This window comes from Pseudophryne corroboree, chromosome 2 (genome assembly GCF_028390025.1).
Source record: "Pseudophryne corroboree isolate aPseCor3 chromosome 2, aPseCor3.hap2, whole genome shotgun sequence".
Classification (NCBI taxonomy): Eukaryota; Metazoa; Chordata; class Amphibia; order Anura; family Myobatrachidae; genus Pseudophryne; species Pseudophryne corroboree.
Window position 1 is genome coordinate 260,098,669 of NC_086445.1, and position 288,358 is coordinate 260,387,026.

General features: G+C 47.1%; 1 protein-coding gene across 2 annotated transcripts; it reads right to left on the bottom strand.

Moving 5' to 3' along the window:
• Positions 1 to 39,146: 39,146 nt before the first annotated feature.
• On the bottom strand, positions 39,147 to 167,243 carry CCDC65 (coiled-coil domain containing 65). 2 transcript variants are annotated; one of them, XM_063952716.1, is made up of 9 exons: positions 167,142 to 167,243; positions 128,892 to 129,043; positions 102,484 to 102,651; positions 70,079 to 70,248; positions 51,166 to 51,304; positions 50,798 to 50,995; positions 44,604 to 44,822; positions 40,477 to 40,629; positions 39,147 to 39,741 (listed from the first exon to the last, which is right to left on the bottom strand). In XM_063952716.1, the coding sequence occupies exons 2-9, from the start codon at positions 129,030 to 129,032 to the stop codon at positions 39,424 to 39,426; spliced, it is 1,506 nt and encodes a 501-aa protein (XP_063808786.1). In that variant the 5' UTR covers positions 129,033 to 129,043; positions 167,142 to 167,243; the 3' UTR covers positions 39,147 to 39,423. The 2 variants fall into 2 exon arrangements, with proteins under 2 accessions (XP_063808786.1, XP_063808787.1); XM_063952717.1 differs by having other exon boundaries at positions 39,652 to 39,741; positions 40,477 to 40,646.
• Between the last annotated feature and the right edge of the window lie 121,115 nt (positions 167,244 to 288,358).

The window sequence follows — 288,358 nt, forward strand, 5'->3', positions numbered from 1 at the left end:
CTTAGGGAGAAACTGGGGACGAGTCCGCAGCTCTGCACTGTCCGAATGGACAATCAGATATGGGCTTTTGTGAGACAAAGCCGCCAATTCTGACACTCGCCTGGCCGAGGCCAAGGCCAACATCATGGTCACTTTCCATGTGAGATATTTCAAATCCACAGATTTGAGCGGTTTAAACCAATGTGATTTGAGGAATCCCAGAACTACGTTGAGATCCCACAGTGCCACTGGAGGCACAAAAGGGGGTTGTATATGCAGTACTCCCTTGACAAACTTCTGGACTTCAGGAACTGAAGCCAATTCTTTCTGGAAGAAAATCGACAGGGCCGAAATTTGAACCTTAATGGACCCCAATTTGAGGCCCATAGACACTCCTGTTTGCAGGAAATGCAGGAATCGACCGAGTTGAAATTTCTTCGTGGGGCCTTCCTGGCCTCACACCACGCAACATATTTTCGCCACATGTGGTGATAATGTTGTGCGGTCACCTCCTTCCTGGCTTTGACCAGGGTAGGAATGACCTCTTCCGGAATGCCTTTTTCCCTTAGGATCCGGCGTTCAACCGCCATGCCGTCAAACGCAGCCGCGGTAAGTCTTGGAACAGACATGGTACTTGCTGAAGCAAGTCCCTTCTTAGCGGCAGAGGCCATGAGTCCTCTGTGAGCATCTCTTGAAGTTCCGGGTACCAAGTCCTTCTTGGCCAATCCGGAGCCACGAGTATAGTTCTTACTCCTCTACGTCTTATAATTCTCAGTACCTTAGGTATGAGAAGCAGAGGAGGGAACACATACACCGACTGGTACACCCACGGTGTTACCAGAACGTCCACAGCTATTGCCTGAGGGTCTCTTGACCTGGCGCAATACCTGTCCAGTTTTTTGTTCAGGCGGGACGCCATCATGTCCACCTCTGGTCTTTCCCAACAGTTCACAATCATGTGGAAGACTTCCCGATGAAGTCCCCACTCTCCCGGGTGGAGGTCGTGCTGAGGAAGTCTGCTTCCCAGTTGTCCACTCCCGGAATGAACACTGCTGACAGTGCTATCACATGATTTTCCGCCCAGCGAAGAATCCTTGCAGTTTCTGCCATTGCCCTCCTGCTTCTTGTGCCGCCCTGTCTGTTTACGTGGGCGACTGCCGTGATGTTGTCCCACTGGATCAATACCGGCTGACCTTGAAACAGAGGTCTTGCTAAGCTTAGAGCATTGTAAATTGTTCTTAGCTCCATTATATTTATGTGGAGAGAAGTCTCCAGACTTGATCACACTCCCTGGAAATTTTTTCCTTGTGTGACTGCTCCCCAGCCTTTCAGGCTGGCATCTGTGGTCACCAGGACCCAGTCCTGAATGCCGAATCTGTGGCCCTTTAGTAGATGAGCACTCTGCAGCCACCACAGAAGAGACACCCTTATCCTTGGAGACAGGGTTATCCGCTGATGCATCTGAAGATGCGATCCAGACCATTTTCCCAGCAGATCCCACTGAAAAGTTCTTGCGTGGAATCTGCCGAATGGAATCGCTTCGTAAGAAGCCACCATTTTTCCCAGGACCCTTGTGCATTGATGCACTGACACTTGGCCTGGTTTTAGGAGGTTCCTGACTAGCTCGGATAACTCCCTGGCTTTCTCCTCCAGGAGAAACGCCTTTTTCTGGACTGTGTCCAGAATCATCCCTAGGAACAGCAGACGTGTCGTCGGAGACAGCTACGATTTTGGAATATTTAGAATCCACCCGTGCTGTCGTAGAACTACTTGAGATAGTGCTACTCCGACCTCCAACTGTTCTCTGGACCTTGCCCTTATCAGGAGATCGTCCAAGTAAGGGATAATTAAGACGCCTTTTCTTTGAAGAAGAATCATCATTTCGGCCATTACCTTGGTAAAGACCCGGGGTGCCGTGGACAATCCAAACGGCAGCGTCTGAAACTGATAGTGACAGTTTGGGACATGGAGGTAAGCATCCTTGATGTCCAGGGACACATATAGTCCCCTTCTTTCTGGTTCGCTATCACTGCTCTGAGTGACTCCATCTTGATTTGAACCTTTGTATGTAAGTGTTCAAATATTTCAGATTTAGAATAGGTCTCACCGAGCCGTCTGGCTTCAGTACCACAATATAGTGTGGAATAATACCCCTTTCCTTGTTGTAGGAGGGGTACTTTGATTATCACCTGCTGGGAATACAGCTTGTGAATTGTTTCCAATACTGCCTCCCTATCGGAGGGAGACGTTGGTAAAGCAAACTTCAGGAACCTGCGAGGGGGAGACGTCTCGAATTTCCAATCTGTACCCCTGGGATACTACTTGTAGGATCCAGGGGTCCACTTGCGAGTAAGCCCACTGCGTGCTGAAACTCTTGAGACGACCCCCCACCGCACCTGTTTGTACGGCCCCAGCGTCATGCTGAGGACTTGGCAGAAGCGGTGGAAGGCTTCTGTTCCTGGGAATGGGCTGCCTGCTGCAGTCTTCTTCCCTTATGGGGACGAAAGGACTGAGGCTGAAAAGACGATGTCTTTTTCTGCTGAGATGTGACTTGGGGTAAAAAGGTGGATTTTCCAGCTGTTGCCGTGGCCACCAGATCCGATGGACCGACCCCAAATAACTCCTCCCCTTTATACGGCAATACTTCCATGTGCCGTTTGGAATCTGCATCACCTGACCACTGTCGTGTCCATAAACATCTTCTGGCAGATATGGACATCGCACTTACTCTTGATGCCAGAGTGCAAATATCCCTCTGTGCATCTCGCATATATAGAAATGCATCCTTTAAATGCTCTATAGTCAATAAAATACTGTCCCTGTCAAGGGTATCAATATTTCCAGTCAGGGAATCCGACCAAGCCACCCCAGCGCTGCCCATCCAGGCTGAGGCGATCGCTGGTCGCAGTATAACACCAGTATGTGTGTATATACTTTTTAGGATATTTTCCAGCCTCCTATCAGTTGGCTCCTTGAGGGCGGCCGTATCTGGAGACGGTAACGCCACTTGTTTTGATAAGCGTGTGAGCGCCTTATCCACCCTAAGGGGTGTTTCCCAACGCGCCATAACTTCTGGCGGGAAAGGGTATACCGCCAATAATTTTCTATCGGGGGAAACCCACGCATCATCACACACTTCATTTAATTTATCTGATTCAGGAAAAACCACATGTAGTTTTTTCACACTCCACATAATACCCTTTTTTGTGGTACTTGTAGTATCAGAAATATGTAACATCTCCTTCATTGCCCTTAACAAGTAACGTGTGGCCCTAAAGGAAAATACGTTTGTTTCTTCACCGTCGACACTGGAGTCAGTGTCTGTGTCTGTGTCGACCGACTGAGGTAAAAGGACGTTTTAACGCCCCTGACGGTGTTTGAGACGCCTGGACAGGTACTAATTGGTTTGCCGGCCGTCTCATGTCGTCAACCGACCTTGCAGCGTGTTGACATTATCACGTAATTCCTTAAATAAGCCATCCATTCCGGTGTCGACTCCCTAGAGAGTGACATCACCATTACAGGCAATTGCTCCGCCTCCTCACCAACATCGTCCTCATACATGTCGACACACACGTACCGACACACAGCACACACACAGGGAATGCTCTGATAGAGGACAGGACCCCACTAGCCCTTTGGGGAGACAGAGGGAGAGTTTGCCAGCACACACCAAAAACGCTATAATTATACAGGGACAACCTTTATATAAGTGTTTTTCCCTTATAGCATTTTATTATATATATACATATCGCCAAATAAGTGCCCCCCCTCTCTGTTTTAACCCTGTTTCTGTAGTGCAGTGCAGGGGAGAGCCTGGGAGCCTTCCCACCAGCATTTCTGTGAGGGAAAATGGCGCTGTGTGCTGAGGAGAATAGGCCCCGCCCCCTTTTCGGCGGGCTTCTTCTCCCGTTTTTCTGAGACCTGGCAGGGGTTAAATACATCCATATAGCCCCCAGGGGCTATATGTGATGTATTTTTAGCCAGAATAAGGTACTATCATTGCTGCCCAGGGCGCCCCCCCCCAGCGCCCTGCACCCTCAGTGACCGCTGCTATGAAGTGTGCTGACAACAATGGCGCACAGCTGCAGTGCTGTGCGCTACCTTATGAAGACTGAAAAGTCTTCTGCCGCCGGTTTCTGGACCTCTTCACTTTTCGGCATCTGCAAGGGGGTCGGCGGCGCGGCTCCGGGACGAACCCCAGGGTGAGACCTGTGTTCCGACTCCCTCTGGAGCTAATGGTGTCCAGTAGCCTAAGAAGCCAATCCATCCTGCACGCAGGTGAGTTCACTTCTCTCCCCTAAGTCCCTCGATGCAGTGAGCCTGTTGCCAGCAGGACTCACTGAAAATAAAAAAACCTAACAAAACTTTTACTCTAAGCAGCTCTTTAGGAGAGCCACCTAGATTGCACCCTTCTCGGCCGGGCACAAAAATCTAACTGAGGCTTGGAGGAGGGTCATAGGGGGAGGAGCCAGTGCACACCACCTGATCCTAAAGCTTTTACTTTTGTGCCCTGTCTCCTGCGGAGCCGCTATTCCCCATGGTCCTGACGGAGTCCCCAGCATCCACTTAGGACGTCAGAGAAAATAGGATTTTAATTACCTACCGGTAAATCCTTTTCTCGTAGTCCGTAGAGGATGCTGGGGTCCATTTTAGTACCATGGGGTATAGATGGGTCCACCAGGAGCCATGGGCACTTTAAGAGTTTAATAGTGTGGGCAGGCTCCTCCCTCTATGCCCCTCCTACCAGACTCCGTCTAGAAACTGTGCACGAGGGGACGGACATTCTTCGAGAGAAGGAAATACAAGATAGTGGTGAGATTCCCACCAGCTCACACATACAAAAAGGAAAGCCAAGCTAACCAACTTGAAACGATTCAGGAACGACTGAACCAACAATACTTAACCAAATACCAATGCAGGAATACGAAGCACTGGGCAGGCGCCCAGCATCCTCTACGGACTACGAGAAAAGGATTTACCAGTAGGTAATTAAAATCCTATTTTCTCTTACGTCCTAGAGGATGCTGGGGTCCATTTTAGTACCATGGGGATGTACCAAAGCTCCCAGTAGGGGAGAGAGAGTGCTGAGGTTCCTGAAGAACAGATTGACCAAACTTAAGGTCGAACTTGTGGAACTTAGCAAACGTGTTCGACCCTAACCAAGTAGCTGCTCGGCAAAGCTGTAAAGCCGAGACACCCCGGGCAGCCGCCCAGCAAGAACCCACTTTACGAGTAGAGTGGGCCTGAACAAATTTTAGAATCGGCAATCCTGCCATAGAATAAGCAAGCTGGATAGTAAGCCTGATCCAGTGAGAAATCGTCTGCTTAGAAGCAGGACACCCAATCTTGTTGGGATCATAAAGGACAAATAGTGCGTCCGACTTCCTGTGAAGAGAAGTTCTCTTCACATAAATCTTCAAAGCCCTCACAACATCCAAGGCCTTTGAGGTAATTCAGGTGTCAGTAGCCACTGGCACCACAATAGGTTGGTTGATATGTGTCACACTCGCGGCGCTGCGGCTGGGTCTCTCGGCGGTCGCCGCCCCCGGTGGGCACCGGGTTGTTGCGTTTTGCTGGCGCTGCCTCCGGCGGGTTCCCGGGGTGTGGGCGCCGCCATTGCGCCTGGCGTTCACGGGAGCATGGTGGGCGAGTGACATCATCGGCCCCTTCCGCCAATTGGGAGAGAGCGGGAAGTTCAAAGGAAGACGCCGTGCAGAGCTCCGGCGCCTGAGTATCGTCTCTTCTATGATCACCAGTGCTAGCAGCGTTCAGTGAGTTCTCTAAACTGAACGTCTCCTGTGTACCAGCGTTTGCAGAGTATCTCTCACTGGAACATTCCTTGTGCTTCCAGCGTTTGCAGAGTATCTCTCAGTGGAACATTCACTGTACTACCAGCGTTACAGTGTATCACTCAGTGGAACAATCACTGTGCTACCTGCGTTACAGTGTATCACTCAGTGGAACATTCACTGTGCTACCAGCGTTACAGTGTATCACTCAGTGGGACATTCTCTGAGTTACAGTGTTTCTCTTAGGGGGACACCTCCTGTGTTTCCTGTATTACATGATATCTCCAAGTGGAACGCCTTCCATACTTCCAGAGTTACACTGAATCTTAAATCCTCATTAATTTCTTCAACATCGCTCACAAGCTTCTCATTCTTCAAACATCGCTCACAAATTCTTCATTCTTCAGTGTGCTTCACCATCGTTCTCAAATCCTCATTCATTTCTTCAGCAACGCTCACAAGTTCTTCATTCTTCTGTGTGCTTCACCATCGTTCTCAAATCCTCATTAATTTCTTCAGCATCGCTCACAAGTTCTTCATTCTTCTGTGTGCTTCACCATCGTTCTCAAATCCTCATTCATCCCTGCTCCGGCCCAGCTGTGGTTCCTCCTTCCGATCATCGGAAGAACCCCCGAGTTCTCAACACTCCGAACCCAGGTCAGTGACAGTATACTCAGGTTACATGGACCCGGGGGATCGGAACCCAGAATCAAGTGCCATCCAAAACTTAGTTTCCCGAGTTCAGAGTCAGGAGGCGGCACAGGGCCAGGTGATGCAGTATCTCCAGGAATTATCCGGCCGGCTGGATAAAATTCAGGCTTCCCTGGCTTCTGTAGTTCCGGCTCCAGTTCCAGTACCCGCTCCAGTGGTTGCCACCAGTAATGTTCAATCCTTGTCCGGAACCAGGTCACGCCTTCAGCTTCCCACTCCCTCTCGCTATAATGGGAATCCAAAGAATTGCCGTGGTTTTCTCAATCAATGCGAGGTGCATTTTGAACTTCTCTCACACAACTTCCCCACGGATCGGGCCAAAGTGGCATACATTATTTCCTTGCTTGAAGGTTCAGCGTTGGATTGGGTGTCTCCGCTGTGGGTGTCTCCTTTGGTTTCCAGTTACACCAATTTCATCGCATCATTCCGAAGGATTTTTGACGAGCCCGGCAGAATGACCGCTGCTTCCTCGAACCTGCTCCGAGTCCGTCAAGGCTCCCGTTCAGTGGGACAGTATGTGATTCACTTCCAGACCATAGCCTCAGAACTACGCTGGAATAATGATGCTCTCTGGGCCGCTTTCTGGAACGGGCTCTCCGACCATCTAAAAGACGAGCTGGTCACTAGGGATCTGCCAGATTCCTTAGAACAGTTGATCTCACTCTGCGTTAAGGTGGATCTCCGCATGCAGGAACAAGGTGGCGAACGTAGTCGGTCGGATCGATCCAGATTCCGGTCTCTCCCGTCTAATCAAACAGTTACCCCAAGTTTGGATGAACCCAGGCAAATCATTCGATTACGGCTGTCCCCGGAAGAACGACAGCGCCGTCGTGAGGGTAAACTCTGCCTCTACTGTGGAGCCGCGGATCACTTTATCAAATACTGCAAGTCCCGTCCGGGAAACGGGCAGTCCTAGTTTGTTCCGGAGAAGTCGAGTTAGGGGTTACATCTAAATCTTCTCCAACAGTGGATTGTTTACTCTCTGTGTCTCTGTTTTCTGAGACTATAGCTAAACCTGTTAAAGCCCTGCTGGACTCTGGGGCTGCAGGGAACTTTGTTTCTCTTTCTTGTGTTCAGAATCTGGGTTTACAGTTGCAGTCTGTCAAACGACCTATTACGTTGACCGCCATCAATGGTACCAAAATATCTAATGGCCTTATTACAAGTCGCACAGAGCCAATCAAGCTGCAGGTCGGAGCTTTGCATCAAGAACATCTGGAGTTCCTAGTAATTCCGGAGATGCCTCACGATCTTGTTCTTGGTCTACCTTGGCTTAGAATTCACAATCCTCACGTCGACTGGAAGTCGTCACAAATAGTGTCCTGGAGTTCGTTTTGTCACTCTAATTGTCTCACTCCTGTTTACCCGCTCCGTGCATCTTCCAAGTCGGATGAGGAGCTTATTCCAGAGGCCTATCGGGAGTTCACAGACGTATTTTCAGAACAGGCGGCCGATCAGTTACCACCGCATAGACCCTGGGACTGTCCCATTGAGCTTATCCCAGGGAGAATGCCACCTCGGGGACGCACATATCCCTTATCATTACCCGAGACCCAAGCTATGTCGGACTACATCAAGTCTAATCTGCTGAAAGGATTCATTCGCCCCTCTACCTCCCCGGCTGGAGCAGGTTTCTTTTTCGTGAAGAAGAAGGACGGAGGGTTAAGACCATGTATTGATTATCGTGGCTTAAACGATATCACCGTTAAGAACAAATACCCTCTACCGCTAATCACGGAGCTATTTGATAGGGTTTGTGGAGCCCACGTTTTCACTAAGCTCGACTTAAGGGGAGCCTATAATTTGATACGTATCCGACAGGGGGACGAATGGAAGACGGCCTTTAATACCAGGGAGGGCAGTATCTGGTAATGCCGTTTGGCCTCAGCAATGCCCCTGCCGTTTTTCAGGGATTTGTAAATGAAATCTTCCGAGATATGTTATATCAAAGCGTAGTGGTGTACTTGGATGACATTCTGATATTTTCTAAGAATCTTGCAGAGCACAGAGTACAGGTCAAAGAAGTACTTCTTCGCTTACGAAGGAATCGTCTCTACGGCAAGATTTCCAAATGTGTCTTCGAGGTCCCTTCAATTCCATTCCTCGGATATGTCATCTCAGGTACGGAGCTTCGCATGGATCCGGAGAAACTCACTGCCATTCGGGACTGGACTCGGCCTCTCTCCTTGAAAGCGGTACAAAGATTTCTGGGCTTTGAAAATTACTACCGGAAATTTATAAAGGGATTTTCTACCATTGGTGCACCTATTACTGCCCTAACCAAAAAGGGGTCTGACCCAAGTCACTGGTCTTCAAAAGCTGAAGTAGCGTTTGCCCGGTTGAAATCAGCCTTCATGTCTGCTCCGGTACTCCAACAACCAAATTTTTCTAAACCATTCTTCTTGGAAGTCGATGCTTCTTCAGTAGGCATCGGTGCCGTTCTTTCACAGTACTCCTCTGATGGGAAGTTACATCCATGTGGTTTCCATTCTCGTAAGTTCTCTCCTGCTGAACGAAACTACACCATTGGAGATCAGGAGCTTTTAGCAATAAAATCTGCCCTAGAAGAATGGAGGTACTTATTGGAAGGTGCTAAACACCTAATTACGATCTATACCGATCACAAGAACTTGTTGTATATCAAGACGGCCCAGTGCTTGAATTCCCGTCAAGCTAGATGGGCGCTCTTTTTCACTCGATTCTCGTTCGTTATTAAGTACCGGGCCGGGACTCTCAACGCTAAGGCTGATGCTCTGTCTTGGAAAAAGATGTGAAAAAATAGAAAATTTAAGAATTTACTCACCGGTAATTCTATTTCTCGTAGTCCGTAGTGGATGCTGGGAACTCCGTAAGGACCATGGGGAATAGCGGGCTCCGAAGGAGGCTGGGCACTCTAGAAAGATCTTAGACTACCTGGTGTGCACTGGCTCCTCCCACTATGACCCTCCTCCAAGCCTCAGTTAGGTACTGTGCCCGGACGAGCGTACACAATAAGGAAGGATTTTGAATCCCGGGTAAGACTCATACCAGCCACACCAATCACACCGTACAACTCGTGATATGAAACACAGTTAACAGTATGAAACAATAGAGCCTCTCAACAGATGGCTCAACAATAACCCGATTTAGTTAACAATAACTATGTACAAGTATTGCAGATAAACCGCACTTGGGATGGGCGCCCAGCATCCACTACGGACTACGAGAAATAGAATTACCGGTGAGTAAATTCTTATTTTCTCTAACGTCCTAGTGGATGCTGGGAACTCCGTAAGGACCATGGGGATTATACCAAAGCTCCCAAACGGGCGGGAGAGTGCGGATGACTCTGCAGCACCGAATGAGAGAACTCCAGGTCCTCCTCAGCCAGGGTATCAAATTTGTAGAATTTTGCAAACGTGTTTGCCCCTGACCAAGTAGCTGCTCGGCAAAGTTGTAAAGCCGAGACCCCTCGGGCAGCCGCCCAAGATGAGCCCACCTTCCTTGTGGAATGGGCATTGACAGATTTTGGCTGTGGCAGGCCTGCCACAGTATGTGCAAGCTGAATTGTACTACAAATCCAACGAGCAATAGTCTGCTTAGAAGCAGGAGCACCCAGCTTGTTGGGTGCATACAGGATAAACAGCGAGTCAGATTTTCTGACTCCAGCCGTCCTGGAAACATATATTTTCAGGGCCCTGACAACGTCTAGCAACTTGGACTCCTCCAAATCCTTAGTAGCCGCAGGCACCACAATAGGCTGGTTCAGGTGAAACGCTGACACCACCTTAGGGAGAAACTGGGGACGAGTCCTCAATTCTGCCCTATCCATATGGAAAATCAGATAAGGGCTTTTACATGATAAAGCCGCCAACTCTGACACTCGCCTGGCTGAAGCCAAGGCCAATAACATGACCACTTTCCACGTGAGATATTTCAGATCCACGGTTTTTAGTGGCTCAAACCAATGTGATTTTAAGAAACTCAACATCACGTTGAGATCCCAAGGTGCCACAGGAGGCACAAATGGGGGCTGAATATGCAGCACTCCTTTCACAAATGTCTGAACTTCAGGTACTGAAGCTAGTTCTTTTTGAAAGAAAATCGACAGAGCCGAGATCTGTACCTTAATGGAGCCCAGTTTTAGGCCCATATTCACTCCTGCTTGCAGGAAATGCAGAAATCGACCTAGTTGAAATTCCTCTGTTGGGGCCTTTTTGGCCTCGCACCATGCAACATATTTCCGCCATATGCGGTGATAATGCTTTGCCGTAACATCTTTCCTGGCTTTAATAAGCGTAGGAATGACTTCCTCCGGAATGCCCTTTTCCTTCAGGATCCGGCGTTCAACCGCCATGCCGTCAAACGCAGCCGCGGTAAGTCTTGGAACAGACAGGGGCCCTGCTGCAGCAGGTCCTGTCTGAGCGGCAGAGACCACGGGTCCTCTGAGATCATCTCTTGAAGTTCCGGGTACCACGCTCTTCTCGGCCAATCCGGAACCACGAGAATTGTTTACACTCCTCGCTTTCTTATTATTCTCAATACCTTTGGTATGAGAGGTAGAGGAGGGAACACATAAACTGACCGGTACACCCACGGTGTCACTAGAGCGTCCACAGCTATCGCCTGAGGGTCTCTTGACCTGGCGCAATACTTCTCTAGTTTTTTGTTTAGGCGGGACGCCATCATGTCCACCTGTGGACGACACCATTGATTTACAATCATTTGGAAGACTTCTGGATGAAGTCCCCACTCTCCCGGGTGGAGGTCGTGCCTGCTGAGAAAGTCTGCTTCCCAGTTGTCCACTCCCGGGATGAACACTGCTGACAGTGCTAGTACATGATTCTCCGCCCATCTGAAAATTTTTGTGGCTTCTGCCATCGCCGTCCTGCTTCTTGTGCCGCCCTGTCGATTCACATGGGCGACTGCCGTGATGTTGTCTGACTGGATCAGCACCGGCTGGTGTAGGAGCAGGGATTTTGCTTGACTTAGGGCATTGTAAATGGCCCTTAGTTCCAGAATATTTATGTGAAGGGCAGTCTCCTGACTTGACCATAGTCCTTGGAAATTTCTTCCCTTTGTGACTGCCCCCCAGCCTCGTAGGCTGGCATCCGTGGTCACCAGGACCCAGTCCTGTATGCCGAATCTGCGGCCCTCCAGAAGATGAGCACTGTGCAGCCACCACAGAAGAGACACCCTGGTTCGTGGAGACAGGGTTATTAAACGATGCATCTGAAGATGCGATCCGGACCACTTGTCCAACAGGTCCCACTGAAAAATCCTGGCATGGAACCTGCCAAATGGAATTGCTTTGTAAGAAGCTACCATCTTTCCCAGGACCCGCGTGCAGTGATGCACCGATACCTGTTTTGGTTTTAGGAGGTCTCTGACTAGAGAAGACAACTCCCTGGCTTTCTCCTCCGGGAGAAACACTTTTTTCTGGGCCGTGTCCAGAATCATTCCCAGGAACATTAGACGTGTCGTGGGAACCAGCTGTGACTTTGGGATATTCAGAATCCAGCCGTGCTGGCTCAGCACTTCCTGAGATAGTGCTACTCCCACTAACAACTGTTCCTTGGATCGTGCCTTTATTAGGAGATCGTCCAAGTATGGGATAATTAAAACTCCCTTTTTTCGAAGGAGTATCATCATTTCCGCCATAACCTTGGTAAATACCCTCAGTGCCGTGGAGAGTCCAAACGGCAGCGTCTGGAATTGGTAATGGCAGTCCTGTACCACAAATCTGAGGTACTCCTGGTGAGAGTTGTAAATGGGGACATGCAGGTAAGCATCCTTGATGTCCAGGGATACCATGTAATCCCCCTCGTCCAGGCTTGCAATAACCGCCCTGAGCGATTCCATCTTGAACTTGAATTTTTTATGTATGTGTTCAAGGATTTCAAATTTAAAATGGGTCTCACCGAACCGTCCGGTTTCGGCACCACAAATAGTGTGGAATAGTAACCCCGGCCTTGTTGAAGTAGGGGTACCTTGATTATCACCTGCTGGGAATACAGCTTGTGAATCGCTGCTAGCACCGCCTCCCTGTCTGAGGGAGCAATCGGCAAGGCGGATTTTAGGAAACAGCGGGGTGGAGTCGCCTCGAATTCCAGCCTGTATCCCTGAGATACTATTTGAAGGATCCAGGGATCCACCTGTGAGCGGGCCCACTGATCGCTGAAATTCCTGAGGCGGGCCCCCACCGTACCTGGCTCCGCCTGTGAAGCCCCACCGTCATGCGGCGGACTTGGAAGAGGAAGCGGGGGAGGACTTTTGTTCCTGGGAACCTGCTGTTTGCTGCAGCCTTTTTCCCCTGCCTCTGCCTCTTGACAGAAAAGACCCTCCTTTTCCCCGCTTGTTTTTCTGGGACCGAAAGGACTGAACCTGATAAAATGGCGCCTTCTTAGGCTGTGAGGGGACATGGGGTAAAAATGCTGACTTCCCAGACATTGCTGTGGAAACTAGGTCGGAGAGACCATCCCCAAATAATTCCTCCCCCTTATAAGGCAAGACTTCCATGTGCCTTTTGGAATCTGCATCTCCAGTCCACTGGCGAGTCCATAAGCATCTCCTAGCAGAGATAGATAATGCACTTATTTTAGATGCCAGCCGGCAGATTTCCCTCTGTGCATCTCTCATGTATAAGACTGAGTCTTTTATATGGTTAATTGTTAGCAGGATCGTGTCTCTGTCTAACGTGTCAATATTTTCTGACAGTTTATCTGACCACGCAGCGGCAGCACTGCACATCCATGCTGACGCAATAGCTGGTCTGAGTATAATGCCTGAGTGTGTATATACAGACTTCAGGATCGCCTCCTGCTTTCTATCAGCAGGTTCCTTAAGGGCGGCCGTATCCTGGGACGGTAGTGCCACCTTTTTAGACAAACGTGTGAGCGCTTTATCCACCCTCGGGGGTGTTTCCCAACGTAACCTATCCTCTGGCGGGAAAGGGAACGCCATTAGTAGCTTCTTAGGAATTACCAATTTCTTATCAGGGGAAGCCCACGCTTCTTCACACACTTCATTGAATTCATCTGACGGGGGAAAAACTACAGGTAGTTTTTTCTCCCCAAACATAATACCCTTTTTTGTGGTACCTGGATGTAAATCAGAAATATTTAACACCTCTTTCATTGCCTCAATCATGCAGTGAATGGCCTTAACGGGCATTAAATTTGACTCATCGTCGTCGACACTGGTGTCAGTATCCGTGTCGACATCTACTTGTGCCACCTGAGATAACGGGCGTTTCAGAGCCCCTGATGACTTTTGAGACACCTGGACAGGCACGAGCTGAAGACTCGGCTGTCCCACAGTCGGCATGTCGTCAAATTTTTTATGTAAGGAGTCTATACGTGCACTCATTTCCTGCCATAATACCATCCACTCAGGTGTCTGACCCCCAGGGGGTGACATCCCTGCTAAAGGCATCTGCTCCCCCTCCACATCATTATCCTCCTCAAACATGTCGACACAGCCGTACCGACACACTCCACACACACAGGGAATGCTCAAATAGAGGACAGGACCCACAAAAGCCCTTTGGGGGGACAGAGTAAGAGTATGCCAGCACACACCAGAGCGCTATATATATATATACAGGGACTAACTGAGTTATGTCCCTAATAGCTGCTTTTTATATAATATACTGTATACAGTGCCAATTTTAATGCCCCCCTCTCTTTTCCCTCTTACTGTACTGTAAAATTGCAGGGAAGAGCCAGGGAGCTTCCTTCCAGCCGAGCTGTGAGGGAAAAATGGCGCCAGTGTGCTGAGGAGATAGGCTCCGCCCCTTTTTCGCGGCCTATTCTCCCGCTTTTTATGGGATTCTGGCAGGGGTATTTACCTCATATATAGCCCCAGGGGCTATATATTGAGGTATTTTAGCCAGCCAAGGTGTTTTTATTGCTGCCTCAGGGCGCCCCCCCCCAGCGCCCTGCACCCTCAGTGACCGGAGTGTGAAGTGTGTATGAGGAGCAATGGCGCACAGCTGCAGTGCTGTGCGCTACCTTGGTGAAGACAGGATGTCTTCATGCCGCCGATTTTCCGGACCATCTTCTTGCTTCTGGCTCTGTAAGGGGGACGGCGGCGCGGCTCCGGGACCGAACATCAAGGCTGGGCCTGCGGTCGATCCCTCTGGAGCTAATGGTGTCCAGTAGCCTAAGAAGCCCAATCCGGCTGCAAGCAGGCGAGTTCGCTTCTTCTCCCCTTAGTCCCTCGCTGCAGTGAGCCTGTTGCCAGCAGGTCTCACTGAAAATAACAAATTCTAAGACTATAACTTTCTAAGAGCTCAGGAGAGCCCCTAGTGTGCATCCAACCTCGGCCGGGCACGAAATCTAACTGAGGCTTGGAGGAGGGTCATAGTGGGAGGAGCCAGTGCACACCAGGTAGTCTAAGATCTTTCTAGAGTGCCCAGCCTCCTTCGGAGCCCGCTATTCCCCATGGTCCTTACGGAGTTCCCAGCATCCACTAGGACGTTAGAGAAAATACATTAATGAAAGAGTGTATATATATATGTATATGAAAGAAATCTATACATATGTATATTTTGGTCCGCAGTCCAGTACAATAGAGTGTGGCGTCCCACCTCGTTTAATTGTGCTCAAACTTCTACCACAATGTGTGGAGGGGCATATACAACACAGTCCCAGAGGAGCTCGTTCAGTAATATATGGGGGTCACGGTCAAAGAGTCTGTTGCAGCAGCTTGATCTTGTCTTGAGAGGGGGGGGGGTGAGGTGATCTTCTGACGGTGCTAGCAAATGAAGGGGTACCTATCTATCAGATAGACTCCCTGAGGAAGACCTAGAAAGGTCGACACGCGTAGGAGATAACAGGACACCGTTTCAAACAGACTGCCTTAATCATATTCAACACAGCAGAGCTCTCTACTTCTGGACACATTCATCACCCACGGCGCTGAAGACTGCTGAGGAACAGGAACAGGTCACGTGACCGCGAGGTACAGGAAAGTGAAAGTGAAACCGGACGAAAAACTGCAAGACTGACAAGGAAGCAAGGTGACAGCGGAAGTTGGGAATCGAGCACAGAAGAACAAGGTAAGGGCTCTGTAAGTGGGGAGGTGCACTGCGGACAGTCCCGCTCCGGGTCTCGAAGTCAGTGACACTTTCCCCCCCAGAGACACGACCGCACTCCTCGGATCTGGCCGGCGGCAGACGCCTGTCTACACGGGCGCCTTCCGCAGCCACAGACCGAGTCAGAGAGCGGAGAGTCCAGAGCCAATAATTACCTATCTCCTGCAACTCATCCCTCCCGCTTAGCCACCTGGGGTACCCCTTCATTTGCTAGCACCGTCAGAAGATCACCTCACCCCCCCCCCCTCTCAAGACAAGATCAAGCTGCTGCAACAGACTCTTTGACCGTGACCCCCATATATTACTGAACGAGCTCCTCTGGGACTGTGTTGTATATGCCCCTCCACACATTGTGGTAGAAGTTTGAGCACAATTAAACGAGGTGGGACGCCACACTCTATTGTACTGGACTGCGGACCAAAATATACATTTATATAGATTTCTTTCATATACATATATATATATACACTCTTTCATTAATGTATTAATTTTCTATTTTTTCACATCCTTTTTCCATTTATTCTCCCTTTCTGTCATTTTGTTTTAGAATAAATACACTTATTCTTCATATATACAGTGTATACTTGTCATTTAGTATTACAACCATTACCACCACATATTCAGGCGCAATTGTGTACCCCTATGTTATATATCTTTAAAGAGGTATTGGGTTTAACCTCCACCACAATTTTGCTGCCACAGCGTTTATCCACACAAGTAGAGCGCTGGATACAATTTGTTCATGATGCTCTGTCTTGTTCTTTAACGGCCTCGGATGAGTAGAATTCCTTTGAAAAGAGTTTGATTCTCAGTCCAGTCTCTATTTCAGCAGCTCCCACTACTCTGGGTCCTCCTCCTGGGAGAATGTCTGTACCAGTTGAATTTCGTCCAAAGTTGCTGCAGTGGGCTCATATCTCCAAGTTTTCCGGTCATCCTGGTGTTCAAAAAATGTGTGAATTTCTACGAAGGTCATATTGGTGGGACACCATGAAGAAGGATATACAAGATTATGTCAACTCATGTCCTCAATGTGCTCAGCACAAAACTCTTTGTCTGCCTCCTGCGGGGTTGCTTCGTCCACTGTCCATTCCTAAGAAACCCTGGACCCATATTTCCATGGACTTTGTTACCGAATTACCCCTCTCCAAGGGTTACAATACCATCTGGGTGATTATTAACCGCTTTTCTAAAATGGCACATTTTGTTCCGTTGTCCGGTTTACCAACGGCTCCCAAGTTGGCTTTACTATTTATTCGTGAACACTTCCGCCTGCACGGGTTACCTTGGGAGATAGTCTCTGATCGAGGGGTACAGTTCACTGCTAGATTCTGGAGGGCCCTCTGTTCAGATTTACAAATAAAACTCAAGTTCTCATCTGCTTGCCACCCACAAACCAATAGGCAGACTGAACGCGTCAATCAAGATTTAGAGACTTTTCTCCGCGTTTATCTTTCTCCTTCGCAGGACGATTGGGTGGAACTGTTACCCTGGGCCGAGTTTGCCCATAACCATCTGTATCACTCTTCCACTGGTGAATCTCCATTCTTCATTAATTATGGATTCCATCCACGAGTCCCAGAATTACCCATCTCTCCTTCGGAGGATGTTCCTGCTGCAGCTTCTACTCTCCAGCACTTCAGTCAAATCTGGAGTTTGGTTCATGCTAATCTCAAAAAAATCTCTGGCCGCTACAAATTCTTTGCGGATAGAGGGGGTAATTCCAAGTTGATCGCAGCAGGATTTTTGATAGCAATTGGGCAAAACCATGTGCACTGCAGGGGAGGCAGATATAACATGTGCAGAGAGAGTTAGATTTGGGTGGGGTGTGTTCAATCTGCAATCTAATTTGCAGTGAAAATAATAAAGCAGCCAGTATTTACCCTACACAGAAACACTATAACCCACCCAAATCTAACTCTTTTTGCACATGTTATATCTGCTTCCCCTGCAGTGCACATGGTTTTGCCCAATTGATATCAAAAATCCTGCTGCGATCAACTTGGAATTACCCCCAGAAAACGGCGAGCAGCTCCTCAATACAAAGTTGGTGACAGGGTATGGCTCTCTACCCGCAATCTTCGTTTAAGAGTGCCCGCTATGAAGTTTGCTCCGAGGTTCATCGGTCCTTATCCTGTTTTGCAAGTCCTGAACCCGGTTGTCTGCAAATTGGGGTTGCCTTCCCACTTTCGGGTACCAAATTCGTTCCATGTTTCTCTTCTTTGTCCCCTCATCTTAAATCGGTTCCATTCAGAGTCTCCTAGGCCGACCTCGGTAGAGACTGAAGCTGTAACAGAATTTTAAATCAAAGCTATTCTTGACTCTCGTTATCTTCACAAGAATTTACAGTATCTGGTAGAATGGATAGGTTATGGTCCTGAGGAGAGGAGCTAGGTCAAAGCTTCTGAAGTCACTGCTCCCCGACTAGTCCGGATCTTTCATTCTAAGTATCCCACGAAACCAGGAAAGTGTCCAGGGGCCACTCCTAGAGGAGGGGGTACTGTCACACTAGCGGCGCTGAGGCTGCCGCGCTTACCTCTCCGGGTGCACTGGGTCTCTCGGCGGTCGCCGCCCCCGGTGGGCACCGGGTTGTTGCGTCTTGCTGGCGCTGCCTCCAGCGGGTTCCCGGGGTGTTGGCGCCGCCATTGCGCCTGGCGTTCACGGGAGCATGGTGGGCGAGTGACATCATCGGCCCCTTCCGCCAATTGGGAGAGAGTGGGAAGTTCAAAGGAAGGCGCCGTGCAGAGCGCCGGCGCCTGAGTATCGTCTCTTCTATGATCACCAGTGCTAGCAGCGTTCAGTGAGTTCTCTAAACTGAACGTCTCCTGTGTACCAGCGTTTGCAGAGTATCTCTCAGTGGAACATTCCGTGTGCTTCCAGTGTTTGCTGAGTATCTCTCAGTGGAACATTCCTTGTGCTTCCAGCGTATCTCTCAGTGGAACATTCCTTGTGCTTCCAGCGTTTGCAGAGTATCACCCAGTGGAACAATCACTGTGCTACCAGCGTTACAGTGTATTACCTAGTGGAACATTCACTGTGCTACCAGCGTTACAGTGTATCACTCAGTGGAACATTCACTGTGCTACCAGCGTTACAGTGTATCACTCCGTGGAACATTCACTGTGCTACCAGCGTTACAGTGTATCACTCAGTGGGACATTCTCTGAGTTACAGTGTTTCTCTTAGGGGGACACCTCCTGTGTTTCCTGTATTACATGATATCTCCAAGTGGAACGCCTTCCATACTTCGAGAGTTACACTGAATCTTAAATCCTCATTCATTTCTTCAACATCGCTCACAAGCTTCTCATTCTTCAAACATCGCTCACAAATTCTTCATTCTTCAGTGTGCTTCACCATCGTTCTCAAATCCTCATTCATTTCTTCAGCATCGCTCACAAGTTCTTCATTCTTCTGTGTGCTTCACCATCGTTCTCAAATACTCATTCATCCCTGCTCCGGCCCAGCTGTGGTTCCTCCTTCCGATCATCGGAAGAACCCCCGAGTTCTCAACACTCCGAACCCAGGTCAGTGACAATATGAAATGCAGACACAACCTTTGGAAGAAATTGCTGATACGTTCTAAGCTCAGCTCTACCCTCATGAAAAATCAAGTAGGGGCTCTTGTGCGACAATGCCCCCAATTCTGACACATGTAGAGCAGATGCCAATGCCAACAGTGTGACAGCCTTCCAAGTAAGAAACTTTACGTCCACCTCCTGTAAAGGTTCGAACCAATCCGATTGCAGGAACTGCAACACCACATTAAGATTCCAAGGTGCTGTAGTTGGCACAAAGGGTGGTTGGATGTGCAAAACCCCTTTCAACAAAGTCTGAACCTCATGGAGAGTAGCCAATTGTTTCTGAAAGAAAAAGGACAAGTCCGAAATCTGGACCTTTATGGAGCCCAAGCGTAGGCCCACATCCACACCTGGTTGAAGAGGAGAAACCGTCCTAGTTGAAACTCCATCGTAGGAAACTTCTTGGATTCACACCAAGACACATACTTTTTCCAAATCCGATGGTAATGCTTAGACGTTACTCCGTTCCGAGCCTGGATCAGAGTAGGAATGACTTTGTTCGGAATGCCCTTCCGAGCTTAGATCTGGCGTTCAACCTCCATGCTGTCAAACATAGCCGTGGTAAGTTTTGATAAGCGAACGGCCCCTGTTGCAGAAGGTCCTCGCGAAAAGGAAGAGGCCTCTGATCCTCCGGCAGCAATTCCAGAAGATCCGCGTACCAAGCCCGTCTTGGTCAATTCGGAGCAATGAGGATCGCCTGAACCCTTGTTCTTTTTATTAGTTTGAGAATCCTTGGGATGAGCGGAAGTGGAGGGAACACATACACCGACTGGAACACCCACTGAGTTACCAGGGTGTCCAGCGCCACTGCTTGTGGGTCTCGTGACCTGGAACAGTACCTCCGAAGCTTCTTGTTGGGGCGAGAGGTCATCATGTCTACCTGAGGTACACCCCATCGGCTTGTTACCTCTGTCAGTACCTCCGATTGGAGGCCCCATTCACCTGGATGGATATCGTGTCTGCTGAGGAAGTCCGCTTTCCAGTTGTCCACTCCCAGAATGAAGATCGCTGACAGCGCCACTGCGTGCCTTTCTGCCAAGAGGATTCTTGTTACCTATGACATTGCAGCTCTGCTCTTCGTTCCGCCTTGCCTGTTTATGTAGGACACCGCCGTGACATTGTCCGACTGAACCTGAATGGCCTGATCTCTCAGAAGATGTGCTGCCTGTAGAAGGGTGTTGTATACAGCCCGTAGTTCCAGAATGTTTATTGGAAGGATGGATTCCAGAATTGACCACTTTCCCTGGAAGTTTTCGCCTTGGGTGACTGCTCCCCAACCTCTGAGACTTGCATCCGTGGTTAGAAGGATCCAATTCTGAATCCCGAACCTGCGGCCCTCGAGTAGGTGAGAAGTTTGCAGCCACCAGAGGAGTGAAATCCTGGCCTTTGGCGACAGGCATATCCGCTGGTGCATGTGAAGATGCGATCCCAACCACTTGTCTAGGAGATCCAGCTGGAAGAACCGTGCATGGAATCTTCCATACTGGAGAGCCTCGTAGGAGGCTACCATCTTTCCCAGAAAGCAAATGCACTGATGAACCGATACCCTGGCTGGCTTCAGGACATCCCGGACCATTGATTGGATCACCAATGCTTTCTCTATCGGTAGAAACACCCTCTGCACTTCCGTGTCAAGTATCATCCCCAGGAAAGGCAGTCTTCATGTTGGCTCCAAATGTGACTGTGGAAGGTTCAGGATCCATCCATGATCTTGCAGTAGTTGAGCAATACTCTGCAACAGCCTCTCCCTGGAAGGTGCTTTTATCAGGAGATCATCCAGATATAGAATTATGTTCAAGCGGAGGAGGAACATCATCTCTGCCATGACCTTGGTGAACACCCTTGGAGCTGTGGAGAGGCCAAATGGCAATGTCTGGAACTGATAGTTAGATAAGCCTGGTGAGGCAGCCAGATTGGAATGTGAAGGTACGCATCCTTGATATCCAGGGATACTAGGAATTCCCCCTCCTCCAGACCTGAGATCACAGCTCTCAGAGACTCCATCTTGAATTTGAATTCCCGCAAGTAGCGGTTCAATGACTTTAGGTTTAATATTGGTCTTACCAAACCGTCCCGTTTCGGTACCATAAACAAGTTTGAGTAATAATCCTTGTGTTCTAGGTGAGGTGGAACTGGAACAATGGGCCTAATTCTGAGTTGATCGCAGCATCAAACTTGTTTGCAGTTGGGCAAAACCATGTGCAGTGCAGGGGGGGGACAGATATAACATGTGCAGAGAGAGTTAGATTTGGGTGGGGTGTATTCAAACTGAAATCTAAATTGCAGCGTAAAAATAAAGCAGCCAGTATTTACCCTGCACAGAAACGAAATAACCCACCCAACTCTAACTCTCTCTGCAAATGTTATATCTGCCCCCCCCCCCCCCCTGCAGTGCACATGGTTTTGCCCAATTGCTAACAAACTTTCTGCTGCAATCAACTCAGAATTACCCCCAGTGACATTTGTTCGCACCAATTTTTGAATGGCTTCCTGTAGGATAGCACTTTCTGTCAGCGAAGCAAGTAAGCCTGACTTTAAGAATCTGTGAGGTGGGAGTTCTTGAAATTCCAGTCTGTAGCCCTGGGTAACAATATCCCTTACCCAGAGGCCTAGGCAAGAAGATGCCCAGACGTGACTGAAATTTTTTAGCCTCGCCCCCACCTGCCTGATCTCCAGGCTGGGAGGTCCAACGTCATGCTGAAGATTTTGAGGAAGCAGAACCTGGTTTCTGTTCCTGGGAACCTGTTGGTGCAGGTTTTCTGGATTTACCCCGACTTCCTCTAAAGAAGGTGGGAGGGGGTTTGGATTTCTTAACTTTTGCAGTCCGAAAGGACTGCAGTGTAGCAGAAGGATAGGATTTCCTAGCCGCTTTTACTGCAGAGGGAAGAAAGGTTGACTTACCCTCAGTTGCCGTGGAAATCCACGCATCCAATGCGTACCCAAACAGGGCCTGACCTATGAAGGGTAGGTTCTCCGCACCTTTCTTGGATTCTGCGTCCGCCGACCAATGGCGTAGCCAGAGTCCTCTGTGTGGCGAGTCTGCCATGGAAGTAGCCCTTGCATTAAGCAGGCCAATGTCCTTCATGGCCTCCACCATGAAACCTGCAGAATTCTGTATGTGACGTAAAAACAAATCAATGTCACTCCTATCCATAGTATCTAATTCCTCTAGTAATGTGCCTGACCATTTTACTATGGCTTTAGAAATCCACGCAGAAGCAATGGTGGGCCTTAACGCCACGCCTGTAGCAGTGTATAGTGATTTGAGCGTAGTCTCAATCTTGCGGTCAGCCAGCTCCTTTTGAAGCAGGTTAACCAGGGACAGGTAAAACCACCTTTTTAGACAATCTAGATACAGAAGCGTCTACTATAGGTGGGTTTTCTCACTTTCTATCCTTCAGGGAAAGGGAAAGCTATGAGAATTCGTTTAGGGCTCTGGAATTTTTTCTCTGGGTTTTCCCAGGATTTTTTGAACAAGGAGTTTAACTCCTTTGAAGCAGGGAAGGTAAGCGAGGATTTCTTATTTACTGTAAGATAAGATTCCTGTTCCGGCTCAGGTACCTTCTCAGAAATATGCAAAACATCCCTAATGGCTTCAACCATAAGTTGCACCCCCCTTAGCAAGGGATGCATCGCCCCCCTGCATATCCCCATCACCGTCCCCTGTATCAGAGTCGGTATCAGTGTCAGCTTGCATTATCTGGGCAAGTGTACATTTTTGTGGGTAGGTAGGTGGGGTCTTTGACGAAGTAGTGGGGGTTAAGTATGCCAAACCCTCCACAGATTTCCTCAAAAAATGTGTTTCTTTCTCAGTATGAGACATCCGTGTTGAAATCTGGGATATCATCCCCCTTAAAGAATCCATCCATGGGGGTTCGGATTCAGAAGGCTGGGAAAGCACATTGCAGCCCTGAGTACATGAAATAGACTCCTCAGGAGAAGATAAACACTCTGCAGCACAGGACACAGAGTCCTTAGACATGGTATTGTGGGATATACACACTTACACACACACACAGGAAAATGTCAGACACAGTTTCCCCCAGAGTACCTTCAGAGGGTCACAGAGTATAAGGAGCCAGCCACACAGCACCCCTGTAGGCAGTTATTATGATAAAAACCCGGCGCTGACCAACTAACCTTAATAGGTTAATCAGTGCTACAAACACACTCCCCCCCTGTCTATAATACCCTGGTACTGCAGAGGTATAGCTGGAGTTATGTGCAGGGCAGTGCTCCCTGTCAGCGTCTCTTTCCTATGATCTTCAGGGAGAAAATGGCGCTGGTTAGTGCTGGGTCCGCTCTGAGAGGAAGCCCCACCCCTTGTAATGGCATGCGGCTTCCTGCACATATTGTTTATAGTGGCCTGAGGTTCCTTGTGCTAACAGCGGGATTAGCCCCTGGTAGCTTGCTTGACCAGTGTAGGGTATATTGCGCTGGCTTAGGACGCCCCTCACAGCGCCTACACAGTGTGTTGCTGAGCCTTCCCGGAGTGCAGCCTGTCAGAGCAGCGCTCCCACCCTTGTGCCGCCATACCCGCCGGCGACCTGCTTACTGGGACGCCGGCGCTGTACTCACCACTCTTCTTTCTTCTGGCTCTGTTAGAGGGTGGCGGCCGTGCTGGGGGAGTAAGCGGTCGCCTCGTGGGCTTGCGCTCAGCACCCTCAGGAGCTCAGTGTCCTTTCAGCAGAGTAGAGAACCATTAACTCTTCAGGAAGTTGGTTCCTACTCCCCCACTAAGTCCCACGAAGCAGGGAGGCTTTTGCCAGCAGCATTCCTGTGCCTAACGAACTCTAGAAAACAACAAAACCAGAAAAACTCCTAGGAACTCCCCTAGCTGTGACCGGCTCCTCAGGCATAGAGGGAGGAGCCAGCCCACACTATTAAACTCTTAAAGTGCCCATGGCTCCTGGTGGACCCGTCTATACCCCAAGGTACTAAAATGGACCCCAGCATCCTCTAGGACGTAAGAGAAATTTGCTTTATGACTACAGCTGTACTGTAGGTCAGTGTAACTTAAAAAACAACCACATGAAACACACTCAGTGAGTGGCCACGTTATTAGGTACAGTACACCTTTCCAGAACTTGGCATGATGAATCTTTGCCCCAGAACAGTCTGTCTGCTTTGTGGCATAGAGTCTGTAAACTGCAGTAGACATTCCTCAGAGACTCTGGCCCATAGTTTGGTGGCTGCACATTCATGCAGTGGATCTCCCATTCCACTACCACCCAAAGGTGCTCTATTGAATGGTGACTGCAGAGGCCACTTCATTGGGGTGTTTGTGAAATAAGCTTGAGATGATTGGCCTGATTCTGAGTCTCACGCAATGCTGTTGTTTACGTAGTTGAGTTAAAACTGGGCATGCGCAGAAAATTCTGAAGACTCCTACAGTGCATGTGATACAAGGTATGCACAAAGGTGTTGCGTTCATGTCAAACGGTATCAGATATGTGGCAGAAAAGTGATGGACATTCTTGGGCAGCAACTGGGAGGTGGCTAATAGTGTACGTAAAAATGTTCCGCTCATTGGGTATATTATGCAAATGTCACTGGCGTGCCAGTGAAAGCAGAGGCGCAGTCGCAAGAATAGGAGGTCATGGTCAGATGGAGGAATAATAAAATGGATGGAGGGAGCCACTAATGTTATTTCTAGGGGTCCACGAACTCCTAAATGTCCCCCTGAGGGGAATATAAACATGCTTGTGATAAACAAAAGACTATCTTTAAATCTGAAAAAGCTTAAGGGCCGTGAATTCACGGCCCGAATTAGGGAGAGATGTGTGCTGAACGAACTGCTCAGCACACGTCTCTCTCCCCACTCAGCACAGCGCGATGTGTGCTGAGCGTGCAGGGGTAAACGGGGGGGGGGGGGATGGGGGCGCTCATTTCACCCTGCCGGTGAAATGAGCGACCTGCTAGATTGAGCCTGCATGGCCAATCTAGCACCAGCGATAGCAATGCGCAGGGTATGTGCATCGCTATCGCTGGTGGGGGGTACACATGGAGAGATCATGCTTAAAATATAAGCAATCTAGTCAGATTGCTTAGATTTTAAGCAGCGATCGCCCCGTAAGTAACCCCCTTTAGAGGGAATGGACTGATCTGAATGATTAAACATTCTCTGTAAAGCACTGCATAATACAGGCATGGGCAGATTTAGGGGTGACGTCGCCCATAGGCACAACAGTAATGGCCACCCCTGCCTGCCTAATTTTATTATTTTCATTGATTGGTTATAAGCTGTCATTTGATGATGGCCAGTTTAATAGAATGAACTAATTTTAATTATGTCTACAAATTTACTAATTGGGACAGCTTACAGGGCAGTATGTGTATTAGTCTTAGCCTCCCCCCATCCCCCCTTCTTCCTGGCTAGAAACACGCTGATGGATGTCTAATTAGTAGTCTAATTAGTACGTGAAATGTTCTCCAGTAGCTTAAGAAACATCATGGTAATGTAGGCTATATATACTACCACTACAAGTAAATAAAAAAATGCTGCAATGGGGCAAAGAAAGAAAAAAAATATAATAATAAATTACAGTAATGGGCCCTACACACTGGCCGATTACACTAAAAGATATGAACGATCTCATTTATTAATGAACGAGATATCGTTCATATCTTTCAGTGTGTATGCACCAACGATGAATGATGCGCGGCCCCGCGCTCGCTCACCGTTGGTGCATGGTCGTTTATACATGCATGCCATTATGGACAATTCCATCCATATTAGCATGCAGGGCTATGGGACCAGGTGACGGGGGTAGTGAAGAAACTTCACTTTCCCCGTCACCAACCCCTCCCCCCCCCTCCGCCGGGTCGCCTGTCGGCCGTAGGGCACCTTGCCCGGCAATCGCACTGTGTGTATGGACCATAACAGTACACAGAACTAAGATAGATTACTCCTATCTGGTACATTTGTGACCATTAGAAGTTTCAGAATACTGTACATGCAGGAGAATATTTGAGGGGTTGTAATAGCTGTAGAAGTATAGGGCTGTATGCATATTTATTGGGTGGTCTTCAGTATGCCGACTGACGGGATCTCGGCGCACAGTATACCGGCACCGGAATCCCGACAGCCGGCATACCGACACTTATTCTCCCTCGTGGGGGTCCACGACCCCCCTGGAGGGAGAATAAAATAGCGTGGCGCGCGTAGCACGACACCGTGCCCGTAGTGTGGTGAGCGCAGCGAGCCCGCAAGTGGCTCATTTGCGCTCGCCACACTGTCGGTAAGCCAGCGGTCGGGCTCCCGGCACCGGTATGCTGGTCGCCGGGAGCCCGACCGCCGGCATACCATACTGAATCCATATTTATTACCTATTTTTCCTTTTTCCAAGTGTTCAAAATAAAAATAGGATTTTAATACCTACCGGTAAATCCTTTTCTCTTAGTCCGTAGAGGATGCTGGGGACTTTGTAAGGACCATGGGGTATAGACGGGATCCGCAGGAGACATGGGCACACTATAAGACTTTGAATGGGTGTGAACTGGCTCCTCCCTCTATGCCCCTCCTCCAGACCTCGGTTAGAAAACTGTGCCCAGGGAGACGGACATTTCGAGGAAAGAATTTATTGTTTAAACACTGTAAGTGCCATACCAGCTCACACCACGAACATACCGCAGAACGTGGCATTCAAAAGAATAGCAGCCAACGGCATGAAAAATACACAGCCACATGCTGAGAGAATATGTAACACAACCAGTGTGTCAACACAATCAATAAAAAGACACCACCTGCCATGGCATGCACAACATCAGCAACAGCCTGACAGAAAAGAAACACCACAAGAGTGTAACCATAACCAATTACTGCAGACACAGTACGCACTGGGATGGGTGCCCAGCATCCTCTATGGACTAAGAGAAAAGGATTTACCGGTAGGTATTAAAATCCTATTTTCTCCTACGTCCTAGAGGATGCTGGGGACTCCGTAAGGACCATGGGGTTTATACCAAAGCTCCAGACCGGGCGGGAGAGTGCGGACGACCCTGAGCACCGATTGAGCAACATGAGGACCCCATCAGCCAGGGTATCAAACTTGTAGAGCTTAGCAAAAGTGTTTGAACCCGACCAAGTATCCGCTCGGCAAAGATGAATCGCCGAGACTCCTCGGGCATTCGCCCAAGAAAACCCACTTTCCAAGCAGAATGGGTCACCACCGAATTCGGTAACGGCAATCCAAGCGTAGAACGAGCACGCCGAATCGGATCACAGATCTAGCTTGTAACCGACTGCAGAGACGCAGGCGCCCCAATCACGCTGGGAGCATACCGGACAAACAGAGCCTCTGTTTCCGCAATCTGAGCCAAATTGGCGACATAAATATTCAAAGCTCTGACTACATTGAGAGACCTTGAATCAGCTCAAGTAACCACAGGCATCAAATAGGCTGGATTCTGCAAAACACCTAAACCACTGTTGGCAGAACTATTATCTGAGTTCTCAATGTCGCTCTATCCACCTGGAAGATCAAACAGGGGCTCTTGTGAGACCCAGCCGCCACTTACAACACCCGCCTTGCGGACGCCAAAGCCAAAAGCATGACCACTCTCCAAGAGAGAAAATTTTACACAACCTTTCAGAAAGGTTCCAATCATTGTGACACAAGAAAACTCAACACCACGTCAAGGTCCCACGGTGCCAATGGGGGCACAAATGGAGGTTGGATGTGCAGTACTCCACGAAGGTCCGAACTTCCGGAAAGGTTGCCAATTCTTTCTTGAAAGAAAATTTATAAGGCCAAAACCGCTCTTGAATGGAGCCTAACTTTAGGCCTGCACCCACACCTGCTTGCAAAGAATGGAGAAAAACGACCCAACTGAAAATCTACCGTAGTAGCCTTCTTGGATTCACACCAAGACACATATTTTCTCCAAACACGGTGGTAAGGCTTTGCCGTTACTTCTGTTCTATCCTGAAGAAAAGTGGAAATTACTTCACTGGTAATACCCTTTCTGGCTAGGATATGATATGGCGTTCAACCGCCACGCCGCCAAAGTAAGTCTTGATACACGATCATGCTGTAACAGTTCCTCACGTAGAGGAAGAGGCCAGGTATCCGCTATGAGTAAATCTTGAAGAACTGGATACCAAGCCTTCCATGGTCAGACCGGAACAATGAGGATCGCCTTAACCTTTGTTCGTCTTACGTTTATCACCTTCAGAAGAGTGAAAACGGAGGGGACACATAGACCGACTGAAAACACCCAAGGTGTCCCGAGGACGTCCACTGCTATAGCTTGAGTGTCCCCTGACCTGGAACGATATCCCCGACATCTCTCGTTGAGGCGAGATACCAATATGTCGAATTGAGGCACACCTCAAAGACCTGTCGCTTCAGTGACACTTCTCGATGACGAGTGTATATCTCCCAGATGGAGATTACATCTGCAGAGGAATCTATTTCTCCGTCGTTCACATCCGGACCGAAGACTGCTAATATAGCGTTTACCAGTCCTTTCACCCAGCGGAAAACTTTTACGGCATCTGCCATTGTTGCTTTGCTCCAAATTCTGCCCTAGCAGCTTACTTAAACCACAGCTGTCAAGTCGTCCGACAGAATTAACACGGCAGATCACAAAGCACATGTTTATTGAAAATAGCTGTTAATTCAAGAAAACTTATTGCAGATAAGCTTCCCAGCTTGACCTTTTCCTCTGGAAATACTTCCCTTGCAAGGACTGCTCCCCAGTCTCGGAGATCTGCATGCACGGACACCAGGATCACATCCTGGATTCGAACCTTCTTCTCTCTAGGAAGTGAGAACTGAGCAGACACCACAGGAGCGATATCCTGGCCATTAGGATTATATACTGGCGCATGTGCAGGTGAGACCCGGACCACGGGGGTAATTCCAAGTTGATCGCAGCAGGAATTTTGTTAGCAGTTGGGCAAAACCATGTGCACTGCAGGGGGGGCAGATATAACATGTGCAGAGAGAGTTAGATTTGGGTGTGGTGTGTTCAATCTGCAATCTAAATTGCAGTGTAAAAATAAAGCAGACAGTATTTACCCTGCACAGAAACAAAATAACCCACCCAAATCTTACTCTCTCTACACATGTTATATCTGCCCCCCCTGCAGTGCACATGGTTTTGCCTAATTGCTAACAAAATTCCTGCTGCGATCAACTTGGAATTACCCCCACATTTCCAACTGGCCCCGTGAAAACCACTCTGGCATTTGACCTGCTCACTGAAAAGCCTCTTAGGCCGCGCCATCTTCTTCATCAACAGAACATATTGATGGATTGTCACTGCAAATCTGATCCGACTCTGGATCCGCAGACCTTTTTCCACAGGAAAACACAGAACTTCAACCGTTCAGCATCTACTTTGACACCCCCCTCCGACATCTGCGTCGTTGGGAACAACAGCCATTTCCTGTGTTGAAGAACAGTCAGAGAGAAAGAACGATTTGCGCCACTTGTTTCTTGACCTCGCCTTAATCAGGACAGCGTCTCAGTAAAGAAAAACAAAGGCTCTTACTATTGAAAGAAACCCTTCATACTGCCATCAGTCCGGTGAAATGGCAAAGACAATCCTGGATATCAACCCAGGTAAGCTGAATGCGGAGAAAAACGCAATTAAACCCTTTTCATCCTTCACAGTTTTTTTTTTTTTTTTTTTTACAGAGACAGCAGGACAATGTCCTGAGCCTGACGCAACTCTGTTATGGTGTCGCGTACTACCTCCCCTTCCAGAGGGGAATCGGTAAGATCTAATTGAAAAATCCATCAGGGAATCATCTGTAAACACCAGTATGTCCCCCTATGGATTCTATTATTAACTCACAGACCCAAGTCCATTCCCAGACTGACTGCAGAGTATTAGTCGAGATCCCACCGGTGTGGGCTCCAGCTAGATAAACCCAGCGACATGCGGTGGATGTGGTAGACACAGAAAATGACATCCACTTCTGCGAACCTAACAAGGCTGCAGAGCTCTTACCTTTTCACCTTCCACTATCTTCACAGAAAGGGAAAAAATAATAGTAACAAACCGGTTAAAATGACTGCATCCCACAACAGAATGCGTCACCAACCTTTGTGAGGGAATCTAACTCACAAAGGTAGACTTCCCAGTGGTATCCGCCGAGACCGACTTAACTGAGGCATCCCCAGACAGCGGTACACCATCCCATGGAAAAAAAACTCCAGTTTCTCTCGGAGTCAGCCTCAGCATTCCCTCCTGCAGTCGCCCAGCAACCTGCCGCAATGTTATAGAGAAGAATCAACCTAAGAAAAAACCCCTTCTCTCTGTAGAGTAATTCTATCGGATGTCCTTCCGAATACAAACACTCCCCCATGTGCATGTAATGCAAAGAACTCCAAAGCATAGAAATAAAATATCACTTAGCTTCCTGTGTACGATCCTTTGTGACAGGGCCCCGTGTCGACCAGGAGTTGACTTTCACAGTATTCTATCCTTGGCGGGAAAGGAATAACATTCGGACTCCTTGAGAGGATCTGAGACCAAATCGTCATGGTCGACCTAGAGCTTCATCAACAGAGCGACCAGCACATGAGAAGGAATACTGTTACTTCAGCATTCATTAGAAAACGTAATATGAATATACCTATTGTAATACACATATACACACATATCCCAACTATATACATATATATATATATAACATACATATAAGCGGATTGTCCGGAACCGTCGGAATGTGCTCAGAATGTGTATGACCATGTACTGAAATGCCCCAGTTGTGGATCTACCAGGAAACGTTATGGTCGACAGAAAGCTATTATTCGTCGACAGCAGGGAGTAGTAACCAGGCAAAATAACATTCTTGCAACCCCAAGGGGTCCGAGGAAGCGTATATATATAATGTAATAACACTCCCCCAACTATACTACTATGTCTGTGTTCGAGCTACAGGCCCATGGAACCATACCATACATATAAATATATATACAGGTATAAGGCAGTTACAGCAAGTTAATTTACACCCAGTAATAACAGTTGGTGCTGACAGGGTCATCCACATACTACTATGTCTCCCATACAGTGTTTACTTTTGACAAGCATACAACTACCGACCTGTTGATACTGCATCTACGGACTCAAGCACCGACAGGCGTTGGCGATGCCGACAGTGATCCCCACAGCTGTTTGTGACAGAGCACTCACGCATGTCGACATATGTTGACTAAAAAGCTATAGTGGGTATATCTGACAGGGAACACACAGAGAAATATGCACAACAAAGATTAAATGCCCATTTCTAAAACTAGTGCTATATATCCCACAATATAACACTAAAAACTCTGTCCCCCCCCCTCGTTTGTACTGTACACCTTTTTGGCGGGGACAGAGAGAAAAATGGCGCCGAACCTTGTTGTAAGGGCTAAGCTCCGCCCCTTTTTGGCGCGCTTCAGTCCCATTAAAATAAAGTTTATTATGCAGGCAGGGGACCGCATATAGTGTCTAGGCACTATATACCTCCACAGAAAACATATATATTGCTGTCCAGGGTGCCCCCCCCCCCCCCTGCACCCTGCGCCCATGTAACCGTTGGTGTGTGTGGGAGCAATGGCGCGCAGCGTGACCGCTGCAGTATACTGGCGGGGGTGTACTCTGTGTCCGGGCCCCGAATCTGCTTGCCAGTGTAACCAAGACCCTCAGTAACTGCTGCCCAGGGCGCTCCCCCCCCAGCGCCCTGCACCCTGTGAGTGCCGTTGGTGTGTGGGAGAAGGGAGCGCAGCGCTACCGCTGCGCTTACCTCGGTTACTGAAGTCTTCTGCCGTCTGATGTCTTCTGTTCTTATACTCACCCGGCTTCTTTCTTCTGGCTTCTGTGAGGGGGTGACGGCGCGGCTCCGGGAACAAGCAGCTAGGCGAACCAAGTGATCGAACCCTCTGGAGCTAATGGTGTCCAGTAGCCTAAGAAGCAGAGCCCTTGAACTAAGAAGAAGTAGGTCTGACTTCTCTCCCCTCACTCCCACGATGCAGGGAGTCTGTAGCCAGCAGGTCTCCCTGAAAATAAAAAACCTAACAATAAAGTCTTTAGAGAAACTCTGTAGAGCTCCCCTAGTGTGTGTCCAGTCACTCCTGGGCACAGAGTCTAACTGAGGTCTGGAGGAGGGGCTTAGAGGGAGGAGCCAGTTCACACCCATTCAAAGTCTTATAGTGTGCCCATGTCTCCTGCGGATCCCGTCTATACGCCATGGTCCTTACGGAGTCCCCAGCATCCTCTAGGACATAGGAGAAATAATATTTATTCCAATAGGTTTCCAAAATAAACCTCTGTCTGTTATGAAAGACAATATATTGAGTTATCCAGGGTACTGAAAGCTATTCTTGGTTATACAAACTGAGCCCATATGTCTGAAAATCTAAACATTTTGACAGAATCACATAAACTGTGACAAAGAAAATGAGTGCAGCCGCAAATGTTCAACACATTTTTTTTTATTTTTTTTTAAAGAAAAAGAAGTCCCCCACCCTTCCAAACTGCAATTGCAGCAAGGTTCCCAAGTCCAGTACCCCATGGGGGTAATTCCAAGTTGATCGCAGCAGGAATTTTTTTAGCAGTTGGGCAAAACCATGTGCACTGCAGATGAGGCAAATATAACATGTGCAGGGAGAGTTAGATTTGGGTGGGTTATTTTGTTTCTGTGCAGGGTAAATACTGTGTGCTTCATTTTTACACTGCAATTTAGATTGCAGATTGAACACACCACACCCAAATCTATCTCTCTCTGCACATGTTATATCTGCCCCCCCCCTGCAGTGCACATGGTTTTGCCCAACTGCTAAAAAATGTCCTGCTGCGATCAACTTGGAATTACCCCCCATGTTCTCAGCCATCACTCCACCTGAATCAGTCAGTTCTCAGGGCTAGACTGCCTAGATAACTTTGAATACAGCCATGAGAGCTATGGGGGTAATTCTGAGTTGATCGCAGCAGGATCTTTGTTAGCAGTTGTGCAAAACCATGGCCCTCATTCCGAGTTGATCGGTCGCAAGGGGAATTTAGCAGAGTTACACACGCTAAGCCGCCGCCTACTGGGAGTGAATCTTAGCTTCTTAAAAATGCGACCGATGTATTCGCAATATTGCGATTACTAACTACTTAGCAGTTTCAGAGTAGCTCCAGACTTACTCTGCCTGTGCGATCAGTTCAGTGCTTGTCGTTCCTGGTTGACGTCACAAACACACCCAGCGTTCGCCCAGGCACTCCCACCGTTTCTCCGGCCACTCCTGCGTTTTTTCCGGAAACGGTAGCGTTTTCAGCCACACGCCCCTGAAACGCCGTGTTTCCGCCCAGTAACACCCATTTCCTGTCAATCACATTACGATCGCCGGAGCGAAGAAAAAGCCGTGAGTAAAAATACTTTCTTCATAGTAAAGTTACTTGGCGCAGTCGCAGTGCGAACTTTGCGCATGCGTACTAAGCGGATTTTCACTGCGATGCAATGAAAAAGAACGAGCGAACAACTCGGAATGAGGGCCCATGTGCACTGCAGGGGAGGCAGATATAACATGTGCAGAGAGAGTTAGATTTGGGTGTGGTGTGTTCAATCTGCAATCTAAATTGCAGTGTAAAATAAAGCAGCCAGTATTTACCCTGCACAGAAACAAAATAACCCACCCAAATCTAACTCTCTCTGCACATGTTATATCTGCCTCCCCTGCAGTGCACATGGTTTTGCCCAACTGCTAACAAAAATCCTGCTGCGATCAACTCAGAATTACCTCCTATGTGTCAGCAGAGTTGGATGCTGTCTTTCTGTGCCTGATATGTACCTTGCAAATCCTGCTGTAGAAGTTTGCTATAAAAAACCAAGGGGGTCATTCAGACCCGATGGCTGCTGTGCGTTTTCGCACAGCAGCGATCGGGTCTGACCTGCGCATGCATCGGCACCGCAATGCGCAGGCACGAGGCCCTGCCAGCGACGGAGAGCGACTGGATGGACGACGAAAGCGATCGCACCGGCGATCGCAAGAAGACTGACAGGAGGAGGCCGTTTGTGGGAGTCAACTGACCGTTTCCAGTGAGTGTCCGTGAAAATGCAGGCGTTTGAAGGGAGGGTTCCTGATGTCAGCTCTGGGCCGGATCATCGCAGTGGAATAGTAAGTCCTGAGCTGTGCAGAGGCTGCACAAACTTTTGTTTCTGCAGCTCTCTGTACAAGCGATCGCACCCCTGCACAGCGACTACACACTCCCCCTGTAGGCAGCAACTACCTGATTGCAGGGATGCAAAAAACGCACCCTAGTGTTTAGGTCTGAATTAAGCCTCTAGACCAGTGGTTCTCAAACTCGGTCCTCAGGACCCCACACAGTGCATGTTTTGCAGGTAACCCAGCAGGTGCACAGTTGTATTAATTACTCACTGACACATTTTAAAAGGTCCACAGGTGGAGCTAATTATTTCACTTGTGATTCTGTGAGGAGACCTGCAAAACATGCACTGTGTGGGGTCCTGAGGACCGAGTTTGAGAACCTGTGCTCTAGACCAGGCATTCCCAACCACGGTCCTCAAGGCACACTAACAGTGCAGGTTTTAGTGATATCCAGGCTTCAGCACAGGTGACTTAATTAGTTCCTCAGTTATTTTGATTTAACCATCTGTGCTGCAGCCTGGATATCACTAAAACCTGCACTGTTGGTGTGCCTTGAGGACCGTGGTTGGGAATGCCTGATCTAGACCAATAAAATACAAAGCTGACCTATAAGTCACATACAAGCACGCACATCACTCTAACAAAGGCAACATCCATTGGGAAAGTTTATACTTTGCTCCTTTAAAAAAGGAATGTACTGTAACAAGAGATGTGCGGGTTTTGATTTACTCTGTTCTTTTCACCAAGGTAGCGCTAGTTCGGACTTATCTTATTGGCTAAACTACGTGAGAGCCGATAGCCAATAAGATGCCATTCAGTGCTTAAAGTGGCCCTAGAACTCACCCCCCACTCCCACCCCAGCGCCTATGTAATGGGATTGCGCGCGCCACAAAAAAAGGGCTTGGTCTTAAAAAGAAAGGGGCGTGGTCATGAAACCGTATCCCCAATTAAAATTGTGCCGCACAGTAGCAAAATCTTATTCACATTACACCACATAGTAGTGTCCCTTGTGAAGTGACCCCTATACAATGCCCTCATTAGTAGTGACCCCATCAGTAATGTCCCTGTGTAGTAATGCCCCTGTGTAGTTTTGCCCTCAGCAGTAATGCCCGTGTAGTATTGCCCCTGTAGTAGTGCCCCCAGTAGTAATGCCCTCTGAAGTATTCCCCCATGTAGTAGTGCCCCCAGTAGTAATGCCCTGTAATTATGCCACCATGTAGTATTGCACCCTGTAGTTATGCCCCCATGCAGAGGTGAATTTTCCGTGAGGCACGTGCCTAGAGGCGGCACTTGTTTGGGGGAGGCACGTGGATGCTTGTGCTCGTACGGTCAGCCCAAAAAGTACCAGTAACTGCAAACTGTACTGTACCATATGCCATCTGTACCATATGCCAGCTTACAGGGACAGTATGTGCTTGTACTACCCGCTTACACTCCGTAAGCGGGTAGGACAAACACATACTGCCCCTGTAAGCTGTACTACTTAGTAAATATGTACACATAATTAAAAATTAAAAAATATCATAGTGGTTTTTTTTATTATATAAAATTGGCTATCATCAAATGGGGGCTTATAATAACCAATCAATAAAAATAATAAAATAAAACAGGTAGGTGGGGGGGCAGCCGTTACTGTTGTGCCTAGGGGCGCCCTCACCCCTAAATTCACCCGTGCCCCCATGTAGTATTGCCCCCAGTAGTTCAGCCCCCAGTAGTTATTCCCCATGTATTTTATCCCCCAGTAGTTTAGCCCCCTGTAGTTATTCCCAATAGTTATGCCCCCCGTAGTTTAGCCCCCATGTAGTTATGCCCCCAGTAGAAGCGCCACTTACACACACACACATACTGCTGTCCTTCTGGCGTCCGCTCCTCTTAACTATGGGAGAGACGTCAAGATGCCGGAGCTCAAGAGTGAGGGAGCCGGGCGCTCGCTGGTAACACAATCTCAGTGGGCGCCCGGCATCAGGGCCGGTTCTAGGCCTTTTTGCGCCCCGGGCGGGAAATAGGGGCGTGACTTCATACAGTGGGCGTGGTCAGTTACGCCCCCTGTACAGTAGCGCCGCTGAAATGCTGTGCGGTGCGCGATGACGTCATCGCGCACCGCACAGTAAAGGTCCTCTCCACGAAGGGGAACTAGACGCGTAGGACGCAGCGGGACACAGCGGGCAGCGGGGGGCACAGCAGTAGCGGATCTTGCCATCTTGCCATGGTGCGGCAAGATCCGCTACTGCTGTGCCCCCCGCTGCCCGCTCTGACTAGATTGCTTAGATTTGAAGCACGTATATCTATGGGTGTATGCTCCCCAGTGACAGCTCTCGCCGGTGCTGGATTGGCCTGCATGCAGGCACAATCTATCACATCGCTCATTTCACCCGCTGCGTGAAATGAGCGCCCCCCTCGCTCAGCACACATTGCTCTGTGCTGAGCGGGGGGAGAGATGTGTGCTAAGCGGTCACTGACAGATTGCTCAGCACACATCTCCAGGAGAAATCTCCCTGTCAGTACTGGCCTTTAATCTAAACCTGCACATCTCTTAAAGGGGGTACTCACGGAGCGATCGCTGCTTAAAATCTAACCAATCTGACTAGATTGCTTAGATGTTAAGCATGATCGCTCCGTGTGTACCCCCCACAGCGATAGCGATGCGCAGCCCCGTGCATCGCTATCGCTGGTGCTAGATTGGCACCAGCTGGGTGAAACATCGCGCTGTGCTGAGCGGGGGGAGAGATGTGTGCTGAGATGTATTATGGGGTTCATTCAGTCCTGATCGCTCGCTAGCGTTTTTTGCAGCGCTGCGATCAGGTCAGAACTGTGCATGCGTATGCACCACAATGCGGAGGCGCATCACACAGGTACAAAGCGGATCGCCGCTCAGCGATGGGTTTGCGCGAAGAATCCATTCGCATGGGCGATCACAAGGAGATTGACAGGAAGAAGCCGTTTGTGGGTGGTAACTGAAAGTGGGAGTGGTTTGAAAAACGCAGGCGTGTCAATGCGTTTGCAGGGAGGGTTCCTGACGTCAATTCCGGTCCCGGACAGGCTGAAGTGATGGCAGCGGCTGAGTAAGTCCTGGGCTACTCAGAGACTGCACAATATCTGTTTGTACAGCTCTGCTACACTTGCGTTCGCACACTTGCAAAGCGAAAATACACTCCCCTTGTACGGCGACTATCTGTTCACAGCAGTGCAAAAAACCTCAGCGAGTGATCAGGTCTGAATTAGTCCCTATATACTACTGCTATTGTCATGATTGGAGACACTGCCCTAGACACAGCCCCGTCTTTGAGTATGTACAGATGTGTCCTCTTACATCTTTGCGCCATGCGCTACAAGTCACGTTACCCATAAGGCATGAGTGCCATATACCTTGTTTTAATGGAAAACACTGTAATGTGGCACTTCGGATGCAGATATAGCCGCAGTCACACACACAATATAGGCATGCTGCATATCATTTTAATCAGCAGAAGCTGATCGTACGTCCCATTACATTGCTTTGCGTCTAAGATTCATTTTCGTGGAAAAAACGCAAAAAACGATGCTTGCGCTAGCGAGTCCCGTCACGGCATGGTGTGACTTCAAGGGCTGTTTAGCATGACTGCAGCAAGGATGTAAGAGGACACATCTGTAACTGATGGTAATAGCATAGATTTGACTTTCCTATTATTGCCATTCTACTGATCAGAATTTATGACAAATTGGTTGAGAACTGTATAATCACAAAGGGGAAGAGAAACATTTAGGGCCTCATTCTCAATTGGTAACAAATACAATAATATTACTATACCTCTTTATCATGCTGTATTAATGATAGTCTTAATCCTGTTGTTTTATGTGAATTCTGACAGTTTACTGACTGTACTAATATTACACTTGTAACAGTCATGTAAATATATAAACCATTGCTACACAAGGCAAAAAGGATTCATTCATTTCATTAATTTTAGAAATGTATCTCTCCAGTGGCACAACCGTCAGGATACAAAAACACAAATCCAGCTAAAGGGGCCGATTCAGAGATGGACACAACAGCCTGTCTGTATGCAGCAGCCGCGTCCAACTGGTCTGAGCACGCGCACTTGCCGCAGTGCGCGACCCATGATTGACAGTGGTGTGCATTTGGGGGGTGGGGGCAACACGGCATTTCATGGGTGTGGCGGGCCGAATGGGGGCAAGCTGGGAGTGATTTCGGGGCAGTTGCGTGACGTCATACGCAGCCACTCTGATTAAGAACAAATGGCGGCTGACCACCTGACAGCGTAGCCAGGTTGCGCTGGCAGAGGTCAACCTTAATTCAATGCAATTGCAATGGCAGCCCCCCCCCAGCATGTGAGGAGATGGAAGCAGATTTTGCTGCATCCATCTCTGAATAACCCCCAGAGGTTGCAGATTTGCATCTGGACATACCATGTTGCGCTGCAGGGAGGGCAAATACTACTAGTATTGTAACACTGCAATTTAAAGTTGCGCTAGAATATGTCCCATGCCTAACTCTAAATCTGTCTTCACATTTCATTTTCCCCACCCCCTAAACATAGTTTTACCAATGTGCAAAATTGGACCTTTTAGCTGAATTCACTTCTAAATATAAATGAGGCTCTCTGTGAGGGGACTATAGTGTGCTGGTGATCACTGGCGCCGAGACGGGGGAGGGAGCAGTTAATATTTACTTGGGTCTGCTGGGGAGCCCCGGCGGGGGCCCGAGACCCACTGATGCTACCCCCTGCTTTGGGCGGGGCCTGAGAAAAGACTGCTGAGCACTGGGGAGAGGGGCTGCTGTAGAAGCAGTTAGTCCAGCGCGCCCTCCCCACTGCTCCTGTTCGTGACTGGTGTCTAAATGTTTTGTTTGTAGTCCTAAGAACTGCATATGAAACCATGAAACAATTACAGTATGTGCTTTATATGACAAAATAATGGTGAAATATTGTTGGTTGGTGACGTCTACTTTATGGGTTTTCTGTATACAAATATGTATAACAATGTATGATAAATAGTAATAGGAGAGGTTTCTTTGTTTCATTTTATTTGCTACTACTCAACTCTTCTCTAGAGAGAGAATCTGGAAACTATGCAGGTCACCTTCATCTGCCTCACAGACATTTCTAAGGTAAAACGTATACAGTACTAAGAAATAAAATTCTCCCTACAAGTAGAGCCATCACAGGTCACATGACCAAGTGACGGATGCAGAATTAGTGCGGTCAAAGGGTATGGCTTACTATGTGAGCCGCTTCGATTATGTTATGGACAGGGCGCTGCACCCTTTTGTCAGTGACAGGAACTTGTGGTGGAGCTTTCTGAGGCAAGTTGCTGCGGTTGTTGAGAATTAGCAGTGAGTTCTGTTGGGTGAGGACCTCATCACTCACAGAGATGCCATCCAGGTACTGCTTCAACAAAATGCGTAGCTTCTGGTTATCCTGGGACAGGACTGCTTTCTCATGATCCAATGCCCAGCGTTCAAGCAGAACTTTGTTGTACCGCTTCCAAAACTGGTCCAGAGCTGTATAGTCCTGCATTAACTGAAAGGGAAGAATCAAAGAAATTTAGCAAAGAATCTACTAGTGCAAATCATAACTAAACAGATACGGAGGGCTTTGGGTGCTAAAGATTTGAGGTCCCATTAATCATTCAATATTTGGAGCAAACATAAAGTGTCACCACAATGTACCATGGAGGGATAAGAGCAGATATCTCCATATCTGCCGCAGCCCCTCCATTTCCAACAACAACCACAACTCCCATGGGTTTCTATAGGGGCTGCAAAGTTGTCATATTTACCAAGCTATGGAATGCAAAGCAATCCGGAGCTTGGCCCCAGCTGCCTCTGACCTACGGTCCGCAAAACATACTGGAAGAGGGTTCCTCCGGGACCGGGACCGGCAATGTCCATCACACATGGGTAGTCGGTAAACCAAGCATGTGCAGTAGCGCTACAGTGGTCCCGATAGAGGAGTGACCTGACCGCTGATCATTCACTTTACTCCTAGCACATCGCAGGAACAGGCTCCCCATTGTCCATGTATGTGTATATTAATACATCTGGGCGAATGTTCATTTTTCATTGCCGTACTCATTAATAAATATGCCCCTTTGTGTAGTGTAGTATAACTGCGTGTTCACTGCCTTGTATGTTCATGGCTCTTCAGCACACGTGTGACCAAGAACTTGGTGATGTGACCTATATATGAATGAGACACATCATATAACGTAAATGTAAATGCTGTATGGTGGGTGGCATTGCCACCCGTGCTCACCAGTGCCAACTGCTCAGAAGGCTTCTCCATGCTGGCTCTCTCAGCCTCCTCTCTCTCTGCATCACTGAGAGAGGACGGGTAGAACGGCAGCACTTTCTCTTCCTCACTCTCCAGCTTGCGGCACATCTCCGCCACATGTAGTATATGCTCACCCTGCACACAGGACAAAGCTGAACATTTTATTTATGATATAACAAACTAAAGTAGGTCAACAATTCCCCATTTGTTCCACAATCTCTATTTAATTATTTGCATTTTTAACTGTCTCTTGTCCATTGTTAAACAATTCCACTGCAATGTCAGAGGCATTGTATGCTAATGAAAGGCAGGGTACTCAAATGGTTTCACAGAGAAATAGCTTCTTCCATTTGTATCTGTGTAACAATCAAACACTTGTTTCTTTCACACAGGGATGATGGATACACCCTAATTTCATTATGTATGGCTCTCATCCTGGGATGCGTCTGGACAGTAGGCGCCAATACCACAAACTCTTCAGATAACTGTATGCTGGGCGAACATATTACTGAATAAATTATTCAGTGGTTATTAATGAGAACACTATGAATATATTTCTTCAACAATTTTCAACCAGCTATAAAAACAAATGTTGCTGCCAATGAGATGTGCTTAATTAGATATGCTTTTACAGGAAAACATAATGTGCACAATAATACATGATAAGAATATCAACCTGTATATTATATTCTGTATAGGTGAGTGCTGATGTCAGAAACGGGAAATGAAACATTCATTAGCTTATGTCTCCAGCACTCCAGCAATACTATCTCCCTCGCTCTATTACACTCTCCCCAACCGTGCAAAGCTTCAAACCCACCTGTTCATCAAAGCGTACCCTTCCGCATAACCTAGTCTCGAGGCCGCTCTCCCAGTATCTGTTTGGCAGGTTGACCCTACTTAGGGCAACAGCCACTATTGGTCGACACGGACATGGTCTACATGGACAAATGGTTGACACATTAAAATGGACGACACAGGACAGGTCGACACATGAAAAGATCGACATGGCTTTTTTTTAAAAAAAATAGATTTTTAACTTTTTCATACTTTACCATCCACGTGGACTACGATTGGGACTAGTAAGTAACCTGTGCTGAGTGAGGCACCTTGCCCGCAGCCCGTGAGCCATGCTAGGGGACGCGGTACACTAATTGGGGTTCCTGGTCATGTTACAGAAAAAATTACACCAAAAACAGTTCAAAAGTCCATGTCGACCTTTTCATGTGTCGACCTGTCCAGTGTCGGCCATTTTCTGTGTTGACTATTTGTCCATGTCGACCAATAGTGGTCGACCTAATAACTGTCGACCTTAACATGGTCGACTAGTCATACCAAAACCCGCTCTCCCTACCCCCTGCCATCTCTGCCTCGCTAACTTCCTGCCATTAGTCCACATACCGCTTGCTCGCACCTCACATCATCTGCTTGTCTCCCCCCCTCTCCTAGATTGTACGCTCCTTGGAGCAGAACCCTCTTCTTTCATGTTCTCACAGCCCTCTTCTCTCGCACTTCAGTTACAGCTCTCTCCTACTCAGCGACTGTCTATGCACGCATCTCCTCTCACTTGTAACCATTCATCTCTTCCAACGGCTGCCGCCCCTAATAGTACACTGACTACTCCTTTGCTTCCTGACATCTCAGCTGTATTGTGTACGGAGAATTGTGGCGCTAATTGTTACCTGTGCTCTGTTTTAGTTTTTCAGTTACTGTAATGTTAAGTTCTGTGTACCCTGTATTGTTGTAATTTTTGCCGTATGTACAGAGCTGGGAAGCACTTGTGACGTCTTATAAATAAAATGTAATAATATTAATAATACTGGGTGTGATTCCAAGTTGTTCGCTCGCTAGCTGCTTTTAGCAGCATTGCACACGCTAAGCCGCCACCTACTGGGAGGGTATCTTAGCATAGCAGAATTGCTAACGAAAGCTTCGCTAATTTTCTCATAACGATTACCCTGCAGTTTCTGAGTAGCTCCAGACTTACTCAGCCATTGCGACCAGCTCAGTCCTTTTCGTTTCTGGTTTGACGTCATAAACACACCCAGCGTTCGCCCAGCCACTCCCCCGTTTCTCCAGCCACTCCTGCGTTTTGCAACTCGAACGCCTGCGTTTTTCTGCACAATCCCATAAAACGGCCAGTTTCCGCCCAGAAACACCCACTTCCTATCAATCACACTACGATCAGCACAGCGATGAAAAAGCTTTGTTATGCCGTGAGTAAAATACCTAACTTTTTTGTAAAATAACTAAGCGCATGCGCTCTGCGAACCTTGCGCATGCGCAGTAAGCGACTAATCACAGTATAGCGAAAATAGGCAACGAGCGAACAACTCGGAATGACCCCCACTGTGTGTACATTGCTGAATCAGTGCTTGGATTGTCAACTAGGTGAGCAAATCATAAACACACAAAAACAACACAAAAAAGACTAGTTGCAGTATCTGGATGTGAAACAGTGACTTCATTGCATCAAACCTCTGTGCTTGCCGCCCGACATCCCATTTTTGCTGCTTGCATTGCCGACTAAGGGCCTGATCCAGAGTTGGACAGAAATGCCGTCGCAGCTGCGATCCTGTACACAGCGGATGTGCGAGAATATGCAAATGTTGCTGCCGCTGGGATCTGTATTGGGACGCTCACAATCGGCGTCTCAGAGACACATTATCAGATGTACATCATTCGATTGTCATACTTCTATGGTCACAAAGAATGGGCGTAATAACTATGGGGGTCATTCCGACCCAATCGCACGCTGCAGTTTTTCGCAGCGGTGCGATCGGGTCCGAACTGCACATGCGCCGCGACCGCAATGCGCAGGCGCGTCGCTCCTTCGCGACAGCCGTTGCCAGGGTGCGACAGAACTAACGAAGACCGCGATCGCACCCACGACCGCAAGAAGATTGACAGGAAGAGGCCGGCCGGAGGCGTCAACTGACCGTCTTCAGGGAGTGTCCGAACGCAGGCGTGCCCAGCCGTTTCGAGGGAGGGATCCTGACGTCAGCTCCGTCCTGGATGATCACAGTGGGTAAGTCCTGAGCTGTGCAGAAACTGCACAAACCTTTCTCTGCATAAGCGAGCGCAGCCCTGCACAGCGATTCCCCCCTCCCCTGTAGGCGGCGACTACCTGATCGCAGCATTGCTAAAAGTAGCCTGCTAGCGATCAGGTTGGAATGAGGGCCTATGACACCACTGTGACACGCCCCCAAAATGTAGCCATCCCCGTTACTCCCACAAATGGTTCCAGACACGTTGCGTATAAATCCACACTGTGACCGCTGCTGCAATATCATCGCGGCACATGCACAGGGCAAATCCGACACATAAGCAGTGCAAAAATAAATCATTATGGGGCTGAATTATCAACACGTTTTATCATATGCACGAGTTTTAAAACTCATTGTGTATAATAAATGGTGTTCCATCCAATCATCCCCCAACTATCATTTTTCAAACACATGACAGAGCTGATTGGCTGGAGCACCATTTATCATACATAACGAGTTTTTAAAACTTGTTGCGTATGATAAACCTCATTGATAAATGGGCCCCTGTATATTTTAAGACACTTTGGGGGGAATTCAAATGTTTGAAAAGTCAATTGGGTGTTTGTTTTTTCCTATCTAATAGACAGGAAAAAACAGTCACTCAACCAACTTTTCAAACATTTGAATTCCCCCCTGTATGTCTTAATGTATATGAGTTGATATAATTTTAATAAATTATATTTATGTTTGTTAAACCAGTGATGAAATTCCCACCAACTTGACAACTTTAGAATATTCTTCTCAGGGAGAGATGCAGCTGACCACAGGTGCTTCTCATGTTTAGGCCCCACACACCCATAATGCTGTGAATTGTGGGTACATGAAGAGGGGGCTGGACCACAATGCTGTAATTTTCAGAGAATCGTGTAATTGTTCTGCCCATTTCACTAGGAAGAGAGAGGGATGCAGGACGGTGAGCTACTCTTCTGGGAGTCTGTGGGACATTGTGAGTCCCCTGGATGTTCCGGGAGAGTAGGCAAGTCTCAATGAAGCTTCTTTTTTACTCCGTCACTTTTGTTTTGGAATACTACTATTATATGCATGAATTGGTGATGAATGTACCTTGTCTATAACCCTCTTCAGTTCTTTGAGCGCAGCATTGCTCTGCAGAGTCAGAGTGGTAAGGTTACTGTGATCTGCAGCTCTGGCTTGGTTCATCTGAGATTTCAGCTTCTGGAACTGCTTGTGCACCACTTCCTTATTCTCTCGCAGCTGCAGGTTCTGCCTCTCACTGTCCCGAGCATGAACTGCAATCTTATTCCTCAGGGCTGCTATCGATTCCTGATGGAAAAAGTACAATACAATATTATAGAAAACAAACAAACTAAGTAAAGATTATTTTATTTATAGGCCTAAAATTAGGCTTACCATACTCAGTGCCGGCTCCAGGCAAGTTCGATTGGAGCGGCCGCACGGGATGCCAGACTAGTAAGGGCACGCGGGCGTTTAAAATGTGGATCCAGCCGTCAGCCAGTCAGAGCTCGCAGACCGGCAGCGACGGCATCTGACTGGCTGCTGGACCGCAAGCTTTGATTGTCTCACAAGCCACCATATTTCAAATGGCCGCCGCTGGCCTGCCACCGGACTCAGTGAGGGGTAGGAGAGATGCGCACTGTGCAGCGCTCTCCTCCCTTCCCCTCCCATCAGACACCAGCAGCAGCAACAGCAGCAGCGACGGCAGCAGGGGCGATGGCAGCGGTGGCAGTAGCAGCATCAGCAGAAGCCCAAGCCCAGCAGCGGTGAGCACTATTAAGGGCTGGTGGAGGCACATGCTGGTGTAATACTGGCTGGTGGGGGCACATGCTGGTGTAATACTGGCTGGTGGGGGCACATTCTGGTGTAATGCTTGCTGGTGGAGGCACATGCTTGTGTTGCTGGCTGGTGGGGGCACATGCTGGTGTAATCCTGGCTGGTGGGGGCACATGCTGGTGTAATGCTGGCTGGTGTAATACTGGCTGGTGGAGGCACATGCTTGTGTTGCTGGCTGGTGGGGCCACATGCTGGTGTAATACTGGCTGGTGGGGGCACATGCTGGTGTAATGCTTGCTGGTGGAGGCACATGCTTGTGTTGCTGGCTGGTGGGGGCACATGCTGGTGTAATCCTGGCTGGTGGGGGCACATGCTGGTGTAATACTGGCTGGTGGAGGCACATGCTTGTGTTGCTGGCTGGTGGGGGCACATGCTGGTGTAATGCTGGCTGGTGGGGGCACATGCTGGTGTAATACTGGCTGGTGGGGGCACATGCTGGTGTAATGCTGGCTGGTGGGGGCACATGCTGGTGTAATGCTGGCTGGTGGGGGCACATTCTGGTGTAATGCTGGCTGGTGTAATGCTGGCTGGTGGAGGCACATGCTTGTGTTGCTGGCTGGTGGGGCCACATGCTGGTGTAATACTGGCTGGTGGGGGCACATGCTGGTGTAATGCTTGCTGGTGGAGGCACATGCTTGTGTTGTTGGCTGGTGGGGGCACATGCTGGTGTAATCCTGGCTGGTGGGGGCACATGCTGGTGTAATACTGGCTGGTGGAGGCACATGCTTGTGTTGCTGGCTGGTGGGGGCACATGCTGGTGTAATGCTGGCTGGTGGGGGCACATGCTGGTGTAATACTGGCTGGTGGGGGCACATGCTGGTGTAATGCTGGCTGGTGGGGGCACATGCTGGTGTAATGCTTGCTGGTGGGGGCACATGCTGGTGTAATGCTTGCTGGTGGGGGCACATGCTGGTGTAATGCTGGCTGGTGGGGGCACATGCTGGTGTAATGCTGGCTGGTGGGGGCACATGCTGGTGTAATGCATGCTGGTGGGGGCACATGCTGGTGTAATGCTTGCTGGTGGGGGCACATGCTGGTGTAATGCTTGCTGGTGGGGGCACATGCTGGTGTAATGCTGGCTGGTATGGGCACATGCTGGTGTAATGCTGGCTGGTATGGGCACATGCTGGTGTAATGCTGGCTGGTATGGGCACATGCTGGTGTAATGCTGGCTGGTGTAATGCTGGCTGGTGTAATGCTGGCTGGTGTAATACTGGCTGGTGGGGGCACATGCTGGTGTAATGCTGGCTGGTGGGGGCACATGCTGGTGTAATACTGGCTGGTGGGGACACATGCTGGTGTAATGCTGGCTGGTGGGGACACATGCTGGTGGGGGCATATGCTGGTGTAATGCTGGCTGGTGGGGGCACATGCTGGTGTAATGCTGTCTGGTGGGGGCACATGCTGGTGTAATGCTGGCTGGTGGGGGCACATGCTGGTGGGGGCATATGCTGGTGTAATGCTGGCTGGTGGGGGCACATGCTGGTGTAATGCTGGCTGGTATGGGCACATACTGGTGTAATGCTAGCTGGTGTGGGCACATGCTGGTGTAATGCTGGCTGGTATGGGCACATGCTGGTGTAATGCTGGCTGGTGTGGGCATATGCTGGTGTAGTGCTGGCTGGTGTGGGCACATGCTGGTGTAATGCTGGCTGGTGTGGGCATATGCTGGTGTAATGCTGGCGGGTGTGGGCACATGCTGGTGTAATGCTGGCTGGTGTGGGCATATGCTGGTGTAATGCTGGCTGGTGGGGGCAGATGCTGGTGTAATGCTGGCTGGTGTGGGCATATGCTGGTGTAATGCTGGCTGGTGTAGGCATATGCTGGTGTAATGCTGGCTGGTGGGGGCAGATGCTGGTGTAATGCTTGATGTGGGGTTACATACTAGTTGTCAGCATTCAGAATCTTACCTCCAGTTCTGGTCCCTGCGGCCTTCCTGTTAGCCGGCTGGTGTGGCTGCGGCGGATAGGAGCTGCGGCAGCGAGGTCCTCCGGTGCGACTGCCTGGCGTCTGGAAGCCGGAGTCCAGGTCCTGGGGAGCGGAGCATTGCAGCCGGAGGTGTCTGTTTCCAAGTGTCCTGTTGCTGGAGTGCGGTGTCTGGGAGGCTGAGGCCAGAGGTAGTGGCCTTGTGCTGGTTCCACATGTGTCCTCTGTACAGAGAGACGCCATGTTGGAGACTAAGCCAATAGGTATCCCAGTTCGCATCCAGCCAATCCGGTTGCTGTAAGGTGCTCAAGCTCTGTGCTCCCAGGTTAACCCCTGGTATCCTGGTTCTGTGGAGGCCACCCGGTGGTCAATTCTGTTATTGCAGTCCTTTGCTTCCACTGCTCCTGCCCTTGTGGTTTAACTGCTGGGTTCTCTATCTGGTAGAGCAGGGGTGTCAAAGACAAGGCCCGCGGGCCAAATCCGGCCCGCCAGACCTCGTCTGATGGCCCGCGGTGCCGCCGCCATGAAACCCCCTTCTCCCGAGTGCCCAGCTCAGGGGGGGCGGGGTTTCGCGGAATGACGCGATTGCGTCGTGATGTCACGGCGCAAACGCGTCATTCAACGAAACCCCGTCGGAGGAGGGAGAAGGGAGCCGCGCAGACGAGGAGGGAGAGGCGGCTGAAGAGCGGCGAGAACCGCTTCAAATGTAAGTCAGCCCCTCTCCCTTCCTCTCTTTCTCTCTCTCTCCCTCCTTCCACCACCTGCCGCAATGTGTAAAATGGGGACCTGTACCTGCCGCTATGTGTAAAATGGGGACCTGTGCCTGCCACAATGTGTAAAATGGGGACCTGTGCCTGCCACAATGTGTAAAATGGGGACCTGTGCCTGCCGCAATGTGTAAAATGGGGACCTGTACCTGCCGCTATGTGTAAAATGGGGACCTGTGCCTGCCACAATGTGTAAAATGGGGACCTGTGCCTGCCACAATGTGTAAAATGGGGACCTGTGCCTGCCACAATGTGTAAAATGGGGACCTGTACCTGCCGCTATGTGTAAAATGGGGACCTGTGCCTGCCACAATGTGTAAAATGGGGACCTGTACCTGCCGCTATGTGTAAAATGGGGACCTGTGCCTGCCACAATGTGTAAAATGGGGACCTGTGCCTGCCACAATGTGTAAAATGGGTACCTGTACCTGCCGCTATGTGTAAAATGGGGACCTGTGCCTGCCACAATGTGTAAAATGGGGACCTGTGCCTGCCACAATGTGTAAAATGGGGACCTGTACCTGCCGCTATGTGTAAAATGGGGACCTGTGCCTGCCACAATGTGTAAAATGGGGACCTGTGCCTGCCACAATGTGTAAAATGGGGACCTGTACCTGCCGCTATGTGTAAAATGGGGACCTGTGCCTGCCACAATGTGTAAAATGGGGACCTGTGCCTGCCACAATGTGTAAAATGGGGACCTGTGCCTGCCACAATGTGTAAAATGGGGACCTGTGCCTGCCACAATGTGTAAAATGGGGACCTGTGCCTGCCACAATGTGTAAAATGGGGACCTGTGCACTATAAAAGGGGGCACATGGCTGGGCACTATAAAAGGGGGCACATGGCTGGGCACTTTATTTAAAAGGGGGCAGATGGCTGGGCACATATAAGGCAGGTGGAGCGGTAAATTTTGGATAGACCTACAGATACAACCGGCCCTTTGATGGGGACCAAACTGCTGATGCGGCCCCCGATGAATTTGAGTTTGACACCCCTGTGGTAGAGGGTCTCCGTTTGCTGTCAGGGCTCACAGTGGGGGTAATTCCAAGCTGATCGCAGCAGGAATTTTTTTAGCAGTTGGGCAAAACCATGTGCACTGCAGGGGAGGCAGATATAACATGTGCAGAGAGAGTTAGATTTGGGTGGGTTATTTTATTTCTGTGCAGGGTAAATACTGTCTGCTTTATTCTTACACTGCAAATTAGATTGCAGATTGAACACACCCCACCCAAATCTCTCTCTCTCTGCACATGTTATATCTGCCTCCCCTGTAGTGCACATGGTTTTGCCCAAATGCTAAAAAAATTCCTGCTGCGATCAACTTGGAATTACCCCCAGTGATCCTCTCTTCAACATCGTTCTTCAAGTCATCTCGACATTCAGTATTCTTCAGCATCGTTTACAAATCCCAAGTCATCTCCTCATTCAGTGTTCTTCAGTATCATTCACAAATCACAAGTCATCTCTTCATTCAGTGTATTTCAGCATCGTTTACAAATCACAAGTCACTTCTCCATTCAGTATTCTTCAGCACTGTCTACAAGTCACGAACCTTTTGTTCTTCAGAACTCACTCGGACTTATCTCCTAGTTGTGGTGTATTATTGAAGTCTCATTAAAACTGAATTAATCTTTCTTCAGTGAATCGTTCTCCGTCATTGCCCTCATTGCTTACCCCTCTTCATCTTCGGGCCAACTCTTCAATCCATGAGTAAAAACTATGTTCCGCCACCTCGTTTCCTTCCTTTGCCGAAAACTGTTCCCTCACTCAATTGTCAGTCATCAGATCCTCAACTCAAGCCAAGTGTGACACTGGTGTAATGCTTGCTGGTGGAGGAACATGCTGGTGTAATACTTGCTAGTGGGGGGCACATGCTTTTGTAATGCTTGATGTGGGGTTACATGCTGGTATAATGCTTACTGGTGGGGGCACATGCTGGTGTAATGCTTACTGGTGGGGGCACATGCTGGTGTAATGCTGGCTGGAGGGGGCAGATACTCGTGGAATGCTTGCTGGTGGGGGCACATGCTCGTGGAATGCTTGCTGGTGGGGGCAGATGCTGGTGTAATACTTGATGGTGGAGGCAAATGCTGGTGTAATGCTTGCTGGAGGGGGCAGGTGCTGGTGGAATGCTTGGTGTGGGGTTACATGCTTGTGCAATGCTAGTGGGGGCACATGCGGGTGGTACTGTACTATTGTTTTAATTCTTCTAGAGGCACAGGCTGCCTGTGTGTGCTCTGATGTCCTCCCACGGGTGTGGTATGCTTCCCCGGCCCTGGCGCCGGGATCCCGACCGCTGGAATGCCGGCAGCGAGGTGAGCATAAAAGAGCCCCTTGCGGGCTCGCCACGCTGCGGGCACGATGGCGCGTTATGCATGCCACGCTATTTATTATTATTATTTATTCTCCCTCCAGGGGTGTCGTGGACACCCCAAGAGGGAGAATACTTGTTGGTATACTGGCGATCGGGATTCCGGCATCGGTATGGTGAGCACCGGGATCCCGACAGCTGGTATATCAAGTTCCACCCCCTCCCACAGTTTCAAGAAAACTGGCAGAATAATTAACTGATTAATTTAGCCAGCTGTGTTCTTCTCATTGGCACTGAGAAGACATCTACACACTATTGACACAATGTAAAGTTCTCCATCCAGTAACTATATAATTAGGTAATACAAATACTGTAAAGTCTGTAAAGTTTTGTAGTTTCACCTTTAAATGTGATTGGAATATTATGTTGCAGATTGTTACCTGAAACTTCTGAAGCTTTTTCATCTGGTAAGCAATTTCTTCAGCACTTTTCTCATCTTTTGCTTTTAAGGCTTCAAAGGCAATCTTGCGGTCCTCTGTGGAGCTTGTGTAGTTTTTCAGGGCTTGCTGAAACTGTTTCCAGAGATCCTCTACGGTGCCCTCCAGAACCACACGCAGCGAATGTTTCTCCTCCAAGCTCTGCCAGACAAAGGCCCAGTATTACTCACAGATCTCACAGCAGTTTAGCCTGCACAAGTGTGTGCTAGGTATAGTTTATTTCTACGGCTTTCTGATAGAAACAAGTCAGCAATGCAGTGCCCAAAGCTCAGACTGAATCCACATAATTGCCCTGAACCATGGCTATTTACCTTGTTTTTTATATCATCTCTCATACTCTGGAATTCCTGTTTAGCGTCATTCTCACTCTCAGAAGTGTTCTGTTCCATGGCCAGCATCACATTCTGTAGATACAACATTTCTTTCTGCTTCTGCGCAATGATCATCTTTCTAAGTAAGAAATGACATTTAATAGCATTCATCAATGCATGTTGAGCTATCTATCTATCTATCTATCTATCTATCTATCTATCTCAATCTGGTCAGTCACATCCCTCTTTCTGTTTTTATGTCGCAATCACGATGCTTTTATATACAGCAGATAGCAATATGTCATGATATACACTGCTCAAAAAAATAAAGGGAACACTAAAATAACACATCCTAGATCTGAATGAATGAATTATTCTTATTAAATACTTTGTTCTTTACATAGTTGAATGTGCTGACAACAAAATCACACAAAAATTATCAATGGAAATCAAATTTATTAACCCATGGAGGTCTGGATTTGGAGTCACACTCAAAATTAAAGTGGAAAAACACACTACAGGCTGATCCAACTTTGATGTAATGTCCTTAAAACAAGTCAAAATGAGGCTCAGTAGTGTGTGTGGCCTCCACGTGCCTGTATGACCTCCCTACAATGCTTGGGCATGCTCCTGATGAGGTGGCGGATGGTCTCCTGAGGGATCTCCTCCCAGACCTGGACTAAAGCATCCGCCAACTCCTGGACAGTCTGTGGTGGATGGAGCGAGACATGATGTCCCAGATGTGCTCAATTGGATTCAGGCTGGGGAAAGGGCGGGCCAGTCCATAGCATCAATGCCTTCGTCTTGCAGGAACTGCTGACACACTCCAGCCACATGAGGTCTAGCATTGTCTTGCATTAGGAGGAACCCAGGACCAACCGCACCAGCAAATGGTCTCACAAGGGGTCTGAGGATCTCATCTCGGTACCTAATGGCAGTCAGGCTACCTCTGGCGAGCACATGGAGGGCTGTGCGGCCCCCCCAAAAAAATGCCACCCCACACCATTACTGACCCACTGCCAAACCGGTCATGCTGGAGGATGTTGCAGGCAGCAGGACGTTCTCCTTGGCGTCTCCAGACTCTGTCACGTTTGTCACATGTGCTCAGTGAGAACCTGCTTTCATCTGTGAAGAGCACAGGGCGCCAGTGGCGAATCTGCCAATCTTGGTGTTCTCTGGCAAATGCCAAACGTCCTGCACGGTGTTGGGCTGTAAGCACAACCCCCACCTGTGGATGTCGGGCCCTCATACCACCCTCATGGAGTCTGTTTCTGATCGTTTGAGTAGAAACATGCACATTTGTGGCTTGCTGGAGGTCATTTAGCAGGGCTCTGGCAGTGCTCCTCCTGTTCCTCCTTGCACAAAGGCGGAGGTAGCGGTCCTGCTGCTGGGTTGTTGCCCTCCTACGGCCTCCTCCACGCCTCCTGATGTACTGGCCTGTCTCCTGGTAGCGCCTCCATGCTCTGGACACTACGCTGACAGACACAGCAAACCTTCTTGCCACAGCTCGCATTGATGTGCCATCCTGGATGAGCTGCACTACCTGAGCCACTTGTGTGGGTTGTAGACTCCGTCTCATGCTACCACTAGAGTGAAAGCACCGCCAGCTTTCAAAAGTGACCAAAACATCAGCCAGAAAGCATAGGAGCTGAGAAGTGGTCTGTGGTTACCACCTGCAGAACAACTCCTTTATCGGGGGTGTCTTGCTAATTGCCTATAATTTTTACCTGTTGTCTATTCCATTTGCACAACAGCATGTGAAATTGATTGTCAATCAGTGTTGCTTCCTAAGTGGACAGTTTGATTTTACAGAAGTGTGACTGACTTGGAGTTACATTGTGTTGTTTAAGTGTTCCCGTTATTTTTTTGAGCAGTGTATATGATTTTCAGTGAGTGTGACTTTTGCATGACAAAAACATCTCTGAAGGCATCTGAAAAACCAGGAACCCTTCTCAAAATGCAGTCCACGATAGGTGAAGGTTACGCCTCAAAATAATTAGGCAGATTAGGGTAATTCAGCATAGCGTACATCTGCCCATATCTGGCCAGATATTACCATCAGTAGAATGGAAATCTTGTTCACTAAGAAATATCCTTAAAAATTTAATTTTGTCACATAAATGCAGAAAAACATAGATGCATGATGGCATTAAATAAGAAATCACTTGTGTGCTGCACCCAAGCAATTTTTCCATTTGAATGTGACCCTTTCCTTCAGTTTTCCACTAGGTGGCAGCACTAAACCATAACAAGTGTAGATCTCACTTGCTGTTCATTTTAACTGCAGAAATGGCTCATTTATTACCAGTTATTTGTATAGCGCACACATATTCTGCAGCGCTTTACAGAGAATATTTGCCCAATCACCTCAGTCCCTCCCCCAGTGGAGCTTACAATCTATATTCCCTAACACATGCACACACGTTCACTCTAGGGTTAATTTTGTTGGAAGCCAATTAACCTACCAGTATATTTTTGGATTGTGGGAGGAAACCGGAGTACCCGGAGGAAACCTACGCAATTACAGGAAGAATATACAAACTCCGCACAGTTAGGGTTATGGTGGGAATCAAACTCATGACCTCAGTGCTGTGAAGCAGTAATGCTAACCATTACACCATCCATACGGCTCCTGTGCTTTATACATAAATAACTTTGAAGCAGTTATATTTTATAAGCTGGTACATCATAAAAATATAATTCATTCTATATGATCCAAATATGAAAATGTTTTAAGGAAATAATGACTTTAACGAATAGAAGAATCTTTACTTCTATTGACATGTCGCAGGTAATGCAACTACAATGCAATATTTATTTTTGTTCCTGAAATAAAACAGTATAATCGATAATTTCAGTTTTTGATCTTTAAGATGATTTTTAAGTAAAAACGAATATTTTACCTATTGGTTAAAAAGTATACGTAGCTTGTCTCATTACATTTTAAGGAATGAGCACACATCATATAATGATCAAGTACACCAGGGGTGGGGAACCTCAGGCCCGAGGGCCGTATAAGGTCCACAGAGCCACTTGATCTGGCCCGGCTCTGGCAGTGTGTGTGTGTGTGCTGCTTTGCGGTGTTATGGGAGAGATGTCATGACTTCTCTCCCATAGTTCTGAGGAGCGAGCGGATAGGCGCAGGGCAACAGTCCGGAAGCAGGAGCGGGGCTGGTGAGTATTGTGTTTTTTTTTCTTTTAATGTGTGTGTGTGTGTGTGTGTGTGTGTGTGTGTGTGTAAGCATCGCTACTAGTGGGCATAGCTAATGGGGCATAACAACTGACTGGTGGCATATCTAATGGGGCATAACAAGTGATGGGGCATATCTAATGGGGCATAACAAGTGACTGCGGGCATATCTACTGGGGCATAACAACCGACTGCGGGTATATCTACTGGGGGCATAACTACTGACTGGGGGCATATCTACTGGGGGCAGGCTCATTTTTAAGTTGATAATTTTTGTATGGCCCCCAAAGGATTTTATAAATATCCAAATGGCCCTCGGTAGAAAAAAGGTTCCCCACCCGATGTACACAGTGCATCCGGAAAGTATTCACAGAGCTTCACTTTTCCCACATTTTGTTATGTTACAGCCTTATTCCAAAATGGTATAAAGTCATTTTTCCCTCAAAATTCTACACACAATACCCCATAATGATGTGAAAAAAGTTTTTTTGAGATTTTTGTAAATTTATTAAAAATAAAAAACTAAGAAATCACATGTACATAAGTATTTACAGCCTTTGCTCAATACTTTGTTGATGCACCATTGGCAGCAATTACAGCCTCAAGTATTTTTGAATGTGATGCCACAAGCTTGGCACACCTATCTTTGGCCAGTTTCGCCCATTCCTCTTTGCAGCACCTCGCAAGCTCCATCAGGTTGGATGGGAAGCGTCGGTTCACAGCCATTTTCAGATCTCTCCAGAGATGTTCAATCAGATTCAAGTCTGGGCTCTGGCTGGGCCACTCCAGGACAATTACAGTTGTCCTGAAACCACTCCTTTGATATCTTGGCTGTGTGCTTAGGGTCGTTGTCCTGCTGAAAGATGAACCGTCACCCCAGTATGAGGTCAAGAGCGCTCTGGAGCAGGTTTTCAACCAGGATGTCTCTGTACATTGCTGCATTCATTTTTCCTCTATCCTGAATAGTCTCCCAGTTCCTGCCGCTTAAAAACATCCCCACAGCATGATGCTGCCACCACCATGCTTCACTGTAGGGATTGTATTGCCTGGTGATGAGCGGTGCCTGGTTTCCTCCAAACATGACGCCTGCTATTCACGCCAAAGAGTTCAATCTTTGTCTCATCAGACCAGAGAATTTTGTTTCTCATGGTCTGAGAGTCCTTCATGTGCATTTTGGCAAACTCCAGGTGGGCTGCCATGTGCTTTTTACTATGAAGTGGCTTTCGTCTGGCCACTCTACCTTACAGGCCTGACTAGTGGATTGCTGCAGAGATGACTGTCCTTCTGGAAGATTCTCCTCTCTCCTCAAAGGAATGCTGTAGCTCTGAAAGAGTGACCATCGGGTTCTTGGTCACCTCCCTGACTAGGGTCCTTCTCAGCTCAGTTAGACGGCCAGCCAGCTCTAGGAATAGTCCTGGTGGTTTCGAACGTTTTCCATTTATGGATGATGGAGGCCACTGTGTCACAACTGAGGGCAGGTGTTGACTAGAGGAAGCCTCAGTTGTAGGGGCTGAGGTATACTTGAACCTGGGAGGTAATATGGGACTCTTAGACATGCAGATGTACTTGTAATACTAATGCCCGAAGGTGTGACCACGACAACAGAAGAACAGTTTATGGGTTTTTATTTAAGCACAGTTCAGATGGTACAACGGTAGTTGCAGTGTTCAAGAATGGTAAATGAGAAAAGACAATGCACAGTTCCTAGCAACGCAGTAGTGATGAGGATGCCTCTGGGTGCGGTAATATCAGGTAACAGTCTTAACAGACCAGGAGATGGTATGTCCTTAACCAGCACCCTTCACTGAGTGATGGAATGTGAATAGGAACTGACCAGCAGATGTTTCACTGGAAGCTGGTAGTATTGTCTGAGACAAGTTTAGCTGCCGGGTATGCCGGGTAGAACCGGATCATATGAAGAACTGTGTGGAAGTGCAAGTTGCACCAATGTAACTGGAGAGTACAGAAGCGACACTGGTGAAGCTGGAGAGCGTTGAATGTTGGAGATCGATGGTGGAGCACCGATGGTTACTGGGGGTCGATGGCGGAGCACCGATGGTTACAGGATATCGATGGCGGAGCACCGATGGTTACTGGAGATTGATGGCGGAGCACCGATGGTTACTGGAAGCTGGATGCTGGAAGCCGGTGTTTAGAATCTGCCAGATGCAGGTAGCAATGGTAGAACACTGCAGAGTCAGGCTGCACCGCTAGGTGGTAACTGGTGCAGGTCTCTAGTGGAACAGATCACAGGAGTTGGCGATACCTGGAACTAGCAAACGACCACAATGAGGAGAGACTGAAATCACTGGATTTGACAACCAAAGCACTGACAATTTCCTGGTTCAGGAACAGGATATTTATACCTGCTGGTAGGTAGGCATTAGCTGAGCAATTATGCAGAGTCCAGCAGCGCAGCGGATTGGTGGAAGTAATGGCATGTGACTGGAACCAACATGGCTGCGCCCATGTTAGCACTTGGAGGGAAAGTCAGTTTGTGAAACCATGTGGAGAATCAGCAGTAATGGCGGCGGAGGCCGCGGAGGGCAGGAGACGCCATACTTGACCATTTGCACACTGGAACCACAGGGATGGCGGCGGAGGCCGCAGCGGGCAGGAGACGCCAAACTTAATTATTTGTACACTGGAAGCATAGGAAAGGCGGCGGAGGCCGCGGAGGGCTGGAGACGCTATTCTGGGATTTGGCAAATTTAACCCTATGAGGCCGCTGTGCCTGCGCTGCGGGACAACATGGAGGAGACGTGGAGTGAGAATATCAGCAGCGCAGCTGAGACCCGGCCCTGGATCACTGAGCCAGCCTCAGGAGACACCTGAACGGTAAATAATGGCGTCCAGTTACCCGGATCGTGACACACTGTGCTCATTGGGACCTTCAAAGCAGCAGATATTTTTCTGCACCCTTCCCCAGATTTGTGCCTCGAGATAATCCTGTGTCGGAGGTCTACAGACAATTCTTTTGACTTCATGCTTGGTTTGTGCTCAGACATGCACTGTCAAGTGTGGGACCTTATATAGCTAGGCGTGTGCCTTTCCAAATCATGTCCAATCAACTGAATTTGCCACAGGTGGACAACTAAGCTGTAGTATCATCTCAAGAATGATCTGTGGAAACAGGATGCACCTGAGCTCAATTTTGAGCTTCATGGCCAAGGCTGTGAATACTTATGTACATGTGATTTCTTAGTTTTTTATTTTTAATACAATTGCAAAAATCTAAAAAAAACTGTTTTCACATTGTCATTATTGGGTTTTGTGTGTAGAATTTTAAGGGAAAAATTGAATTTATTCCATTTTGTAATGAGGCTGTAACATAACAAAATGTGGAAAAAGTGAAGCGCTGTGAATACTTTCCGGATGCACTATGGGCTTAATTCAGAGTTAATCGCAGCAGCAAATTTGTTAGCAGTTGGTCAAAACCATGGCCCTCATTCCGAGTTGTTCGCTCGCTAGCTGCTTTTAGCAGCATTGCACACGCTAGGCCGCCACCTTCTGGGAGTGTACCTTAGCTTAGCAGAATTGCGAACGAAAGATTAGCAGAACTGCTACTAAATAATTCTTTGCAGTTTCTGAGTAGCTCCAGACCTACTCACAGATTGCGAATAGCTCAGTCCGTTTAGTTCCTGGTTTGACGTCACAAACACACCCTGCGTTCGGCCAGCCACTCCCCCGTTTCTCCAGACACTCCCGTGTTTTTCTCTGACACGCTTACGTTTTTTAGCACACTCCCGGAAAATGCTCAGTTACCACCCAGAAACGCCCCTTTCCTGTTAATCATTCACCGATCAGCAGTGAGACTGAAAAGCGCCGCAGGATCCACAGCATAACTGATAATTTTTTAATTAAATGACTAAGCGCATGCGCCCTGCGTGCCTTGCGCATGCGCAATTTGCAACAAATCGCAGCATAGCGAAAATCAGCAACGAGCGAACAACTCGGAATGAGGGCCTATGTGCACTGCAGGGGGGGCAGATATAATGTGCAGAGAGAGTTAGATTTGGGTGGGGTGTGTTCAAACTGAAATCTAAATTGCAGTGTCAAAATAAAACAGCCAGTATTTACCCTGCACAGAAACAAAATAATCCACCCAAATCTAACTCTCTCTGCAAATGTTATATCTGCCACACCTGGGGGGTCATTCCGAGTTGTTCGCTCGTTGCCGATTTTCGCAACGGAGCGATTAAGGCAAAAATGCGCATGCGCATGGTACGCAGTGCGCATGCGCTAAGTATTTTAGCACAAAACTTAGTAGATTTACTCACGTCCGAACTAAGAATTTTCATCGTTGATGTGATCGGAGTGTGATTGACAGGAAGTGGGTGTTTCTGGGCGGAAACTGACCGTTTTCTGGGAGTGTGCGGAAAAACGCAGGCGTGCCAGGATAAAACGCGGGAGTGTCTGGAGAAATGGGGGAGTGGGTGGCCGAACGCAGGGCGTGTTTGTGACGTCAAACCAGGAACGAAACGGGCTGAGCTGATCGCAGTGTAGGAGTAAGTCTCGAGCTACTCAGAAACTGCTAAGAATTTTCTATTCGCAATTCTGCTAATCTTTCGTTCGCAATTCTGCTATGCTAAGATACACTCCCAGAGGGCGGCGGCCTAGCATGTGCAATGCTGCTAAAATCTGCTAGTGAGCGAACAACTCGGAATGAGGGCCATGGTTTTGCCCAACTGCTAACAAATTAGCTGCTGCGATCAACTCAGAATTACCCCCTATATATGAAGTGGAGAACTGTGACTGAGTGCAGGTAATTTATATGGAGAACATTACTGCACTGCTTTTCTCCTTACTGTATGGACAATGCATGCAGTGCCTACGTACACTGACAATGCAGTATGGCTCAGTGGTTCAATCACCGGGGACCGGAGCGCCAGCTAGCCACAGCCCTTTCTCCGCTGCTGCTCAGCGTGCCCATAAGTATTGCAGCATGCGGCTCCTACCCGGTGACTGACTGCATGCTGACTGTTCTCCTGCGGTGACTGCTGACTGCCTGTCTGTGCGGTCTGCTCTTCCAGAATGAGGCATAACGTCAGGGGATCACATATGTAAGTGTTCTTATTTGTTTATAAGTATGTCTGTAGGTGTTTATGTGTTTTATGTGTTTGTATGTGCAGCATGTATTTGTTTGTGTGTATACTGTATGTAGGTGTGTTTGTATACTGTATATGTATGTGTGCATGTGTATATGTTTGTGTTCTATATGTGTGTATACGTATGTGCTCTAAGGGTGTGTATGTATGTGTGTGTGGAACCCACCCTTTCCCACCTTCAAATCCTGCGTTTGCCTCTGGAAATCCCCCAGGAAAATCCTGCGTTTGCCCCTGAACTGGCACATACTGTTGAAAATGTGAAGAGTGGAGAAAATCTTTAAGCACTGATGAAAATGTTGCAAAGTTAATCTAGTTAGTGTGGGATGGTCAGTGTGAAGAATGTGCTTAATACATTTCTAATTAGGGAGAACGTGTATGTAGTGTAGATGAAGTGTAATAATCTGTGAAGAACAGCTATATAGTCTGAAACTGTATGTGAAGAAGGCAGTCAGAGGCCGGCATTATAAAGCCAGTAAGTGCATTGAGGGATCTATATAATAATCTGCTAAAGTCTGTTCTGGGACAGTGCAAGGTTTCTCGACACCCTAGGCAAAACTTCAGCCTGCAGAGACCCCCCACTTCCCCAAACCATACACAAGTGACCACTTTCCAGCCCCTCGGGTGAACGTGTGGAGGTAGCATCTTAGAAGTTCATCTGCCATCTGCATTAAGTTTATTTCAGAATTATCCTTCATTTTGTAATAAGCACACTCAGGGCGATCCTGGTGCCTTGGGCAGCTGCCTAATGGTAAAACCGGCGCAGTGAGAGCACCCACTGCTAGAGAAACAGGACATACCCTAGCAGAAGAGGGGGACTCGCTAGGAACGGGTAAGTATATGTAGCTGTGGGAGGAAGGGTGACAGACGGGGGGTCTTCAGTATGCCGACTTTCGGGATCCCGGCGCACAGTATACCGGCGCCGGAATCCCGACAGCCGGCATACCGACACTTTTTCTCCCTCGTGGGGGTCCACGACCCCCCTGGAGGGAGAATAAAATAGCCACCGTGCCCGCAGCGTGGCGAGCGCAGCGAGCCTGCAAGGGGCTCATTTGCGCTCGTCACGCTGTCGGTATGCCGGCGGGCTCCCGGCACCGGTATGCTGGTCGCCGGGAGCCCGGTTGCCGGCATACCATACTACACCCGGACAGACAAACCAGGACAGCAGCAGAGGGCTGAGAGGGACAGTGCAGCAGACAGAGAAGAGGGCGGGGCATGAGAGAATGCGAGGCGGGGCACTGAAGTGGGCAGACTGAGGTGACCTGACATATGCCAGTGGGCGCACTGTATTAAATGTGGGTGGTGTTACAATTCATGGAGTTGATGGTGACTAGTAATGCAATGTGAGGTCTATAGTAAATGTAGAGGCTAATATATTGTAATGTCAGGACTCATTGACGAATATCTGAACACTAAAATATTACTATGATCATGGGAAAGAGAAAATGTAGGTGCACACGCCAAGTACTAAATGCTACTAATCAGAACAGTTATGATAAACTCTGCAATTGATTTTTCAGCCATTTGCAGACTGCATATTAGAAAAGGCACTATCGCTGGGATGCAGTGCCGTAACTACCTGTGTGCCAGGTTTGCCTGGCACACAGTGCAATTGCCCTGAGGGCGCACAGCCATCGGCTTGCAATGAGTCAGATTGACTCATTACAAGCCGCTTGTTCTGTGCCGTGTGCCGCGCTGGAGGAGAGCAGCAGCGGCGGAGGCAGGGAAGGAGGAGGAGGGAGGGGGACTGGAGCCGCAGAAGCGCTATGTCATTGGTAGTAGCGCTGCTGCAGCAGTACCCTCTCCTTCCGTATTGGCTACCCGGCGCTGCTGTGAATGCTGGGATGCGGTTCCCTCATCCCAGCATTCACAGCGGCAGGCAGCCAATGCGGAAGGAGAGGGGGCTGCTGCAGCGGCGCCTCCACCAATTACATAGCGCTGCTGCGGCTCCAGTCCTCCTCCCTCCTCCTCCTTCTCCGCTGCCCAAGAATGGATCTGCCAGCACGAGGAGCCTGACTGCCAGCGGGGAGAGATGGTAAGTTGTGATTATACTACACATGAATTGATTTTTTTTTTTTGCATATTGCTCTGCATCTATGAGAAATCAATAAGGAAAGACGGACTTCATTTGTCATCTGGATTCCACCTGTGAATTAAGGAATGTATTATTCTTTTTCCATTATATCTATTATATGGGTTTAATATGATGAGCGCCTGAGGGAATATCCTTTTCCGTTTTCCAGTTTTCTTTGTTTTTAATTTTTGGGTGCTTTTGGAGGGGTACCTTTTGGAAATTGTGGTTATCTTCAGGCTGCCGTGTACTAATTGCGCTATTTGAAGGTCCCGCAAGAAATTTACTGTATATAGAGATGGTAAGTATCTCTCTCTCTCTCTCTCTCTGCCGTAATGTGTAAAAAGGGGGACTGGCTGCCTTAATGTGTAAAAAGGGGGACGCTGTCTGCCGTAATGTGTAATAAGTGGATGCTGTCTGCCGAAATGTGTAAAAAGGGGGACGCTGTCTGCCGTAATGTGTAAAAAGGGGGACGCTGTCTGCCATAATGTGTAAAAAGGGGGACTGTCTGCCGTAATGTGTAAAAAGGGGGACGCTGCCTGCTGTAATGTGTAAAAAGGGGGACTGTCTGCCGTAATGTGTAAAAACAGGATTTTAATACCTACCGGTAAATCCTTTTGTATAAGTCCGTAGAGGATGTTGGGGACACCAAAAGAACCATGGGATATAGACGGATCCGCAGGAGACATGGGCACTTTAAGACTTTCAAAGGGGCGTGACCTGGCTCCTCCCTCTATATCCCTCCCCAGACTCAGTTTGGAACTGTGCCCGGAGAGATGGACATTTTGAGGAAAGGACATAACAAACAAGGTGAGCATCATACCAGCTCACGCCATAAACATGCCGAATAACATGGCATTCAACTGAACACATACCAACGGACATGAACAAAATTCAGCAACAAGCTGAAGAAACCATAACACAATATGTGTGTAACCAGAACTAAACTGCAGATACAGTACGCACTGGGACGGGCGCCCAACATCCTCTACAGACTTATAGAAAAGGATTTACCGGTAGGTATTAAAATCCTGTTTTCTATTACGTCCTTGAGGATGTTGGGGACACCAAAAGAACCATGGGATCATACCAAAGCTCTATAACGGGCGGGAGAGTGCGGAAGACTCTGCAGCACCGAATGACCAAACTTTAGGTCTTCATCGGCCAAGGTATCAAACTTGTAAAACTTAGCAAACGTGTTTGACCCCGACCAAGTAGCTGCTCAGCAAATTTGTAATGCTGAGACACCCCGGGCAGCCGCCCAGGACGAGCCCACCTTTCTAGTGGAATCGGCTTTTACCGATTTAGGTAACAGCAAACTTGCCGTGGAATGAGCCTGCTGAATCGTGTGACATATCCAGCGGGCAATGGTCTGCTTGGAAGCAGGATACCCAAGTTTATTGGGAGCATATAGCACAAACAGAGACTCTGTTTTTCTAACTGGAGCCGTTCTGGCAACGTAAATTTTCAAAGCTCTGACGACATCCAGAGACTTTTCCTCAGCCAAATTGCCAGTAGCCACTGGCACCACAATAGGTTGGTTAATATGAAAAGAGGAAACCACCTTTGGCAGAAATTGTTGCTGAGTTCTTAATTCTGCCTTATCCTCATGGAAGATCAAATAAGGGCTCTTGTGAGACAAGGCTGCCAATTCAGACACCCGCCTTGCGGATGCCAATGCTAACAAAATGACAACCTTCCAAGTGAGGAATTTCAACTCCACTTTACTTAAAGGTTCAAACCAATGTGATTTTAGGAATGTTAAAACCACATTAAGATCCCAAGGTGCCACAGGTGGCACAAAAGGAGGTTGGATGTGCAGGACCCCTTTTACAAAGGTCTGCACCTCAGGAAGTGAGGCCAATTGTTTCTGAAAGAAAATTGACAAAGCAGAAATCTGCACTTTTATTGAGCCTAATTTAAGGCCCGCATCCACTCCATTTTGTAGAAAATGAAGAAAACGTCCAAGGTCAAACTTCTCCACTGGAGCTTTCTTGGACTCGCACCAGGAAATATATTTCCTCCAAACACGGTGATAGTGTTTCGACGTCACACCCTTCCTAGCAAGAATAAGAGTGGGAATGACTTAATCGGGAATACCCGGTCTAAAATCTGGTGTTCAACCGCCATGCCGTCAAACGTAGCCGCTGTAAGTCTTGATAGACGAACGGCCCCTGCCGCAGCAGATCCTCGCGAAGAGGAAGAGGCCATGGATCTTCGACTAACAACTCCTGAAGATCCGGGTACCAAATTCTCCTTGGCCAGTCTGGAACTACAAGGAGCGCTGGAATCTGTGATTTTCTTAGGATTCTCAGAACCTTTGGAATGAGAGGAAGCGGAGGGAAAACGTACACCGACGGATACACCCAAGGTGACGTCAGTGCATCCACTGCCGCCGCCTGAGGGTCCCTGGACCGGCAACAATACATTAGTAGTTTTTTGTTGTGGCGGGATGCCATCATGTCTATGTGGGGAATCCCCCAAAGATTGGTGATTAGAGTGAAGACCCCCTGATGGAGGCCCCACTCCCCTGGATGTAGATCGTGGTTGCTGAGGAAGTCTGCTTCCCAGTTGTCCACTCCCGGAAGGAATATTGCTGACAGAGCGCTTACCCGAGTCTCTGCCCAGCGAAGAATCCTTGTGGCTTCTGCCATTGCTGTTCTGCTCTTTGTGCCGCCTTGGCGGTTTATGTACGCTACTGCTGTCACATTGTCCGATTGGATTAGGACAGGCCAGTTTCGAAGAAGATGCTCCGCTTGTAGAAGGCCGTTGTAAATGGCCCTCAACTCCAGCACGATTATGTGAAGAAGAGTTTCCTGACTTGACCATCTTCCTTGGAAGGTCACCCCTAGTGTGACTGCTCCCCAACCTCGGAGACATGCATCCGTGGTCACTAGGATCCAGTCTTGGATCCCAAATCTGCGTCCTTCTAAGAGGTGAGAGCTGTGGAGCCACCACAGGAGTGAGATCCTGGTTTTGGGGGATAGAACTATCCTCCGGTGCATATGGAGGTGGGATCCGGACCATTTGTCCAACAGGTCCCACTGAAATACTCTGGCATGGAACCTCCCGAATTGGAGGGCCTCGTATGCCGCCACCATTTTCCCTAGCAACCGAATGCATTGATGAATGGAGACTGTTGGTGGTTTCAGAATGAGTTTTACCAAACTCTGAATTTCCAGTGCTTTCTCTGGAGGGAGGAACACTCTCAGCTGGACCGTGTCCAGAAACATACCCAAAAATGCCAACCGGGTTGTTGGAACTAATTGTGATTTCGGCAGGTTCAAGAGCCAGCCGTGCTGTTGTAGAAGCGACAGAGACAGTGTAATGTCCTGTACCAGTTTTTCCTTGGACCTCGCCTTCATCAGGAGATCGTCCAAGTACGGGATAATTGTAACTCCTCTTTTTCTGAGGAGAACCATCATTTCTACCATGACTTTTGTGAAAATTCTCGGAGCCGTGGCCAGGCCAAACGGCAACGTCTGAAATTGGTAATGAGTATCCTGGATTGCAAACCTGAGATAACTCTGATGAGGGGGATAAATGGGAACATGAAGGTAGGCATCCTTTATGTCCAAAGACACCATGAATTCCCCTCCTCCAGGCTGGAGATCACAGCTGGGAGAGACTCCATCTTGAATTTCTTCAGGAAAAAAATTAGAGATTTTAGGTTGAGGATTGATCGTACCGAGCCATCCGGCTTTGGCACTACAAATAGGCTTGAATAAAAACCTTCCCCTTGTTGCTCCCGGGGGACCGGGATCACAACCTGATTTTGACATAATTTTTGTATTGCTCCACAGACTAGAGCTCTGTCTGGAAGCGAAACTGGTAATGGTGATTTGAAAAAAACGGCGGGGGGGGGGGGGAACGTCTTGAAATTCCAGTTTGTAGTCTTGGGTCACAATTTGTAACACCCAAGGGTCCAGGTCCGAGCGAACCCAAACCTGACTGAAAAGGTTTAGACGTGCCCCCACCGGTGCGGTCTCCTGTAGGGGAGACCCGGCGTCATGCGGTGGATTTGGCGGAAGCCGGGGAGGACTTCTGCTCTTGTGAACTCGAGGAAGCGGGAGTTCTCTTGCCCTTTCCTCTACCTCTGGTAGCGAGGAAGAAGTTACCTCGGCCTTTTCTATATTTGTTGGGCCGAAAGGACTGCATTTGATAGTGCGGTTTCTTCTGTTGCGCAGGAGCATTAGGTAAATAAGTAGACTTACCCGCAGTGGCCGCTGATACTAAATCAGTAAGGCCGTCACCAAACAGTTCCCCACCTTTAAAGGGAAGGGACTCCATTTTTTTCTTGGAATCCGCGTCAGCATTCCATTGATGAGTCCATAGCGTACGCCTAGCCGCAATAGACATAGCATTAGCCTTAGCCCCCAGGAGGCCAGCATCTCTTGCAGCCTCTTTCAAGTACGCAGCCGCGTCCCTGATATAACCAAGCGTCACTAGGATGCTATCCCTATCCAGAGCATCTAAATCAGCGGATAAACTTTCAGCCCATTTTTCAATGGCGCTACTAACCCACGCTGACGCAATAAGCGGTCTAAGCTGCGTCCCCGTGGCAGTAAATATAGCTTTTAAAGTAGCCTCCTGCTTACGATCAGCCGGCTCCTTAAGAGTCGTCGACTGAGCTGCAGGGAGCGCTACCTGTTTTGACAAGCGTGCTAGGGCTTTGTCTACTGTGGGTGGTGTTTTCCACTTATCCCTATCAGCTGCGGGAAAGGGGTATGCCACCTTGATCCTATTAGGGATGAGAAATTTCTTATCAGGTGTATTCCAAATGCCATCAAAAAGGTCATTTAGTTCAAAACAAGGAGGAAAAGAAACCGAGCGTCTCTTTTCCTTGTAAATAAGGACCTTCGTTTCTGGTGTAAAGGGGTCCTCATCAATACGTAATATGTCTTTGACAGCCACAATCATATATTGAATACTCTTAGCCAATTTAGGATCTAGTCTAGAATCAGCATAATCGGCACCGGTATCAGAGTCCGTGTCGGTATCTGTGTCATCTAATTGGTCAACACTACGTTTCAGTGACCCTTGTAATAAAGCGTCATCTACTGATTTCTTCCAAATCTGCAGTTGAGAGTCAGATTCAGTAAACTTTTGATTTAACAGTGTAACATTAGCATTTAAAGCATTTAAAGCAGTTAACCAATCAGCCGGCGGCGGTGCCGACAGGACCCCCAAAACATTTGGTGTCCCCAATAAATTATCCCCCTGAGAGGAAAATTCTGCCTCAGACATGTTGTCTCCCTAACAGCACCCAAAGAAAAGCCTGTGAGGGAACAAAAGGAAAGTAGTCAGCTCACACCCCAGCGCCAAGTGCAGGTCTGAAAACACCCTCAAGTGTCACAGAGCTGCAGCGCTATATATAGAAATAATCTGCCCCCCCCCCCCCGCTTTTATAGGCCCTGGTACTTGTCTGCTGTGAGGAAGGACCAGCGCTGCTGCTTGGAGGAGGAAATGGCGTCGAGTGAGCCTGGAGGAAGAAGCCCCGCCCCCAACATGGCGCGCTTCTTCCCGCTTATTTTTACATGTTTATCCTTGCGGGGGTTTGCGGGCAGTGCCAGGGCACTGTACAGATATGCCAGCCTTATTTATGAGGTATTTTTAGCTCCCCAGGGCACCCCCCAGCGCCCTGCACCAAGCGGTGTGTACAGTCCGGGAGCCTGGCGCGCACTGAGCAAATCATGCTGCGCAGTACCTCTATATGCCATTGTTGTTGAAGAGAAGATGTCTTTTCCTCACATACTCACCTGTCTTCTGACTTCTGGCTTGAAGAGGGGGGGCGGCAAGCTGTGGGAGCGAGCATCCGGGAGAGCCCAGCGTTCATCTCCCCTCAGGAGCTGAAGGCATCCTGTAAGCAGCAGCAGAGCCCTGAAACTCATTAGAAGTGGGTCTAGACTGCTCTCCCCTCTTTCCCACGAAGCAGGGAGTCTGTAGCCAGCAGATCTCCCCAAAATAAAAAACCTAACATTAAGTCTTTTCAGAGAAACTCTAAGAGCTCCCCCGAGTGCCTCCATCTCGCAGGGCACATTTTCTAAACTGAGTCTGGGGAGGGATATAGAGGGAGGAGCCAGGTCACGCCCTTTTGAAAGTCTTAAAGTGCCCATGTCTCCTGCGGATCCGTCTATATCCCATGGTTCTTTTGGTGTCCCCAACATCCTCAAGGACGTAATAGAAAAGGGGGACGCTGCCTGCTGTAATGTGTAAAAAGGGGGACTGTCTGCCGTAATGTGTAAAATGGGGGACGCTGCCTGCTGTAATGTGTAAAAAGGGGACTGGCTGCCGTAATGTGTAAAAAGGGGGAGTGGCTGCTGTAATGTGTAAAAAGGGGGACTGGCTGCCGTAATGTGTAAAAAGGGGGATGCTGGCTGCCGTAATGTGTAAAAAGGGGGATGCTGGCTGCCGTAATGTGTAATAAGTGGACGCTGTCTGCCGTAATGTGTAAAAAGGGGGACGCTGTCTGCCGTAATGTGTAAAAAGGGGGACTGTCTGCCGTAATGTGTAAAAAGGGGGATGCTGCCTGCTGTAATGTGTAAAAAGGGGGACTGTCTGCCGTAATGTGTAAAAAGGGGGACGCTGCCTGCTGTAATGTGTAAAAAGGGGAACTGTCTGCCGTAATGTGTAAAATGGGGAACGCTGCCTGCTGTAATGTGTAAAAAGGGGACTGGCTGCCGTAATGTGTAAAAAGGGGTAGTGGCTGCCGTAATGTGTAACAAGGGGCACTGGCTGCCGTAATGTGTAAAAAGGGGGATGCTGGCTGCCGTAATGTGGAAAAAGGGGGTCGCTGTCTTCCATAATGTGTAAAAAGGGGGATGCCGGCTGCCGTAATGTGTAAAAAGGGGGACGCTGTCTGCCGTAATGTGTAAAAAGGGGTCGCTGTCTGCCGTAATGTGTAAAAAGGTGGACGCTGTCTGCCGTAATGTGTAATAAGGGGGACGCTGCCTGCCGTAATGTGTAATAAGGGGGACGCTGTCTGCCGTAATGTGTAATAAGTGGACGCTGTCTGCCGTAATGTGTAAAAAGGGGAACGCTGTCTGCCGTAATGTGTAAAAAGGGGGACTGTCTGCCGTAATGTGTAAAAAGGGGGACGCTGCCTGCTGTAATGTGTAAAAAGGGGGACTGTCTGCCGTAATGTGTAAAAAGGGGTACGCTGCCTGCTGTAATGTGTAAAAAGGGGGACTGTCTGCCGTAATGTGTAAAATGGGGGACGCTGCCTGCTGTAATGTGTAAAAAGGGGGACTGTCTGCCGTAATGTGTAAAAAGGGGACGCTGCCTGCTGTAATGTGTAAAAAGGGGGACTCTGTCTGCCATAATGTGTAATAAGGGGACGTTGTCTGCCGTAATGTGTAAAAAGGGGCTCTACCTGGTGCAGTGGAGCTACTGTGCAGCGTAATTTGAATAATGGAGACTACTGTGCACCGTAGTATGAATTGGTATTATTTTGTGGCCACGCCCCTTCCCCATGAAGCCACACGTACTGCCCCTATCTTGAATGGGGTAGGGGGCGCCAATGCAGTTTCTTGCACACAGTGCTAAAATGCCTAGTTACGGCACTGGTGGGATGTAATGGATTATGAGGTCGTCCTTTTAATAAAACATCTGAGATCTTCCGGCATACCGCACCTCCGGCGATCTCGGACTCCATTTCATCCTGCCGTATGAATGGTAAGTCCTTAGTAAATGTATACAATTTGTCAGTTTTAGCGATGAGTTCAGGTCAGGGATCCCTCTGGGTCCAGACTACAGGTCGACAGTCATTAGGTTGACCCCATATGGTCAACAGACACAAGGTCGACATGGACAAAAGGTCAACATATGAAAGGTCAACACTGATAAAGGTTGACAGGTTCATATGGTTGACATGCCAATTGTCGACACACATACAGTCAACACTTTTTGGGGGTGTTTTTTAATGTTTTTTTACTTTTTCCTTCCTTGACTCCCCATGTCACAAATCATAACCTTTAGTAACCTTGTGGCGAGCGTACGTGTTTCTACAAATGGTGGTCCCAGATGAAAAAACTATCCATATAAACCCCAAAAATGCAAAAACCATTGACCATTTTTGAGTTGACCATTGTCATGTCAACCTTTTCTACCTGCCAACCTTTCATATCAAATCTAACTCTCTCTGCACTTGTTACATCTGCCTCACCTGCAGTGCACATGGTTTTGCCCAATTGCTTACTTTTTTGGTTTGCTAACAACTCTGAATAACCCCAATGTACAGTCTGTTTCTGTTATCAGTGTCCATGGCAGTCCTTTGCTTCCTCAGTTTAATAAATGGTTGTTATACAGATATAAATAGATACATTCTACCAAGATATTATGCTAACTGCATATGTGTTCTTCACAGCACATATACATTCTCAGTAGATAACCCCACCCACCTCATGGGCATCCTCTATTCCGCATATGTATTCTTCATATGTTATTATGTATCCGCACATCATAGTCATTCTCTACACTGCACAGATGACCCCCTTACATCATAGGTACATACAGTGTTCACAAAATATTCCTCCTGTAGCAAAGTACCTCTCTGTATCAAATTCTCTCTGCACAGTCTCCAGTTCCTGCTGATACTCCTCCTGCAGCAGATCGAGGCGCTCCCTCTGCAGCTCCAGAAGTTGGTCAGTGTTCTGGAGGTGACTACGTAGGGCATGGTTGTACTGCTCCTCCGCCTCCTCTACATCTTTTATTAGTGACTGCAACATACAGACATCTCTTATATGAACTGTCTCATTTATTCAGTCACTCATTACATGTGATTACTTATCTAAAAGAATCACTAGGGACCTTAGGGCACAAGAAATGCAAAGAGGACATAAGCAGTCTATAGGCCAATAGTTTCATCACCTGAAGATATACTGTATATGATACATAATGCTGTACTTAATTTACTGTATTCCTATATCACAGGCCTGCTTTATATGATTTACATTACAGACACTGTATCATTCTAATATAGGGCCTGATTCAGGTTCGGTTGTTGCTATTTTCACTCATTTCTCTGATTATCAGCATGTGCAGTATGGGTCCTGCGTCCTTGCTCGCAGTGAAGTTGCAGATGTCAGGTGATTGACAGTCTGCAGCCGCTTGGGGGCAGGAAGAGGGCAGAGATGGCCACTGTTTCACAAAATGGAGGCGCATTGCCTCAGTTTTGTGGGAGGGCCAAGGTCAGGGTCTCTGTCTCTGTCTTCCGAGTGTATTTCCTGGCCTCAATGACAGAGCTGCTGCGGCCAGGTTGCATAACCTGAGGGTTACTTATTTGGTTACTAGGCCTCAGGCGCAGCAATGGATCACACATGCATGCAGAAGGTGTCTACTTGTACCAGATGTCTCCTGCTGCATTAGCATATGCTAGCATCGATGCTGTTTCCAAGGACACCGCAGCCATGCTTAATCCATCCAAATCTGAATCAGGCCCATAATGCAATATTACAATCAGTGCAGCTAATCCCAACATGAAATGAGCTTCAACTTCAATTTAAACATAGAAACATAGAATTTGTCGGCAGATAAGAACCACTTGGCCCATCTAGTCTGCCCCTTTTTTTTTTTTTTAATATTATTTTTATCTCTAACCTTATTTGATCCTTATTTCTTTGTAAGGATATCCTTATGTCTATCCCATGCATGTTTAAATTGCTCTACTGTCTTAGCCTCTACCACCTCTGATGGGAGGCTATTCCACTTGTCCACTACCCTTTCTGTGAAATAATTTTTCCGCAAATTTCCCCTGAACCTCCCCCCCTCCAGTCTCAGTGCATGTCCTCGTGTCCTATTGCTTCTCTTCATTTGGAGAATGTTTCCCTCCTGGACTTTGTTAAAACCCTTGATATATTTGAAAGTTTCTATCATGTCCCCCCTTTCCCTTCTCTGCTCCAAACTATACATATTGAGATTTCTTAGTCTTTCTGGGTATGTTTTGTGATGTAGGCCATGCACCATTTTAGTTGCCCTCCTTTGTACAGTTTCTAATGTATTAATATCCTTTTGAAGATATGGCCTCCAGAACTGAATACAGTATTCTAGATGAGGCCGTACCAATGACCTATACAGTGGCATTATTACTTATTTCTTTCTGCTGCTGATTCCTCTCCCAATGCAGCCAAGCATCTGACTAGCCTTCCTCATTGCCTTGTTACATTGCTTACCTGCCTTTAAGTCATCTGAAATAGTGACTCCTAGATCCCTTTCCTCCTCTGTAGTTTCCAGTATAGTGCCATTAATACTGTATTTAGCTTTAGGATTTTTGAGACCCAAGTGCATGATTTAGCATTTTTTGGCATTAAACTGTAATTGCCAGACTCTTGACCATTCCTCTAGTCTACCTAGATCCTCAATCATTTGTTTTACCCCACCTGGTGTGTTTACCCTGTTGCATACCTTTGTGTCATCTGCAGAAAGGCATACTTTCCCTTTAATGCCATTTGCAATGTCACCAATAAAGATATTAAAAAGCACTGGTCCAAGTACAGATCCCTGGGGTACTCCACTGGTAACATCGCAGCATAGTGAAAATCGGCGACGAGTGAACAACTCGGAATGACCACCCGATGCTCCCGCTTTAGTACGTAGCAGTGGGTGCAGAACACACAAGACAGCGTCTGACCGTAACTACGTGCACCTCTAAATCAGGCTCTAAGACATTTCCCATGATAATATACAGAAATCATTGCATGACAATACTACTATGCTGACATACACTATGCATTACTAGAGGTATGAACTACTCTTTATGTGGACTTTTTTTACCTTTGTAAGAGAGCACAGTGTTAAGAAGCAGACCCTAAGGCATAATTCCTGTACACAAGCATCTGGGTAAATGCTTCTTCGGTCAGTAAACCAATGAGGTATGCTACCATTTGTAAACAGGTGAAAGAAAATCTGTCCAAATTTGTCACTAATTCATCTCATCAATACTGCTATTTCAGACCTACTATGGTAGATCATTATGAAAAAATAGGATTTTCATTATCTACCGGTAAATCCTTTTCTCGTAGTCCGTAGAAGATGCTGGGGTTCCATTTAGTACCATGGGGTATAGACGGGTCCCTTGGGAGCCATGGGCACTTTAAGAGTTTAATAGTGTGGGCTGGCTCCTCCCTCTATGCCCCTCCTACCAGACTCAGTCTAGAAACTGTGCCCGAGTAGACAGACATACTTCGAGAGAAGGAAATACACAGATAGTGGTGAGATTCACACCAGCTCACACCGAACTGAAAAACCATGCTGACCAGTATGCAACATGGAGAAACCATGCTAACCAGCATGCAACATGGAGAAGCCATGCAAACCAGCATGCAACATGGAGAAACCATGCAAACCAGCATGCAACATGGAGAAACCATGCTAACCAGCATGCAACATGGAGAAGCCATGCAAACCAGCATGCAACATGGAGAAACCATGCTAACCAGCATGCAACATGGAGAAGCCATGCAAACCAGCATGCAACATGGAGAAACCATGCTAACCAGCATGCAACATGGAGAAGCCATGCAAACCAGCATGCAACATGGAGAAACCATGCTAACCAGCATGAAACATGGAGAAGCCATGCAAACCAGCATGGAACATGGAGAAACCATGCAAACCAGCATGCAACTTGAAGAAATCAAGCGAACCAGCATGAAACATGAAGAAACCATGCCAACCGGCATGCAACCTGAAGGAATCAAGCTAACCATCATGCAACATGAAGAAACCATGCTAAGCAGCACGCAACATGAAGAAACCATGCCAATCAGCAGGAAAGAGGAACAGCAACAGCTGAACCAATACTTAACCAAGCAACAATGCAGGAAAACGAAGAGCTGGGCAGGCGCCCAGCATCCTCTACGGACTACGAGAAAAGGATTTACCGGTAGGTAATTAAAATCCTATTTTCTCTTCTGTCCTAGAGGATGCTGAGGTTCCATTTAGTACCATGGGGATGTACCAAAGCTCCCAGTATGGGAGGGAGAGAGCTTTGAGGCTCCTGCAGAACAGATTGACCAAACTTAAGGTCCTCAGAGGCCAAAGCATCGAACTTGAAGAACTTAGACAACGTGTTCGACCCTGACCAAGTAGCTGCCCAACAAAGCTGCCAAGCCGAGACACCCCGGGCAGACGCCCAGGAAGAAACCATTTTACGTGTAGAGTGGGCTTCCACAGAATTTGGACATGGCAATCCTGCCATAGAATAAGCACGCTGGATAGTAAACCTGATCCAACGAGAAATTGCCTGCTTAGGAGCAGGACACCCAACCTTGTTGGGATCATAACGGACAAACAGAGCGTCCGACTTTCTGTGACGAGAAGATCTCTTCACATAAAACTGCAAAACCCTTAAAACATCCAAGGATTTTTAAGTAATTGAGGAGTCAGTAGCCACTGGCATCACAATAGGTCGGTTGATATGAAAAGCCGACACAACCTTTGGAAGAAATTGCTAACGCGTTCTGAGCTCAGCCCTATCTTCATGGAAAATCAAGTAGGGGCTCTTGTAGGACAGTGCCCCCAATACAGACACACACCTAGCAGATGCCAATGCCAACAGTGTGACAGCCTTCCAAGTAAGAAACTTGACCTCAACCTCCTGAAGAGGTTCGAACCAATCCGATAGCAGGAACTGCAGCACCACATTAATATCCCACGGTGCCGTAGGAGGTAGAAAAGGTGGTTGGATGTGCAGAACCCCTTTCAAGAAAGTCTGAACCTCAGGGAGAGCAGCCAATTGTTTCTGGAAGAAAGTGGACAGCACCGAAATCTGAAAATTTATGGAGCCCAAGCGTAGGCCCACATCAACACCTGCTTGCAGAAAGAGGAGAAACCGTCCCAGTTGAAACTCCACCGTAGGAAACTTCGTGGATTCACATACTTTTCCCAAATCCGATGGTAATGTTTAGACGTTACTCCCTTCCTAGCCTGTATCAGGGAAGGAATGACCTTTCTCGGAATGCCCTTCTGAGGTAAAATGAGGTGTTCAACCTCCATGCCGTCCAACGTAGCCGTGGGAAGTCTTGATAGGTGAACGGCCCTTGTTGTAGAAGGTCCTCGCGAAGAGGAAGACGCCTCGGATCCTCCAGTAGGAAGTCCAGAAGATCCGCGTACCAAGCCCTGCTGGGCCAGTCCTTGGGATGAGTGGAAGTGGAGGGAACACATACATTGACTTGAACACCCACAGAGTTACCAGGGCGTCCACCGCCACTGCATGTGGGTCTCTCGATCTGGAACAGAACCTCCAAAGCTTCTTGTTGAGGCGAGAGGCCATTATGCCTATCTGAGGTACACCCCAATGGCTTGTGACCTCTACGAATACCTCCGGATGGAGGCCCCATTCTCCTGGAAGGAGATTAAGTCTACTGAGGATGTCCGCTTCCCAGTTGTCCACTCCCGGAATGAAGATTGCTGACAGCGCCAACGCGTGATTTTCTGCTCAGAGGAGGATTCTTGTCACCTCTGACTTTACAGCTCTGCTCTTCATTCCACCCTGTCGGTTTATGTAGGACACTGTCGTTACATTGTCCGACTGGTTAGAAGGTTGGAGGAGATTTTAAACTAGGAGCCTGGGGGGAGGGTTTAGCTAGAAACTACAGGTCGTGCAGTGAGAATAGTGGGGATGGGGGAGAAGTTGGGGGGAGGGGGAGAGCAGCCGGTAAGGGTATTAACATGGGTACTAAAAGAGATTTTACCAGATCACTAACTAATAACGATTACGGGTCATCGTTGCTACATAAGGTAAATGATGTCCCTAACGCAAGGGGAAATACTTATCTTAGTTGTATGTATGTGGACGCTAGAAGCCTTACTGGTAAAATGGGCGAACTAGAAATACTTGCAGCAAGCGAACAGTATGATATTATAGGCATTACTGAAACTTGGTGGGACGAATCTCATGATTGGATAGTCAATCTAGAGAGCTATACGCTGTTTAGGAGAGACAGACTAAATAAAAGGGATGGAGGGTTGTGTCTTTACGTAAAATCATTTTTAAAACCTGATATACGGGAAGATATTCAAGAGGGGACTGTAGACACTGTCGAGTCGATATGGGTAGAAATTGCATGTGGCGAAAAGGGAATAAAAAAGTTAGTATTGGGTGTATGCTACAGGCCGCCTGGTATTAATGTATCCGATGAGGATTTGTTACTGAAGCAAATTGAAAGAGCAGCAGAAGTAGGTGATATAGTCATGATGGGAGATTTTAACTATCCAGAGATAAACTGGAAAAATAATTCATGTGACACTGCTAGGGGTAATAAGTTTATAAACACACTTATACCCCTTTTCCACTAGCTCAAAAAACACGGTGTCAAAGTCAGAAAAATGTCTCTATGCACGTTGCCATATTTGCACCGCACACTGGTCCGTGCTGCGCATGCGTACGCTCTCCCGTGAAGGCGCATACCCGCAATAGCGTGCACTCGCAGGCGCGGTATGCGTATTTACGGTAGAGTTTATGTAGTCGTAGCGTGCGACTCATTCGTTACATATTTTCACAATTAATGTAGTTTATAGATCATGATCCCTTTGATAGTTTCTGAAAGTTTGGTTAATATAGAAGGTCCCTGAGCTAAGGAATCCCTCTTTGTATCGTACGAAGGGTCTAACAGGAATCATACAGCAGTGTTTGGTACCCATCGGAAGAGTATTTAATTAGCAATATTCCGGTGTTGGTTTGGAGCGTATTAATCGCTCGTGCGAATAGTTATGGACATAAGAAGTTTATGTCCATTTCTACTATTTACTCATACTCAGGTATGCGGCGGGAAACCTAGTTCCCCACCCACCTGAGCTGTTTGAAATCGTCACAGCCCACCTGTATGAATCAACCTATGACCTTTTGTTGTGATACAGGGTCGAATTCCTTCATCCAATGGACAATGGGATTGTAGGGACTATGAGATTGCATTGTGTGTGGGGCATAAATAGGCAAGCCGACCACATCCAGCTCTCACTCTTCAACGGTTCTCATTGCTGAAAATCGGGTGCTGGATGTCCAGGCGCATGCGATCGTTTACCCTTGTGCGTAAGTTTCTCTCCGTAATCATTGTCTTTCTGTGAGCCAATTTCTCTCATCTATCTCCGTCTCTCTCTCTCTCTTTCCCTTCTCTCTCTCTCTCGTATCTCCCCTAGACTAGTATTGTATTGTATTAGATAGTATTGTATTTTGGTTAGGAAGTCTTTGTTATATTGTAGTGTATCATTTGTACTGTTATCCCCTTTTTACAAGTATACTAGATATAATACAGTTAATAGGCTTTGGACCCTAAACCAGTATCTGTGTATTTCCTATAGTGTTAAGTGTTCGCTTGAGCGTCGGTGACGCTCAAGCAGCTTTGTAGTTAGTCAGGTTACACAAGGTTGCACTTACACCCTGTATTCACATTAAGGTATTCCGTGTATTTCATTGGTATAAGGTTTAGACATAAAGGTATAGCGTTGTGAGCGTCTGCGCCGCTGGTGATCTCCTCGTGGTCTCGAGCGTCCGCTACGCCATAGCGAATCATTACTCTAGTCATAGCCAATAACGTGTCCTGTGATCACTGGGCCGTGAGCGAACGTGACGCTTGAGCGTCTCGCCTACGGCTGAGCGATCGTTACGCAACTAGCGTACCATTACGGTACTTCTTAAGTAAACAGCGTACAGTGTTCTTAGACTTCATAAAGGGTTGTTTATACGACAAAGGAATTTAGCATTGTCAATTGGGGACTCGTCCTATCCTTCTCATATCTGCACTAGGTAGATCAGCAGACATTATCCCCCCAGCAAAGGGTGGGAGGTTGTCTCGCAGTGCTGACGGGATAAGCGTCTGCTTCGCTTAGATAAAGAGTGCTGAAGGAATCCGGGAACCGGAAGTAAGAACAAAACGCTTGTGTCTTTTAAAACTGTTTTATTTCTCTTCTGTCTTGCGTATACACGCACGCATACATTTATCTGCATTTCTTTTTTCAAATTTCGTATATCACTATTCCTGTTTGCCAAGTTTTATAGTTGATAGAAAGTGCTAAAAGAGATTTGCTGTTAGTTCATAGTAGAGGTAATAGTTAAAGTATAGAACAACACACGGTTTGCCTGGGAGATAAGGCAGTCAGTGTGGGGTGCGGTAGATGATCAGGGATCATCTACATTGATAAAGGTAGAAATTGTGTTACGGTGGATCTTTGTTTTGCGTACACGTGTCCCTAACAAAAGACTTGCGTACGCAATCCAAACGGCAGACGCACGCAGCGTACATTACGCAACGTAGCGTCTGGTTACGCAACGTAGCTCAAGTCACGAAAAGTTGAATTAGCGCAAAGCGATAATTAGCGCAAAGGCGATAAGTAACGCACAGCGGTAAATAACGCGACGCGGTAAATAACGCAAATCTATTTTTGGAAAAATCTGAAATTTAGCTTAACAGATCCTGCTCCTAATTGGTAACACTGTTGGACTGAAGACAATTTCTGCGCAGAAATAGATATAGAAACAAAGTGTACATGTGTTGAGTGAGTGTGTTTTTATTACATAAGTTTATATAACTTAAGAGGTTGAACCAAAAGGAAAGTCGGGTACTCGTCAAGGGACACACGTGTAAGTGACATATACGGTGGCTAGGGAGGCATCCTTGGTTAAATAATATTTGAGCATTAGAGTATAGCGGACCATAAGGTAACAGACCAGGAGGTCATTAACAGAAGGTAACAAGACCAGGAGGTCGTAAGGTACTAAAGAGGTCCGCTATAAAAGTCCAGTGGCACAACGCCTGGGGTGTTGGTGCAGAACCCATATAGGCCATAAGCTCTTGCTGAAGGAATCGCGGCCGGAAACATCGATTCCATTGATCTTTCAGTACATGACAAGTAGTGCTTATGTACTGAACGATTGGACCGCACGTAATTGTGTGCAGTAGTTAGTAATCTGACCTAATACCATTAGAGTAAAGTGGTCACAAACGCTATCTGTACATTCTGACGTGATTTGTGTAATTTTTTATTTTTGGAAGGGAAGTTCGCTGGTCACTCAGGAACTATCTAACAACCCCACCTTTACTGGAAAGAGTAAGTGTCCTGCGGGTAACCCTCATATGTTCCAGTAAACAGAAGGTTCCATAGGGGCCCTGTATCGAGTACGCCAGCACCATATCGGTGTGATCAGGTCGTATTGGTCGAGGTGGGCGAGTGAGTGGGGTACTCGGTAAACCGCCACCGCCGGCCTATTTTTGGACAATTTGGTTTGCTGTAAGGGTTCGCTGAAGACCGTGATATAAAGATCACAGGAGTAGTAAGCAACACCTGCAGATTATGGGGGCCAGTTGTTCAGGTAGGGGGCGATCAACCTCGGTTCGGGTTGATTCAGAGAACCGACCCGTTGGGTCGGCAAGGTACATCATGTGTGAAAAATACGGAAGTCACACAGAATCTTTATGTGATGAATGGGAGAGAATGACTGTACAAGACAGGGACAAATTCCCAAGAATAGGTAGCTTCAGTCCAGACGTGTTACAAAATTTAAGGAGGAGGATATGTCTCGTAAAATCATCAAAGAGACGAATTCAGCATCATGATTACTTACAGTTATGGCACCAGGAAGGTGAGATACAGAGAGGTTTTGCTCTGGCGGCAGGATCTGGGGCAGTCAGTAAGCTGATAGCCACAGCCCCTCCTCCACCATACATTGCAGGAGAGAAGTTGATTGCGGAGAGAAACGCACTGGGTTGTAAAACACAAACACTTAGTAACCCTGTAAATGTTAATGATGTTAACCAAATAACTCATGCAAGTATTAACCCGTGCAAGATGTACCCTGTTTTGAACCTTCCTCAGGAGTGTGATCAAGAAGAAGATTCGGCAACAATTTCAGCGCTCTCTCTAGCGGCCACCATATCAGAAACCACAGTAGGAACTGCACCACCCACGAGATTAGTTAAGGCCCCTAGCGGAGGGATAGGTGAGGTCGTGTCAACGGGTAAGTACGGCACCATGCATTACACTGAAACAATTGTACCACAACAAGCTGTAGAATCTATACAGGAAGAGGCTGTTCGAATTGCTCCTGTAAAGGTGATAGTAGTTCCCAATGGGAAAACAGATGCATCAGGAGCCACACCCGTCAGGAACATTGCCATGTATTGCCCGTTCACTAGAATGGAATTGAGGACCATAGTGTCTGAATTCCCAGACCCCAGAAAAGATTTAGTGGCAAGCCAAAAATACATCAGGGATCTAGGAAACACTTTAGAGCCCAATAATAAGGATTGGCAGATAGTGCTAAGAGCTTGCTTACCTTCCAATGTCGACTCAGTTAAATTCTTGGCTGATTGTGGACTAGATAAAGATGTACCGCTTACAGATGTGTACGACCAGGATAATGTAAAAAGGATAAATTTACAGCTAAAGGAGTATTTCCCAGCTGTTGTTAAATGGAATAAAATATTTTCCATTAAGCAAAAGGAGTCCGAAACGGCAGCAGAATATTTCCACCGGGCACTATCAGAAATGGCAAAATACACTGGTATAGAAGACATTAAGACCAACCCAAACCATCGAGAAGTAGCAGTATCTGTACTGATGGATGGTTTGAAAGAAACATTAAAAGCTAGGGTACAGACCACACAACCATGTTGGCGAGGTCTGTCAGTGTCCACCTTGAGAGAGGCTGCTGTTGATCACGACAAAAACATCACTAGACACAGGGAGTCGCAAAGTGATAAGTTGATGTCCGTAAGTATACAGGCGCTGACCACAAGGCAGCCTGCGTATGTACCACCGAATCCTGTGGGTAAGGCAAGTGTAATAACATGTTTTTCTTGTAACAGACCGGGACACTTTGCACGAGAATGTAGAACAAAGAATGTACAAAGATCTTTTCAACCCCCTAGACAACAACACAACACACGACATTGGGAGCAGGGTCCACAGAGGCGGAGTTTTGAGCCACATACAGGGGAAACAAAAAGATATCCCCCGAACAGAGACTGGCAGGCCTCTGGTAGTTCCCAGCTAACTCCCCCACAAGTAGTTGCTGCCAATGGGATTCAGGGAGGTCAGCATACCCAATAGGGGTGTGGCCACACCTGTAATCTGCAGCCAGTTAAATTGATTGCCAGTCTTGGAAGCGAACCAGAGATTGCAATCAATGTAGCTGGTAAAACTTTAAACTTTCTTGTAGACACAGGGGCGGCCAAGTCAGTGATAAATTCGACAGTGGGCATGAGAACCACTGGTAGGACAATTCCAGCCATGGGAGTAACAGGAGTAGTCCAGCACTACCCTGTTAGCAAACCAGCCGAGATTACAATAGGGCCTTTGCATACCAAGCATTCCTTTTTGCTGGCTGCATCGGCACCAACTAATCTCCTGGGGAGAGACTTACTATGTAAAATGGGTTGCGTCATTTATTGTACTCCTGAAGGTGTATTCTTGGACATACCTGAGAATCACGCTCAGGAGGTACGAGACATGTTAGACTCCCCATCAAAATTAATGTCACATTCCATTATGACAAATAGGAACCCATCCCAAGTAGAAGAGATGACATCTCAGATACCAGAGTCACTTTGGACAAAAGATGGACAGGACACTGGATTAATGGCAAACGTAGCTCCAGTAGTTGTACAAGTAAAAGATGGTAGGATAGCTCCAAAAATCCCACAGTATCCTCTGAAGCCAGAGGTGGAGTTAGGAGTTTTCCCAGTAATAGAATGCTTGCTGCAACAGGGCATTCTGGTAAGAACGTCCAGCACAGCCAATAGTCCCATCTTCCCTGTTAAAAAGAGTGGGGGGAGGGGTTACAGGCTAGTGCAGGATCTAAGGGGGATTAACAAAATAGTTGAGAGTCAGTTCCCCGTAGTGCCTAATCCAGCTGTCATCCTAATGCAAATTCCTCCCACTGCCAAATTTTTCACTGTTATTGACCTCTGCTCCGCTTTCTTTTCGGTACCTCTGCACCCTGACAGCCAATATTTGTTTGCATTCACATACAGAGGAGTCCAATACACGTGGACTCGGTTACCCCAAGGTTTCATAGATAGTCCAAGTATATTTTCTCAGGCTTTGCATGATTGTTTACAGTCTTTCCAACCAGAGAGTGGATCAGTATTGATACAGTATGTGGATGATTTACTGCTGTGTTCAGATTCACTGGAAGCATCTCTGAAGGATACGAAACAGCTCCTGTTTCATCTTTCAGACACAGGTCACAAGGTTTCCAAAGACAAGTTGCAATTATGCCAGACTAAGGTAAAATATTTGGGACACTGTCTAACACAAGGACTGAGACACCTGACCGCTGATAGAATCCAAGCCATTAGAGACATGACACTGCCACAAACCCAGCAACAGATCAGGACGTTTTTAGGAATGTGTGGGTATTGCCGTAATTGGATCCCAGGGTTTTCCATATTGGCGTTACCTTTGCAGGAAATGGTCTCTTCAAACAAACCTGACCGGATTTCGCATACAGACGAATCCGAAACAGCATTTGAGAGACTCAAACAGTGCCTAACGCAGGCACCAGCACTAGGTATGCCAGACTATGGGAAACCCTTTGAACTATACGGAACAGAAAGTGCTGGGTGCGCAGCAGGTGTACTAACCCAAAAACACGGTGACGCCAGCAGGCCAGTCGCATACTACAGCGCCCAGCTAGACACGGTAGCGCGATCCCTCCCCACATGCTTGCGTAGCGTTGCGGCGATAGCATTGCTAGTGACGAAAAGCGAAGATGTCGTGCTAGGCCACAACCTCACAATCCATACACCGCATGCGGTATCTGCCTTATTGAATTCTGCCCAAACCAGACACGTCTCATCAGCAAGGTTTACAAGATGGGAATTGGCATTAATGGCCCCAGTAAACATCACCATAAGGAGATGCAGTGCATTAAATCCTGCAACATTTCTCCCAGGTGTGCCTGGTCAGACACAAAGGGTGGAAGGTGAGAGTGATGGGGAAGGAGGATTTAATGCAAAGGAAGATACACATGATTGTATGGAATATTTGACCCAAAAATTTTACCGCAAGGCCTGACATCAGTGACAATCCACTGGAAGATGCAGAACTAACGTTCTACACGGACGGTAGTTGTCATAGACAGTCAGACTCGGGAGACTTGTGTACTGGATACGCAGTCGTAGATGACCAAGGCACCATAGAAGCGGAACCGCTAGGCCCACCTCACTCAGCCCAGGTTGCTGAACTGGTCGCCCTAACCAGAGCATGTGAATTGGCTAAGGGTAAGTCAGCCAATATCTACACCGATTCTAGATACGCCTTCGGGGTAGTCCATGATTTCGGAGCCCTATGGCGCCTCAGAAATTTCATGACGGCAGCTGGTACACCGATAGCGCATGCAGCATATATAAAAAGGCTTCTAACAGCGATACAGGAACCCGACAGAGTGGCTGTTATCAAATGTAAAGCACATACATATAGCCAAGACCCAATATCCCTTGGTAACAGCCGAGCAGACGAAGCCGCAAAGCTTGCAGCTGCTACCCCCATACAGACAGACACCACACAACTGATGGTATTTAATACCATCAACACACAAAAGTTGTGTGAGATGCAGAATTTGTGTTCCACACAGGAAAGAGCAGTCTGGAAGGCAAAGGGATATGGCCAGGAGTCCTCAGGGCTCTGGACGGATGGACATGGTAAACCAGTGGCCCCCAGGGCATACCTTCCATGTCTGGCTGAAGCAGCTCACGGGCTGACTCATCTAGGCAAGGAGGGGATGTGCAAATTGGTAAGAGCATACTGGTGCGCCCCAGGATTCTCCTCTCATGCGAGTAAAAGAGCAATGTCATGCCTTACCTGCCTGAGAAAGAATATTGGAAAAGCAATACCTACAGAACCATCCCATATCCCACCTGCCGGCGGCCCTTTCCAGGTAATACAAATCGACTTCATTCAATTACCCCCATGTCGAAATTTGAAATATGTACTTGTTTGTATAGATGTTTTCTCGAATTGGGTCGAAGCTTTCCCAGCAGCTACAAATACCGCTATGTTTACAGCTAAGAAAATTGTGCAGGAATTTGTATGTAGATATGGTATCCCTAGAATCATTGAAAGTGATAGGGGTACCCATTTTACAGGTGATGTCTTTCAAGGAATATGTAAGTTGATGGGAATTGATAGCAAGCTGCACACTCCGTACCGTCCACAGGCGAGCGCGAAGGTCGAAAGAGTGAACAGCACTATTAAAAATAAATTGAGTAAAGTAATGGCAGAGACAGGATTGACGTGGCCAGAAGCTTTACCCATTGTTTTGTATAGCATCAGAACCACTCCCAGGTCCCCTCTTAATCTGTCTCCTTTTGAAATCTTGTTTGGTCGACAACCGCATGTCATGATTAACCCCCAGGATGATTTGAAATGTAACAATGAAGTAACTGTAAAGTACTTGATTAACATGAGTAAGCAGTTGAGGAATCAAAATGATAATCTGAAGTTGGTGATTCCTGATTTACCAGATAGTAATTGTCATGACATTGAACCTGGGGATTATGTAATGATACGAAATTTTCTACGCTCAGGTTGTCTTATTGATAGATGGGAAGGACCATACCAGGTCTTATTGACTAGCACCACAGCATTGAAGGTGGCTGAGAGAGAGACTTGGGTCCATTCATCCCACTGCAAAAAGGTTGCTGATCCAGAGAAGTCCCGTGATAAGGAACAGACGGTAGAGGTTGTATCACTGGAGTGTCTGTTCCAGGAGGACTGAGGCGGCACCTGAGCCTTGAAGACCGAAAGCAGTTGTCGACTCCCTTCTCCCTTTTATTGTTTTCCTCCACTTCCCATCCCCTCTTCCTTGAAATTTCTTTTTCCCCCTTCTCATTCTTCTCTATTTCCTCCTCAAAGATGGACTTGCCCCAAGAGACTGTGATCCGGATTTTGATGTTAACCATGATGTTGACCAGAGCAGTCTGTTCCGGCGAGAGTACCATAGAGGTCGAGAGAGGATCTGGAATGGGTTCCGATTATGATGATGGAGGCGTAGTTTTCCAAGATCAACCAAACCAACAAGCAAAGGCGAGTATCAGAAAACGATCCGATAGAAGAAATTGTGATGGATTGTTAGCTGAAGAAAATTGTATCTGTAGGCTCTGTGATAATCTAGTTGAAGATGGATGCATAAAGAAATGCCAATCTAGTTTTAATATCCATATGGACCGGCATCCATTGAGTGACTATCACTCCTTAGTGGGTAACGTGTTAAACCAAACAGATTGTTGGGTATGCTCTCAAGTACCTCAGGGTCACAGCAAATCAGGGCTAGTACCATTTCCTTTAACGTTAGGGGAGGTACTTGAGCTAAATGGTGGGAGACCGGTGGACCGGAGGTTTAATATCTCCAGCCCTCCCAGTTTGAAGCTCCACCAATACCATGTGGATAGGTCCCTCTTATGTTTCAATATCTCCAATCCCAGAAAACCGGGAAATTGGGAAGTGTCATGGAGCAACCTTACCATGACCTTTTCACACAGAGCAGATAGAATGCCTACAGATACAGAGCTGGTACGCCACATAGCCAGTAGAGGAAAATCTTTTCGGTATCGATATACCTTAGGAAATAGGATTACTAGAGTTGGAGAGGTATCACCAGGATACTGTGCACATATCGTACAAACTGATACGTGCATTAAGCAGATGGAAGAATTAGGGTCAGGAGATTTCACCTGGAAGGTTTGTAACATGGTCATGTCCTTCTCCGTCCCATATGTTCTCCCCGATGACGCATATTTCATATGCGGGAGAAAGGCGTACAAGTGGCTTGCCCCAAACTCTGAAGGATTGTGTTATATTGGAAAAGTATTGCCTGAAGTGATGACTGTTACACATGACAAAATGAAGGACATACACCGTGGTGCCCAAGCTCCTTATACTCACACTCATTACGAGCACCGAGTTAAAAGACAACTGTCAGAAAGGTTAGAGCATCCGGCCTCCGATCTTATCCATGAATCCACCGGGATTCAGGTTCTGGTAGCGTTAGATTTCACTCGTACCGCTCGGGGAGTGATGAATTATAGATACATTTCCGCACTCGCCAATTTGTTAGATAATATCACTGAAATGTATGATGACACGTTTAGATACACTGGAAGAGAACTTCAAGCTTATAAAACAGAACTAGTTCAGCATAGGATGGTTCTTAATTATCTTACAGCAGTAACAGGCGGATATTGTGTTACATTGGCAACACAGTACGGCATAAAGTGTTGCACTTATATCACGAATAGCACCGAGGATCCGGTAGAGGTCATAGACCAAAAGATGGACGATATTCTGCAATTAAAGTGGGAATTTCGTCGGAAACACAATCTCACCCTTGCTGCTGTAGGAAATGAGCTGACTGGTTGGGTGTCATGGTTGAACCCGCGAAATTGGTTCTCCGGTTTGGGAGACTGGGCTCAAGGAGTCATAATGGATGTTGGAAAGTTTCTACTATGTATCTTGGGTGTCGTTATATCGATTGGATTGATATTTAGATGCGGGCAGGCTTTAATGAGGTGCAAACAAAGTACAAAAGTGATGAGCTTGAGGAGTGAGGAAACCGAAATTAACCTGGATTTGATTTATGACCCAATGATAGAAACCAGGATGGGATGAAAATGCGATTATACGGTCCGTTTCTTTCACCTGTTTTTCTGCTTTTCTCCAAGATACAAAGACCCCCTTGGACGAGGAAGTTGACGAGACGCTATACAGACAACGGATTGACCAAAGAAGAAGATTTGACAACTTTAAATATGGACACTTGATGAACTTTGCCATGGATCCCCAGTTTCCCTAGTACTTTTAAACTCACGCTAGCCCAACATTTTTTGTAAATCCGATGGCACTGACAAAGCTTGTTGCTCATGCCTAAGGAGCAAAACAGCGCAAAGAAGACGACTCTCAACAGATACCGAACACAACTTCGACGACAGATGTACATTTCCCTGACATAGAATATCATTGCATTTTCCATAAGTGTTCTTTATCTTCATCTCTACAACCCTCAGGTAATGACACACATAGACGATAGGGAATACAGGCACAGATATCAGCAACCACATACCTCCCCCATTCATGTATCATCAACTAAAATGTGCTCCCCATTTTGTTCAAAATCCGAAAAGAGCTCGGTAAAGTTTGACAGCCCATCCACAGACCTGTACCACAGGATAAGAAGGAATTCAAATGTATACTTCGCAATACCTCGAAGCTTGATTTACCACACGTACGGCACGATGATACATGACCCTCCAAACATGGACTCATACACACATGCTTCTACTTTCTCACTAGGTCATACCCTCTTCACACCTACTCCTCTCTTCTTCCTTACCCCACCATGGAAATCAATTAACCCCTGACTTGCATTTTTCTCCTTAAATGTTTTGTGGCAGTTATTATTGACTGCCAAAGGGTGGACTGTCAAAGTCAGAAAAATGTCTCTATGCACGTTGCCATATTTGCACCGCACACTGGTCCGTGCTGCGCATGCGTACGCTCTCCCGTGAAGGCGCATACCCGCAATAGCGTGCACTCGCAGGCGCGGTATGCGTATTTACGGTAGAGTTTATGTAGTCGTAGCGTGCGACTCATTCGTTACATATTTTCACAATTAATGTAGTTTATAGATCATGATCCCTTTGATAGTTTCTGAAAGTTTGGTTAATATAGAAGGTCCCTGAGCTAAGGAATCCCTCTTTGTATCGTACGAAGGGTCTAACAGGAATCATACAGCAGTGTTTGGTACCCATCGGAAGAGTATTTAATTAGCAATATTCCGGTGTTGGTTTGGAGCGTATTAATCGCTCGTGCGAATAGTTATGGACATAAGAAGTTTATGTCCATTTCTACTATTTACTCATACTCAGGTATGCGGCGGGAAACCTAGTTCCCCACCCACCTGAGCTGTTTGAAATCGTCACAGCCCACCTGTATGAATCAACCTATGACCTTTTGTTGTGATACAGGGTCGAATTCCTTCATCCAATGGACAATGGGATTGTAGGGACTATGAGATTGCATTGTGTGTGGGGCATAAATAGGCAAGCCGACCACATCCAGCTCTCACTCTTCAACGGTTCTCATTGCTGAAAATCGGGTGCTGGATGTCCAGGCGCATGCGATCGTTTACCCTTGTGCGTAAGTTTCTCTCCGTAATCATTGTCTTTCTGTGAGCCAATTTCTCTCATCTCTCTCCGTCTCTCTCTCTCTCTTTCCCTTCTCTCTCTCTCTCGTATCTCCCCTAGACTAGTATTGTATTGTATTAGATAGTATTGTATTTTGGTTAGGAAGTCTTTGTTATATTGTAGTGTATCATTTGTACTGTTATCCCCTTTTTACAAGTATACTAGATATAATACAGTTAATAGGCTTTGGACCCTAAACCAGTATCTGTGTATTTCCTATAGTGTTAAGTGTTCGCTTGAGCGTCGGTGACGCTCAAGCAGCTTTGTAGTTAGTCAGGTTACACAAGGTTGCACTTACACCCTGTATTCACATTAAGGTATTCCGTGTATTTCATTGGTATAAGGTTTAGACATAAAGGTATAGCGTTGTGAGCGTCTGCGCCGCTGGTGATCTCCTCGTGGTCTCGAGCGTCCGCTACGCCATAGCGAATCATTACTCTAGTCATAGCCAATAACGTGTCCTGTGATCACTGGGCCGTGAGCGAACGTGACGCTTGAGCGTCTCGCCTACGGCTGAGCGATCGTTACGCAACTAGCGTACCATTACGGTACTTCTTAAGTAAACAGCGTACAGTGTTCTTAGACTTCATAAAGGGTTGTTTATACGACAAAGGAATTTAGCATTGTCAACGGGTAAATGCACGGGGGCGCGCATTTACCCGTGTTTTTGGCAAGTGGAAAAGGGTAAACCCGGATCAAGTGACCCGTGAATCCTACCCGGCTATTTACCTGGGTAGGACACGGGAATGATCCGGGTAGGGTGTAGTGTAAACGGGAGCCGTGTCGATGCGACACGGCTCCCGTTTACACTGTATGGATGGGCGGCGCTGGGAGATCATGTGATCTCCCTGCGCCGCCCCTGCCGTGTAGCTAGAAGCGTCACCAACCCGGCATATGCCGGGTTGTGACTGCTAATGGGAAAGGGACCGAGCACGGGTCGCAGCAGGGGGCAGCTCCCGTGTCAGGCTCCCGGCTGCGACCCGTGCTCGTAGGTGTAAAAGGGGTGAGTGATAACTACTTAGTTCAACTAATTGAGGAACCAACCAGGTACAATGCAATCTTAGACCTAATATTAACAAACAATGGGGAATTTGTATCAGATATTATAGTAGGGGAGCCCATAGGTAACAGCGACCACAATATGGTCACATTCAATATACATGTAAGCTTTCAAAAACAGCCCTATACTGGCTCAACTAGGACTCTAAACTTTAGCAAAGCCAACTTTGAAAGGATGAGGGAATCTTTAAGGGATATTGAATGGGAAGGTTTGTTTCTAGGAAAAAATATTACAGAGAAATGGGATTTATTAAAATCACTGCTAGCTAAAAATACTCTCAAATTTATATCTACGAGCAGCAAAAAAAGGATTAAAAATCATAAACCGATGTGGCTTAATATAAAGATAAAGGAACTTATGGGCAAGAAAAGGCGAGCATTTAAAAAATAAAAATCTGATGGGAATGCGGAATCATTTCAGCACTATAAAGACTGTAACAAAATATGCAAAAAAGAAATAATAAGAATTTACTTACCGATAATTCTATTTCTCGTAGTCCGTAGTGGATGCTGGGGACTCCGTAAGGACCATGGGGAATAGCGGCTCCGCAGGAGACTGGGCACAAAAGTAAAGCTTTAGGACTACCTGGTGTGCACTGGCTCCTCCCCCTATGACCCTCCTCCAAGCCTCAGTTAGGATACTGTGCCCGGACGAGCGTACACAATAAGGAAGGATTTTGAATCCCGGGTAAGACTCATACCAGCCACACCAATCACACCGTGATCTAAACCCAGTTAACAGCATGATAACAGAGGAGCCTCTAGAAAAGATGGCTCACTACAGCAATAACCCGATTTTTGGTAACAATAACTATGTACCAGTATTGCAGACAGTCCGCACTTGGGATGGGCGCCCAGCATCCACTACGGACTACGAGAAATAGAATTATCGGTAAGTAAATTCTTATTTTCTCTGACGTCCTAGTGGATGCTGGGGACTCCGTAAGGACCATGGGGATTATACCAAAGCTCCCAAACGGGCGGGAGAGTGCGGATGACTCTGCAGCACCAAATGAGAGAACTCCAGGTCCTCCTCAGCCAGGGTATCAAATTTGCAGAATTTTACAAACGTATTTGCTCCTGACCAAGTAGCTGCTCGGCAAAGTTGTAAAGCCGAGACCCCTCAGGCAGCCGCCCAAGATGAGCCCACCTTCCTTGTGGAGTGGGCATTTACAGATTTTTGGCTGTGGCAGGCCTGCCACAGAATGTGCAAGCTGAATTGTACTACAAATCCAGCGAGCAATAGTCTGCTTAGAAGTAGGAGCACCCAGCTTGTTGGGTGCATACAGGATAAACAGCGAGTCAGATTTTCTGACTCCAGCCGTCCTGGAAACATATATTTTCAGGGCCCTGACAACGTCTAGCAACTTGGAGTCTTATAATTCTCAGTACCTTGGGTATGAGAGGCAGAGGATGGAACACATACACTGACCGGTACACCCACGGTGTTACCAGAGCGTCTACAGCAGGGGTCTTCAACCTTTAAGACAGTGTGGGCCACATAAAAAAATGAAACGAAGCCGAGGGCCACTAAGCTATACTGCGGTATTTAGAATCTAAATTTTAATTTATGATTGTAATGAGACCTTTTCTAGACTCATAAGACCATAAAAAAGACTTCAAAAGATAATTATTGTAATTTAATGAATGAAACATGGTCTACTTTACCTTTGTTATTATAATAAGTTCATATCAGTGGGAAACTTGGCATTGTTTTTGCTTGGCCAGCTTGTCGATGTTGGCATCAATGTTAGAAGTCGCTATGCGCAGAGTATTCTCAAGATGTTGGTCTGTAAGCACTGAACTGGACTCATACGGCAGTATCACTGGACTGGTGGGTATAATGTGGGCATGCTTTCACAATATTGCTGCTGTCTGTCTGTGATGGGGGGAGGGAGGGTATGATAGCGCCTATGTCAAGACATAGGTGCTATCATACCCTCCCTCCTCCCCATCACAGACAGACAGCAGCATTGTCAAAGCATGCTCCCTGCCATCTCTGCTCTTAATACTTAATACACCCCCTGCTGGGTCCCCCGCCACGCCCCCTGCCCTCAATACTAATTTATTCACTGCCATGCTCAGGCTGCCGCACCCCCGTCCCCGCCGCTCCCGCACGCCGGGTTCCTGCACTGCCCCCTGCCCTCAACACTTATACACTTTTACTCTCCTGCCGCAGCCCCCCCCCCCGCGCGCCGGGTCCCCGCCGCACACAGCCATGCTCAGGCTGCATACATGCTGCCGCACCCCCTCCGCTCCCGCCCGCCGGGTTCCCGCACTGTCCCCCTGCTCTCAATGGTAACTTGCCGCACCCCCCCCAGCCGGGTCCCCGCCGCTCTCACCCACCTATTCAACACTGCAGGCGGAGGGAGACACAGGGAGGGAGACACAGTAAGGGTGACCAGACCACTGACCAGCCTAAGAGGAGCTACTCCCCTTCTTCACAGGCAACCAGTGACAGTGCGGGGGAGTCACATGACTCCGGGAAAGGGAAAAAAAAATTATTATTTTTTTGTGTTCATATGTGCGCTGCGGGCGGGCGCGTCGGCGGGCCATGGAAACCATAGCAGCGGGCCACCTGTGGCCCGCGGGCCACGGGTTGAAGACCCCTGGTCTACAGCTATTGCCTGAGGGTCCCTTGACCTGGCGCAATACCTGTCGAGTTTTTCCCAACGGTTTATAATCATGTGGAAGACTTCTGGGTGAAGTCCCCACTCTCCCGGGTGGAGGTCGTGTCTGCTGAGGAAGTCTGCTTCCCAGTTGTCCACTCCCGGAATGAATACTGCTGACAGTGCTATCACATGATTTTCCGCCCAGCGAAGAATCCTTGCAGCTTCTGCCATTGCCCTCCTGCTTCTTGTGCCACCCTGTCTGTTTACGTGGGTGACTGCCGTGATGTTGTCCGACTGGATCAACACCGGCTGACCTTGAAGCAGAGGTCTTGCTAAGCTTAGAGCATTGTAAATGGCCCTTAGCTTCAGGATATTTATGTGAAGTGATGTCTCCAGGCTTGACCATAAGCCCTGGAAATTCCTTCCCTGTGTGACTGCTCCCCAGCCTCAAGGGCTGGCATCCGTGGTCACCAGGACCCAGTCCTGAATGGCGAATCTGCGGCCCTCTAGAAGATGAGCACTCTGCAACCACCACAGGAGGGACACCCTTGTCCTTGGTGACAGGGTTATCCGCTGATGCATCTGAAGATGCGACCCGGACCATTTGTCCAGCAGGTCCCACTGGAAAGTTCTTGCGTGGAATCTGCCGAATGGGATTGCTTCGTAGGAAGCCACCATTTTTCCCAGAACCCTTGTGCATTGATGCACTGAGACTTGGCTCAGTTTTAGGAGGTTCCTGACTAGCTCGGATAACTCCCTGGCTTTCTCCTCCGGGAGAAACACCTTTTTCTGGACTGTGTCCAGGATCATCCCTAAGAACAGAAGACGAGTCGCCGGAACCAGCTGCGATTTTGGAATATTGAGAATCCAACCGTGCTGCCGCAACACTACCTGAGATAGTGCTACACCGACCTCCAACTGTTCTCTGGATCTTAACCTTATCAGGAGATCGTCCAAGTAAGGGATAACTAAAACTCCCTTCCTTCGAAGGAGTATCATCATTTCGGCCATTACCTTGGTAAAGACCCGGGGTGCCGTGGACCATCCAAACGGCAGCGTCTGAAACTGATAGTGACAGTTCTGTACCACAAACCTGAGGTACCCTTGGTGAGAAGGGTAAATTGGGACATGAAGGTAAGCATCCTTGATGTCCAGAGACACCATGTAGTCCCCTTCTTCCAGGTTCGCAATCACTGCTCTGAGTGACTCCATCTTGAATTTGAACTTCTGTATGTAAGTGTTCAAAGATTTTAGATTTAAAATCGGTCTCACCGAGCCGTCCGGCTTCGGTACCACAACAGTGTGGAATAATACCCCTTTCCCTGTTGCAGGAGGGGTACCTTGATTATCACCTGCTGGGAATACAGCTTGTGAATGGCTTCCAAAACTGCCTTCCTGTCGGAGGGAGACGTCGGTAAAGCCGACTTTAGGAAACGGCGAGGGGGAGACGTCTCGAATTCCAATTTGTACCCCTGAGATACCACCTGAAGGATCCAGGGGTCTACTTGCGAGTGAGCCCACTGCGCGCTGAAATTCTTGAGACGGGCCCCCACCGTGCCTGAGTCCGCTTGTAAAGCCCCAGCGTCATGCTGAGGGCTTGGCAGAGGCGGGAGAGGGCTTCTGTTCCTGGGAACTGGCTGATTTCTGCAGCCTTTTTCCTCTTCCTCTGTCACGGGGCAGAAATGAGGAACCTTTTGCCCGCCTGCCCTTATGGGGCCGAAAGGACTGCGCCTGATAATACGGCGTCTTCTTATGTTGAGAGGCGACCTGGGGTAAAAACGTGGATTTCCCAGCTGTTGCCGTGGCCACCAGGTCTGAAAGACCGACCCCAAATAACTCCTCCCCTTTATAAGGCAATACTTCCATATGCCGTTTGGAATCCGCATCACCTGACCACTGTCGTGTCCATAACCCTCTTCTGGCAGAAATGGACAACGCACTTACTCTTGATGCCAGTCGGCAAATATTCCGCTGTGCATCACGCATATATAGAAATGCATCTTTTAAATGCTCTATAGGCAATAATATACTGTCCCTATCTAGGGTATCAATATTCTCAGTCAGGGAATCCGACCACGCCAACCCAGCACTGCACATCCAGGCTGAGGCGATTGCTGGTCGCAGTATAACACCAGTATGTGTGTAAATACATTTTAGGATACCCTCCTGCTTTCTATCAGCAGGATCCTTAAGGGCGGCCATCTCAGGAGAGGGTAGAGCCCTTGTTTTTACAAGTGTGTGAGCGCTTTATCCACCCTAGGGGGTGTTTCCCAACGCACCCTAACCTCTGGCGGGAAAGGATATAATGCCAATAACTTTTTAGAAATTATTAGTTTTTATCGGGGGAAACCCACGCTTCATCACACACCTCATTTAATTTCTCAGATTCAGGAAAACTACAGGTAGTTTTTCCTCACCGAACATAATACCCCTTTTGGTGTTACTCGTATTATCAGAAATGTGTAAAACATTTTTCATTGCCTCAATCATGTAACGTGTGGCCCTACTGGAAGTCACATTTGTCTCTTCACCGTCGACACTGGAGTCAGTATCCGTGTCGGCGTCTGTATCTGCCATCTGAGGTAACGGGCGCTTTAGAGCCCCTGACGGCCTATGAGACGTCTGGACAGGCACAAGCTGAGTAGCCGGCTGTCTCATGTCAACCACTATCTTTTGTAAAGAGCTGACACTGTTAATTCCTTCCAACAGTTCATCCACTCAGGTGTCGACCCCCTAGGGGGTGACATCCCTATTACAGGCAATTTGCTCCGCCTCCACATCATTTTCCTCCTCATACATGTCGACACAAACGTACCGACACACAGCACACACACAGGGAATGCTCTGATAGAGGACAGGACCCCACTAGCCCTTTGGGGAGACAGAGGGAGAGTTTGCCAGCACACACCAGAGCGCTATATATATATACAGGGATAACCTTATATAAGTGTTTTTCCCCTTATAGCTGCTGTATTGTTAATACTGCGCCTAATTAGTGCCCCCCTCTCTTTTTTTAACCCTTTCTGTAGTGTAGTGACTGCAGGGGAGAGCCAGGGAGCTTCCCTCCAACGGAGCTGTGAGGGAAAATGTCGCCAGTGTGCTGAGGAGATAGGCTCCGCCCCTTTTTCGCGGACTTTTCTCCTGCTTTTTTATGGATTCTGGCAGGGGTTAAAATTCATCCATATAGCCCTGGTGGCTATATGTGATGTATTTTCGCCAGCCAAGGTGTTTTTATTGCTGCTCAGGGCGCCCCCCCCTAGCGCCCTGCACCCATCAGTGACCGAAGTGTGAAGTGTGCTGAGGAGCAATGGCGCACAGCTGCTGTGCTGTGCGCTACCTTGGTGAAGACAGGATGTCTTCTGCCGCCGATTTTCCGGACCTCTTCTTGCTTCTGGCTCTGTAAGGGGGCCGGCGGCGCGGCTCTGGGACCTATCCATGGCTGGGCCTGTGATCGGTCCCTCTGGAGCTAATGGTGTCCAGTAGCCTAAGAAGCCCAATCCACTCTGCACGCAGGTGAGTTCGCTTCTTCTCCCCTTAGTCCCTCGATGCAGTGAGCCTGTTGCCAGCAGGTCTCACTGAAAATAAAAAACCTAAAACTAAACTTTTCACTAAGCAGCTCAGGAGAGCCACCTAGTGTGCACCCTTCTCGTTCGGGCACAAAAATCCAACTGGGGCTTGGAGGAGGGTCATAGGGGGAGGAGCCAGTGCACACCAGGTAGTCCTAAAGCTTTACTTTTGTGCCCAGTCTCCTGCGGAGCCGCTATTCCCCATGGTCCTTACGGAGTCCCCAGCATCCACTAGGACGTCAGAGAAAAAAGCGGCTAAAGTAGAAACTGAAAAACTAGTAGCAAAGGAATGCAAAGCGAATCCCCCAAAAATCTTTAAATATATTAATAGCAAGAGATTAAAGAAGGAGAGTATAGGCCCTTTAAAAGACAAGCTGGGAGTCTTAATCAAAAATGTTAATGACATAGCTGACACACTAAATGAGTTTTTTCAACAGTATTTACTAGAGAGGACCCAATTCAGGGACTAACACACAATCTCAATAATGAGAATATCCCACTGATAGGTACTTATTTAAGTGAGGAGGTAGTCTGCGACTGATTAAAACATTTAAAGATTAATAAGTCACTGGGGCCCGATGGAATTCACCCAAGGGCTCTAATGGAGCTACACTCTGAAATTGCAAAACCCCTATTTATGATCTTTAGGGATTCAGTTATATCTGGTATGGTTCCCAAAGACTGGTGTATAGCTTAAGTAGTGCCTGTATTCAAAGAGGGAAGTAAAGCTGAACTGGGTAATTATAGACCAGTTAGTCTTACATCTATAGCGGGGAAAGTACTGGAAGGTATTCTAAGGGATAGAATTCAGAAGTTCCTTGAAGCCAATAAGGTAATTAAAAGGAATCAACATGGATTTGTGAAGGACAGATCCTGTCAAACCAACTTACTTGGTTTTTATGAAACAGTAAGTGCAAACCTCGATCAGGATAAAGAGGTGGATGTAATCTTTTTATACTTTGCCAAAGCTTTCGACACAGTACCACACATGCGACTTATCTACAAGCTACAAGAAATAGGGCTAGGAAGCGCAATATGCACTTGGGTCAAAAATCGGTTAGATAATAGGGAGCAGCGCGTTGTGGTTAATGGATCTCTTTCAAATTGGACTGAAGTGTTAAGTGGTGTGCCACAAGGCTCAGTATTAGGACCGCTATTGTTCAACATTTTCATTAACGACCTAACAGAAGGTCTAGAGAGCATGGTGTCAATTTTTGCAGATGATTCCAAATTGTGTAAGGCTATAAATACAGAGGAGGATGCTGAGTCTCTTTAGAGCGACTTAGTTAAATTAGAAGCATGGGCAGCCAAATGGAGATTGCGCTTCAAAACAGACAGGTGTAAGGTATGGCACTGTGGTAGCAGGAACAAAAATAACACCTATATACTGAATGGGGTACAAGTAGGGGATACTGTACTGGAAAAGGACTTAGGTGTTCTCATAGATAGCAAGCTAGGCAGCAGTACCCAAAGTAGGATTGCAGCAAAGAAGGCTAATAAGATATTAGCATGCATAAAACGGGGAATTGATCCAAGGGACGAGGGTGTTATATTCCCGTTATATAAATCATTGGTGAGGCCACACCTTGAATGCTGTGTACAATTCTGGGCACCCTACTACAAAAAGGATATCCTGGAGCTAGAAAAGGTTCAGAGGCGGGCGACCAAACTAATTAAGGGTATGGAGACGCTGGAATACGAGGAAAGGCTTGAAAGACTAGGCATGTTTTCATTGGCAAAGAGGAGACTAAGAGGGGACATGATCAACATCTACAAATATATAAAGGGACAATACACCGAGCTTCCGAGGGACCTGTTTTTGGTTAGATCAACACAGAAGACTCGTGGACACTCGCTCAGGTTAGAGGAGAGGAGATTCCGCACAATACGGCGTAAAGGCTTTTTCACGGTAAGGACAGTACGTGTATGGAATTCCCTGCCTGAGGGAGTTGTAATGTCAGACTCTGTCAATACCTTTAAGAATGGGTTAGACAAATTCCTAATGGATAAGGATATCCAGGGTTATGGTGCATAGTCACGCACTATAGTTACTCTAAAAAGGGATATAATGTAACGGCTGACTTCAGCATCAGTCAAAAAAAGATTTATTTATTTTTAGATAAAATAATCCTGCATAGGAGACCACAAATAGGTTGAACTCGATGGACAATTGTCTTTTTTCAACCTTAGATACTATGTAACTATCTATGTAACTATGACTGAACCTGAATGGCCTGATCTTGAAGAAAATGTGCCGCTAGTAGAAGGCCGTTGAACCCGGCCCTTAGCTCCAGAATGTTTATTGGAAGGAAGGATTCCAGACTTGACCACTTTCCATAGAAGTGTTCCCCTTGGGTGACAGCTCCCCAACCGTCGAGAAGGTGAGAAGTTTGCAGCCACCAGAGGAATTAAATTCTGGCTTTCGGCAACAGGCGTATTTGCTGGTGCATGTGAAGATGAGATCCCTATCATTTGACTAGGAGATCCAGTTGGAAGGACCATGCAAGGAACCTTCCGTACTGTTGAGCCTCGTAGGAGGCAGCCATCTTCCCCATAAGGGGAATGCACTGATGAACCGATATCCAGGCTGGCTTCAGGACATTCCGGAACATTGATTGGATCACCAATGCTCTCTCCCCCGGTAGAAACACCCTCTGCAGTTCCATGTCGAGAATCATCTCCAGGAAGGAATGCCTCCTTGTCGGTTCCAAATGTGAAATTGGAAGCTTCAGGATCCACCCAAGATACCAGGACAGTTGATGTTAGAGAGCAACACTCCAAAACAACATCTCCCTGGAGGATGTTAAGGTCGTCCAGATATGGAATTATGTCTACTCCTGGTCTGTGGAGTAGGAGCACAATCGCCGCCATGGCCTTGATGAACACCCCCGGTGTTGCGTAGAAGCCAAGTGCAGTGTTTGGAACTAGAAGTGGTATAGTTCTAGTGCAACCTTAGATAGGTCTAGAGAGGCGGCCAGATTGGAATGTGAAGGTACGCACCCCTGATATCCAGAGATACCAAGAATTACCCTATATCTCGACCAGAGATCATCGCTCTCAGACTCCCTCCTGAATTGAACACCCACCAGTAGGGGTCCAATGACCTTATATTTGAATAGTAACCCCTGTTACGTAAATGAGGTGGAACCGGAATAATGACGTGTTTGACAAATGTTAAAATAGCTTACAGCAGTATTGTACTTTCAGCCTGAGAAGCCAGTAAGTCTCTCTCCCACCTGCTTGATCCCCAGGCAGTGAGGTCCATTGTCAAAATGAAGGTTTTGAGAATAACGGACCCAAAACCGTTCCTAGGAAGCTAGCGGTGCAGGTTTTCTGGAATTCCAGCACCATTCTCTAAAGGAAGTGGAGGAACTCTTGGGTTTATGTGTAAACATTGTGCTTTGAAGGGATTGCAGTATAGGTGTAGGATCTAATTCCCTGGACTGCGCAACTGCGGAAGGAAGATTTGTCCACTTACCCGCAGTTGACTCGGATATTCCCGTATCCCGAGCATCCCAACAGGGCCTTACCCGTTGAAGGGCTGATTCACCATACCATACTTGGATTCTGTATCCGCAGTCCATTGGTGTACCCACCGTCCCCTGCGTGTCGAAACTGCCAGAGCAGTGGTCCCTGCATTAAGCAGGCCAATCTCATTCATGGCGTCCAGCCGTGAAGCCAGTAGAATCTTGTATATGACATAGAAACAAGTACATGTCACTTCTTCACATAGAATCTAAATCATCAAGTAAGGAGCCTGACCACGTGACAATATCCACAGAGATCTACGCAATAGTGGGTCTCCGAGTCACACCTGCAGCAGTGTATTAGAGATTAGACTCAATCCGCGATCAGCCTTTATGGAGGTTGTACCAGGGACAGGTAACACAACCCTTGACAATTTAGACACTCTTTAGGGATGTGGAGAATATCTCTGGGTGTACTCAGGATATCCCAAATAAGGAGCTTAAACGCCCTATAGTGGGAAGGCATTTTATATATATATATATATATATATATATATATATATATATATACAGAAATAATATTCCTCATATGTAATAGCCTCAAACATATGTTCCCACCCCTCCTCTTATGTCATGCTGTATATGGGCAAGTGTACGCTAGTTAGGGTACGTAATTGGGGTGAGAGGCACAGCTGTGGGATTTTACTCCCCAGACTTCCCAAAACTGTGGCTTCTTTCCAGTATGGGATATATATAAAATATTTAATCAAAGCACACCTTATGGAGGGCACCCCAGGGGAACTGTCACCGAAGCCTGAGAATCAATACAGTTTTGAGCATGGTATAGACTCCCCAGGAGAGGATATACATTCTGCATTTCAGGACAAAGTCCCTTAAATATGGTAAATTGTTTATACACACACTGGAAAATGTCAGCACAGTTTCCCCCCACAATACCTTCAGAGAGTCACAGAGAATAAGGAGCCGTTATCATGACAACCGTCCGGCGCTGACTGAGTAACCTGTAATAGGATAAACAGTGCAGAATTATATACTCACCCCCTTTCTATAACCCTGGTACCTCAGATGATAGCTGGAGTTATGTGGAGGGCAGCGCTCCCTGTCAGCGTTCTTGATGCTGCTGCATGGAGAAAATGGCGCTGATGAGAAGCTGGATCCGCTCTAAGGAGAAGCCCCGCCCCCTGTAATGGCGCGTCTTCCCGCACTTCTTGTATTATACTGGCCTGAGGTAATAAGCAGCTAGCAACAGTACAAGTCCCTGATAGCCTTTGTGACCAGTTTTTAGGGTATTGCGCTGGCCCGGGACGCCCCTCACAGTGCTGCACATCTGTACCTCTGAGCCCTCCGGAGTGCAGCCTCTCAGAGCTGCCCTCCCACCCTTGTGCCGCTATTCCCGCCGGCGACCCGCTTACCAGGTCCCCGGCGTCATACTCAAAACTCTTATCTTCTGGCTCTGTTAGGGGGTGGCGGCCATGCTGCGGGAGTGAGCAGTCGCCTTGGGGGCTTGCGATAATCACCCTCAGGACCTCTGTGTCCTGTCAGCAGAGATAGGAGCCATTAACCTCTAGGGTTGGATCCTACTCCCCCCCCCCTAAGTCACCCGAAGCAGGGGGGCTGTTGCCAGCAGCCTCCCTGTACCTAACATTCTTAGAAAAATAACAAAACTAGAAAAACTCCTAGGAGCTCCCCTAGCTGTGACCGGCTCCACCGGGCACATTTTCTAAACTGAGTCTGGTAGGAGGGGCAAAGAGGGAGGAGCCAGCCCACACTATTAAACTCTTAAAGTACCCATGGCTCCCAAGGGACTCGTCTATACCCCGTGGTACTAAATGGAACCCCAGCATCCTCTAGGACGTAAGAGAAAAGAGCATGTTCTATATATGTTAGAATTTTCAGCTCTGAATCCTCGCGGTGAGTTAAAACAAATTAAAAAAAAGATATCCACCTCTCTGGTGGTCTCCCCTCCATCTACACACTGGGAAGAGGGCTGCTAGGAGGCTCCAGGGCTGCTGGCAGATGTAGTTCTCCCAGCTGCTGCCTCCACTCACTCACACCCATTATACTCACCGCTGCTGCAGAGGAACGGTGAAGACACCGCCATGGGTAGGTAATTACAGACTAATGAAGCCGATTGGAAACTTCCAATTGCTTAATTAGTCCTGGGTGCGGAGGGGGGGATTTTTTTTAGGAAAAAACAGACTTGCTCTGGAGGTGCGAGAAGTTTCAGCCTTCTAATTGAACAGCAAAACTCTACGGCTGCAGGAATTCCCCTATTAATGTTCAATATTTTTTGCTGCTCATACTGTAATATGTTAGATTTTAGCTGATTGCTGTCTTAGGGGGTTATTCAAAGTTGGTCGCAGATTTTGCTATTTTAGCGAAATCTGCGACTACTACAATCACATGCTGGGGGTACAGGGCACATGGTAAGACCGCCCAGCATGTGTGGCACTGCCCCACAATGTGATTTCAACTCAATTGCAATCGCATCGCAAAAATCTCTAATAGAGGTTGACCCCTGCCTACACAACAGGCAGGGACACCACCCCATTTTTCTGATCGCATGAAACGCAGTCGACATCAACGGCCAGCCCCAAAAACGACCATGACACGCCTGAGTTTCCCCTGCTACTCCTCCTCAATGTCGCTGCCTCTGGACGCCCGCTGCCTGTCAATCACCATGCCATGGCATCTTTCTGGAATGCAACTGCATAGTGAAATTTTGTGCCTGTGCATAGCGGCCACAGCGCATGTGCAGTGTTCCATAACTTGCCCGTTTGCGATTTTCAGAACATTGCAGGCAACTCTGAATAGCCCCTTAATGTACTTTACTATTGCCCCTGCTGTTTATGTTTGTTTACTTGAAAACATAAATCAAGTTATTTAAAAAAAAAAAAAAAAGTGCAAAGCTGCTAAGCGGGACTATTAATCAAAAGAAATTTGCGGGCAATCTACCGAAATGTTGCGGTGTTTATAGGCTACACACAGCAACATTTAGCAGGTGAGGGATCCATAGACCGTTTGCACATGTGTGGTCTGATGACCGTGCATTCACGGTTGCGCGGCCGGCCCCCGAAGTAGAAAGTAAAGCATACCTTCCAACTGTCCCGATTTTCGCGGGACAGTCCCCGTTTTTTTGGGTCTGTCCCGCTGTCCCTCCCGCGGGACAGACCCAAAAAAACGGGACTGTCCCGCGAAAATCGGGACAGTTGGAAGGTATGCTTTACTTTCTACTTCGGGGGCCGGCCGCGCAACCGTGAATGCACGGTCATCAGACCACACATGTGCAAACGGTCTATGGATCCCTCACCTGCTAAATGTTGCTGTGTGTAGCCTATAAACACCGCAATGTCCCGCGGTGGGGGGGGGGGGGGGGGGGGCAGTTAGGAGGCTCCTGATCACTCACTGTTCTGCTCACTTGAGAGCAGAGCAGCGTTAAATAGACGTCTATTCCAGTGAGTTAGAGGGAGAGAGGGGGCATGCCAGCAGGGTACATGCCAGCAGCTCACAGAGTGCTGGCCATGCCCCCTCAGTGATGAAAATGGGGGCGTGGCTGGCGATCGCGGGCCCTCCCGCGAAGCCACGCCCCCTTTTCGGTCGCGGGCGCGCTATGCGCGTCAAGATGTCCCTCCTTCCTCTACTTCAATGTTGGGAGGTATGAGTAAAGTGATCACATTACCGATCATTTTACTTGTACACATCACAGAGCTGGGCTACTATGAGAGCCACTGTAGCTGCGTGTGCTCTTTGTTACTTTTGGCTTACTGCCTAAAAGACTTTTCATTTAACTGCAGTGGACTGTACAAATCTACCATCCCCCGACCCCACCCCAGCCCCTCCAGTCATCAGAGATCAGTAGCATTCAAGGCCCTTTGCCTTCTTCAGGTTTGGACACTCCTAACAGCAACCATCTGACCAGCTTTTAACATACTGCCTTCAGCACGATTCACATTAAAATTTGTCAAGGTTGTTGGCTCCAGCTGAGAAAAATTGAGGGTGTAGTGGGTGCATGTTACATTTACCAATATTGTACAAACCTCAGTTACTCACCTTGATGACATTGTTCTTACAATCCACAACTCTTTCAAAAGTCTGACTGAGAACCTCTAAATCTTCACGCAGCTCCTTGGCCTTAACCTCTCGCAGTACAGCACGCCACTGTACATTCAGCTTGTTCAAATTAATATTGCTGCTGTGCTCCTCTTTAGCAAGCTTGTCCTGTAAAAGGAGACGTAACGACACATCTTAAAAATAGCACATGCCATCTCACACTTTTTCCCCTTTTTCTTCCTTCCCCACCCATCTGACTATTTCTTTCATTATTATTGAAGTCATTAGTATTTTTTTATACTGGTTAGAAAAACAGAAAAAAGCGGTGAAGACTTTGACTCAATGAGCCTAATTCAGCTGTGGCTGGAGCCGGTGCTATCACTGCTGATTCTTTGGAAGCAGCAGTGATAGTGCTGCATGGTAATGCATCAGGAGGTGTCTATTACAAGCAGATGCCTCCTGCTACAGTAGTGATGCGACCTGCATCCTACGAAGCAGCATCGGATCACTGGACATACCACTGGGCAGCTTGCGGCACCCATTGTGCCACGTACGCCGCCAATCTGGTGCCAGACTGCGTTCTGTGTCACAGGACCCGTTTGCTAACAAAGAAGAATGGGTCCTGCAGATGCGCAAAGCCACGATAATCGGTACTTTGTGGCGCACCTCCGTCCAGAATCAGGCTAAATGCCACGAGTTGGAAACATGTGCCTGTTCATTTGATGGTGCCAAAGGTTCACGAAACCAACAATACTTTCCCTTAATCTTGTTTACTCACTTTTCAATGTACCTCTGGATAGTTTTGTATTGTTTGAATATGTGATGTAACTCTATGTTCATTTCACTGTCACATTTGAACTGTGAATGTATGTTATATACTTGTGTGGCATGTGTATATTATCTTGTACTGAAATTTTTTTTTCCTTTTTAAATAAAAAAAAAAACATTTTAGGGACAAAATAATAGAACATGTATCTGATGTATGTGTGACATAAACCAAGCACACAAATGCTGCAGGTGCAGGTCTGCACACATCTTGTAGTGTACTTTGCATATGCACACAGTTGCAGGTATATAAGTGAACAAGTTTTACATCTGCAAATTTGGACAAAGATGCATTTGTATTCAGCATCAGCTCATACGTGTACAAAACAAATTTATGTTAAAGACTAAACGGAAGTTATACTGATGCAAGGAAAACGAGGTTAGTAAGACCAACAGAATTTGTGTAACTGAGTAAAATCTTCCTGTAGGTGCTCACTGTATATGTCTTTCACAGATTTCCAACCTCTTCTAGCATATATGTAGTCCGCTATGCAAAACTAAACTATTATTAAGATTGCAAGTAAAACAAATCGCACTTTGTAACATGGATGACATCTGTCTGATGATTACAACACCACACACTATCGTGCAGTAAAACAGATAACAATTCCGAGTTCATAATGGTGGCACATTGCTCATGTAATGTCACACCCCCATAGTTGTGTGCAGGAAATGAACAGTGATGAGCGCTGCCACACATCACAACCAGTGACGTGCGGTGGGGTGAGGCAGGTGAGGCAGAGCCTTTCCTGTCAAACTAACGTTTGTGCCAGAGTTTTGACTGTATAAAGCATATGAAAAATAGAAAGAATATCTTCTTTGTAGTATTCTAATCATTTTTATAGTCAAATCTCTGGAGTAAAAAGTCTATGACAGATGAGGTAGTCCCCCCCCCCCCCCCCCCTCCCCACCTATCTTTTCTGCACACCTCTGATCAACCTCACCAAATTTCCAGCAGTATATACTGCTGCACTTGTGTATAATGCCCAGATGTACCATTTGGCTCATACAGATGGAGTCACACTCATCTAGTGCGGCTCCATAGCAAATGTGCACTCCCGGTGGGACTAGGGAGTGCACAGAGACACTCCCACTGTAGTGAATGGGGTGCATGCGCATCACGGATGCACTCGCGGCCCAGACACTGCTATGGGCACGCCCAGGAACAGACGGAGCCACGATTAGCTTGGCTCCATCTGTATATTGCGTGTAATTCTGGTTATGGTGCTAGCCAGTGCCTCCTGAGCCATTTAGCTCACTGCACGTTCCTGATCACAACTGAACTTCACTCGGAACTGAATTGCCTCTGTGGATGAATCCAGCAAAATCCTCATTTAGTATAAATATACAGGCAGTTATGCTCACAGCCATAGCAAATGCAATGATGATGTACTGGTGGTGGAGGCAACACACTCAATCCACTAAATGCAACTACAACACACACAAACCTAAGGAGATGGAGTCACGCAGTGTTGGTTGTGCTTCCTGCTATAACCAGCCCTGACCAGCCCTGCAATAATTTATCTCCACAAGAAACAACACTGCTCATTGCCGTGAAACTAAATCTTCAAAGTCGAAGCCTAATAAATAATTAATGCTCATTCTCCAATTGTTCATTTGACTTTTTTAATGCTACATCACTCAAATAAAATATATTCTCAAGAGAAATACTAACTAAACATTGTGTATTTTTCAGATACAAAAATGAGATATGTGCCAAAAGATCATAAGTCTTAAAATCAAGGAAGAATTTCCATTACAAGAAAGCCCTCACGAAGACCATTATCTTATTATTTATCTGTCCAATTCAACATTAATACCCGCAGCATAACATTTCAACTTACTTTTCCTATCAGTAATATGCTGCCAATTTTTACTGATGTTGCATTGTGTGTGTAATGTAAACCAGGACAATAACCACTAATATTCCAGTTGAAATGGAAAAGATTATTATTTGGTATGTTGCTAAATGTAATTGGAATGGATACCAGTCCCTGCTGGATCTCATCCAATTTGTTTAACTGCATGTGTTTCTAAACTGGACTCTGATATACCGTAATTAGATCTTTGGGCCTAATTCAGAGTTGATCGCAGCAGCAAATTTGTTAGCAGTTGGGCAAAACCATGGGGGTCATTCCGAGTTGTTCGCTCGCAAGCTGCTTTTAGCAGCTTTGCACACGCTAAGCCGCCGCCTACTGGGAGTGAATCTTAGCTTATCAAAATTGCGAACGAAAGATTTGCAATATTGCGAAAAGACTTCTCTGTGCAGTTTCTGAGTAGCTCGAGACTTACTCTGCCAGTGCGATCAGTTCAGTGCTTGTCGTTCCTGGTTTAACGTCACAAACACACCCAGCGTTCGCCCAGACACTCCTCCGTTTCTCCAGCCACTCCTGCGTTTTTCCCAGAAACTGTAGCGTTTTTTCACACACTACCATAAAACGGCCAGTTTCCGCCCAGAAACACCCATTTCCTGTCAATCACATTATGATCACCAGAACGAAGAAAAAACCTTGTAATGCCGTGAGTAAAATTCCTAACTGCATAGCAAATTGACTTGGCGCAGTCGCACTGCGGACATTGCGCATGCGCATTAGCGACTAATCGCTCCGTTGCGAGAAAAAAATAACGAGCGAACAACTCGGAATGACCCCCCATGTGCACTGCAGGGGGGGCAGATATAACATGTGCAGAGAGAGTTAGATTTGGGTGAGGTGTGTTCAAACTGAAATCTAAATTGCAGTGTAAAAATAAAGCAGCCAGTATTTACCCTGCACAGAAACACTATAACCCACCCAAATCTAAATCTCTCTGCAAATGTTATATCTGCCCCCACCTGCAGTGCACATGGTTTTGCCCAACTGCTAACAAATTTGCTGCTGCGATCAACTCTGAATTACCCCATATATTCTGACTAATGAGATTTACATTCAATCTGGCCAATCATTTTCTCTACCAAACTGGATGGAACCAGTCATTTGGCGGTTGTGACAAAAACAGGGCAGGGCTGTAACTAGGGGGAGGGATGTTTGCAAATAACTGCCTTGCCCCGGGCGACAAAATCCTAGTATCGGCCCTGAACATGAGTCCTTTTAAGTGGCCAACTAATTACCACACATACAAACAAATCATTGGCTCAATGGATCTCAAAAAATTGTGCCACAATGGATGAAAACAATAATACCAGCTTTAGATACTGTGACACCCAGCTGGATGTTATTGCTGACTATATAGAAGAGGATTAAAAATAAAGTTGACTCAGTTGCCATCATTTAGTCACATGGTCTCACACAGAATGGGACAAAAAAATGAACAGTTCAGCTGTCTAGCTCAGAGAGCAGGAGTGTCACCTCATAGTAATGGGGATCTTCAAGTGTCTGCAGGTCAGGGCAAAAAAAAGCTTAGATACAGTATCTACATAATAATGTGCTACGCATGATTATATAAATATGGAGGCAGGTCTTGATTAAAAGAATACACAATCAATCTGTTGGTGATACTGTTGGGGGCATACCACACTGCCTACAAGTTAGGATTATTCCCAATATGCTAGCTCCAAGTATATATTCAGAGTTGTAAAAATGATTATGTATATAAAAAAAAACCTTATTTTACATTTAGACCTATATTGTATACACTACTTAAAAATCACAAGGATTATAAACACTCAGAAACGGTACGTGTTTCATGTTCAATGGCTCATACTACCTGTAACTTAAAGGCTGTGCAATGAGTTTGAATGTAGCCCCATAGTTTGCTAACTGTTTTATATATGAGATAGAAGATAATTTGTTTAACCAAGCAGTTAATAAGGTGCAACATCCTATTATACATGCGTTTCATTGATGACCTCTTACTATTTTGGACTGGCACACAGGAGACTTTAGTAACACTCATTGATAAATATTACGACACAGATTAACTGTCAAACTCCCGTCTTCCATTGACCTGTACCAGATTAACTATCTGGATATGGCCATTGAGATCACTGACATACACATCACAACATGGATTTTCACAAAACCAATGGATCGCAACATTCTTATGCTTGCTTCAAGAAGCTGTGAGTGCACAGAATCATCAGCAAGACCTCTAAATTAGATGCAGAACTTTTTTTCCATGATTAAAGTTTTGTCTATCATGGTTGGTCCAGTGTGGATATTTGTTTTGGTAAGTACATTTGTATGCAACCTGATGAAAATGTTTTATAAACACTGAAACACTGGTTAACATAAGGAACAGCTTGTTTCTCTTTCATTGAGCGTCAATGTATTATCTACGCTGTACACTGACTTCCAGGTGGGAGTGTCAGCTGTCGAAGTCAAAAATATTACATAGGAAGAACGTACAGACTCCACACATTATAAGTCGCTATACTTGCAAATACGCGCAGCGAGCACAGCAATATATGGTAACACACGCATTTACACGGACATGCCACAGAGATGGATTCGACAGTCATTTCATACAGTACATAATTATAATAATATCAAGCGCCAGACATCATAATGATTTAAAATTATATAATGGAGTAAAGTCATGTATGTGTATTATTGGAACGAAGCAAGATACACCTGTCATATTTGGTATTAAAGCAACCAGATTAATGTGTAGATTAATTTGATACTTGTTATTAAGTTGTAGGACATTGCAACAAATACTTATGATTAAATGTATGAAAGCTAAAATCACTCTTATTTAGGACAATGGACAGGAAACTCAGGCCAGCCCCTTTTGATGTCTTCAAGGCTGAACCTGTTTAGCATACGAACAGACTAGTGACTCATCATGAATGAGAAAGTTCCCTCCCCCAAAACTAGATAACACATTACAGAGACACACAGTGGCCAGTTGCTGTTTTTCCCAGACGTTGGTGGAGATGCTGTCTGCCCAGTTCCTGCATGATTTTACAGAGAGAGAGAGAGTGATATGGAGGGACGAATTTATATGAGAAAGATATGGTAATTGTATCTCTGGCCTGTAACTGAATGTATTAACTGCTTACTGTATGAATTGTAACCATGTAATTATATGTATACTGTACATTGTGATATATTGAATACATATCCTTTTAATAACATATACATCAATGAGCTTTGGAACTCAGATAATGTGTGGGTGTATTGTTTTCTCTTATGGGATGCAGTGTTTTGCTATGTATAGCACACATTCATGGCAAATGGTAATAAGATGTACAGGTGTCTACAATATATATTAGAGCGGGCATTTTAAATATTTGTTAGAAAGCAATTTGATATTTACAGATGAGGGCTCGTCCACGATATCATGGTCTTAATGATGCACTGTACATTACAAACGCGACGCTGTGGTCGATCAGCTTGTGGTGGACGCATCGCGACGCTGAGAAAATCATATCCGTGTGTTCTGTTGTGTTATCAGTAAGCCAATAATATGAAAATTCAAGGGACAATGTGTTTCTCATGATATTTAAGATGCTAAAGCGTATTTTTATTGTTGCAAAGCAAAGTTCAAATAAGTCATATTGTGTTTGATTCAGATTGGATTGTTTATCTGTTAAGTAGATTTAAAAGTACATTTAAAAGTTGCTGCATAGCCTTGAAATATATATATATTTTTTTTTAAACTCAGGCCTAAAATAACTTCTGGTGCTTGTATAATGTGTGATTTCTTTGTGACAAAGGAAGCCGCATGGTCTGTCCTCCATTTTAGACTAACCACATGGCCTGTCCACCACCTTGTGTAAACCTCATGGATGTGGAAGGGGGAGGAGCAGTGGCCATTTTAGGAAGGTCATTTTCTAAATAGCTGATTTTCAGTCTGCTAAGAACAATCAGTTTCCTTTGTCACATTAAGCACCATTTATGCGTTACCAATGCATTTATTTAACCCATGCCATAGTCAATTACAAATAGTTTCAATTGGGCCTAGTGAGAGTAAATGGTGAGATAAATGCTTGGCTTGGTGTAAGAAATTGCACACAGAAAAAAATAAAAAAATACTTTCTGTTTGCTATAAGATAGGCATTGAAATGCGAATTAACCTGTGTAACTGCTTTTTTTTTAGCAGTGAAAAGCACATAGCTTTGATATACAAATAAGAGGTAAGGTGTCACATAGAAGGCCAGTGAATGATACATATATATAATATTATTATAATTATGTGTATATTTATATCAGTGTATGTTCTGCAAGATAGCTATCCAATCTGAATCATATCATTTAAATTATAGATTATTGCAGTCATTATAGAACTGTGTGAAATCGGATACATTTGTTGCTATATAGATAAATTTGAAATAACAGTATTTAAGGAAGTAAGTGTAAAGACACCAACGCAGTTCTGGCCTGGTTGTTAAGGTTTATACAGAAAAAAAAACTGGGTGTTGTGTTAAGTGAGCGATTATAGTTAGTATTGCTCACATTTATAGAGACTGTGTGGTTTGTTGATTTGCGTACGCACATTGGTACACGTGGTACGGAACGTGAGGACAGCGTACAAAAACGTGCACGTGGCGCAAGGCCGCACACGTGGCATAGAGGTACGCACGGTTGCGTAATTACGCAAGCTTGCGTAGGGTTGTGTGCGCATAATAAAACCACACAATATTTGTTCAATTAAGGTGGGATAGTAGCCATGATACAATAGCACATAACTATCCGATTTCAAAAGCAGGTTACTCTAAATTTAGTTTAAAAACTGTAAGCACCTCTGGGGGTAAAGCTGCCAATCAGAACGAGTGAAAATTTTCTGTACAGAAAAAATAAGATTTTAAACCTACCGGTAAATCTTTTTCTCCTAGTCCGTAGAGGATGCTGGGGACTCCGTAAGGACCATGGGGTATAGACTCCGCAGGAGACATGGGCACCTAAAAGAACTTTCTAGTATGGTGTTCACTGGCTCCTCCCTCTATGCCCCTCCTCCAGACCTCAGAGAACTGTGCCCAGAGGAGATGGACAATACGAGGAAAGGATTTTGTTAATCTAAGGGCAAGATTCATACCAGCCCACACCAATCATACCATATAACCTGGAATACACATAACCAGTTAACAGTATGAACAAAACAACAGTATCTGTCCAAGACCGATTCTAACTGTAACATAACCCTTATGTAAGCAATAACTATATACAAGTCTTGCAGATTTTCCGCACTGGGACGGGCGCCCAGCATCCTCTACGGACTAGGAGAAAAAGATTTACCGGTAGGTTTAAAATCTTATTTTCTCTTACGTCCTAGAGGATGCTGGGGACTCCGTAAGGACCATGGGGTTTATACCAAAGCTCCCAATCGGGCGGGAGAGTGCAGATGACTCTGCATCACCGACTGAGCAAACGCTAGGTCCTCATCAGCCAGGGTATCAAACTTGTAGAATTTAGCAAAAGTGTTTGACCCCGACCAAGTTGCTGCTCGGCAAAGCTGTAATGCCGAGACGCCCCGGGCAGCCGCCCAAGAAGAGCCCACCTTCCTAGTGGAATGGGCCTTTACTGAATGCGGTAACGGCAATCCAGCCGTAACATAAGCCTGCTGAATCGTGTTACAGATCCAGCGAGCAATAGTCTGCTTCGAAGCAGGCGCACCAATCTTGTTGGCAGCATACAGGACAAACAATGCATATGTTTTCCTAATTCTAGCCGTCCTGGCTACATAAATTTTTAAGGCCCTGACCACATCCAGGGACATGGAATCCTCCAAGTCACTCGTAGCCACAGGCACCACTATAGGTTGGTTCATATGAAACGAAGACACCACCTTAGGTAAAAATTGAGGACGAGTCCTCAATTCTGCTCTATCCACATGAAAAATCAAGTAAGGGCTCCTGTAAGACAAGGCCGCCAATTCTGACACACGCCTCGCAGATGCCAAAGCCAACAACATGACCACCCTCCAGGTGAGAAATTTCAACTCCACCGTTTTAAGGGGTTCAAACCAGTGTGATTTAAGGAACTGCAACACCACGTTCAGGTCCCATGGTGCCACTGGGGGCACAAAAGGAGGCTGGATGTGCAGTACTCCTTTTACAAACGTCTGGACTTCTGGGGGAGAAGCCAATTCCTTCTGAAAGAATATTGACAAGGCCGAAATCTGTACTTTAACAGAGCCTAACTTTAGGCCCATATCCACTCCTATCTGTAGGAAGTGGAGAAAACGACCCAGATGGAAATCTTCCGTAGGAGCATTCTTGGTTTCACACCAAGAGACATATTTCCACCAGATACGGTGATAATGTTTTGCCATCACCTCCTTCCTAGCCTTTATTAGAGTAGGTATGACCTCCTCCGGAATACCCTTCTCTGCTAGGATCCGGCGTTCAACCGCCATGCCGTCAAACGTAACCGTGGTAAGTCTTGGAACATGCAGGGCCCCTGCTGTAACAGGTCTTCCCTTAGAGGAAGAGGCCAGGGATCTTCCGTGAGCATCTCCTGAAGATCTGAGTACCAGGCCCTTCGAGGCCAGTCTGGAACAATGAGTATTGTCTGTACTCTTTTTCGTCTTATGATCCTCAACACTTTTGTGATGAGAGGAAGAGGAGGAAACACATAGACCGACTGGAACACCCATGGCGTTACCAGAGCGTCTACTGCTATTGCCTGAGGGTCCCGGGACCTGGCAAAATACCTCCGAAGCTTCTTGTTGAGGCGTGACGCCATCATGTCTATTTGAGGAACTCCCCAGAGACCCGTTCTCTCTGCAAAGACTTCTTGATGAAGTCCCCACTCTCCTGGATGGAGATCGTGTCTGCTGAGGAAGTCTGCTTCCCAGTTGTCCACTCCCAGAATGAAGACAGCTGACAGAGCGCTTATGTGATTTTCCACCCAGCGAAGAATCCTGGTGGCTTCCGCCATCGCGACTCTGCTTCTTGTCCCGCCTTGGCGGTTCACATGAGCTACTGCTGTGACATTGTCTGATTGAATCAGAACCGGTAGGTTGCGAAGAAGATTCTCCGCTTGTCGAAGGCCATTGTATATGGCCCTTAGCTCCAACACGTTGATGTGTAGACAGGACTCCTGGTCTGACCACAGTCCCTGAAAATTTCTTCTTTGGGTGACTGCTCCCCATCCTCGGAGGCTCGCGTCCGTGGTTACCAGGATCCAGTCCTGAATGCCGAACCTGCGACCCTCTAGAAGGTGAGCACTCTGCAGCCACCATAGAAGAGACACCCTGGCCCTGGGGGACAGTGTTATTTTTTTATGTCATTGTAGATGGGACCCGGACCATTTGTCCAGAAGATCCCATTGAAACGTCCTTGCATGGAACCTGCCGAAGGGAATGGCCTCGTAAGTTGCCACCGTTTTCCCCAGAACCCGAGTGCATTGATGAGCTGACACTCTTTTTGGCTTTAGTAGTTCTTGGATCATGTTCTGGAGGTCCTGGACTTTTTCCAACGGGAGGAAAACTTTCTTTTGTTCCGTGTCCAGTATCATGCCTAGGAACGCTAGTCGAGTTGTCGGAACCAACTGTGACTTTGGTAGATTGAGAATCCACCCATGTTGCTGAAGCACTCTCTGAGAGAGTGACACGTTCTCCAGTAATTGCTCTCTTGATCTCGCTTTTATCAGGAGATCGTCCAAGTATGGGATAATTGTGACTCCTTGCTTGCGCAGGATCACCATCATTTCCGACATTAACTTGGTGAAAATCCTCAGGGCCGTGGACAGCCCAAACGGCAATGTCTGAAACTGATAATAACACTCCTGTACTGCGAATCTCTGATGAGAGGGACATGAAGGTAAGCATCCTTTATGTCCAGTGACACCATAAAATCCCCCCCCCCCCCCCCCTTCCAGGCAGGCTATCACCGCTCGGAGAGATTCCATCTTGAATTTGAATCTTTTCAGGTACAGGTTCAGGGCTTTTAGGTTTAAAATGGGCCTGACCGAACCATCCGGCTTCGGAACCACAAATAGGGTTGAATAATACCCTTTTCCCTGTTGGCTCAGGGGAACCCTGATAATCACTCGCTGTTGACACAGCGTTTGAATTGCAGCTAGCACTACTTCCCGCTCTGGGGTAGAAGCTGGTAAGGCCGACTTGAAAAATCAGCGAGGGGGCACCTCTTCGAATTCCAGCTTGTAGCCCTGGGAGACTATTTCTATCACCCAAGGGTCCACGTCTGACTGAACCCAGACTTGGCTGAATAGTCGAAGGCGTGCCCCCACCTGTGCGGACTCCCACAGGGGAGCCCCAGCGTCATGCGGTAGACTTAGCGGAAGCCGGGGAGGACTTCTGCTCTTGGGAACCAGCCGCAGCAGGTGTCCTCTTGCCTCTACCCTTACCTCTGGTGAGGAAAGAGGAGCCCCGACCTCTTCTGGATCTATGCGACCGAAAGGACTGCATCTGATATTGTGGGGGTTTCTTTTGCTGTTGGGGAACAAAAGGTAAAAAGGTCGACTTACCCGCGGTAGCTGTAGAAACCAGGTCCACGAGGCCGTCCCCAAACAAAACATCACCTTTGTAAGGTAAAACCTCCATATGCCTTTTTGAGTCTGCATCCCCCGTCCATTGGCGGATCCATAAGGCTCTTCTTGCCGAAATAGCCATAGCATTGGCTCTTGAACCCAGTAAACCAATGTCTCTTTGAGCGTCCCTCATATATAAGACTGCGTCCTTAATATGAGCTAATGTTAACAAAATTGTATCCCTATCTAGGGTATCAAGGTCAGCTGACAGTGTATCTGTCCAAGCTGCTACTGCACTACATACCCATGCCGACGCAATTGCCGGTCTAAGCAAAGTACCAGTATGAGTGTAGATAGACTTTAATGTAGTCTCTTGCCTGCGGTCCGCAGGATCCTTGAGGGCCGCTGTGTCAGGGGACGGTAGCGCCACCTTCTTGGAAAGGCGTGTTAAGGCTTTGTCCACTGTGGGAGAGGATTCCCAACGTACCCTGTCCTGTGTAGGGAAAGGGTACACCATAAGAACCCTTTTGGGAATCTGCAGCTTCTTATCTGGAGTTTCCCATGCTTTTTCACATAACTCATTAATTTCATGTGAAGGAGGAAAGTTTATAACCTGTTTCTTTCCCTTAAACATGTGTATCCTCGTGTCGGGCACCGAGGGCTCATCAGTGATATGTAAGACATCTTTTATTGCAATAATCATGCACTGAATACTTTTTGTCACCCTGGGGTGCAATTTTGGTTCATCATAGTCGACACTGGAATCAGAGTCCGTGTTGGTATCTGTGTCCCTTATTTGTGAGAAGGGACGTTTCTGAGAACCCGACGGGTCCTGTGAGTCGGTACAATCCGTAGATTGATTACCTGCCGACGCGCTGGACTCTGCTTTGTCCAGCCTTTTATGCAGTGAAGCTACACTAGCATTTAACATATGCCACATATCCATCCAATCCTGAGTCGGCACCGCCGATTGAGACACACCACTCATCTGTTCCACCTCCTCTTTGGATAAGCCTTCCGTTTCAGACATGCCGACACACGTACCGACACCCCACACACACAGGGATATAGCTATGAGGGGACAATTCCCTAAAGTAGGCCCTTTGGAGAGACAGAGAGAGAGTATGCCAACACATACCAGTGCCAAACTGACCCAGGGAAAAAAAACCCAGATAGCGCTTTTATATATATATATATATATAGATTTCCCCCACTCACTGCACCAAATATGTGCCCCCCTCTCTTTTTTTCAGCCCTCTGATGCTCAGCAGGGGAGAGTCCGGGGAGCCAGCGTTCTCTGCAGCCTCTGTGGAGAAAATGACGCTGGTTAGTGCTGAGGGATCAAGCTCCGCCCCCTCGCGCGGCGGGCTTCGGTCCCGCTAGTAAATTTGAAAAAATGGCGGGGATCTGTAGTTTACTGCCTCCGCAGCCTAACTACATGCTTTAATGCCCAAAACGAGATTTATTGCTGCCCAGGGCGCCCCCCCTGCGCCCTGCACCCATCAGTGCCCAGTGTGTGTGTAAGTGTGGGAGCAATGGCGCGCAGCTTCCTGCTGCGCGCTTACCTCATGAAGATGTGAGGTCTTCTGCCGCCTGACGTCTTCATATATCTTTCATACTCACCCGGCTTCTTTTTTCCGGCATCTGTGAGGAGGATGGCGGCGCGGCTCCGGGACGAACCCCAGGGTGAGACCTGTGTTCCGACTCCCTCTGGAGCTAATGGTGTCCAGTAGCCTAAGAAACAGAGCCCTTAAACTCTTAAGAAGTGGGTCTGCTTCTCTCCCCTCAGTCCCACGATGCAGGGAGTCTGTTGCCAAAAGAGCTCCCTGAAAATAAAAAACCTAACAAAATTCTTTTTACAGAAAACTCAGGAGAGCTCCCTGTAATGCACCCTATCTCCTCTGGGCACAAGATCTAACTGAGGTCTGGAGGAGGGGCATAGAGGGAGGAGCCAGTGCACACCATACTAGAAAGTTCTTTTAGGTGCCCATGACTCCTGCGGAGCCCGTCTATACCCCATGGTCCTTACGGAGTCCCCAGCATCCTCTAGGACGTAAGAGAAACAAAGCGTATTTGAGTGAGTGAAAGCGGAGTGAGTGGAGCTGAACCCAGGAACTGAAGTGGTCTAAGTGGTCTAAGTGGTAACACTGGGTTAGTAGAGGCCCGGTGGCGTAGGGTTCGCTACCTTGCGTGATTAGAACTAAGTGGTCTAAGTGATCTGAAGTGGTCTAAGTGTCCCATACAACTAGGTGATCTGGAGTGGTCTAGATCAGGTGGTCTACAGCAATCGTAGGGCATATAGATAACTAGTATCTATAGGCTGTGCTATTGCATCGCATGTTCGTGTGTTCTGCACAGCACAACGTGATACCATTGTGTCATATGCGCTGTGGAAAAGCATACGCAGACGTGATTGTATAGACAAAGGGGTTTTTCTTTGATAACGTCGGGAAATCTCCCTGGTGAGCTTCACTGGAAAGGGTGAAGGATAGTTATCTAATTTCTCTGTTTTTCACCCTACAAACAATTCCAGTTGAAAGATACCGAAAAGGAATTTTTCGCTGCCTCTCTCAGGAAAATATTCCAACAGAACCTCCACCGAAAGAAATTACGGTGCTGTAAGGTCTGATAGGAGCCCTAAGTTGGGTACATCGCCTTCGCTATCGACAGTGTATGGTAGTACTGGCCAACGTGGGCGAGAGCGGGTGGAAGGCATTCGGAGATACTTCCACCGTCTACTTACATTGAGTATTTTGGTGTTTGTGGGAATTTTTTTTAGTTATTAAAAAGACCCACAAATATGGGAGCCAGTTGCTCAAGTGAGAGACGTTTGTGCAGGGTTCAGGCAGAAGAGTTAGGACCGAGAAGGTCAGAATTGCGTCCGAAAGGGTCAGTAAGGTTTATCATGTGTGGAAAATATGGTCCACACGCTGAAGTTTATTGTAATGAATGGGTACGTAAGACTGACAAAGATAGGGTACCATTCCCTAGGGTGGGCAGCTTTGAACCAGAGGTATTGCAGAACTGAAGGATAAGGATATGTCTGATAAAACCCAGAAAACAAAGGGTCAGACATTCAAATTGTTTAAACCTGTGGCAGCAAGAGGGGTTAGTGAGTTTGATCTTAAGGTATTGCAGGTGGTATGTCACAACTGAGGGCCTGAGCTGACGGGAGGCAGCCTCAGTTGTAGGGGCTGAGATGTACCGGAACCTGGGAGGTTGTATCAGACCCCTGGACATGTAAGTAACATAAATAATTACTGCCCGAAGGCGTGACCACGACAACTTGGATAAAAGTCAATGATGTTTATTATGACAACTCCGCAACACAGCAGCAGTAAAAGAAAACGTAAAAGTCAGCAAAGAATAAATACAGTTCCTGGGTACTACAGGATGGCAGGAGCCACAGGGCACTGGTAGTGTGAGATAGTTCTTATGATCTTCTAGATGGAAAGTCCTTACCAGGCCCGACTGTAGCAATGGAGATAACCCAGGATTGTGCCAGCTGGTGTTCCAGGAAAAGCTGGGTTGCTGAAGATAAAACAGCTGCTGTGGATACTGGCTGGAACCAGACTGTCGTTAGCACGGAGTGGATACTGGCTGGAACCAGTTAAATAATAAATGAACTTGGGAGCGATGAAATATGAACTGAAATGTAGAACTTGAGAGCGGAGAAATAATAATACCGGTGGAGAGTGGTAAAGTGTAGAAAGGACACCGGCCCTTTAAGGGAAGCTGTACTCTGCTGGAAGCTGAGCTGGAAGCAGGTAATGTTGTAACTGGAAACAGATGAATCCACAGTGGATTGGAGAGTCAGGCTACACCGCAGGTGGAATGCTGGTGCGGATCTCTATGGTGGAAGTCTTGAGACAGGAGCTGGAACCTGGAAGACAATCACAGGAGAGAGACAAACAGGAACTAGGTTTGACAACCAAAGCACTGACGCCTTCCTTGCTCAGGCACAGTGTATTTATACCTGCAGCAAGGAAGGGATTGGCTAGGCAATTATGCAGATTAACAATACTGACAACAGATTGGAGGAAATGATCAGCTGACAGAATCCAAGATGGCTGCGCCCATGCAGACACTTGGAGGGAAGTTTGGTTTGTAATCCATGTGGTAATGAAAACAGTAATGGCGGCGCCGGCCACTGGAGACAGGAGACGCCAGGCTGACAAGTGCACATCCAACCACGCGGACACAGCGGAGGCCGCGGCTGACGTAATCGCCACTCTGACACTCTGCATGCAGAAGCTCAGGGACGGCGGCGGAGGCCGCGGGAGACGCCATGCCAGATGTAATAAGGCGTTACTGTGACAGCGTCTCAGAGAGACAGGAGAGGATGCAGGAATGTGAACATTAGGATAACAGATGGGATCCGGTCCTGGAGCGCTGAGCCAGCCTTAGGAGGCATCTGATGGGTAAGAAATGGCGTCCAGATACCCGGATCGTGACAGCACCCCCCCCCTTTAGGAGTGGCCCCAGGACACTTCTTTGGCTTTTGAGGAAACTTGGAATGGAATCTCCGGACCAAGGCAGGAGCATGGACATCAGAAGCATTGGTCCATGAACGTTCCTCAGGGCCGTAACCCTTCCAGTCAATAAGATACTGTAGTTGACCGTAACGGTGACGTGAGTCCAGGATCTTGGCCACTTCATACTCAACGCCTCGTTGAGTTTGGACTTTCGGAGTTGGAGGAAGTGAGGAATGAAACCGATTCAAGATCAGCGGTTTCAACAGGGAAACATGGAATGTCCTGGGTATTTTTAAGAAGGGAGGCAACTGAAGTCTGTAAGCAACAGGATTGATGACTTGTTCAATCTTGAAAGGACCGATATAGCGAGGTGCAAACTTCATACTGGGAACTCTTAACCTCAGATTCTTCGTGGATAACCATACCCGATCCCCCAACTTGAGAGCAGGAACTGCTCGACGCTTCTTATCCGCAAACTTCTTGTACCTGAACGATGCCTTGAGCAGAGCTGATCGTACGCTCTTCCAGATATTGGCAAACTGATGCAAGGTGATATCCACTGCGGGAACAGAAGTTGCTGGAAGCGGTTGGAACTCAGGGACTTTAGGGTGGAATCCAAAGTTAGTGAAGAATGGTGTTGAAGCAGATGAAGAATGATACTGGTTGTTATGACAGAACTCGGCCCAGGGAAGTAATTGAGCCCAGTCATCTTGAGAGGAGGACACATAGATGCGGAGGAAGGCCTCCAAGTCCTGATTCACCCTCTCGGTTTGACCATTGGTCTGAGGATGGTAAGCCGTGGAAAACTTTAGCTTGACTTGGAGGACTTGACATAAACTTCGCCAGAATTTGGCTGTGAATTGAACTCCTCGATCTGAGATAATTTCTTCAGGAAGACCGTGGAGTCGGAAGATCTCTTGTATGAAAACTTGAGCCAACTTGGAAGCTGACGGAAGACCGGTGAGAGGAATGAAGTGTGCCATCTTGGTGAACCGGTCAACTACCACCCAGATGGTATTGAACTTGTTGCACATGGGTAAGTCTGTAATGAAATCCATCGACAAGTGGGTCCATGGTCGACGGGGAACGGATAGTGGAACCAGTTGCCCCGCAGGCGACTGGCGGGATACTTTATGTTGGGCACACTTTGGGCAAGATGCAATAAACTCCAAGACGTCCTTTTTCAGAGTTGGCCACCAATAGGACCTAGAGATAAACTCCAGGGTTTTTTGGATACCTGTATGTCCGGCAAAACGGGAAGCATGGGCCCAATGCATGAGCTTCTTCCTTAGCATCGGCTTCACAAAACTTTTCCCTGATGGGGGCGTAGAGTCCATCCCTACCGTGGAGAATGCCAACGGACTTATAATAGGATGCTTGTCTGAAGACTCTGACTCATTTTCTTGCTCCCATGAGCGGGAAAGGGCATCGGCCTTGCGATTCTGAGAGCCCGGACAGAACTGGAGTTTAAAGTCGAACCTGGAAAAGAAAAGTGCCCATCTGGCCTGACGAGGGTTGAGACATTGTGCGCCTTTTAAATATAGAAGGTTCTTGTGGTCTGTAAGGATGGTGATTGAATGAGAAGCTCCCTCCAACAGATATCTCCACTCCTCTAGAGCGAGCTTGATGGCTAGCAACTCCTGGTCGCCAATGGCATAGTTGCGCTCCGCTGGGGAGAACTTCCGTGAGAAGAAACTGCAAGGATGTAAATGGCCATCTTTAGCCCTCTGAGATAACACCGCTCCTACTCCAACGGAGGAGGCATCCACCTCTAGGATGAAAGGAGAGTCGATGTCAGGCTGTTTCAGGACAGGCGCAGAGATGAACCTCTGTTTTAAAAGATGAAAAGCTTGCATGGCTTCTTCAGACCACTTGGACGGGTTAGCACCCTTCTTGGTGAAAGCAGTAATAGGCGCCACAATGGTGGAAAAGTCTCGTATAAACTTTCGGTAATAATTGGCGAACCCTAAGAACCTCTGGACCCCTTTGAGGGTTAAGGGTACCGGCCAATTCTGAATTGCTTGTAGTTTCTCAGGATCCATCTCTAGTCCGGAACCGGACACAATGTACCCTAGAAACGGAATGGACTTGACTTCAAAGACGCATTTCTCTAATTTGCAATAGAGATGATTGACACGGAGACGGGACAGAACCTCTTTAACCCAAAAACGATGTTCCTCTAAATCGTTGGCAAAAATGAGGATATCGTCTAGATAGACCACGACATGACGGTATAGAATGTCTCTGAAGATCTCATTGACAAAATGCTGGAAGACAGCTGGAGCATTGCTCAATCCGAAGGGCATGACGAGGTACTCATAATGTCCGTCACGGGTGTTAAAGGCGGTCTTCCACTCGTCACCCTCACGGATCCGGATGAGATTGTATGCACCTCGCAAGTCCAGCTTTGTAAAGATGGTAGCTCCGCTAACTCTGTCAAAGAGCTCAGTAATCAGGGGTAAAGGATAACGGTTCTTGATGGTAATGTCGTTCAAACCTCTGTAGTCGATGCACGGCCGCAGACCACCATCTTTCTTTTTTACAAAAAAGAAGCCTGCGCCGGCTGGAGAAGAAGAAGGTCGAATGAACCCCTTTGCTAGGTTCTCTTTAATATATTCCTCCATAGAATGCGTCTCAGGCAGAGACAACGGATAAGTTCGGCCTCGAGGTGGAACCTTCCCTGGAACGAGATCAATCGGACAGTCCCATTCTCTATGAGGAGGAAGGATATCAGCAGAAGCTTTACTGAACACATCCGTGAAATCTTGATATGGAGGAGGTGGAACATCAGACGACCTGGGGGAAGAAGAACAGACAGGCAATACTTTAAACAAACATGTCTCAGCACAGGAGGAACCCCATGCCAGGATTTGCGTAGTCGTCCAATCAATTGTAGGATTGTGAAGACGGAGCCATGGAAGGCCCAGGACCACAGGATGTGTGGCTCTTGGAATCACTAAAAAAGAAATAAGTTCGGAATGAAGAACTCCCACTCTCAGACGAACTGGTAGAGTCCTTAAAGAAATAACTGCATCAAAAATTTTGCTGCCATCCACGGCAGTTAAAGAAATGGACGAAGGAAGTCTCTCGGTGGGTAGGGACCACCGTTTAACATAGGCTTCGGTAATAAAGTTCCCAGCTGCTCCGGAATCAAGGAGGGCAATGACGTTCCGATAACGTTGAGCAACTTGAAGCGAGACTGGGAGATTACAATCTTGAGGAGATGGAGAGGAGATCATTACTCCTAGCCGGCCCTCTCCTTGGCGAGCTAGGATTTGGAGTTTCCCGGACGTTTGGGACAGGCATTAATGGTGTGAGACGGAGCTGCACAATAGAGACAGAGAAACTCGGAGAGACGTCTTCGGCGCTCAGCAGGAGTTAAACGGGAACGGCCAAGTTGCATGGGCTCATCTTTAGATGGTGACAGTTGACGAGGAGGAGGAGCAGAAGATTTTGGAGCAGATGATCTTCCACGCTCAGTTGCTCTCTCTCTGAAACGTAAATCAACTTTCGTGCAGAGTGAGATTAGCTCATCTAACTTAGAAGGTAAGTCTCTGGTAGCTAACTCATCTTTAATACGCTCAGATAAGCCATGCCAGAATGCAGCATACAGGGCCTCGTCGTTCCATGCCAGTTCGGACGCCAGGATCTGGAACTGTATCAGATATTGTCCTACAGTACGTGACCCCTGGCGTAAACGGAGAATCTCGGATGAAGCTGAGGTTACCCGGCCTGGCTCGTCGAAGATGCGCCTGAATGTTGACACGAAGGCAGTGTAGGAAGATAGCAGGGTGTCGGACCTCTCCCATAACGGTGATGCCCAATCAAGGGCTGAGCCACTGAGAAGAGAAATAATGTAGGCAATTTTTGTACGGTCACTGGGAAAATTGCCAGGTTGTAGCTCAAACTGAATCTCACACTGGTTGAGAAATCCCCTGCAGAATCTTGGAGATCCGTCAAATTTTGCTGGCGTTGGAAGATGAAGACGTGGAGCAGAAATGGGTAAGGTGGGTGGGGTTATAGCTGGAGTCACTGTGGTTGAGGCACCAGACGCGCCTGATCCACGGAGAGTTGTCTGAATCCCATCCAGCCGAGTAGAGAGATCCTGGAGACAGCGGATGATGTGGCCCTGTGCAGCCTCCTGATGTTCTAGTCGGGCTACCAGTTCTTGCATCGGCCTGGCCGCTTGATCCTGGTCTCCGGCTGGATTCATTAGGTCAGTGCTTACTGTCACAACTGAGGGCCTGAGCTGACGGGAGGCAGCCTCAGTTGTAGGGGCTGAGATGTACCGGAACCTGGGAGGTTGTATCAGACCCCTGGACATGTAAGTAACATAAATAATAACTGCCCGAAGGCGTGACCACGACAACTTGGATAAAAGTCAATGATGTTTATTATGACAACTCCGCAACACAGCAGCAGTAAAAGAAAACGTAAAAGTCAGCAAAGAATAAATACAGTTCCTGGGTACTACAGGATGGCAGGAGCCACAGGGCACTGGTAGTGTGAGATAGTTCTTATGATCTTCTAGATGGAAAGTCCTTACCAGGCCCGACTGTAGCAATGGAGATAACCCAGGATTGTGCCAGCTGGTGTTCCAGGAAAAGCTGGGTTGCTGAAGATAAAACAGCTGCTGTGGATACTGGCTGGAACCAGACTGTCGTTAGCACGGAGTGGATACTGGCTGGAACCAGTTAAATAATAAATGAACTTGGGAGCGATGAAATATGAACTGAAATGTAGAACTTGAGAGCGGAGAAATAATAATACCGGTGGAGAGTGGTAAAGTGTAGAAAGGACACCGGCCCTTTAAGGGAAGCTGTACTCTGCTGGAAGCTGAGCTGGAAGCAGGTAATGTTGTAACTGGAAACAGATGAATCCACAGTGGATTGGAGAGTCAGGCTACACCGCAGGTGGAATGCTGGTGCGGATCTCTATGGTGGAAGTCTTGAGACAGGAGCTGGAACCTGGAAGACAATCACAGGAGAGAGACAAACAGGAACTAGGTTTGACAACCAAAGCACTGACGCCTTCCTTGCTCAGGCACAGTGTATTTATACCTGCAGCAAGGAAGGGATTGGCTAGGCAATTATGCAGATTAACAATACTGACAACAGATTGGAGGAAATGATCAGCTGACAGAATCCAAGATGGCTGCGCCCATGCAGACACTTGGAGGGAAGTTTGGTTTGTAATCCATGTGGTAATGAAAACAGTAATGGCGGCGTCGGCCACTGGAGACAGGAGACGCCAGGCTGACAAGTGCACATCCAACCACGCGGACACAGCGGAGGCCGCGGCTGACGTAATCGCCACTCTGACACTCTGCATGCAGAAGCTCAGGGACGGCGGCGGAGGCCGCGGGAGACGCCATGCCAGATGTAATAAGGCGTTACTGTGACAGCGTCTCAGAGAGACAGGAGAGGATGCAGGAATGTGAACATTAGGATAACAGATGGGATCCGGTCCTGGAGCGCTGAGCCAGCCTTAGGAGGCATCTGATGGGTAAGAAATGGCGTCCAGATACCCGGATCGTGACATGGTATGTCTAACCAAAGTCATATAAGACGAGAATGGAAATATAAGAACTGTTTGAACTTGTAGCAACAATAAACAAGTAAAAAAAAAAAAAAAGAGAATGCAAGTACACCGCCTTATGTAGATGTGGAAGCAGTTACGGCCAGCATACAAACTATAGAAAATATGAAAAATATGAAAAATATGACCTATATATGTATGTTGAAGTTTTATTTAGGAGGAGAAGGTGACCTGATTGTTTTCAGCCATTTCTCATGCACCCAGAGGAGTATCCAACCGGTAAAAGAAGAGCAGTAGCCTGCGGGGGAAGTGGCTGAGACCAGTGGAACAGGTAAGTATGGTATCATTCGTGTACATATATAGTAAAACCCAAAAATAAAACAAAAAATTCAAGAAAGTAACGTCAGAGATGGAGAAAAACCTGTCCGCACATTAGTATTTGCCAGTAGGAAAGCGGACAGAGACAAGGTAACCCCCGGGTGTTTCTTTCAGTTACCATATAAGAAGTATTCATTCCTAGTAATGCCCCTAGTCAAGATGAGCTCGGAAATATTTGTTGGACCACGTACAGACCCTTAATATGGGATGAGAAGGATTGAATGAATACTTCGCATGACCTAGAAGCTTGTTAAACTTTTTTTTTTTTTGTCTTTTGCAGTAATAGAAAACTCTCCATCTGGATAAGATCACTGGTAAACACTAATTCGGCAAATGGGAGGTGGCTGTCTCTGTGCTAATGGACGGGCTCAATAAGGCATTGAGGGCAGGGTGCAGACTTCTTTGCAAAATTGGAAAGGGGTCACAGTAGCTAATCTTAGAAAGTGTGCTATTGAACATCACAAGAATAGTGCTAGGCGCAGAGAACAACAGGAGGAGAGGTTGAGGATGGTAAGTATACTGGCACATACAGGAAAGACCCATCAGTCCAAACCCCAGATCCCTAATGGTCAATAATATGTTACACTTGTAGGAAGGAAGGGCATTTTGCCAGAGATTGTAGGAGTAGTAAGACACATAGTCAATATAGACCCCCTAGACAGAAAACACAAGCCACATTATTAAACACATAGACGGGACCAAGGGACATATAGTAAGGAATCACGAGCCATATAGAAAACACAGATTCGGGCAATGGGAGTAACAGGAACGGTGCAACAATACCCTTTGAGTAGACCTGCAGAGATTACGATAGGGCCCTTGCAAACCAAACATTCTTTTCTGCTGGCTGCATCGGCTCCGACTAATCTACTCGGCAGAGACTTATTGTGTAAAATGCGGAGTGTCATATATTGTACTCATGAGGGTGTCTTCTTGGATATACCTGAGAACCATGCTCAAGAAGTACAATATATACTAGACACCCCTCAAAGGCTAATGTCGCATTCTACTGTTCTAGATGCATATCCATCACAGGTAGAGGAAATTATCTCACAGATACCGGGTTCCCTATGAACTTAGGATGGACAGGACACTGGATTGATGGCTGGGATAGTCCCAATAGCGATACAATAAACACAGAATTTTTTTTAAGGGGAGTAGACCAAGTAGAGAATCACTTCCCCGTAGTGCCCAATCCAGTTGTCAAGTTTTTATAAAATCTACTACACCTCTACAAACTCATCTGTCACCAACCTCTATTCTGTTTCTCTACAGTTTCCTCTTCATCTTTTGCGTTCACACAGGGTGGTACAATACATGGACCCAAGTACAGTTCAAACTCCACATGCCTAGGTCCTTCAGAGTTCTGCCCAAACCCAGTATATCTCAACAGCACGATAACACCAGTAATACTGCAGTGTGCCTTGTCATGCACAAAGGGTGGAGGAAGGATGAGAATACCGGTGAAGGGAAATTTTGTATAGACACTAATATGCCTGTTGGTGAATGGCAAACCTGACATTTTTCTTTTTCATTTTCTTCTTCTTTCTCTCCTCTAGAGAAGTTTTTTTTCTTTTTTTTGAGTTATGCTCATGATACTCTACATTGCAAACACACAACAGTTAAATTAAGATACAAATTTGTGTTCCCTACAGGAAAAGTAGGTCTGGAAGTCGAAGGGGTATGGTTAGGAGTCCCCAGGACTCTGGAGAGGTGGACATGGTAAGCCAGTGGCCCCCAGAGCATATCTCCCAAGCCTAGCTGAGGCAGCATATGGTCTGACTCACCTAGGGTAAGGAAGGTATGTGCAAGCTGGTAAGAGCCTACTGGAGTGCACCAGGGTTTTCTTCTCATGCAGGTGAGAAAGCAATGACCTGTCTTACTTGCTTGAGGAAGAATATTGGTAAGGCAATACCAACAGAGCCATCTCATATCCCTCCTGCAGACGGATCTTTTCAGGAAATACAAATCGACTTCGTACAGTTAACACCCTTTAGGAATTATTGTTATGTATTGGTGTGCACTGATGTTTTCTCAAACTGGGTAGAAGCATTTCCTGCCGCCACGGATGCTGCTGTGTTTACCGCAAAGAAAAATTGCGCAGAAATTTGTGTGTAGATAATGGTACCCCTAGAAGTAGGAGCAAAGCTTGAAATTGTACCATTGTGATCATAGATAATGCCACTAGTATTATGTAGCATCGGAACCACTCCCAGATCTTCACTTAACAAATCACCCTCTTCGAAATTTGTTTTTGTTTTGATATTTGTGTCTTTTTTGTTGTTTTTGGAAGACAACCTCATGTCATGATTGATCCGCACAATGATCAGAAATACACCAATGAGGTGACAGTACAGTACTTTATCGAGATGAGCCAGCATTTGAGAACTTGACAAAAGAACTTGAAACTGTTGATTGCTGGTATGCCAAATACTAACTGTCTTGATTGTGAACCAAGACACTGTGTGATTGTTCTTACGCTCAGGTTGCCTAATAGGTGGGAAGGACCATACCAAGTTTTGTTGACAGCACTATCCCAGTAAAAGTAGCCGAGAGAGAGACTTAGGTCCACGATTCCCATTGCAGGAAAGTCGGTAGTCCGGAAGGAACTCGTAAATGGAGTGAGATCGCAAAAGTATCACCAGAGACTCTGTTCCGTGAAGACTGAGAGGCGGCACTGTTGAACACTACCTGAGCGTACTAAAGGATTGCAGAAAGACCAGTCATTGTAATTGATTTGTTATGAACAAGAGTTGTTTTGTTCTATTTCTCTTTTCTCTCTTTCCCACTGACAAACATTTTCTTTCAGGACATTCTATTTTTGCGAGGTTTTTTTGTGAGGAGTTGAGTGTTGGACTGGAACTGGTTCTGCAGGAAGGAGTGATTTCCTCATAGGATCCCAGGATTAGCCGATCAGTTTGTTAAAGTCAGAGAAAAATCAAAGGTCTAGTAGTTATGGAGTTCGGAGGTAATCAGGAACAATCAGACAATGGCTATTCACACATTGCAGATAAAGAGCTCATTAATATATGTGGAAGAAAGGTTAATGAGTGGCTCTCCCCGAACTCTGTAGGTTTATGTTATTTAGGAAGGACACTTGTTCAATGATTAAACAGACCTAGCATATGTTCCAGAAATGGAAACAATGTTCAGAAAATGATAGGAATATGTAGATCATGAAAATTTTATATGTCACTTTCACGATTTGTTTGTGTCTTCTTCATCTACCCAGAAGAACCTAAATCGAATCCAAACATCAGTGTACAAAGACGTAGGTACATGTATGTGTGAAATGTTCGTCGCAAATCAGACATCATAGGCCAAAGCACTGTCCCAGCATACTCTATAGGTTGAATGTTGTCCCACACCCAACCAGTGGTCCCGTGACCGCCGAGTGCATACAGAGGATGTCTCGTCCTCCTCCCTGTCTTCCCCAAATATAGTCAAGTGTCTGATTTGCGAAATGAATACATACTTGTGTCTAGGTCACCGATTATTGTCTGAAAATTTTTTTCTTATGTTAATAATTGATGGCAGTTATTGTTAACTGTCAAAGGGTGGACTGTCGAAGTAAAAAATATTACATAGAAAGAACATACAGACTCCACACATTATAAGTCACTATACTTGCAAATACGCGCAGCGAGCACAGCAATATATGGTAACACACGCATTTACACGGACATGCCACTGAGATGGATTCGACACTCATTTCATACAGTACATAATTATAGTAATATCAAGCGCCAGACATCATAATGATTTAAAATTATATAATGGAGTAATGTCATGTATGTGTATTATTGGAACGAAGCAAGATACACCTGTCATATTTGGTATTAAAGCAACCAGATTAATGTGTAGATTCATTTGATACTTGTTATTAAGTTGTAGGAGATTGCAACAAATAGTTATGATTAAATGTATGAAAGCTAAAATCACTCTTATTAGGACAATGGACAGGAAACTCAGGCCAGCCCCTTTAGATGTCTTCAAGGCTGAACCTGTTTAGCATACGAACAGACTAGTGACTCATCATGAATGAGAAAGTTCCCTCCCCCAAAACTAGATAACACATTACAGAGACACACAGTGGCCAGTTGCTGTTTTTCCCAGACGTTGGTGGAGATGCTGTCTGCCAAGTTCCTGCATGATTTTACAGAGAGAGTGATATGGAGGGACGAATTTATATGAGAAAGATATGGTAATTGTATCGCTGGCCTGTAACTGTATGTATTAACTGCTTACTGTATGAATTGTAACCATGTAACTATATGTATACTGTATATTGTGATATATTGAATACATATCCTTTTAATAACAAATATATACATCAATGAGCTTTGGAACTCACATAATGTGTGGGTGTATTTTTTTCTCTTATGGGATGCAGTGTTTTGCGATGTATAGCACACATTCATGGCAAATGGTAATAAGATGTGCAGGCGTCTACAATATATATTAGAGCGGGCATTTTAAATATTTGTTAGAAAGCAATTTGATATTTACACAGCTCTCGATGGCACCTGCATTATTTGGATTCTTTCTTATGCTGATGAGTGCTGCCTGCATCAGTATTTATATACAGAAACATATATATATATATATATATATATATAATATAACCTTCTAAATAATGAATAGTTATTAAGAAACATGATCTGATGTAATCCACAAAACTGTATCCATTATGGATCCTCTGTACCTTTTTGGATTTTGAGGTGTTATGTATTCAGTAATCAATAAATAAGACTAAATATTCTCTGTAATGCTCTGCGTAATTTGTTGTGCTTTATAAATAACGGTTAATAAATACCTTAAGAAACTGCATTAACATGTCTTCTTTCTTCTTATTCTGCTCCTCCTCGGCCAGCATCTTTTGTTGCATATACAGTAACTGCTCCTCCTCAGACATTCGGCTTAATTTGCCTGATTTTTTCCCACCTTTCTTTGGCATGGTGGCGCTAACTGTGGCAAAAAGGGAAAAGTAATGACATAGCGCTGTTGTTGTTGTTGTTATTATTATTATTATTATTATTATTATTATTATTACTACTGAAGCAGATTTGTTCCCTACACACAATAGAATTATAAAAGAATTATTGCAGGTATCACTAAGGGGATGTTATAAAACATAATACACAGTACGCTAGTTAATTTAACTATTTGATGTTTATGTACAACATCTACGCTTCAATTAAAAACTATAGTTTCAGTCATTGAAAATAGGATTTTAATACCTACCGGTAAATCCTTTTCTCCTAGTCCGTAGAGGATACTGGGGACTCCAAAAGAACCATAGGGTATAGACGGGATCCGCAGGAGCTTGGGCACACTAAAAAGACTTTGACTGGGTGTGAACTGGCTCCTCCCTCTATGCCCCTCCCCCAGACCTCAGTTATAGGAACGGTGCCCAGGAGAGACGGACATTTCGAGGAAAGGATTTTTGTTAACTAAGGGCGATAAACATACCAGCCCACACCACAAACATACCGTACAACTGGAGTAGCATGAAACCAGATAACAGTATGAACTAACAACAGCAACAAGCTGAACATAACTGATACACAAACCACGTGTAACCATAAGTAACCAGTATCAATACAACTGCAAGGAACAGTCCGCACTGGGATGGGCGCCCAGCATCCTCTACGGACTAGGAGAAAAGGATTTACCGGTAGGTATTAAAATCCTATTTTCTCTTACGTCCTAGAGGATGCTGGGGACAGCAAAAGGACCATGGGTCTATACCAAAGCTCTAGAACGGGCGGGAGAGTGCGGACGACTCTGCAGCACCGATTGAGCAAACATGAGGTCCTCATCAGCCAGGGTATCAAACTTGTAGAATTTAGCAAAAGTGTTTGAACCCGACCACGTAGCTGCTCGGCAAAGTTGAAGTGCCGAGACCCCTCGGGCAGCCGCCCAAGATGAGCCCACCTTCCTGGTAGAATGGGCCTTCACTGACTTCGGCAACGGTAGCCCAGCCGAAGAATGAGCTTGCTGAATCGTATTACAAATCCAGCGTGCAATAGTTTGCTTAGAAGCAGGATTTCCAATCTTGTTGGAAGCATACAGGACAAACAGAGCCTCCGTTTTTCTAGTAAGAGCCGTTCTGGCGACATAAATTTTCAAAGCTCTTACAACATCAAGAGATCTTCCGTAGCCACAGGTACCACAATAGGTTGGTTTATGTGAAACGAAGAAACCACCTTCGGCAGAAATTGTTGACGAGTCCTCAATTCCGCACTATCCGAATGAAAGATCAAATATGGGCTCTTGTGAGACAAGGCCGCCAACTCGGACACTCGTCTGGCAGACGCCAGAGCCAAAAGCATGACCACTTTCCAAGTGAGAAACTTCAACTCAACCTTACGCAAAGGCTCAAACCAGTGAGACATAAGAAACTGCAACACCACTTCAAGATCCCACGGCGCCACGGGTGGCACAAATGGAGGATGGATATGCAGCACTCCCTTCACAAAAGTCTGAACCTCAGGAAGGACGGCCAATTCCTTTTGAAAGAAAATAGATAAAGCCGAAATCTGCACTTTGATGGAACCCAATTTCAGGCCCGCATCCACGCCTGCCTGCAAAAAATGGAGGAAACGACCCAAGTGAAACTCCTCCGCAGGAGCTGCTTTGGTTTCACACCACGACACATATTTTCTCCAAATACGGTGATAATGTTTCGCCATGACCACCTTCCTAGCCTTAAGGAGAGTGGGCATGACTTCCCCGGGAATACCCTTCCGAGCTAAAATCTGGCGTTCAACTTCCACGCCATCAAACGCAACCGCGGTAAGTCCGAAAACAGGCAGGGCCCCTGCAGTAACAGGTCCTCTCTTAGAGTAAGCGGTCAGGGATCTACCACTAGTAATTCCTGAAGATCCGGATACCAGGCCCTCCGCGGCCAATCTGAAACGACAAGTATTGCCTGAACCCTTGTTCGTCTTATGATCCTCAACACCCTTGGAATGAGAGGAAGCGGAGGGAACACATACACCGACTGAAACACCCACGGAGTTACCAGGGCGTCCACTGCACAGGCTTGGGGGTCCCTTGACCTGGAACAATACCTCGGAAGCTTCTTGTTGAGGCGAGACGCCATCATGTCTATCAGAGGAATTCCCCAACGCCTTGTCACTTCTGCAAATACCTCTTGATGAAGAGCCCACTCTCCTGGATGCAGATCGTGTCTGCTGAGGAAGTCTGCTTCCCAGTTGTACACGTCCGGGAAGAAGAAGACTGTTGACAGAGCGCTCACGTGCTGTTCCGACCAGCGGAGAATTCTTGTGGCTTCCGCCATTGCCGCCCTGCTCCTTGTTCCGCCTTGGCGGTTTACGTACGCCACCGCTGTGATGTTGTCCGACTGGATCAGGACAGGGAGACTCTGATGAAGTTTCTTCACTTGCAGGAGGCCGTTGTAAATGGCTCTTAACTCGAGAACATTTATGTGGAGAGAAGATTCCTGGCTTGACCATTTTCCCTGAAAACTTCTTCCCTGCGCGACTGCGCCTCAGCCTCCGAGACTTGCATCTGTGGTCAGCAGGACCCAGTCCTGGATTCCAAAACTGCGTCCCTCTAGAAGGTGAGAGCCTTGCAGCCACCACAGGAGAGAGATCCTGGCCCTGGAAGATAGACTTATTTTCTGGTGCATTTGTAGGTGAGACCCGGACCATTTATCCAGCAGGTCCCACTGAAACACCCTGGCATGAAACCTGCCAAACAGAATGGCCTCGTACGCTGCCACCATCTTCCCTAGTACTCGAGTGCATTGATGAATCGACACACTTGTCGGTCTCAAAAGCTCCTTGACCATGGTCTGTATTTCTAGAGCTTTGTCCTCCAGAAGAAACACTCTCTGAAGCTTCGTGTCTAGGATCATGCCCAGGAAGGGCAGCCGAGTCGTCGGAATCAACGGAGACTTTGGCAAATTTAAAATCCAACCGTGATTTTGGAGAACCATCAGGGAGAGTTCCACATTCTTTGACAATTGCTCCTCTGACATCGCCTTTATCAGGAGATCGTCCAAGTACGGGATAATTGTGACCCCTCGCTTGCGAAGGAGTAGCATAATTTCTGCCATAACCTTGGTGAAAACCCTCGGGGCCGTGGAAAGCCCAAACGGCAACGTCTGAAATTGGTAATGACAATCCTGCACCGCAAATCTCAGGAAGGCCTGATGCGGAGGATATATCAGGACGTGTAAGTAGGCATCCTTTATGTCGACTGACGCCATAAAATCCCCCCCTTCTAGGCTGGAGATCACAGCTCAAAGAGATTCCATCTTGAACTTGAACGTTTTCAAGTATGGATTGAGGGATTTTAGGTTCAGAATCGGTCTGACCGAATCGTCCTGCTTCGGTACGACAAAGAGACTCAAATAGAACCCTTCCCCCCGTTGGGACGGGGGAACGGGGACAATGACCCTCTGTTGACACAACTTTTGTATCGCAGCATTTACTACTGCTCTTTCCGTAAGAGAAACTGGCAATGCCGATTTGAAAAAGCGGCGGGGGGGCATCTCCTGAAACTCCAGCTTGTACCCTTGGGACACTATGTCTAAGACCCAAGGATCCAGGGCTGATTGAACCCAGACCTGACTGAAGATTCGGAGACGGCCCCCCACCGGCACGGACTCCGGCAGGGGAGCCCCAGCGTCATGCGGTGGACTTGGTAGAGGCGGGGGAGGACTTTTGGTCCTGGGTGCCTGACCCTGCAGGCGACTTCTTTCCCCTTCCTCTACCCTTTGAAGCGAGGAAGGACGAGCCCTTACCTTGCTTGTATTTATTAGGTCGAAAGGACTGCATCTGCTGATGAGGCCCCTTCTTCTGTTGAGCGGGAACATAAGGAAGAAAAGATGACTTACCCGCAGTAGCGGTCGACACCAGGTCAGCCAGGCCGTCACCAAACAACACACTACCTTTGAAGGGGAGAGCTTCCATATTTTTCTTGGAGTCGGCATCAGCATTCCATTGATGGATCCACAGCGCCCTCCTGGCCGAGACCGCCATGGCATTGGCTCTTGATGCCAAGAGGCCAACATCTCTCGCTGCATCCTTTAGGTAATCTGCAGCGTCCTTGATATAACCAAGAGTCAAAAGAATATTATCTTTATCAAGGGTATCCATATCAGAAGCTAAATTATCAGCCCATTTAGCAATAGCACTACTCACCCATACCGACGCCACAGCAGGTCTGAGCAATGCACCAGTATTAACGAAAATGGCCCTCAAAGACGTCTCCAGCTTGCGATCCGCCGGATCCTTGAGAGCAGCCGTGTCAGGGGACGGAAGCGCCACCTTCTTGGACAAACGGGATAGAGCCTTGTCGACATTCGGAGACAACTCCCATTTTTCCCTGTCATCAGAGGGGAAAGGATACGCCATAAAAATTCTCTTGGGAATCTGCCACCTTTTGTCCGGCGACTCCCAAGCTTTTTCACAAAGAGCATTCATTTCATGAGAGGGGGGAAACTGCACCTCAGGTTTTTTCCCTTTAAATAGGCAAATCCTTGTTTCCTGAACAGCAGGTTCGTCAGAGATATGTAAAACATCTTTAATAGCCACAATCATCTACTGAATACTCTTAACTACCCTTGGGTGTAAAGTAGCCTCATTAAAATCGACATCGGAGGGGGGCGTGGTCTGGCCAGCAAACTGAGTGGAAGTGCTTTACAGGAGCTCCTGCTAGCCTTCCATACAAATCAATAAAAAAAAACATATTATTGGAGACTTCCACCGACCCCACCGTATCTTGAGGCTACTATTTAGCATACCTGCTTGGGGGGTAGTGACTGCGGAGCCGGGGGACCCTTTTAAGGGCCCTTGCGGGTTGTGGCCTACCCCTTCCTGTGAAGCCGGGGACTGTAGTGGCGGTCTCCCCCCGGACACGACACTCGGCCGAGTGTTACATCCCTGGAGCCCGGAGGCAGAGACGTATGCATCCACCCACACCTAGCGGCGACAGCACACGGAGGAGGAAGGTACGGGACGTGGAGGCGGTGAGCCCTCGGGTCCTCACGTCCGAGACCCGGCGGCGGAGACGGCAGCCCTGAAGACCTGCGGACCCGGCGGAGGTGACGGCTGGTGAGTTCCCCCTGCCTGCTGGTCCCTTGCCGCCCGGCAGCCCAGCAGCACGCGTGGCGCCTCTCCCCCCGCTGATATCCATCCACGACTGCTCCCAGCGTAGCACTGACAGCTAGGGCCTCCGCTTCCCTTACCAGGAGACCGGGGACTAAAGTTAAGAGGGGATCCGGCCGCGAGTTCCGGGACCGGAACGTGGACACGGCGGGCCCCGACCATACACCCACGAACACCGGCTTTACTTATATGAACTCCCCTCCACCTGCTGCAGGCTTGACAAGTGGCCATCTCCCTATACCAGCCGCTGGGGGTATTCGTTACGCCTCAACACTATCCACAGCTCAATGAAGTACATAAACCCCTTAAATAACCTGCACCATCTACTCAACTGTGCCTCACAACCTGTGGTGAGATCCTTAAAGGACACTTTACCTCTTTATTGTTCTACAGTACTGACTCTGGTTCTGTCAATTTTTTTTTTTTTTTTGCATTTAATTTGTTCAGCAGGCCTATCTCCTATTTTACAGTGGAAAGGCCCTTTGGGTCATATATCCTAGGCTGGAGCTCCCTCTAGTGGCTCACCCATATACATAATTATATATGTGCGATTCAAGTGCTCTTATACTTGCCTGACAGAATTCGCAAAGAGCCGTGGGCCGCCTTCAGAGATCTATATTTTTTCTACTTGCTGTCTGGCGCATAAACACCGCCATGCACTGCCCTGGACTTTTGTTCTCTACTACTCTACCCAGGGTCACTTGATGGCAATCTGATACCAGGCCACGGGGGGATGACCGCCTCCTAAGAGCCATGTTGCCGAATGTATCCTGCTGATTCTGACACATCTTGAGCTACTTGCAAACACCCTCCACATTATCCCTCTCTAGAATATGAGACGTGCCTCGAAATCCTCTAGACGGAGCAAAAACAACCAACCACGGAAAGTCACGAGGTCTCAAGCAGACCTGAGGCCCTTCCTCCATCCCACGATTTCCCCACAGATGGAGAGCCGTTCCTCTCCCCGCTCCCAGACCTCCCCTTCTGCTTCTCCGACTTCGAATCCAGCTGACGAGATGGCTGACCCCTCGGTAGCTAGTAGTCGTGAACTCCGGGATATCCTAACCTTCATGAGGTCCCTTCCCACAAAACAAGACCTTCAAGACACTATCAGGAACGAGCTCGCTTCCATCAAAAGCGACATTTCCCACCTATCCGACCGAGTGGTTACTCTAGAGGAAGACCAAGTAGCCAGTGCTTCCTGTATGTCCCAGCTGAGGGATTCTGTCCTCGCTCAATCCAAAGAAATCCGGGCTTTACAGTCCAGAATGACGGATATCGACAACAGGGGCAGACGGAACAACATCAGAGTCCGTGGTCTCCTGGAGGAGATTTCCCAGTCTGGTCTAATGGATGCCCTGTCCAAGTTATTTAACGAACTCTTGGGAGCAAATTCGGATAATGTCATCACCTTCGACAGAGCCCACAGAGCCCTTAGACCGAAGGGCCTAGCCACCGACCGACCTCGTGACGTCATATGCCGACTCCATTACTTCGCCCAAAAGGAGGAGATCATGTTCAAAGCCAGGCAACTTGATAAAATCGACTTCAATGGCTGCACTATAAGCCTCTACCAAGACCTTTCCTGGTACACACTACAGCAGCGGAGATCCCTGAAACCCCTGACAGACGAGCTGAGGAAACGTCAACTTCGCTACCGTTGGGGATTTCCATTTCACATTCAAGTCTGCTCCTCCGGGAAATGGCACACCCTATCTTCCCACACAGGCCTGACTCCGTTTTGCACCTCCCTAGGCCTTCCTCCATTGTCCATTCCGGACTGGGAGTTTCCTCTTCCAGATATACCCCCTCATAACCGGGCTTCCAATGAACAACCATGGCAAGAGGTTCGAGGCACTGGGAGAAGACCACAGTCTAATACATCTCCTTCCAAAACCGATTAGCTATAATGGACCCATTTGACTGATATTGTTATTCCCCTCCTACAGGATTGCTTACTGTTAATGCATTGTTAGAGGGTAACTTTTTTTTTTTTTTCCCCTCTCATAGGGTCCACGACCAAGTTACATATCGGTCCCTAGTTATTTACAGAGGTTTTTGATAGATGGTTAATATTCATGATTGGGCTGGCCGGCGGGAGGGGGGAGCGGAGGCTTTGGCTGCTGCCCTTGGCCGCCCCCCCCCCCCCTTTTTGGCCTTCTCCCTTCTTATTTCTTTCTCCCCCCACTTTTTCACTGTGTCAGTTTAAATATGTTATAGCTGTTATCATGGTTCGGGTTGCGACCCATCCCCCATTCCCCCATACAACGCCCGCCTCTGGCTACATGCCGGTAGGGAGACTGACGAGATTACGGTTCAGTCTCTCTCCTGCGGGTCTTTTGCTGATGTCTTTACATTGTTTTTGTATTTCTTTCTCTCTTATCTCTTTTTCCATGCTTGCTCTTCCTTCCCTCTTTTCCCCCTCCTTCCACTTCAAGGCTTCTAGGAAAATGTTCTACTTCAACCCACCATGAGTTTCCCAGGGAAGATTAAAGTGCTGTCCCTTAATGCACGAGGTCTCAACTCACCGGAGAAGAGATCTAGCCTTTTACGTCTGTTAAGATCTGAGAGAACAGATGTTGCATTAGTGCAGGAGACCCATTTCAAGGTTGGAATCCGTAATCCCTCCATCACCAATCGCTATTTCCCAGTAGCGTTTTACAGTAACACCCCAGGCAGCAAATCCAAAGGGGTGGCTATTGTTTTCTCCAGAGACTTACGTATCTCAGACGTTGTTATACACAGAGTAGTACCGGGGAGGTTCCTTGTTTTGACCTGTAAGATCTCTGAGCAAATATTTACTTTTGCTGTGATTTACGCCCCAAACCAGGCCCAGCTATCCTTCTTTAACTCCTACCTCCCGAAATTAGATTCTCTGTTACAAGGTATCACGGTTGTAGGTGGTGATTTTAACTGGACATTAGACCCCAATACCGACACCTCAACTCAAGCCTCTAGATTTGTAGCATCTAAATACCGCCGTGTTAAACACCTACTTCACACACGGCAACTGGCCGACTCTTGGAGAACCCTTAATCCCTCGGGACGCGACTACTCCTTTTATTCACACCCTCATAAGGTTTATTCCCGCATTGACTACTTATTCCTTAGCCATAGACACCTCCCACTTCTTATAGATGCCACCATTGGCTCTATCACATGGTCTGACCATGCCCCGGTGACTTTGACCTTGACCCTCCCTCACGGCTCTCATAAACAATGGACCTGGAGACTCAATGAGTCTCTTCTATATGACACACTCTGTAAAGAAACCTTAGACAAGACTCTAGACGACTACATTGCCACAAACGTCACGGACGATGTCTCCCACCTCACCGTATGGGAGGCGCATAAATGTGTCCTGCGCGGCAAGCTGATACAACTGGGCACCCACAAAAAGAAACAGAGGCAGGCCCAGATCTTAGGCCTTTTACATAAAATCCACACCCTTGAGACAGCCCACAAAGTATCACTGTCAGATGTGACCCTAGTAGAGCTATCAGAAGCTCGCTCCCAGCTGAATAAACTTCTCTCTAACAATATAATTCACTCCATCCGTAAATGTAAACAGAAGTATTACCAGTGGGGCAATAAACCTGGTCGAGTCCTGGCTCATGCTATACAAGCCCAACACTCGGCTTCATTTATTGGCTCGGTGAAAGACGCCAGAGGGATCCCCAAATTCAAATCACCTGAGATTGGGGCTTGCTTCGCTCAATTCTACACCTTGCTCTACAATCTAGAGAACGCTTCCCCTGCTGTAGATCCCCTCCTTTTACACCAAAAAATAAGAGACTATCTAAAGTCCATCGATTACCCTGTTCTCCCAACCTCGGAGCTAAATATACTAGAAGCTCCTTTCACCACCCAAGAGTTAAACCGGGCCATCTCATCTATGAAGTTGGGGAAAAGTCCTGGCCCTGACGGCTTCACTATAGCATACTACAAGGTGTTTAAAGATAAATTGTTTCCTCTCCTTCTCCGTGCATTTAACTCAATTACATCTGGCTCCCACTTCTCCCGTGACTCATTGGAGGCCCACGTGTCGGTTATACCGAAACAGGGCAAAGATCCTTTGGCCTGCTCCAGCTACAGACCCATCTCCCTTCTCAACGTAGATCTTAAAATTTATGCAAAGATTCTGGCGAACAGACTCAACGTGCTGATCCCTCTCCTAGTCCATAGTGACCAGGTGGGTTTTGTCTTGGGCCGAGAGGCCAAAGACAACACTACCAAAATTCTCAACCTCATTCACCTAGCTTCCCACAGTACTACCCCTACCATCCTACTCTCCACTGACGCCGAAAAGGCATTTGATAGGGTCAGTTGGAAATTTATGGAAACCATCTTGGACCACATAGGCTTAGGTCATAATGCACTCACCTGGATAATGGCCCTATATGACTCCCCGACGGCAAGGGTTCGCGTAAACGGCACCCTGTCAGACCCATTCCCCATAAGCAACGGCACCAGACAGGGCTGCCCACTATCTCCTTTAATTTTCGTGCTATGTATTGAGGCATTAGCCAGGTCCATTCGGGCAAATCAGGCTATCAAAGGTTTCACCGTAGGTGATAGTGAATATAAGCTCGCCTTGTTTGCCGACGACCTCCTGGCCATAATTTCACATCCCACTGACTCCCTCCCACACCTAATGAAAGAACTTGATCTATTTGGACATCTTTCCAACTTTAAAATTAATTATAATAAATATAGTGCCCTTAACATTTCTGCTCCTGTAGACTCCGTCACAGCCCTTAAACGCTCTTTTCCTTTCGCGTGGCAATCTTCCCACATAACATACCTCGGTGTTAAATTGAGCGCCAACGAATCCCAATTGTTCCCTTTAAATTACTTACCCCTACTACACACGATTCGGAATGACTACTCCAGATGGAACATGAAACTTTTATCCTGGTTCGGAAGAATAAATGTAGTGAAAATGAACACCCTCCCTAAATTATTATATTTGATGCAGACCCTTCCGATTCGCATCCCGGAGACCTGGTTTCGATCAATCTCACTCTTTATTCGACAATTTATCTGGCAACGTAGGAGACCTAGGATTCGTAGCTCCCAATTGACAAAGCCGATTGTAAGTGGTGGCCTTAAGCTTCCTGACATAAAAAATTATTACCATGCCATCCTATTGAATAGAATCATAGATTGGACAAGATACCGCGAACTTAAACAATGGGTGAAATTGGAGGGCCTATACATACAACAATTCCCAGAAATATTTCCCTGGCTCCCCTCCCTCCCAAAACTGCTCCTCCCCCACCCCACCATTACTCCTACACTTACTACGTGGAAATCATTGCGCACATTACCTTACATCTCTTCTAAATTTAGCCCCCTGACGTCCTTTCTGGCCAACCCTGAATTTGCACCGGGAATCAACCCAGCCCACTTTTCACATTGGGCTTCAGCAGGTTTGTTCAGGGTCGGCCAGATGGTGTCATCAACTGGAGTCAAACAATTCTCAGAACTCAAGGCGAAGTGGGACATCCCCCAACAGGACTTTTGGAAATTCCTACAAATAAGACATTTCCTAATATCCAACTCTAGACTCCAAAACGCCGCCAGAGAGATGACCCTTTTTGAGAAACTTTGCGTTGCCGTACATGACCCAACCCACACTATTTCCGCGCTTTACAAAATTGCCTGCCACTCCCAACCCACAGTCACCCCATCCTTTGCTGTTGCATGGGAAAGAGACCTGGGCATCGCTCTGTCGTGTAGAGATTGGGAAAAAATATGCTTAAAAACCCATACAAGCTCTGTCTGTGTCCAAGTAAGAGAGACTCAATATAAAGTTATGACGAGATGGTACAGACACCCCTCCCTCCTCCATGCTATGTACCCATCCTCGTCGGCTCTATGTTGGCGATGCTCCTCCTCATCTGGCACTCTTTTACATATCTGGTGGACATGCTCACTAATCCGACCCTTTTGGCAGGAAGTTATACGCATCTCTCAGATCATTCTTGAGACCCAAACCCCTCATGACCCAGCTTTCTGGCTTATCAACCACTCCACAATCCCAATATCTCAACACAAACACTCCCTGCTACGACACTTAAGCAATGCAGCACGTGCGGCTATCCCGGCTAGATGGAGATCCCACAACCCTCCTACGTGTCGTACATGGTTCACTAAATTGAATTATTTTATGAAAATGGAAGACTTGTTCCTCACATCGATAGGCAAATCTCGTGAATTCGAATCCACATGGTCTCCCTGGTTGGAATACAAAACCTCCCAGGCCTACTTAGCCACTCCCCTGGATGATAACTGAAATATTAATTCTCTATATCCCATTGACTTGTTAAGTGGTAACCCCCCCCCCCCCCCCCCTACCCCAACTTCTACAACCCCATCTTTCCTTTTCTTACCCTCTCCCTCTCCTCCTTCTCACCTCTCTCTATTTCTATCTTATTGCCCTCGGGCGCTTCTATTCTTTTACTCTCCTATTCAATTAATCTATATAAGCACTGCATATGAAAACACTTTCACCTAGGGTAGAACAGCTCCATTTTCTGTATTACTTGGTATATTCTACCCCTATTGCATCCATTCATCTCCATGGAGTTGAATACCCTCCCTTTGACATCTGTACGACTAAACTTGTAATTATTATTGTACACTGTTGATATGGATGTTTTTCTACCTGTGTATATATATATGGGTGTTTCCCCCTTCTTCTGTTTATACATTGAAAATCCTTAATAAAAACCTGATTAAACAAAAATCGACATCGGAATCAGAGTCCGTGTCGGCATCTGTGTCTACCATCTGGGTAAATGAACGTTTTTGGGACCCTGAGGGGGACTGCACCTGAGCCAAAGCATCCTCCATGGACTTTCTCCAAGTTTGTGTCTGAGAATCAAATTTATCAAGCCTCTTAGACAACAAAGCCACATTAGTATTTAGTGTACTTAACATAACAACCCAATCAGCAGTCGGCTGTGCCGACAGAGCCATTTCCAGCTCCTTTTCTGCGCCCCCAATAACTCCCTCCGGTGAGGAACACTCAGCCTCAGACATGCCGACACGAAGTACCGACACCCCCACACTCACACTGGCCAAATAAAGGGGACAGCCTACAGGGAAGCCTGGAGAGAGAAACACTGAGGGAGTATGCCAGCTCACACCCCAGCGCCTATATACTACACAAGTATAATATATATCAGTAGCGCTGAAAAAACAAGAAAAGCACCAAATTATCTGTGCCCCCCCCCCCCCCCCGTTTTGCTCCCTTTTACTTGTGAGGAGCATGGAGGTCCCGGGCCAGCTTTCTCTGCAGCGGTTGTGGAGAGAAGAAAATGGCGCTGGTGAGCTGTGCGGCTAAGCCCCGCCCATTCCCGTCGCGCTTCAGTCCCGCTCAAATTTGAATTATTTATACTGGCGGGGGTATTATATACGGTGTCCGGGCGCCGAATATGCCTTTAGCCAGTCCCAAAGACCTCAGTAACTGCTGCCCAGGGCGCTCCCCCCCAGCGCCCTGCACCCTGTAAGTGCCGTTGGTGATGTGTGTGGGAGCATGGAGCACAGCGCTACCGCTGCGATGTACCTCCGTTACTGAAGTCTTCTGCCGTCTGAAGTCTTCGGTTCTTCTAATACTCACCCGGCTTCTGTCTTCTGGCTTCTGTGAGGGGGGTGACAGCGCGGCTCCGGGAACAAGCAACTAGGCGAACCAAGTGATCGAACCCTCTGGAGCTAATGGTGTCCAGTAGCCTAAGAAGCAGAGCCCTTGAACTAAGCAGACTTCTCTCCCCTCACTCCCACGATGCAGGGAGCCTGTAGCCAGCAGGTCTCCCTGAAAATAAAAATCCTAACAAAAGTCTTTCTAGAGAAACTCGGTAGAGCTCCCCTAGTGTGTGTCCAGTCACTCCTGGGCACAGAGTCTAACTGAGGTCTGGGGGAGGGGCATAGAGGGAGGAGCCAGTTCACACCCAGTCAAAGTCTTTTTAGTGTGCCCAAGCTCCTGCGGATCCCGTCTATACCCCATGGTCCTTTTGGAGTCCCCAGCATCCTCTAGGACGTAAGAGAAAGACTAAACAATAAAAATAAAAACACTTTTTATACATAAGAATGATGATTTGAAGTAAGAGATAGTCAAAGTTGCAGCTGTAAGTCCAGTTGCAGTGCCCATGTTACTTGTGTAAGTATATCTGTGTCATCTCAAAATTGAGTGCACAGTGGCGTAACTAGAGGCTTGGAGGCCGATGGCAAACTCTCAAGGATGGGCCTCCTTTGTGATTTCTGTATACCCTTAGGGCTACATGTGCAGAGGCAGCTGTGTAGGTACCAACGGAGCCAAACGGGGAACCAGTAGACAAGGAGGAAGCTGAACAGAATGCTAGCCAGAGGCATTCCCAGGGGACAGACACACCAACGGGCAACTGCGTGGGTACATGTGGGGAAACCAACCTCCACAGGCGGACCCAATGACAGAGGAGCCTCCTGAGGAAAGCGGCAGACAGCAGGAGGTCAAAATTGCCTAGTGGGCAGCAGCATCGGCGTGGTCGTGGCAGACAATATTTGGGAGTCTGGAAGTCCAGGACACGGCTTCAGGCCTATCGAGACACTGGAGCTCTAATGCCGAAGCTCAGTGGACCCCCGTCAGCGGTGCATACAGGCCCCTGGGTCCAGGACACACACACCGCACACCCTGCACTCATGTTTTTGAATACTTACCACTCTGGAGTCCCACATCAGCGGAAGCAGCGCTGTAGAAATCACCTGAAAAATGGCGCAGCGGCCATTTTTCCATCATTTTGCGCATGTGCATTAGGAAAATCACCAGGAAAATGGCTGCAGCGCCATTTACCCAGAGACCTGCAGACGCGCACTACGCTCTGTCACAACACTAGGTTCTCCTAGTACTCAGAGTCTGTACTGCGCTGCCAGCTAGAGAGGTGAGGGCCCAAATGGAGACTGAACACAGACCACCTCCTCTCTTAATACACCCCCGGAAGTAATCCAGGCACTATGTCTATGTGCAAAATGACCAGATCTGCTTCAGATTGATAGGGTTCAGCCTGTCAAACTGGACTGTGAGCCTGTTACACAGGCCAAGCAGCAGGACCAACCTGTGTGTGTCTACCTTAAGGTCTTAAGATGTATGGCCATAATCTAAGGGTGACTCATCCAAGAGACAAATCCTCTTTCATTTTCACTGCCTTTCTGCATGTGATGTCCTATACACACTTTTCAACCTATTCTTATCTATTCAGTTTCTAATTTACCGATGGCATAGTCAAACACTCCAAAAATACAGATCATACGTATAAGGGTATTATTATCCTTCATATGGCGCCACAAGGGGTCCGCAGCGCCTTAACCAATTGCATAAGTAGAAACAGTATGTTTATACAATCTATTTGTAATGTGCCTATGAGGAGTTTAGCATACACCAGCATGCCAAATACTTTGTGGCATCTGAACTATTGAGTGGCTGCACTGACCACTGTAGCGTGCTTTAGAATTTTACATGCATTATAAAACTAATGTATGCATGCCTTTTATAAAAATCTGTTTTGCTTCCACAACTTTGTATTCCATAATGGAGCACTTTTAAAATGATCAGCCAGAAAGTCAATGCTAAAAATATGCAGGAGCCAAACACAAATAACTCCCCAGTCTGGAACAAGCTAGGTTAATGTCTTTGATTTCCCAGCTATTCTATAGCGGAGAATTAGTGTTAGGGGCTATTGGTGTCAGGTCTTTTATTAAACTCCCTCAGTATTACGTTGTTCAGTAATCAGAGATTAATCGTATCATCCTCTAGACCAGTGGCCCTCATTCCGAGTTGTTCGCTCGCTAGCCGCTTTTCGCAGCAGTGCACACGCAAAGCCGCCGCCCTCTGGGAGTGTATCTTAGCTTAGCAGAATTGCGAATGAAGTATTCGCAATATTGCGAAAAGATTTTTCTGTGCAGTTTCTGAGTAGCTCGAGACTTACTCTTCCAGTGCGATCAGTTCAGTGCTTGTCGTTCCTGGTTTGACGTCACAAACACACCCAGCGTTCGCCCAGGCACTCCCCCGTTTCTCCAACCACTCCCGCGTTTTTCCCAGAAACGGCAGCGTTTTTTCACACACACCCATAAAACGGCCAGATTCCGCCCAGAAACACACACTTCCTGTCAATCACACTCCGATCACCAGAACGAAGAAAAAACCTCGTAATGCCGTGAGTAAAATACCAAACTTCTTAGCCAATTTACTTGGCGCAGTCGCAGTGTGAACATTGCGCATGCGCAATTAGCGGAAAATCGCTGCGATGCGAAGAAAATTACCGAGCGAACAACTCGGAATGAGGGCCAGTGATTCCCAAACTTTTTTGAAGTATAGCTCCCTAGAGTATCAGAATTTTCTTCACGGCACCCCCTAGGCCAAAAATTTAATATTCAGAAAAAAAAATTAAAGTAAGTAAATTGTGTTTATATGTCAGCCTTTGGTTCAGTTGTGTGGTGAGGGAAAGGATTCACTTCTGTTTGTCCACATATTTTATGACTGGCAGCCGCCAGCACTGGTTTTGTCTATTACATTGACAATAAATAATTAGAATTTTTCCTGGACCACCAATCAAGGGGACACATTTTAAATACATGCAAATCGTATTTATTTCTGCAAATTTCACTGCTCTCTCATTCAGCCACCATTCCTCCTCCTATTCTCATTTTACTACCACTATTTACCCCATCCACACTATGGCCAGGCTGGCAACATCCCCCATTAATCCTTGTCTTCCTAATCCTTTATTCTGTCCCCTCGTACCACCTCTATCCCTCTCTCCCAGTCTCCTACATCTCATCCTATCTCCTCTCCTCTGTCTACCATCCTCCCCTCTGCCTCCCTTCCCCTCTTCATGTTTCCCCAATGCAATTTTCTTCTGCCCCTTCACACCCTTTCTACCCCACCACTCAACCCTGCTCTCTCCCTCCTCTGCCTGTCACCTCACCTCTCCTTCACCAGTATCATACTGCACTCCCTCCCTGCCTCACTCCTGCAGTCTTCCTTCCTAGCCAAGGCCCCAGCACCATCATTATACCCTCTTTATCCCTTCCTTCCACATTAATCTTACCTCAGCGCTACAGCAATCCTGATAATCTCATTCACATCTCTCCCACAAACTCCTACCCCCTATCATGTGCCCTCTGGAATGCCAGATCTGTTTGCAACAAACTGGCCCCCACTCCTGACCTTTTCATTTCCAACTCCCTGCACCTCCTGGCCATTACTGAAACCTGGATTACTCCCTGCGACACCACTTCTCCTGCTGCTCTCTCTCTGCTGGGGGCATCACATTCTCACACACACCCCGACCCGCCATGAGGGTGGTGTTGGTATCCTTTTACCTTAAAGCTACACATACCAACTTATACCTCCAGAACCATCCCTTACATTCTCTACATTTGAGGTCCATGCAATACGCCTCAACCAACCTACTAATCTTCGAATTGCTGTCATTTACCGTCCACCTGGCATTTCCTCCAAATTCCTCGACAACTTTGCTTCCTGGCTACCTCACTTCCTCTCTTCTGACATTCCCTCCATTATTCTAGGTGATTTCAACATCCCTATCGATAACCCCACAAAATCACCTGCCTCTAAACTCCTTAACCTCACCTCTTCACTTGGTCTCTCCCAGTGGACCACCTCACCCTCCCATGTGAACAGGAGCTCACTGGATCTGGTTTTCACTCACCGCTGTGATATTTCTGATTTCTCCAATTCCCCTCTTCCCCTCTCTGACTACCACCTGCTCTCTTTCAACTTATCTATCTCTGCTTCCCCATCTCTCCCTCCTAAGGCTACCATCACTAAGCGTAACATTGAGGCTATTGACACCTCATCCCTATCCTCCCTGTTTGACTCACTTCTTTTTCTCACATGCCCTGAACAAGTCACATCCCTATACAATGCATCTCTTACTTCTGCCCTTGACTCTGTTGCTCCACCAACCACTATTCACCCTCGCAGATCAACACCTCAACCCTGGCACACCAAATGCACCAGATATCTTCAAAAATGCTCACGAATTGCCGAACGATAGTGGAGGAAATCACGCTTTAAAGCAGACTTCCTCCATTTAAAATGTACGCTCTCATCCTTCAACAATTATACTTCAAAATTCTCATCTCCACCCAGTCTTCCAACCCCCGGCGCCTCTTTGCCACTGTTAACTCCCTCCTCTGTCCACCACCACTTCATCTCCCTTCCTCATTGTCTGCGCTTGACTTTGCCACTTATTTCACATCCTAGATTGACTCCATACGTCAGGACATCACATCCCACCAGACCAGCAACCAGCCACCACCCATCCCTTGCCACCCCTCCCCTTCCCTCTTAACTACTCTGACATCTTTCTCCCATGTATCTGGCGAGGAGGTCATGGCCCTCATCCGTTCCTCCCCTTCCAAAACCTTCCCACTTGACCCTATCCCCTCCCACCTCCTCCGCTACCTCTCTCCTTCTGCCTGTTCCCATCTTGCCCACCTTCTCAATCTCTCCCTCTCATCAGGCACTGTCCCCTCTGCCTTCAAGCATGCTCTTTTCTCCCGTATTCCTAAAAAACCTACCCTTGATCCAAACACTCTACCCAACTATCGACCCATCTCTCTCCTCCCTTTTGCCTCCAAACTTCTTGAGCGTATTGTCTATAATCGCCTCACTGCCTTTATTTCCTCCCACTCACTGCTTGACCCATTCCGGTCTGGTTTCCGTTCTCTCCACTCCACTGAAACTGCCCTCGCAAAAAATCTGCAATGACCTTCATGCAGCCTAATCTAAGGACCACTACTCTCTGCTTATTCTTGACCTCTCTGCTGCTTTTGACACTGTGGACCACCCTCTCCATCTGCAAATCCTTCACTCTCTTGGTCTGCGTGATACTGCCCTCTCCTGGCTGTCCTCCTACCTCTCTGATCGTTCTTTCTCTGCCTCCTCTCATGATGCTACCCCCCCACTTCCACTAACTATTGGTGTCCCCCAAGGCTCGGTTCTTGGGCCTCTTGTTTTCTCTCTCTATACATCCTCTTTAGGTGAACTCATTAGTTCTTTTAACTTCTATTACCACCTCTATGCTGATGATACTCAAATCTACCTCTCCTCCCCTGATCTTTCCCCCCTCTCCTCACTCGTACCTCCAACTGTCTTTTTGCTATCTCTTCCTGGATATCCCAGCGCTTTCTTAATCTCAACATGTCTAAGACTGAGACGATCATCTTCCCACCCTCCCGCACAACCTCACCTCCCACCAGTGACATAACTAGAAATTTTTCTCCCCCAAGCCAAAAAATTCTTCGGCGCACCCCCCCCCCCCCCCCCATATCCCCCATAATTGGCACTAGTAAAGGGGAAAACATGCGCGCGTCGCCAAAAAGGGTGTGTGGCTTCACTGAAATGGGCGTGGCTTCACATAAAGGGGTGTGGTATTGCAGGAAAAGACTACCTTATACCCCAGTTTTGCAACCTGCACGCCCAGACGTTGGCCACCACAGGAAAGAAAAAATAAGAATTTACTCACCGGTAATTCTATTTCTCGTAGTCCGTAGTGGATGCTGGGAACTCCGTAAGGACCATGGAAATAGACGGGCTCCGCAGGAGACTGGGCACTCTAAAAGAAAGATTAGGTACTATCTGGTGTGCACTGGCTCCTCCCTCTATGCCCCTCCTCCAGACCTCAGTTAAGGAAACTGTGCCCGGAAGAGCTGACACAACAAGGAAAGGATTTGGAATCCAGGGTAAGACTCATACCAGCCACACCAATCACACCGTACAACTTGTGATAACCATACCCAGTTAACAGTATGAACAACAACTGAGCCTCAGTAACAGATGGCTCATAACAATAACCCTTTAGTTAAGCAATAACTATATACATGTATTGCAGAGAGTCCGCACTTGGGACGGGCGCCCAGCATCCACTACGGACTACGAGAAATAGAATTACCGGTGAGTAAATTCTTATTTTCTCTGACGTCCTAGTGGATGCTGGGAACTCCGTAAGGACCATGGGGATTATACCAAAGCTCCCAAACGGGCGGGAGAGTGCGGATGACTCTGCAGCACCGCATGAGCAAACTCAAGGTCCTCCTCAGCCAGGGTATCAAACTTGTAGAACTTAGCAAACTTGTTTGACCCCGACCAAGTAGCAGCTCGGCAAAGCTGTAAAGCCGAGACCCCTCGGGCAGCCGCCCAAGAAGAGCCCACCTTCCTTGTGGAATGGGCTTTCACCATTTTGGATGCGGCAATCCAGCCGCAGAGCGACCCAGCTGAATCGTGCTATAGATCCAGCGAACAATAGTCTGCTTCGAAGCAGGAGCGCCAACCTTGTTGGCTGCATACAGAATAAACAGCGAGTCAGACTTTCTGACTCCCGCCTTTCTGGAAACATAAATTTTTAAAGCCCGGACTACGTCCAGCAACTTGGAATCCTCCAAGTCCCTAGTAGCCGCAGGCACCACAATAGGCTGGTTCAAATGAAACGATGATACCACCCTAGGAAGAAATTGGGGACGAGTCCTCAATTCTGCCCTGTCCATATGGAAGATCAGATAAGGGTTTTTACATGACAAAACCGCCAATACTGACACACGCCTAGCCGAAGCTAAGGCCAATAGCATGACCACTTTCCACGTGAGATATTTTAGCTCCATGGTCTTAAGTGGCTCAAACCAGTGGGATTTCAGGAAATCCAACACAACGTTAAGATCCCAAGGTGCCACCGGTGGCACAAAAGGAGGCTGAATATGCAGCACCCCCGGAACAACGTCTGAACTTCAGGCAGTGAAGCCAGTTCATCTTTAGAGAAAATGTATAGGGCCGAAATCTTGACCTTTATGGATCCTAATTTTAGGCCCATAGTCACTCCTGACTGTAGGAAGTGCAGGAATCGACCCCGCTGGAATTCCTCTGTAGGGCCTTCCCGGCCTCACACCAAGCAACCTATTTTCGCCATATACAGTGAAAAAGTCTTGCTGTCACGTCTTTCCTAGCCTTTATCAGCGTAGGAATAACTGCATCCGGAATGCCCTTTTCCGCTAGGATCCGGCGTTCAACCGCCATGCCGTCAAATGCAGCCGCGGTAAATTTTGGAACAGACAGGGCCCCTGTTGCAACATGTCCTGTCTGAGAGGCAGAAGCCCTGAGTCCTCTGAGAGCATTTCCTGCAGTTCCGGGTACCGAGTCCTTCTTGGCCAATTCGAAGCAAAGAAAATTGTTTTCACTCCTCCTTTTATTACAATTCTCAGCCCTTGGGTATGAGAGGAAGAGGAGGGAATACAGAGACCGACTGGAACACCCACGGTGTTACTAGTGCGACCACAGCTATCACCTGAGGGTCCCTTGACCCGGCGTAAAATCTTTTTTAGCTTTTTATTGAGGTGGGACGCCATCTAGTCCACCTGAGGCAGTTCCCATCAATTTGCAAACTGCGTGAAGACTTCCTGATGAAGTCCCCACTTTCCCGGGTGGAGGTCGTGCCTGCTGAGGAAGTCTGCTTCCCAGATGTCCACTCCCGGAACGAACACTGCTGACAGTGCGCTTACTTGATTCTCCGCCCAGCGAAGAATTCTGGTGGCTTCTACCCTCGCCACCCTGCTCCTTGTGCCGCCTTGGCGGTTTACATGAACCCTTGCGGTCTGACTGGATCAGAACCGGTTGGTCGCGAAGCAGGATCTCCGCTTGACTTAGGGCGTTGTATATGGCCCTTAGTTCCAGGATATTGATGTGAAGGCAAGTCAGTTGACTTGACCACAGACCTTGGAAATTTCTTCCCTGTGTAACTGCCCCCCACCCTCGGAGGCTTGCATCCGTGGTCACCAGGATCCAGCCCTGAATGCCGAATCTGCGGCCCTCGAGAAGGTGAGCACTCTGCAGCCACCACAGGAGAGACACCCTGGCCCTGGGGGATAGGGTGATTAACCGATGCATCTGAAGAGGTGATCCGGACCACTTGTCCAGTAAGTCCCATTGGAAGGTCCTGGCATGGAACCTGCCTAAGGGGATGGCCTCGTATGATGCCACCATCCTTCCCAGGACTCGAGTGCAGTGATGCACTGACACCTGTTTTGGTTTTAATAGATTCCTGACCAGTGTCATGAGCTCCTGAGCTCTCTCTATCGGGAGATAAACCCTTTTCTGGTCTGTGTCTAGGATCGTGCCTAGGAGAGGCAGATGAGCTGTATGAACCAACTGCGACTTTGGAATATATAGAATCCAGCCGTGTTGCCGTTACACTTCCAGAGAAAGTGATACGCTGTTCAGCAACTGCTCTCTTGATCTCGCTTTTATGAGGAGATCGTCCAAGTACGTGATAATAGTGACACCTTGCTTCCGCAGGAGCACAATCATATCCGCCATTACCATGGTGAATATTCTCGGGGCCGTGGAGAGACCAAACGGCAACATCTGAAATTGGTAATGACAATCCCGTACCGCAATTCTGAGGTACGCCTAATGAGGTGGATAAATGGGGACCTGAAGGTATGCATCCCTTATGTCCCGATTCACAATAAAGTCTCCCCCTTTTTAGGCTTGCACTGACCGCTCTTAGCGATTCCATCTTGAACTTGAACCTTCTCAGGTACATGTTCAGGGATTTTTAATTCAATATGGGTCTGACCGAACCGTCTGGTTTCGGGATTACAACATGGTCTAATAATAACACCCTCTTGTTGAAGGAGGGGACCCTTGACCACCACCTGTTAAAGATACAATTTGTGAACTGCAGTTAACACTGGCTTCCTCTCTTGGGGGGAAGCCCGCAGGGCCGTCGGTGAGGGGGCATCTTCTCACAGTCCAGCTTGTATCCCTGAGACACAATATCTATTGCCCAGGGATCGAACAGGGAGTGAACCCACTTGTGGCTGAACTTACGAAGGCGTGTCCCCACCGGGCCTAGCTCCGCCTGTGGAGCCCCAGCGACATTGGTGGATTTTTGTAGGGGCCGGGGAGGACTTCTGTTCCTGGGAACTAGCTGCCCGGCTCTGACAAGAAAGGACGCACCTCAGACTTTCTTGTTTCTTTATACGAAAGGCTGCATTTAATAATGTCGTGCTTTCTTAGGCTGTGCAGGAATATAAGGCAAACTAGCAGAATTACCAGCTATAGCTGTGGAGACCAGGCCCGAGAACCCTTCTCCACACAATCCTCAGCCTTCCATATGCCTCTTAAGTCGGCATCATCTGTCCAATGCATATTCTACAGGACACGTCAAGCAGAGATCGACATAGCTTTGACTCTAGGACCCAGTATACTCATGTCTCTTTGGGCATGCTTTATAACTATATATCTATCACTTAAGACAGCATCTTTAATATATTTATATTGCATACTAGGGTCTCATCTCTGCTGATAAGGTACCTGTCCACGCTGCCACAGCGCTATAACCCCATGCCGACACAATCGCCGGTCTGGGTAGTATACTAGAATGTGCACGCTATCTGCAGGATCCCTGAGAATAGCAAGTGCTACCGTCTGTGCAAACAGGACACCCCAGGGGAAGATTCTCAACATATCCTGGCCCTAGTGGGGAAAGGATACAGCCTGAGAATTCTCTTGTGGGAAGCTGCCGTCTCTTGTCTGGAGATTCCCGCTCTTTTTCCTCATGAGAGGAGGGAAATTTACCTCAGCATTCTTCCCCTTAAACATGTGTACTCTCGTGTCAGGGACAGATGAGTCATCAGTGATATGCAAATCATCTTTTATTTCAATAATCATATATTGAATACCTTCTAGCCATCCAGGCTGTAACTTTGCATTATCGTAGTCGACAGTGGAGTTAAACTCCATGTCGATACCAGTGTTTGTTATTATGGATAGTGAGCATTGAGAGACTCTGGAAGTCTCTGTGACATAGGGACAGAACTGGGTAGATTTCCAGTCTGTTCCCTAACCTTTTGTGCAATAAATTCACCTTAGCACTTACACATATCCAAACAGGTGTCGGCGTTGTCGACGGAGACACACTCTCACACACATATCCGCTCTATCACCTCCTTAGAGGAGCCTTTTACCTCAGACATGTCGACACACGCGTACCGACACACCACACACACAGGGGATGCTCTATTTGAGGACAGTTCCCCCACAAGGCCCTTTGGAGAGACAGAGAGAGAGTATGCCAGCACACCCCCCAGCGCTATATAACCCAGGGATTACACTACAACTCAGTGTTTACCCAGTAGCTGCTGTATATACAAATTTTGCGCCTAAATTTATGTGCCCCCCCCCTCTCTTTTCACCCTTTGTGTACCAGGATACTGCCGGGGAGAGCCTGGGGAGCTTCCTTCCAGCGGAGCTGTGAAGAGAAAATGGCACTGGTGTGCTGAGGAAGAAGGCCAGGCCCCCTCAGCGGCAGGCTTCTGTCCTGTTTCTGACTAAAAATGGCGGGGGTTTTACACATATACAGTTTTCCAGACTGTATTATGTGTATATATTGCCAAAAGGTATACTTATTGCTGCCCAGGGCGCCCCCCCCCCCCCCCCCCCCCGCGCCCTGCACCCTACAGTGACCGGAGTGTGTGGTGTGCAGTGGGAGCAATGGCGCACAGCTGCAGTGCTGTGCGCTACCTTAATGAAGACCGGAGTCTTCTGCCGCCGATTTTATCTCCTTCTTCTGTCTTCTGGCTCTGCAAGGGGGACGGCGGCGCGGCTCCGGGAACGGACGATCGAGGTCAGGCCCTGTGTTCGAACCCTCTGGAGCTAATCGTGTCCAGTAGCCTAAGAAGCACAAGCTAGCTGCACGCAGGTAGGTTTGCTTCTCTCCCCTCAGTCCCACGTAGCAGTGAGTCTGTTGCCAGCAGATCTCACTGAAAATAAAAAACCTAACAAATACTTTCTTTCTAGCAAGCTCAGGAGAGCCCACTAGGTGCATCCAGCTCTGGCCGGGCACAGATTCTAACTGAGGTCTGGAGGAGGGGCATAGAGGGAGGAGCCAGTGCACACCAGATAGTACCTAATCTTTCTTTTAGAGTGCCCAGTCTCCTGCGGAGCCCGTCTATTCCCATGGTCCTTACGGAGTTCCCAGCATCCACTAGGACGTCAGAGAAATAATCCTGATTCATGCCCCTTACATTATTTGTCATTTTTCCTCCTTATAGTAATGCCCAGTATACATTATGCCACATACTGCAATGGCCCTTAGACATTATGCCACACACAATAATGCACATGACACAATATGCACACACCGTAATGCCCCCGACACATTATGCCACACACCGTAATGCCTGTGACACATTATGACAGGAATCGCAATGCCCGTTATACATTATGCTACACACTGCAATGCCCCTGATACATTATAGCACATACAATGTCTGTGACACATTATGACACACACCGCAATGACCCTGAGACATTATACCACATACCACAATGCCTGTGATATAGTATACAACACACCGTAATGCCTGACACATTATGACACACACCGCAATGTCCGTGATACATTATGCCACACACTGCAATGACCCTGAGACATTATACCACATATCACAATGCCCGTGATATAGTATACCATACACCGTAATGCCTGTGACACATACCACAATGCCCGTTATACCCTATGCCACACACCGCAATGCCCGTTATACATTATGCCACACTGCAATGCCCCTGAAACATTATACCACATACCACAATGCCCGTGATATAGTATGCCACACATCGTAATGCCTGTGACACATTATGACACACACCGCAATGTCCGTGATACATTATGCCACACACCGTAATGCCCATTATACATTAAGTTCTACAGTAAGGCTTCTAATTACTTTTAAATTACCTGCTCGTTGCCAGGGGTTTCATGCTCTTGGTTCCATGCACGGTGCCAGGGATTGTCATGCTCAGGGTGTCATGCTCGTGGCCAGGGGTTTCATGCACTGGGTGTCATGCTCGTTGCTAGGGGGTAGTGCTTGTTGCTAGGGCCGTGCTCCCAGTGCCACATATGCCCCCAGTGTCAGGTATTCCCCCACAGTGCCAGGTACTCACGTGCCCCCAGTGCCACATATGCCCCCTCAGTGCCTGCCACATATGCCCCCAGTGCCAAATATACCCCCCCAGTGCCACATATGCCCCCAGTGCCAGATATTCCCCCAGAGTGCCAGGTACTCACGTGCCCCCAGTGCCACATATGCTCCCAGTGCCAAATATACCCCCCCAGTGCCACATATGCCCCCAGTGCCAGATATTCCCCCACAGTGCCAGGTACTCACGTGCCCCCAGTGCCACATATGCCCCCTCAGTGCCTGCCACATATGCCCCCAGTGCCAAATATACCCCCCAGTGCCACATATGCCCCCAGTGCCAGATATTCCCCCACAGTGCCAGGTACTCACGTGCCCCCAATGCCACATATGCCCCCTCAGTGCCTGCCACATATGCCCCCAGTGCCAAATATACCCCCCCAGTGCCACATATGCCCCCAGTGCCAGATATTCCCCCACAGTGCCAGGTACTCACGTGCCCCCAGTGCCACATATGCCCCCTCAGTGACTGCCACATATGCTCCCCCAGTGCCGCGCTCCCCCCCGCTCCCCCCCCCCGCTCCTTTGTGATGGAGGGACACGGAGGGCACAGCGCGCGCGCCTCTCCCGTGTCCCTCCTGGGTCTCCGGCGGGTCTGTTAAAGGAAGTGCCGGTTCGTGAGCCAATCAGAGCTCACGAACGGCACTTCCTTTATTAGACCCGCCGGAGACCCAGGAGGGACACGGGAGAGGCACGCGCTGTGCCCTCCGTGTCCCTCCTTACAGCAGCGGAGGGAAGGAGACCGCAGATTGACATGCGGACGCTCGTCCGCATGTCAATCTGCACTAAATCAGTGGCGCCCCCGCAGCCCCTCGCCCCCAAGCCACCGCGAAGGCTACGGGGGCAGTAGTTATGCCACTGCCTCCCACAATCTCATTATCCATTGATGGCATGACTATCTCCTCTAGCCCCCAAGTACGCTGTCTTGGCGTAATCCTTGACTCCTCTCTCTCTCCTTCAAACCACACATTCAGCACCTCTCACAAACCTGTCATTTTCATCTCAAAAACATTTCCAGGATCAGACCTTTTCTCACCCAGGATGCCACTAAGATCATTATTCACTCACTGATCACTGATTATTTCCAGACTGAGCTACTGTAATCTCCTCCTAACTGGCCTCCCTGACAATTACCTCTCTCCACTCTAAACTATCCTCATACCTCCCAACTGTCCCGATTTTCGCGGGACAGTCCCGTTTTTTGGGGTCTGTCCCGCTGTCCCACCCGCGGGCCGCAGTGTCCCGCGGTGGGGGGGGACAGTTGGGAGGCTCAGTCTCTCGCTGCCCTGCTTAGCAGAGCAGCGGTGAATAGACGCTGTGCGCATGCGCACAGCGTCTATTCATTGTAGACAGACAGAGGGAGAGGGGGCATGCCAGCGGCTCACGGAGCACTGGGCATGCCCCCTCAGTGATGAAATTGGGGGCGTGGCTCGCGACCGCGGGTCTTCCCGCGAAGCCACGCCCCCTTTTCATAGGTCACGCCCCATTTTTGGGAGCGCAGCTTCGCCGCGCGTGTGTCCCTCTTTCAAGGCAGCCAAAGTTGGGAGGTATGTATCCTCAATGCTGCAGCCCGGCTCATCTTCCTCACCAAACGCACTACGTCCACCTCTCCTCTCCTACAAGCCCTTCACTGGCTTCCCTTCCCTTTCAGAATCCAATTCAAACTTCTCACACTCACTTACAAAGCCCTCTCCCACTCCACTCCCATCTACATCTCTGACCTTATCTCCCTTTACTCTCCCACCCGTCCTCTTCCCTCTGCTAATGCACGCCGACTCTCCTGTCTTCTGATTACTTCCTCCCACTCCTATCTCCAAGATTTTTCACGTGTTGCTCCCTTCCTCTGGAATTCTTTACCTCTCCCCCTCAGACTCTCCACCTCTCTACAAAACTTCAAACGGGCTCTTAAGACCCATTTCTTTACCAAACCCAGCCAAATCTCATCCTAACCCTCTGTTCCACGCTCTCTATGTACCCCATCTGTGTCACCCCTGTCTGTCTACCCCTCCCCTTAGAATGTAACCTTTGAGTAGGGCCCTCTTCCCTCATGTGCTTATCCTTTTCTTACTTTAATAATCCTCAAATGCCCTAATCCCGCAGTTTTATTTTTTGGCCACCTTGGAACTTAACTCTATGTCGTTTACTGGTGTAGTTATGCTTAGTCACCCTGTACTTGTCCTATATTGTCTTCAACTGTAAGTCACTGTTTTCCTGTTTTGATTATGTGCATATGTACTCTGCAATTGGGCGCTGCTGAACCCTTGTGGCGCCATATAAATAAAGGATGATAATAATAATAATAATAATAATAATAATAAATAAGATTTTACTCACCGGTAAATCTATTTCTCATAGTCCGTAGTGGATGCTGGGAACTCCGTAAGGACCATGGGGAATAGCGGGCTCCGCAGGAGACTGGGCACTCTAAAGAAAGATTTAGTACTATCTGGTGTGCACTGGCTCCTCCCTCTATGCCCCTCCTCCAGACCTCAGTTAAGGAAACTGTGCCCGGAAGAGCAGACATTATAAGGAAAGGATTTTGGAATCCCGGGTAAGACTCATACCAGCCACACCAATCACACCGTACAACTTGTGATACACTTATCCAGTCAACAGTATAAACAACAACAGGGCATCAACAATGGATGCCAACATAACATAACCCATTATTAAGCAATAACTATGTACACGTATTGCAGAAAGTCCGCACTAGGGAAAGGCGCCCAGCATCCACTACGGACTATGAGAAATAGATTTACCGGTGAGTAAAATCTTATTTTCTGTAACGTCCTAGTGGATGCTGGGAACTCCGTAAGGACCATGGGGATTATACCAAAGCTCCCAAACGGGCGGGAGAGTGCGGATGTGTTAGGGTCTCCTGCCCTGTGCTGCCACGTCGTCATGGCAACCGGGAGACAAGTGCTAGTGGAGTAACCTGAGCGCAGCTGATACTCAGGTTCGGGTCTTTTGCTGTGCAGTGGTTATAGGCTCTGTGCACGGCAGGGGATCCGGTGCTGGTTTTTGTGCTCACAGTCTGTGAGGTCTGAGTGGGGCGTGGACAGCACCTGCTTTATAAGGCCTCTTTTCAGGGTAAGCAGATGCTGCTGAATCTTTGTTGGTTAGTCAGTTCATGAAAGTTAGCCAGTACTGTGTAGCTTTGTATTTGTTTGTTGCTCACTGCAAATAGGCCTGGGGATTTGGTATTACACTCTGCCAATCCAGACCTAGCAGTAAGACTGGAGTCAGTCGTTTAGCTTGCTGGGGTTCTGTTACTACTCTGTGAACTTAGCAAGTTTGCGGCTGTATTCTAAGACTTGCCTGTCTAATCCTGTCTCACTGTGCTAGGTGTCAGGGGTCAGTTTAGTGGCAGTAAGCTAAAACCTGTGCACTGCAAGTGAGAAATAGGATTGTGGAGACTCTCCTTGTGTCTATCATTCCATCTCTGACCAAGGAGTTTACTGCCACACCCGTTGGTAACCCTTTAGGGTTTTGCTGTTGCCCTTAGCAACAGCATTTCGGGTTCTCTACGTATTAAAACACAACATCTTGCTTTTTCCATCTTAGCAGTTCTAATACAAGGGAGATACCCAGTTCCTTAGCCTCTGGGCTTCTCTGTTCACTTTGTGTGTATTTTGTTACCCTATCACCTTCTGTGTACGTTATGTCATATTCCCCAGTTTGTCTGTGAGTCCATTTGTTTTGCATAACAGTTCAAACACCAGTACATTCCTGCAGACACTGGAGTGCATAACAGTTCTGACACCAGTACTTTCCTGCAGGCACTGGTGTGCATAACATATTCAGCAGCCAAATACTCCTGTTGAAATTTTGTGGGAATATGGAGCATACCCCTCAAAATACGTTGCAACAGGTGGTCGATCAGGTGCAGGTCCTGACTCGACAATTTAATGATTTGTCCATTAAAATGCACACCTCCCAGGCTGCTGGCAGAGCTCCCGCAGCAGCAGCACCTGCAGGGGTTAAGGAGCCGAAAGTAAATCTCCCGGATCGTTTTTCTGGAGATCGCTCGCAGTTCTTTTGTTTCAAGGAGCGCTGCAAGCTATACTTCCGGCTTAGGCCTCAGTCTTCTGGGTCGGAGATTCAGCGGGTGGGCATAGTGATTTCCTTGCTACAAGGAGACCCACAGGTCTGGGCATATGGGTTGCAGCCTGACTGTCCGTCGCTTAAAAGTGTTGATGCTTTTTTTACGGCACTGGGCATGTTGTATGATGACCCTGACAAGACGGCCTCAGCCGAGGCTCAGATTTCGATCCTTAAGCAAGGGCGAAGGCCAGTTGAGGTTTACTGTACGGAGTTTCGGAGGTTGGCCCATGATACCCAGTGGAATGACCCAGCCCTGAGACACCAGTACCGAAGAGGTCTTTCTAACCAGATAAAGGACCAACTGGTACAATATCCCTTGCCTGATAGCTTGGATCAGCTCATGCAGTTATCCATCCGGGTGGATAGACGGCTGAGAGAGCGTAGGCTTGAAAGGGAGACTGAGATTTCCTTCCTTCCCAAGGGAACCTCAGACTCTGAGGAATTTTCTGAGGAGCCTATGCAGATTGGGGCTACCCGCCTCTCCTCGCGTGAGAAGACGCGGAGGAGACAGCAGGGGTTGTGTTTGTACTGTGGGAATAAAGGTCATGTGGTAGTATCATGCCCAGAAAAGCCGGAAAACTTCAGGGCCTGAGGGTGATGGGAAATATCCTGTCAGGCCAGAAGTCAGAATTTCCCAAGAAGACTTTTATCATTCCGGTGACCTTGAAGATCCTCGGTCAAACTGTCAAGACTGAGGCCTTTGTGGACAGTGGGGCCGATGGGGTTTTTATGGACCGCCAATTCGCCCTGAAACACTCTGTTCCCTTAGTACCCTTGGCATCGAAAATTGAGATTTGTGGGTTAAAACGGGGAACCATTATCCCAAGGTAAAATTACCTCTTGCACTAGCCAGATTTCTTTGTTTATTGGAGCCACACACTCTGAAAAATTGTCCTTTTATGTGACTGTCTGTACTTTTGCCCCATTGGTGTTGGGGTTACCCTGGTTAAGGGCCCACAATCCTCAATTTGACTGGGTCTCTGGGGAGATTCTTAGTTGGGGTACTGATTGTTTCAGGAGTTGCTTGAGCCTTCCAGTCAGGCTCTCGCAGCTAAGTTTGCCAGGATTGCCAGGGTGTTATGCAGATTTTGCGGACGTGTTCTCCAAAAAAGTTGCAGAGGTACTACCGCCCCATCGCCCCTATGACTGTGCCATTGATTTGTTGCCAAATGCTAAGCTTCCCAAGAGCAGGTTGTACTCCCTGTCACGTCCTGAGACTCAGGCTATGGCAGAGTACATTCAGGAGAACTTGGCTAAGGGATTTATCAAACCTTCACAGTCTCCAGTTGGGTCGGGGTTCTTCTTCGTGGGTAAAAAGGACGGTTCGTTGCGACCCTGCATCGACTCCTAGAGGGGTTCCTGTTGGCCCATTACATCCACTCTCTATCCCATCTAAGCCATGGACCCACATTTCAATGGATTTTGTGGTGGACTTGCCCAAATCCTCGGGGATGACAGCCATCTGGGTTGTCGTTGACAGGTTTTCGAAGATGGCGCACTTCGTTCCACTGGTTGGGCTGCCATCAGCCAGACGCCTGTCTGAATTATTTATGCTGCATGTTGTGCGTCTCCACGGGTTGCCACTTGATGTGGTCTCTGACCGCGGATCCCAGTTTGTGGCCAAATTCTGGAGGGCATTTTGTTCCGATCTCCAGATTTCTGTCAGCTTGTCGTCAGGCTACCATCCGCAGTCTAATGGGCAGACTGAAAGGGTGAACCAGTCCTTGGAGCAGTTCCTCAGGTGTTATGTCTCCAAGTGTCAGACTGACTGGGTTGCTCATCTGTCCATGGCGGAGTTTGCCTATAACAACGCGGCTCACTCTGCTACAGGGATCTCTCCCTTCCTTTGTGTGTATGGGCATCATCCTAAGGCCAATTCTTTTGACCCCCTGGACTCCACGCCTGGTGGTTCCTCTGTGGTTTCGGTCCTAAGAGGTATTTGGCGGAAAGTGAAGAAAGCCCTTGTGTCTGTGTCATTAGTGACCAAAAGGGTTTTTGATAAGCGGAAAAGACCCTGCAGCTTCAAATTAGGAGACTTCGTCTGGTTGTCTACCAAGAATTTGAAGTTGAGACAGCCATCTCATAAGTTAGGGCCCCGGTTCATCGGCCCTTATAAGATCACCAGGGTTATCAATCCGGTGGCATTTCAGTTAGATCTGCCCCGTTCTTTGGGTATCAATAAAACATTTCATTGTTCCCTTTTAAAACGGGCGATTAGTAATCCTTCTTCCAGTGGAAGACCTTCCCCTATTCTGATACGTGGCCAGAGGGAGTTTGTTGTTGAAAGGATTCTTGACTCCAAGGTGGTTCGGGGTCGGCTGTCATTTTTGGTGCACTGGAAGGGGTATGGCCCGGAGGAGCGGTCGTGGGTGCGCAGTTGTGATCTTCAAGCCCCCAGACTGATACGCTCTTTCTTCTCGCAGTTCCCCGATAAACCCGGTGGTAGGGGTTCTTTGACCCCTCGTCAGAGGGGGGGTACTGTTAGGGTCTCCTGCCCTGTGCTGCCACGTCGTCATGGCAACCGGGAGACAAGTGCTAGTGGAGTAACCTGAGCGCAGCTGATACTCAGGTTCGGGTCTTTTGCTGTGCAGTGGTTATAGGCTCTGTGCACGGCAGGGGATCCGGTGCTGGTTTTTGTGCTCACAGTCTGTGAGGTCTGAGTGGGGCGTGGACAGCACCTGCTTTATAAGGCCTCTTTTCAGGGTAAGCAGATGCTGCTGAATCTTTGTTGGTTAGTCAGTTCATGAAAGTTAGCCAGTACTGTGTAGCTTTGTATTTGTTTGTTGCTCACTGCAAATAGGCCTGGGGATTTGGTATTACACTCTGCCAATCCAGACCTAGCAGTAAGACTGGAGTCAGTCGTTTAGCTTGCTGGGGTTCTGTTACTACTCTGTGAACTTAGCAAGTTTGCGGCTGTATTCTAAGACTTGCCTGTCTAATCCTGTCTCACTGTGCTAGGTGTCAGGGGTCAGTTTAGTGGCAGTAAGCTAAAACCTGTGCACTGCAAGTGAGAAATAGGATTGTGGAGACTCTCCTTGTGTCTATCATTCCATCTCTGACCAAGGAGTTTACTGCCACACCCGTTGGTAACCCTTTAGGGTTTTGCTGTTGCCCTTAGCAACAGCATTTCGGGTTCTCTACGTATTAAAACACAACATCTTGCTTTTTCCATCTTAGCAGTTCTAATACAAGGGAGATACCCAGTTCCTTAGCCTCTGGGCTTCTCTGTTCACTTTGTGTGTATTTTGTTACCCTATCACCTTCTGTGTACGTTATGTCATATTCCCCAGTTTGTCTGTGAGTCCATTTGTTTTGCATAACAGTTCAAACACCAGTACATTCCTGCAGACACTGGAGTGCATAACAGTTCTGACACCAGTACTTTCCTGCAGGCACTGGTGTGCATAACAGGATGACTCTGCAGCACCGAATGGGCAAACTCAAGGTCCTCCTCAGCCAGGGTATCAAACTTGTAGAATTTTGCAAATGTGTTTGAACCCGACCAAGTAGCAGCTCGGCAAAGGTGTAAAGCAGAGACCCCTCGGGCAGCCGCCCAAGAAGAGACCACCTTCCTTGTGGAATGTTGTTGGGGGCATATAGGATAAACAGCGAGTCAGTTTTCCTGACTCCAGCCGTTCTGGCTACATAAATCTTCAAAGCCCTGACTACATCTAGTAACCTGGACTCCTCCAAGTCACAAGTAGCCGCAGGCACTACAATAGGTTGGTTCAAATGAAAAGATGACACCACCTTTGGCAGAAATTGGGGACGAGTCCGCAATTCTGCCCTGTCCATATGAAAAACCAGATAAGGGCTTTTGCATGACAAAGCCGCCAATTCTGACACACGCCTAGCCGAAGCTAAGGCCAATAGCATGACCACCTTCCACGTGAGATACTTTAGCTCCACGGTCTTAAGTGGTTCAAACCAGTGGGATTTTAGGAAACGCAACACCACGTTAAGATCCCAAGGTGCCACTGGTGGCACAAAAGGGGGCTGAATATGCAGCACTCCCTTAACAAACGTCTGAACTTCAGGAAGAGACGCTAGTTCCTTTTGAAAGAAAATGGATAGGGACGAAATCTGGACCTTTATGGATCCCAACTTCAAGCCCATAGTCACTCCAGACTGTAGAAAGTGCAGAAATCTGCCCAGTTGGAATTCATCTGTAGGGGCCTTCCTGGCCTCACACCAAGCAACATATTTTCGCCATATGCGGTGATAATGCTTTGCTGTTACGTCCTTCCGAGCCTTTATCAGCGTAGGAATAACTTCCTCCGGAATGCCTTTTTCCGCTAGGATCCGGCGTTCAACCGCCATGCCGTCAAACCCAGCCGCGGTAAGTCTTGGAACAGGCAGGGCCCCTGTTGCAACAGGTCCTGTCTGAGAGGCAGAGGCCATGGGTCCTCTGTGAGCATTTCTTGCAGTTCGGGGTACCAAGGCCTTCGTGGCCAATCTGGAACATTGAGTATTGTTCTCACTCCTTTTCTTCTTACGATTCTCAGCACCTTGGGTATGAGAGGAAGAGGAGGAAACACATAGACCGATTGGAACACCCACGGTGTTACCAGGGCGTCCACAGCTATCGCCTGAGGGTCTCTTGACCTGGCGCAATACCGTTGTAGCTTTTTGTTGAGACGGGACGCCATCATGTCTACCTGTGGCAGTTCCCATCGATTTCTAATCTGAATGAAGACTTCGTGATGAAGTCCCCACTCTCCCGGGTGAGGGTCGTGCCTGCTGAGGAAGTCTGCTTCCCAGTTGTCCACCCCCGGAATGAACACTGCTGACAGTGCTTGTACATGATTCTCCGCCCACCGAAGAATCCTGGTGGCTTCCGCCATCGCAACTCTGCTTCTTGTGCCGCCCTGGCGGTTTACATGAGCCACCGCGGTGATGTTGTCTGACTGAATCAGCACCGGTTGGTTGCGAAGCAGGGGCTCCGCTTGACTCAGGGCGTTGAATATGGCCCTTAGTTCCAGGATATTGATGTGCAGACAAGCCTCCTGACTTGACCACAACCCTTGGAAGTTTCTTCCCTGAGTGACTGCCCCCCACCCTCGGAGGCTCGCATCCGTGGTCACCAGGACCCAGTCCTGTATGCCGAACCTGCGGCCCTCGAGAAGGTGAGCACTCTGTAGCCACCACAGAAGAGACACCCTGGCCCTGGGGGACAGGGTGATCAGCCGATGCATCTGAAGATGCGATCCGGACCATTTGTCCAACAGATCTCATTGAAAGATCCTCGCATGGAACCTGCCGAAGGGAATGGCTTCGTACGATGCCACCATCTTTCCCAGGACTCGCGTGCAGTGATGCACCGACACCTGTTTCGGTTTTAAGAGGTCTCTGACTAGAGTCACAAGCTCTTGAGCCTTCTCCGTCGGGAGAAACACCTTCTTCTGGTCTGTGTCCAGAATCATGCCCAGAAAGGGCAGACGCGTCGTAGGAATCACCTGCAACTTTGGGATATTCAGAATCCAGCCATGCTGTTGCAACACTTCCTGAGAGTGCGCTACGCTGATCTGCAACTGCTCCCTCGACCTCGCCTTTATAAGGAGATCGTCCAAGTATGGGATAACTGTGACTCCTTGCTTTCTCAGGATCACCATCATTTCTGCCATTACCTTGGTAAATATTCTCGGTGCCGTGGAGAGCCCAAACGGCAACGTCTGGAATTGGTAATGACAGTCCTGTACCACAAATCTGAGGTACTCCTGATGAGGCGGATAAATGGGGACATGCAAGTAAGCAGCCTTGATGTCCAGAGACACCATAAAATCCCCCTCTTCCAGGCTTGCAATGACCGCTCTGAGCGATTCCATTTTGAACTTGAATCTTTTCAGATAAATGTTCAGGGACTTTAAATTTAATATAGGTCTGACCGAACCGTCCGGTTTCGGTACCACAAACATTGTGGAATAGTATCCCTTTCCCTGTTGAAGAAGGGGAACCTTTACCAGCACCTGCTGGAGAAATAGCTTGTGAATTGCCGCTACCACTACTTCCCTTTCTATGGGGGAAGCTGGCAGGGACGATTTTAGGTAACGTTGAGGGGGCATCACCTCGAATTCCAGCTTGTATCCCTGAGACACAATCTGTATAGCCCAGGGATCCACCTGTGAGCAAACCCACTGGTGGCTGAAATGTCGGAGACGCGCCCCCACCGCTCCTGGCTCCACCCGTGGAGCCCCAGCGTCATGCGGTGGATTTCGTGGAAGCCGGGGAGGACTTCTGTTCCTGGGAACTAGCTGTAAGGTGCAGCTTTTTTCCTCTACCCCTGCCTCTAGCAAGAAAGGAGGCACCTCTGACCTTCTTGCTTCTTTGTGCGCGAAAGGACTGCATTTGGTAATACGGTGCTTTCTTAGGTTGTGAGGGAATATATGGCAAAAAGTTTGACTTCCCAGCAGTAGCTGTGGAAACCAGGTCCGAGAGACCGTCCCCAAACAATTCCTCACCCTTGTAAGGTAACACCTCCATGTGTTTTTTGGAGTCTGCATCACCTGTCCACTGCCGAGTCCACAGGACCCTCCTGGCAGAAATTGACATTGCATTAATTCTAGAGCCCAGTAGGCAAATGTCCCTCTGGGCATCCCTCATATATAGGACAGTGTCTTTGATATGCCCCAGGGTCAGCATAATGGTATCCCTGTCCAAGGTATCCATTTCCTCAGACAGATTATCTGTCCACGCTGCTACAGCACTACACATCCACGCCGACGCAATTGCCGGCCTCAGTAGAGTCCCTGAATGTGTATAAACAGATTTCAGGATACTTTGCTGCTTTCTATCAGCAGGATCCTTTAGGGTGGCCGTATCCTGCGACGGCAGAGTCACCTTCTTAGATAAGCGTGTGAGAGCTTTATCTACCCTAGGGGAGGATTCCCAGCGCACCCTGTCCTCTGGCGGGAAAGGGTACGCCATAAGTAACCTTTTGGAAATCAGGACTTTCTTATCTGGGGAATCCCACGCTCTTTCACATAACTCATTTAACTCATGTGAAGGGGGAAAAGTCACCTCTTGCTTTTTCTCCCCATACATATAAACCCTCTTGTCAGGGACAGGGTTTACCTCTGATATGTGTAAAACATCCTTCATCGCTATAATCATGTAACGTATAGCTTTTGTCATTTTTAGTTGCAATTTTGCATCATCGTCGTCGACACTGGAGTCAGAATCTGTGTCGACATCTGTGTCAACCATTTTGGATAGTGGGCGCTTTTGAGACCCTGAGGGCCTCTGCGCTGTAGGATCAGGCATGGGTTGAGACCCTGACTGGCCCAAGGTATCAGCTTTATCCAACCTTTTATGTAAGGAGTTTACATTATCATTTAACACAATCCACATATCCATCCAATCAGGTGTCGGCACCGTCGGTGGCGACATCAGTCAACTGCACTTGCTCTGCCTCCACATAGCCCTCTTCGTCAAACATGTCGACACACGCGTACCGACACACCACACACACAGGGGAAGCTCTAAATGAGGACAGGACCCCCACAAGGCCTTTTGGAGAGACAGAGAGAGAGTATGCCAGCACACACCCCAGCGCTATATAACCCAGGGATTACACAGTAACTTAGTGTTTACCCAGTAGCTGCTGTAATATTATTAATGCGCCTAAATTTATGTGCCCCCCCCCCCTCTCTTTTTTACCCTTCTACCGTGATTCTGCAGGGGAGAGCCTGGGGAGCTTCCTCTCAGCGGAGCTGTGGAAGGAAAATGGCGCTGGTGAGTGCTGAGGAAGAAGGCCCCGCCCCCTCAGCGGCGGGCTTCTGTCCCGCGATTTTTTTGTAAAATAAATGGCGGGGGCTCATACATATAACAGTGTCCCACTGTCTATATGCAGCTTTTGCCAGGAGGTATCAATTGCTGCCCAAGGCGCCCCCCCCTGCACCCTGCACCCTGCACCCTACAGTGACCGGAGTGTGTGGGTTAGTGTGGGCGCAATGGCGCACAGCTGCAGTGCTGTGCGCTACCTCATGTGAAGACAGGAGTCTTCTGCCGCCGATTTCGATGTCTTCTCCGCTTCTGCCGGCTTTTGTCTTCTGGCTCTGCGAGGGGGACGGCGGCGCGGCTCCGGGAACGGACGACAAGGTCAGGTCCAGTGTTCGATCCCTCTGGAGCTAATGGTGTCCAGTAGCCTAAGAAGCGCAACCTAGCCGCAGTTAGTAGGTTTGCTTCTCTCCCCTCAGTCCCACGTAGCAGAGAGTCTGTTGCCAGCAGAAGCTCTCTGAAAATAAAAAAACCTAACTAAAATACTTTCTTATTAGCAAGCTCAGGAGAGCCCACTAAAAGCACCCAGCTCTGTCCGGGCACAGATTCTAACTGAGGTCTGGAGGAGGGGCATAGAGAGAGGAGCCAGTGCACACCAGATAGTACTAAATCTTTCTTTAGAGTGCCCAGTCTCCTGCGGAGCCCGCTATTCCCCATTGTCCTTACGGAGTTCCCAGCATCCACTAGGACGTTAGAGAAATAATAATAATAATAATAATAATAATAATAATAGTACCCCGAGGTACCCCAGGGTTCCACAGCACACAGTTTGAGAACCACTGTTCTAGAACCTATAAGAAAGCTCATGTTGCTGCAAGAGTATGACTTAACAGTTTTATTATCCACTACATTTATTCTATGATTCATTTTTGTCTACATAAAAGGAATAATGATTATGAATCAGGGTGAAAAGCTATTGTACGTATGCAGTACGGAGCACTATGCAACAGTGTAACAAGCAGTTCCCGGTCCCGGTTCACCCATAGCCCAATGCCCCCATATACCTGAGTGTCCGCTGCGCTGTATGCGGTTTCCTCTCGTCTCCTAGCAACAGGAAACGCTAATCACGTAGCGGGAGGTTCGCAGCACGCACGCGCAACGACAGATGATTCTTTAGTAACTTCAGGCCACGTGGTATGAGAGTGGCCAATCACAGCGCTAGATAAGTGATACTGACGTAATAATATGGTATAGATTAGTTTAGAATATGTGGAAATGTAAAAGAGAGACAGGAGCTGAGCCCCGGGCACAATCTGACTGATCGATGTCCAGGATTCTACTGTACACACTATCTCTCAGTGTTGTCCTATTCCGATAGTCAGGACTTGTGACCTGAGAGCCAGCACAACCCCAGCACTGTACTGTTGGTATGTGTGTCATTCTAACACCTGGCTTGTGTGCAGTAATCTGGGGAATGGGAGGGCATAGGGCAAGGTTTCACAAAAACTCTGTCCCAAGGCAACCTAACGGTAAAGGTTTTAAGGATATCCATGCTTGTGCGCAGATAGTATAATCAAACTGACTTATGTACAATTTAGTCACTTGCTTAAGCATGGATATTCTTAAAACCTGGACTGTTAGGGTGCCGTGAGGACTGAGTTTGGGAATCACTGACATAGAGGACACCTGTAACTAGGGCTGTGCGAGCGGTGTCCATCACGCAGGGCCCTGGACGTGGCATTTATACGGTGCCACAGCCAGGAGTAGAACCACCCGAAGCATCCCAAGGGTTCACCAGCCAGTGCTCTAATTCCTGATGTCAGCAACCTAACTACCTCTGCATGACGTCATGTGTTCGTGTGGCACAGAGCTCTGCTACGTCATTGATGCTTGCTTAAACTCCAAGTGTTGAGCAGGTAGTAGGTAGCATCTGTTTCTGCATGCCGTTCTACAAGCGGCTCTGCCTGATGACTGAGGGTAGCACCCATAATTTGAGAGAGAAATCAGAAAAGTATACTGCATGACTACTAGACACACAGCTCTTGCATGTTAGGCGATGGTAGTGGGGGGAGAAGGAGGAGGATGATTGTTATGGTGCACCGAGAAGATTGGGCTCAGAAAGACATTTCAAAGCCTCTCTGCTCACTACATCATGTGCCATGTAACCGGTTGCAATTTAGAGATGTGCACTTGAAATTTTTCGGGTTTTGTGTTTTGGTTTTGGGTTCGGTTCCGCGGCCGTGTTTTGGGTTCGACCGCGTTTTGGCAAAACCTCACCGAATTTTTTTTGTCGGATTCGGGTGTGTTTTGGATTCGGGTGTTTTTTTCAAAAAACACTAAAAAACAGCTTAAATCATAGAATTTGGGGGTCATTTTGATCCCAAAGTATTATTAACCTCAAAAACCATAATTTCCACTCATTTTCAGTCTATTCTGAATACCTCACACCTCACAATATTATTTTTAGTCCTAAAATTTGCACCGAGGTAGCTGTGTGAGTAAGATAAGCGACCCTAGTGGCCGACACAAACACCGGGCCCATCTAGGAGTGGCACTGCAGTGTCACGCAGGATGGCCCTTCCAAAAAACACTCCCCAAACAGCACATGACGCAAAGAAAAAAAGAGGCGCAATGAGGTAGCTGTGTGAGTTAGATAAGCGACCCTAGTGGCCGACACAAACACCTGGCCCATCTAGGAGTGGCACTGCAGTGTCACGCAGGATGGCCCTTCCAAAAAACACTCCCCAAACAGCACATGACGCAAAGAAAAAAAGAGGCGCAATTGTGATAGCCGGGGAGCGGCCGGTCCATCAGTCATTTTTAAAAAGCATTGTCACGCCAGGCTTTCTCATGACATAAAAAAAGCAGTTTATTCACAGTTCAGACAGGGTTATCACGACAGTAACATTTAACTCCTTGTTCTCCTCTCCAGCGCAATATTCATATGGGTTACATCAAGTTACATCTCCTTTCATTTGCTTCACGGGCAATAACAGCATTTACAGTGATGTGACATCATTACAGTACAGTACATACCAGCGCAGTCTCTGGGAATCAGTAGTGCGGCTTTCGCAAACTGAAATTCATTTTAGTGTGCTCTCCCCCATTCGCTAGGGGCTCTATCTAAACGGGATCTCATGTACACGTTACTGGGGGCCTTCCGCCAAACGTGGTTCCTACCACTCACCCAGGTCGTCCTATCCCGCAGACTCACACCTCCCGTCCTGCTTCTTGTGTACCCCTGAAGGTCCTTTGTTCCTGGTTCCTTCCACTGTACTCTGCATACTGTGGCTCTCACACTGCACTCTCCATCTCTCACTGAAGCTGCTGGCTCTCCTGTCACACTGCAGATATGGGCTCTCCCTCTCTTCATAGCAACACCCACACGCTGCTCTTCTTTCCATCATGCCAGGGACTGTGGAGTGCCATTCTTGTTCCACAGTCCCCAGCCTGCGTTTCTCCTGGACACTTAGCCTGTGCCCTCCATCCTCAGTCCTCAGCTCACACTGAACTGTCCTGTGCTTTGATCCTTTTGCTCAAATCCCCCTGCACTTCCTGTCCTAACCCCCTACATGTGGCAGGGTCTGCTAGAACTGGTGTTGGGGCCATAAAACTCCCCCACTCACTGATAAGAATTAAATGGCTTTTGGAACTTTCCAATATCTCTTGTCTCCTAACATTCCAGTATGCCACACAATGAGGTAGCTGTGTGAGTAAGATAAGCGACCCTAGTGGCCGACACAAACACCTGGCCCATCTAGGAGTGGCACTGCAGTGTCACGCAGGATGGCCCTTCCAAAAAACACTCCCCAAACAGCACATGACGCAAAGAAAAATTAAAGAAAAAAGAGGTGCAAGATGGAATTGTCCTTGGGCCCTCCCACCCACCCTTATGTTGTATAAACAGGACATGCACACTTTAACCAACCCATCATTTCAGTGACAGGGTCTGCCACACGACTGTGACTGAAATGACGGGTTGGTTTGGACCCCCACCGAAAAAGAAGCAATTAATCTCTCCTTGCACAAACTGGCTCTACAGAGGCAAGATGTCCACCTCATCATCATCCTCCGATATATCACCGTGTACATCCCCCTCCTCACAGATTATCAATTCGTCCCCACTGGAATCCACCATCTCAGCTCCCTGTGTACTTTGTGGAGGCAATTGCTGCTGGTCAATGTCTCCACGGAGGAATTGATTATAATTCATTTTAATGAACATCATCTTCTCCACATTTTCTGGAAGTAACCTCGTACGCCGATTGCTGACAAGGTGAGCGGCGGCACTAAACACTCTTTCGGAGTACACACTTGTGGGAGGGCAACTTAGGTAGAATAAAGCCAGTTTGTGCAAGGGCCTCCAAATTGCCTCTTTTTCCTGCCAGTATAAGTACGGACTGTGTGACGTGCCTACTTGGATGCGGTCACTCATATAATCCTCCACCATTCTTTCAATGGGGAGAGAATCATATGCAGTGACAGTAGACGACATGTCCGTAATCGTTGACAGGTCCTTCAGTCCGGACCAGATGTCAGCATCAGCAGTCGCTCCAGACTGCCCTGCATCACCGCCAGCGGGTGGGCTCGGAATTCTGAGCCTTTTCCTCGCACCCCCAGTTGCGGGAGAATGTGAAGGAGGAGATGTTGACAGGTCGCGTTCCGCTTGACTTGACAATTTTCTCACCAGCAGGTCTTTGAACCCCAGCAGACTTGTGTCTGCCGGAAAGAGAGATCCAAGGTAGGTTTTAAATCTAGGATCGAGCACGGTGGCCAAAATGTAGTGCTCTGATTTCAACAGATTGACCACCCGTGAATCCTTGTTAAGCGAATTAAGGGCTCCATCCACAAGTCCCACATGCCTAGCGGAATCGCTCCGTGTTAGATCCTCCTTCAATGTCTCCAGCTTCTTCTGCAAAAGCCTGATGAGGGGAATGACCTGACTCAGGCTGGCAGTGTCTGAACTGACTTCACGTGTGGCAAGTTCAAAGGGCAGCAGAACCTTGCACAACGTTGAAATCATTCTCCACTGCGCTTGAGACAGGTGCATTCCACCTCCTATATCGTGCTGAATTGTATAGGCTTGAATGGCCTTTTGCTGCTCCTCCAACCTCTGAAGCATATATAGGGTTAAATTCCACCTCGTTACCACTTCTTGCTTCAGATGATGGCAGGGCAGGTTCAGGCGTTTTTGGTGTTGCTCCAGTCTTCTGTACGTGGTGCCTGTACGCCGAAAGTGTCCCGCAATTCTTCTGGCCACCGACAGCATCTCTTGCACGCCCCTGTCGTTTTTAAAAAAATTCTGCACCACCAAATTCAAGGTATGTGCAAAACATGGGACGTGCTGGAATTTGCCCAGATTTAATGCACACACAATATTGCTGGCGTTGTCCGATGCCACAAATCCACAGGAGAGTCCAATTGGGGTAAGCCATTCCGCGATGATCTTCCTCAGTTGCCGTAAGAGGTTTTCAGCTGTGTGCGTATTCTGGAAACCGGTGATACAAAGCGTAGCCTGCCTAGGAAAGAGTTGGCGTTTGCGAGATGCTGCTACTGGTGCCGCCGCTGCTGTTCTTGCGGCGGGAGTCCATACATCTACCCAGTGGGCTGTCACAGTCATATAGTCCTGACCCTGCCCTGCTCCACTTGTCCACATGTCCGTGGTTAAGTGGACATTGGGTACAGCTGCATTTTTTAGGACACTGGTGACTCTTTTTCTGAGGTCTGTGTACATTTTCGGTATCGCCTGCCTAGAGAAATGGAACCTAGATGGTATTTGGTACCGGGGACACAGTACCTCCAACAAGTCTCTAGTTGGCTCTGCAGTAATGATGGATACCGGAACCACGTTTCTCACCACCCAGGATGCCAAGGCCTCAGTTATCCGCTTTGCAGCAGGATGACTGCTGTGATATTTCATCTTCCTCGCAAAGGACTGTTGGACAGTCAATTGCTTGGTGGAAGTAGTAAAAGTGGTCTTACGATTTCCCCTCTGGGATGACCATCGACTCCCAGCAGCAACAACAGCAGCGCCAGCAGCAGTAGGCGTTACACGCAAGGATGCATCGGAGGAATCCCAGGCAGGAGAGGAATCGTCAGAATTGCCAGTGACATGGCCTGCAGGACTATTGGCATTCCTGGGGAAGGAGGAAATTGACACTGAGGGAGTTGGTGGGGTGGTTTGCGTGAGCTTGGTTACAAGAGGAAGGGATTTGCTGGTCAGTGGACTGCTTCCGCTGTCGCCCAAAGTTTTTGAACTTGTCACTGACTTATTATGAATGCGCTGCAGGTGACGTATAAGGGAGGATGTTCCGAGGTGGTTAACGTCCTTACCCCTACTTATTACAGCTTAACAAAGGCAACACACGGCTTGACAAATGTTGTCCGCATTTCTGTTGAAATACTTCCACACCGAAGAGCTGATTTTTTTGGTATTTTCACTAGGCATGTCAACGGCCATATTCCTCCCACGGACAACAGGTGTCTCCCCGGGTGCCTGACTTAAACAAACCACCTCACCATCAGAATCCTCCTTGTCAATTTCCTCCCCAGCGCCAGCAACACCCATATCCTCCTCATCCTGGTGTACTTCAACACTGACATCTTCAATCTGACTATCAGGAACTGGACTGCGGGTGCTCCTTCCAGCACTTGCAGGGGGCGTGCAAATGGTGGAAGGCGCATGCTCTTCACGTCCAGTGTTGGGAAGGTCAGGCATCGCAACCGACACAATTGGACTCTCCTTGTGGATTTGGGATTTCGAAGAACGCACAGTTCTTTGCGGTGCTTTTGCCAGCTTGAGTCTTTTCATTTTTCTAGCGAGAGGCTGAGTGCTTCCATCCTCATGTGAAGCTGAACCACTAGCCATGAACATAGGCCAGGGCCTCAGCCGTTCCTTGCCACTCCGTGTGGTAAATGGCATATTGGCAAGTTTACGCTTCTCCTCCGACAATTTTATTTTAGATTTTGGAGTCCTTTTTTTACTGATATTTGGTTTTTTGGATTTTACATGCTCTGTACTATGACATTGGGCATCGGCCTTGGCAGACGACGTTGCTGGCATTTCATCGTCTCGGCCATGACTAGTGGCAGCAGCTTCAGCACGAGGTGGAAGTGGATCTTGATCTTTCCCTAATTTTGGAACCTCAACATTTTTGTTCTCCATATTTTAATAGGCACAACTAAAAGGCACCTCAGGTAAACAATGGAGATGGATGGATACTAGTATACTTATGGATGGACGAGCGACTGCCGACACAGAGGTAGCTACAGCCGTGGACTACCGTACTGTGTCTGCTGCTAATATAGACTGGATGATAATGAGATGAAATCAATATATATATATATAATATCACTAGTACTGCAGCCGGACAGGTATATATATTTATTATGTAATGACTGATGACGGACCTGCTGGACACTGTCAGCTCAGCAGCACCGCAGACTGCTACAGTAAGCTACTATAGTAGTATGTATAAAGAAGAAAGAAAAAGAAAAAAACACGGGTAGGTGGTATACAATTATGGATGGACGAGCGACTGCCGACACAGAGGTAGCTACAGCCGTGGACTACCGTACTGTGTCTGCTGCTAATATAGACTGGATGATAATGAGATGAAATCAATATATATATATATAATATCACTAGTACTGCAGCCGGACAGGTAGATATATTTATTATGTAATGACTGATGACGGACCTGCTGGACACTGTCAGCTCAGCAGCACCGCAGACTGCTACAGTAAGCTACTATAGTAGTATGTATAAAGAAGAAAGAAAAAAAAAACCACGGGTAGGTGGTATACAATTATGGATGGACGAGCGACTGCCGACACAGAGGTAGCTACAGCCGTGGACTACCGTACTGTGTCTGCTGCTAATATAGACTGGATGATAATGAGATGAAATCAATATATATATATATAATATCACTAGTACTGCAGCCGGACAGGTAGATATATTTATTATGTAATGACTGATGACGGACCTGCTGGACACTGTCAGCTCAGCAGCACCGCAGACTGCTACAGTAAGCTACTATAGTAGTATGTATAAAGAAGAAAGAAAAAAAAAACACGGGTAGGTGGTATACAATTATGGATGGACGAGCGACTGCCGACACAGAGGTAGCTACAGCCGTGGACTACCGTACTGTGTCTGCTGCTAATATAGACTGGATGATAATGAGATGAAATCAATATATATTATATCACACTAGTACTGCAGCCAGACAGGTAGATATATTTATTATGTAATGACTGATGACGGACCTGCTGGACACAGTCAGCTCAGCAGCACCGCAGACTGCTACAGTAAGCTACTATAGTAGTATGTATAAAGAAGAAAGAAAAAAAAAACCACGGGTAGGTGGTATACAATTATGGATGGACGAGCGACTGCCGACACAGAGGTAGCTACAGCCGTGGACTACCATACTGTGTCTGCTGCTAATATAGACTGGATGATAATGAGATGAAATCAATATATATATATATATAATATCACTAGTACTGCAGCCGGACAGGTAGATATATTTATTATGTAATGACTGATGACGGACCTGCTGGACACTGTCAGCTCAGCAGCACCGCAGACTGCTACAGTAAGCTACTATAGTAGTATGTATAAAGAAGAAAGAAAAAAAAAAACACGGGTAGGTGGTATACAATTATAGATGGACGAGCGACTGCCGACACAGAGGTAGCTACAGCCGTGGACTACCGTACTGTGTCTGCTGCTAATATAGACTGGATGATAATGAGATGAAATCAATATATATATATATAATATCACTAGTACTGCAGCCGGACAGGTATATATATTTATTATGTAATGACTGATGACGGACCTGCTGGACACAGTCAGCTCAGCAGCACCGCAGACTGCTACAGTAAGCTACTATAGTAGTATGTATAAAGAAGAAAGAAAAAAAAAAACCACGGGTAGGTGGTATACAATTATGGATGGACGAGCGACTGCCGACACAGAGGTAGCTACAGCCGTGGACTACCGTACTGTGTCTGCTGCTAATATAGACTGGATGATAATGAGATGAAATCAATATATATATATATAATATCACTAGTACTGCAGCCGGACAGGTATATATATTTATTATGTAATGACTGATGACGGACCTGCTGGACACAGTCAGCTCAGCAGCACCGCAGACTGCTACAGTAAGCTACTATAGTAGTATGTATAAAGAAGAAAGAAAAAAAAAAAAACCACGGGTAGGTGGTATACAATATTATATATATATTATATACAATTATATATATATATATATATATATATATATTAAACTGGTGGTGACTGGTGGTCAGGTCACTGGTCACACTATCAGCAACTTGCAAGTAGTACTCCTAAGCAGACAATCACAATATATATTATACTGGTGGTCAGTGTGGTCACAATGGCAGTGTGGCACTCTGGCAGCAAAAGTGTGCACTGTACGTTATATGTACTCCTGAGTCCTGCTCTCAGACTCTAACTGCTCCCCACTGTCAGTGTCTCCCCCACAAGTCAGATAATATACAGTCACACTATCTATCACTTCAGCAAGTAACTAGTACTCCTCCTAATGCTCCCCAAAATTACTACTGTGTCTCTCTCTACTGTCTCACTCTCTTCTCTATAAACGGAGAGGACGCCAGCCACGTCCTCTCCCTATGAATCTCAATGCATGTGTGAAAATGGCGGCGACGCGCGGCTCCTTATATAGAATCCGAGTCTCGCGATAGAATCCGAGCCTCGCGAGAATCCGACAGCGGGATGATGACGTTCGGGCGCGCTCGGGTTAACCGAGCAAGGCGGGAAGATCCGAGTCGCTCGGCCCCGTGTAAAAAAACATGAAGTTCGGGCGGGTTCGGATTCCGAGGAACCGAACCCGCTCATCCCTATTGCAATTATAATATAAAATTCTCTAATAACCAGTTATAAAGTATTTTAAGGGGATATTCATTTACTTGTGATGGCTGCAAGGTGTTGGAATTCAGATCACTTCTCTAGTGCCTTGTGACCACCAGCATCACAGATCTATCCTTGCACCCCATAGAGGTGCAGATTTGGAATATTGCTACTATATTAAGCATTGTTGTGCACAGCTAATTGAATACGGCCTGAGTATCTGATCACAGAATGTGCAGAATTAAAAAGACTGAAAATGAGGGGGTGGGTATGCAGCTTGAGAAGATTCACCCAAAACAAAAATGCAGTGAAACTTGTCTTCAAATGTCTAACAAATCGCTTCACTATATATGTGTACTAAACAGAAATACCGTTTTTGTTAGGACTAGCACCGAAAAATATGTTTGCGCATAGAGCTGCAAGATTCCTTACCAGGAGTCCTCTGAAAGGACTGTAACATCTATCAATTGATCCAGACACCTGAATTGTGGAGAGGTTGAAGAGCCTATACCTCACACGGCGGATCACAACAGTAAGCTCCACCTGACCCTACCTAGTCTCCACACACTCCAGGAAGGAACACCCAGTCGTATAGGACCAATGTTACACCTGTCACCTGGATACAGCAGAACCAGCAACTTGATACCACCAATGCAATGGCAAACCCGGTAAGTCTTTGAACTTTATACCTGAACCTTGCACTTGAACTTACTCTGAATACTGGATCCAGATCCTTTGAGCTAAATCATCATTACGCTCCACTGTATCACAGACAGATGAGAGTTTTGTACACACAGACTGCCTCAGGAACCTCGGCATTTGCTGCTGATATCCATCAAGGAATTTGGGACTATTTGAGTCAGCAACATCTACCTTTGCCCACTTGTAGTTGTAATTCAACATATACTTAAATACCCAATATATGTGTTCAGTCTCTTTTCTCAGACGTCCTAGAGGATGCTGGGGACTCCGTAAGGACCATGGGGTATAGACGGGATCCGCAGGAGACATGGGCACACTATAAGACTTTGAATGGGTGTGAACTGGCTCCTCCCTCTATGCCCCTCCTCCAGACTCCAGTTAGATTCTGTGCCCAGGAGAGACTGGTCACACACTAGGGGAGCTCTACTGAGTTTCTCTGGAAAGACTTTATGCTAGGTTTTTTATTTTCAGAGAGACCTGCTGGCTACAGGCTCTCTGCTTCGTGGGTCTGAGGGGAGAGAAGTCAGACCTACTTCTTCTGAGTTAAGGGCTCTGCTTCTTAGGCTACTGTACACCATTAGCTCCAGAGGGTTCGATCACTTGGTGCGCCTAGCTGCTTGTTCCCGGAGCCGTGCCGTCAACCCCCTCACAGAAGACAGAAGCCGGGTGAGTATTGGAAGAAAAGAAGACTTCAGTGACGGCAGAAGACTTCAGGTCTCGGAGGTGCCCCACATCGGTTGCGCTGCGCGCCATTGCTCCCACATACCAACGGCTCTACAAGGGTGCAGGGCGCAGGGGGGGCGCCCTGGGCAGCAATATACCTCTTCCTGACACTGGCAAAAGATGTATACAGTGCATAGGCACTGTATACGGACCCCCGCCAGTATAAATATGAAAAATATTAGAGGGGCTGAAGCGCGCCGAGAGGGGGCGGCGCTTAGCCCTCACAACTTGTTACAGCGCCATTTTCTCCTCATGTCCCTGCCAAAAAGCACTGTTAGGCAGCTAACAGTGAAAAACAAGGGGGGGCAAGGTGATTTTAGTGCAAAATAGAAAAATATAGCACTATACACTATAATGTGCGTGTTAGTTAATGAGTTGTAATTGTGTTCTGTGTTTTCCCTGTCACATATACCCATGATAGCTTTATAGTACACATGTGTCGACATGTGTGTGAGCTCTGCCACGAGCTGGCTATGGGAATCCCTCTGTCGGCATTGCCGACTCCTGATGGTACTTGGGTCTGTAGATCAAGTGTCAGCAGGTCGGTAGTTGTATGCTTTTTTCAAAAGTAAACACAGTATGGGTGACACAGTAGTATGTGGGTGACCTGTCGGTGCCAACTGTTATTACTGGGTGTAAATTAACATCAACTAAATAACCTATACCTGTATAGGGTACGGTTCCATGGGCCTGTAGCTCTAGCACAGATGTGGTTTTATTTGTGGGGGAATGATATTAAATTTATGTGTATATACTTCCCACGAACCCCTCGGGGTCGTAAGAATGTTATTTTTACCTAGTTACTACTCTCTGTTGTCGACAAACACTATGTTTTATGTCGACCATAAGGTTTCCTGGTCAGATCCACAACTTTGGCATTCAGTACATGGTCGTACACATTCAGCACACATTAATGTCACTAGGGACCCTGGGGTTCTAGACAGATTACGTATATGTATGATATATATATATATATATATATATATGATATGTGTGTGTATATGTGTATTTAAATATGTATATTCATATTACAAGTTCTAATGGATGCTGAAGTAAAATTATGCCTTCTCATGTGCTGGTCACTCTGTTGATAAAGCTCTAGGTCATCCGTGACGAGTTGGTCTCAGATCCTCACGAGGAGTCCGAGTGTTTATTCTTTTCCCGTCATGGATAGAATACAGCGAAAGTCAACCCCTGGTCTGCACGGGGCCCTGTCACAAAGGATCATATACAGGAAGCTAAGTGATATTTTAATTATATGCCTTGATGATATTTGCATTACATGCGCATGGGGGAGTGCTTGCATTCAGAAATGATCGGTTACCTTGGCATCCGATAGAATACCCTAGAGAGAGAGGGGATGCTTCTTATGTTGGGTCTTCTCTATAACATTGCGGCAGGCTGCCGTGCGACTACAGGAGGTATGGCCAAGGGAATGCTGAGGCTGACTCCGAGAGATGATGGAGTATTTTCCCTGTGTAGGTGTAACCGCTGTTTGGGTATGCCTTAGTTAAGTTACTCTCGGCAGATACCACTGGTAAGTCTACCTTCGTGAGATATGTTCCCTCACAATGGTTGATGACACATTCTTTTGTGGGATGCAGTCATTTTAACCGGTTGGATACCGTTCTTTTTTCCCTTTCTTTGCAGATAGTGGAAGGTGAAAAGGTAAGAGGTCTGCCGCCTTTTCAGGTTCGCAGAAGCGAATATCGTCTTCTGTTTCTACCACATCCACCGCATGTCGCTGGGTCTATCTGCTGGAGCCCGCATCGGTGGGAACTCGTCTAATACTCTTCAGTCAATCCTGGAATGATCTTGGATCTGTGAGTTAATAATAGAATCCAAAGGGGGACATACTGGAGTTTACAGATGATTCCCCTCACTGATTTTTCAAATAGATTTTACCAATTCTCCTCGGGAAGGGGAGGTAGTATGCGACGCCATACCAGAGTTGCGTCAGGATCAGGACATTGTCCTGCTATCCCTGAAAAAATAAATAAATAAATAAAAGATTTCTACTTGAGAAGTTGAACTACAGGATGGAATCTCTCAGGCCAGGGATCTCCAACATGTAAAAGAAGAAAGTGAGTTTAAATGCGGTTTCATCCGCATTAAGCTTACCTGGGTTTGCTATCCAGGATTGTGTTTGCCATTTCACCGGAGGGATAGCAGTATGATGGTTTCCTTCAATAGTAAGAGCCATTCTTTTTCTGTACTGAGACGCTCTCCTGACTACGGCGAGGTTAAGAAACAAGTGGTACAAATCGTTATTTCTCTCTGAAAGTTCTTCACCATAAAGAAAGGTTGTTATTCCCAACGACGCAGTTGTTGGAGGTGGGTATCAGATTAGATACTGAATGGTTGAGAGTTTGTTTTTTCCTGTGGAAAGTGATCTGAGGATCTAGAGTCGGATCAGATTTGCAGTGGCAACCCATCAATATGTTCCGTTGATGAAGAAGATGGGTACGGCCTAAGAGGCCTTTTTCGGTGAGCAGATCAAATACCAGAGTGGTTTTCACGGGACCAGTTGGACATGTGGTCTGGGTCTCGCCTGCACATGCACCAGTATATAATCTTAAGGACCGGGATATCGCTCCTGTCGTGTCTGCACAGTTCTCACCTCCTAGAGGGACGAAGGTTCGGGATCCAGGATTAGATCCTGGTGTCCATGCATGCAGGTCTCCGAGGCTGGGGGGCAGTCTTTCCAAGGGAAGTATTTCCAGTGGAGAAGGTCAAGCTGGAAAGCTTGTCTGCTATACGCATTCTTGAATTAAGAGCTATTTTTATCGAACATCTTTTTCGTGATCTGCCCGTGTTAATTCTGTCGGACGACTTAACAGCTTTGGCGTACGTAAACCGCTAGGGCGGAACAAGGAGCAAAGCCGCAATGGCAGAAGCCGCAAAAGTTTTCCGCTGGGGGAAAAGCAGGTAAATGCTATATTAGCAGTTTTCGTTCTGGATGTAGACGACGGAGAAATAGATTTTCTCTGCAGACGCGATCTCCACCCGGGACAAATACAGTCGTCATCGAGAAGTTTTCACAGAAGTGACAAGTCTTTGAGGAGTGCCTCAATTGGACATGATGGCATCTCGCCTCAACAAGAGACCTCGGGGATATTGTTCCAAGTCAAGGGACACTCGAGCTATAGCAGTGGACGCCCTCGTGACACCTTGGGTGTTTTCAGTAGGTCTATGTGTTCCCTCCACTTTCACTCTTTCCGAAGGTGATACACATAAGAAGAACAAAGGTTCAGGCGATCCTCATTGTTCCGGTCTAGTCAAGGAGGGCTTCGTATCCAGATCGTCAAGACTTCCTCATAGAAGATCCATAGCCTTTTTCTTCTACAAGAGGACCTGTTGCAGCAGGGACCGGGCGTGTATCAAGACTTACCGCGGCTGCGTTTGACGGCAGGGCGTTTGTACGCCATATCCTAGCCCGTAAGGGTATTTCCATTGAAGTAATTTTCCTTTTGCTTCAAGCTAGGAAAGGAGTAACGGTGAAGCTTTACCTCCATATTTGGAGGAAGTAGGTGTCTTGGTGTGAATCCTAGAAAGCTCCTACGGCAGAATTTCAGTTGAGTCGTTTTTTTCCATTCTTTGCAAGCAGGTGTGGATTCTGGCCTAAAGTTAGGCTCCATTTCAGTGCAGTGTTCGGTCTTATAAATTTTCTTTAAAAAAGAACTGGCCACCTTTCCGGAAGTTCAGACTTTTGTGAAAGGAGTGCTGCACATCCAACCTCCATTTGTGCCCCTACTGGCACCGTGGGTCCTTAATGTGGTGTTGCAGTTTCTTATGTCACACTGGTTGAAACCTTTATGAAAGGTTGTGTTAAAATGTATCTCTTGGAATGTGGTTATGTTATTGGCCTTGGCATCCGCAAGGCGGGTGTCGGAAGTTGAGGCTTCGTCTGACAAGAGCCCTTATTTGATCTTCCACATGGATAGAGTGGAATTGATAAATCGGAGAATAGTTCTGAAAAAAGTGGTTTCTGTGATTCCCAGATACCAGCCTATTTTGATGCCTGTGGTTACTTAAACATTGGCTGATTCAAAGTCTCTCGATATAGTCAGGGCTTTGCATATTTATGTCGCCAGATCGGCTCAGCTTGGGGAAACAGAGGCTCTGTTTGTCCTGTATGCTCCCAGCAAATTCGGGGTGCCTGTTTCTATGCAGTCTGTTGCACGCTAGATCTGTGATACGATTCGGCATGCTCATTCTACGGCTGGATTGCCGTTACCGAAGTCGGTGGAGACCCATTCCACTTGGAAGATGGGCTTTTCTTGGGCGGATGCCCGAGGAGTCTCGGCGGTTCATCTTTGCCAAGCGTCTACTTGGTCGGGTTCAAACACTTTTGCTAAATTCTACAGTTTGATACTCTGGCCGATGAGGACCTCATGTTTGCTCAATCGGTGCTGCAGAGTCGTCCGCACTCTCCCGCCCGGTCTGGAGCTTTGATATAAACCCCATGGTCCTTACGGAGTCCCCAGCATCCTCTAGGACGTCTGAGAAAATAGGATTTTAATACCTACCGGTAAATCCTTTTCTCTTAGTCCGTAGAGGATGCTGGGCGCCCGTCCCAGTACTTACTGTATATGCAGTTATTGGTTATGGTTACACTCTTGTGGTGTTTCTTTTCAGTCAGACTGTTGCTGACGTTGTTCATGCCATGGCATGCGGTATCTTATTGTTGGTTGTGTTGACACACTGGTTGTGTTACATATTCTTTCAGCATGTGGCTGTGTATTTTTCACGCCGTTGGATGGTGTTCTATTGAATGCCACGTCCTGCGGCGTGTTCGAGGTGTGAGCTGGTATGACACTCACCGTGTTTACACAATAAATTCTTTCCTCGAAATGTCCGTCTCCCTGGGCACAGTTCTCTAACTGAAGTCTGGAGGAGGGGCATAGAGGGAGGAGCCAGTTCACACCCATTCAAAGTCTTATAGTGTGCCCATGTCTCCTGCGGATCCCGTCTATACCCCATGGTCCTTACGGAGTCCCCAGCATCTTCTACGGACTAAGAGAAAAGGATTTACCGGTAGGTATTAAAATCCTATTATTATACCCTACACACCATTACGAGTCCACTCACCCATACCACCAAACCCCTGCACCACAAATAATACCTCACACACCACCATATGATTATAACATACTTACGCACACCCTAACCTTAAAGGCTCACTGACGCCCCTGATCATAACCACTTTCCTCCTACGAACTGTCACCGTGTTATCATCCACCTAAAACCACCTTATAGCCCCCATTCTAACACCAACTGAGCGCTATCCTGTACAGCCCACCCAACTATTCACACTCACTCTAAACAATTACACAAGTGCATGATAACCATTCTCACTCACGTACAACTCCAGTTATCACACTGTACATTTCAGAGTCAGCCAACCTGGTTCAGTCCACCCACACCCACCTGCCTTCCTCCATACAGTACACCCACCTGCCTTCCTCCATACAGTACACCCACCTGCCTTTCTCCACACAATGTAACTCCAAGTCAATCACACTTCTGTGAAATCAAACTGTCCACTTAGGAAGCAACACTGATTGACAATCAATTTCACATGCTGTTGTGCAAATGGAATAGACAACAGGTGGAAATTATAGGCAACTAGCAAGACATCCCCAATAAAGGAGTTGTTCTGCAGGTGGTGACCACAGACCACTTCTCAGCTCCTATGCTTTCTGGCTGATGTTTTGGTCACTTTTGAAAGCTGGCGGTGCTTTCACTCTAGTGGTAGCATGAGACGGAGTCTACAACCCACACAAGTGGCTCAGGTAGTGCAGCTCATCCAGGATGGCACATCAATGCGTGCTGTGACATGAAGGTTTGCTGTGTCTGTCAGCGTAGTGTCCAGAGCATGGAGGCGCTACCAGGAGACAGGCCAGTACATCAGGAGACTTGGAGGAGGCTGTAGGAGGGCAACAACCCAGCAGCAGGAACGCTACCTCCACCTTTGTGCAAGGAGGAACAGGAGGAGCACTGCCAGAGCCCTGCAAAATGACCTCCAGCAAGCCACAAATGTGCATGTGTCTACTCAAACGATCAGAAACAGACTCCATGAGGGTGGTATGAGGGCCCGACGTCCACAGGTGGGGGTTGTGCTTACAGCCCAACACCGTGCAGGACGTTTGGCATTTGCCAGAGAACACCAAGATTGGCAAATTCGCCACTGGCGCCCTGTGCTCTTCACAGATGAAAGCAGGTTCTCACTGAGCACATGTGACAGAGTCTGGAGACGCCAAGGAGAACGTTCTGCTGCCTGCAACATCCTCCAGCATGACCAGTTTGGCAGTGGGTCAGTAATGGTGTGGGGTGGCATTTCTTTGGGGGGCCGCACAGCCCTCCATGTGCTCGCCAGAGGTAGCCTGACTGCCATTAGGTACCGAGATGAGATCCTCAGACCCCTTGTGAGACCATATGCTGGTGCGGTTGGCCCTGGGTTCCTCCTAATGCAAGACAATGCTAGACCTCATGTGGCTGGAGTGTGTCAGTAGTTCCTGCAAGACGAAGGCATTGATGCTATGAACTGGTCCACCCGTTCCTCAGCCCTGAATCCAATTGAGCACATCTGGGACATCATGTCTCGCTCCATCCACCAACGCCACGTTGCACCACAGACTGTCCAGGAGTTGGCGGATGCTTTAGTCCAGGTCTGGGAGGAGATCCCTCAGGAGACCATCCGCCACCTCATCAGGAGCATGCCCAGGCGTTGTAGGGAGGTCATACAGGCACGTGGAGGCCACACACACTACTGAGCCTCATTTTGACTTGTTGTTTTTTTTATATATATTCTTTATTTTGCTTTTTCAGAAGAAATAAAGATGTTACAAATAGTACGATATTGTATAAACACATGGGTCGATAGACCAATATAGCATAGAACATCAAAAAACACAAGAGAAAATAAAGAGAGAGGAGAGAAAAGAAGAGAAAACACAAAATAGAAAAAGAAAAACACCATAGATATAATTGATCCAACAGTTGTACATCATACATCAGAGGGTCAGCAATAATATACGCATTGTGTGTAGAAAACCAAAAGAAAAAACAAAAAGAAAGTACAGCAAAGTACAGTGAAATCACAATGACAACTTATACTGTATTGATACAAAGAAGACAACACAAAGGGTAGAAGGGGGAAAAGGGCAGAGTCAGGGAAGGGGAATGAGAGAGCTAATCGATCTTATCTAAGTACAGGTATGGTTTCCATACAGTGAGGTGGTCTAAACAAGAAAGCAGGATCATGGTGAGTCTAGTGGGATCTGGTCTTTGTAGGTGGAGGTAGATTTAAATTCCAGCCAAGAAGACCACGTAGCAACATAATCAGAATGTGTGTCCAGGACTGAATGAGAAATATCCTCCATTGTTCTATAAAATTCTATCCGCTGGAACCATTCCCATATCTTGGGGGGGGGGGGGGCAGAAGTCTTCCAGTGGACCGGTATCACCGCTCTCGCTGCGTTATTCAGATGCTTGAGAAGGGAATGTTTATACTTTGCTAGTGGTATTGCAGTGTGGGAGAGCAACCAGAAGTCAATCCCAGTAGGAGCCTGAAACCCCAGGATTTCTGAGGAAATTTGAATAACCTGGCCCCAAAAGGTAGCAATCAGGGGGCAGTCCCACCATATATGAATAAGGGAACCTCGTCCCTTTCCCCACCTCCAACATAGGGGGGATACTGAAGGAAAGAACTTATGCAGAAGGGAGGGACATCGATACCACCTAGTAAGCAATTTATACTGTGTTTCTGTAACCTCCAAACTTGTAGAGCAACGGGACATAACTTCGCAGTGTTTTTTCCAATTAATATGTATCCCTCGAGGTACAAGATCAGCATCCCATTTCGTACAGAAAGCGGGGTCTCCTGTGAAAAGACCATGTAGCAATATCTTATATATACCTGATATAACATGGGTGGGTTCAGAGGGTTGGGAACACATTGCTTCAAAAGGTGTAACGCTTCCAGTTAATGCAGCAGCTGTCCTGTGAGACAAAGTAAAGTGACGAGTCTGGAGATAGAACCAGAAGTCAGTCGCAGGAATATCAGTGCCCTCCCTGAGTTCATCGAAAGATTTGACCTTTCCCCCGGAGAGCAAATGTGTTACCCTAGTCAAGCCCGCCTGTTTCCATCTGGCGGCCGCACCTCCTCCAATACCCGGCCCAAACAGTGGGTTGTCAAGAAGCGGGAGAAGCAGGGAATTTGACGAAGAAAGACCCAATTTATAACGTAGTGCTCTCCATAGAGCCAAAGTGGGTCCAACCGTCAAATGTGAGGAGCGGCCAATGGTCCTAAGCCAGGGTACTGCCTGCAATTGTAGACCCGAGGACCGTCTCTCCAAGTCAACCCACTGCTTAGAGCTGGCACCAGGTCGCGACCAATCTAGGATCCTATTCAAAATCGTGGCCTGATAATATGTCGAAACCATGGGCAACTGTTGGCTCCCTTGAGCCTTTCTATAAAATAAGTAGCAATGCTTGAACCTGGGCATCCTGCCACCCCAAACAAATCGGCTAATTGCTTTGTGTGTGTCTACCAGAAACTGATGGGGGAGCTTCAAGGGGATAGTCTGGAAAAGATACAGCAACCTTGGCAGGATATTCATTTTCACAGTGCTCATACGGCCTAACCAGGAAAACTTCTGTTGGAGCCACTGCGTTATTTCCTTACGCAGCTTACGCAGTAAAGGGAGGTGATTTAGAGTGACTGTAGTAGAAAGGGAGGAGGGGATCAGAATGCCTAAATATTTAATGTGTGTGGGGTGCCAGGTGAAGGGAAACATAGTCCTCCGGGACGAGACTAAGTCAGTAGGGAGGGAGATATTAAGAGCCGTCGACTTAGCATAATTAATCTTAAAATTGGATAACGCTCCAAAACGTGAAAATTCTTTCATAAGATTAGGTAATGACACAGCAGGGTTTGTAACGACCGCCAGGAGGTCGTCTGCAAACAATGCAAGTCTATTTTCATTTCCACCCATTTTCAATCCAGTGATATCAGGGTTCTACCGAATGGCCCTAGCCAGAGCCTCCATGCAGACAACAAATATCAATGGTGACAACAGGCATCCCTGTCTAGTCCCATTAGAGATGGTTATCGGGTCAGAAAGTATTCCGTTCACCCACACCTGTGCCGAGGGAGCCCGATATATCGCCAAGATTTTTTGCAAGAACACCTCTCCCAGGCCCAATCGTCGCAGTGTCGTTTCCATAAAGACCCAGTCGATACGGTCGAAGGCTTTCTCAGCGTCTATGGAGAGAAGCATCATAGGAGCCTTAGCTGAGCCTGCATGGGTTATCAGGTCAATCACTCTAATGGTGTTGTCCCTTGCTTCCCTACCTCGAACAAAGCCAACCTAGTCCGAGTGTATCACTGCCGGCAGCAACAAACACAGGCGGTTCGCTATGAGTTTAGCATACAATTTAATATCTACGTTAAGGAGGGAGATTGGCCTATAACTGGATGGCAATGATGGGTCTTTACCGTCTTTAGGACTGACCGTGACGTGCGCTCCTAAGGACTGATTTGAAAAGGGGGCCTGTGGAGAGACAGAGTTGCAAGCGCGGAGCAAAAGAGGGAGAAGTTTATCTTGAAACATTTTGTAATAAGATATGGGGAAGCCGTCGGGGCCTGGACTTTTACCAGACGGGGAGGACTTCAGGGCGGACATGAGTTCGTCATCTGTAAAAGGGTCTTCAAGGGCTGTAATTATAGCTGGGGAGAGTGACGGGAATTTAATCTCTTCTAGGAAGTCCTCTACTGCCTTCTCATGCAATGACTGTTCACATTGGGAGTGCAGTGATGTCAAATTTATAGAGATCAGTATAGTACGCATGAAAGATCTCAGCCATCTTACCGTCAGAAGCATGAGGCACACCAGAGGAGTCCCTAATCTCCTTAAGATAAGTTAGGGATCTTTGGGCACGAAGAGCACGGACAAGAAGCTTCCCAGACTTGTTACCCCACCTATGGAATTTATGTCGGCGGCAGCGAAATGCCCTGCGGGTGCCTTTATTCATTAAACTATTTAGGGATGACCGAGCCTCCTGCAGCTCTGCTAACACATCGGAAGTTAGCGTAGATTTATGTGTGAGTTCCAGTCTTCTAATTTTAGCAAGTAGGGCTTCCCGACATTCATTTTTTTGTTTCTTGAGGTGGGAGCCCAGTTGGATGCATTTGCCTCTTATCACGCATTTATGGGCTTCCCAAACCGTCACTGGGGAGACCTTGTCAGTCATATTAAGAGCAATGTAATCCTCAATAGTACTTTCTATTTGGGCCCGACAGTCTGGGTCTCTGAGAAATCGCTCATTAAAGCGCCAACACCAATGGCGCGGGGGAGGGTGGCGTAAAGATAGGATAAGAGTAATGGGGGCATGGTCAGAGCCAACTATTTGTCCTATTGTGGCATCTACAAGAGAATCAAGAGAGTTGTGATCCACAAAGAGATTGTCGATACGGGTATAACAATTGTGTGGGTAAGAGTAAAACGTGTAGTCTCTATCCTTGGGGTGGAGCAGGCGCCAGGTGTCCATTAGCTGGAAGTCATGTAGAATTGACTTAAAGCGTCTAATATCATTTAAAGAAGATCTGGGTGCACCAGTTGAGGTATCTAGAAGAGGCTCCAATGCCCAGTTAAGGTCACCTCCTACCACTAATACCCCTTCCAAAGATTGCTCTATCAGCTCCAAAGCCTCCCTCATAAAACGGATCTGACCCTGATTAGGGAGATAAAGGTTAACAAATGTAAAAGTTTGGTCGGCAATAGTAGCCTTCACCAGCAGGCCCCTCCCATCTCCAAGAGGAACTTCCGATACATCATGCAATCTAATATGTTTAGCAAATAAAATTGCAACCCCCTTGGCCTTAGCCCCCGAGAAATCATTATAATATCCCTGCAGGAAATGATGGGAGTGTAGCTTCGGAGAGGCACCTCTTTTAAAGTGCGTCTCCTGAAGGAACACCACGTCCGCTTTATCGGTATGTAGAGAGTGTAGAAGCCTGGACCTCTTCTCGGGGATGTTAAGGCCTTTCACATTGAATGATACTAACTACAAATTAGCCATATTGGCATGTTACCAGGGAATTCCAACACCGCCACATCACCGTGTCACCCATATAACCCTGTTGAAAGAGTAACCGCCCATAATACCTCAACCAATTGGGGGAAGGGAGGAAGGAAAGCACAAGAGGAAAGACAGGGGGAGGTAACGTAGACAATAAAAGACAAAAAGAACAGCTGTCATTCCAACAGCAATACTCTGCATCATTAATCATGGGAAACCATAAACGGCCCATGATCTACAAATGTATAGCAGAACAAGGGGGGGTCAGAGGGGAACCGGGACATATCGCCGTCAAATAGCATTAAAATACAAACAAAATTATTCAGCAGATAGAGCAGTTCGAATAAAGAAGAAGACTGAATCAGAAGACTACGAGATCAAGCAATGCACTGGGAGCCAAAAGCAAAAATGGCATAACAAGTAACATTAATCTAGTTCAAAAGTGACACCACCTAGAAACCAATAAACAAAAACCGAAACAAAGTGCATGACTTGGCAGGCAGTGGCATTACTTAAGCAGCCATGAGAGGCAAACTATGACCTAAATAATTGCAGACAGTGAACTATTTAACCATCAGTGGAAGGACATAGCAAAAAGAAAAAACAACATATCAAAAACACATTAAGTATGTCAAATAGTCACGTGTCCCTGGAAATTGTAACTTGAGGTCTAGCCCGCCGTTGTCATCCCGTGTTATCTGCGGTAACTGTAGCAGCAGTAATGGCTGCAGATTCCTCAAATGTGTCAGCTCGCCGTCGCCTCCTAGGGTTACGGACTCTCTGCCACCGTTCTGCTTGAGGCGGAGGAGACAGTGACAGTTCAAACGGGTCCAGCCAATTAGGAAGACTCGGGGCAGGAATATCTAGGGCTGAGCAAAAGTCCTTAACACCATCATATTCCTGTAGGACAAAAAGGGTTCCTTTGTAGGTCGCTTGGATAGATAATGGGAATCCCCAACGAAATTTGATGTTACGGATTTTTAGTTCATCTGTGAGGGGGCGGAGTATACGCCTCTGTTGTAGGGTAGACCACGAGAGGTCCGGAAAAATTTGTATCCTATGACCATCAAAAGTAATGTCCAGTGCCCGTCTGGCTGCTCTAAGAATCTCCTCTTTCTCCTGAAAGTAGTGGAGTCTGCAGATAACGTCACGTGGACTTTCCGTTGGTGTCCCTCTAGGACGCAAGGCCCGATGTGCCCTGTCAAACACCATCTGGTAGTCAGAGTCCGCCCCCAAAAGTTCATTGAATATTTTGGTCAGAGCAGGTTCAACGTTTTGGGGTGCGACGTCTTCAGGCAATCCCCGTTTTCGCAAGTTATTCCTGCGCCCCCTATTGTCCACGTCATCGAGTCTGCAGCCCATGGATATCAGAGAGCGTGATTGGCGAGAGATGAGATCATGGAGATCAGATATTTTAGAATCCGTCCTCTCAAAGCAATCTTCCAATGTTACCACTCTGTCTGCGACCTGAGTGACATCAGACTGAATGGAAGAAAGACGGGTCTGAATGGAATCTTGTATCCGTTGTTCCATGGACTGAAGGTCCTGCTGCAGGTCCTGGTGGGTGGTAAGGGACCGCAATTTGGAGAGAATGGCAGATAAATCCGAGGACTCCACCACAGGAGAAGACGGTGGAAGGAGAGCAGGGGGCCCGCAGCCGTATTATCTTCCATGGCTCTGGAGAGTAAGGAGGGCGATGGAGGGATGGACGAGGTAGAATCGGACACTGGTACATAGCGTACGAAAAGCCTTGGCTTGGGACGAGTTGGCTGGAGTATTTGACACTTTCTTGGTGGAACGTCTTCTCGGCATGAGGCACGGTGCTAAGCGTAGTCAGAAGGAATTATCGTTGAACTGGGTATCAACTTAAAGGCGACATATTACGTGTTCCCCTCAGCGTGGCTCGGTCAGGTCATTGCAATTTAAAGTTCAGGCACCATGTTGTGAAAGGTAGAGTATCGTTGTTGCAGAAAACCGGATAGCCGCCATCGTGTCATGGTGCTTAGTGAACCCCCTCCTCATAAGAGCAGAGACAGCAGTGGGGGGGCTTCCGCAATCTCCCCGTTATAGTATAAGAAAGTCTGAAGGAAGGGTGTAATTCAGGGAGTCGCCACATGAGGGAGCTCCAGTCCCTTCAAGTAAACAAGGTATGTGTAGGTGATGCTTGCTGTGTCTCCCACAGTAGAAGGGAATGCGGAGCAATAATATTTTATAGAGATGTGGAGGCCAAAACACTGACCAGCAAGGAAGTGGCTGGGCATTCACATGTATACCAGTTCAGTACAATCCAGAAACTCTTATGCAAATGGGAAGAGGTGTCAGTATTCCGGAACCACCTGCACTGAACAGGTTCCAGGGAATAAGAGGCAGCAGTAAATAAAGGGAGGAGGAGGGGGGGGGGGGACAGCTGGGACACCGCACACAGCTAATCCCCAGCTTCCCAATCTCTGCAGTAGCTCAGCTGTGTACAGTGCAGGCTCACCTTCACAGCAGGGGACGAATGCACCGCAGGTCCGTACTCCAAAATGGGCGCCACCCACCAATCCAGCGCCGGTCAGCAGCATCTCACGGGCCGCAGCACAGGGAGAGACAGTCACTTCAGAGGGCGGCTCACGGCAGGCAAGCGCTGCGGGAGTGCAGGAGACCCCACAGGTGAGCGGGTCCGCCAGCCGGCGCGCCGCGGGGTCATGGCCGGGATCGCGGAATCGAGTCCCCGGCTTCAGGGCGGCGGGAAGGCCTCAGTCCGAGCACATAAAATCCCTGGTTCCACAGTACACCACCACCTCGCTGGGCAAGGAACACATGCAGGGGGACCCCAAATGGTGAAAAGGGGTGAGAGAAACGAGGCAAATATCAACTTTATAAAGGATCCTCAGGGAGCTCAGATTAACTGCTGCCTGTAAGTTAGCTGGCCAAGCCAAGCCCCCATTTTGACTTGTTTTAAGGACATTACATCAAAGTTGTATCAGCCTGTAGTGTGTTTTTCCACTTTAATTTTGAGTGTGACTCCAAATCCAGACTTCCATGGGTTAATAAATTTGATTTCCATTGATAATTTTTGTGTGATTTTGTTGTCAGCACATTCAACTATGTAAAGAACAAAGTATTTAATAAGAATATTTCATTCATTCAGATCTAGGATGTGTTATTTTAGTGTTCCCTTTATTTTTTTGAGCAGTGTAGTACACCCACCTGCCTTCCTCCATACAGTACACACATCTAGGGTAATAGTTTAGGTAATCCCATTTATCCTAGACAGCCTTGTAGATCTGGGTACCCCTACACACTTCAGCCTCTCCACAATCTTCACATTGGTCCCACCAAATATACCAGGTGTCTGAGGAGTGCAGTCCACGCATGACTTCTCCATTATAGCCAGTGAAAGTATAGAACTGTGATGACATTTGTATGCATAACTTATGATTAGATAAGTTAGAGTGTTAAGGGCCCCATACACTAGAACGATAATGCCCGATTTTATCCGTTTTCGGCCACTCGGCCATTATATCGGATGAAATTGAGCATTTCGGATGTGTTTTACGTCCGATCCGATGCGCGTTCCTGTGAGCATCGGATCAGATCCCCTAGATTAACTGTGCTGCACTCGTGATATGTCGGAGCCCGCAGGCTTGGCTGGGATTGCACAAGATACATCGTAAGCAAAAGGACCGCACACAATGTATGTTATGCAATCCTGCCCCCGGGAGGCTGCCGGGGTGATCGCCTGCAATATGAGGGTCCGACATGTCGCATTAGTGTATGGGGCCCCTTTAGAGTTAGTTTACTAAAATATGTTAGAGGGTAAGTGTATTAAGGATAAGGTATTAGGGCTGTTTTAGTGGTTTGGGTTAGGGTATTAGGGTTAATTTGGGGAATCACAAATATTCTTATCACCAAGATAGCCCACTGCCATATAGACTACTACAGGGGTCAGTTTCAATCGCAACATACTTTGCATTATAATAGGCAAAAGTGAAGCACTTTGGGGGATATTCAATTGTTTGAAAAGTCGGTTGGGTATCTGTTTTTTCCTGTCTATTAGATAGGAAAAAACAGACACCCAATTGATTTTTCAAACAATTGAATACCGCCCTTTGAGTCTACTTGGAAGAAAAGTGCTCTATAAATAATAATAATAATAATAATAATTTCTCTGACGTCCTAAGTGGATGCTGGGACTCCGTAAGGACCATGGGGAATAGCGGCTCCGCAGGAGACTGGGCACAACTAAAGAAAGCTTTAGGACTACCTGGTGTGCACTGGCTCCTCCCACTATGACCCTCCTCCAGACCTCAGTTAGAATCTTGTGCCCGGCTGAGCTGGATGCACACTAGGGGCTCTCCTGAGGTCCTAGAAAGAAAGTATATTTTAGGTTTTTTATTTTACAGTGAGATCTGCTGGCAACAGACTCACTGCAGCGAGGGACTAAGGGGAGAAGAAGCGAACCTACCTAACTGGTGGTAGCTTGGGCTTCTTAGGCTACTGGACACCATTAGCTCCAGAGGGATCGACCACAGGACCCGACCTCGATGTTCGGTCCCGGAGCCGCGCCGCCGGCCCCCTTACAGAGCCAGAAGCAAGAAGTGTTCCGGAAAATTGTCGGCAGAAGACTTCTGTCTTCAACAAGGTAGCGCACAGCACTGCAGCTGTGCGCCATTGCTCCTCATGCACACCTCACACTCCGGTCACTGATGGGTGCAGGGCGCTGGGGGGGGGGCGCCCTGAGGGCAATATAATACACCTTGGCTGGCAAATCATCACAATATATAGTCCCAGGGCTATATATGTGATAAATGACCCCTGCCAGAATCCATGAAAAAAGCGGGAGAAAAGTCAGCCGAAAAAGGGGCGGGGCTATCTCCCTCAGCACACTGGCGCCATTTTTTCTTCACAGTGCAGCTGGAAGACAGCTCCCCAGGCTCTCCCCTGTAGTTTTCAGGCTCAAAGGGTTAAAAAGAGAGGGGGGGCACTAAATTTAGGCGCAATATGTGTATACAAGCAGCTATTGGGGGAAAAATCACTCAGTTATAGTGTTAATCCCTGCATTATATAGCGCTCTGGTGTGTGCTGGCATACTCTCTCTCTGTCTCCCCAAAGGACTTTGTGGGGTCCTGTCCTCAGTCAGAGCATTCCCTGTGTGTGTGCACTGTGTCGGTACGGCTGTGTCGACATGTTGGATGAGGAAGGTTACGTGGAGGCGGAGCAGAGGCCGATAAATGGGATGTCGCCCCCTGTGGGGCCGACACCAGAGTGGATGGATAGGTGGAAGGTATTAACCGACAATGTCAACTCCTTACATAAAAGGCTGGATGACGTGACAGCTGTGGGACAGCCGGCTTCTCAGCCCGCGCCTGCCCAGGCGTCTCAAAGGCCATCAGGGGCTCAAAAAACGCCCGTTACCTCAGATGGCAGACACAGATGTCGGCACGGAGTCTGACTCCAGTGTTGACGAGGTTGAGACATATACACAATCCACTAGGAACATCCGTTGCATGATCTCGGCAATGAAAAATGTGTTACACATTTCTGACATGAACCCAAGTACCACATAAAAGAGGTTTTATGTTTGGGGAGAAAAAGCAGCCAGTGTTTTGTTCCCCCATCAGATGAGTGAATGAAGTGTGTAAAGAAGCGTGGGTTCCCCCGATAAGAAACTGGTGATTTCTAAAAAGTTACTGATGGCGTACCCTTTCCCGCCAGAGGATAGGTCACGTTGGGAGATATCCCCTAGGGTGGATAAAGCGCTCACACGTTTGTCAAAAAAGGTGGCACTGCCGTCTTAGGATACGGCCACTTTGAAGGAGCCTGCTGATAAAAAGCAGGAGGCTATCCTGAAGTCTGTATATACACACTCAGGTACTATACTGAGACCTGCATTTGCCTCAGCATAAATAGTGCTGCTGCAGCGTGGTCTGATACCCTGTCACAGTGGCGGATCCAGGGGGGGGGCACTCGGGCCCGTGCCCCCCCTGTCGTTACCCAGGAATTGATATGGGTACACAAAAACATAAAAAAACGCTGGGTCCCGACTCACTCAGGACGCGCTGTGAGCCGCAGCGCTGTCCTGTCAATCAGTCCGGTGGGAGGGACGGAACGGAGGGAGGAACTTGGAAGAGGCGGAGACCATGAAGAGTGTGATCTCCCGCCCTCCCCTCCTCCTCTGCTCCGCATGCTCTCCCCCCACGATGAACTCCGTCTCCGCTGCTGTACCTGAGGTGGGGGCAGTTTGGTCCCTGGTCCCCCAGCTGGATGCCGCCGCACTCCCCGCTGATTCCCCTCTTCTCCCTCCTCGACCATGCGGCCGCCCCCTCAGCGTTTTCCGCTCCCCCCTGGCCGCATCCTGAGACTCCATGCTGGCGAACTATAACCCCCGGCCTGACAGCGCTGCTGGCTGCTCACAGTGTCCATGGTAAGCAGTGGGGGCCTGGTCCCTGAAGGGAGTTATTTGGTGGGGTTTCTGGCTGCACACTCTCCTGCCTGTCTGTCCCTACCCCCTGGTGCCTCTGTCCCTACCCCCCTGGTGCCTCTGTCCCTACCCCCCTGGTGCCTCTGTCCCTACCCCCCTGCTGCCTCTGTCCCTACCCCCTGCTGCCTCTGTCCCTACCCCCTGCTGCCTCTGTCCCTACCCCCTGGTGCCTCTCTCTGTCCCTACCGCCTGGTGCCTCTGTCCCTACTCCTTGCTCTCTCTGTCCCTATTCCCTGGTGCCTATCTCTGTCCCTGCTACCTCTGTCCCTTCTCCCTGCTACCTCTGTCGCTACTCCCTAGTACCATATAAAACGTGTATAACATGCTCTACCTGGCGCAATGTGTATAGAACACTAACTGGTGCAATGTGTGTAACGTGTTCTACCTGGTGCAGTGTGTATAACGTGTTCTACCTGGCGCAATCTATATAACGTGCTCTACCTGGCGCAATCTGTATAATGTGCTCTACCTGGCGCAGTGTGTGTAACGTGCTCTACCTGGCGCAGTGTGTATAACGTGCTCTACCTGGCGCATTGTGTATAACGTGCTCTACCTGGCGCATTGTGTAGAACGTGTTGTAACTGGCGCATTGTGTATAACGTGCTCTACCTGGCGCATTGTGTATAACGTGCTCTACCTGGCGCATTGTGTATAACGTGCTCTACCTGGTGCAGTGTGTATAACGTGTTGTAACTGGCGCAATCTGTATAACGTATTCTACCTGGCTCTGTCTGTATAATGTGTTCTACCTGGCGCAGTGTGTGTAACGTGCTCTACCTGGCGCAGCGTGTGTAACGTGCTCTACCTGGCGCAGCGTGTGTAGGGTGTTCTAACTGGCGCATTGTGTAGAACGTGCTCTAACTGGTGCAGTGTGTATAACGTGTTGTAACTGGCGCAATCTGTATAACGTGTTCTACCTGGCTCTGTCTGTATAATGTGTTCTACCTGGCGCAGTGTGTGTAACGTGCTCTACCTGGCGCAGCGTGTGTAACGTGCTCTACCTGGCGCAATGTGTATAGGGTGTTCTAACTGGCGCAATGTGTGTTTCTAACTGGCGCAATGTGTGTAACGTGCTCTACCTGGTGCAATGTGTATATAACGTGCTCTACCTGTGTGGTGTAATGTGAATTGGTACTGTTATGTGGCTATGCTCTTTCCCCATGAAGCCACACCCCTAAATTTTTGGTGCACGCCTTCGGCGCGCACTATCCTTGGTTTGAAATGTGGCAGGGGGACCACCAATTTACTTTCTGCCAAAGGGCACTGAAATGTCTAGTTACAGCTCTGGGGCAGAGTGTCCTGTTGGCTACACAGCCCAGCAGCATTGTCACCCCCTCCTCCCCCTCGCAATACTTTTGTAGTGTCCAAATCAAGTCTGTTTTTATATTTGAATAATTAATAAGATTAATATGAACCTTCATTCCGATGGGACCAAGAAAAGGACAGATAGGACCCCAATTTTTAAAAGTGAGGGGTCCGTGGGACCCACTTTTCCTTGGGCTCAGCGCGATCACTGACACTTTTTTATTTTTTTTCAAAAGGAGAACCACACTCCTTATCTGGAGCACGCGTGCCTTAGGTGCATGTAAATATAGCTATTACTGTTCCCATATTATGGTGCCCCCCCTTTAATTTTCTTCTGGATCCGCCCCTGCCCTGTCAGATAATATTAATACCCTAGACAGGGATAATATTTTGCTAACATAGAGCATATTAAAGACGTCGTCTTATATATGAAGGATGCACAGAGGGATATTTGCCGGCTGGCATCCAGAATTAATGCAATGTCCATTCTGCCAGGAGGGTATTAGAGACCCGGCAGTGGACAGGTGATGCTGCCTTTAAAAGGCACATGGAGATTCTGCCTTATAAGGGTGAGGAATTGTTTGGGGATGGTCTCTGGGACCTCGTATCCACAGCAACAGCTGGGAAGAAAAATTTTTACCTCAGGTTTCCTCACAGCCTAAGAAAGCACCGTATTTTCAGGTACAGTCCTTTCGGATTCAGAAAAGCAAGCGGGTCAAAGGCGCTTCCTTTCTGCACAGAGACAAGGGAAGAAGGAAAAAGCTGCACCAGACAGCCAGTTCCCAGGATCAAAAATCTTCCCCCGCTTTCTCTGAGTCCACCGCATGACGCTGGGGCTCCACAGGTGGAGACAGGTGCAGTTTGGGCGCGTCTCGGGAACTTCAGGGACCAGTGGGCTTGCCCACAGGTGGATCCCTAGGTTCTGCAAGTAGTATCACAGGGATACAGGCTGGAGTTCGAGGCGACTCCCCCTCGCCGTTACCTCACATCAGCCTTGCCTGCTGCCCTCGGAGAAAGGGAGGTAGTACTGGCGGCAATTCACAAGCTGTACTTCCAGCAGGTGAAATCAAGGTACCCCTCCTTCAACAAGGCCGGGGTTACTATTCCAGAATGTTGTGGTACCGAAACCAGACGGTTCGGTGAGACCCATTCTAAAATTGAAATCCTTGAACACTTATATACGAAGGTTCAAGTTCAAAATGGAATCGCTCAGGGCGATTATTGCAAGCCTGGAGAATTTCATGGTATCACTGGACATCAAGGATGCTTACCTGCATGTCCCTATTTACCCTCCTCACCAGGAGTACCTCAAAATTGTGGTACAGGATTGTCATTACCAATTCCAGACGTTGCCGTTGGTCTGTCCCCGGCACCGAGGGTATTTACCAAGGTAATGGCCGAAATAATTATCCCGTACTTGGACGATCTCCTTATAAAGGCGAGGTCCAGGGAGCAGTTGTTCGTCGGAGTAGCACTATCTCGGGAAGTGCTACAGCAGCACGGCTGGATTCTGAATATTCCAAAGTCGCAGCTGGTTCCTACGACGCGTCTACTGTTCCTGGGTATGGTTCTGGACACAGAACAGGATAAAAAGGGTTTCTCCCGGAGGAGAAGTCCAAGGAGTTGTCGTCTCTAGACAGAGACCTCCTAATACAAATACAGGTGTCGGTACATCAATGCACGCGAGCCCTGGGAAAGATGGTAGCTTCTTACGAAGAAATTCCATTCGCCAGGTCCCATGCAAGGATCTTCCAGTGGGATCTGTTGGACAAGTGGTCCGGGTCGCATCTTCAGATGCATCGGCGGATAACCCTGTCTCCAAGGGCCAGGGTGTCGCTGTTGTGGTGGCTGCAGAGTGCTCATCTTCTAGGGGGCCGCAGATTCGGCATACAGGACTGGGTCCTGGTGACCACGGATGCCAGCCTTCGAGGCTGGGGGGCAGTCACACAGGGAAGAAACTTCCAAGGACTATGGAAAAGTCAGGAGACTTCCCTACACATAAATATTCTGGAACTAAGGGCCATTTACAATGCCCTAAGTCAGGCTAGACCCCTGCTTCAACACCGGCCGGTGCTGATCCAGTCAGACAACATCACTGCGGTCGCTCATGTAAACCGACAGGGCAGCACAAGAAGCAGGATGGCGATGGCAGAAGCCACAAGGATTCTCCGATGGGCGGAAAATCATGTGTTAGCACTGTCAGCAGTGTTCATTCCCGGAGTGGACAACTGGGAAGCAGACTTTCTCAGCAGACACGACCTCCACCCGGGAGAGTGGGGACTTCATCCAGAAGTCTTCCAAATGATTGTACACCGTTGGGAAAGGCCACATGTGGACATGATGGCGTCCCGCCTCAACAAAAAGCTACAAAGATATTGCGCCAGGTCAAGGGACCCTCAGGCGATAGCTGTGGACGCTCTGGTAACACCGTGGGTGTACCAGTCGGTGTATGTGTTCCCTTCTCTGCCTCTCTTACCCAGGGTAATGAGAATAATAAGAAGGAGAGGAGTAAGAACTATACTCATTGTTCCGGATTGGCCAAGAAGAGCTTGGTACCCAGAACTCCAAGAAATGATCTCAGAGGACCCATGGCCTCTGCCGCTCAGACAGGACCTGCTGCAGCAGGGGGCCTGTCTGTTCCAAGACGTACCGCGGCTGCGTTTGACGGCATGGCGGTTGTACGCCGGATCCTGAAGGAAAAGGGCATTCCGGAGGAATTTATCCCTGCGCTAATTAAAGCTAGGAAAGAAGTGAACGCAAACCATTATCACCGCATATGGCGGAAATATGTTGCGTGCTGTGAGGCCAGGAAGGCCCCATAGGAGGAATTTCAGCTAGGTCGATTTCTGCACTTCCTACAGTCAGGGGTGACTATGGGCCTAAAATTGGGTTCCATTAAGGTCCAGATTTCGGCTCTATCGATTTTCTTCCAAAATAGAACTGGCTTCACTGCCTGAAGTTCAGACTTTTGTAAAGGGAGTGCTGCATAGTCAGCCCCCGTTTGTGCCTCCAGTGGCACCGTGGGATCTCAACGTGGTGTTGGATTTCCTGAAGTCGCATTGGGTTGAGCCACTTAAATCCGTGGAGCTACAATACCTCACGTGGAAAGTGGTCATGCTGTTGGCCTTGGCATCGGCCAGGCGTGTATCAGAATTGGCGGCTTTGTCATGCAAAAGCCCTTATCTGATTTTTTATATGGATAAGGCGGAATTGAGGACTCGTTCCCAATTCCTTCCTAAGGTGGTATCAGTTTTTCATGTGAACCAACCTATTGTGGTGCCTGCGGCTACTTGGGACTTGGAGGATTCCAAGTTACTGGACGTAGTCAGGGCCCTGAAAAGTATATGTTTCCAGGACGGCTGGAGTCAGGAAAACTGACTCGCTATTTATCCTGTATGCACCCAACAAGCTGGGTGCTCCTGCTTCTAAGCAGACTATTGCTCGCTGGATCTGTAGCACGATTCAACTTGCACATTCTGCGGCTGGACTGCCGCACCCTAAATCTGTAAAAGCCCATTCCACGAGGAAAGTGGGCTCTTCTTGGGCGGCTGCCCGAGAGGTCTCGGCTTTACAAATTTGCCGAGCTGTTACTGGGTCGGGTTTAATCATTTTTGCAAGAGTCTACAAGTTTGATACCCTGGCTGAGGAGGACCTAGAGTTTGCTCATTCGGTGCTGCAGAGTCATCCGCACTCTCCCGCCCGTTTGGGAGCTTTGGTATAATCCCCATGGTCCTTACGGAGTCCCAGCATCCACTCAGGACGTCAGAGAAAATAAGATTTTACTCACCGGTAAATCTATTTCTCGTAGTCCGTAGTGGATGCTGGGCGCCCATCCCAAGTGCGGATTGTCTGCAATACTTGTTTATAGTTATTGCCTAACTAAAGGGTTATTGTTGAGCCATCTGTTGAGAGGCTCAGTTATATTTCATACTGTTAACTGGGTATAGTATCACGAGTTATACGGTGTGATTGGTGTGGCTAGTATGAGTCTTACCCGGGATTCAAAATCCTTCCTTATTGTGTCAGCTCTTCCGGGCACAGTATCCTAACTGAGGTCTGGAGGAGGGTCATAGTGGGAGGAGCCAGTGCACACCAGGTAGTCCTAAAGCTTTCTTTAGTTGTGCCCAGTCTCCTGCGGAGCCGCTATTCCCCATGGTCCTTACGGAGTCCCAGCATCCACTACGGACGACGAGAAATAGATTTACCAATGAGTAAAATCTTATTTTTTATTATTATTATTATTATTATTATTATTATTATTATATGAAATGCTTCTACAGGAAATGTATAATCCAGTGACCTAAATTCCTGCTGCTGTGCACAGACTGGGCATTAGAAATTTGTCATCAACTATAAATTCCTATCGATCCTTCCCGCAAGAGAGGATAAATGGCATTTTATGGAAATCTGAACCCCAATTCGTGGAAGATTATGGTAATCAAATGTCAACAGAGCAGCCAATGTTAGGGGTATCGTTTTAGGATCATTCTAGTGAACCTTTAAATTGAAATAATCTGCAGTGCCTATAGGGGGCGACATCTGATGGGCGAGTAGAAACCCAGACGTTGATAGTGAAAGCAACATATGGGGCCGGATGTAATGACGCACCAGATCGCCGGAGGTGCGAGATGCCAGCCGATCTCAGAAATTTTTTAAACGGAAACGTCTGAGATAGGCCGGCATCTCACACTTCCGACGAGCTCGGGACGTTATTACATCCAGCCCCTGGTCTATAACCTCCTCTGTGTTTATATTTGTTTGTTGTTTACTTGGGAATTTTGTCCCAAATCTGCACGAGTATCTTTTTTGCTTTTAATAGAAAGAGATCTTATTTTGTTGTAATGTGTCATAGAAAAGAAAACTATTTTCATTTTTTTTCACATTTATTTATTTTTTATTTCAGAGTTTTGTTTTACTTTTATAATGATAATTTAAATGACCTCAGTAATATTTGTCTTTTATTTACTTTTTTTTTAAGATTGTCAGAAGTTGCAAATTTTTGCACAAAGCATTAAAATATATTGTTGACTCAACATGGGCATACACACACTGGGAGGTGGCATACACACACTGGGAGGTGGCATACACACACTGGGAGGTGGCATACACGCACTGGGATGTGGCATACACACGCTGGGAGGTGGCATTTATGAAAACTGATATACAGGCAAGTATGCAAATGGTTCACTCCTACAAAGTCTAAAAACATACTGGTAGGTTAATTGGCTTCTGACAAATATGAATTATGTTGTTTATGTGTATGTGGATCTAATATGAATGATTACTGCTGAGGGTGTCCAAATGGCATTACAAAGTATTGTAAGACAGTGTTTAAATAAGCTGGAAAAGAAATACTGAATATAACACTATTATTTAAAATACACATGAAAATCTGTCTATAACGCCTGCATCAAGATTATTGTTATGTTGTGCATATTCAGTTTATCACCAGAAGGGGGCGTGTAAGATTAGAATAATACTGGCTGAAAGGATACGTGTTATAACAAAGTGCCAAGTGTTCTTCTTCTTCTTTGTTTATGCAGTTATTATTTATTACCAGCTATTTGTAGCGCACACATATTCCGCGGCACTTTACAGAGAATATTTGACCATTCACAACAGTCCATGGCCTAGTGGAGCTTACAGTCTGTATTCCCCATCACATGTACACGCATACACATTCATACTAGGGTTAATTTGTGTTGGGAGCCAATTAACCTACTGTACAAGTATATTTCTGGAGGAAACCCAGTACGGAGAGAATATACAAACTCCACACAGTTACGGTCGTGGTGGGAATTTAACCCATGACCTCACTGCTGGGAGGCAGTAATGCTAACTATTACACCATCCATACCGCCCAAATAAATATATAGAGAGAAAGAGAGAGAGATATATACACATATATATATATATATTTGTATATATATATATATAAAGGAAATACATGATTCAGAATTATACTGTGAACAAACAGGTACGAGTTAATAGAGTGCTTAACATAGTATGCAACTAAGTACATTCATGTGAACAGTGAGTATATATATGAACACAGATGAGCAGAATAATAAATGCACATGCAGTAGCATACAGAAACAATTGAACATGCATAAAGAATTTAGCATAAGACATCACAGAAACAAACAAGGAGGCTAGAGAGACATGACACATAACGTAGAAGGCTCTGCTCATGACAGCTTATGTTCTAAAGGAAGAGAGTGGTGAGCAGAGGCATAACTAAGGGGGTTCGAGCATGTGCCCTGGGCACCTTCGCAGGCCCAGCAGAAGGGGGCGCCACCGGCAGCCAGGGCATCATGCCCACTCGCCCCCATTACCCCCTAATGTCCGGCACCCCCGCACACACTCCTTCTGCTGCTGCCGCCGCCACCAGTTCCCGTCTCTGACGCTGACGGGAGGAGAGCGCAGTGCGCGTCTCTCCTGCCCCTCACTGTATCCCCGTCTTCAGCAGTCATTTAAAATGTCTCCTCGGCTGTCAGCCAATCAGAGCACGCAGACCGGCTCTTGCTTGGCTGACGGCCCGTGAGCTTTGATTGGCTGACAGCCAGGGACACAGTGAGCGAGGCACAGGAGAGAAGCACGCTGCGCTCTCCTCCCCTCAGCGTCAGAGACGGAAGTTGGCGGCAGCAGACAAGGGTGAGTACCGCTGGGGGCATTTTTGTATCTGGCAGCACTGGGGGCATATGTATCTAGCACCACTGGGGGCATATGTGTATCTGGCACCGCTGGGGGCATATATGTATCTGGCACCACTGGGGGCATATGTATCTGGCACCGCTGGTGGCATATGTATCTAGCACCACTGGGGGCATATGTGTATCTGGCACAGCTGGAGGCATATGTATCTGGCACCGCTGGGGGCATATATGTATCTGGCACCACTGGGGGCATATGTATCTGGCACCGCTGGGGGCATATGTATCTGGCACCGCTGAGAGCATATATGTATCTGGCACTGCAGGGGGCATATATGTATCTGGCACCACAGGGGGCATATGTATCTGGCACTGCTGGGGGCATATGTATCTGGCACCGCTGGAGGCTTATGTATCTGGCACCGCTAGGGGCATATGTATCTGGCACCGCTGGGGGCATATATGTATCTGGCACCGCTGGGGGCATATATGTATCTGGCACTGCTGGGGGCATATGTGTATCTGGCACCGCTGGGGGCATTTGTGTATTTGGCACTGTGGGGTAATATGTATCTGGCACTGTGGGGCATTTATGTATCTGGCACTGTGGGGCAATGTGTATCTGGCACTGTGGGGCAATGTGTATCTGGCACTGTGGGGTAATATGTATCTGGCACTGTGGGGCAATGTGTATCTGGCACTGTGGGGTAATATGTATCTGGCACTGTGGGGCATTTGTGTATCTGGCACTGTGGGGCAATGTGTATCTGGCACTGTGGGGCAATGTGTATCTGGCATTGTGTACCTGGCACTTTGTGTATTGTGCAGGGCCGCTTCTACACCTTGTGGCGCCCAGTGCAAAAGTTTCCACTGGTGCCCCCGCATCCCCCTCCCCCCAGTGGTAAAACAGCAAAAAATAGGGGCGTGGCTTCATAGGGGAGGGGCCACAGTTATGCCCCCAGTAGATTTGCCCCAAGTAGTTGTTCCCCCAGTAGATTTCCCCTCCTGTAGCTATGCCCCCAGTAGATTTGCCCCGGTAGTTGTGTCCCCTATAGCTATGCCCCCAGTAGATTTGCCCCAGTAGTTGTGCCCCCTGTCGCTGTGCCCCCAGTTGTTGTGCCCCCTGTTGCTGTGCCCCTTAGTAGCCGCTTACAAACACACACACACACAAAAACACAATACTTACCAGCCCCGCTCCTGCTTCCCGACCGCTGCTGCTGCTGCTCCATCTGGCCGCCCGCGGCTCCTCTTTATCCTCATATGACGTCTCTTCCATAGCAGCACCGAACAGACACTAGAGATCAATAATGACCTCTAGCGACTGACAGGTGCGCCGGCTGCAGCAGACGCCCACACAGCCGGGGAGCGGGCTGCAGGTAGGCGGCGGGCACCTGCGGGGAGACTGCGGCCACGCCCCGGGCGCAGGCACTTCTTGCCCGCACCAAGAACTGCTCCTGGTACTGTGTAAAAAGGGGACTCTACCTGTGTACTGTGTAAATAGGTAACTCTACTGCCGTAATGTGCAAAAATTGAATGAAGGTGTGCTGAGAGACGACACAAGGGGTAGGTGATATTGTGCTGATAGACTACAAAAGGGGTAGGTGATAGTGTGATGACAGGCGACACAGGGGGTAGGTGATAGTCATGTTGGCACGCCCCATTTTCAGTGGCCATGCCCCTTCTGGGATGTGACCACGCCCCTTATGATGCGTGGCCATGTCTATTTTTTGGGGTGCGCACCTTCGGCGTGCAATCATAGTTGATTTTATGTTTGTTAGTTTGTTGGTTTTTTTTGTTTTATGTTTTTTTTTGGGGGGGTGCCACTCTTCATCTTGCCCTGGGCTCTGAAAACCCTAGTTACGGCTCTGGTGATCTGGTGGTGAGAGACAATGAGCTAGATGTAATAAAGGGTGATAAGTGTTAAATGTGCTATGACCAGCGCTATGTGACATTTACAATGAGGCTCGGCATGTATGACAGCAGATAACATAGAGACGGGTGTAGTATGGTATGCCGGCGGTCGGGCTCCCAGCGACCAGCATACCGGCGCCGGGAGCCCGACCACCGGCATACCGACAGTGTGGCGTGCACAAATGAGCCCCTTGCGGGCTCGCTACGCGCGCCCACAAGGGAGAATAAGTGTCGGTATGCTGGCTGTCGGGATTCCGGCGCCGGTATACTGTGCGCCGGGATCCCGACAGCCGGCATACTGAAGACCACCCCATAGAGACATATCACTTTACGGTATCTGCAAACATCTAACAATTTTGCAGTTAAGTGCAGCTAAGCTGTGTCGGCAGGAGGCATCCTTAAATTCTGCTAACAAGGGTGTCGCCCCCGTTTACCAGGAGGGACAAGGCCAGGGTCAGTGTGGCTGCAGCAGATTTCCTGGCCACGCAAGCTGCCAGGATCCGACCAGGCTAAGTAAGCCTCAGCTTGATCAGAGTCAGAACCTACGGATGCTGCACTTGGATTGCAAATGCAATGCAGGATGTATCTATTTCATATAAACACCTCCTGCTGCATTTGCATTTTGGTGTATTTTGGTGCATAAGCCGCTTATGTACGGCTCTGCAATTCCGTCCATCTCTGAATCAGGCCCTTTATCAGTACAGCACCTCAGTGCATTTGATTTAACCATCTGTGCTCAAGTTTAGATATACTGGTAAAACCTAGACTGCTAGGGTGACTTGAGGTTCGTGTTTTAATTTTTTTTTTAAAAATCCCCCCCGGAAAGTATCACATACGTACAAAAAGCTTTATGCTGAAAATAACCGGTGATAACGCAGGTAGCGGGTAGACAAAACTAGCCAGTGCCTCCTGAGCCAGTGCCTCCTGAGCTAAATGGCTCAGGAGGCACTGGCTAGCACCAGAGCCAGATTTGCATGCAATATATGATCCAAAGCGTACATGTGGACATTATACACAGGTGCAGCATTATAAACTCCAGGAAATTTTGTGAGTTTTGATTAGAGATGTGTGGAAAGGATACACAGGTGAGGCACTGCCTCACCTGCCATAGACTTTTTACTCCAGAGTTTTGGCTATAAAAATAATTAGAATAATGCAAAGAAGATATTTCAAACATATTCTTTGTACAAACGTTAGTATGACGGGAAAGGCTCTGCCTCACCCCACCGCACGTCACTGGATGATACATAAAGTTTCATTTTCATGACAAGTAATCAGTGCCCATTGGTCTAGATGAGTAGCTGCAGAGTTGTCAGAAGTATCTGATTAAAGGCTGACCTATGACGTGTTATATAGCTTTCTCCTTCATCCACTAGGGGCCACTGGAGCGTAGTTACAATGGGGAAATAGTAGGCAGTAATTGGGAGCTGGCACTTTAAAATTCTCACACTGTGGCTAGCTCCTCCCCTACTATCTCCCCTCCAAGCCAGTCTTAGTTAGTGCCCGATGTGAGCTGGTTCACTTGGGTTTAGCTGAAGAAAATTTTCTTTTTTCTTTATTATTTTATTTTTCTTTCACACACGCACAGACTGGCAGCTCTGCCACTGCCAGTCTGCACCGCGGGAGCTGCCGGCGGGGTCCCATCGCAGCTGCGTGCGGCTTGGGATGGGCCCCGGCTGAGGGAGACACTGAGCTCTCCTGAGTTGGCCGGACACCGCTGCGTGCGGCGCGTGTCGGGGCCACTCCATCCAGCAGAAGATTCCGGCAGCACGGCAGCGGTGAGTATCAAAAGTGGCCGGACACCGCTGCGTGCGGCGCGTGTCGGGGCCGCGGTGTCGAGCAGAGTACGCCTAAAGTGTGGTGAGTACAAACATACCCCCCTCCAGACTGATGTATGTTTTACAGTTTCAGTTTTCAACATATGTATGGACCCCTATACTCTCCAGTCATAGAAGGCTGGAGTGCATCAAAGGCGCTTACTAATTTGAACTTGGCGCCATTATATGGAGGGCGGAGCTTCAGCCCACTCTGTAAACAGGCTCAGCGCTCTTCACTACCCGGCTGCAGCAGAAGGCAGCCGGGGGATACAGAACAGTGAGATGTAAGTTCCAAGGCTGGTTGCCTTTTTATAGTTACCGCCTTTATCTTATGTCAGTGTTGTGTAAAAAACTGTTCAGGATGAAAGCTTTGTAAATTACATTTCAGCACATTAACCATGTCTAATGAAATGCCGTGTAACTTGCAGCTGTCCGCTCCCCGGCCGCAGCATACAAGCGGCCGGGGAGATACAGGGCGCTTCCCGCTTACTGTAGAGCAGATTTGAATTTGGCGCCGAAGCGGGGGGGGGGGGGGGGGGGCGGAGCTAACTCCCGCTCTGTTCGGCGGGCTAAGCGCTCTCCGTCCCCCGGCCGCTACAGGACCGCCGCTTCACTGTCATACCGCTCCCCGGCCGCTGCAAGCTCCCTTCCCTCTCCGGGCTGTTCAGGGAGGATAAAGGTAGGATGTGGGGGTGAAGGCTATTCCCGCTTTGCTCAGCGGGCTCCCGGCGGCGGATCGCAGCGTTCACTGCCTCTAGGCACAAATCCTGTCTCAGGGGGGTTTTTAGTTTTTCTGTTTTGGAGTTGCTGACATATTTGTAATATCTGACTTTGGCAGCCATTCCTCCCTGCAGGAGAGTCCTCTGCCTGGCATTTCATACAGAAGCCTGCTCTATTACAGGAGCTGGGGCTCATCTCATTACTGATAAAAATCTACTGTGCTTTACCCTACAAATACTATTAGGTTCAAATAGACAGTATTTATCTACCCTATTAGGTTCACAGGCACAGTATTTATCTACCCTAGTGGGTTCACATACACGGTTGGATTCACTGTGGGTGTGTATATATATATATATATATATAGATATATGGATATGTATGTATGAATATGTATATGTGTGGAGGTATGTATATAGATATATGCATACAATACCGTATATAGGGCAGTACGGATGGTGTAATGGTTAGCATTACTGCCTCACGGCATGGAGGTCATGGGTTTGGTTCCCACCATGACCCTAACTGTGTGTAGTTTGTATAGATGTGTCCACATACATCTTTAGGATAAAACAAACCACTTCTGCAATGTTTTCTAATAACAAAATACCTCCTTGCCACACAACATTTTCCCCCATCTTTTCTCGCAGTCTGGTCACCATTTTGAAAAGCCAGCGGAACCTCCGAGAAACATCTGGTGCACCTAAATTAGCGGTACACTACATACAGGGCGGGGTGTTGCCTTCCCTTTATTATTCCTTGGTGTCACTAGTTACTAATGCTATTTGTAATTTGAAAAATGTGTGTAGGGCATCAGACAAATAGCGCTGCGGCTCAGTATGCTAGTAGCGGGAATCTGAACAGGGGGACCAGGGTTTGAATCCAAAAAAAAAAAAAGACTTTAAGGGGAGCTCCTATAGCCTAGGGCTAAGACTCCTGTCCCACAGCGCAGCACTACTGGTTCAGGTCTCCGCTGCTCCAGAAAGTTTATTTGAATCGTGTCTGTCACTACACATTATAGTGCAGACTTTACATAGGGCTTTGTTTATTTAACCCACCTTTTCTCCTTTCGTTGGTCTCACCTGGGATAGTCAAAGAATTCCCTCTTAGGTGTGAAGTATGCGGTGGAGCCATCTGCTTAGCCCTCCACGCACCTGCAGAACACTCCTGTTTGAACAGCTCAGATTATGCAGGTAATGTCACTATTAACCAGAGACCTTGTACGTCATTTCACCTCTCCAGGTTTCTAAAGGAACCTTGCTAACCTTCCAGGTTACAATACTGATGATGTCTGTTTTCTGTGGAGTCTGAACCAGTGTCTCAGAATATCCAGGTGCATTATACAGCAGTTCGTCTGGTACTGCAGGTAAAGGAGGCGGACATGTCAAGTCCATCAGGGTTCGACGCCAATGACGAAATGACAGCGACTGGTCCAGTCTCGGATGAGCTGGGCAGGCTCCGGTAGGCGGCCGGCAGACACCCGAATACACAATATCAGGTATCAAACAATGTTTGTTTTTCCTATCCTTTCCCCGCAGACGGCAGGAGATGGTATCAGAACCTCTCTAGGGTATACCCCTCGATGTATCGCCGGTCCAACAAGCTGCCGTTTTCCTGAGGCAGCCTTGCTCAGGGATCCATCAAAGACATATACGGCAGCGCGGTTCTACCTTGTCCGGAGCAGGTAGGTTGTGGAACAATTGTCCTCTAGGTTACAGGATGTTTCGCATCAGGATCAATTGATACTTTGGTACAGGTCCGAATTAGGATTCTGCTTTATGATCTTTGGAGGTCTCCACGTCTGCAGACTCGGACCCTGCATTTTCGCTTGGGCTGTCTTAACCCGACGACCTCTGGGTCTGCGACAGTGACAGGTGAACATCTAATCCTACGGGGCAGATGGTTCAGGGGAAGAACTTTATGCAGGATTTGCTTTCTCCTAATACTGCCCCAGCTCCAAGACAGACCTTTACCGGTCTTTCCTTTAGATTTTTCCGTGCCCCTTCAAACTTTCGACTCCACACGGGCGATATCTCAGTCGCCAGGGGATCTCAAAAAAAAAAAAAGCTGAAGCGGAGGTTCAGCATCCTCGGTCCAGTCTGATTTTAGGTCATCCTATAAACCCACTACAGGTCAGACTTTCCTACCACCTGGAGGGTCCTAGGGTAGGCGCAGGTCGGTGGTCCTACGGGAAGAACTGAGAAGGCTTGGGCGGTTACAAACTAGATTTTGGAGTACAACCATCTCAGGAGTCCCTCGGCAGGGTCGGCCGATTTACGATGACAGGAGAGTCATACTGCAGGCGGCGCTCCATATGCTTCTAACCGCAAAGGGTGTTGATCCCTGTTTTTCACATATCATTTGAATCGGGACAGTTCTCAGGCCTTTGTTTTCTTCTCACGTTCCGAAGCCAGTTGGCTCGGCCAGGCCTATTCTGGCCTTAGAATCCTTTCAGTCTGTGATTGCTAGTTTGAACAAGAAAGGGAGTTTTACGTGTCCCTGGTCTCCAGAGATGCCTGTTTACTCATTTCCGCTGGACGGGCTTTTCTCAGATTCGCATTACAGGATTCTCATTTTCACTGTCAGTCCTTTCCTCTCGGTCTCTCTTCCGCTCCCACAGAGTTCAGGAAGATCACAGAATAACTCTTTTTCAAGGGCAGTAGGTGACGTTGGTTCCCTAATGGGACAATCTACTGCTACTTTCCCACTCTGTACATTAGGTGGCTTCTGAATATCTGGAGGATCCAGGAGCTTCTGGTTCAACACAGATCCAATTTATGCTCCTCGTAGACTATTCCTTCAGTCAAGTTGCGACGCAATGAGTGGTCGCCTACATTCCTCTCTGAGCGGGGGACAACATTCCTCTCTGAGCGGGGGACAACAATCTTCTTTCCAGGTCAAGCCACCAGGTCAGACTCCCGGGTGAGGAAACATTCCCTGGAGTTTTGTCAGCTAGTCCGCTGTGGGCGGAGATTTCGGATCGACCTCAGGGCGTTCTGACTGACTCTTTAACCCTTTACTACTCTCGGACGTGAGCTCGGGCGGCAGTAGCCGAGGAGGCCCTCAGGGCTCCGGGGAGTTTTCTGGTTATTCTATCCTGCCTCCCTTTTTGATTTCTACCTCATGTTCGGTAACACAGGAGGGGATTATGCATGCTAGTCCTCTCGGTGGCTCTGGTTGGGCCACGCATGACTTGAAGATACAGATACACCTGTTGTCAGTAGAGGAGCCTTGGCTCCTACCTCGACTGGACTGTCCACTTCAACAGGGTCCTTTTCTTTGTTCAATCTTACACTGGTTCCGTTTAACCGTGTGACTGTTCAGGAGACCTCAGAAGGGAGGAGTTCCATAGTTCGGTTAGGCCTACTGGGCCCCGATTTCAGAAGTCTGTTACCTCTTCTCGCTTTTGCCACTTTTGGAAAACTGTATGGGACATAATTAGCATAAAAGGGGTTTTTCCCCTTCTTTCAGTTACCATTCAGCCGTCATCTTTGGTTTCTCTGGGAGGTCTTGCTCCGCTGTGCTTCAAACCACACTGACCTGAATTTTCGGTCTCTGCCTTTTTCGGTTTTCTTCCAAAAGAGATTAGCCTAGCGGCCGTAAGTTCGGCCTCTTTTTCAGGGAGTACTCTATTGGCAACTCCCCCGGCTGAGCTTCGGTCTCAGCGGTCGTTTCTTCCAGAGGGGATGTACATTTTTCAGATAAATCTGACACTAGTGTTTTTTGGTCCTCTTTGAATGTTGTCAGGGCTCGCCGACTCTCTCTACAGAGGTCTTCGGCTATTCGACGAAGTGTTTTTTCTTCTTTGTGCTGTACGATGCTCCCGTGCTAAATAGCCGGGGTCCCAGCATACGCTGGGCCATTGGATACATCTGACCATCAGACAGTCTTCTTGGCGGTTGCTAGGGAGCCTCCGTTTTCCATTTCAGCGCACTTTATGCGCGTTGTAAGACCTTCGTGGGCGGCTGCCCGTGGGGTCTCCATAAATGGTTTGTCGGGGCGGCTACTTGGTCGGACCGACATTCGTTTTGTCAAATTCTACAAGTTTGACAATTTTGCGGCCTCTGCATCACAGTTTGGCCGAGCAGTTTTTACAGGACTCTCAGCGCTCTCCCACCCGTTTTTGGGAGCTCTGGGACGTCCCCATTGTAACTACGCTCCAGTGGCCCCTAGTGGATGAAGGAGAAATCAGGATTTTGGTACTTACCGATAAATCCCTTTCTCCGATTCCACAGGGGCCACTGGACGCCCGCCCAGCGCTGTTTCTCCTTGTTTTTTGCTTAAAGGTTTGCAGATCAATATATGACTGCTTGTTGAGTTCAGGCTAGCCTGGTTTTTGTCAGGTTCTGTTCCAGGTTTAGTTTGGTTTATCCTGGTTTACAGGGCGTCATTAACCTCCTCTACCTTAAGGTTTGTTTATTCCATCTCTCATCGGGCACAGTTTTACGTAGACTGGCTTGGAGGGGAGATAGTAGGGGAGGAGCTAGCCACAGTGTGAGAATTTTAAAGTGCCAGCTCCCAATTACTGCCTACTATTTCCCCATTGTATCTACGCTCCAGTGGCCCCTGTGGAATCGGAGAAAGGGATTTATCGGTAAGTACCAAAATCCTGATTTTGAATCTTCCTTGCACTTTGACATGCTTGTACTAACTGGCATTGATTTCATACCTTTAACTAGCATTTGTAACTTTAGTACCAAATATTAAAGATAAATCATTTATTGTCCAATCCAGGTGTAGTCAAAATAGAAAGCGGAGTTCATTTCTAAATTTAAAATATGCTTATCTGAAATGAAAGGGTCTGAGTTTGTGTCTTGCCAGCTTATACAGTACTATAATTTCTGCGTGAATTGGGACTTATGAAGAGAAGATTGTAGAACTCAGACGTATGCCTCACACATCAGAGGGCATCAGGACATGCACCTCACACGCCGGAGGACATCAGTACTTACCCCTCACATGCTGGAAGGCATCAGGATGTACCCCTCACACACCAGAGGGTATCAGAACGTGCTCCTCACAGACTAGGAGACATCAGGACATGCACCTCACACACCGTAGAACATTAGGACATACCCGTCACACACCACAGGACATCAGGATTTACCCCTCACACACCGGAGGGCATGAGGATGTAACCCTCACACTCCGGTGGACATCAGAATGTGCACCTCATACACCGGTGGATATCAGAACGTACCCCTCACACACCGGAGGACATTAGAATGTGCACCTCACACACTGGAGGACATGATGACGTACCCCTCACACCGGAGGACATCAGAACGTACCCCTCAAACACCGGTGTGAGAAATACCTGAATGTGGGGCAATCGCTGTAATATAAGAGTCTGAAGTCTATAGGAACATTCTTTATATATGACAAGAAGTGACATAAAAGCGCCATCAGTTACACTGTTGGTTTCAAAGTGTTCTCTTCTGCATAAGCTCAGAATGTTTTACTGAATGTCCTCAGGAAAGCTTTCCCCGGGATGCGGTTATGTGACCGATGGTCGGGAGACTGGCGGTCACAAAAACGACGCCTGGATCCCGAACCCTGAATAGCCTGCCGGCATGCCGACCAACAGGGACTATTCCCATGTCCACAACACCCATAGAACCTGTGGCAAGCCTGCAAGGGGCTTCGTTGCGCTCTCCTACACCCCTACCCCGTCAGCCATCTAACAGCCAGGATCCCGGTGTCGGTATGGTGATCGGCAGTCTACCAACCGCCGGTCACCCAAACCCAACCCTTGTCGGCTTGATGCGCTCGCCAGGCAGTGGACTTGGTGGCTCGCTGCACTCACCACAGGTTCTATTCCCACTCTGTGGGTGACATGGACATCCACGAGTGGGAATAGTCCCTGCTGGTCGGCATTAGTGAGGGTTAGGGATGTAGGTGCTGGTATTGTGACCACCGGTCACATAACTACATCTCCACCATATAGTCTGTCTCCTTTTTACTTGCATTGCCGAGCCTCACTTTTTTCAAAACATATCTTGGTCTATTCAATGTGTTTACCAAAAGTTGAACTCAGTGAGGAAGTGCACTCACCGCACTGTGACCTCTTATTACCTAGAACACTAGTCATACTTACCTACATTTTATTTCTCCTCTCCGGGAGAAGCCCGGAGAGGAGACGCTGCAGTGTCTTCGGGGGGCGGGGCCGGACTGTGACATCACTAAGCCCCCCCCCCCGCATTGGGAAATGTTGCGATTCGCGGGTTTGCGGGAAGGGGGCGGGGCTAAAATGACGCAATTTGCGTCATTTTAACCCCTTCTCCATCCGACGGACCCGCGAATGCGGGAGGTTATCTCTCCATCCTGCTCGCATCACTAGGGTGCGAGCAGGATGCGGGAGACCTGCCCACTCTTCCACGGGTGCGGGGGGCTACCCCAAAAAACGGGAGCCTCCCGCATCTTCCGGGAGAGTAGGTAAGTATGACACTAGTAGTAAGCACATATTTGCAGTTGGCATGATTTTTACTACCAATAAATATTGCAAAGGTCAGTAGACCGAAAGAAACTACTATGTAACAATTGTTTCATTAACATAACTTGTGAGAAGGTGAATCATTTGCTATCAGTGATGTCTCCCCACATCCCAGTTTACAGAATGTCCTATGAGCCCTAGCTGTGAGCATATAAACATACTTGTTTTCCTTTAACTGAAACAATTCTATAATTTAAGGTGCCCACACACGGTGCAATTATTGCATGCTATTTGATCTTTGTAGTTCAAATAGCATTGCATCTAGTTCAAATAGCACCGTGTGTATTGTCCCTTGCGATACAATGCGCGCTCCCGTCTAGTCCATATCTCAAGGCAAAATAGTATGTGCAGGCAGGTATTTTTGTACTACAGCACACAATGTACATTGTAGTGTATTCAAAATCGGATGTAGTTCAAATAGCATACCCCACTTAGTCCAAATTGCATAGCACAGATTGTATAGGCTCAAGTCTCACCTAGCACAAATAGCACCGTGTGTGGGCCCCATAATATATCCAAACCTCAATAATTCTAATCTTATCTAAAAAAAAAAAAAGGCTCATAATTACTTAACACACAAATTAGGCAAAATGAGCATTCTCCATGGGCATAGCTACTGTATAATAGGTTCAGGGTGTGCCACTGCTATGGGCCCCTGAGATTTAGGGCGCCCACCTCTTGGACCTAACTCAACCCACCTAGGTCCTTAAGTTGTCTACCAGTTTCCCGGAAATGCCAGCTGAGCACTGTGTGTGATAATGTGAAGTGAGGGCACTGTATGGTATTTGTGCTGGCAGCAGTACCATGTTGCGAATTGCTAACTTGGGGCACTATAATATAAACTTGGTATGTGGACTAGGGCACTAGTATGGGGCATAACATAAACTATGATACCACTATAATTTATAAATTTAATTAGAGCACTACTATAAGGCATAAAATGAATTAGAGCACTACTATGCGGCATAAAATGAATTAGAGCACTACTGTGGGACATAAAATGAATTAGAGCATTACTATGTGGCAGAAAATGAATTAGGGCACTACTATGGGGCATGAAATGAATTAGAGCACTACTTTGCAGCATAAAATGAAATAGAGCACTGCTAGGGGGCAAAAAAATAAGCTAGAGCACTGCTAGGGGGCATAAAATGAGCTAGAGCACTGCTATGGGGCATAACATGAGCTAGAGCACTACTGTTGGGCATAAAATGTACTAGGGCACAACTATGGGGCATAATATTAACTAGGGAACTACTGGGGGTTATAAAATGAGCAGCTGCTGTGGAGAGGTGTCTCTTTAGAAGGAGGAAGAGCAGGGCCGGCTCCAGACCTACTAGCACCCTGAGCGAGAAATTTTGAAGTGCCCCCTACCATCTGAGTTAGTTCCTGAATTTGGTTTGCCAAAAGCTGGCTGGGACTCGGTCCTAATACTGCCGGATTCATGAGGCACTTAGTCCAAATTGCATAGCACAGATTGTATAGGCTCAAATCTCACCTAGCACAAATAGCACCATGTGTGGGCCCCATAATATATCCAAACCTCAATAATTCTAATCTTATCTAAAAAAAAAAAGGCTCATAATTACTTAACACACAAATTAGGCAAAACGAGCATTCTCCATGGGCATAGCTACTGTATAATAGGTTCAGGGTGTGCCACTGCTATGGGCCCCTGAGATTTAGGGCGCCCACCTCTTGGACCTAGCTCAACCCACCTAGGTCCTTAAGTTGTCTACCAGTTTCCCGGAAATGCCAGCTGAGCACTGTGTGTGATAATGTGAAGTGAGGGCACTGTATGGTATTTGTGCTGGCAGTAGTACCATGTTGCGAATTGCTAACTTGGGGCACTATAATATAAACTTGGTATGTGGACTAGGGCACTAGTATGGGGCATAACATAAACTATGATACCACTATAATTTATAAATTTAATTAGAGCACTACTATAAGGCATAAAATGAATTAGAGCACTACTATGCGGCATAAAATGAATTAGAGCACTACTGTGGGACATAAAATGAATTAGAGCATTACTATGTGGCAGAAAATGAATTAGGGCACTACTATGGGGCATGAAATGAATTAGAGCACTACTTTGCAGCATAAAATGAAATAGAGCACTGCTAGGGGGCAAAAAAATAAGCTAGAGCACTGCTAGGGGGCATAAAATGAGCTAGAGCACTGCTATGGGGCATAACATGAGCTAGAGCACTGCTATGGGGCATAACATGAGCTAGAGCACTACTGTTGGGCATAAAATGTACTAGGGCACAACTATGGGGCATAATATTAACTAGGGAACTACTGGGGGTTATAAAATGAGCAGCTGCTGTGGAGAGGTGTCTCTTTAGAAGGAGGAAGAGCAGGGCCGGCTCCAGACCTACTAGCACCCTGAGCGAGAAATTTTGAAGCCTCACCTCCTGAGAAAGTGGGCGTGGCCTTGCAACTTTACATTATAAAACTCTAAATATATATTTATTTTCACACCCCCTCTACACACACAGGCCCTCATTCCGAGTTGTTCGCTCGTTATTTTCTTTCGCATCGGTGCGATTTTCCGCTAACTGCGCATGCGCAATGTTCGCACTGCGGCTGCGCCAAGTAAATTTGCTAAGAAGTTTGGTATTTTACTCACGGCAGTACAAGGTTTTTTCTTCGTTCTGTTGATCGTAGTGTGATTGACAGGAAGTGGGTGTTTCTGGGCGGAAACTGGCCGTTTTATGGGAGTGTGTGAAAAAACGCTGCGTTTCTGGGAAAAACGCGGGAGTGGCTGGAGAAACGGGGGAGTGTCTGGGCGAACGCTGGGTGTGTTTGTGACGTCAAACCAGGAACAACAAGCACTGAACTGATCGCACTGGAAGAGTAAGTCTCGAGCTACTCAGAAACTGCAAAGAAAAATCTTTTCGCAATATTGCGAATACTTTGTTCGCAATTCTGCTAAGCTAAGATTCACTCCCAGAGGGCGGCGGCTTAGCGTGTGCACTGCTGCGAAAAGCGGCTAGCGAGCGAACAACTCGGAATGAGGGCCACAATTAGCAGCTTACATATAACACCCCCAGTATAGTGTCAGATACACAAAATGTTCCAGTAGAATGCCAGATATACATACGCCCCCAATAGTGCAGTGCCAGATACACATATGCCCCCAGCAGTGCCATGCCAGATACACAAATACCCCCACAGTGCTACCAGATACACAAATGCCCCCACAGTGCTGCCAGATACACAAATGCCCCCACAGTGCTGCCAGATACATAAATGTCCCCACAGTGCTGCCAGATTCACATTATATGCCCCCACAGTGCTGCCAGATACACATTATATGCCCCCAGCAGTGCTGCCAGATACATAAATGCCCCCACAGTGTGTTAGGTGCAGCGGTCCGCGGCGCCGCTCGGTCTGCTTCCGAGCGACGCTCACAGCCGCCGCACCTCCCTCCCTGCCCGCCCGGCGCCTAGCAACGCCAGGACGCCGTGCGTACTGTAGCCGCCAGGTCCCTGGCAATGCTAGGACGCCGGGCGTCCTCAGCCGCTGGGTCCATAGCAACGGGGACGCCATTGGCGGACCGCGTTCCCCGTTGCCAGATAGGATTGATTAGTTGCTCATGCAGCAGGGCAGCTGCACGGCAACTAGTAATTAGGGTCTGGGGGCTGGTCTTGCTGGCCCTCCTGTCATTGGCCAGCAGGGACTTTTTATGGGAGCCACACACTGCAGCCTCGCCGGTGATAGCTTCCTGTATGCTGTTCCTGCCTTGCAACGTCTGTTCCTGGTCAGCTGTATCTGGTCGATCCTGCTCCCTGTGCTCCTGAGTTCTGGAGTTCTGAAGCCGGTCCTGGGAATCCTTCCTGTCCAAGTGAACCTGTTGCAGTCATCTGGGGGTTCTCGCTTGTTGGGGTTCTCTCCCGGTTTCGTGAGTAGCGGCTTCTGCCACGTGTTGCGGCCTAGGCCGCTTAGTCCTTGTGTTAATTTTGTATTGGTGGTTTTTGCGGTGCCGTGTGGGGGAGTGGACAGTGGTATCTTTTGTTGTTCTTTTCCTTTGGCGGCGTGCCGCACATATATTTAGTTTTAGGGTAGTTAGTAGGGTAGTTAGTAGCCCCTAGCTTTCTGTTTGCTTTAATTAGAGGTCACCTTGTTATTATCCTGTCTCGGTTCACGCCTTGTCTCACTCTAAGACCTGGGGGCATCGGAGTTGGGCAGACCTAATCCGCCCTTCAAACGCGGCTGCCGTGGGCCCAAGAAACCATAGTCACACGGGTAAAACAATGGAGGTAGGGTGCTAGGGGCTATTCCCGTACCACCCCTTATTTCAGCGTCACGTCCTGGTGCTCTGGACTCACTACGCAACATCTCTCTAGTTCTGAGCATCAGGAACGTAACATTATCACCGGCCAAAAAACAAAAAAAAGAATAATATAAAGAGTTATTTGTTTTTGGTGGGCCTTGAAATTCGGCCTCATGAATCCGGCAGTATTAGGACCGAATCCCAGCCAGCTTTTGGCCAACCAGATTCAGGAACTAACTCAGATGGTTCAGGATCTTACTCTTCGGGTGAGATCGCAGGAAGATCTTTTGCGAGCCTCCCCGAGTATGATTCCAGAACCAAAGATGCACCTTCCTGACCGTTTTTCAGGTAACCAAAAGGATTTTTTTAATTTCAAGGAAGCTTGTAAGCTTTATTTTCGTTTAAGGCCCCGATCCTCTGGTACTGAGTCTCAACGGGTCGGGATTGTGATGTCTTTGCTACAAGGCGATCCGCAAACCTGGGCTTTTGGGCTAAAAGCCGATGATGTTGCCTTGCTTTCTGTAGATGCCTTTTTTAAGTCTCTAGGCCTTCTGTACGATGACCCTGATAGTGAAGCGTCGGCTGAGAGCCACCTGCGTGCACTTAAGCAAGGGAAAAAGCCAGCAGAGACGTATTGTACCGAGTTTCGCCGTTGGTCGAACGACTGTGGCTGGAATGACCCGGCCCTGCGCAGTCTGTTTCGCCTCGGTTTGTCTGAAGTTATTAAAGACAGTCTCCTTCAGTACCCCGCTCCAGAGACTTTAGACAAACTCATGGAGTTTGCTATTAAAATTGATCGTCGTCTCCGGGAGCGGAGGGCTGAAAGAGGAGCTAGTTTCAGGCCTAGTCCATGTGTGTATACTTTCCCTGAGGACGTCGAGGAGCCCATGCAAATGGGTCTCTCCCGGCTGTCCCCAGAGGAAAGAACCAGAAGGCTAAATTCTGGTCTTTGCTTGTATTGTGGTGGCAAGGGACATATCGCACGTAATTGTCCGAATAAGCAGGGAAACGCTCTGACCAAGTGAATTGTGAGGGGGTTCACTTGGGTCTGCAATTGATCTCCTCTACTGATTCCTTATTAGTTCCTGTAAAAATTTCCTTTGGTAGTCTCAGTTTGTTGGTGTCGGCCTTCGTCGACAGTGGAGCTGCGGGAAATTTCATGGGCTCAGGCTTTGGGCGTTCCACAGATACCTTTGGATAAACGTATCACCATGCACGGCTTGGATGGTGGTCCGCTTTCTAATGGGGTAATCACTCACCGCACACCTCCAGTACAACTGACAGTGGGGGCCCTACATTCGGAGAAAATCGAATTTTACCTTACCCATTGTCCGGCTGTCCCCGTAGTTTTGGGTCACCCCTGGCTTGCCTTTCATAATCCCACCATAGATTGGCGGTCTGGGGAGATTTCCCGATGGGGTCCCTTTTGTATTAAGGAATGTATTTCCCGTCCAGTCCGGGTTGCGGCAGTCACCCCAGAACTTATTCCTTTGGAATATCAGGACTTTGCCAATGTTTTCTCCAAGGGTAATGCGGATATTCTGCCGCCTCATCGGTCCTATGACTGCGCTATTGACTTCGTTCCCGGTGCCTCTTTGCCTAAAGGGAGACTATATGCCCTGTCTGGGCCAGAAACTACGGCAATGAATGATTATGTACAGGAGAGCCTAAAAAAAGGCTTCATTAGGCCCTCGAAATCTTCATTGAGTGCAGGGTTCTTTTTTGTTGAGAAAAAAGATGGGTCGCTCAGACCATGTATTGATTATCGGGCTCTGAATAAAATTTCTGTTAAAAACTCCTACCCCTTGCCACTGATTTCAGTACTATTTGATCAGCTCCGGACTGCCGTTATCTTTTCCAAGATCGATCTTAGAGGGGCTTACAATCTCATCCGAATAAAATCTGGGGATGAGTGGAAGACGGCTTTCAGCACACAGTCGGGACATTATGAATACCTGGTGATGGCGTTTGGGCTGTCTAATGCTCCTGCTGTATTTCAAGATCTCATTAACGACGTCCTTCGCGACTTTCTAGGAAAGTTCGTAGTCGTTTATTTAGACGACATTTTGATTTACTCTGCGTCTTTTGAACAACATATTACCCATGTGCGACTGGTCCTTCAGAAGTTACGGGAAAATCATTTATACGCCAAACTGGAGAAATGTGATTTCCACATCACAGAAGTGTCCTTCCTGGGGTATATTATTTCTCCTAAGGGGTTGGGCACAACCCACGAACTTAAAAGCAATTCAGCGCTTTTTAGGGTTTGCAAATTACTATAGGCGTTTTATTCATACCTTCTCAGATTTGGTTGCTCCTATTGTGGCATTGACTAAAAAAGGAGCGGACCCTTCCAATTGGTCGCCTGAAGCCAAGTCTGCCTTCCTGGCCTTAAAGCAGGCCTATGTCTCAGCTCCAGTACTCAGACACCCTAACCCGGATCTCCCCTTTATTGTCGAGGTAGATGCCTCAGAGGTTGGAGTGGGGGCTATCCTTTCTCAGGAAGACCCGGAGTCTCAGGAATTACACCCATGTGCCTTCATGTCCAGAAAATTCTCCTCCGCAGAATCCAACTATGATGTTGGTAATCGAGAATTGTTGGCAGTTAAATGGGCTTTCGAGGAATGGAGGCATTGGCTGGAAGGAGCAAGGCATACCATTACGGTGTTTACTGACCACAAGAACCTGCAGTATATTGAGTCAGCTAAACGGCTTAATGCTCGACAGGCACGTTGGGCGTTGTTTTTTACTCGTTTCAGGTTTATTATCACCTTCAGGCCCGGTTCGAAGAATACAAAAGCCGATGCCCTGTCACATTGTTTTCTTCCGGTTCACAATAACCACCCGGCTACTACCCCCATAGACCCATCGTCTGTCATCCGGGCTGGCCTCACACAGGATTTATTTACACAGCTAGTCCAGCTTCAGCAGCAGGCTCCCAAAGTCACTCCTGCAGATCGTCTCTTCGTCCCTGAATTTCTGAGAGGCACTGTTCTAGCTGAGTTTCATGATAATAAGGTTTCTGGTCATCCGGGTATCACTAAGACCTTGGAGTTAATCTCTCGCTCAGGTGGCCTAATCTTTCTAAAGATGTAAGGGAATTTGTCCGTTCCTGTCAGGTTTGTGCTCAGTACAAGGTATCTCAATCGTTGCCGGTCGGGCAACTCATGCCTCTAGCCGTTCCTCTCAGGCCATGGTCACATATATCCATGGATTTCGTGGTGGACCTTCCTCTTTCAGCTGGATTTCGAGTCATTTGGGTGGTAGTAGACCGTTTTCGTAAGATGGCCCACTTCATTGCTCTCCCCCGATTACCCTCTGCTCAAGGGTTGGCAGTTTTGTTTCTCCGCCATGTGTTCAGGCTCCATGGTTTACCCAGGGATATTGTCTCTGATCGGGGACCGCAATTCATCGCCGTTTCTGGAAACGTTTTTGTGCCTCATTAAATATGAAACTCTCTTCAACATCTGGGTACCATCCACAGTCTAACGGACAAACTGAACGTGTTAATCAGTCGTTAAAACAGTATTTACGGCTATATTCGGCCAAACTTCAGAATGATTGGTCTGAATTTCTTCCTTTTGCCGAGTTTGCCTATAATAACTCTTGTCATTCTTCCACCAAGGAGTCCCCATTCTTTTCGGTCTTGAGCTTTCATCCTAGAGCCAATTCTTTTTACCCTCATTTTCCAGTCTCCTCGTTGACCTTTACTTCCCGTCTCAGAATGATTTGGAAAAAGGTGCACCTTGCCCTTAAGAAGGCTGCCTTCCGATAAAAAAAAAATTCTGATAGGTTCCGACGCCCATGCACTTTTAAGGTGGGAGATAAGGTGTGGTTGTCAACCCGCAACATCAAGCTCCGACAACCCTCGGCTAGATTGGGACCCAAATTTATTGGACCGTTCCTTATCGTTAAGAAGGTCAACCCAGTTGCTTTTCGGCTACGCTTGCCTAAATCACTCAAAATTGGCAATACTTTTCACTGTTCCCTTCTGAAGCAGTATTTTTCTTCCAGGAGATTCCCTCGGAAGACTTCCCAGGGTAGACCTCCGGTGGATGTTCAGGGGCAACAAGAGTTCTTGGTGGAGAAGGTTTTAGATTCCAAAGTTTCTCGGGGCCGGCTTTATTTTTTGGTTCACTGGAAAGGCTATGGCCCGGAAGAAAGGTCTTGGGTCCTGGATAACAATTTACATGCCCCTAAATTTAAGAGATTATTCTTTCAGGAATTTCCTCAGAAACCCGGCTTTAGGGGTTCTTTAACCCCTCCTCAAGGGGGGGGGGGGTACTGTTAGGTGCCGCAGTCCGCGGCGCCGCTCGGTCTGCTTCCGAGCGACGCTCGCGGCCGCCGCACCTCCCTCCCTGCCCGCCCGGCGCCTAGCAACGCCAGGACGCCGTGCGTACTGTAGCCGTCGGGTCCCTGGCAACGCTAGGATGCCGGGCGTCCTCTGCCGCTGGGTCCATAGCAACGGGGACGCCATTGGCGGACCGCGTGCCCCGTTGCCAGATAGGATTGATTAGTTGCTCGTGCAGCAGGGCAGCTGCACGGCAACTAGTAATTAGGGTCTGGGGGCTGGTCTTGCTGGCCCTCCTGTCATTGGCCAGCAGGGTCTTTTTATGGGAGCCAGCACACTGCAGCCTCGCCGGTGATAGCTTCCTGTATGCTGTTCCTGCCTTGCAACGTCTGTTCCTGGTCAGCTGTATCTGGTCGATCCTGCTCCCTGTGCTCCTGAGTTCTGAAGCCGGTCCTGGGAATCCTTCCTGTCCAAGTGAACCTGTTGCAGTCATCTGGGGGTTCTCGCTTGTTGGGGTTCTCTCCCGGTTTCGTGAGTAGCGGCTTCTGCCGCGTGTTGCGGCCTAGGCCGCTTAGTCCTTGTGTTAATTTTGTATTGGTGGTTTTTGCGGAGGTTTCCGCTTTTCACTGTCCTCCCCGGAACTCGGCGGTGCCGTGTGGGGGAGTGGACAGTGGTATCTTTTGTTGTTCTTTTCCTTTGGCGGCGTGCCGCACATATATTTAGTTTTATGGTAGTTAGCAGCCCCTAGCTTTCTGTTTGCTTTAGTTAGAGGTCCCCTTGTTATTATCCTGTCTCGGTTCACGCCTTGTCTCACTCTAAGACCTGGGGGCATCGGAGTTGGGCAGACCTAATCCGCCCTTCAAACACGGCTGCCGTGGGCCCAAGAAACCATAGTCACTCAGGCGTGAACTGACCACATGGGTAAAACAATGGAGGTAGGGTGCTAGGGGCTATTCCCGTACCACCCCTTATTTCAGCGTCACGTCCTGGTGCTTTGGACTCACTACGCAACATCTCTCTAGTTCTGAGCATCAGGAACGTAACACAGTGCTGCCAGATACATAAATGCCCCCATAGTAGATGCCAGATACATACATGTCCCCACAGTAAATGCCAGATACATAAATGCCCCCACAGTGCTGCCAGATACACAAATGCCCCCCAGTGCTGCCAGATACATAAATGTCCTCACAGTGCTGCCAGATACATAAATGCCCCACAGTGGATGCCAGATACATAAATGCCCCCACAGTGCTGCCAGATACATAAATGCCCCCACAGTAGATGCCAGATACATAAATGCCCCCACAGTAGATGCCAGATATATACATGCCCCACAGTAGATGCCAGATACATACATACCCCCACAGTAGATGCCAGATACATACATACCCCCACAGTAGATGCCAGATACACAAATGCCCCCACAGTGCTGCCAGATACATAAATGCCCTCACAGTGCTGACATACATAAATGCCCTCACAGTGCTGCCAGATACATAAATGCCCCCACAGTGCTGCCAGATGCATAAATGCCCTCACAGTGGATGCCAGATACATAAATGCCCCTACAGTGCTGCCAGATACATAATTGCCCCCACAGTGCTGCGAGATACACATTAAATGCCCCCACAGTGCTGCCAGATACACATTATATGCCCCCAGCAGTGCTGCCAGAGACATAAATGCCCCCACAGTGCTGCCAGATACACACATGCCCCCACTGTGCTGCCAGATACATAAATGCCCCCACAGTGCTGCCAGATACACATTATATGCCCCAACAGTGCTGCCAGATACACATTATATGCCCCCAGCAGCGCTGCCAGATACATAAATGCCCCCACAGTGCTGCCAGATACATAAATGCCCCCCCCCCCAGTGGATACCAGATACATAAATGCCCCCACAGTGGATGCCATATACATAAATGCCCCCACAGTGGATGCCAGATATATAAATGCCCCAACAGTGCTGCCAGATACATAAATGCCCACACAGTGCTTCCAGATACAAAAATGCCCCCAGTGCCAGATAACTGTATCCAAGTGCGGAGAGGAATGGGCGGTGCACAGTGTTCAGAATGCTGAGGTCTGGGAGCTTTGCTCCCGGGACCTCAGCTACATGCAGGCAGCCGGGACGAGATCGAGCTATGGCAGCAGAGACAAAGGACACCCATCCCGCCCTCAACCCCCGGACCAGACTCACCCGTGACCCACCGCGATGTCTGCGGAGCTGCGGCTGCTCTCCTGCGCAGGTCTTCTCAAATATGGTGGCGGTCCTCGAGCCAATCAGAGCTCGCGGACCGGCAGCCAATAAGGAGCCGCTGCTGCCGGTCTGCTCTGATTGGCTGATGGCCAGCACCATGTTTGAAATGGGCTCCAGTCGAACATGCCTGGAGCCGGCCCTGAGGAAGAGGCCTCTTCAAAATGTTGGAATGGGGCCCAAACAAATGCGTCACAGGGCCTGGTGACACCCAGTGCGCACTCTAGATCCCCCCCACGCCGAAAAGGATCCGTGGTCTTGCAGGGATCTCGTTGGCATCACTCCAGGGGGGGGTGCACGCTGGGCTGCCCCTGGAGACAGTCTGCTTGCGCTGTCAGCTCCTCCTCTATGACAGGAGCCAGGTGCTGCAGGAGAATGTCACACTGCAGCATCTGGCATTTTCGTGTCACCTCCGAGGAGGGTGTCACCTGGGTGTGGCCTGCACCCCCCTTGTGGTGCCACTGGGCCCACAAAGTTCAGTCTACACCCTTGGCATTCACCTTTATTGTGTGCAGTGTAGCAGTCACAAAGAATAGATTTGTCTGTAAAACTAGTCAATGTTCCTGCACACTGTGGTAGGACAAGTGTATTAGAATGTTAGAATGTCTGTAGAATGTTTTTTTTTTTAATTACCCCCTTTTTTTAATTACCCCTTATATTGTCTTCAGCTGTAAGTCACTATGTTCCTGTTTTGATTATATTGTTTATGTACTCTGTAATTGGGCGCTGCGGAACCCTTGTGGTGCCATAGAAATAAAGGATAATTATATATAGTTTTTGGGTTTGTTTTTTTACTTTTTAATTTAGGTATGTATGTAGATGTGTGTATCATTTAATTGTTATGTGAAACTGGCAGTGAGAAAAACATACCAAGCATCAGAAATAATTAGGATTGAAAATGCTTATTAGTGACAATTATTCAGATGCTTTTATATGCCAAAGTTCTGCGTTTCAGTATTTACTCTATTCCCTCACATTTTTTAATGTGTGCCAACAAATGATTGCAACATATAATTACATGCTAAGTACTCAGATCACACAAAGATTTTGAACGTAACTGAATTCACATGTTACACGATAAAATGAAATGTATACAAATGAACTGGGATTTTTTTTTTTTTTATTTGAAATGATTCAGTGATTTCAGTTATTCACATTTATGGCCAATAGATGCAGAAAAAATATAAATGTATTTGCTCCCCTTGCAAAGTCATATGATTTGTTCCAGACACAAATAGTTACTTGCGTTTTTTTTGCTTTAGCTACAAATATGAATCAAGCCGTACTGTATGTGCAGCTAATTAAAACCTTGCATGTTTTTGGTTGCACCTCTTTGGGGGGGCGAGCAGAAACCACTGAGGGTTCCTTCCCAGATAACCCGCTTTATATTAGCATGCAAGAATCTGACAGAAACCTGGAGCTGATTGAATTCTCCCCATAAGTAATCTATGTGAGGTATACATGTTTTGTGCAAATAAAATAATGTAAGAGGTCCCTGTGTTAATTTTCATGTTATATGTAGCATTGAAAAGTGGTCACACTGATGGGGGTATCCAGTTAGCCACAATAGCGCAATCTGCAATTGCGGCAATATTTTTTGCACATATCTCTTGAATAATCAGCTTATAGCAGCCTGTGTGCTCCCGTTTTTCGCACCTGTCCTATTCCAAAATGGCGAAAACTGGAATCACGCAAAAATTCTAACCAGTAAAAGCGGAGAAAATGGGTAAATCTGCCTGTACCCCCCAAAAGCCAAACTAATACAGGAAAACATTATAGAAGTCTATTAGTGGCCATAATAAAACTATGTGATGTAATTAAATTGGGTCAAATTGCTGTTGTTTTTTTAAATGTGAAAACAATGCTAGAAAGCATTTTTTTCCAGCAAAATAAGTGCTCTCATTAAATTTGGGGTACATAAAACTGGGTATAAGTATATATTTGGGTCATTTTAGGGGACTTAAAAACAAAAGTGGAAAAGGACCGATTACTCCCACCTGCAAGTCTAAAAACACTTGTCTCACTCATAAAGCACCCCGATATACCTGTACCCCAATTTCCATCACTTAGCATTTTTTACCTCAAAAATGACATGTCATTACTGGCCAATTAAAAATAATTCAAAACATCTAAAGGCCATTCAGGGGGATGTCTCAAGGGGTTCTGGACCAAATCCTGACATTTTTACCTTAAAATAGGGATTTTGCACTACTTATCACCTACTCAGAGATGGTGAAGAGAAATTCGTGATGAACCCTATGAAGACTTATCACCAATATCTTTTCGCAGCTTATTGGATACCGAATTATCAAACGTGATAATTTATCGCGAAACCGTGTTATCGTGGATAATTGGATAACCCCCTATGTAATATATAATGGACTGGTTTAAAAACACATTTTGAACCCTCTGTTAAAATCAAGGACAAAGTTCAAGGTTTTGCGTACGCTTATAATAGACGTTGTTGTTCAATGCTTGTGTGTAGCAGTCTGTCATTACATACAGTATATATGACAGATTTGATAGGGACTGCCCTTAGGAGATGCAGGCTCCCAGTCTGATATGACTGCACTGTATTTTTCTTAGAACTGACAAAGCATGCTTCTGCTGTGTAGAGGCCGGGTGTAAGAATTCCTGATATTTCCTCTGCTTTCCATGTGACATGCTATGTGGTATAGTCAGACAATGCATGAAAAGAATGTGTTTACAATTTAGCTACAGGAAACTTTCAAGAAAATGCAGAAATGTCTAATTTTAGTACATTTAAATATAGCTTACTGTTTTCCATTATATGTACGGTAACATTTATCCCATAGGCTCAAATCATGGGGAAATAAAATAATAGAATTGATAAGGTCTTTAAATGTGCTAAAATGAGTGTTTATAACACTGTCCTTTTCTTTATTGCCTCTAAAGACCAGGAACAATTGGCAGCAATAATAACAGTGGAAGATAATTTATCTGTACATTTCATTTCATTACCTGTAAGTAACTAGCTAGCATGAATATTTGTTTTGTAATTCTGCACCAGTCTTCCATAGCACTTACAGTGTAAATGACTGAGGACCATTTACTTGGTAGTTATAACAGGAGAAAATGACTGACCCCTCTTGTGCCGGGTCATAGACTTTCATTCACATGAGGTTATAAAACCATGACAGGTGGTGGAAACCGTATGTTATGTGCATTATTTCTGTTATCCACCTGCTTTCCCTGCATGTGTCTGCTTATATAGATGCCCCCTGTGTAATCTGTGGTTATAGATAGCTTATGTAGATGTGTATATTATAGGCACTCAGCACATGTGTTTGTGATTATGGAGGTGTGTGTTTATGTAAGTGACTGTATATCATTTCACTGTAGACGCTCTGTGTTTTTTTTAACAGCATAAATCATTTGTGTGATTAAAGGTGGCTTACTGAACCCATGCAAAAGTCACTAGGCAAATTGAGAGAGTGTGTGTGTGTGTGTGTGTGTGTGTGTGTGTGTGTGTGTGTGTGTGTGTGTTTTGCATGGGTTATTGGGGTCATTCCGAGTTGATTGCTCGCTTGCTAGTTTTAGCAGCCGTGCAAACGCTATGCCACCACCCACTGGGGAGTGTATTTTAGCTTAGCAGAAGAACGCAGAGCCGGCCTTAGGCATAGGCAAACTAGGCAAATGCCTAGGGCATTTGGTATGCTTAGGGGCACCAGCAGCTTCTGCTGATTAAAATGATATGCGGCATGCCTATATTCTGTGTATTCCTGGAAATCACTGTAATGTAGCATTTTGTATGCAGATACAGCCGCAGTCGCACACAGTATATAGGCATGCTGTATATCATTTTAATCAGCAGAAGCTGCTTGTGCATCCTAGCCACATAATAATGCAAATAAGATGCATTTTCATAAACAAAAGGCATCCGACGTTAGCAGAGCTGCCTCATGCCAGGTATCTCTTGCAGAACTAGCGGTGGTGCTAGGGGGCACCAGCCAAAATCTTGCCTAGGTCATCATATTGGTTAGGGCCGGCTCTGGAAGAACGCATGTGTAGCCGAGCTCTGCAAAAACAGTTTGTGCAGTTTCTAAGTAGCTCTGAACCTACTCAGCGCTTCCGATCACTTTAGCCTATTCGTGTCCGGATTTGACGTCATACGCCCGCCCAGCGAACATCCAGCCACGCCTGCGTTTTTTCAGACACGCCTTCGTTTTTGCAAACACTCCCTGAAAACGGTCATTTGACACCCAGAAACGCCCCCTTCCTGTCAGTCTTCTTGCTGCCGTCAGTGCGACTGAAAACTTCGCTAGAACCTGAGCACAACCACAACGGGCATTGCACCCGTACTTCATGTGCGCGCATTGCGGGGCATACGCATGCGCAGAAATGCCAATTTTTAGCCTGATCGCTGCGCTGCGAACTGCAGCTAGCGATCAACTCTAAATGACCCCCATTATCTGAACATTTGAGATAAATTTTTTGCAAATACTGCAGGTACATAAGTGTCCACATACACTTATCCTCAAATCGCACCAAATAGCCCATTAAGTTGAGTTTGTGACTTATCTGCGCAAAAAACACTAATCTTAAATACCCAGTACATATAAGCGAAAAAAGAGGCAAAATTCTGGAAAAGGTACAAAACTGAGGAAAAAGTACACAATCTAGATTAAATGGGCAAAAGACAGGTCTGATATGAGTGATTTGCACCATGAATCATTACGCTTTATCTGCAACTTTCTACTAATTCCTTTATGACCAAAAACTCCCTAATCCTAAGTACCAAGTACACTATGGGCCTGATTCTGATTTGAAAGTAAAGCATAAAAAAAAGCAAGCAAAATTTAGATTTGGGTGGTGTGTGTCCAAGCTGAAATATGAATTGTTTTGTAAAAATAAAGCTGTCTAACATGTGTGGGCTACATGCAAGAGTAGGCAGCATTTACCCTGCACAGAAAAAAATATAAATGTATTTGCTAACCTTGCATGGCAACATGGTTTGTTCCAGACACAAAATGACTTTATTTTTTAGCTTTACTTTCAAATCAGAATCAGGTCTTATATGTGAACTAAGGCGCAACATTTAAGAAAAAGTGCACCGCATGGTAATTGCACCAGGCATCTTGCATCATGCAGTATAGTGCAAAAAAGGATAAGTGTAATCAGTGCCGTAACTAGACATTTTAGCGCTGTGTGCAAGAAACAGCATCGGCGCCCCCCCCCCCCCCCCCAATATAAAACAGGGCCAATTCGCGCCATAGGCATGTGCCAAAAATATAGGGGCGTGGCTTCATGGGGGAAGGGGCATGGCCTAATAGCTCCCTTTTACACAGTATGGCAGGTAGAGTCCCCCTTTTACATAGTACGACAGGTAGAGTCCCCCATTACACATTATGGCAGGCAGAGTCCCCCTTTTACACATTAGGCAGGTAGAGTCCCCCTTTTACACCTTACGGCAGTAGAGTCCCCCATTTACACATTAGGCAGGTAGAGTCCCCCTTTTACACATTAGGCAGCAGAGTCCCCCTTTTACACATTAGGCAGCAGAGTCCCTCTTTGTTACATATTACAGCAACAGAGCCCCCTTTTTTCTACACATTAGGCAGGGAGAGTGTGTGTGTGTCACATTAGGCAGGGAGAATGTGTGTATGTGTGTGTCACATTAGACAGGGAGAATGTGTGTGTGTGTGTGTGTGTGTGTGTGTGTGTGTGTGTGTGTGTGTGTGTGTGTGTGTGTGTGTGTGTGTGTGTGTCACATTAGGCAGGGACAGTGTATGTGTGTCACATTAGTGTGTGTGTCACATTAGGCAGGGAGAGTGTGTGTGTGTCACATTAGGCAGGGAAAGTGTGTGTGTGTGTCACATTGTGTGTGTGCGTGTGTGTGTGTGTCACATTAGTCAGGGAGAGTGTGTGTGTGTGTGTGTCACATTAAGCAGGGAGTGTGTGTGTGTCACATTAGGCAGGGAGCGTGTGTGTGTCACATTAGGCAGGGAGTGTGTGTGTGTGTGTGTGTGTGTGTCACATTAGGCAGAGAGAGTGTGTGTGTGTGTGTGTGTGTGTGTGTGTCACATTAGGCAGGGAGAGTGTGTGTGTGTGTGTGTGTGTGTGTGTGTGTGTGTGTGTGTGTCTCACATTAGGCAGGGAGTGTGTGTGTGTCACTTTAGGCAGGGAGAGTGTGTGTTTGTTTGTGTGTGTGTGTGTGTGTGGGTGTGTGTGTGTGTGTATGGGTGTGTCACATTAGGGTGTGTGTGTGTGGGTGGTTACCTTTGGGAGCAAATTTGGTATTCCACACCTGCCAGGCACATACATTGATCTACAGGCACTCCCATTCCTGCTCCATGCCTGATATGGCGTTGGCTGTCACAGGCGGAATCAGCTGAGGCGGGTCATATACACGGGTCCAGGCGTCTACAGTAGCGCTCCCTCTCCTTTCCGGTGGCGGTTGTCACAGGCGGAATCAGCTGAGGTGGGTCATATACACGGGTCCAGGCATCTACAGTAGCGCTCCCTCTCCTTTCCGGCGACGGCTGTCACAGGCGGAATTACCGCACGAGGGGCTGTGCTATGTAGGTGGACAGCGGAACTTTAACTACTCCCTCACTCACTAAAACGGTCGTAAGTGGGGGGGTGCTGCCTGATGGTGCGCCTTCAGTGCAGTTGCGCTGTGGGCAAGGCACCATCGGCACACACCTAGTTACGGCCCTGAGTGTAATTGAGAATACATCTGTACTCAGATCTGCTGCATATGAGAGCATTCTTAGCGTTATTAGGGTCTTGGTTTCTCAATATTTCTGATTCTGGGTGTCCTTTTTACAAATAAAACCTTTACTCAGTGCTGGTAGTGTATACTCCAGAGGTGTTTATTTTGAGTTTGTTTTCTGTGTTGCAAGTGTGGGCTGCCTTTATCCAAATGCCCTGGTGTTTCACAAATGTGCCGGTACTGTTAGCTGGTGCACCCACTTTTATATTCACAGTGTCCCATTGGCTGGGCTCCTGAGACTTATAGATCCTTCCTGTGTTCTGGTCCTATGCGTTTCCTCCAGCTAAATGCATAACTTCATCACGGTCTCGTTTATTGAAAGTGCGTTGGGAATATATTGACTAAAACTGAATTGATCCAGTGATTCCACCTGTGTCTTTTACTGGGTTAAGTTGCCTCCTTATTGTCATCTCATTTGGACTAAATGGAATATTGGGACCAATTCAATTAAGAGTGAGTTTGCGAAAGTGAGTTTGTTTCATGCTACTTGCATATATAACGCATATGCACACACCAAAGAAATGCAAGATTCAATTAGAAATGCCAATATGCCGTACTTGCTGTGAGGTTTCACAACTTTTCTACAAAATGTGACCCAGAAGAAGTACATCAAAAAGTGGGGAAACCATTCTAAACCCCAACATAATGACAACTGAGATAGCAGGACCATATAGAAGGCTGTTAGTGGCCATAAGGAAATCAGTGCAGGCTTTTAAATGGTGTCAAATGGATGATAATTACACTTTAAATTAATGATTGAAAAATGATAGCAAGCTTATTTTATAAAATGTAAGTATTTCCAGCATTTGGTGGTACCTTAAAATTGAAATTTGTCTGTGTTTTTATACAAGTTTGTAAAAAGTTGGAATATACACTTTTAACTCTTACTTGCAAGTTCAAAAACCCATCTCCCATCAATACACCGCCTCCATGTACCTGTCCCACATCATTTAACCCAGTATTGAGCTTTTCAGAGAAATTCACCTGAGAAATGTTGTCTTTATTTACCAAATTATAAATATTAAGGGGTATATGTGTCAGGAATCGGCGCTCTGCTGCGTCTCACCTACCAGCGCGCTGGTGTGCGGGCCTCCGGAGGTCATGGTCCCAGTTGCGGCTGCATGGGTGCATGGACCGCGAGCGTTATCTTCCGCATTGCTGAGTACCCCTGAGTCTGGTCCTGTGTGCATATCCTGTTGCGTGCTGGCATTCAGCCTGTTTGATCGTTGCCATGACTCCCGCACCCAGCTGATCCCGGTGTGCAATCCAGCGCTGTGTCTCCACCCTGAGTTCAGTGACCAATCACTGCAGAGCAAGGGGAATAACTTCCAGGCCGTGGCTCACTCACATCGCCTCGGACAACGAGTCACAAACCCTGTGTCCAGTTCTCCTGGTTCCTGTGTTCCTGTGTCCAGCATTCCTCGTGGTTACTTCATTGTTCCAGTTTGTTCCTGTTTCCAGCGTTCCCCATTGTGATCTTCATTACTCCAGTTACCATCTCTTCTGTTACTCCAGACTCCAGTTACTTCCAGCCACAAATCCACCAGCAGTAAGAGACCCTCCTCAGGTGTTTTTATCATTATCTACCTGTGCACTCGTTATCAGTTACCATCTGTGCATCTCAGCAATTTAACCATCTGTTTGCTTAGAGACTGTCTCCTGCTTAAGCCCGTTAGGCTGTCTGGACTTGTGCTATACAGAGACTGTGTATTTCTCAAGTATATCGGAGTTCTGTTTTCAAAGTCATTCATCTTATGTTATTATCGAGACTGTGTGCTTTCAAGTACTAATTGGAGTTCTGTTCATACAACCTGCATTCCATATTAAGTTATTCCACATTTCTTTGCAAGAGACTTTTAGTTATTTGGATTCAGTTATTTACCATTGTTTGCACAATACCGGTTTTCTGTTTGCTCAGTGTTATACCATCTGCACTGTGATAATAAACATCAGCGCATATGCGCAGGACTTTTATATTGCCTCCACGTTTTGTCCATCACACCAACACTGACCCACTAGCGCCCCCGCCGGGGACAGACAAACCCAGAGACCTGACAGTTTGTCCGAGGCCCATGGACCCGGATGGTGGTCAGAGTGTGGGGTCAGGGACACTCCAAGACCTAGTGTCACGACTGGATGGTCAAGAGGCTGCGCAGCAGCAGATTATTCAATTCCTGCAAGGAATGTCTTCACATTTAGATACTCTGCAACAATCACTTCCAATTTCAGTTTCCCCAGTGTCTTCTTCAGTTCCAGTTCCTAGTTCCTCAGTTTCTAGCTCTCCAGTTGCTTCTGTTTCAATGTCTCGCATCCATCTTCCTACACCAAGTAAATTTGATGGTAATGCCAAGATGTGTCGTGGATTTTTAAATCAATGCGAGGTTCAGTTTGAATTGCAGCCACAGAACTTTCCAACACCCAGATCAAAGGTTGCTTATATTGTTTCTCTTCTAGCTGGCTCTGCTCTGAACTGGGTCTCTCCGCTGTGGGAGCGAGCAGATGCATTATTAAACAACTATACTGAATTTGTTGCCGCATTCCGACGCATCTTTGACGAACCTGGGCGTACGACCTCTGCTTCTTCAGACCTCCTTCAGATCCGCCAAGGAACACGTACTGTGGGTCACGTTATCCAGTTCCAGACATTGGCATCAGAGGTGAAGTGGAACAACCAGGCTTTGGTTGCCGCCTACTGGCATGGTCTGTCCGACCACATAAAAGATGAGTTGGTTACTCGAGATTTACCAGAGCAACTGGAAGCTCTAATTTCCCTATGTGTCAAGTTGGATCTACGTTTACGCGACGAGCCTGTGAACGCTCTCGAGGTGATCTTTGCAAGCACCGCGCTATGCCTCCTGTACAGTTTCTACCTATTGCTACTGATGAACCCATGCAGGTAAACAAATTTCGTTTAACACCTGAGGAGTGGTCCAGAAGATTAAAGGAAAGACTGTGTCTCTATTGTGCTGCTGCTGGTCATCTGATTGGTTCCTGCCCTGCTCGGTCGGGAAACGCCAGGTCCTAACTTGTAGAGGAGGAGTCAAGTAAGGGACCTTGAATAAAGCTCCTTCATCACAAGATCTGATATTACCTGTCACCTTGGAAAGGCCAGAGGGACTCCAGTCTTTGTCTGCCTTAGTGGATTGTGGTGCTGCTGGGAATTTTATCACGCAAGCTGCAGTGGATAGACTTCATCTCCCAGTGACTAAGCTGTGTCGTCCAGTTTATCTCACGGTCGTGGACGGAAGCCGTATTTCTGAAGGTTCCATCTTTCAGCAAACCAAGCCGGTAGTTCTAGGAGTAGGCTTCCTGCATTCCGAGCTTGTTGAGTTCCTGGGTATACCTAAAGCGGGCTATGAGATAGTACTGGGTATGCCTTGGCTCCAACTGCACAATCCGCAATTTGACTGGTCCACATTGCAGTTAACATCATGGAGTTCCTCCTGTTATCAGTCTTGTCTGGCTCAAGTGTTTCCAATAAAGTCTTCTGGTGTAAAGTCTCAGTCTGGCCTCCCGGAGGCCTATCAGGAATTCACTGACGTCTTCAGTGAGAAAGCAGCGGATGTCTTGCCTCCCCATCGAGAGTGGGATTGTCCCATCGATCTGGTTCCAGGGAGCAAGCCGCCTAGAGGGCGTACATACCCTCTTTCAGTCCCAGAAACTCAAGCAATGAGTGAATACATAAAGGAAAATTTACAGAAAGGTTTCATCCGTCCATCCACTTCCCCAGCTGGTGCTGGATTCTTCTTCGTCAAGAAGAAAGATGGAGGACTTCGCCCCTGTATCGATTATCGGGGTTTAAATGACATCACGATCAAAAATAGCTACCCGTTACCTCTTATCACAGAGCTGTTTGACAGAGTTAGAGGGGCTTCCATCTTCACGAAACTGGATCTTCGCGGGGCTTACAACCTTATCAGGATTCGAAGTGGTGATGAGTGGAAAACCGCCTTCAATACTCGTGACGGCCACTATGAATATCTAGTGATGCCCTTCGTTTTAAGTAATGCCCCAGCCGTGTTTCAAAACTTTGTCAACAAAGTGTTTAGAGATCTCCTGTATAAATGTGTGGTGGTTTACCTCGATGACATCTTGATATTTTCCCGTGATTTAGTCTCTCATCGCAGGTGAAGGAGGTTCTGCAACGTCTTCGACGGAATCATCTGTATGGCAAGTTGTCCAAATGCACATTTGAAGCTTCTTCAATATCTTTCTGAGGATACATCATTTCCGGAACAGATCTTCAAATGGATCCAGCTAAACTGGAAGCTATAGAAAACTGGTCTCTTCCAACAACACTCAAGTCAGTTCAACGCTTCATTGGCTTCGCTAATTACTACAGAAAGTTTATTAAAGGCTTTTCCACGCTAATAGCTCCAATTACCTGCCTTACCCGGAAAGGGGGAAATCCTTCCCAATGGTCTGACGACGCACTGTCCGCTTTTCACAAAATAAAACAAGCTTTTATTTCAGCTCCTGTGTTACAGCAGCCGGATGTCAGTAAAGCCTTCATCTTGGAAGTGGACGCTTCAACGGTTGGCGTGGGCGCAGTCCTGTCCCAGGTTGGCAGTGATGGTAAGACTCACCCCTGTGGGTTTTTTTCTCGTAGGTTCTCGTCTGCAGAAATTAACTATACCATCGGCGACCAGGAGCTGTTGGCAATCAAATTGGCCCTCGAAGAATGGAGGTATTTGCTGGAGGGTACGAGGTTCCCTATTACCATCTACACGGATCACAAGTACCTTCTCTACCTGAAATCTGCGCAGTGCCTGAATCCTCTGCAAGCAAGGTGGGCCATATTCTTTTCCCATTTTGACTTTAAGTTAATGTTTAGACCTGGCTCACAAAACGTTAAAGCAGATGCGTTGTCTCGCTCTATGAGCTCGAATGAGGAATCCTCAGAACAGGCTGCTCGGCCAGTATTAAATCCAGTGGTTTTCGCAGCTACAGGGGTCTTGCAAGTTCCGCCTCCAGGCAAGATGTTTGTCTCTCCAGAGCTTCGTCCAAACCTCCTGTCCTGGGCTCATACGTCCAAATTTAATGGTCATCCTGGGGTTCTAAAGACTTTCAAGTTCCTGTCCCAAACATATTGGTGGCCTCAAATGAAAATAGATATTCAAGAATTTATAGCTTCATGTCCCAAATGTGCTCAGCATAAAGTTTCTCGTCAGGCTCCCGCAGGCCAATTGTTACCCAATTCCATTCCCAGATGCCCTTGGTCTCACTTATATATGGATTTTATTTCAGACCTCCCTCCATCCAAAGGGTATGACACCATCTGGGTAGTAGTCGATAGGTTTTCAAAGATGGCGCACTTCATTCCACTCATGGGGTTACCCTCTGCTCCAAAATTGGCACAGTTGTTTCTTCACGAAATATTTAGGTTACATGGACTTCCAACAGAAATCATATCAGACCGAGGTGTACAGTTTGTGGCCAAGTTCTGGAAGGCTCTGTGTTCTGCGCTACAAGTAAAATTGAAATTCTCTACGGCCTATCACCCTCAAACAAATGGGAAGACAGAGAGGGTAAATCAAGAGCTTGAGACCTATTTGAGATTGTATATCTCTTCTTCACAGGATGACTGGGTAGATTTATTGCCCTGGGCAGAGTTTGCTCATAATTTTCGTTATCATACCTCTACAGACACAACTCCTTTTCTCGCAGTGTATGGTCAGCATCCTAGAGTACCGGATTTCCAAGAGTTACCCGTCATAGATGTGCCTGCGGCTGCTTCTGCTCTTCAGCGGTTCGCTCAAATTTGGAAGAAGATTCATTCTTCTCTTAAAAAAGTTTCTCAACGGTATAAGATGTTTGCTGATCGAAAGAGACGAGCAGTCCCTAGTTTAAAACCGGGCGACAAGGTCTGGTTATCCACCCGAAACCTCCGTCTCAGAGTTCCATCCATGAAATTTGCTCCACGGTTTATTGGGCCATTCCCAGTGGAAAGTGTTATTAATCCGGTGCCTTATAAGTTAAAACTGCCTGCTTTTTTTTTAAATTCCCAACTCATTCCATATTTCTCTCCTCAGACCATTAATTCTCAATCGTTTCCAGAGAACGCTTCCAGCAGCTCCAAAGGTACGAACTCATCAGGGCGTGGAATACGAGGTGGAAAAGATCTTAGACTCTCGGCATCGTTATGGTCATTTGCAATATCTGATTGACTGGTCTGGATATGGTCCTGAAGAGAGGAGTTGGGTCAACGCCACGGATGTCCATGCTCCACGATTGGTCCAAGCCTTCCACAGACTCTTCCCTGCCAAGCCTCGTGGGTGTTCGGTGCCCACCCATAAAGGAGGGGGTACTGTCAGGAATCGGCGCTCTGCTGCGTCTCACCTACCAGCGCGCTGGTGTGCGGGCCTCCGGAGGTCATGGCCCCAGTTGCGGCTGCATGGGTGCATGGACCGCGAGCGTTATCTTCCGCATTGCTGAGTACCCCTGAGTCTGGTCCTGTGTGCATATCCTGTTGCGTGCTGGCATTCAGCCTGTTTGATCGTTGCCATGACTCCCGCACCCAGCTGATCCCGGTGTGCAATCCAGCGCTGTGTCTCCACCCTGAGTTCAGTGACCAATCACTGCAGAGCAAGGGGTATAACTTCCAGGCCGTGGCTCACTCACATTGCCTCGGACAACGAGTCACATACCCTGTGTCCAGTTCTCCTGGTTCCTGTGTTCCTGTGTCCAGCATTCCTCGTGGTTACTTCATTGTTCCAGTTTGTTCCTGTTTCCAGCATTCCCCATTGTGATCTTCAATACTCCAGTTACCATCTCTACATCTCTTCTGTTACTCCGGACTCCAGTTACTTCCAGCCACAAATCCACCAGCAGTAAGAGACCCTCCTCAGGTGTTTTTATCATTATCTACCTGTGCACTCGTTATCAGTTACCATCTGTGCATCTCAGCAATTTAACCATCTGTTTGCTTAGAGACTGTCTCCTGCTTAAGCCCGTTAGGCTGTCTGGACTTGTGCTATACAGAGACTGTGTATTTCTCAAGTATATCGGAGTTCTGTTTTCAAAGTCATTCATCTTATGTTATTATCGAGACTGTGTGCTTTCAAGTACTAATTGGAGTTCTGTTCATACAACCTGCATTCCGTATTAAGTTATTCCACATTTCTTTGCAAGAGACTTTTAGTTATTTGGATTCAGTTATTTACCATTGTTTGCACAATACCGGTTTTCTGTTTGCTCAGTGTTATACCATCTGCACTGTGATAATAAACATCAGCGCATATGCGCAGGACTTTTATATTGCCTCCACGTTTTGTCCATCACACCAACACTGACCCACTAGCGCCCCCGTCGGGGACAGACAAACCCAGAGACCTGACAATATGCAATTGCGGTTGAATTCCGGCTGCAATTCGACCGTTTTTTAATTCGACACAATTCGACAGTCAGACACCCTCCCGCCGGGACCCGAATTCGACATATTCAATAAAAAACTGATTCGACAGTCCCGCTGTTGAAAAACGGACCAATTGACGATAGTGTGTGTCCTGGATTCGACTTCATGGACGGCACAAAAGTGTTTCACACCAGCACCGGGCTCCACTAGCTAGAGAGATAATGCCACAGCCGGGGGACACTTTTATACCGATCCCTGCGGCCGTGGCATTAAATCCCCAACTAGTCACCCCTGGCCGGGGTACCCTGGAGGAGTGGGGACCCCTTAAATCAAGGGGTCCCCCCACTCCAGCCATTCAAGGGCCAGGGGTGAAGCCCGAGGCTGTCCCCCCACCATCCAAGGGCGGCGGATGGGAGGCTGATAGCCAAGTGTCAAAAAAAAGAATATTGTTTTTTGTAGCAGAACTACAAGTCCCAGCAAGCCTCCCCCGCAAGCTGGTACTTAGAGAACCACAAGTACCAGCATGTGGGGGGGAAACGGGCCCGCTGGTACCTGTAGTTCTACTGCAAAAAAAATACCCAAATAAAAACAGTACACACACACACACCGTGATAGTATAACTTTATTACATACATGCACACCGACACACACATACTTACCTATGTTGACACGAGGCTCGGTCCTCTTCACCAGTAGAATCCACGGGTTACCTGTGAATAAAATTATACTCACAAACAATCCTATGTAGCTCTGTCCTCTTCAGAGTTTGTAATCCACGTACTTGGCAAAATAATAAAACGCAAAACCCGATCCACGCACTGAAAGGGGTCCCATGTTTACACATGGGACCCCTTTCCCCGATTGGCGGGACCCCCCGTGACTGCTGTCAAAGAGGGTCCCTTCAGCCAATCAGGGAGTGCCACGTCGTGGCACTCTCCTGATTGGCTGTGCGCGTCTGAGCTGTCAGGCGGCGCACTCAAGATACAATGTAGCACATAGGCGCTCCATTGTATCCAATGGTGGGAACTTTGCATCAGCGGTTGAGGTTACTCGCGGTCAACCACTGACCGCAAAGTTCCCACCATTGAATATAATGGAGCGCCTATGTGGTATGCGCCGCCTTCAGTGCGTGGATCGGGTTTTGCGTTTTATTATTTTGCCAAGTACGTGGATTACAAACTCTGAAGAGGATAGATCTACGCAGGATTGTTGTGAGTATAATTTTATTTACAGGTAACCCGTGGAGGATTGTTGTGAGTATAATTTTATTTACAGGTAACCCGTGGATTCTACTGGTGAAGAGGACCGACTGCTTTGTGTCAACATAGGTAAGTATGTGTGTGTCGGTGTGCATGTATGTAATAAAGTTATACTATCACAGTGTGTGTGTACTGTTTTTATTTGGGTATTATTTTTGCAGTAGAACTACAGGTACCAGTGGGACCGTTTCCCCCCCGCATGCTGGTACTTGTGGTTCTCCAAGTACCAGCTTGCGGGGGAGGCTTGCTGGAGACCCTGTACTTGTCACTGCCAAACAACAGAGAAGACACACCTCCATTTTGTGAAACAGAGTACCTTGCAACACTTCCCCTCCCCCAAATGGCTGCAGACTGTCAATCAACTGACGTCTGCAGCTGTTTTTGTCCGACAGTGCAGATCCCGTACTGCACATGCGCAGTAGGGGTGCGGTGCATGTTCAGTGTACCAGCCATCTGTACATTGCATACTTTTTTCATTTGCGACGGGACCTGTGTCCCAACACACACATACAATTAAAACACTTCCCAAACCCTCCTTAACAATTTATTATCAAAACAATCTTTATTTGGTTTTGCAATTAAATGTCTTTGTAAGCCAATGGTAATTATACAACCTATGAGAGACAAAACCAAATCTCCCTAAATAGTTATACAACAGCTCTCTATGAGAACCCCCATTAAATGACTTTGCCCTGAAGTGACCGAGAGCCCAGGTAGCTTCTTAGCCAATCATAAGCATGGGCAAGGGGTTAAGGTCACCCAATCACAAGCATGAGCAAGGGGTTAAGGGCCTAATTCAGAGCTGAAGCCCATTGTCTTGTGTGCACGCATCTCACTGGTGCAATCACCTCTGCCTGATTGACAGGCAGAGGTGGTTATGGGGCAGAAGGGGGTGTGCCGACGGCATTCGAACAGCGTTGGGGTGGGCACGGTCCGGACAACGCAGCGCAGGCATGTCCGGACCGTTCGCAGGGGCGGGGCGCAGCGGCTGTGTGACGTCACATGCAATCGCTGCAACCCAAAACATGGCAGGTGGCCACCTGCCACCGCGGGTGGTCTTCAGTATGCCGGCTGTCGGGATCCCGGCGCACAGTATACCGGCGCCGGAATACCGACACTTATTCTCCCTCGTGGGGGTCCACGACCCCCCTGGAGGGAGACCGTGCCCGCAGCGTGGCGAGCACAGCGAGCCTGCAAGGGGCTCATTTGCGCTCGCCACACTGTCGGTATGCCGGCGGTCGGCCTCCCGGTGCCGGTATGCTGGTCGCCGGGAGCCCGACCGCCGGCATACCATACTACACCCGCCACCGCAGCTAGGCTGCATAGGCAGGGAGCTACTCACCAGGTGCAAAAGCATCGCCGCCGTGCGATGCTTTCGCACCTTTACGTGGGGGGGGGGGGGGGGTAGGGCTTGACATGCAGGGTGGACTAGCCCTGTGCTGGGCGTCCCCCTGCATGACAGAGCTTGTGATTGTAGATGTGCTATTTTTAGCACATCTACAATCAGCTCTGCGTCACCCCCTTAAAGTCAACCAATCACAAGCATGTGCATGGGGTTAAGTTGTTTGTTGGTTTTTTATTCAATTTATACATTTAAAAATGTCTGTTCTATTTATTTATTTATTTTTTGCTGTTGGGCAACTACATGTTCAAACATGTACTAGTAAGCATTGACTGGAAGAATATGCCTGTGCTTGTAGTTCCACAATAGTTGGTTAGCAGTACCATAGCAATTTGGCAAAAACAGTTGGGGTATAAGAGCTGCTCAGATTTACATACAAAAACAGGGCTTCACTCTCAGAGTGATCGCATATACAAGTTGTCAACTGCAGCTCCCTCCCCTTCAGATGTGGCTGGAAAACAACTGGAGTCTGAGGCATGGCTTCATTGTGAACACCAAAAAAGCAAAACTTCTCAGTACACATTTCATGCAATGTTTGCATCATATAGTACAGATAAGAAGTATAGTACCCAAGTGGTTTGAAGCATCTAAATTGCTAAGCAAAAACTAGATGCATTTTTTTTTTTTTTACCATACGAGTGTGTACTCTTTCCCTACAGAGTATGAAGGATACTTTTCCATGTAAAATGAGTATTGCATTGTATTTGGACTTTAAAAGAAAAAGAAAAAAATATTCTAGCTGTTTAAATGTGCAGTATTTGCATAGATGGGTGTATGAGATGTCTTTGTCCAATAAAATGCAGACAGCATCAGCCATCATCATCATTAGCATGCAATTTACACCACAGTTAAAGCACCCACAAGTTAGTCCTGTGTTTGTGCACAATCTCTGGTAAGCATTGTAAAGACTGGTACTTTGGGGTAATTCATCGCACAAAAGGGAATAAAGTAGCACAGGTTGTTTTAACTAAGTGAATAGTCTCATGAAGTCACAGAGATTAAGAACTGCCCGCGCTGACTGATGGATTCTGATCACCAATTTCATTGTCCTGTGACTTGTCCTGCCTTCTTGGGTGACCTGATTGGCGTCAGGAAGCAGCGTGATGATGCATTCACATCATCATTTATATCCCTTGATGATGTAAATGATATAACCATGTCTCTTCAAGCTGCTTATTTTATACCTGGCCTCTATTCTTCCTGGAGGCATATAAAAAAAAGTAGGCAAGTGTGGTTTTAACAGTAATGATGAGATATAACTGCAACTACTGTATGAATCTGCAGATGGTGATTTGCTACATGTGTCATTTCTAATGTGTCCTCTATCCATCTCATACTGTCAGATGGGTATAGTTTCTCTTTAGCTTCTGGAAGTGTGCAGTACAGTATGTGTCTGTGGGAAGCAGAGTAATTACTTCCATGTGTAAATCTCACTTGCGCTGTTCAGTGCCTACTAATTTCACACACTGCTCGTCACTTTACACATGCTTACTAATTAAACCGTTAATGAAGTGATTACAAAAACAGGAAGGTTTTAAGTGTCTCGGTGTAAGAAAAACAAGATATTTATATTGTAAAAGTGTTCTAAACTGTTCCATTTTACCGTTATATGTCTAACTTCCATGTATTGCTCATCTTGCACACTGTAGCATGTGTTATGTGTCCAAGATGGTTTCCTCAGCTAGTAGTCTTCTGGGTATGATTATTATTATTATTATTATTATTATTATTATTATTATCCTTTCTTTATATGTCGCCAGAAGGGATCTACAGCGCCCAGTCACAGAGTACGTAAGCAAAACAAGAAAAAAGTGACTTAAAGTTCAAGACAATGTAGGAAAGTGCAAGATATATAGCTGCATCAGCAGACACTGAACTAAGTATTAGGGTGGCAGAAGACCAAGGGATTTGGTGCCATCAAAGGGAGGGTTTTTTGTTGTTGTTTTTTTATGATTAAAGTAAGAGAAGGTCAGGCACATGAGGGAAGAGGGTGAACAGTGCATGTGTTTGCTGATTTTGTAAGGCTTGTGAATCTAACTCTAGTATTCTAGTATCACGTTTTATCTTGTGAAGGCAATAACTAGTCCATCCCGTGTAACCTATGTAGTGTGCCAAAGATGGCTGCCTCATCTGGTATCTTCATGTGTAGAATAAATAATATGACCCAAAATGGCTGCCTCAACTCTGTAATACAGACATTCCCAACCTCGGCCCTCAAGGCACACTAACAGTGCAGGTTTTAGTTATATCCAGTATTCAGCACAGATGGTTAAATCAAAGTAACTGAGGTACTAATTAAGTCACCTGTGCTCAAGCCTGGATATCACTAAAACCTGCACTGTTAGTGTGCCTTGAGGACCGAGGTGGGGAATGCCTGCTGTAATATGTTTTTTTTTTTATGTTCTGCAAGTCTAATGGTGTGTACACACGGTGAGATTTTTTCTTTCGTTTCTGACTATATAGTCAAAATCGCAAGAAAAGTTAGTGCAAATCGCAAGGTGTTATTCTGCTTGCGATCTCGATTCGATCCCTATGCGCGGTGCCAGTGGGTCGATATCGCAAGAAAAGACAGACTGTGCAGGCAAGTCATAATCCTCTTTTAGCACTGGCAATACCACAGTATTCTATGTGCATGGATTTGTTATTGGTGAAGGCCTCATAAAGATCAGTTCTAGTAACTTATCAAGTATGAGTACAGTAGTTTTGTGACAAATGAAATTTACTTACACAACAGTATACTGGCCAAATTTCAATTCTGAAAGGTAAGGTATATGAATTTTTTTTTGGAATACAGGTTGAGTCTCCCTTATCCAAAATGCTTGGGACCAGAGGTATTTTGGATATGGGATTTTTCCGTATTTTGGAATAATTGCATACCATAATGAGCTATCAAGGTGATGGGACCTAAATCTAAGCACAGAATGCATTTATGTTTCATATACACCTTATACACACAGCCTGAAGTTCATTTTAGACAATATTTTTTATAACTTTGTGCATTAAACAAAGTGTGTGTACATTTACACAATTCATTTATGTTTCATATACACCTTATACACACAGCCTGAAGGTCATTTAATACAATATTTTTAATAACTTTGTGTATTAAACAAACTTTGTGTACATTGAGCCATCAAAAAACAAAGGTTTCACTATCTCACTCTCACTCAAAAAAGTCCGTATTTCGGAATATTCCGTATTTCGGAATATTTGGATATGGGATACTCAACCTGTATTAGCATTAAAAATTAATTCTTAAATGGGAGGCAGTCAATTGACCGCCAGCTGAAATACCGGCGGTCGGAGTCCTGACCGCCGGCTGGTTACCCCGCTTGGGTGGTGGTCCACGCCACCACCCGGAGGGGAATAAAAAACCTGTGGCGAGCGGACACGCTGCGCTCGCCGCCGGAATGCCGACCACCAGGATCTCGTACTGGTCCCTTTTTAAATATAGTTTAATTCACCTACTGTGCACATAGTGGACATTGATGAAAGTCACGAGCCACAGCCAAGCAGAGCCACTAAGATGAATGCCACCGTGCAGCAATGTCTTACTGTCAGTGGGTTGTTTAAGACTACATTAAGCGTTCACTGAATTCGTACAGTTGAAAGGTATTAAATGTATTTTTTTTTTGTCAGATTACCTTTTGTTTTTACTGTTTACCTCCTGTTCTTGTCTACAGTTTGAAGTGAATGGGGATATAGCAAATGCAAGCCCATCACATTAGCCGAATGGTCACAGCGGTACAGAGTATTTCAGGAGCCTAGTGGTCTGACGTATTTTAGGCTTAGATCAGCCCGCTTGTGTGATTGTGTTGGTAAGGGCAGGGCTGTTCTTACCAGGGGTGGTATTATGGTGGAGCCGGGGGCAAAGACTGGCCTGTGAGTTATGCTATCTCTTAGTAATAAGATTTTATGAGGAAGCCTCGGAACTTAAACAGCCTGTGGATACTGCAAAATAAGGTGATATTAATATGCATGGGAAATACCATAGAAATGTTTGTAGCTGTCAGTTAAGGCAAGTCTGTCCTTTTGTATCTATTCAAGTGGATGTTTTACTGCAGTACAGAGTGCTTTGTTTCTGAAACTGTATGACTAGAATGATTTTATTACAGTGTTCCCTGCAGCGGGAGTTTCCCAAAGTAGTCATCAGTCTGACTTCTATCTCCTCAGCATCCACATATTTTCCCATATGACCTGTTCTGCTTTGTCTATCCAAACTTATTTTCCATTGACGGCTCATTCCCTAAAAATGTTCTATTAGTTATAAAACAAAACAGCTCCCAAAAAATAATGAAATTATAAATATATAAAATAATTATCATAGCAATTCTTAACACTATGGGGGTTATTCAGTTGGCAATGCTGCTGAGATGCGATCACATCTTCCTGTTTGCCGCCATAATACGCACGATCAGGACACGCTCTGTGCAAGCTTGGGCAGGGAGATGCGATCGCATCTCAGTTATGCGAACGCCTCTGTGTTATTGACAGGCCGGGGCGTTCATGGGGTGGTTGTGGGTGGCAACGCACCATTGCAGGGCGGTGAATCGGCGTTCCAGGGGCATGGTGTCTGAAACAGGGGCGGGTTTGGGGGGCTGCATCACGTCACACGCGGCCGATGGGATGGAGAAAATGGCAGTGGCCCAACTGCCTTCGCGGCCAGGCTGTGGAGGCAGGGGGCTTCCATTAATCAGTGATGTGAAAGCAGTTCACATCTCTGGTCGCCATTAGCATGCGGGGCGGCCTTGCCCTCTGTTGGGCGGCCCCAAGCATGCGATTGCAAGCAGTTGCCGTTTTTCTAAAAACGGCAACCGAAGCTGAATGAGGGCCTATAAGCGGACTATTATTTGATACCGAATACAAGGACACAAATATAGGTCAGAGAAAATATATTGTGGCATCATTTGGTAAAATATTAGTGATTACTTTTGTTGTTGCATCAGTTACATATTTAGATTTTAATTTTAAAAAAATCAGTAGTTTTAAAAGACATGATTATAACTTAATTTTACTTTTGTTTTGTTTACTATGTAGCTGCCATATTAAAATATCTAAAATGCAGTGATACCTCCAGTATGCTATATTATAACAAGGAGTGTAGCCACAACTTTGTGGGCCCCATAGCAACATTTTGAAGGGGCCACTGCCCCAGTGCTACTAGAGAGACACCTCTCCGCAGCAGTTGTTAATGTTATGCCCCATATCAGTGCCCTAGTTCATTTTCTGAACCATAGTGCCTTAGTTAGTGTTACGCTCCATAGTAGTGTCATAGTTTAAGTTATAAATATAAACCATAGTAGTGCCCTAGGTCACATGTCACATTGTAGAACTGTCACTACACAACACAGTACCCCAAATTCACATTATGACATACAGGCCTCCCAGATAATATTATGCCACACTATAGTGCCTCCACTTTATATTGTGCAGCATCACAGTGCCCCAGTTCATGTTATGTAACATTACAATGCCCTCCCGTTAATTTTATATCACATTACACTAAGCAGATCCAGGGACATACAGGGCCATCTTTTCGTTTGGGCTCAGTGGGCTCTTTCCCAAGGGCCCCAGGAGTATAAGGGCCCTGGGTTGATAGCTGAGGGTCCCCTCTTTCCAGGGGTACCAGATTTTTGAAAATCGGCCCTGAGGAACCGGAGATATCCGACTTCAAACAGTGGTCCCCATCCAAGCCTGTTAATTGCTCTTCCCAGCCAGATATCTCAAGTTCTGTCTGACTTAGAGTTTTTCTGAGGGTATACTCCAAAAGCTGGTATTCTCCTCTTTCGGGGAACACTGACAGCTTGTCTCTACTATGGTCAGAACCAGAGACATCAGCTTTCAAGCAGCTGGTCCCTGCTCCAGCTCCACACACCTAATGTGCAGTTTTATATATTCATTGATGGATTGCTCTGGCTCCTGAACTCTGATCCCCAAGTCCCCATAACCTCCTGAAAGGTGAGACTCTCTAGTTTTTTTTTTTATCCCATTAAAGCTAAGAAATCTATTTCCAGGAACTGGAGATATCTGCAGTCAAGCAAGCTGCCCTCCCACCAGAAAATTATGAATATTAATCCCACTCCACTATCCACCCCTCCCATGTGTATTAAACAACACCCCGCACCACCCTGGAAGTCACGTACCCTGGCCCCTTCATTTAGCCCAATGTCCCCTTCTACAGTTTAGTGTTCTCCTTCCTGCCCCATCTGTGCAGTAAAGGAGTAATTAGCAGAAATTGTTTCTCCCGGTCCTACATGCTAAGCGGAAGATAGAACACCCCTACTGCCCGCAGGACATTAAAGCTGCCGCTGATAGCACCCCCCACCCATACCGCGGTTGGGTGGGTAGGGGGCCCAGTGCATTTCTGTGCCCAGGGGCCTACACTGCTGTTAAGACGGCTCTGGGGACATACCTAGATATAGTGGAAGGTCCACATTTGTATGGGCCCCTATATACCACCCAATGATGAACAATGTATATCACACATGTACAGTAACTTTGACAAGAAAGATGGGCCCCTGTCATCTCTGGGCACCATAGCAACTGCACTTCCGGCACCTATGGTAGCTACGCCCTTGATTATAACTCTCCAAATGCAGCAATCTGTATTTTATTTTGGTTTATAGGGTATATTATACTTAATATACTGATGATGGTTTTATATTATGATGATAATGATGATGGTTTATATATATCAGTGGTTGTCAATACATGTGAAAATGTATAACTGCCAGTTTTACTCGCACATTCCATATACAATATGAAAATGAACCTATTACATACCAAAGTATTCTAAAATAAACCTTATTAGGACATATACATGCATACTTCAAGCATAACATTTAAACATGACATGTTTACAGGGCCGTTTCAAGGGCGGGTGAGCCGTGCAATTGTATGGGGCGTCCAGCCACCGATCCCTGCTGAGTGATGTGTTGTCATGCCACCCGCCGCAAATGGAGATATGTTTGAGCGGTCATCTTCTACCCGTCTTCCTGCAGCAGCAGATGATGGTCACTGAGGGCTCCAGCCACCTGCTGCAGGGAGCATATCTAACCGGTCAGCACCTCTTTTGTGCTGAGGAAGGGGGGTGCACAGGCCAAGGAGAACATCAGTGTGAGCGCCTTTCACAGTCATTAAGTAATAGTAAGTGTGGCAATGGAAATGATCACTTGTCATATATTTAATGTGTCCAGGCTTGTGGCAGGGGAGCTTTTTTCTATCTGGGTCAGTGTGTTTTATTTTCTCCTGTGGAGATCAATTTCTGTCATTGCAGGGTGCAAAACTGGGGTGTCTTGTTCTGTGAGGCCACGCCCCTTGCAGTGAGGCCACACACCCTTTTGGAGCACGCAGTGTTGCTATTCATTGTGTCTAAACCACAATGTTGAAAGTTATGATGTTGTTAAAATGACAGGCAACATGTCAACATTTTGAAAATGTCAACACGTGCAATGTTGACATTGTCTGAATGTTGACATTAGGGTTAAGCTGTGGATGGGAGGGTAATGGTTAGGCGGGAGGGTTATGGTTAGGCTGTGGGCGGGAGGGTTAGGGTTAAGCTGTGGGTGGAAGAGTTAGGCTGTGGTTGGGGGGGTTAGGCTGTGGATGGGAGTGTTCGGCTATGGCCAGGAGGGTTAGAGTTGGGTTGTGGATGGGAGGGTTAAGGTTAAGCTGTGGGCGGGAGGGATACGCTTAGGCGGGAGGGCTAGGGTTAAGCTTAGGCGTAAATGTAGGATTAGGTTGTGGACGGGAGGGATAGGGTTAAGATGTGGATGGGAGAGTTAGGCTGCGGGCGGGAGGGTTATGGTAAAGCTGGGGGCAGGAGGATTAGAATTAAACTGTGGGCATAATTGTTAGGGTTAATCTGTGGTCAGGAGGTTAGGCTACGGGGGGAGTTTAATGTTAGACACTAGAAGGAAGGTAATGGGTAAGGATTAGGTTTAGGCATATCCGAGAAATACGATGGTGGTTCAGTAAATCAGGTAACAAGACCTCTCATTGCGTAAATGTATTCAACTCGTATATATACATATAATGAATAGTATAGCCTTGGTACAGATTATTTTATCACATAGATCGGAATGTACTAAGTATCCACGGTACATACTGCCACACATCGCATTGTTACTAATCGCATATGCATTAACAGATATTGGGGCTAATTCAGACCTGATCGCTGCTGTGCGTGTTCGGCGTCGGCGCTTGCCAGACAGCCGACTGCTGTCGTAGCCCAGCGATCGCCTCTGTCTGATTGACAGGCAAAGGAGGTCGTTGGGCAGGAAGGGGCGGGCCGGCGGCGTTTAGCCGCCATTTAGGGGGCGCAGTCCGGGCAACGCAGGAGTGCCCGGACCGTTGGGGGGGGGGGGGGTGGCGACATCACACGCAGCCGCTGCGACCCGGGCAGCAACGAGTAGCTGTGCTGGCTGGGAGCTAGTCCTGAAGTACAAAAGCATCAACGCTGTGCGATGCTTTTGTACTTCTACAACGGGGCAGGGACTGACATGCGGTGTGGACTAGTCCTGTGCTGGGCGTTCCCCTGCATGTCAGTGTGCCTGATCGTAGCTGTGATAAATTTAGCACAGCTACGATCAACTCTGAATCACCCCCATTATCTCTACAGATAGCTGTCTTTTGCGATCAGCGCCGATCATTGGACTTCCGGGTTTATGACCCAGGAGTCGTCTGCACATGCACAAAGTGATGCGGGCAGCCGTGGGGTGTGCTGGGAGGGATCCGATCGGATCTCTCTCAGGACGGATGCATAAAGAATTCTATAGACTGGCGTTACCATGTGCACCGAAGCATCGGCTTCCAGGCCTTAGTACATATGGAAATGCTGTAAAAACCCCAAAACAGGGTTTTTACCACATTTTCCCACCAATGATCCCCATACTTGTCCCCATACATAAGGGTCTATTCAATTACTGTCGGATTTTTATAAAAGTCGGATAAACGGCACTTTCCAACTTTTTATGCGAATTTGGAATCGACCTATTCAGTTATAGTGCTGTTTATCCGACTTTTTAAAAAATCTGACTTGTTGGAAAACACGTGGATCAGCGGATTAGCCGCGGATCCACGTATTTTGTTGAATTTGCAGGCAATTCCAACAGTTTTTTGGCCCATTTTCGACATTTTCGACTTTAAAAAAGTTGGATCGGCATTGTCGAAAATAGGCAAAAATCTGTCTGAATTGCCTGCAAATTGAATACTGAACTGTCGGATCCTCTTCGTCGGAGAGGATCCGACAGGCATTGAATAGACCCCATAGTCCACATACTTTGTTCCAACGGTACACCAAGGAATCTATACCGGCAGAGAAGAAATTGGTGTTAAGCGACTGAAGCGAGGATATGACAGCTTGCTGAACTTCACCATCGTTTGCAAATCACCTTCCACCCGGGGTGCTTCTTCAGTGGTCCAAAGAGCTGGAAATCACATGGTGCCTGGTCAGGGCTGTAGGGAGGGGATACGGTCATTAGGTCGACAACACTTAGGTCGACCACTATTGGTCGACATGCATTAGGTTGACATGGTCGACGTGGACACTAGGTCGACATGTACTAGGTTGACATGGAAAAAGGTCAACATGCGTTTTTTTACTTTTTTCATTTTTTTTTACTTTTCATACATTACAATCCACGTGGACTACGATTGGGAATAGGAAGCATGGCGAGTGAAGCGAGCCATGCGAGGGGACACGGTGCACTAATTGGGGTTCCCCCGTCACTTTACGAAGAGAACGACACCAAAATAAAGTTAAAAAACTCATGTCAACCTTTTTTCATGTCGACATTGTTCATGTCGACCTAATGGCCATGTCGGCCTGGTGGCCACGTCGACCTAATGCATGTCGACCAGTACTGGTCGACCTAATGACTGTCACCTAAGTGTGGTCGACCTAATGACCCATACCCGTAGGGAGAATAGTCCAGTGCCTCCCAATTATATCACTGTAACAACTCACGCGTGCAATTGGCTGAGTGTGTTATCGTGCAGCAATACGATGCGTGCTTGCATGACATTATAACTGCGCACCTCAACAGGTTGGCAATGAATTTCAGCTGTTGATGTGCCCTTTAGACGCAGAAATCTGAACACACTAAGCACCTCAATGTTTGACCGTGTTTCTGTCCTCCCTCCCATCTTACAACTGATTCAGCATGACTGGAATAAGGTGCAGTCTAATGTCCGCGAGGGGAAGCAGAGGCCTACTTGCTCTGGCCTGGCAGGAAATTGAAATGAGATAGAGAACATTACACACGTGAGAGATCTTGTTACCTTACTTATTGAACGGGTGGTCTTCTGTTTGCCGGCGGTCGGGCTCCCGGCGCTCAGTATACCGGCGCCGGGAGCCCGACCGCCGGCTTACCGACACTTATTTTCCCTCGTGGGGGTCCACGACCCCCATAGAGGGAGAATAAAATAGTGTGGCGCGCGTAGCGCGCCACCGTGCCCGTAGCGTGGCGAGCGCAGCGAGCCCGCAAGGGGCTCATTTGCGCTCGCCAAGCTGTCGGTAAGCCGGCGGTCGGGCTCCCGGCGCCGGGATGCTGGTCGCCGGGAGCCCGACCGCCGGCCACCCGTAGTGAACCCTATTGAACTACCCTTATATTTACCCATAAGAACAAATATCCTCATATTAACATTTCAATCATGTGACATTTAATGCCTTGATATAAAATTCTACATCTACAAAAAAAAATTTTTTTTATGTAGCTACAACAAAATTGTAAATTGTACAACTACAAAAAAAAAATCATATTTAACCTCCGTCTTCAGGTGGAATTCAAATGTTTGAAAAGTCGGTTGGGTGCCTGTCTATCAGGTAGAAAAAAAACAGACTCCCAACTTACTTTTCAAACATTTGAATCTCCCCCTTCAAGTCATAAAGTTCTAAGGGGTCAATAAGTATTTTTGTAGATTAATTCAGACTCAAAAAAGAAAGCCCCATGAGTTTGACATTTGACAATTGTCACGTGTGGGATATTTGTACAAGTTTTAACATCAATTTTTGTTGAAACTTCAGACGATTAAGTTTTCTAAAATAAAATAAAAATTATATCAATGTGCCTAAGTAAGTTTATTTTTAAGGTAAAAAATAATAATCTTCGTTCTACCCAACACAATGGGGGGTCATTCCAACCCGTTCGCATGCTGCGGTTCATCGCAGCGGTGCAAACGGGTCGGAACTGTGCATGGGTGGTGGCTGCATTGCGCAGGCGTGATGTTGCCCGGTGACGTCCGTCGCCGGGCATCGACAACGTGTACGAAGAATTGACAGGAGGAAGGCGTTCCGGGGCATCAACTCACCGTTTTCTGGGCGTGGAGATCCGAATGCAGGCGTGTCCAAGCGTTTGGAGGGCGGATGTCTGACGTCAATTCCGGGACCTTCATCGCTGGATCCATCGCACAGGGTAAGTAACTGCAGGGCTAGTCTTGTTTTACACAAAACTTTTTTAGCATAGCAGGGCTGCACAAGCGTTCACAGCCTTGCTATGCTAAAATACATAGGCGGCGTTTAGTTGATTGCATGACCAGCAAAAAGTTGCTACTTGCGATCAACTCGGAATGACCCCAATATCACAAAATTTAGTTGTAATGTATGGGACAAGCCAATTCCACAACTATTTTGTAAAAAGACACTTCTACTTGATAATTCCTAATAGCTCCAAATTAAGATCCTGTGTTATTTTTTATGAAAACCTATGAGAAAGTGCTATAGTTTAACTTTGTCAGTCTATGTTGAAAACTCAAAAAACACACAGCTACAGATTTTTTTTTTTACAGTGTCACATATGGAACATTTTTACTCATTTTCATGGAATGGCACATCTGCATAGGCGTGCGCAGCACATTTTATTAGGGGGTGCACCGTCGGAGGGGTGTGTCTAGCACCGCCTTTTAGGCGTGTCTAGCACCATCTATTGACGGTCAACACAATATAAAATATCCACCCTTGTACCAATCCTAATAAAGCAGATATATTGTCAGATGTTGTGGTGTGCACCAAACAAACACCCCTGATGGCACTCACTGCAATTACACTGCTCCTCCTCAGCCTGGTATGGCTCTCCCTCTCTTTCCCCTGCAAGCTGCAGCAGCTTACTTACAAGTCACTCACTGACACTGACAGTCGCAGACTAGTACTGCTGCTGCTGCTGGAAAAATGAGTGACGTGTCAATGCTGCTGCCGACCGCCTGCCAGTATTGAATTTGTCTTCCTAAGAGGAACGCTGGCTGCATGCTGATCCTCATCAGTGGGTGGCGTTGCCATAGCATAGAAGGAGAGAGGTGGGCATGTGGCGGGTGTGACGGGTGGGCGTGCGAGCAGCATGACATAATCACATCACATCACACTGTTTTGGTGCATGGAGGTGGAGCCGAGAGTTTGAAAGCCAGCGGCAGTGGCACCCTTGATTAACCCAGACGTCCGGTCAGTAATACAGTCCTGACAGGGTGCAGCGCAGAGGGGACAGTAATCAGCCTGCTTGGCTATCGCTGCATCAGGCATGTGAGATTGGGGTGCCAGACATTAGGGGGTGCCTGTGCACACCAGGCACCCCCCCTGCGCACACCTATGCACATTTGTACGTATGCAGTATGCAACAATGACGGATTGGTATTTTATACTGACTTAAATCAGCTTTATAGTCTCAACTGTAGCTGCACTTAGAATTTACTTGGGCAGTGCTGTTCATTGTATACTGAAAACAAATATCATTCTATGGCAGAGGTTCTCAAACTCGGTCCTCGGGGGCCCACACAGTGCATGTTTTGCAGGTCTCCTCACAGAATCGCAAGTGAAATAATTAGCTCCACCTGTGGACCTTTTAAAATGTGTCAGTGAGTAATTAATACACCTGTGCACCTGCTGGGTTACCTGCAAAACATGCACTGTGTGGGAGTAATGAGGACCGAGTTTGAGAACCTCTGTTCTATGGTAATGAGGAAACACTACACAGTCCAACACCCTCTACAGTATATTTAAAAATATTTTGTCCATTTATTTAACTCCGCCCATGATTCTTTCTAGAACAAAATACATGTATAAATGGGATGCGGTCAATTTACCTACAATCAAAATCCAGACAACCATTGACCGACGGACAAAATCCATACATGGTCAAAATACCGACATGGACAAAATACCGACATTTAAAATACTGACAAGGTCATAATACCGACATTTAAAATGTCTACAGTTCAAAAAGTCGACATGAGTTTTTCGTGATTTTTTCATTGAAACCTACTTGTTCATACTTTACCATCCCAGTGGACATGGAGTGGGAATATAATAGTGTGCCGAGCGGAGCGAGGCACCGTGCCTGAAGCATGACAAGCACAGCGAGCCATGCGAGGGGACGCCACCACGGTCCTCATGGCACACTAACAGTGCAGGTTTTAGTGATATCCAGGCTGCAGCACAGGTGACTTAATTAGTAGCTCAGTTATTTTGATTTAACCATCTGTGCTGCAACCTGGATACCACTAAAACCTGCACTGTTGGTGTGCCTTGAGGACCGTGCTTGGGAATGCATGTCCTAGAGACAGTGGTCACACATGAGAAAGGATTCCAGAATATGAAAATAAATACTGTACATGTACTATGGCACTTGTAGAACGAATGGCTGCAGAAAGTGATCACTTCTTATTAGTACACCATATAACAGTAAGGTGGTATCCAATTAGCCCCCAAAAATTTGCCTCCTTGATAAAAAGCAGCCTAACACTTGGGGCAATCCCCGCTGAATGAATCGGCAGCTGCAGCTTATTGAATCGATTACTATTGCTTTAAATAACGCAGAGTTTACAGTATGAGCCTGGTTCTGTGCCAGCTGCATACACTGCATGTTTACATCATATATGTCACCTACACTAATGCTATTAATCATTTATTGTATTTGTGAAATACACATGTGCTATTAGATTTTAATAAAACTTTTAAAAAAAACTAAAAAAAAACTCCATATCGTGTTTTATGATTGGTTCTAAAACACAGACACACACCTATATATGTGCAGGAGCAGCGAAAAAAGCATCTGTCACCTACTGAGCAATGCTGGAACAGCGCTTCCCTTCCCCGACCTACCTGCCAACAGGCAAGTGCTTGTAAATGCCAGAAATACACAAATCTGCGTAGGTGGCCATGTTTGCGGACAGTTTTCTAGGCATGCATAATTTTAGTCTACAAGTTTGGCCTTGTAAAAAGCAAAATCAACCTGGACCATACTTGCCTAATCTCCCAGAATGTCTGAGAGACTCACTTACTTTGGGGAGACGAGACAACCCTTTTGCATCCCACCCACTTCTGCAGTGAAATGGACAGAGCTATGATGACACAATTTGCTGTGAGTCTTTGCCTTGCATTGCAGAAAGCCTGAAATCTCTGCATTTTGCAAAGGGAATGGGGCATTGATGTCACAATTATGGCACCCAACCCCTGCAGTTGCCCCTGGGACATGAGGGATCTCCTTGAAAGGAGTACCACAAAGACGAAAACTATGAACTTGATGCCTAACCACATGGAGATGCTGACCAGATGCAGTAACAGTAATAGCAGACAGAAGCATTGCCTTATAACAAAGTCTGTGTGTGTGCTCCTAAGTATATTACTTTGAATTGAAGTTGTAGCACCTTGGTTTATTGCAGATCCATCTTGGCCTCTGCCAGTAGAACATTGCTCCGCATTGCACAGTATGGCTCCCTGGGTTGGATGCGGATATGACTAATGTTGAGTGAATAGGAGGAAACAAGCAAGCAATGTGTATTAGGGTTGTGGAAATAAAAAGCAATTACATGAAGAGGTGTGAAGAAAAGGCAGACAGAGCAGCTTATGCTGATGTCTCATTAGAAACAACCATTTGTCTGAGTAGATGACCCTGGTACAAATGTGCTCAATTTAATTGGGCTGTTTAAGTCATTTTATTATATCGTTTATCTTTATTCTTTTAATGTAATATCTACAGTACATACATGTACAAGATAGCTTCACTTAGGGAGACAAACTTTAGCCACACGTTGTGATTCCTTTTGTTCATTTTGCCAGACCCAATAAGACGTCAAGCCCTGGATAAAGAAAGCAGTCATTATTTTAAATCAATATAACAATGTTAAACATAGCAGAAGATGTGTTTTGTGGTTGAGTGCTTGCAGTGGTGTATTATGCAATGCTTAATCCACATCCCTTAGAGAATTGGATTGCCTACCATAACTCCTCTTTTTCTATTTAGTTGTGGTTTTTTATTATTATTTAGATGCTGCAAATCCCCTTGTCAGCTACTAATGGTTAACAAAGATGGGATATCTCTCCTGATTTTTAGCGTATGTGATATCCCTTGCTGTTGCCATGGGAACAGATGTGTATTTGATTACAAAAGACAAAAGGCTGTATCTTCTCCCACTCACACCCCCTTCAGTTTTCATTGCTTGGCCTCAATTTGATATTTTCCTGCCAATTGTAATCACTGTGTACAGTGCCCGTATGCTGTTGCACATACACAAAGCTCTGCACACCTTAAAACACATATGTGTGTTCTGCATATAAATACACACAGATTCAGGCCTACAAAAACATAGTTAAAATTCATAGACTTCTCAGGCAGCAGCTAATATCAAACATTCAATCAGCATGATGAAAGATCTTCTAATTAAAGCTAATTACAATTTAATTGTATGTACTGTGCGATGACATTTTTTAAAACCCATTTAAATATTACAGAAAGTTAATCTGCAGACACTGAGCTAATGGTTCATATCGGAAATGCAATTATATTGCTGAGGGGTAATTTGTAGCAATCACATTGTGTATAAAACACAGTTAACATGCGGGTACATTTCAGGAAGTTAATCTTGTCGTTGGCAGATGACAATCAAGAGGGAGGGAATAATTATAAAATACAAGTCACAGAGGCATTTTTCCTAATTTTCCCTCTTCTGATGTCTTAAATTCAGATAAGTGACGGATTTAAAGCATATTGCGAACTGCTGCTTGCACGCAGATGTGGTTCCTGAATTAATTAAGCAATGAATTTGCCATTATAACTAGGGTCATATATAAAATACTGTTCATGGATAGCAGACTAAACCTCAGTGACTTTGTGAGCAAAATAATTGTTGGGTCACATTTGGCAGGAAATAAGGTGCTTAATATTGCTGATCTTTTACAAGTAATGGTGCCTAAGGTCATGTTAGTACAGAGGGAACAAGGGGGGTCATTCCGAGTTGTTCGCTCGCAAGCTGCTTTTAGCAGCTTTGCACACGCTAAGCCGCCGCCTACTGGGAGTGAATCTTAGCTTATCAAAATTGCGAACGAAAGATTAGCAGAATTGCGAGAAGACACTTCTTAGCAGTTTCTGAGTAGCTTCAAACTTACTCGGCATCTGCGATCAGTTCAGTGCTTGTCGTTCCTGGTTTGACGTCACAAACACACCCAGCGTTCGCCCAGACACTCCTCCGTTTCTCCAGCCACTCCCGCGTTTTTCCCAGAAACGGTAGCGTTATTTCACACACTCCCATAAAACGGCCAGTTTCCGCCCAGAAACACCCACTTCCTGTCAATCACATTACAATCACCAGAACGAAGAAAAAAACTCGTAATGCCGTGAGTAAAATACCTAACTGCATAGTAAATTTACTTGGCGCAGTCGCAGTGCGAACATTGCGCATGCGCAGTTAGCAGAAAATCGCTGCGATGCGAAGAAAAATACCGAGCGAACAACTCGGAATGACCCCCAATATCACCTTGGGCAATTATGGAACAAAACGTCTGGAGCTGTGTTGCAGACAATATTACTACCACCATTAAAGGAAAATTCATGGCAAAGAGGAAGCCCCCCTTTTCTCAGAGGTATCATCCCCTATGTCACAATTTGCTGCTGGGACCACCACAGACACTATAATTTCCTAAGCATTCCAGACTCTGAAAAAAAGTGGACTAAATTGATAAGATTCAAAAAGCCATGTGTGTTAAGAGTGGTGCCTAATTAATGTACTGCTCTACAAACATACTAATTGATGACAACTTTTTAAATTTGTTTTCTATGGCACCAATCCCCCAGCCCCACTAGGCTGGTGTTACCTGCAGGGATTTAGAGGCTAATGTAATTTTGGGTGGGACTGCTAGTCGAAAATAGGCTTTCTTAGATAAATAGTTTCAACTGAAAGTTTCTTCTACTGTTGTAATTTCATGTGTAAGAATGATATCAGTTACGCTGAATAGCCTTTCAGATACTTGTAGCATGCATTCCAAATTTACATTGACGATACTTTGGAGGTTTTCACGTATTCCTTAACTTTAGTAGTTACCTGTACATATCACCAACTTTATTCATGTAAACTGTAACTACATGGTGCATTGCTGTCAGGGGTTAAAATGGGGGAGGGTGGGGGGGCGAGGTGGAACTGAGTTCCACCACCTGTAATGGTAGGAGGAACTAGTTCCACCTCCTCCAATGCCATGCACAGTAATTCCAAAAGAAAAGCTTGACCCATCACCTATGTCAATTGATGTAGCAGATGGCACTAGTGTTACTGATGAGCTGCAGCCACCTTCCCCTTCCTCAGGTCCTGGTGGCTCCATGGTCCTCCTCCATCTACAGCCCACACCTCCTGGAACTCACACATGCTGTGTCTGTTGGACAACATTCGTCCCCTCCTCAGGTCACAGTGGCTTCTTTTTCTGGTCTGGCTGGCGTATGTGATGTCATGCTGTCACTGTCACTGCTGCTGAAGTGAAGAAGAGCCATGAAGAGAAGCAGGCTCTGTGCATCTTGATGACATTATGAGAGGGGGCTGGACGGACAAGAGAGGTTGGAAAGCTGCTGGAGGGATACAGGGCATGGAGCTGCTGGAGGGACACAGGCAGTGAGCTGCTGGAGTGAAAGAGGTAGAGATGTGTATAAGGGGCACTACTGTGGACATTACATATATAAGCGGCACTACTGTGGTCATTATGTGTAAAGGGCACTACTTTTGTGGGCATGGCACTACTACTGTAGGCATTTTGTGTATAAGAACTTCTGTGGGCATTATGTGTATAAGAGGCACTACAATTGTAGGCATTATGTGTAAGTCACTACTGTGGGTATTGTGTATAAGGGGCACTACTGTGGGCATTGTTTAGAAGAGTCACTACTGTGTGGCATAACATGTACAGTATAAAGGGTACCATTGTGTAGCGCAATGTGAATAAAGGGCACTAATGAGTGACGTAGCCTGAATTAGGGGAATTACTATGTGGTGTAATATGAATCAGGGGCACTACATGCAGTGTAATGTGAATAAGATTCTGCTACAGTGTGGTGTAATTTAAATTGGGGGCACTATTGCCTTTTTGTGAGATCAATGTCTCTTTATAAATTATGGGAAGTAGGGCACTCATTTATAGTTTGCAGGCGGGTGCCAAAAACACTAGCTCTGGCCCTGGCTCTGCTTAATGTGATGGGGTGGTGAGGTGTAGTGGTCCATGAGTTCCGCCACCTCTCCAGGACCACTTTAAGCCCTGATTGCTATACATCAAAGAGGCATGGTATCAATACTACTGTACCTATCTTGCTCCCTTCCAGTTTCTTTACTGTTTGCCTCCATACTACTTGAGGAGCTGGTCTACAACCACCTGACAAGTTTTCTCTACTCTCACTCTCTTCTTGACACCACCTAAAGTACCCTCACTAAATCCACCAATGATCTTGTACCTGGTAAGTTTTATAATCACTTCTAATGATTGGTTGCTATGGGCAAAATCTCCACTTCTAAAAAAAAATTCACACCTTAGTAAATATACCCCACCTGAGGAGATTGGCCACCTTGCAGTGACACATGTGTTTAGTGGCAGACAGAGGATCCTACCCAGCCACTCCAATTGTGTTTAAAACACAATTGGAGTGGCCGGTCAGCATCTTCTAAATACTTTGCAGTCGTAGCCATACAGTGTCTGGCTGCAGTAGCACACAAATTAATGGATGGTGCTGCTCATTCAACAACCAGACTCCAGGAGGGACTGAGGGCTGCTAATTCTCTGGAATTATTGCCTTTTCTGAATCTGCAACTAGATGACACCAATGTACCCATCTATCTAAAAGTTTGAATGCTCCTTAAAAACCCAATTGTTCATTAAAGCCTATAGGTCTAGGTCTCCCACTTTTTTCCACACTTGCTGGCCCGGTCTGCCTCTGGTCATATTCTTGCACTATGTGACCCCTCACAACCACCACTACCTCCTTTTCTCAGCCATGCACCTCTAAAACTGTAACAAGCAGGACCCTCTCTCCTCCTATTCTCTCATCTGCTCCCATCATGCCCACCTGTACATCCTTGTTATATACTGTAACTTACCTATTGCATTTAATGCTTTTTTAATGTCCTGTATTTTGCCTTTGCTTGTTTTGTATTTTACTTGGTGACCATGCACCATACTTGCCTACTCTCCCGGAATAGCCGGGAGGCTCCCGAAAATCGGGTGGCGCTCCCGGCCCGCCGGAAGAGTGGGCAAGTCTCCCGGTCGAGCGCCCGTCGCCCGCAACCCCCCTGAATCCCCTGATAAAGTCCCAATGGCGCAGTCAAAGTTGGCGGTGGGGGGTCAGATGTCAAGATTTGCGTCATCCCGGCCCCGCCCTCTGCCTTGCAATGCCAATATTATCGGCGTTGCTAGACAGGGGGCGGGACCAAGGTGACGCGGACATGCGGTTACACACCCATTCCCGCCCCTAAACATCGTCATCCATCCTTGCCATGCCCCCGCTGCTTCGACCAGGCTGCCTCCTCCCGGAAGGGGCAGCCAGATTGTCGGTAAGTATGCCATGCACTTAACTAGGCAGCAGAATTTTGTAATTAAGCAATAATAATTAGATTATTATAACGGCTGCAGTTTCTAAATTATATTTAATGTATAATGTAAAGCTGGTCATCTTGTCTTAATATCCAATAATTTGTAATCAAATTATAAATAGATGAAACATCATATATAAATGTCTGAATCAATCAGTAACATGATGGGGGCTCGTGATAAATTTTAATCTAAAGTGGCTTGGCATGCGGTTAGCATACCAGTTTTCGGGATCCCAGCAGTCACAATATAGATGCCGGGATCCCGACGGGGGCACCATACCGCCGCCGGAATATCAGTGAGGTAGGTGATTCCCCCTCTATGGGTGTCCACGACACCCACAGAGGGAGAATAGAACCTGTGCACCGAGTCCGCAGCGTGGCAAGCGCAGCATGGCGAGTGCATCGAGCCTGCAAGGGGCTTCGTTGTGCTCGCCACCCTGCCAGCATTCCAGCGCTCGGGATACTGATGTCGGGATAGTGACATTCGGCATCCCGGGCGGCTGTATTACTTACCAAACCCAGTGGCTTAATTGAAGTTCTTTGAATTGTGTGTATTCTAAACATTAACAAAAGTCTAGTGCTTGTTAAGAGTTCCTTTACTACTAATCTAGTCATTTAATCTAGTCATTTAAAAAGAAATTTATTGCAACATATATGCTGTAAATAAAACTGTATCTACTCCATACTTACTGACTTTCTGGCTAGCACTTCCGTAAATGCAGAGGGCATGGTCAACTGGGCTGTGCGGGTGTTGTGACAGCTCAATGTCACCATTGTGGCCCCTACCCCCACTACACAATGCCACTATTACAACACTGTAAACCATCGGGCATGCCCACTGCCGCGTTTCAGCTCAAAACACATCATCAAGCCTTGCCTACTTTTCAAGGTGTTCGGGAGAGCCACACGAGATGTTTGAGTCACCCAGATGTTTCGGAAGAGTCGGTTAGTATGATCTCTTCTAACATTAATGTAATACTTTGTTCTAAAACATAAAATTGTTGCATCTGTGGCCAACATAATCTCACTCAAGTAGGCATTATGTTAGCTCCCATTTGTGCTTATACATGCAAAAGTGCAGTGGGACAAAGGAGTTCATTCAGATCTGCTCGCTGGGCTGCGTTTTTTGCTGTCCTGCGATCAGATAGTCGCCGCCTACAGTATATTTTCGCTGTGCAAGCGTGTGATCACATGTGTAGCAGAGCTGCTAAAAATAAGTGTGCGCGACTTCCTGTTTGGTGCTGCATGGAGTAGCAGCTCCCTGAGCCAGCTCCGGTGCCAGCTGCCTATCTACCTTGCTACACGCCGTTTTTCCAGGCGTCTAAACACCCCCTTACAGCACTCCATACCTGCCTCAGATTGCCCCCACTGTGTATGTATCGCTTCCTTGCCGGAATGCTGGGGAAATCAGCCCGTTCGCAGTCCGATCCTGATCGCGGGTCTGCATCCAAAATGGCAGCCGCCACTCAGCCTGATGCCGGGGACACTGCCTCTGGACCACAGGCAGATGGACCTGCTTCAAAAAGGTCAGGTAAACATCCTCCCAACGCTGAGTAGCCCCCTGACCTCCCTCTGTCCTACCAAGATATAGTTAAAGCAGTGAGAGAGACAGTGCAGCCCCTGCTCCAGGTACATGCACAAACACATGCTGCAGCTTTGCAACAAGCAGTTACTGATATAAACAGTCAGTGTAAACAACTTGCTAAACGTATCTCTCATGTTGAACACACTGCTGGGGAAAATTTCCAAGCTATAGCTGACATGAGGGAGGGAATGATCAAGTTACATGATTCTGATGCACTGGTGAGGGCGGAGTTGGACGATCTCGAGAACAGATCAAGGCGATACAACCTCCGCCTGATTGGCCTTCCGGAAGCCATCAAAGGCCCCACATTGTTTGACTTTCTGCGTAACACCCGGCCTGATTTATTGGGGATACCTGACATTTGTTCTGATTTAGTTGTGGAAAGGGCCCACAGGACGGGTCCTGCGCGTATGTCTCCCTCTGCTAGACCCAGACCGGTGCTGTTTTGATGCCTCAACTTCTTACACAAAGAAGCCCTGTGGTCTGCATCATGCAAGAAGAAGGATCTTATTTGGGAAGAATCTCGGCTCTTAGTGTTCCAAGACTATTCCTCTGAGCTTACCAGGCTGCGTAAAGCTTTTTCCCCTACCTGTTCTAAATTGGCCCAAGCGGGGCGTAAGTTCGCCTTGCTATACCCGGTAAGATTGCAGGTATTTCAAGGTGCCTCATTTAAAGATTTCACAGTTCCTGAGGATGCAGCGGCATATATCTCCGAAGCAAATCGTTCAGAGAATGAGGCTGATTGACTATGTTGACCCAGGAATTTCATGGATAAGGTGTAATTTTCCAATTTACTTGTGATAGCTGATCATTTCTGCAGTGCCCTTGTCATTTTATTTTTCCTTAATGCTTTGGATGTGGTCTTGCAGTCATGTACACCTTGTCTGACTCTGGACATGTCTTCGGACAGGGGCAGTCTCCGTACTGTTCTCTCCTTTCCTGTGGTCATATATTTATGTTTGGGTAACCAGTACTCCCTTTTTTTATTATGATAGGTGGTGGTGGCTAGGAGTGAGTACCTCCATGCTGCATAGTGCAAGGCCTTCCTCGCCTGCCGTGAAGTCTCTTGAAGAGAGAATTCAGAGTTTTCCAAGCAAGGAATTCTCTGAAACTGTGTTGTTTGTTTTACTGTTAATATGTTTATGTGTTGTTTTGGTGTGGCTGGGTATGTCTGGTTGTCTTGATTCCCCCCCTCAGGTTACCCCCAGTATTTCCTTACTTTTCTGTTCACACTGTTTTCTATATTGTCTGTCTGTCTTTCCAAATATGAGATGGATTTATGGCTACTCTTAAAGTAGCGACGTGGACCGTCGGTGGTATACACTCACCGATCAAAAGAAAAAAAAATCTTATGTACCTGAATAAATTGAAGCTAGATTTTGTACTCTTGCAGGAAACACATCTCCTCTCCCCCGAAGCCCAAAAATTGGGTACTTTAGGCTGGCGTGTTCTTGCTGATGCCCCCTATTCCACAAAAGCTAGAGGTGTTATGATTCTAGCCAGATCCCGACTCCCGATCCAGATAATAACATCTGTCCCAGACCCAGAAGGCCAGTTTATAGTACTGGAAATTGATGTTTATAATATGATATATGTTTTATGCCCCCAATAAGTACTCTAAACAATTTATCAGCCTACTCAATTTAAAACTTCCCCCCTATTCATCTATGCCGTTAATTATAGGTGGGGATGATATCCTTGAAAATACTGGATACTAATTCTTCCACACACTCGAGATCCCCCCCAGCGTGGTATTCCATATATAATGCAACAATTGAATACTACTGATGTGTGGAGATTCTTTCACCCTACGGAGAAGGAATTTACATGCCTCTCTGCCGCTCATCATACGTTGTCACGTATAGACTTCCTCCTATTGTCTGATTCTTTGATCCCCAGCTCGGTGCAGACTAGTATAGAACCTATGGCCATCTCTGATCATTCTTTGGTTTGGGTGGAATTTTCTACTTCTCTGGATGTGGGTGCTTTTAGGAGGTGGCGATTTCCTACTGATTTTGCCTCCTCTGTTACCTTTAGGGAACAATTGATTGTTTTGGGAGGACTTTCAAAAGGAAAATGCTGACATGGCTCAAACAGACCCTCAACTTTTTTGGCAGGCCGCAAAAGCTGTTCTTCAAGGTCGTATAATAGAATTTGTATCTCGCCGCAAAAATCAGTTTGCTGCCACTTTTAAAGTAGACCAACAAACATAGACTGAGACTTATACTACTTTTAAGACGAAACCCACATTATCCTCCAGACGTCTCTACCTTGCAGCTAAAACCCACTTTGAGGCCACTTTAAAAACCTTAGGAGATAGACATGCCTTCCATAAAAATCATAGGTTTCACCGTTTTGGAAATAAAACAGGACGACTGTTATCGAATTTATTAAAGGGAGTTTCCCCAGACTCGCTTATACAGGCGCTTAAATGCCCTGATGCCTCCCTTGCTACAGAATCTAGAGATATAGCGGCTGTGCTTTCCGGTATTTACTCAGATATATATGCAGATCAGAGGCGGAACTACCGGCAGTGCAAGCAGTGCGTTGCACTGGGGCCCGCCTCTGTCCAGGGGCCCAAGCATGTAATGAGTCAAACTGACTCATTACATGCCGCTGTGCGCTGCGGGCAACCGCTGCCCGCAGCGCACAGCCGCCCGGAGAGGAGAGGAGCAGCGGCACTGACGGGGGAAGGAGGAGGAGGGAGGTGAAGGAGGGAGCCGCAGCAGCGCTTTGTTACTGGTGGAGGCGCTGCTGCTGCTGCCCCTCTGCTTCACTATAGGCTGTCTTCCGAGAACAGCCTATAGGGAAGCAGAGGGGCAGCAACAGCAGCGCCTCCACCAATGACACAGCGCTGCTGCGGCTCCCTTCTTCACCTCCGTCCTCCACCTCCTCTACTGCCCGGGAATCGTCTGACGCGGCTGCACCGAGGAGCCTGAGCCAGCGGAGAGGGTAAGTATAATTCTTCTTTCTTTCTTTTTCTCTTTTTCTTTCTTTCTTTCTCTTTCTTTCTTTCTTGGGCCTGCCTGCCGCTATTTGTAAAAATGGGGGACTGCCTGCCGCTATGTGTAAAAAGGGGAATCAGCCTGCCGCAATGTGTAAAAAGGGGGGACTGCCTGACGTAACGTGTAAAAAGGGGGAATCAGCCTGCCGCAATGTGTAAAAAGGGGGGACTGCCTGACGTAATGTGTAAAAAGGGGGAATCAGCCTGCCGCAATGTGTAAAAAGGGGGGACTGCCTGACGTAATGTGTAAAAAGGGGGAATCAGCCTGCCGCAATGTGTAAAAATGGGGGACTGCCTGCCGCTATGTGTAAAAAGGGGTAATCTGCCTGCCGCTATGTGTAAAAAGGGGTAATCTGCCTGCCGCAATGTGTAAAAATGGGGAATCTGCCTGCCGTAATGTGTAAAAATGGGGACGCTGTCTGCCGTAATGTGTAACAAGGGCACGCTGTCTGCCGTAATGTGTAAAAAGGGGACGCTGTCTGCCGTTATGTGTAAAAAGGGGATGCTGTCTGCCGTAATGTGTAACAAGGGCACGCTGTCTGCCGTTATGTGTAAAAAGTGTACGCTGTCTGCCGCTATGTGTAACAAGGGCACGCGGTCTGCCGTTAGGTGTAAAAAGGGCACGCTGTCTGCCGTTATGTGTAAAAATGGCACGCTGTCTGCCGTTATGTGTAAAAAGGGCACGCTGTCTGCCGTTATGTGTAAAAAGTGCACGCTGTCTGCTGTAATGTGTAAAAAGAGGAATCTGTCCGCTGTAAGGTGTAAAAGGGTCTCTACCTGGTGTAGTGGTGCTACTGTGCGGCGTAATTTGAATAATGGAGACTACTGTGTACCGTTTTATGAATTGGTATTATTTTGTGGCCACACCCCTTCCCCACGAAGCCACGCCACTATGTATTTTTGCGCGCGCCTACGGCGCGCACTGCCCCTGTTTTGCATGCAGGGGTGGGGCTCCGATGCCGTTTCTTGCACACAGTGCTAAAATGTCTAGTTACGGCACTGTTGCTAGGTATCCATTTCTCTGGCCCTGAGCAGGTCCCCCTCACCAGATCCTCTCCAGGGGTGAGGGGGTGGACTTGGATGGGATGTGTGTGGGGGGGATGTGTGTGGGGGGGGGGGCCCAAAGCATTTTGTCGCACCTGGGCCCACCGCTCGCTAGTTCCGCCACTGATGCAGATTGATTTGGATTCTAAATCTTCTTTTTGGCAGTCTCTGCAGTTACCGGTTCTTGATTCTTCTCTGGCTAATGGCATCTGTGCTCCAATTACTCTTCCAGAAGTTGAGAAAGCAATAAGGTCTCTGAAGCCAGTTAAGACTCCAGGTCCCGATGGTTTTTCAGGGAAATGTTATAAAATCCTACATTCTCGCATAGTGACAACCCTGACGGACGTGTTCAACATTATTTTGTGTTCCCATAAAATCCCTCAATACTTTAATGACGCCATGATTCTTCTACTCCCTAAACTGGGGAAAGACCTTAATCTCCCGGGCAGCTATAGGCCCATCTCACTACTTAATGTAGATTACAAATTATTTACAAAAATTTTAGCAGACAGATTAAAACCCCTTTTACCCTCTTTAATTCATATAGACCAGACTGGATTTATCACTGGGTGGCAATCCTCTAACAATATTCGAAAAGTGCTGGCTGCGGCGCACTGGGTGGGGCTCAGTGGGGACCAGAACCCATGCTTTATATTGTCTATAGATGCTGAGAAAGATTTTGATTTAGTCAGTTGGGACCATCTGTTTACTACGTTATCACACTTTGGGTTTCCGCTGGGCCTCTCCAGTGTGCTGCAGAGCCCGTATTCCTCCTCGAGCTCACGTATACTCTGCAATGGCTATCTCTCTGAACCAGTGCAATTGCATAGAGGTACCCGACAGGGCTGGCCCCTATCCTCATTACTGTTCACCCTAGCTATAGAGCCTCTGGCTGTAGCTTTTAGAGAACTCCCGTAGTTTTCTGGAATTTCTATCGGTCATCAAGAATTGAAATTAAGCCTTTTTGCTGACGACGTTATTGTTTATTACAGACCCCCACAAATCGATACCAGCCATAATGTCCTTGCTATTCAAGTTCGGCTCCTTTGCTGGATATAGAATTAACATGTCTAAATCCAAACTTTTACCACTTAACCCCCCCTGCATTACACATGGCCTCCTCTCCTGTCCTGTCGCAATTTACATTTAACACTTCTACACTTAAATACTTGGGCACCCTTATCCCTATAGAGCTCTCAAATCTTTATTCAGTTAATTTTTCTCCTATCCTGACTAAGGTGTCGCAATCTTTATTTTCTTGGTCTATACTCCCTATCTCCTTACTAGGTAGAGTAGCCGTACTAAAAAGCATCATATTCCCTACGATTTCTTACGCTCTTCAATTATTACCTCTTCAACTTAACAAGGCTGATCTTCTTGCTTATGACAGACTATTCACAAAATTTTTATGGAGTGGAAAATGATCCCGCATAGCCCAATCCAAACTCAAGCTTAAGAAACCTAATTGGGGTCTAGCGGTACCGGATTTAGCAGCGTTCTCCAGGGCAGTTTCTTTTAGATACCTATCAGATTGGCTATTAGAGTCTTCCACCTATGCTAACTATGATATTGAACAAGCCCTTGTGGCACCGTATAATCTGCGTGCACTGATACATACCCCCAAAAATCTGTTACCCTTAAGTGTCAAGAACAATATACTATTTTAAGATACTTACCAAGCTTGGGGGACTATAAATTTAGCCTTAGATAGACATCCTGGGCAATCTAGATTTATTCCATTTTTGGGAAACCCTTGTTTTACATCGGCTTTGGAAAACATCAGGTTTCAAAATTGGAAACAGAAAGGTATAGTGGTGGTGAGAGATGTTTTTGATCCAGGAGGTGTTCTGTACTCCTTTCAGGACCTAGTGGAGAAGTTTGGACTACATTGCTCAGACTTTTTTATGTATCTCCAACTTCGCCACTATGTCCAGTCCTTACCGCCTTACCCCGAGGATGGGCCTGATCCCGTGGCAGCTTTGCTCACTAGGACGAACAAACAAGGTTTTAAGACCCAATGGATTTACTGGGACCTTCTACCTACGGGTAATAAGTTAAATAAGATGTGGTTACTTTGGTCACAGAGGTGGAGTGTTGATTTTTCGCGGGATGTAGCTTGGGCAGATACCTTTAAATTTGTACAAAATGTATTTAAAGTGTTACTCTCTTCCCAACTGCAGGAAACTCATTACAAGTTTTTACACAGAGCCTATATATCGGCGGGAAGGCAGAAACATATGGTTCCTGTGGAATCAGGCAGGTGCCCCAAGTGTAAGACACCAGATGCCTCGTTTATGCATAATTTCTGGCATTGCCCCAAGATAATGAAGTTTTGGCACAAGGTACAATGGTACATAAGCCACACTTTTGGTATTAACATCCCCTTGACTCCCGATTCCTTTCTGGGCATGTTGTTTCGACCTGGAACTTACCTCGCTCTCACTCAAATTTTATTCCCCTATTATGGGTGATTCGTACAGTTGGGAAGAAACTGATTTTAACTCAATGGATCTGTGCGTCTCCCCCAAGGTTGGAAGTTTTGAAATCCTCTTTGATAACACTATGATACTTCGAGAGGCAATCCACAGATTTAGGTACCAAAGTAACCCACTTTTATAAGAAATGGGGCCCTCTGGTGGAATCCTTAGCTCCTTTGCAGCGCACTCAGATATTATAACTGTTTGATGGCCTTTAGTTGACATCTTACAAAACGGTGTCTGATGACTGATCGTTTTGTCTATTTGTTCTGTTATTGCCTCAATATATGTTTTTAAAAAACAAAACAAAAACAAAGAAATAATTTATTTTCTTTTTGACTACTGGTAGGGTAGTCCTGATCTCCCCCCCCCTCCTTCACTTTTTTTGTCTGTGTGTCTTGTGGTATGAATGTGTTGTTGAATGTTCTTTCGAATCTGTTTATTTTATTGGCAATATGTGTATTGCCATTCTTTATATCTCTGGGGAGTTGTTTGAAGTATACGTTTTTGAGATAACGGTTTATGATCCCCTCCATCTTATCACATTCTGATTTGTACAATTCTAATGCTACATGGCTTTTTGATACCGATTGTCTGTTTGTATTCATGCAGTCTATGCGCATCCCAGGACTTACTCCTCCAGTGCGATGAGAACAGGCTGACCAGGGCCGGAGCTGATGTCAGACACCCTCCCTGAAAACGATTGAGCCCGCCTGCGTTTTTCCGGATACTCCCTAAAAACGGTCAGTTGCTCCCACAAACGGCCTCTTCCTGTCAGTCACCTTGCGAACGCCCATGTGACTGGATCCTTCGCACCATCCCGTCGCTGACCGGCGAAGCCCGCTGTAGCTGCCCGACGTGCCTACGCTTTGCGATATATATGCATGCGCAGTTCCGATCTGATCGCCCGCTGTTCGAAAACGTACAGCAGTGAACAGATCTGAATGACCCCCAAAGTCTTCTAGGCAGAATGCAGAAAGCAGATTCCACAGATACAGATAAATAGTTCTGTTGGTTTTCAAACATTTCTAGCGAAATAAACTCTAATAATAAATGTAGTGTACAAAGTTAGTCTACAACATATATACAATGGGGCAGATGTATTAAGCCTGGAGAAGTGATAAAGCAGTGATAAGTGGAAAGTAATAATGCCCCTTTCAAAATTTCAATGTCGGGATTCCAATGGGTGTCGGGATTCCGGTGTCGGTATTTCAGCTGTAGGGATCCTGACATCCAGCATATTCACCTCATCTCATGACAGATAGGTAAGCTTGATAGAAGGAAAGTAAGTCATGTATTGAATTTCCAGGTTATATTATTAAAGCGTCTTCTACACATAGTGAAGCTGGACATTTTAGGAGCTAAACCAATATTCATGATAATGTGCCCTATCAATTCACTAAGAATGTTGTAACCCACTATAAACTCTAACTGCAGCTTTTGTAAAGTGTATGAGTGGTCATGTGACCAAACATAGGGCCCGATTCTGATTCTTTGTTCGACCACGATTGTCTACTTACTTCCTTATTGTAATGTGAGAATCCACTTGTGTATACTACAATCTGTACATCTGCAGGTGAAAGCCTGTCACACTGTTTTTCTGACCACAGTCGCAATGCCATCATGAGTCCTCCACCCATCCAATACTGGGTGCAAAAGATCTCTCTGAAACAGGTTTCCAAGTTCCGTCGTCACACTGCAATCAAGCAAGGATGCACACACACACACACACATACACACACACACACACACACACACACACACACACACACACACACACACTCCAATGAGACAGAACAGCTTTGTGCATTCACATGGTCACCACTATACCTCCCTTTGTCTGTGGCCTCAGGGCTTTTGTGGAAATATTGCGAGCCAAGCCCCGTTTTTATTACTGTGTGGGCTCTGTGAGCTGCTGGCCATGCCCCCCCAGCCCCTCTGTCTCCTGGAGAATAGACGCTGTGCGCATACGCATAGCATCTATTCAACGCAGAGCAGCAAGTGAAAGGGTCTCCGAACTGGCCCCCCCATTATGGGACACTGCAGCCCGCGGATGGGACAGCCAGACAGTCCCATAAAACTGGGACTGTCCCACGAGAAGGTATGACTCATGCTCAGAAACACCCGTCTAACAGATAATGTGCTCCATCAATGTACAGATCCATATATGTACTACCAAACTCTGGCTACAACCATTTAACAGGCCAAATGCAAAAACAGGCACAATATCCATAAAACCAAAAAAGGTCCATACTTATAATTAAAATAAGTTGCACCCTATTGTGAAATAATTCTTTTACTCATCTACAGACTCATCTACAGATGCATTTACACACAGTGTGACCAATTCACTTTTACCCACCAATGGGGCGAATATGTGTTGGCTCTGGCCACACATAAATCACGTCTGGCCATTTATTGGACAGGCACAACAAGTGAATCAGAAGAGCACAGTGTTCCTCCATTTTCAAGATTTACCTCCCAGCCGAGGGTATCCGGACTCCAGATCGACAGCAAAAAGATCGACAAACCTTAGGTCGACGCCAATTGGTCGACAAACCTTAAGTCGACATGGACAAAAGGTCGACATGGACAAAGGGTCGACAGGAACAAGGTCGACATGGAAAAAGGTCGACATGAGTTTTTCACGATTTTTTTCTTTTTTGGAACCTTTTCATACTTAACGATCCACGTGGACTACGATTGGAACGGTAATCTGTGCCGAGCGAAGCGGTAGCGGAGCGAAGGCACCATGCCCGAAGCATGGCGAGCGAAGCGAGCCATGCGAGGGGACGCGGTGCACTAATTGGGGTTCCCGGTCACTCTACGAAGAAAACGACACACAAAAATAAAAATAAACTCATGTCGACCTTTTTCCATGTCGGCCTTGTTCCTGTCGACCTTTTGTCCATGTAGACCTTTTATCCATGTCGACCTAAGGTGTGTCGACCAATTGGCGTCGACCTAATGTTTGTCGACCTTTTTGCTGTCGATCCTGAGTCCCAGACCCTAGCCGAGACCATCTCACATCTTTCTGATCATAGGACCTGATTCTGAGTTGGGAATAATTTGTTCTTTCTTATTTTACTCCCATCTCAGAATTAGGCCCATAGTTGCATCAGGCTGGGTGATAATCATTTTCACTTTCACATGCAGTCCAAATTTAAAAATTGGAAAGCAAACAAATACATTTATTATTATTTATTTATTACCAGTTATTTATATAGCGCACACATATTCCGTAGCGCTTTACAGAGAATGGCCCTCATTCCGAGTTGTTCGCCGCTAGCTGCTTTTAGCAGCATTGCACACGCTAAGCCGCCGCCCTCTGGGAGTGTGTCTTAGCTTAGCAGAATTGCGAACGAAAGATTAACAGAATTGCGAATAGAAAATTCTTAGCAGTTTCTGAGTAGCTCCAGACTTACTCTTACATTGCAATCAGTTCAGTCAGTTTCGGATAAATTACTTGGGCGGTTGATATCACATTCATCCAACTACTCCGTAGTCCGTATACATACGGTACACCTCAGTCCCGCTATTTAGCGAGGGTCCAGACACCCTGTTACACATAAGTGTTTGCTTCAAATTATGACAGTTTAAGGTGCCTCATACGGAGTGCTGTCATCATTGTTTGGCACCTAAGGATTCTCCATGTACATGTGAGTGATTTTTATATAACTTTTATTTTACATAACATCTAGCGCTAGAGTGCACACCTGTGTGATTAGATAATATTAATATATACTATACAGCAGTTATGGCCATCAATGTATAATGTTACAACCATTTATCTTTTATCAGTATAGCCAGTATTGATCTAGTGAGCATCTATCAGGCTCCTAACTGTGGTGTGGATTTTATATTTATTTTATATTGTTTACTCCCGGGAGTTTGTGTTACCAGTGTATACTACACTATATTATCTATTTTTTTATCAATAATAAACAAAAATATTTTTTATTTTAACATGTTTAATTGTTTTCTGTACTTTTAATCGCCACCTGGAATATTTATTTGTGTCACTCCCGCGTTTTTCCAAGAAACGCCAGCGTTTTTTCGCACACTCCCATAAAACGTCCAGTTTCCGCCCAGAAACACCCACTTCCTGTCAATCATACTCCGATCACCAGGACGATGAAAAATCCTCATTATGCCGTGAGTAAAATACCTAACTTTTGAGTAAAATAACTAAGCGCATGCGCTCTGCGAACCATGCGCATGCGCAGTAAGCGACTAATCGCAATATAGCGAAACTCGGCAACGAGCGAACAACTCGGAATGAGGGCCAATATTTGCTCATTCACATCAGTCCCTGTCCCAGTGGAGCTTACAATCTACTGTGTATTCCCTATCACATGCACACACATTCACCCTAGGCTTAATTTTGTTGGGAGCCAATTAACCTACCAGTATATTTTTGGATTGTGGGAGGAAACCGGAGTACCCGGAGCAAACCCACGCAAGTACGGGGAGAATATACAAACTCTACACAGTTAGGGCCATGGTGGGAATAAAACCCATGACCTCAGTGCTGTGAGGCAGTAATGCTAACCATTACACCATCCGTACTGCCCAAATACATGTAGTGATATGGATGGGCAACTTTGTTGTTTTAAGCATGTGTGCCAATAATGACCACCAGTCAAGATCAGTGATTAGATACATTTAGGAGTGCCAACACATTGGCTATATGAGGACGATAATAGGAAAGTATTGTTTAATATTCTGTGGCCACAAATATGTCTATCTGGAAAAAGCTTCAAGCAATCACAGTACTAGAGATCATTGGTGATCTCCCTCTATTGGATGAGGTGATAGAAACTGGTAGGATGGGACAAATAAAACTTTTTAATAATTGGTACTGGATCAGAATTGCTCTTTTCTAAACTGAACATGTAGTAACAATAATATTCCTTTCAGACATAAGCAAACACCTGGGAATTTGCCAGGGCACAGCGAGTCGACTTGGCGTAGGGTCAGACTCGGGTTGACAGTCCCGGGTCCACAACTCTGCAGTCGACCAGGGTTATTCCCTAAATTTGCAACCTGGGTCAGTGCCCTGGATTATGTGTGAAAGGTATGACCCAGGTCTTGATGTCAGGGGTCATGCCTAAAATGTATTCATTGGCGGCCACAGTAGTGCTTGTAGATGACATCATCTCGAAGCGTCCACTGCTAGATAGAAGACTTGGGTCACTGGAAGACCCCAGTCTGATGTGAAGGGTGCTAACCCGGGCCCATCACCCAGGTGTTAAAAGGGGTAGGTACTGAAACACTGGCTTCAACCCGTGTTCTGTGACCAGGGTCTGAGTGGGTTAAAGCCATGGTATATATATATATGAAAGGTGTATTAGGGACCAGCTTGAAGGAAAACAACTGTTCAGACTGATTGTATCTATGCATGCATTCCTAGCTGAAATGCATCCCAAATTTGTACTGTGATTAAATGTCTTTGTATACTCACCTCTATTTTGTATATATGGAATGTCTGAAATTTGCTAACTCTTAATGACAAAAGTGCAACTTCAAAGGACCTTATCTGAGAAGCTTAAGATAAAACAGCTGTCTGAAATTAGCAGTCTGCACTATGTACCCAGTGCCTTACAGAATATATGACAAACAATTGGGAATAGTCAGTTTACAATTCATTAGAAAAAAAGGTTCCTTCCCCGAAGAGGTTATAATTACTGTACAATCTATTAAAATCAATTAAAAAAGTTTTGAAATAAAAGCTGGATAATGGGAACTCACTGCATAGTGCATAGGGGTCCATTTATTTAGTTTGTAGTCCACAGCATATAAATCGAGAATATTGAGAATTTCTGTACTGTGCCGTTGTTTGTCGTGGATTAAAAAATGTACCCAAATTACCCTATTATATAATTTACTCCATAAGAATTAAACTTTGCATTGTATTCTCGTTATTTCAGTCCTTATATATGTGAAACTGTGGTATTTTGACCTTCAAGTGTATAAGGTCATTAGTAATGTCTGATAACAACTGAATGGTGTTACTCTTACAAACCAAGATTTCCACACCCACGCATATTGTCATTTAATTAGCACTATTCCGTAGTTCCATCTTCCCGTCTGTGTCTCACTTTTAACTGAAACCTACCCCCTTCTGAGTTCTCATTCCTTTGTTGCCTTATTGTCTGGGTAAATGTAATAGACACACTACCTTCACCAAATGTATCCCATTCACAGATATAAATTGATCCCTACTGTAAGCTGTATATGCATAAATGTGCACTTTCTTCAAATGATAGTAGAAAAAAACATTGTGGCTTCATATAGTATGTATAGCAGTACGGCATCCCGATCCGCAAGTATAATGGGCAGGATAGGGCTGGAGGAGGGGGTTAGTTTTAGGTGCCGCTCGGGGGTTTAGGCTGTGGGGCAAGGGGGTTAGGGTTATGCACAAAGAGGGGAGGTTAGTATTAGGCTGCGGGAAGGTAGGGTTAGGGCGTAGGGGTGAACATACTTCCCCCCGTCGGGATTTCATATATCGGGATGCCAACGTCTGCATCCCATCCGCCGGGATATCATACTTAACCTCAACACAGCATACTGCATTTTATCTTCAGACAAGCCTAAAGGGGGGTACTCACGGGAGAGATGTGTGCTGAGCGATCTTAACACAGACCGCTCAGCACACATCTCTCCCCCCGCTCAGCACAGCGCGATGTGCTGAGCGAGGGGGAAAGCCGACGGGGGGCCGCTCACTTCACACAACGGTGAAGTGAGCGACCCGCTAGATTGAGCCTGCATGCAGCTCAATCTAGCATCGGCGATAGCGATGTGCGGGGCCGCGCATCGCTATCGCTGGAGGGCATACACACGGCAGATCCGTGCTTAAAATCTAAGCAATCTAGCAAGATTGCTTAGATTTTAAGCACGGATCTCTCCGTGTGTACCCCCCTTACCAAATTTCAGACCCACACACATAACCTTAACAGCTTCCCTATCAAGTTACATCCCCTCTGTACAGTCCACATAAACTCACATTTTGTCTTCCAACATTGCTGGGTGATCATATCATATACAACCCATTAAGAACCTAGCAACCTGGGGAACCATTATGTGACAAGTAGCATCTATCCTTGTGTATCAATGCCTATTTCCCTATAGATTGTAAGCTTGCGAGCAGGGCCTTCCTACCTCTGTCTGTCTGTCTTTGCCCAGTTTTGTTCTATAATTGTTGTTCTAATTGTAAAGCGCAACGGAATATGCTGCGCTATATAAGAAACTGCTAATAAATAAATAAATACAGTGTATTCCTTAATGTGCTGTGCTGCCCTCCCTATCCCTGTTCTGCCCCATGACCCAGTAGTTTACTTACTTAAGCAGGGGTGGATTAAGAGTACAGCACATGTGCAATAAATTCTTGTGTCCATTTCTCCTTGAGGCCCTTCATGTAAAACATCATGGGGGTAATTCCAAGTTGATCGCAGCAGGATTTTTGTTAGCAATTGGGCAAAACCATGTGCACTGCAGGGGAGGCAGATATAACATGTGCAGAGAGAGTTAAGGGGGGTACACACGGAGAGATCCATGCTTAAAATCTAAGCAATCTTGCTAGATTGCTTAGATTTTAAGCACGGATCTGCCGTGTGTATGCCCTCGAGCGATAGCGATGCGCGGCCCCGCACATCGCTATCGCTGATGCTAGATTGAGCCTGCATGCAGGCTCAATCTAGCGAGTCGCTCACTTCACCGTTGTGTGAAGTGAGCGGCCCCCCGTCGGCTTTCCCCCTCGCTCAGCACATCGCGCTGTGCTGAGCGGGGTGAGAGATGTGTGCTGAGCGGTCTGTGTTAAGATCGCTCAGCACACATCTCTCCCGTGAGTACCCCCCTTTAGATTTGGGTGGGGTGTGTTCAATCTGCAATCTAATTTGCAGTGTAAAAATAAAGCAGCCAGTATTTACCCTGCACAGAAATAAAATAACCCACCCAAATCTAACTCTTTCTGCACATGTTAAATCTGCCTCCCCTGCAGTGCACATGGTTTTGCCCAATTGCTATCAAAAATCCTGCTGCGATCAACTTGGAATTACCCCCCATGTTGGGCAGCGATGGACTGTGTTACAGGGGTCTGATATTTTTACCTTGCAGACAAATAGAGTGTATAATAGTTATGCTCAGTACTCAGGGGCACAAAGCGCCTATGTGACTCATTGTAACAAATATGCCCATCACACTTTCTGTCTCACTGTTTTTAATATTGATATGTTACATTGTTATTTTCCCTTTTGTACAGCTCTAATAAAGTAATTAATTCTATACAATACCTACAGCCATGTAATGGGCCCTACACACTTGCCGATAATACTGAAAGATATGAACGAGATACCATTCATATCTTTCAGTGTGAAAGCACCAGCAATGAACAATGTGTGGCCCCGCGCTCGTTCATCGCTGGTGCCCCGTCGCTTGTGCATGCAGGCCAATCCATATTTGCCTGCACTGCTATGGAGCCGGGTGATGGGGGGAGTGAAGAAACTGCCCCCCCCGCCGTCGGGTCGCCCATCAGCCGTATCCGCCGTCGGGCAGCTCGGCGGCGGATCGACAAATGTGTAGGGCCCATAAGAGTTATGTGTTATTATTTATTTATTTATTTATTAGTAGACTTACCATACTGTCCCTTTAAACTGGGGCACTCATGAATTACACAGGTTTATGCCCTGCATGGGTTGTGCCACTTTACTGAGAAATTCAGAAATATATAATTTCATCAGGTATAACCAAACTTTTCCACATAACTGTATAGACATGTTTTTATATAAGCCTCCTTTCTATGAAACATGATCCCCCACTAAACTTTATTGATGGTTTGCTAGATATAAACAATGTCAGCATATTATAATTACAACCAGTGTTAGCTGCTTTTGAACTCCTGGGAAATCTTATAGCAGGAGCCATACACTGTACGTCAGAATAGGTTTTAGGGTTTCAAATGATGACTTCAGTCTTATGCTATATTGAGTTTACAGGCAGAAAGGTCAATGGTTCTTTGTTTCTTTCTTCAAACAGATCACACTGTGTGCAAGTTGATTAGAAATACCATCTAGGAACAGTTCATTTGCTCTGCATGATGTTCTCCACGGTGACTTTCCACAGTTACACAGGCATCCTCTTACATCTTTTACATTACCCTTAACTATAGTCTTTAGACTATAGACTCTCTTTTTCTCTCTCTCTGCGGCTTATGTACAATGCTTGGAGAGAGATAAAGTGGGGAGAAATAAAGTACCAACCAGTCATCTCCTGTTATTTTTTTTAACACAGCCTGTAAAGTAATAGAAGCTGATTGGTTGGTACTTTGGGCCTAATTCAGAGTTGATCGCAGCCGCAAATTTGTTAGCAGTTGGGCAAAAGCATGGGGGTAATTCCAAGTTGATCGCAGCAGGAATTTTGGCCCTCATTCCGAGTTGTTCGCTCGCTAGCTGCTTTTAGCAGCATTGCACACGCTAAGCCGCCGCCCTCTGGGAGTGTATCTTAGCATAGCAGAATTGCGAACGAAAGATTAGCAGAATTGCGAATAGAAATTTCTTAGCAGTTTCTGAGTAGCTCCAGACTTACTCCTACATTGCGATCAGTTCAGTCAGTTTCGTTCCTGGTTTGACGTCACAAACACACCCAGCGTTCGCCCAGACACTCCCCCGTTTCTGCAGACACTCCCGCGTTTTTCCCAGAAACGCCAGCGTTTTTTCGCACACTCCCAGAAAACGGCCAGTTTCCGCCCAGAAACACCCACTTCCTGTCAATCACAGTACGATCACCAGAACGAAGAAAAAACCTTGTTATGCCGTGAGTAAAATACCAAACTTTTGTGTAAAATAACTAAGCGCATGCGCTCTGCGAACCTTGCGCATGCGCAGTAAGCGACTAATCGCTATATAGCGAAAATCGGCAACGAGCGAACAACTCGGAATGACCCCCTTTGTTAGCAATTGGGCAAAACCATGTGCACTGCAGGGGAGGCAGATTTAACATGTGCAGAGAGAGTTAGATTTGGGTGTGGTGTGTTCAATCTGCAATCTAATTTGCAGTGTAAAAATAAAGCAGCCAGTATTTACCCTGCACAGAAATAAAATAACCCACCCAAATCTAACTCTTTCTGCACGTTATATCTGCCTCAACTGCAGTGCACATGGTTTTGTGCAACTGCTAAAAAATTTCCTGCTGCGATCAACTTGGAATTACCCTCCATGTGCACTACAAGGGGGACAGATATAGCATGTTCAGAGAGAGTTAGATTTGGGTGAGGTGTGTTCAAACTGAAATCTAAATTGCAGTGTAAAAATAAAGCAGCCAGTATTTACCCTGCACAGAAACAATGTAACCCACCCAAATCTTACTCTCTCTGCAAATGTTAAATCTGCCACACCTGCAGTGCACATGGGGCCTAATTCAGACCTGTTCGATCGCTAGGGCTTTTTTGCAGTCCTGCGTTCTCATAGTCGCCGCCCATAGGGGAGTGTATTTTCGCTTTGCAAGTGTGCAAACGCATGTGTAGCAGAGCTGTACAACCAGATTTTGTGCAGTCTCTGAGTAGCCCAGGACTTACTCAGCCGCTGTGATCACTTCACCCTGTCCGGGACCAGAATTGACATCAGGAACCCTCCCTGCAAACGATTGGATATGCCTGCGTTTTTCCAAACACTCCCAGAAAACGGTCAGTTGACACCCACAAACGCCTTCTTCCTGTCAATCTCCATGGGAACATCCGTGCGAACGGATCTTTCTCACAAACCTGTCGCTGAACGGCGATCCGCTTTGTACCCGTGCGATGCGCCTGCGGATTGCGGTGCATATGCATGCGCAGTTTAGACCTGATCGCCTGCTGTACGAAAATGCAGCCTAGAAATCAGGTCTGAATTAGCCCCATGGTTTTGCCCAAATGCTAACAAATGTGCTGCTGCGATCAACTCTGAATTACCCCCTTTATCTCTCTCCACTTTGTTGCTCTCCAAGTGTTGATCACTTTCAGAATAGTACACAAGGGACATCACTACTCTTCAAACGTGCTCACTTAAAAAAGGTGGGGAACCCTGTTCCACGTGGCCTGATTCCAAAAGTATCTCAGTTTCTAGTCATTATTGGGAATTGCTTATTCCGCTCAGGAAGGAAAAGGAAACACTGGATAAAATATACTCTGTGCTTTGTCTAAATGACTTATGTCTAAATTTAATCTCTGTTTCCTGAAAAGTATTGTATTCACTAATTTTAGGAAAAATCTTATATACTTGGAATTACTTTCTTTACTTAATAACCTAATCACATCTGGTAAACTTACACAAACATTCTGCCAACTTCTCGGCACAGTGAAGAAAATAATGGTTTAGAACTCAGCTAGCAGAGCATTCCTTTGTGTATAACTGCTTGGCACTACCTGACTGGTACGGGGTGCTGGCTGAGTTTACAGTGGATGATCCATTGCACTCTGTAAAAGTAACAATGCCTGGACAAAGACTGGACATTCTGTTCAAATGCAAACTAATGTTGAATATCAAGGGTAGAAAGAAATGTTTGACATTTAAAGCACATGGGGGACCTCCAGGGGCGGATTAAGAGAGAAGGGGGCCTGTGTGCAGGCTCTGTGCGGCCCCCTTCCTCTCTACAGTGTAGTAGACTGTGGAATTGTGCTAGAGTCTATTGCGCATGTGCAGGTCTCTGGGCACATGGTAAGTCACACGGTGACTTATCTACCGTACATCTCCATATATGCTGCGCTATATAAGAAACTGTTAATAAATAACTGTCACTGTTGCTTACATGGAACTATCAGCTATAGCACAAGTATGCTAATCCAGCACTAGGCGCCATGCCTCCTGGATGCATTAGTGATCTGTGCTGCATCCTAGAAAGCAGCATCGGATCATCTGCAACACTATCAGCCGTCTGCATGATCCATGGGGTCACACAAGCCGGCTGCCGCAGATGCAACAAAGAGGCCAGGAAATCTCCATCCTTGACTGAGATCCTGGCCTTGTGCCTCCCCCACAATGGAGGCGGCAAACCTCCGTTTTGGGAAATGGAGGCCATTGCTACCCCTCCCTCCACCACGGAATCAGACTGTCAATCAATGACAGTCTGATGATGTACTGCGTCCTACATCACGGACCCATACTGCACATGCTCAGTACAGATCCGGCGCATGTGTAAAGTACCGATAATCGGTACTTTGTTATATGAGAAGCAGATCAGTTCACATCACATTCTGAATAGGGTCCGATTCAGAGATGAGCGTCTGTCGGCAGAGTGGCGGGAGCGGTAAATATGCAAATGCTAGTTTCAGCCTACCCCCGCTGTACAAGCGTAAGCCTGAATGTGCAGCACTTGCTCTTTTTTTCTTCTGCTCTTTTAGGTGTGGGGGGGAGATTTGCAATGCTTCTCCTCCCCCCCCTACCTGGAACCAGGGACCGGACCATGGCTGCTCTTGGTGGCCCTAGTGATTGGATGAATAGTTCAGCTCGCTTAAGGTTCTGTATCACCTGTAGTTGGGCACAGATTGTGCAGAGTAAAAACACACAAGATACATTCGGCAAATTGACTTGTGTGCAACTGTGCCTCAGTTTCCATTATATGCAATACTGCTTTTAGGGCCATGCTGCTAGGCAGATTCATCTGCAAACAGGACTTGTGTAGCTGTCCTGAACTACATCCCCAGCAGGTTATGACTAGGGAGGCCAATCCCGAGATCGGGATCGGCGGGATCCTGAGATTTGGCCCCAAAAATGCCGGGATTTGAATCCCGGGATTGGAGCCTCCAATCCCGGGATTCACGGGATTAGAGTGCGCATGCGCATTTTTGCCGGACAGCGCTGAGCACTACAGCACAGCGCTGCCCGGCTGTCAGCGATATAACACTGACCTCGCTGGCGGCATTTCAAATGTAGCGCCGGCCGCCAGCCAATCAGAGCTGGCAGACCGTCAGCCAATCAGGGAAGCGGCAGCAGCCGTGGCTCCTGATTGGCTGCCAGAATGCCAGTTCTGACTGGCTGGCGGCCGGCGCTACATTTGAAATGCCGCCAGCGTGGTCAGTGTGTGTGTGTCCATGGCTGGTGCCCGCGGCGCATTAATTAGTAAGTGTTCTCTAACTACACCCACACTCCCTCTCTGCTCCAGACATCCTCCCTCCCTCTCTGAGCCTGAAATCCTCCTTGCTCGCTACACCCACCTTCCCTTCCTGCTCCCTACACAGCCACCCTCCCGCTGCTCACTACATCCACCCTCCCTTCCTGCTCACTACATCCACCCTCCCTTCCTTCTCCTTACATGCTCCCTACACACCCACTGTCCCACTGCTCCCTACACCCACCCTCCCTTCCTGCTCCTTACATGCTCCCCACACTCACTCTGCCGCTGCTCCCTACACACACCCTCCCTTCCTGCTCCTTACATGCTCCCTACATTGGCCTCCCTAGTTATGACCAATGGACAATTGTAAGGTATTAGAATACTCTGCTTCAGTGGATCTTAAACACAGTAAGAAAAAAAACAGATAATTCAGTTGGGCGTAGAAAAAAATAAATGTGCGCACTCCTGATACCCGCAGTATCCAGTGAAATAAATATGCATGTGGGGTTTCCAGCTCTCCCTGGGCCGGTGGTCTCCCCTCCATCTTTGCACCAGGGAGAGGGTTGCTGGGAAAAATCCATATCCCGATGCTGGACGAGAAGGCACTGCTTCAGAAGGTGTGTAATTACTGACTAATTAAGCTAAGTGGAAACCTCCAATTGCTTAATTAGTTCTTGGGGGGGGGGGGGGGGGGGGGTTGGGTACAAAGGTTCCAGAGCAAGTCCTCATGATTTTTCTGAAATATTTACAATTTTAGAAAAAAAAAATCAGACTTCCTCTGAGGGTGTGTGAAAAGAAAAGCAATGATTTCTATAGAACTCACGCATATAATTTTCTCTCCTGCAATTGAATAGCAAAACCCAGTGGCTGCAGGAAAAACCCAGTGCTACGTTTTTGTTTTTTAATCTCCTGCAATTTAATTGAATTCCCCTAAAAGATAATACTAACAAAGACTTTGTCAAGGAGTGTCCTGTTTGAAACGAATGGAGTATCCCTAAAGTCCAATGCATAAATTAGACGTTACTGAAGCAAAATGTAGAATCTGAACAAATAATAGCAGACTTGCCTATATATTATGCCAGTTTGCATGATCCCGGGAACACCTAGAGATTAATTCAAAGCAGACAAAAAATTTACAATAGCCACTCTTGTGTGTTTTGACATTGTAGCTGTTTTTGAACTGTGTGCCTATCTGTAAACATGATGGCTTTTTATGCCAAGTTGGAGGCTTTACAGAAAAGCATAGAACTTGGTTGACAATGGATCCTTTGTGCCCATACTCCTAAATTGTTTAATCACAGTCTTAAGAGGCAACCAAGCATTCAAATGACAGAGAGATGGGAAAATTATTTTCAAAGATCATTAAATAAAAAATACAATTTGCTCTATGTTACAGAAACGTTTCCACACCTTGACAGAACTTGAAATGTTTGGTCATGTGTACATGTTTGCATTACAGTATTGCCAGATGTGAATTTTCAACAAAGTAACTGTGAATTTAAAAACATGCCCATTCCATTGTATCAGGAATAAAAGTGATGGAAGCATGTGTCATTTTTGGCTACTTTTTGCCTCTATGATTTTCATTAGCAAAATAAAAAAGGTTTTAATTGCAATATTATGTAAAGGCAACAGAACCAAATTAAAATATTTTATTATTAAATAAAATAAAGCAAATTAATGTAAATAATATAACATTAAAAGATTTGAATATATCACTTACTTAGACTCATTTGCAGCACCAAGCAAGTAAATATGGAAAGAATAGTGGCCCAGAGACCAGGGATTATCTGTCCCTTCCCTAGCAGTAAGGCTGTGGGCTGGGCGAGGTTCTTATGGAAGTGTACAAAAAACAAGCTTGGTTTTATGCACCCCGCCTCCTTGCATTATATAATAAGTTATCATAGACAGCGTTACTTCCTCAGTCAATGTTAGAGGCTCTCATTATTCTCCTGCCTCAGCCAGGGAAGGAACCAAAAAGTGCTGACTCTTACCAGCCTATATCCCTTCTCCCCACAAATCTCAAGATTTTAACCAAGGTGTTGGCCTTTAGGTTTGGGCAGGTTATTTCACTTCTTATCCACCCAGACCAGATGGGATTCATGCCAGGAAAATTGACCTATATCAATCTTAGACGACTTTTCACCCATCTGCAAGTCTCCCACAGCTCGGAAGTGTCCTCCATTATTGTTTAACTTGATGCCGCCAAGGCCTTTAATTCGGTGGAGTGGCCCTTCCTGTCTGAGACTATGTGTAAGTTTGGGGTGAACAACCCAGTTTTTGTTAAGTGGAGCCAACGTTTGTACTCAGCTCCAGTTGATAGAGTGTCAGTAAATGGCACTGGGCATATGCAGGGGCAAACTGATACCAGCTTAAAAGTATTCTGTGATGCCGACAGGGGATCAGATGAGGATGATAGATGTTCTTATACTGGATACCTGTGTGCACTGGCAGGCGCAGCCGTAAACTGTGCAAGTAGGAAACAACCCACAGTTGCTCTTTCTACAACAGAGGCAGAGTACATGGTGCTCACAGAAACTTCAAAAGAAGCGCTTTGGATAAGAGAGACGTTATGCGAATTAGGTCTTCCTTACCACAGCATAAAGTGTGATAACAAGGGAGCAATTGATCTTTCTTGTAGCACAAAGCATCATGGACGGTCTAAGCACATTTCTCTAATACATCATTTAATTTGTGAGTTGGTGGAAAACAAGTCCATCAATGTGGAATATTTTGCAAGTGAAGAAAATATTGCCGACATGTTGACAAAAGGACTGTCATCATACTTGCTACTTGCATTCCTGATGGAATGTGGACTAGAATATGGTTAATGTTGATTTATTCTTACTGTTTTTGCTTCACGTTATGTTTTCGGTTACAGGAGTGACTTTATTGATTTGTTTGATAAAATGTAATGTTCTTTAAACTTGTGATCAGAGACAGTCTTGAGTCAGGGGGAGTGTTAGGATATGGTGCGCTCTATACCTGTCTCCTTCTGTGTATCAGTCTATGGGTGCATCCCCTAGTGTCAGACCTGTAGTGCCAGTAGTCACTCAGAGGTGGAGTCCTATGATGTAGTCCCTGTTCCTCATTCTCAGAGAGAGTGTGAGGAGAGTGTGACATACAGAGAGACTGAGAGACAGAGTCCTGGTGTACAAGTGTGCAGAGCTGAGACTGGGAGCAGATCTGAATTACAGATACTCACAGTGTTCCAGTGCATGCATCATCTTCTCTACAGTGGGAGTCAGACTGCACGGCTGTCCAGTCCTCCATGCTTCACTACCACAGACATCTCCTGATAAGTACCACTACCTAATGCTGTTACCTTGTGTGATATATGGGCTCCTGATTTCCGATATCAGTGTCACATCTGAGTCACCTGTGTACACTAAATAAACCTGCATTACTGTTTAAGTCACTAAGTGTGTGGACTGACGTCACTGCACCAGATAGCCCAGTACACTCTGCCAACAGGCAGCACCATCCCAACTTTTCCTGTCACAGGAATGTGGCCTGATTCATTACCAATTGCAGATGTGAGATTGCTTGCTGTGAGCGATTATCGGCAGACTGTGCATGTGCTGCGATCGCATTGCACGTTCGCAAACGGCAAAATGTGATCACCTTGCGTATGCAGCCTAATTTTAAAGTGAACGCATTTTGATTGACAGGAAGTGACCATTTGTAGGTGGTAACATGGTGTTTGTGGGGAGTGGTTGAGAAACCGCAGGCATGTCATGGTCGTTTTCAGGGCGTATATCTGAGTTCATCTTCGAACGCTGCATTCAAAAACATGGCGCTCAGCGCTACTGCATTCTAATTGATGTGAGTATGCTGGGGTCAGCCGCAAATGTCGATGGTGTCCTTTTTTTTGTGTATGCATTTCGAATCTGCTAATGCCTATGCAGATTTGTAAATGCATTGTTGGACATCTTTTATCCTTTCTGGGCTGCTCTTCACATGCAAATTTTAGCAATAGCAGATTGTTTGAACATCGCTATTAATAGCGATCCATAATGAATCAGGCCCACAGTCAGAACTTCTGCCCCAACTACCATGGCTTCTAGAGGTGTATCCCCCTCACTGTCATGAGGCTGCCATACACACGTCCCATAAAGTGTTATGTACTATGTGGGCACAAATAAGAGATAATAAAATGGAACTGGTTTCATAATACTGTAACAAAAACACAGAGGTGTGAAGCTATGCTCTTCACATGTTCCCAAACCTACTGTAATACTGGTTACACGGATATAAAGGACGTGTTTCTGATTGGCATGCAGTCTGCACCCAATGCTAATGTTGATCGATTATTTCCAAGTTCATATGCGTAAAAATGTCAGGAACCTCTATGGCGCATGCGTTACACAGAGCGTATGCACAGAGGTGATGTTGCAATTGATTCAGATGGTATCAGAAAGCAGAAGGAAAGCAAAACACAATAAGGGCATGCCTGGGTGGATGTTCTTGGGCGATGATGGAGATGTGGCTAGTAGTGCATGCAAAAATGGGCCGTTCAGTGGGGGTCATTCCGAGTTGTTCGGTCGTTGCTGATTTTCGCTATACTGCGATTAGACGCTTACTGCGCATGTGCAAGGTACGCAGAGCGCATGCGCTTAGTTATTTTACTAAAAACTTAGCTGTTTTGCTGTAGCGTCTGCGGCGCTTTTCAGTCGCACTGGTGTTCGGTAAATGATTGACAGGAAAGAAGCGTTTCTGGGCGGCAACTCAGCGTTTTCCCGGCGTTGGCTACAAAATGCAGGCATGTCAGGGAAAAATGCGGGAGAGTCTGGAGAAACGGGGGAGTGGCTGGCCGAACGCAGGGCGTGTTTGTGACGTCAAACCAGGAACGAAACGGCCTGAGCTGATCGCAGTGTAGGAGTAAGTCTCGAGCTACTCAGAAACTTCTAAGAATTTTCTATACGCAATTCTGCTAATCTTTCGTTCACTATTCTGCTATGCTAAAATACACTCCCAGAGGGCGGCGGCCTAGCGTGTGCAATGCTGCTAAAATCAGCTAGCGAGCGAACAACTCGGAATGAGGGCTAGTGAGCGTATTATGGGAGTGTTTCAGGCGTACCAATGCAGTTGGCTGTGTTCCCAAGTGTGCAGCCACAATCATAGGAGGCCATGGTCAGACAGAGAAACTGCACCTGCCTTAGGGCTAGTGCAAGTTCGGATGGTGTGTCCACTCATTGCCTGATCAGGGCTCTATGCTGCCCTGTGCCAGCCACACCGCCTAGGTGTGATATAATTACACCACAGGTTTAGGTGGCATGGCCAGCTGTAGACGTAGAGCACTGCCCAGAGTGTAATAAGAACGCTCCGAGTGGCTCTTCAGCATTGCTACTGGCTGCAAGGTGCAGTCCATGCACATTCAGCTGCACAGATGGATATAAGTGAAGGAGTTTGTAGGCTATTTGTATGTACACACAGACGGGCGACCATCAATAGACACTGCTGCGTATGCTTTTGTGAGCAACTCAAAATCAGGGACGTGTTTTGATCAGAGATGTGCGGAAAAAATAGGCACCTGCCATACACTTTTTACTCCAGAGTTTTGACTATAAAAATTATTAGAACAATACGAAGAAGATATTTCTACACTTTATATAGGCAAAACTTTGAAGTATACGTTAGCATGACAGGAAAGGCTCTGCCTCACCCCACCGCACGTCTATAATTTGTGCATGATGCAAGTGTTGTGTGCTCCTTCGTCAATATGGTATAGTATATTTATAGTTATTAATCTCCTCGTTTTCAGAACTGCTCGAAGTTCAGAGCCAGATCAGTAGCATTTGCCAAATTATGAACTAAAAGAGATTTCTTGCAAACCAAAAACAAAATGAAAACAAACATTTATGAGGTCGGTGTCTTATGATTTCAG

Coding starts and splice junctions, on each gene's coding strand:
- CCDC65 (XM_063952716.1), bottom strand. CDS start 129,032: ATGCCAAAGAAAGGTGGGAAAAAATCAGGCAAATTAAGCCGAATGTCT. Junction 40,630..44,603: donor TGAAGAGGGTTATAGACAAG/GTACATTCATCA, acceptor TCCTGTGTGCAG/GGTGAGCATATACTACATGT. Junction 39,742..40,476: donor CTTCTGAGCAGTTGGCACTG/GTGAGCACGGGT, acceptor CTTCCCTTTCAG/TTAATGCAGGACTATACAGC.